General features: G+C 38.4%; 4 protein-coding genes and 2 pseudogenes across 11 annotated transcripts; 1 reads left to right on the top strand and 5 right to left on the bottom strand.

Annotated features, from left to right (window-relative positions):
• Positions 1-2,053: 2,053 nt before the first annotated feature.
• Positions 2,054-12,283, bottom strand: CUNH6orf62 (chromosome unknown C6orf62 homolog). Its single transcript, XM_027852387.1, has 4 exons — positions 10,599-12,283; positions 8,619-8,795; positions 4,530-4,652; positions 2,054-2,353 (listed from the first exon to the last, which is right to left on the bottom strand). The coding sequence occupies exons 1-4, from the start codon at positions 10,725-10,727 to the stop codon at positions 2,069-2,071; spliced, it is 714 nt and encodes a 237-aa protein (XP_027708188.1). The 5' UTR covers positions 10,728-12,283; the 3' UTR covers positions 2,054-2,068.
• A 21,990-nt stretch (positions 12,284-34,273) lies between these two features.
• Positions 34,274-35,197, bottom strand: LOC114035928 (annotated as a pseudogene).
• Positions 35,198-68,565: 33,368 nt separating this feature from the next.
• Positions 68,566-81,919, top strand: GMNN (geminin DNA replication inhibitor). Of its 5 annotated transcripts, XM_027852389.1 has the most exons (8): positions 68,819-68,842; positions 70,728-70,788; positions 71,742-71,824; positions 75,017-75,118; positions 76,986-77,139; positions 78,688-78,770; positions 80,398-80,508; positions 81,232-81,919. In XM_027852389.1, the coding sequence occupies exons 1-8, from the start codon at positions 68,834-68,836 to the stop codon at positions 81,388-81,390; spliced, it is 762 nt and encodes a 253-aa protein (XP_027708190.1). In that variant the 5' UTR covers positions 68,819-68,833; the 3' UTR covers positions 81,391-81,919. The 5 variants fall into 5 exon arrangements, with proteins under 5 accessions (XP_027708191.1, XP_027708190.1, XP_027708194.1 ...); XM_027852390.1 differs by lacking the exons at positions 68,819-68,842; positions 71,742-71,824 and adding an exon at positions 68,566-68,682 and having other exon boundaries at positions 81,232-81,916; XM_027852393.1 differs by lacking the exon at positions 71,742-71,824 and having other exon boundaries at positions 68,824-68,842; positions 81,232-81,916.
• A 12,424-nt stretch (positions 81,920-94,343) lies between these two features.
• ARMH2 (armadillo-like helical domain containing 2) lies at positions 94,344-110,414 on the bottom strand. Its single transcript, XM_027852316.1, has 2 exons — positions 110,171-110,414; positions 94,344-94,812 (listed from the first exon to the last, which is right to left on the bottom strand). The coding sequence occupies exons 1-2, from the start codon at positions 110,412-110,414 to the stop codon at positions 94,391-94,393; spliced, it is 666 nt and encodes a 221-aa protein (XP_027708117.1). The 3' UTR covers positions 94,344-94,390.
• Positions 110,415-115,623: 5,209 nt separating this feature from the next.
• On the bottom strand, positions 115,624-241,765 carry RIPOR2 (RHO family interacting cell polarization regulator 2). Of its 4 annotated transcripts, XM_027852406.1 has the most exons (23): positions 241,326-241,402; positions 239,657-239,741; positions 181,770-181,896; positions 179,671-179,826; positions 175,891-175,969; positions 172,745-172,768; positions 172,013-172,066; positions 169,152-169,301; positions 167,302-167,365; positions 157,888-157,931; positions 155,091-155,216; positions 154,326-154,474; positions 151,583-151,712; positions 147,499-148,158; positions 143,664-143,845; positions 140,330-140,498; positions 136,599-136,734; positions 134,156-134,317; positions 132,232-132,390; positions 129,799-130,001; positions 125,102-125,185; positions 121,418-121,508; positions 115,624-117,527 (listed from the first exon to the last, which is right to left on the bottom strand). In XM_027852406.1, exons 3-23 carry the CDS (start codon positions 181,868-181,870, stop codon positions 117,427-117,429), a joined length of 3,024 nt encoding a protein of 1,007 aa, XP_027708207.1. In that variant the 5' UTR covers positions 181,871-181,896; positions 239,657-239,741; positions 241,326-241,402; the 3' UTR covers positions 115,624-117,426. The 4 variants fall into 4 exon arrangements, with proteins under 4 accessions (XP_027708207.1, XP_027708206.1, XP_027708208.1 ...); XM_027852405.1 differs by lacking the exon at positions 239,657-239,741 and having other exon boundaries at positions 241,326-241,758; XM_027852407.1 differs by lacking the exons at positions 239,657-239,741; positions 241,326-241,402 and adding an exon at positions 183,710-183,729.
• Positions 241,766-268,367: 26,602 nt separating this feature from the next.
• On the bottom strand, positions 268,368-268,467 carry LOC114036083 (annotated as a pseudogene).
• Positions 268,468-285,135: the final 16,668 nt, after the last annotated feature.

Here is a 285,135-nt window from a genome sequence, read left to right as displayed (position 1 = left end):
GCACACAGTAAGCACTTAATAAAGACTGATTTACTGAATAATATCTATAAAAGAAAACAAATTATTCAGCAACAAAATCATGTTATTAGAAATCAAAGCTTACAGGACCTTAAATCATGAAATGGCTACTGGAGTTTAATGCTAGAATCTAGTACTAACAGTAGACAGGGAGACCTATTAGCCAATATGAAAAGGAGAAAAGGCTCTAGATGCCCATAAATTAATTTGGCAGAAAATGAGAAATGCAAACAGGTCATACAAATGGGAAAAGGACCCACATGTACAAAAATATTTATAGCAGCTCTTTTTGTGGTGGCAAAGAATTGGAAATTGAGAGGATGTTCATCAATTGGGGAATGGCTGAACAAGTTGTGGTATATGAATATAATGGAATACTATTGTGCTAGAAGAAATGATGAACAGGCTGACTTCAGAAAAACCTGGAAAGACTTGCATGGTCTGATGCTGAGTGAAGTGAGCAGAACCAGAAGAATGCTGTACACAGTAACAGCCACATTGTGCAATGATTAATATTGATAGACTTAACCCTTCTCAGCAAAGCAAAGGATCTGAGACATCTCCAAAGGCCTCATGATGGAAAATGCTGTCCACATCCAAAGAAAGAACTATGGAGTTTGAATGCAGATTGAAGCATACTATTTGCTGTTTTTTTTTTCTTCTGTTGTGTTTTGTTTCCTCTTTGTGGTGGTTCCTCCTATTGATTCTAATTCTTACCTACAACATCACTAATGTGAAAATATGTTTAACAGGAATATATATGTATAGCCTATATCAGATTGCAAGCCGTCTTGGGGAGGGAGGTAGAGAAAAATTTAAAACTCAAAAGCTTATGGAAGTGGTTGTTGATAATTCAAAATAAATTTAAAACATTTTTTAAATTAAATAAAAAAAAGGAAATGAGAAATGAAGTGGTTTGGGTCGACAAAAAATTAGTGCATCTTACCAAATATTAAGACTGAAGAGTTTCCACTCTAAATTGCCAAAAATTTAACTTGTTAACAAAATGTTACTTACAGGGCCAGCTTTCTGAACCAGGTATTATTTAAGCCAAGTGACCTGAGAGTCTAAATCATCCTTTTGCCTCAAATCAAACAAGCATTTATCAAGCACCTAATATGTGCCAAGCACTATGCCTCAAAATTGCTGGTGCCTTAAAGTCAAGAAAAAAAATCTCATGGTGAAATGTAAAACTTTGTCTTTATTAAAATGTAAATATCTTGAAAAAGGATAATGTATTAGCCATTTTTACCTTAATGTGAATGAATTTTAGATCCTTCCTGAAAGAGAAGACGTAACTAAGCACCAATAAGGGGAAGAATATATCAAATGGGGAAGTGGAAACACTGGGAAGGCAACAACTTAATGTAAGAATGTACTTACTAATGACTAAGAATCCATTCCAATTCAAAGGGCTACAAATTAGCCTATCTTGCACTATAGAATCTTATGCCATAAAAGCCAGGAAAATCAGATTATTTGAATAACCAGGAATAAGCCAAGCACTAGGCAAGAATTTTAACAGGACCGTCATTTTTTTATTCATTATTTTGCTTCTAAAACTTTTAATTATTTTATGTCCAATATATGTTTAAGATAGCTAAGGCTTTCTAGGGAGAGAACAAGCAATAATTAAGAGCCTATACTGTGTGCCAGGGCCTGTGCCAACAAATATCTCATTTGATCCTCACAATAATCATGTGAGGTAGGTGCTATGGGCCCCTTTTACAATTGAGGAAACTGAGGCAGAGGTTAAGTGACTTGCCCAAGGTCACACAGCTACAAAGTGAAGTTGTATTCGAACTCAGATCTTCCTGACTCCATGGCTGTTTTTGTCATCAGCAAGCTGGTAACTTTAAAGAGCTAAAGGCAAATAGAAGTGTTAAGGTGAAAAGTGTTAAATCTTATCTGGAAAACCTGCTTAAAAGATATAGAGGGTAAAGAAGTTTATGTTATGTCTTTATGGACTCTTTAAGTTTCAAGTAACTATGCAATTAATCCACATTACTTCTTATTTCAGCTTTTAGAAGGGGCAAATTATAGAAGATTATCATAGTACTATGAAGGATTCTACATTATTAGAAAACTTGGATTTTAAAAGCACATCTGTTAATTCCTTGTAAATCATTAATTCGAGGGCAAAGCTCACATCTCCATTAAGTTTGAGAACCTTCAAACAAAATCTTACAACGTTATTTACCTGCAAGTGCTGTCTGTCAATGAAGAGAAACACTGACTGGTTAGGATTGTTGACAACAATTCCAGTCTTGTCCTTTCGGCTCAGTACATGCAGAAACTGTTTTTCGTAGTCACCGTGATAAAATTCAAACTTGGCCTATATGAAAAAGATATTGCTGTACAACCATAATCATACATTACAGTCCATTTTCATGGGAAAAAGTTATAAAGAAGGCACCTAAAAAAACCAGAGGGGTTAAGAAAAACATTTGATAAATCAAACCAAAAGACTTATTAAAAGGTATTATTACAACACAGCAGAAACAACACTATTTTTGGGTCAGAGGTTCTGGGCTAAAATTCTGGCACTACTACTAAACAGAATTTTAGTCAGAAGAGAATACAGATGCCATTTGATCCAAGCAGTACTTATTCTTTAAAGTGAGGGCCAGATGGAATACAGGAAGGCAGAACCTACTACACCTCCCAAAGCATTCCATTCTAGAATAGCTCTAATCATTAGGAAATCTGCCGTTATATCAAACCTCTGTCTGGCTTTCCAAAGTTCTGTTGTCACCTGAAAATTAAATAAGCATGCCATCTGTATTTCATCTATGTCATTCATAATTGTTGTAAAGTGTATAAAAACCATGCATGGATATATCCTTCAGAGTGCTTCAGTAAATACATTCCCTCAAGCTGACACTGAGCTATTCAATTATTACCAATTCTACTTTGGATCTAGTCATTCAACCAATCCCAAATTCACCCAAATATATTACCTTCTAGCCCACATCTGTTCCTATCCACAGTTAATATGAAAAAATTTGTCAAATGTTTTGCTGAGAGCTAGGTAACAAAGGTTGAAAGTAGATACTTAAAGCTTAAAACATCTGCATACCAAGTTAAAGGAAATTAGAAATTTAGGGCATGGAGAACATATGCCCCAATGTGGGCATAAACACTGAGTTGACACTACCCATCTTTTGTTCCCTTCTTAAAGTTGGCTTTCAGGCTTGAACTTGAGAACTTGGGCTCCAATTCTGGCTATGCTACTGGGCAAATCATTTTCAAACTACGGACTTCACTTTCTTCAACCAAATGAGAGGGCTGGAACAAATCTCTACTACGCTTTTCAAGCTCTAACTCCAAATCCACTACCTGATGCCTTTACAATCTATGTTGCCAAACTGCTATAGCTACTGTATGCAGTATTTGTGTAAATGCACAAAGACAGAAAAAAGTAGTTTCTCAAGTTAAAAAAGACTACCTCACTCCATGTTTAATCTCAAATTCACTTCTCCTGTAAAATACTAGAGTCAAAAAATATATAATAAAGAAAACTTGCCTTGGTCTACTGAACTAATTCTGTAATTAAAGGCTGTAGCAATTAACATAACAGGACACTAAATGTGCCCAGCCTACTTTTTCAAGTGGTGCTGTGTTGCATCTCAATGAAAGTCTCAGATTTTAACAACTTAGCCAAAGATTTTGAAACTTTGAGTCTCTTTTCCTTTCTGTAATCTACAGATCAATAAAGCAATATTTAAGTTCCTTTCACCCACTGTATTCAAATATATACTTTAGAATCACCTTACTAAACTTAAGATTATTTAAATCTACCATCATAAATCATCTCATTTAGAACTCTCAAACTGATGATTTAGTTTTATCCATATTTATCTAAGTTGCTGAACCACGCTGATTCATCCCTTCAAGTGTTAAACTTCCTGAGCAGCCCATAAAATTCAATCTTAGTCAAGTGGTCCATTTATTGGATATCCTTGTTTTATCACTCATCCAGCATCTTAAACATCAGTGACAACTTCAATTAACTGTCTTTCTTGTACTGTTGAGCTTTTTCTGAGAATTACATTTCATTTATAATTGTTCTTTCCATTAATAAGCCCATATTTTCCCCTTTCCTGGTATAACACTCTCATATTTAGATAAGCTATTCCCCAGTCTAAGAAGAGCCTACAAATAGACTACTCCCCTCAAAAATGACAAATATTTTTACAATGACAACTATAGTAATAATATATATCAGAAATCAGTCACCTGGCTCTGCCTAAAGAAGATTTTTTTCTTCAAGGAAACAAGCTGTCTTCTATTCTTCATCTAGGAAAACCTACAAATAAATTAGGCACTACTTCCTAACTCATTTTTCTTTTAAAATTTTCTGGTATTGTACTCCCTTTCTAAATGTTATTACTGTAACCCACAAACTGTTCTTAACTGACACAGTATTACTCATCCCAAAAAAGACTTCATTGTTTAATCAAGGCACTTGTATTTTATTATGTTTCAAAGAATTTTAGAAATAAAAATACCTGAACAGGCCTGAAGGGCTCATCAGATCCTTTCCACCTAGAAAATAGGAGACAGACAATCTTCTCAATATCATTCCGAGGCCAAAGAATGAAATCCATCTCCTGAGTACAGCCAATTACATCCTATACAAAAGATGGAAAACATTAAGTTGTTAAAGGGTTCAGCTATAGAATCCTATGTGAAGAAAACATATAATTTTATAAATTTTAAAAGTTTAGGATTACATATATTGTTGTTTGTCCTTATACTTAACAGTTCACATGCTAATGGCAGACAATGTTTTACCACATAACCTATCAGCAAGTCAATGCCTCAACACAGTAGTAGTCCACCTCTATTCAAAGACCTTGAGTGTCAAGGCAAGCAACATTTTCCGTAAGTCACATCTACAGCAATCTTCTCCAAGTAGATTGTCAGTGTTATCACTCTTATGCATTTACTACTTAATATAACTTAAACATATATTATATGTTTAATAACATGTTGGGCTGTTTGGTGGCACAGAGTGATGGGCCTGCAATCAGGAGGACCTGAGTTCAAATCTGGCCTAAGACACTAGCTATGTGACCCTGGGCAAGTCACTCAACCTTGTTTGCCTCAGTTTCCTGATCTGGAAAATGAGCTGGACAAGGAAATAGTAAAGCACTCCAGGATCTTTGCCAAGAAATCCCAAATGGGGTCATGGAAGAGTCAGACAGGACTAATTGATTAGACAACAAAAACAAACATATTATGTATCACTTACATAGGGAGCGTTTTCTGAGGCACTGGGAAAGATATAAAGTAGAAAATTTATACACAAAACTATGAATTTAATCTAGTATTTTTAAATCATAACCCAGTTTAAGGCTCCTGATGAACAGTGATCTGTGGTTTCTAATATGGACCATCCCTGTAGAGTTAGTCTACTAGCATTAAGTACCTACTGTGTGCCAGGCACAATGCTATTGTGTCATAATAATGCTCTCATTATATACAATGTTTTAACCAGGTCACAAAGAGTCAGACAAAACTGAAAAGACAACTTAAATATGGATCTAAATTGAAAACCTTTTTTTTTTCCCTATGAAAAAAATAAGAAGCAATTAGTGTGTCATTATAATGCTCAATAATGCTCTCATCAATGCTCTCAAATAAGCTCTCATTTCGGAACTCTATGTGCATAACCTTATCCTTTTTCCACTCCTTATCAGAGTAGAGTATATTATTTCCAAAGCCTAGCCTCACAGTGTTAGTACAGTTTCAAAGCTACAAAGCATCACCAGACAAATACTGAGTGTTAAAGAAATTACTGTTTCTTTGTTTCCAGAAGTAGGGAGTCAGGAGAAAGCCACTATCTTAAATACAATGTTTTGACCAGGTCACAAAGAGTCAGACACAACTGAAAAGACAACTTAAATATCAATCTAAATTGAAAACCTTATTTTTTTTTCCCTTATGAAAAAAATAAGAAGCAATTAGTGCCGCAGAACCAGAAAGAAATGGGTCAGATCCTACCTTAGATACACATTAGGTGTATATCTTTGGACAAGTCACTCACTCAGTCTTAAAAGACTTGACCAGAGCTGAGTGATTAAGTTGCAGAGAAGATCCCGACCTGCACTGGTAGAGGAAGTTCTCCCTGCTCCCTACATTACTGATATCAGATATCCATCCTTTATCCTTCCTCTTCACTCCCCTATCCTACTTCAGCCCCATTTCCTCCTCTTCAATTCTTGGCCAAGTTAATTATCTATCTGAAGTTTGTTCAAAAGATTTATTAGCTATTTGGCCTGCTCATCCAATTGCACATCAGATTTTACTAAATGTTCTCTTAAGAATTAAAGTTGTAATTTATCTGAAGGACAATAGAAAGCCACATAGAAAGCTGCGGCATACTACCATACAATTACTGGGAAGAGGCAGAAAAATGTACAACCAGAGAAGGAGATGGGTAGGGCTTGCATTAAAAGCAAGGAATAAATGAACAAACTAGGTATCTGACTGATTGATGATACACATTCAATGTCAAGAGAAAGACCGCCCAAAAGTAAAAAAATTTTTTAAAGCAAAGAACTAGAATAAAAAAGCTGGTGCCTTAGATTGCTCTCTTAAACAACTGGAGAATGGCAAATAAATGTATATGGAATGTAAAAGAATATTATCTAAGAGTGATGATTTTGGAATATCCCAAGAACTCTAAGAGTGAACAGAACTAGGCAAACAATTTACACAAGGACAATAATATTGTAAAGAAAACAATTTTGAAAGGACTCTCATTGCAATTACTAACCATGTCTCCAGGACTCATGATAAAACATGTTACCCCCCCCCCAAAAAAAGAGGTGATGGACACAAGACACAGAAAGAGGCATACTTTTTTTTAAACTTGGCTACTGTGTGGATTCATTTTGCTTGACTACACTTGTTACAAGGGTGGTTCTTAATTTGGAAGTGGGAAGTGGGGAGAGTTGGCAACAGTAATACCAAAAAAAGGGAGGAACTATTGAAACTATTTTTTTTTTAAGAATGCAAAGAAAAAGGAACCACAAACAGAACAGCTTTGAAAGTAATCAAATTTATCATATTATTTTTAAAATATGCATTATGAAATGACAATTAACAGTTCCATATAGGATCTGTGTTCTGTTGTGTGTATGGAAATGCTATTTTTAATGTTTAAATTCAAAATAAAAATCCAATTATAAAAAAGAGTGATTTAAATATTTTTTTAAAGGTAGGCAGGAGAGAAAGGCTCCCAGTACACCAAGTGGCTCTTCTGCAGGCAATTTTATAGGCAGGTATGAACAAGAGTTACAAACAATAAGAAAGCATTTATCAGTTACAGTTAGTACTATTTTGAGGGAATATCAGACTTATTACATACTCAGCCACAATCTTAATGGGAATAGAGACCCTTTCCCTCAATCCGGTTATACCATCAATACTTAAATTTTAACATGTGCTGAAGAGTTAAAAAAATCTGAAAAACAGTGAGTTCCATAATTCTGTTGCCCTGCTAAGCAGATAAGCTCTTTACCAAAAGGTTAATTATGTGAAGCCATCCATCATAAAACTCTTCCGAGTATAAAGTTTTTATTTATTTGGAGGTTGGAGGTAGGAGGTAGTTTCCAGACTGGACTTTATCCACTGCTACTCCAAAGATGGAAACTTCACTGATGAAGATCAGCAACTTCCAGTTTCAGAGTTGCCCTGGGGCACTTAACAGGTTAAGTGGGTTAAGGATCTTAAAACTAATACTAACAGAGGCAGCACCTGAAACCAAGCGTCCTGACTCTTAAGACCTTGCACTCTATCCACTGACTACATAAGACATCCTTTCTTTTTATTATAGGGACATAATACCTTAAGTGAATTTTCAATTTAGATCCTAAAGTCTTGTACACATGGATATTTGACATTTCGATTAAAAACCAATAAGGACTTCAAAACCAATAAGTATACAATTAAGTTACAAAAGAAAGCTACATACATGAGATTTATAAACAGCTTAAAGGGCAAAAAAGGCATACTGAACTTTTATATACTATTGTAGTCTTTGCACTTACACAGTATTTTAGTCATCTCATAAATGCAATGTGATTTATTTCCCAAAAGAAGTATCTCCACAAATATCTAAATACAAAATGTATAGGGAAAATTAAAAGCAGTAGGGAACTGAAATTTAGTGTGGTTTTGGCTATCTACATTCATAGGATGGCAACTGAAGACATTGGAAGGGAACAAAAAAAACACCCCTCTCCAACAAGTTTAGAAAGCTGGCTAAGAACTAGCAGACAATAACATCCCAAGGGCAAATTAATAGAAATTACAAATTAAAACTCACTGTCTTTTAACTGACCACTAAGTTTACCACAATTTACAGACTTAAGTTAGCCCAATGAGAGTTGTAAAATAACCTGAATTTCAAGTTATACTAAATTGGAAAAGTTTATTCAAGTTCAATCTCTCAGTTTGTTCCAATGTTTACTGCAAAAAATTCATATCCAAAGTATTTATTTCCATTTTAAAATGTTTTTCATTTTAATCAAATTATCTCTAAAAATCTACCCACCATCACGACAAGCACAAAGAAAAATAAGGCTCACCCTTCGCATGGACTGGTAGCGGGGAGCATGGAGCTGTACTACATCCTTCTGCAAAAGTTCTATGGAACTTTCCAAGGAATAGCTGGAATCTCGCACACCTTTCAAAATATTTTCTTCATAATTGTTCGTCATGACTGGTATCACTTCAGACACTTCAAAAAGTGCTGATTTTTTCTTCTGAAAAATAAAAATTTTATTAGCTTAAGTTTTCAGCTATACACGATCTGGTAACTGCCAGTTAGAATTTTAGTGTGAAGCACAATCATTTTAAACCACCAACATTCTTGACTGTGTTTGCAAAACGAGAAACAAATTCAAGAAGACTTTTAAGAAAAATCATTTTTACCCAGTTAAATTTAGAACACAACATTTATCTTCGATAAAATAACTTCATATTACAAGCAAGGCAGCAATTTGCCTCCTTCAAGGTAAACAGAATAAATTCTGATCTTAAAAACCTGATCTTAAAATTCCAAATTTAAACCCCACCTATAAAAACAAAAATAAGACTAATCAAATAAGCAGCATATAATTTTTACTACTTAGCAAACAGCAGTTTTGGTCTTTCTTCTTAAACACGTGTCAACATTTTTAGACAGCAAGTACTAATGAAAACTCAACTTCTGAAGTGTAGCACATTTAAGAACTACAATATTATTCCAAGATCGAAGACCCAAAGTCCCCAAGCAAACTATTTGCCGTGGCAGTCATAGCAGTTGCGTAGACACTTCACAATGACAGTAAGCCTGTCTGAGTAAGACAGACATCTGGGTATGTCCAGATAAGGTTTCCGTAAAGCTAATCTACTACTGGAAAAGTTTGAGCCACTTTCTGGACAAAAAAAAAAAAAACAAATTCAAGGTCTAATAATTTAGTTTCTAGGTTGTACTCAGTCTTAATTTCATTCCTTATTGATCTCATACACAGCAGCTTTTGCTGAAATCATCCAAGAGAAAGGTTCAGATATCACCGGAGGTGGTGATAGTAGTAAATACATAGATTGGAATAATTTTGAGGCTAGCACATGCAAACAGAAGGGTCTCTAAAATTCACTGCTTTGGCACCTGATGTATAGTGTTTAATCTTCCTGGATCAAGAACTTTTTGGGGGGGGGAGTTTGGTGTGAGAAGTCAAATTTTATTTTACCAACAGGGTCATGGTCTACAGACAAATCCAAGCGATCTAAGTGCACTGTGACACATGACATTAAACAACTGTTAAAAGTGCCTACTATGTGCACAGCACTGTTATTAAGGATAAAGATTTACTGATAAATTTTTTAAAAATTCAACAGTGGCTGTTCACTTCAACTTTGTTCAATTTAAGCAAATTTACTTAAAACTAAATTCTGATGTATTTAAACTTTAGAATATTCATTATTCCAAGGTTTTGTATTGCCCAACCCTATTAGTTGGCCATAAAAACATGTTTGCCTTCCTCTTTAAAATTGTTTCCTGAGTAAAAATTTCCTTAATACTAACCAGTTGGGGTATTACTTGTTTCTATGGAGCAATGGCTATCTGGATATTTCCTTTCTTGTACTAGGTTGAAAGGGATTAGTCACTTGGAACCCTCTCATAAAGTAGGTGCTATTGGTGCCAGTTAGTCCCTTTAAATAATCCAATTATTTTAATTGAATTTACCTCTAATTCAAATGTTACTTTTAAACCTGGTATTCAATAATTTATATATGACTATAAACTTACAAACAATGGTCTCCAATAATGCTACAAGTCCTACAGCACAACAATTGATTACAAATGGATAAATCTCACCTTCCCCCAAATCAAGTACGTGTGTACTAGTACTTCACCTTCATAGGCTACACATACCTTGGACCTGAGAAAGTACAGCAGGGGCAATGTCAATTCTAAGTCATTTTCTTCAATTAGTATGCATACCTATTACAGTTAGCTTGTTACCCTTTTATAAAGTCACCCAAGTGCTCATGGAACAAAAGTTTTAAGAGTTTTAAGTTACCTTCTCCTTGAATACAAAGGCAATATACATCTTGAAGTCAAACTGGTCAGCTAGAGATTCTTTTTTCTTTCTAAGCTGAGCACGAAGTCTGTTCAGAGCTTGTTTCTTCCGGGAGTTTGGGTCCCCCATTTTGTAAAATACAGGTGGTACTAAAGCCTTTGGAAATTGTCGCTAAACTATGGGCACTTTTTCTTAAGACTCAAGTACAACAGAAACAAGTCGTTTTATCCTGCTAATATGACTGAATAGCTAAAACAGCTGTAACCCAAAAAATGCACCCCAGGCAATTATTAGAAGACTATCATATTAAAATGCTAACAAAAAAATTGCCATCCAATCGTGTCTTGGACAATAAGATTTTGGAATGGATAGGAATGGGGAAAGAGAAGGGTAGAAAGAGAGGAAAGAGTTTGAATCAAAAATTTTGAACACACATTTATGGGAGACAACTTAATTGCCAAAATAAGGGGGGGGAGAATAAATAAAATTAGAAGCCTTTCATCAAGATTTAGGTGTACAATAAAATGCAGCTAACACCAGCCCAATCCTTTAAATCCATCTGGTGGGGTTAGTTTGGTTTTTGGCCCGTTTAAAAAGGAAAAGGATCAGAAGGGTAAAGGGGAAACGGATCCCCGATTTTTTTTCTAGGGTAAGTGAATGAAACTGAAATATCCAATTGAGTTTTACCCAGCCAAACCCATGGCTGTGGTAGCTAATTATAGTTAGTATTTCAGATTTCACTAGTGCTATGTATCGCCAGTGCTTGTTATTGATTACACTTGGTGGAGAGCAAAGAGGAAAGTGCGAAATCGGTAGAAAAGGAAGAGAGGTACAGGATTTCCCTGCCATAAACTACAGTGTACACCGGGGGCGGGCAGCTGTTACCCAAAGGAGCCAACAGAAAAAACAGCGGAGTCATTACCAACTTCCCCATCACCCACATTTTCACCCTCAGGCGGCTGCAGCTGCTGCCAAGGAGGATCATGATGGCAGGAGGAGAGGGGATAAGAGAAATACCGTTTATTATTCCCGCTCTGTGGTGAGATCTGATTTAAGTCCTGGATCCAGATTTCCCCCAACCCACTGAAGAGTGCGCTACATTCCCCCAGGGTTCCTTACTGAACTTGACCCTCTCTTGCAGCCCTTGCTCACTCTGGGAGGTGAGGGGTGAGATTTAGCTGTGGGTGAGCATGGCAGGTCAGGTTGGGGTTGGCTTTCCCGTCCCAGTCAATGGCCAGGGCCACCACCTGCCCTCTACCCTGCCCCCACCCCCTTTTCCTCAGCGACTCACTCGCACCACGGGAAATTTAGGGTCACTCGGGGTTTCGTTCATCTCATCGTGGAAGCGATTCTAGCTCCCCAACCCCCGGTAGGGGTGGATGGAAAAAAAGAAAAGTTAACAAGTAAGAAAATAAAAGTTGTTAGAAAAAAGTTTAACAAAAAGGACCCTCCCCCACCCCCCCTTTAAAAAAAAATCCCGGTTTTCGCTTAGTTTTCCCTCATGTTGGGCAGATCATGTTCCCAAGTACTGGTTTAGGGTTCGAGGAGGGCTGGGAAAGGATTTTCTTTTACTGTTTTTGTTCTTTTAGGAAAACAAAAACAGATGAGGAGAGGGCAGGGGGCAGGCTTGGGCAGTTGGCTGGACTGGGATCCCCTTCCCTCTCTGTCCCCGAAGAGACCGGGACTCACTGACCGACTCTCTCTTTCCTCTCTCGGGTGGGGTGGGCTCGGGCTTTCTTAGCCGCAGCCTGCGGGCGGAGCGGTGGCGGCGGCGGCGGAAGAGGCGGCGGCGGCGGGGGCGCTGCTAGCAGCACGGGCAGGAGCCATGTCAAGAGAAAACCACCAGCCAACTGAGCCCCTCCATCCCTGCTGCAGTGCGCACTGTGACCGGGCCGCCCGCGCTGCTGCCGCCGCTCAGCCCCCTCCTGGGACCCATAGTCTAGCTCGGCACCCCGGGCGGCAGCTGAGGAGGCGGCGGTGGCTGCGACTCGGGAGGAGGTGGGGAGAGAAGAGGAGGAAGACAAGAGGGAAGAGGAGGAGGAGACAGGGGGGTGGGAATGGCGCTGGCGGTGGGGGAGGGGAGGGGAGGGGACCCTGCACTAGGAGGTCCGTCAGCCGAGTGAGCCCCAAGAATTAAGTTATTCCTGTCCGAGCATCGGCTCTCGCTTCTCTCTTCCCCCCCAACGAGCAGGCTCCGGGCTCTCAGGAAAAGAAGAACGAGGTTGATGAGGATGGGGAAGGAAAAAAAAGGCTGAAGCAGCAGCGGGTAGTAGGCGTCGACGGTGGTACAGCCTCGGTTTTTTTTTCCCACCCCCACCGGCGGTTGCAGAAGCGGCGGCGGCGACAAGCGCCTCCCGGGCCGGGGCAGTAACGCGTTTGAGGGAAGAAGCGAGAACAAACAACTTAAAATGGCAGCGACGGCCGCTGCGTCACCCGCCCCTCCGCGGTGCCGCCCCGAGGCCACCGCGGCTGCGCGTCCCGCCGGCCGGTACCACTTTCGCCAGAGCAAAGGGGGAGGAAGACAAAGATGAGGGGAGATGTTTAAAATAAAAAGATGATAAAGACAAAAATGAAAATAGCGAAATTATGTGTAATTTACTAAAATGAAGATATCGTGGTAAATTAAGCTTCTATCATGAGTTAAAGGCCTCGGAGATGAAGAAATTAATAAAAGAAATCATCCCCTTTCATTGTGGTTTCTCCGAAGGGCGTGAAGGGTCTCCCGGCCTCTCCCTCCGCTCCCCCTCGGAGGGGTCGCGTGTAGCTTCCAGCTTCCTCCCTCCCCAGTGACGTCAGAACACCCCCAGTTTCTCCCCACCCCCACCCCCCACGAAGCACCCGGATGGAACTGTAGAGGACGGCTGGGGGAGGGGAAAGAAAGTAATCAGTACTGGGCTTGGCGGCTGAGCTGGGAAGTTGGACTGGGATGATAAGGGGCCCGGGAGTGGGCGAGGGGAGAGTCCCTCCCTCCCTCCCTCCCCTCCGGATATTTCAGTTCCAAACCGCCAATTGTTCCCCCCCCCCCCCCGCCACCCCACTCTGGGCGTGGGGGAGGAGGGCGGAGGGAAGCTTATTGTAACCAGATTCAAGTTCAGTTCCATCACTCATCTTCCGGGGAAACTGCTCCAGCCCATACTGCCCATGGATCTTCATTAATTTGCCTCATGGGGCTAACCCCTGCGGAAGGAGCGCTGGGTTTGGAGCCGGGAGCGGGCTTCCAACTAGGGCTCTGCTACTTAGCGTGTCTGACTTTGGGCAAATCATCTCAGAGCCTCAATCCCTTAATCTGTAAAATGGGAGGGGTCGGACTAGCAGGCCCCGAGGTGGGGGAAGGGGGGTGAGATGAAGGCTGTCCAAGGTCCCTCCCCAGTCTGAAGCCCGTGGTCATCTTTCTTCACCGCCCTTCTGCCCCAGGCTAAAGTTCTATTTTGTGCTTGAAACTAGCTCAAAAATCGCAACTAGATGAATTGTGACAGGTTATTAAAAGGAGAAGCCTTCTACAATTTTTGTTTTGTTTGTTTTCCTGTTATCTGACCTCCGTGGAAATCTAATAGCCTTTCTCACTTTTTGCTAATTGTTTTGAGAAAGACCTGCACCTTGCACTCTTCGGTAACTTGGAGAAGGGAAATGTATTTTAGGGGGCTTTAGCCTACCGATGTTCAAAGAAACGGCTATTTCGGAGGCACCAGTGTTGCCCTGGCTTCTGCGTAAAAGTACAAAACTACCAAACACTAAAATGACTCTTCTGCAATTTCTGAAATAAATCAAAACGTTAAACTTTTACAGATATAGCTGTCTTGACTTTAATCCATCGTATCAGGCAGAGCCTAGGTAAGGATTTTGTGACCCCACCCCACCCACAGTGTACATACTTTGTTCTTTTTTTTATCGACTTTACTGTATTCTAATTTGTTTTATAGTTATTCGAGTACATATATGTTATCTCCTTTACTAGCTCTTAAACTCTTCCCGAGCCGGAACCTGTGTCATTATTTTTGTATCTTTCCCAACATCTAGCAATTTTATTAAACAGATAAAGTGGAAAATATGATGGATTTGGAATCAAAAGGACCTTAATTTGAATAGAATCTCAGCCACCCAGTCACCTGGGTGACCTTGAGCAAAGCCACTTTCCCCCATCTGCTTTTCCCTTTCTCATCTGTGAGGGGGCTGGACTGAATGATTTTTAAGGTCCCATGATCTTTTGATCCTATGACCTACCTACTAGTGAAAAGGTATTGTTCAAGCCAGTCAGTAAATCAAAGATGAAAAACAGCACAGTCCTTACTCTCAGGGATTTACAATTTGAGGAAGATAGAAGAATCAAAGCTGCCTCTGAAGTTTTTGGTGACTAGAAACAGGGTAACTGGGGAAAGGGGAAGGTTTGGGGTAAAAGGTGTGTTCAGTTTTAGATATATTGATTTTCAAATACAAGTGAGACTTTCAAGTGATATCTGGTGATATTGAAGATGCAGTATTGAAGTTCTCTGAGAGATTTAATAACAATAATAATAGCAAGCATGTACATAGCATTTTATTAATGTTATCTCATTTGATCTGGGAGTCCTGCATAGAAATAACTGAAGCCTTAGATGAAAATTGACAGGGAAGAAAATGTAGAGAGAAAAGGGCAAGGACAGAGTATCAGAGGTAGATCAGAGAAGACCAAGTATACAGAAGAAACAAAAAAAAGGGGACACCGAAGCCACAGTGGGGTGGGGGTGGGGAGAGATGTCAAGAAGGACAAGGTGAGGGGCAGCTAAGTATAGAAGTAGATGGAGCAACCAGCCCTGGAGTCAGGAGGACTTGCATTCAAATCTGCCCTCAGACATACCCACTAGCTGTATGACCCTGGGTAAGTCACTTAATTGCCTCCTTCCCTCCCCTCCCCCGCCCCAAAAAGGACAAGATGATCAGTAGTGTCAAATGCTGTAGCAACAAGTCAAGGAGAATTAAGTTTGAGAAAATTTTAAAGTTAGTAATTTGAGGTAATGTAGTGGCTAGAGAGCCAGCCTTGAGGAGATCGGGGTTTAAATTCTGTCTCTAACACATACACATGTTGGCTGAGGAGCCCACAAATCACTTAATCTCTCAGTATTCTAGACAGAGCCAGTTGTATGTTGTCCCTTCATTTGTACATATGATAGCTTTCTCATTAGGCGTTCCCAATACCAGTGAAATCAAAAGTTCAATCTTAAAAGTTATTGGTTACCTGGGATAAAGCAGTTTCATTAAAGAGGTGGGGACAGAAACCAGACTACAGGGAATTAAGAAATAAATGGAGAGTGAGAAAATAAGGGAAGCTGGTAGAGACAACTTTCTGAGAAATACAATACCATAATTTGAGGAGGTAACATCAAGGGGAAAAATTGTTTTTAGAATGGAGAGACTTGCAAGTGTCTGTAAGCAGAGGAGAAGGAACTACTAGAGAAGAATAGAGTGATGATGAGAGTGAAAATGAGAATAAAATTTTCCCAAGGAGACAGGTAAAATAGTATCAAAGGCAGAAGAGGAGGGGCTTAGCCTTACCGCAGAGAACCACCTCGTCCTCTAAAACCAGAAAAAGTCACACTGCATTATACTGCACATAATAAGTACTTTGTAAATGTTTGTTGAATATACTGTTGCCCTACAATCAGAAGAAATGAATTCTGAGTTTTTCAATATCCACTCCCAGTTTGAAGTAGAGTATGTTTTACTATCTTGTAAACACAAACTGATAGTGTTGACACAATGCTGTTCTAGGTAACAACAGAAGATCAGCAGGACTATTTCAGTGCATGGAGAAAATCCAAAAGACAATCTTAACACATGATTCATTTGAGTACTGATTCATGTCTCCCTGAGTTGTCCTTGATTTAAGTCTGTGATTTCACTGTTGAAGGAATTCTTCAATTATTACTATAGAGATGAGAAAGAGGCTGTAGTGATCTCTCAAAAAAAGAGGACAGTTCAAAAATTCAATCCAACAAACAGCAAACATGTACTATGTATAAATGATGTGGTTTGTGATTGCTGGGAACCCTGAAATGTCAGGGATTAGTCAATAAGTATTTATTAAATATCTACACAATGCCAAGGACTGCTAAGCACTAGGGATAAAAAAAAAAAAGGCAAAAGCCAGTTTCTGCCCTCCAGGATTTTTTTTGTTTGTTTGTTTCTTTGTTTTTCCTTTTCGAAAAAGACCAATAGAAAAAAATCAGGGGGCGGAGCCAAGATGGCAGAGGGAAAGCAGTGAATTGCTTGAGCTCTCACCCAAACCCCTCCAAATACCTATAAAAAATGGCTCTAAAGAAATTCTAAAGCAGCAGAACCCACAAAAAGACAGAGTGAAACAAAGTTCCAGCCAAAGACAGCCTGGATGGTTGATCAGAAAGGTATATCGTGCTGGGCAGGGAGAGGAGCACAACACAGGCCACAGCGATGCTGGAGCAGGCCTCAGAGGGCTGAATTGCTGGCAGCTGTGGCAGTTTCCAGACTTCTCAACCCCTGAACGCCAAAGACAACTTAGAAGGTCAGTGGGAAAAGTCTGTGACTGTGGTGAGAGAGGAGCTAGGTCTCAGCCGCAAGTCTCAAGCTTGGCCCGGGCCTCAGCTTTTTCCTGAGCTTCTGGCCCACAGACTGAGGGGGAATCAAGTGACTGATCAGAGGGGGATTGCAGGGATCTCTTTGCCAGTGCTGAGGCAGGAATCTCTTGCTTTACCAGTGCTTGGATCTGGGTCACAGTTCTGAGGGGCAGTCCTGGGGTGAGGAGGAACGCTGGTGTGGGGGAGCTTGTTGTGGCGGTGGAGAGAAACCATCTCGCCCTTATCGTAGCACCTTGGAAGAACTGAAAATTTTCAGATCCCTAGAAGTATCACTGAAAACAGCTGTACAAACCCCCAGAGCTTGGGACAGTACATTCTCCACATTGGAAGCAGACTTTTACCTTAACAAAGAGTTTAAAACTCAAGTAATTGGCCAGGATCATGAGTAAGCAGTGCAAAAAGAGTCAGACTGTATTATCTTACTTTGGTGACAAAGAAGATCAAAACATACAACCAGAAGAAGACAACGAAGCCAAAGCTCCTACATCCAAAGCCTCCAAGAAAAATATGAATCAGTCCCAGGCCTTAGAAGAGCTCAAAAGGGATTTTGAGAAGCAAGTAAGAGAGGTAGAGGAAAAACTGAGAGTGATGCAAGAAAATCATGAAAAACAAGTCAACAGCTTACTAAAGGAGACCCAAAAAAATACTGAAGAAAATAACACCTTAAAAAATAGCTTAACCCAAATGGCAAAAGAGGTCCAAAAAACCAATGAGGAGAAGAATGCCCTAAAAAGCAAAATTGGCCAAATGGAAAAGGAAGTCCAAAAGCTTTCTGAATAAAATACTTCCTTAAAAATTAGAATAGAGCAATTGGAAGCTAGTGACTTTATGAGAAATCAAGACACTATAAAACAAATCCAAAAGAATGAAAAATTAGAAAACAGTGTGAAATATCTCATTGGAAAAACAACTGACCTGGAAAATAGATCCAGGAGAGAGAATTTAAAAATTATTGGACTATCTGAAAGCCATGATAAAAAAAAGAGCCTAGACATCATCTTTCAAGAAATTATCCAGGAAAACTGCCCTGATATTTTAGAATCAGAGGGCAAAATAGAAACTAAAAGAATCCACCAATCTCCTCCTGAAAGAGATCCCCAAAGGAAAACTCCTAGGAATATTGTAGCCAAATTCCAGAGTTCCCAGGTCAAGGAGAAAATATTACAAGCAGCCAGAAAGAAACAATTCAAGTATTGTGGAAACACAATCAGAATAACACAAGATTTAGCTGCTTCTACATTAAGGGACCGCAGGGCATGGAATATAATATTCCAGAGGGCAAAGGAGATAGGATTACAACCTAGAATCACCTACCCAGCAAAACTGAGTATAATCCTTCAGGGGAAAAAATGGTCACTCAGTGAAATAGAGGACTTTCAAGCAGTCTTGATGAAAAGACCAGAGCTGAATAGAAAATCTGATTTTCAAATACAAGACTCAAGTGGAACATGAAGAGGTAAACAGGAAAGAGAAAATCATAAGAGGCTTATTAAGGTTGAACTGTTTACATTCCTGCATGGAAGATGATATTTGTAACTCATGAGACCTTTGTCAGTATTAGGGTAGTTGGAGGGGAAAAAATTATATGTACATATATATAGATATAGATAGAGGGCACAGGGTGAGTTGAAAATGAAGGGGTCATATCTGGAGAATAAAATTAAGGGGTGAGAGAATTATACTAGGAGGAGAAAGAAAGAGGTAGAATGGGGTAAATTTATCTCACAAAAAAAAAACAAAAGAAAACGCTCTTACAGTGGAGGGGAAAAGGGGGAAGATGAGAGGGAATGAGTGAATCTTATTCTCATAGGATTTGACTTAAGGAGGGAGTAATATACACACTCAAATGGGTATGGAAATCTGTCTTACCCTACAGGAAAATGGTGGGGGGGAACAAGAGAGTAGGGGGATGATAGAGAGGAGGGTAGATTGGGAAAGGGGGTAATCAGAAGCAAATACTTCTGAGGAGGGACAGGGTCAAAAGGAAGAATAGAACAAATGGGGGGTCAGGATAGGATTAAGGGAAATAGAGTTAGTTTTTCACAGCATGTCTGCTATGGAAGTGTTTTGCATAAATGGACATATAAAACCTATATTTAGTTGCTTGCCTTATCAATGAGGGTGGGAGAAAATTTGGAACCCAAAGTTTCAAAAACACATGTTTTAAAAAAATGTTTTCACATGCAACTGGGAAATAAGAAATACAGGAAATGGGGTACAGAAATCCATCCTGCCCTACAGGAAAATTGAAGGGGAAGGGATAAGAGTAGGGGGGGAGAGATAGAAGGGAAGGCAGATTAGGGGAAGGGGTATTCAGAATGCATACCATCTTGGGGTGGGGGGAGGAGTGAGATGGGGTGAAAATTTGGAACTCAAAATCTTGTGGAAGTAAAGGTTGAAAACTAAAAAATAAATTAAAAAAATTTAAAAAAAAGAAAAAGAAAAAGACCAATGATATCTCCAGTGAATTGGATTTAAGTGAGGCAGAGTTGCACAGAATCATCAGCCTCACTCTCTCTTCCAGAGTCATCCTAGTCCAGTGGCAAGACAAATGTCAGGATGACTGGCAAGGACCTAGGATGCAATGGATGACCTTGGTGTCTTTGATGTTTGCCCAAGCTCTAAGCTTGTGTAAGAGGACCAACCAGTAGGCTATTAACAATAGATCAAGCATCCAGAGAAGACCTTCACCAGGATGGTGTAGCAGTATCATAATAGCAAAGGAGGCTTATTGGAAAGATGTTGCAAAGGTAAAGTTTACAGGCCTTGGCAACAGATTGGATATGGGAAGGTAAGACTTAGAGGAGTTGAAGATGACACCTAAATTGAGAGCCTGGGTGCTATATTACCTTTGACAATAGGGAAGTTTGGAAGGGGGCAGGAAAATTGATGAGTTCCATTTTGGACATACTGTATTGAGCTTAAGATATCTACTAGACACCCAATTTTGAGATGTCTGAAAGACAGTTGGAGATATGAGATGGGATTAGAATTTAAATCGGGAGGGAGAAGAACAAGATAGGGCATAAGGGAAGTGGGCAAAGCCAAACTTCTCGACGTAATTTTTCCAGAAGACAGGCCTACTCAACCACATAATCACCTATTTTTCCAGCTTCATATATACGTCTTTCCATATTCTATGATCTAGCCAAACAAGGCTTTTCTTTGTTTATCACCTATGGCACAATTTCTCTGGTGTCTGAGACTTTGCCCAGGCCATTCCCCCCCCCCTTCCTGAGTACATTCCCTCCTTACTTCTGCCTCATAGAATCCCTCTGTTCCTTGAAGACTATTAAATAGCACAGCAGAGAGTCACGTGGCCTTGGCCTTTTATTGCCCTTAAGCTAAAAAAAAAAGGGCTAATTGTTTTTAACAGGGAGTGGCTGATTAGATCTCTGGAGAGAAATGGGGTAGGGAGAAGGCAGAGAAAAGACCTTCTCCCTGGGGATACTATAGGAAAGACCTGGGAAGGATTTAGCTCTGTTCCTATCTAAGGGGAGGAAGGAACAGAAAAGCATCTAATACCAGCTAGCCAACTTTACCCTTCACAAGGACACCCACACTGTTGACACATTTACATTGGTATTAAAAGTGGGTGCAAGGCTTTTTAATTTTTCTTGCTTTTTTTTTTTGCAACATAGCTAATACGGAAATATGCTTTGCATGATTTCACATGTATAATTGACATTGCTTGCCTTCTCAATGAGTGGGTAGGGGCTAGAGGAAGGGAGAGAATTTGGAACTCAAAATTTTTAAAAAATTAATGTTAAAAATAAATAACTATTTTTAAAAAAGGAGTGGATGCAAGGCAGCATTGTTCAGGAAATAGGGCACTAGGCTTAGAGTCAGGAAGACTTGAGTTCAAATCCTCACTCAGACATTTACTATACTGTGACTCTGGACAAGTCATTTAACCTCTCTGTGCGTCAGTTTCCTCATATGTGAAATGAGGGTATTAGATTCAGTGGCAGCTTAAGAGTTCTTCCAGTTTTAAATCCCTGATCCTATGATTCCCTCAACTACTAGTGCCCTTTCTACCTAACTACTTTGTATTTATTCTTTTTATATTTATTATCTAGGTTTTTTTTTTAAGGCAATTGGGGTTAAGTGACTTGCCCAGGATCACCAACTAGTAAATGTCAAGTGTTTGGTCTGAGGTCACATTTGAACTGTGTTCTTCCTGACTTCAGGGCCGGTGCTCTATTCATTGCGCTACCTAGCTGCACTTCTTTTTATATTTATTCTCTGTATAATTATATATGCATCTGTTATTTCCCCCAATAAAATGTAAGCTCCTTAAAAGTTTGTTCTTGTTCCGTTGTGTCTGATTCTTCATAGCCCCATGGACCATAGCACCCTTCTATCTTCCACAATCTTTTGAAGTCTGTCCAAGTTCATGTTCTTTGTTTCCTTGACACTATCCAGCTCATCCTCTGCTTTCTCCTTTTCTTTTTGCCTTCAATCTTTCCCAAGATCAGGGTCTTTTTCAATGAGTCTTGTCTTCTCATTGTGTGGCAAAGTATTTAAGCTCCAGTTTCAGTATTTGACCTTAATTATTTAAAGAGGACTAATTTGATTTGAGAGTCCACAGCACAATTTGAAAGCATCAATTCTGAGGTGCTCAGCTTTCCTTTATAGTCCAACTCTCACAGTCATATATTGCTACTGGAAAAAATATAACTTTGGCTATGTAGACCTTTGTAAGCAAAGTGACGTCTCTGCTTTTTAGTATGTTGTCCAGATTTGCCATAGCTTTCCTTCCAAGGAACAAACATCTTTTAATTTCATGGCTGCAGTTGCTGCCTGCAGTGATCTTTGAGCCCAAGAATAGAAAATCTGACACTGCTTCAATTTCTTCTCCCTCTATTTGCCAGGAAGTAATGGGACCAGTTGCCAGGATCTCAGGGTTTTGTTTCTTTTTTATGTTAAGTTTCAAGGCAGATTTTACACTGTCCTCTTTCACCCTCATGAAGAGGCTTCTTAATTCTTCGCTTTCTGCCATCAGAATGGTATTGTCTACATATCTGAGATTGTTGAATATTTCTCCCAACAACCTTAATTCTGGATTTTGATCCATCCAGCCTGGCATTTTGCATGATGTATTCTGCATATAAGTTAAATAAATAAGGTAACAATATGCAGCCTTGTTGTAGTCCTTTTCCAATCTTAAACCAATCAGTTGTTTCATGTTCGGTTCTAACTGTTGATTCTTGGCTTACATATATGTTCATGTTCCTCAGGTGACAAGTAAGATGATCTCATACTCCTATCTCTGAGGATTTGCCGCATTTTGTTGTGATCCACACAGTTAAAGGCTTTAGTATAGTCAATAAAGCACAAGTAGATGTTTTTCTGGAACTCCCTTGCTTTCTCCATAATTCAGCAAATGTTGGCAATTTGGTCTCTAGCTCTTCTGCCTCTTTGAAAACCAGCCTGCTCTTCGGGTAATTCTTGGTTCACATATTGCTGAAGTCTAGCTTGCAGAATCTTAAGTATAACCTTGCTGGCATGTGAAATGAGGGCAATTCTTCAGTAATGTGAACATTCTTTGGCATTGCCCTTCTTTAGGATTGGGATATAAACTGAGTTTTTCTAATCCAATGGCCACTGTTGAGTTTTCTGAATGTACTGGCATATTAATTGCAGCACTTTCATAGCTTCATATTTTAGGAAGGAGAAGGAAATGGCAAACCACTCCAGTATCTTTGCAATGAAATATATTTACTTGTCATATAGAACTCTTTCTCCCAATCTCTCTCTCTCTCTCTCTCTTCCCCTCCCCCCTTCCTTCCCTGATACAGCACCCCAGGCAATAAGAGGGAAGGAACAAAGGACCACCCAGAGTTTGCCAAGTCATTGATGAATTACCACATGGACAGAAGCAGTGAGGGAAATCATTATCTCTGTCATAGGCAAGTACTCAGCCAAAACACTGGGTGGGTGGGCAGATTGTCTAAGCATGCTCCATGGATGGCCCTCATTATATAAGACAGGGCTTTCTGGGTGTGGTGGGGGGTATATTTGGAAATGAATGTGATATAAAAGCAAAAAGCATCAATAAAATGTTGAAAATAGTATAAAAAGAAAAAAAATTTCTTGAGGCCAATACCTGATGTTTATTAAAACTAATCTGTAAAATTCCAAATAGTGAATGATTCTGATGTTATGTTGTTTAATGTCATTTAGCCATGCTTTGTTTTAAGTTCAGTCCTGGGCAAATAAGCTTGGGTTTATTTTCAGATAGCAATTTAATATTTATTGAAGGCTTATAATATGCTGGTGGCTCCATTGAATGTTTAAAAAACATGCCTTTTACCTGAGGCAGAGACATTTTCCTCCCTCTAGGGCAGAGCTAAATAACCTGTTGAACCTAATAGAGTTGCTAGTACTATTCTACCACTCCTAGCTCTAAGTATTCTCTTATCTTTTCTTCTTTGTTACTTTCTTATTTTCCTATATTTTTCTTCTTTTTTCCTCATTCGCCTGCTCTTTCTTCCTTTCCTCCTCATCTTCTTTCTTCTCCTTTTCTTATTCTCATCTGTCTCTTACTCTACCACCCCTCATGCCCCAACCTCTCTCTTTTCCTCTCCTTTTTTCCCCTCTTCTTTATGCTTTACCTATGGGTATTATTTAAATCTACCAATGACTCTCAGAATCACAGAATCTAAGGTTAACGACCTTATTGATTTCCATATAAAAGAATTTGGCCAATGTCATTTGATTTTATTCATTACCTCTAGTCTCCAAACTCAGAGAAATAATAAAATATCAGTAAATTGTACAATTTTTCTGACCTTGGTTTTCATTAATAATAATAGCCAACAGGGTTTTTTGGGGTTCACATGACCAACAAGATGGAGGATTAGATATTTTCTCTGATCCCCACAATCTCTCAAACCTCTGATTCAAAATTAGAAATTATGGAACAAAAATAAAGCAACTTCAACTATCTCCATGGTCTAGGGTACCTGGAATCCAAAAGAACATTAAAAAAAACAAAAAAAAAAACCCCACCCATGAACCGACATCTACTTTGAGCTCATTCAGCAACCCCTCCCCCATCTCCTTTGTAAGACTGCACTAGCCCACCCAAGTACCTAACACATGGTTTGCAACAAAACCCAGCCCCACACCTAGATCTGCTCTCCTTTCCAGTGCCTTGGAGATCCAGGCTCCGGGCTGTGGAAGTTTACTTGGACAATAACAGATAGTCAGTACCTTAGCGGGCAGAAGTCTGTGCTGCAAAAGATCTCCGTAGGAGAGCAGAAGAACCGGAAAAATCTCTGAATATGTATCTGGGTTTGAAGTAGAACTCAACACCACACCTCACCACAACGCTCCTCCTAGAGGCTCAGAGACCCAAACTAGAGAACTCAACCCCATACAGTGCAGCAACGTTCTGAACTACTGGTGCAAGGCCAGAGAACTGAGGAACAGCAGAACAGGGCACTGGGACAGGAGTGAGTGAGTGTGTGTGTGTGTGTGTGTGTGTGTGTGTGTGTGTGTGTGTGGTGTGTGTGTGTGTGTGTGTGAGAGAAAGAGAGAGAGAGAGAGAGAGAGAGAGAGTGTGGTACTTCACTAAGCTTAAGGGAAATAGCTTCCAGATGGGACCAGATCTGCCCAGTATGGGAGAAAGCTAAGATACCTTGAAATACAGCCCCTAAGGAAACTACTAACAGAGGAGGAGAGGTCAGAAAGTGAGCAATGGGGGGAAAAGAGGGAAAAAAAGACTGAAATTAGCAAAGATCTCAGGAAGAAAAAAAAAACCCACAAAGGCCTTGAACCTAAACAGATAAATCAACAGGGAAAACATTAACAGCAGAAAGAAATATGACCTCCAGATCTAGTAACCAAGTTCAGGCATCTATGAATAAATACTGCAAAAACAAAGGAAAATGGTCCAACACTTAATGAGGCAGAGGACTCTGGAATGTGAGGACAACATGGCACCATAACACACTGTAGAATTGTGAGAGCAGAATTTATGGTCTGCACAGCAGAAATAATGGGCAGAATAGAAAACCTGGAATCTGCAATGGCAAATCTTACCAAAGAAGCAAAAAGAAAAAACAAAATATTGAGACTGGAAATACACAGAAGTGAAGAACAATCTAGAAGAAGAGAAGCAAAAAACATTAACACTAAAAGAAAATATGCAAACAAAACATACTGATCTTGAAGAAAGGGTGTGTAAAGACAACCTAAAGATCATAGGTCTCCCAGAAGAATATGATGAGACAAAAACCTGAACGCCATAATGCAAGAAATAATAGAAGAGAATTGCCCAGAACTTCTGAACATAGAAAATGAAATACCATTTGAAAGAATTCATAGATTGCCTCCAGAAAACCCCCAAGGTTGTATAAACTCCTAGACATATAGTTGTTAAATTTAACAATTAAATTCAGAAACAATAAGTTCTTCAAGTGATCAGGAGAAAGGCCTTCAAATACAAATGGAAGGAAATTGGAATAACACGACTATTCAATACCCTCCAGAAAATTCCAGAGTGAATAGAATATTGTGTTCCACTTAGCAACGCAGCTCATTATGTAGCCAGTATGTACCTACCCTGCAACTTCAAGCGTAAGCATAAAAGAAAAAAGATGGACATTTAATAAGAAAGTGACATTTGAAAGAAATTCTTAGAAAGAAAACCAGAACTGGAGATATTGTTTCTTGAATACTCCAGACAACAGAAATGTAGGAGGGGTGAATAAATGCAGCAACATTTATTGTCCTGCAAGGACAGCAGTAGCAACAGAATGACAGCATTAAGAGAATTCTTTCTAAATTTATACAAGGTAACAGGAGTGAAGGCCAAAATCTGGGGAAGAAAACAGTAAAGAGGAGGGCCTAAGGTATTATGAACCAAACCTGATGACATTATGCCTATAGGTGAATTTATATATATATATAGATAGATATAGATATTTATAGATATATAGATATATATAGATATTTATATCTATATATATATAAAGAGAGAGAGAGAGAGAGACAGACAGAGAGAGAGAGAGGGACTAAGTTACAAAATGGGAGAGTATGTGAAGATGGGGGAAAGGGAACAGGGAGATAGAGGGGAATGTGTGATTGCCTTAGTCAGAATTGAGGCTAGCAATGAGGGGAAGGTGACCCTGTGGACTCAGGAAGAGAAGAACCTTTGGGGCAGCCAGTGTGGAAGAGGAAATAATTGAAAAAAGATGGAGGGAAAGGAAGGAGGCCCGGCTTTGATGGTGGGAGGGGTTCCACTGATGAATACATGTGATCTGGGGGATTTGATGCTCGAAAGAACACATGTCCTATGTCAAGAGAAGAGGAGTTGGAACTCTTGAGGGAAATTGCTACTTAGCAGTGGGAAGGCATAGACCCAAGAAGGATATTTTTTTTTAAGCAAAAATATTTATTACCATGAATTCATTCCACTGGAATTCTGTTTTGGTAGTACCTCATCTTTCTGCTACAAAGGAAAAAAGCAGTTCTATTTTCTAGTCTATGACACCTTCATTGATTTTTCAATTTCCTTTTTAAAAAAATTTTTTATTAATTTATTTTGATTTATCAACAATCACTTCCATAAGCTTTTGAGTTTTAAATTTTTCTCCCCCTCTCTTTCCCCCTCCCTCCCTAATCAGATATAGGCTGTACATATACACCAGGAAGGATATTTTGAAGGGGAAAAAGTAACCAGAAGGAGGGCACAGATAAGTGGTGGGTTGCAAAATAAGAGACACATGGTGGGGCATAGGGGAGGGCATTGATCTACCATGGAGCAGTGCCCTCTCTGACATCTGCAAGAGTTGACATTGCTCTGGGAGTGAGGCACAATGGAAAAGGGAAATTTGCAGGGAAAGCTCTACAAAATAATGGCAGAAACTTCCCAGAGGGGATAACCCAGAATAGTTACCTTGCAAGTTTTGATTACATGAGGAATAAAAAGAATAGAGAGGGACTATATAGTTATGAACCAGAGGATGAGGGTCTGCAGTAGAGAAAGAGGGAATGGATAATGAAGAGTGAGAAAAGTTTTCTCTGGAATGGAGCACAAAAAATGAAGTTAAAAAAAAACAAACTAATGAGTAGGAGTGGTTGAAGGGGGAATCAATCTGACTAAGAGGGAAAAAAAGGTAGGAATAGTTATAGAACTAGATAAAAATAAAAAAGAAAAAGTAACTAATGAGCAAAACACCAAAGGGAAAGGGGTAACAAAAGGGGGGAGAATCAGGGGTGAGGACAAGAGAGCCAAAGGGAATAGGGCCACTTTAAAAAGCATTAAGCCGGGGGTAGCTAGATGGCCCAGTGGATAGAGTTCTGGCCTTGGAGTCAGGAGGACCCGAGTTCAAATCTAGTCTCAGATACTTGATATTTACTAGCTGTGTGACCCTGGGCAAGTCACTTAACCCCGATTGCCACACACACAAAGATTAAGCCAAAGTTGTCCTTCATTTTTGAAGAGGACCAAAATGACATCACTATGCTAGAGCTAAGTTACAGTGCGTCCAGCTGTGGCTGATCAGACCAATACAAGCTCAGAAGGCTCTCCCACAGCTCGGACATAAATAGTCCATGTGAACATGTGGGGTGGATTCTCCAAATTTGCCCATCTCTCATTTCTTTTGGGTTACTTCAGTTCTGTTTTGCTCACAGAGCACAGCACCTTCTTTGATGTGGTCCTGCTGAGTCGTCCTGTGCCAGTGTCTCCCATGTTACATAATCTATTCCAAAGAAGGAACATAGTACTCTGTTTATAGCAGAAGGAAAAAAATAATCATAACTTTAAAGGAAAAAATATTAAAAACAAATAGAAGAAAATATAAACTTAACTCATAAATTTAAATGTGAATGGATTTAAATAATCCAATAAAATGAAAAAAAAGTGACAGATTGGATAAAACAAAACACTACATCTGTTGTTTATAAGAAATGCTTTTAAAAATCAAAGACATATACAAAGTAAAACGAAGAGGATATTTTTTGAAAAATTACTATTTATCAAGTGAATCCAAAAAAGCAAAAGTTGTAATCATGCTATCTGACAAAACAAAAACATTCAAAAAATAAAAGGAGATAAACAAAGAAACTATAATTTTGAAAGGAACCACAGGTAACAAACCAACATCAGTAAAAAACAAACAAAACAAAAAATCCTCATATATAATGTGAAAAATTATTTCTTTTGGTAATCTGTGTTTTGGAGACTCAGTTCCACCAGCTAGCCTTCTGTCCAAAGTTGTTCAGAAGGACATCTCTGATAATGAGATTGCATTAAATCTTCTAATCTTGGTCAAACTCCAACGCAGGCCTGAATTGATTTTATCCTACTCAGGTTTGGGTGGAGACAGATTTTCAAGACTGGGGATGTGGGGATAGTATTTCCTTTGATGGCAGGCAATGTTGGCTCCTGTGGACTGAGTGATCTAAGGAACCCACCCACCTCCTAATATGTTGACCAATCATGATTGATTGGCACCCCCTTGTGAACACCTACTCTTTGAAGGGCATATAACACTGTACCCCCAAACTGAACCAGTTGTGAACTGGCCCCCTTACTGGGGCCCACTTTTGTACTGAACTCCCATACAATGCATGTCAAGTCAGCTTAAGAGAAATTAAATCATGGATACGTGTACCCCAATTTCATTTGTCTCTTTTTTAGAGTAGGCTGTTTCAAATTGGGGTTTGTGGAGTTCATAAGGTTCGGGGTTCACAATACTAAGTGCTTTAGTATCCAAATTCAGAAAGGAAACATTACTTGGGCTACAAGAAAACATAAAGATTAACAAAACAGTGTCTAGAGACTTCAATATCCATCTCTCAGTTTTTGATAAATCTAACAGAAAGATAAGCAAAAAGGAAAATATGAAACTGAACAAATTACTTGCAGAAACTAGAGTTAAAAGATATAATCTTCTAAATGGGACTGCAAAAGGATATACATCTCAGTACCACATGGAATGTTTATAAAAATTGACCATGTACAAGGGCACAGAGATATTACAAGCAAATGTAAAAAGACAGAAATAGTTAATATGCCCTTTATAAATGATAATGCAGTAAACAGAGTGATTGGTTTAGGAGTGACAAACAAAAGACACATGGGACCCAAATAGAGACTTAACAAGGAAATCCTAAATGATGAGTGGGTCACAGAACAAATTATAGAAACAATAATTATATAAAAGAAAATGATAATGGTGAAATAACATATCAAAATTTCTAGGTTGCAGCTAAAGTAGTCTTCAGGAGAAAAATCATTTCCTTGCAAGCATACATTAACAAAATAGAAAAAGAGAGGTTTAATGAACTGAATATGTACTATTTAAAAAATTAGAAAGCCAACAAATAAATAAAGCTAAAATAAACACAAAAGAGGAGATAATAAAAATTAGAGGAGAAATAAAGTGAAAACAAAAAACTCCATAGAAACAATAAATGAAATTAAAAACTGGTTCTTTGAAAAGACTGATAAAATTTATAAATCTTTAGCTAATCTGATTTTTAAAAAGGGCAGAAAATCAAATTAATAACAAATGAGCACAATAATCAATATATTATGCATAGTTACATGTTAACAAAACTGAGAACACAAAAGAAATAGAGGAATACCTTCAAAAATATAAAATTCTTAAACTATTAGAAGACCAGATAGGGATCTTAACCCTATCCCAGAAAAGGAAACAGATTTAACTGTTAAAAAAAAAAAGGCAGGGGGCAGCTAGGTGGCACAGTGGATAGAGCACGGGCCCTGAAGTCAGGAGGACCTGAGTTCAAATCTGGCTTCAGACCAAACACTTGACACTTACTAGCTGTGTGACCCTGGGCAAGTCATTTAACCCAATTGCCCAAAAATTAAAAAAAAAAAAACTACCAAAGAAAAACTCATGGTCCTGATGGATTCTTAGGAGAATTTTAGAAAACTTTTAGGAACAATTAGTACCCACACTTAACAAATCTTTCTCAAAAATTAAGAGAAAATGTACCCTCCCAGAATCCTTTCATGAAAGATAAAACACAGAAGGAAAATCATAGGCCAATATAATTAATAAATATTGACTCAAAAAATTTAAACAAAATCCTATCAAATAGACTACAACAATTTATCAAAGAAATCATTCATTATGACCAAAAAGATTTATACCAGGGATACAAGGATGGTTCCACATTAGGAAAATAATCAACATAATCATATTAAAAACCAAATCATTCAAAATCACATGATCATCTTAATGGATACAGAAAAAGTGTTTGACAAAGTTTAGCACTCATTTATACTAAAAACCTTACAAAATATAGGCATAGAAGGATCTTCTTTTAATATCATAAAAAGTATCTATCTAAAACCAAAAGCAAACATAGCCAACGTAGATATGCCAGAACTTTTCCAATAAACATGGGCGCCACATGGTGAATGCCAGGCCTAGAGTCAGGAAGAATCACTCATCTTTGTGAGTTCAAATCTGGGCGCAGACACTTACTAGCTGTCTGACTCTTGGCAAGTCACTTACCCCTGTTTGCCTTAATTCCTTACCTAGGAAATGAGCTGGAGATGGAAATGGCAAACCACTTCAGTATCTTTGCCAAGAAAAGCACAAATGGGGTCACAAAGAGTTGGGCGTGACCAAAAAATAACTGAACAACAACAACAAATAGTAGTGAAACAAGGATACTTACTCTCCTGACTATTATTTGATGTGGTTCTGGAAATACAAAAGCAAAAGACAAGAAAAATAATTTAAAAGCATAAAGATAGGAAAAGAGAAGATAAAATTATCTCTCTTTGCTAATGATATGATGGTATATTTGGAAAATTCTAGGAATTCAGCAAAGATACTAATGAGACAATTAAAAGCTTCAACAAAGTTACAGGCTGCAAAATAAACTTTAAAAATCAACTGCATTTCTATAAAATAATAACAAAATTCAAGAAGCAATAATAGAAAGGGAAACCTCATTCCAAATAACTGCAAAATGCATAAAATATCTGGGGACTGACCTATCAAAGCACACAAAAGTTTTTTATAGATTCAGTTACAAAGTGCTTCTTAAAGAAATAAAGAAAAAATTATATTGCTAAAGGAATATTCAGTGTTCATAGCTAGGCCATGCCAATATAATAGGAACAACAATACTACCAAAGTATTTATACTTTTAATGCTACAGCAATAAAATTACTGAGGGGATACTTTATAGAACTTGACAAAATAATAATAAAATTGATTTGGAAAAATGAAAGAAGGACCTAGAATAGCAAAGGAAATGATGAAAAGAAGTAGTGATGAAGGGGGAATAGCACTTTGAAATTTCAAACTACATTATAAAGCAGCAGCCATCAAAACCATTTGGTACTGGTTGAAAAATAGATTAATGGAACAGATTAGAAAATGGAAAATCAGAAACAATGAAAATAACTCAGTTTTTTTTTCAGATTTTCTCAATGTATTGATCAGTTCTGATTTTTTTTCTTTTTCTTCTTTTTTCTTTTTTTAGGCAATTGGGGTTAAGTGACTTGCCCAGGGTCACACAGCTATAAGTGTCAAGTGTTTGGTCTGAGGTCACATTTGAACTCAGTTCCTCCTGACTTCAGGGCCAGTGCTCTATCCACTGCACCACCTAGCTGGCCCCCTTTTCTTTTTCCTTTTTAAAAAGGGATATGGGTTGTCTGTCTGGGAGGGATACTTAGGGTAAGTATGATGATGTAAGAAACAGATGATATCAATAAAAACTATGAAAAATAATAGTAGCATTTATATAACACTAAGTTTTGCAAAGTGCTTTACAACTATCATCTCATTTTCTTCTCTCAACTACTCTGGGAGGTAGGTGCCATTTTTATCCCTATTTTACAGATGAGGAAAGTGAGTCACAGAAAGGTTAAGTGACATGGCCAGAGTCACACAGCTAGTAAGTGTCCAAGGCTAGATTTGAACTCAGGTCTTCCCTATTCCAGGTCCCTAGCTCTATCTATTGTACCATCTAACCTCCTACTTTCCTCTGTAAATATTTCCTATTGTTCTTCAAAGATCTTTGTTATAGTTCTTACTACTCTCAACTTTCATTACAATTCCAAATGCTACTCCTGCTTTTTCAATTAAAAGCATACAAAAAGACTAAAGAACTACAGAACTTTCTGGCAATGATGATAAAATGGAAAAATATGACTCATATCAATAATAAAAGAATACTGTCATTTTTGGAAATCACATAATGAACTCATAGATATTCTGTTTCAATGATTATATTCTGCTCTTACATGCAAAGAATTTAAGGCAAATTAAAATAATAAGCTGCATACCAAGCTACATTCTACATAGGTCTACAAAGCTGTTGTGCTGACCTTATTGTTATATGCTTATAAAACCTGGACAGTCTACCAGCGTCATGCCAGGAAGTAAATCACTTCAATTTGAATGTCTTAGGAAGATTCTGAAGATCTCCTGGCAAGATAAGGTACTGAGGTCCTTTCTAGAGTTGAACTGCCAAGCACTCAAATTCTACTGCAAAGAGCCCAACTCTGATAGGCAGGCCGTGTTGTTCCAATGCCAAACTTATGTTTGCCTAAAAGATTATTTCATGGAGAACTCATGCAAGGAAAGTGCTCACATGGAGATAAGATGAAACTATAATAAAGATCTTCTCAAGGTCTCTCTGAAGAACTTTGGAATCAATTGTGAGTCATGGAAGACACTGGCACAGAACCAGCCACATAAATGAGCAAAGTAGAATTTCAGTAGCTCAAAAGAAATGTGAGATGCAAAAATTTAGAGATTCCATTCCAAATGTTCATAAGGGCTATTTGTGCCTGACTTGTGGTAGAGCCTTCTGAGAGCCTTGGTCTGATCAGCAACAGTTGTGATGAGGATGAGAGCTAGACCTCAAGAAGGAAAAACCCTGGACTTTCCCACATGACCAAATCTCTGGTGTTTGCTTGAAGGTATAATCTCATCAACTGGCCTTTCATTGTGCCCAATCTCCCAATTCTGTCACCCTTAACTTAGCCTAGCCCTCCATTTTCTTACCTCCCTATCCCCCACCCCCCATTTCCTACCCTTAGTCCTAGCTAGGCTCCATTCTCCCTTGGCCAACAGGTCCAGGTCCCAGGCATTCTGTTCACCCCAGCTTACGCGCCACCCCCATTTAGATCTTCCTTAGACCCCTCCTCCAGTCACCCCAAACTACTTGACCACTCCTAGATCCCTCCCACAGTCTTTCAGTATATAAGGTCCATCTTGTTTCCATTAAGGTGCTCAGATTTTTACAATATAGATAACAGCTCACAGGTGCTCAGATTCCTTAAGAGTCTGGCTAATATGGCAGATCTCTAATAAACCTTGTCTTTGGCTGAAAGAAGACTTGGGTCGAATTTTTTCTGGCGGGACCTTCGTGTTGTGATTTTGGGGTCCCAGCACCTCTAGACCTCATCAGTTGGACACACTATACATTGACTTGGACATACTGATGTCATTTTGATCCTCTTTGAGCCTGAAGGACAACAACCAACTGGGCTATTTCTCTGCCCAGCTAGAGCTGTATTCTGAGTTCAGCATTTCTTCTTTCTCTAAGAATGTTACCAAGCCTAGAGCTCATCAGCATATTTTCCCCACTTTTGTTAGTCAGGCCCACTGCCACCTGGCTTGCACAACAAATTGGCGCCTTTGGTCAAGATCTTTTTTTTTTCTTTTCTAATCTTGTCTTAAAAATAGGAAATCATTCAGGATCCCCTAATATTTAGGTAGGGGTAAGTACATTTCTTTCAACTCCCATCATGCCTCTGTCTATTTGTTGTAGCACTTGTCCAATTCTTCTGAAGCTGCTATAAGCCTAAAAGAGGCACTTAGTAAAGAGGGCTAAAGGGTGGGGTAGAACTGGTCATTTTTGCCCTGTAATCCTTACCCCTACACTCATGCTTCTGTCTCTCTCTTTTTTTTTATTTTGGGTTGGAGCTCCAGAATAGAAAAACATTTTATTTTAGAAACCATGGGTAAGTACAATATCCTTAAAAAAATTAACAGAACAAAACAAGCTGGTAGGAGTTAACTGCTAAGATACTGGGTTATGGTGGCAGTGATAGGAAGGTAGCAATAGAAGTCATCACAGGTCTGCAAAAGCTTCTTTCTGCTGGTCTAACCACTGTTCCAGAGTTCTGGCCTTGGGGTTGAGTTTCAAGGTCAGCTCCACGTCTTGGTCTGGATTCATAATGTAGAAGCAGAACATGTTGGCCAGGTCCTGTGTCCCAGGGAAGCCAAGGTTCTCATAATCCTCAGGGGAGGTCTAGGCATCATGCACGGTCTTCCCGGTGTATTTAGAAAGAAGGGAGGCATACTCTGTGGCTGTGTGCTTGCGCGTGCTAAGTCCAATGTTTCAACCCATGTATTCTTCTGGGGACTTCAGCAGGCTGAGCACCACAGGACCCAGGTCAGCCACTGACATTCCATCCATCTAGACATCACCCATGGGCAAACTCATCAAGTAACCATTTCCATCAGAGGGTTTCTGGGGTAGGAAGTAGGTGAGAAGGTTTTCAAAGTAGCAGGGCAGCCGGACACTGATCATTGGCACACCCAAAGCCCAGAAATATTCTTCAACCTCCCCTTTGCCATCAAAGTGCCTGACTATCAGCTGGCCACCCGTCGGCTTCTTCACATTCTCCAGTCCACTGTAGACCACATAACTCAAGCCCAGGCATTTGGACAGATCAGCCAGGAGTTTACCCTGCTTAATCTCCTGCTCCTGGTTGAGATTCTCCCAGTAGCTGGTCAAGATGAAAGCTGCATAGGCCTCTGCCAGGGCTGACTCCAGGCTCTTTTCATCATCTTGATCTCCTTGCACCACCTCTGCGCCAGATGTTCTGTGGCTTTCTGCCGGGGATTTCGAGTCACCACACAAACTCTGAATGTCCCATCTTCCAGGAGAGTCTTAGCAATTGTTGTTCCAAAAACCACTACCAGTTTCTTATCAGCCATGAAGAGTCACAGAGCAGGAATGAACAGGAGCTCAAGTTAGGAAAGTCTCTTCTTCCAGAGTCCCCGCGAAAAGGATAAAAGCAGCCAGACCTCAGGAAAAAGAGAGATGAATCTTCTGTCTCTTTTTAAAATACATGCAAAAGACATAGGCTGTTATTTATTTCTTCTTCCTTAAAAACAGTGAAACAAAAAAACAAGTATTTATTGAGTACATACTAGTGCTAGTCTCTTTTGGGGATATAAAAAAGTAAAATAAATGAGCATTGCAATCATGGATCAGTGTAAGTAGACTGACCTTATTAGAGTGGGAGATATGTATTAAATATTAGGAAATAAGTTTAGATCAAGTGAAGTTTTTCACTAAGATCCAGGAAAACAGCATGTGATTGAAAACTATAGGAAAGCAGTCCATGAAAAGGAAGAAGTTAAAGATTCTGAGAAAAGAAGGAATAAATATAGGAGGGTTGGGGTCTAGGCAGGAGAGGAAAGAAAGAGGGAAGAGCAAGGGTTGAGGGAACAAAGAAGGGCTGAGGAAAGAGGGAGGGGGAGGAGAGGAGAGAGAATTACTGCTTTATTTTTACAACTTCCTAGGGCAGAGAGAATTCAATCACAAGTCTCTCTGGACAAATAAATCTCAGTAATAGCTAGACAGCTCACTGGCTGGAGTGGCATTGAGGCAGCATCTGCCATTGCTATGGCCTTGTTTGAAAGGAAAAACAGATATTTTGCAAAGGCAAAGGAAGATTTGCTGAGTAGGAGCTTCTGGAAACCTTTTCTTATAAAGGCCTGAAGGTAAAAAGGAAAGAAAAAAGTTAGGTTGCTGAGTCACACTGCAATTCATTTCAGGGAAATTTATAAAGGAACTGGTATTTTGGGTTTGGTCCCATAGGTTAACTCTAAGGCTACATAATCAGTGTGAAAGAGTCATTAGAAAATGTATTTATCCAATGTACTTTCTTAGAGTGAGTCATTAGGTTGTCAGTATGTTCTCTGGTTATGTGCAGTCTTCCAGAGAATGAGACGGTGAGGAAAGACTGGAGTTCTCAGAAAGGTGAAATTTCATGAGCTATTTGAGTAGAATAAAGTTTAGCTGGGTATTTCAGACATAGTGTGGTCAGGCTTGCAGGTTCAGGTAAGTGATAAGGCAGATGATCAGAGCACAGGATAAATTTGCCTGAGTAATGAGGTCCACTTTTCTCTGCCTACACAAATACCATGTATTCATCAAGACTCAGCTCTACTATGAAGTTTTCAGATTTTTTTTTTTTAGCTCTCATTGGTCTTTCTCTACTCTGCTAAAGTAACAAAGTTTAAAGCAGAGAATGACAATCTTGTTCTATCAATCAATAAACTAATATTTATTGACTACCTATGAGACATTGTGTTAGGAATTGTAGTCATGATCCTTAGGAAATAAAAAAATATAACACAAAGTAGTATGATAATAGTGTAATGAACTTGGAATTAGAAGATTTGAGTTAGAATCCTTAGCAAAGACATTTGACATTAATCTCCCTTCTTCTCTAGCAGACTGCAACATCAGCTAATGAAACAAATATTTATTTAGCACCTACTAATATGTTCCAGGCACTGTACAAAGGATATTACAAATATCTCATTTGATCATTTTATCAATCCTAGGAGATAGGTGTTATTATTATCCCTATTTTACAGTTGAGGAAACTGAGACAAGTACGTGGCTTGCCCAGGGTTACACGGCTTAGAGTAGGTGTCTGAGGCTAGATTTGATCCCAGGACTTCCTGACTTCAGGCCTAATGCCCTATCTGTTGTTAAATGATTGCTATGTGCTAAGCACTCGTCTAGGGGCTGGGGATACAAGAGCTAACAATGACATAATCCCTATTCACAAGGAGCATGCATTCTAATATAAATTATCCCTCCTTTTCTCCCCTAATCTTCAACCACTCCTTTTCTAATGGTTCCTTCCCTGTCTTCAAACATGTCCAAGTCTCCCCATTCTTAACAAAAAAAAAAAACAACAAAAGAAAAACCTTCACTAGACTCCATCATCCCCTCAAGCTACCATCTTTTATTTTTCTTCCCTTTCTCAGCCAAATTCCTAGAAAAAGCTATCCATAAATCCTTGCCTCAACACTTATCATTCCTCAACTTTTAGCAATGTCTTCCAACCTTTTCACTCAGTTGAAACAACTCTCTTCAAAGTTACCAATGATCTCTTAATTGCCAAATCTAATAGTCATTTTCAACATTCATCCATTTCAGCCTATCTGCTGTATTGGACCCTGTTGACTATAGTCTCTTCCTGGTTACTGTCCTCCTTTGGCACACAACTCTGTCCTGGCTCTCCTGTCTAACTGATCTTTCTTAGTCTCTTTTGCTGATGCATCATCCATATCACGTCCCCTAATTGAAAATTTCTTCAAGACTCCTCTGCTCTTCTTTCTCTACACTCTCTATGGGTGACTTCATCAGCTCCCATAGATGTAATTATTATCTCCATGCTGATATTTCTGTTCCATATCACCAACTGCCCATTCGACATCTCAAACAGCCTGCTCCCAAACAAATTCATTCTCACCCAAATCTGCTCCTCTTCCAAACTTCCCAACTTATGCCAAAGGTATCACCATTCTTTCATTCTCCCCAGTTCCTAACCAAGGTTTTATCATTGATTCCTCGACCTCCCACATGCCACATATACAAATCAGTTGCCAAAGCTTGACATTCTTACTTCCACAACATCTCTCACATTTGACCCTTTCACTCTGGTCACACAGCTACTCGTTTAGTTCATCATTTTTTTGCCTAGGTTTTTGCAACAGCCTTCTCTAATTGCTCTTATTGCCCTCCTCACTTTAGTCCATCCTCCACATTGCTGCAAAGGGATTTTTGTCATAAGTATGGATCTGATCATGTCTCTACAGTACTCAACTAAAGTTCAGTGGCTCCCTATGGCCTCTAGGATAAAATATAGTCTTCTGTTAAGCTTTTAAAGCTACAGTGGGTTAAGCCTAATTTTGGCTTAGCCTAACAAATTCAAATGAAAAATATATATAATGGGTATTTATTAATAATAAAACACAATTTTAAATGATTGTGATAATGAAATATTAAAAGCACACTAGTTGAGACTATAAAGAATATGAAAAAAAAAACCAAAACAACCCAACTCCCAAACCCTTCCCTTCTGTAGTAACAGACCAGGAGCTTAAGAAAACACCTCCAGGCAAATAGAGTTTAGGAAAAGACCCCTGATCTCCTTTCTTTCCCAGTAGAAATATATTCCTAGTCAGCATTTGTTTGATGCCTTTTTGTTGAAGTATTTCTGGATGGGTTATCATGGATGGATGTCAACCCTGGAGGGCTTTTTGATTCCACTGTTGGAGCTTACTTATTTCACAGGTGCCATTCACAGAGAAATTACTTTAATTTACATTTGACAAATCAGAAGGGTAAACCTTTCATCAACCTTTACTTGGGCTCAGTGAAGTGAAAAGTATTTCTGGAAATTTTTGACCTATTGTCTTCGCTGAGAATATTTATAACTCCTCTTCTTCCTTTTTAGTAAAGAAGTGCTCATCTTTCTAGAGCTGCCTTAGGGTGATGGACACTGTTTCATTAATATTGTAAGGTTTTCCTCTAGAATATGCTCCAAGTCTGTTATTATTCATTTTCTAGTTCTGGAAGTTTCTATTAAAATTGGTATTGTATAGCTATTATTGTTTCATACATGTTCTTATTGACCTTTAATTTCAGGATGCCACTCAGTATATTAACATATTCAGCCACAGCTTTCTCTTTTAGAGCTTTATGCTCAATGTGTCTTGGCCCAGAAGAGAACAAGGTATTTTTTAAATATTACCTTCATCCATTGGTTCACTTTGACCTCCATACTCAAGCTCAAATACTTCCGGCTCAACTTTTCCTTGCCATACATTGAGAATTTTACAATATTGAACTGAATTGAATTGAAATTGCCTATTTGAATTGAATTGAAACCACATTTTGATATACATAGAGACAGACTCCATGAGCTTGAGATACTGTTTAATGTGTTTCTTGGTGGAGCCAAAGAACCTGATGACATCTGTGTACACTGAGTGATTAATAAAATGTTTTGGTCTGATTGGGTTTTTAATTTGGATGCCATACTTAGTTCTATTTATGAGAGACGTGATGGATTTAAGGCTAGGAAGAATTATAATGGACTTCAACTGTCTTACTGAAAAAAAAAAAGAAGCTGCAATTTATATGAATTATTCTTTTTTTAGCTTTAAAGAGTATTTTATTTTTTCCCCAATTACATATCAAGAAAGTTATTAGCATTCATTTTTACAAGATTTTGAGTTCCAAATTTTTTTCCTTCTCTCCCTTCCCTCTTCTGAAAAATGGTAGGCAGTTTGATATAGTTTATACATGTGCTATCAGGTAAAACATGTTTCCATATTCATCACAGTTGTGGAAGAAGAAACAGATCAAAAGGGGAAAAAAAAACACCATGAGAAAGAATAAAGTAAGTGAAAAAAAATACGCTTTCCTCTGCATTCAAGAGTCCATCAGCTCTTGATCTGGATATGGATAGCATTTTTCTTCCTGAGTCCTTTGTATTTGTCTTGGATCACTATGCTGCTGAGAAGAGGTGAGTCATTCACAGTTGATCATTATATAATGCTGCTGATACTGTGTACAATGTTTTCCTGTTTCTGCTCATTTTACTTTGTATCAGTTCATACAAGGCTTTCCAGATTTTTCTGAAATCTGCATTTTCATCAATTCTTTTTTTTATTATTATCATCATTATTATTTTTAGGCAATTGGGGTTAAGTGACTTGCCCAGGGTCACAGAGCTAGTAAGTGTCAAGTGTCTGGTCCGAGGCTGGATTTGAATTCAGGTCCTCCTGATTTGAGGGCTGGTGCTCTATCCACTGCACCACCTAGCTGCCCTTCATCATTTCTTATTGCACAATAGTATTCCATTACAGTCATAGACTACAGCTTGTTCAGACATTTCCCCAATTGATTAGCATCCCCTCAATTTCCAATATTTTACCACCACAAATAGGGCTACTGTAAATATTTTTGCACGTGTAGGTCCTTTTCTCTTTTTTATGATCTTTTTGAGATACCAACCTAAGAGTGGCATTGCTGGATCAAAGGGTATGTACAGCTTGGTTGCCCTTTGGGCATGGTTCCAAATTGTTCTCCAGAATGGTTAGATCAGTTCACTATAGGAATTACTCTTAACATTATTCTATTGGTGGTATTGTCTAAGTAGAGAATAGTTTTCCAGGTGGACCCAAAAAATCCAACATTCCCACTCTACTTGGGAAGATTTTACATATTTGCAGTACATGAGCTAGACTGAAAGAAAAACATGCAACAATAAAAAAAGGCAATATGATTGTCACAGTGCTTTTGGACAGTTTGTTCAATAATTATTGTATCCAGAATAGGTAATTTTTTATATTCCTTGGCCTTTTTTGGCCTATCCTTTTTCATCTTCAGCCATAATATTGTTTTCTTATATGTATATGTGTATGGTGTATGTGTGTGTGTGTATAAACACATACACATATTTACTCAGAGTTATTACTATATAGGTACATATATAGTAACATATTGATACATAAAACATGTAATAGTTATATAACTTTGTATAAATACATAAATATATAATCAGTTTCTATTTGGAAGGGTTATTGATGTTCATATCTCTTAGTAGATATGTTATACTTTTTGTTTTTTAAAAAAGTGGCTTTTAATACATTTTTACTACCATTCTCAAGTTACTTCTATGGTGATGTTTGATGCATGTCTTTAGAGATACCTTACCTTTCTTCCTATAATTCTTACTTCGACAATGACCTTTGCATACTGTTTGTTGTGTGCAGGTCACAAAATATTCTTGTACTTTCTTCCAAATATTTTTAGTTACTTGTTTTTAATATAATTGGTCTGCTAGTTAGATTCATGGATCAAACTCAAAAAAGGCTTTTGAAAATTCTGATCTAAGTATGCCCATTTCCTTTTCAAATAATTTGAGACATTATCATAATTAATATTAAGCTACTTAACTGGGATTTAGAGTCAGCTACTTTACACATAGCCTTGTTGGGATTAATCACCACTCTCTCCACCTTCTATTGGTTTATTTTCCTTATTTATTTTCATTCTGTGTTCCAGGGAAATCAAGGAGGTATATTTTGCTACTAATTACTGAAATTGCAACATCTATCTCAATAATCAATTAGCTCTGGGTCCGCACCCCAGGTTATTATATGTTATTTATTAACTATACGAGAGAAACCTCTTTTCCCATAAGCTCTTGCCCCTATCAAACCTAATTTCCCAGGTTTAATTAAAGAATGTTACTGGTTACAAACACTAAAACAAAGACAAATAATTATTTTCAATATATCAGCTGTGAGAAAGATCACAGCTAAAATTACTTTTAACCATTACTATAACTGCTGACTTTTTTTTTCAATTCTGGAAACAAGAGTCCTACTACTTAGCTCTCTCAGAATGCTAATTAAAATCTCTTAAGAGTTTTCTTCATGAGAAAACAAAGCCTAGGTAGCACAACTAGACTACGCTAAATAAATACAGAGGAGAAATGTGATGAAAAGTGATTTTTTAAAAGTATGGAAAGATCAGTCCTAAGGACACTGAATGCTTGAAAAAAACAACAGATATTGTTATATTTTTAAAAAGATGACTATGAGAACATCAATAAATATGGACTATGAATAGATTTTCAAAAAATAATTCTCTTCATATTTCTTTGCAAGATAAGGGTTGAATCTGAGGAGCTAAGTTATCCAACTCATTTCTCTCAGCTCATTCAGTGTTTCTTTAGTCATTAAATTTATCAGATTCTCCAGAATAAGAGTTCAATGCTCAATCTCCTTACAAATTCCTCATAAAATGACAACTAAACTAAAACTATCCAAGATTACATTGCCTTTTAAAAATACAATAACAGTATCTGTAGTCTATTAGGCTATTGAAGCTGATGTTGCAATTATTATCATTCTAATTCCAGGGGAGTACTTTATTCCAAACACCATACTAGCTTAGGGTAGCAAGATTACCAAAAGTCTGCCCACTTGGTTATAAGTTCTTTGGCTATGGAAATCCATGAAAGAAAGAAAAATACAAAATGACCCCCCAGTCCTACTAGGTCCCTTTCCACTTCTATAGTAATTATAGGAGAATATCAGAAATGGGGAAGAAGGTGCTAAGACTCAAAGGTTTTAGATTACCTATGAACATTAATTTAACTGATGGTACGGTGAATATGATATCCTTTGATAATAACTGAATTAATATACTACTGTAGAAAATGGATCATATCAATATTGATACTCCTGCTATAAAGGAAATCACAATATACAAAGAAATTGCAGCTAACTAGAATGACAGCAACCTATTAAGGCTCATGCAAGACATAAATGCAACTATAAAGCAATTTTTACAGAAAAATAAGAGAAAATGTAAACAGGGATATAATGACAGGGATATCAAAAAAATAACAGTGCTACCCAAATTTATTTTTATATTAATGCTATGCCAAAGGTATACTATACCAAAGAGTTATGTAAAATGATAGCAAAATTCATTTAGAGAAAATAATAGGTCAAGAATATCAAGGGATATAAGAAAAAAATAGAAAGGAGCAGGTCATAGTGCTAACAGATCTCAAACTATACTACAAAGCTTTAATTAGCTAGTGTTAGATTGAAAAAAGAGGAAAGTAGATCAGTGGAACATGCTAGATAAGCAAGTCCTAGAAACAAATGTATATAGCAGTCTAATATTCTACAAATCCCAGTATACAAAATACTGGAGTTTTGGGGAAGGGACTCCTTATTTGGCAAGAATTGCTAGGAAAACTGAAAAACAGGGGAAAAAAAAAAGAGGTTTAGACCAATACTTTATACCTAATATTACAATATATTCCAAATAGATAAATGATTTAAATATAAAGAATCATACTATAAAAATTAGAGAGTAGAGGATAGCTTTCATAATTCTAGATAGGAAAAAATGTATGATTAGACAAGTGATACAAGGGTAATAGTTGGTACAGTACATAGAGCATTGGACTTGAAGTCAAGAAGACCTGAGTTTAAATTTGACTTTCTAGCTTGTGACTCTGGCCAAGTCACTTAACCTCTACCTCAGTTTCTTGTTTGTAAGATGAGAATAATAATAACACCTATCTCCTGAGGTTGTTGTGAGGATAAAATGAGATAATACTTGTAAAGTGTTTTGTAAACCTTAAAGTACTATATAAATGTTATTATTAATATCATTATTATTATATCAAAAAAGCACCAAGCTATCTCAATTACGTGAAATTAGAAGACTTTTTGCCTAAATAAGAAGTGTAGCTAAAATCAGAAGGAAATGTACAGTTTGAGAAAAATCTTGACAGTAAACATCTGAAGTCTGACATGCAAAATACCATATATAGGAAATTAACAGCAATATAAAAGATTAAGAACCATTTTCCCCATATACAAATGATCCAAAGGAAGACATGTAGGCTTACCTGAAAAATACCTGAAAAATTCACAATCATTAATTATCAGAGAAATTAAAATTAAACAAAATAAACTTTTAAGGTATCACCTGAAACCTAGAAGCTAGCAAAGATACTATAAACAATGAGAAAACTCACTGTAGGATGAGCTGTAGCAAGGCAGGCATGCTAATTCATTGTTGATGTAGCTGTGAAATGGTTCAACCATTCTGGTTTTTTTTTTAGGCAATTGGGATTAAGTGACTTACCCAGGGTCACACAGCTAGTAAGTGACAAGTGTTTGGTCTGATGCCGGATTTGAACTCGGGTCCTCCTGACTTTAGGGCCGGTGCTCTATCCACTGCACCACCTAGCTGCCCCCTGGTTCAACCATTCTGGAAAAAAATTCTGGATTCATGTGGAGTGGGGAAGGGCCCTCCTATAGAGCATGTGCTGAATTTCCCTGGCAATTTCCAAGGACATATTTAAGAAAAGTTACTTAATTGTTTACCCAGAGATACCACTACTTGGGGCCATATTCCAAGGCATTGATTGACAGCAAATTAAAACCCATATGCACAAAAATCTATAATCAAATTATATTCCCAGTGAATGGGGAATGGCTAAAGAAGTTATGTGTAATGGAGAATTAGGATTGGCCAACAGGAACCTTTATAAGCATTAACAGCATACTCTGCATGATGTGATCCCCATGTGGACATGAGCATTCATGGGTATTACTTTAAGTCTGCTTACTATATGAAGAAGAGGAACCTTTTATTTGGCTGGTAAGCCAGAAATGAAAATGCATTCAAAAGGCACTAACAAGCCAAGGCATTTTCTCTTTCCTATCTGGCTCTGTTTAATAAGGAAACAGGATTGCTAAAAGCTCTTGGTATGTGTGTGGGGTGGGGTAGGGGCCTGTGCCCTCTCCCACCTGGAGCCAAAGTTAATCTGTGAACATGGGCCTGCTGTTGTTGAGGGGTAGGAGCAGTGGCCACATCAACCTGTTCCTACCTGCTTTTAAGTGTAGAAATTCTGGGCTTCGATTTTATGAGCTGTGGAAAGGTCAGGAGACCTTTGGCTATGCCAGATCTGGAAGCGAACTTGGCGGGAGAAAATCCTTTAAAAAAACTTCTTTAAGTTTGAGCCCACTCTCCCCAGGGACCAAAAGAGAGAGGATGTCCCATAGATGTTGCAGGGAAATCTTTGTAACTTCTATTCATGCTATAACTCCTTAGCAAATATCCTTTTGTAAAAACTAATTTATATTAACCTGTTAAATGGCACTAGGGCACTAGTCCTTGAAGGGTATCAATGATGGAAGGGAAATACTAACTCTAACTCACAGTTAATAATGGAGAAAACACAGGAATGGAGCTTCAAGCTGATAGCAAGAGAAGAATCATCCCTAATACCTCAGGATTACCACTAAAACCTACAGGGGGTGATGGAACTCTGGGACAGTTGAGTTTGGAGTCTCACTATATATGGTATATGAATGGAGTAGAATTTTACTCTTCTCTACAGAATGATAATACGAAGAATTTGGAGCAACATGAAAAGACATATGAAGTGATACAGAATGAAGAAAGAAAAACAACATGTGACAATGTAAATAAAGTTAACATAGAGGGGAAACAAAATTCTGGTCAAATATAATAGCAAATGTTTCTGCCAAAGTTTAAGGACTTATCCCTTCTTTACATTAATAATAGATCATCTAACTTTTTGTGATGAATTTAATTTGTAAAGGGGTTGGTTTGAGCATTTGTTGGGTGGGAAATATCTGCTGCGCAAAATTTTTTTTTCAATCAGGTCATGGCAAGAAGGAGCAGTAAGTAGATGCTATCACAAGAGGTCACACTTTGACCTGCTTCACCATTACATCAAAGTCTAGCCACTTCTAATTTGGTGGGCAAGAATCTTTTACACAACACTCCATGCATCAAGTCAGTTTATGGATAGAGAAGCAGATTAGGATTTTGCCAGTGTGGCTGTGCAGAATATCCAGCAACTATATTGAATTGGCTTCCTATCTCGGATGTACCACGCATGGAGATAATAAAGAAGCTGGAAGTTCCTAGCTAATAAGACAACACATATGAAAGGTTCTAAGGCAGGAAGGATCAGAGATAGTTTGTCAAAGAAAGTCCAGATCCAGAAAACCAGTGATGGTTTTTGAGTTGTGGCTATTAAATAATATAGAGAGAAGGATTGTAGATTTGGAAAGGGCCATTTACTAGCTGTGTGACCTTGGACACACATACCTCACAGATATGTTCAGAGGAAATCACATTGTAAATTATAAAACACAATATGAATGTGTTATTTTTATTTTGCATATGGAAATAGTTGATAGAACATACTGGTTTTTAGGGAACAGTGCATGAATAATCAGAGAGTTTACCACACATCTCCCCAGTGATCCTCGCACCTTTGCCCCTACATCAATCAAGGTTTATCAGCAAAACCCTGACCTCTTATCTGCCTGCAAATCAATATCTGTGGGCTCAGGTCTACCTAAACCTAGGAGACAGTATACAAAAGGGATAGCACAAATACCCTCTGCCCTAGGATCAAAGCTCAGAGCTGTTATCTGCTGCTTGTTAACTTTCTCTTACCTCCTGGATTGTGTAATCTGCCTGCCTAGCTCTTCACTTCCCACCCAGCTGCTCTCCTTTGGAGTTCTGCGACATGTATACAGGGACCTCATCATCAGGAATCTTATCATCCTGCAACATCCTGAAAGTTGCATCAGTTTTAGTACTCAAACCTCATCAGTATTCTTTGTCGCTCTGACTGGAAGAGCAAAGAGCTCCACCCCCAAACCTCCATTTAAGGAGGCAATCCAACCATCTCTTCATTTCCTCATTCAGCCGTATTCCTTTGACCTCTTTCCTCCCTTTTCAGTTATCTTTCCCAATTAGACTGTAAACTCACTGAGGGCAGACTTCTTTTTCTTTTTTTTTGTATTTGTTTCCCTAACACTTAGCACAGTGCCTGGAACATAACAGGCACTTAAAATATTTATTGAATGACTGATTGATGAGAGTGTCTGTCTATTTTTCTCTGCTTTAGCCAACTTATTTGATCCCACTTTTTCCCTGCCCAGATCAAAAGTTCCTATTCATCTCTGCCTTTCTTAAACTTTATTTCTTGAACATCTGGCCTCCAGAATACATCTGATTCAACTCTTTTTCTAGTATTTACTTCTTTGCCTGCCTTACACAATATAACCCATACCCTACCATAAAATACCATACCATATCTTATCATACAATTTCAAAGGGCGTGATCTGGAGGAGCCTGCTCCAGATAAGGCTTTTGTTGAAGATGTATCTTTAACTTCTCCACTGATACTACCTGTGGAAAGGTGAATTGATTGAACACCTGAACTAAACTCTTAGACTTGACATTTAAAAGGGAGAATAGGGACAGAACTAGAAAAAATGGAAAGAAACACAATTGAGAGAAAGAGAGTAGATAGCCTCTTGGAAAGAAAAGAAGCTTCTGGACTATACCAGGTTGTAGAGTAAGCATCAAACAGAGTGACCAAAACAGGAGCAAACAGGAGCCAGAGCCAAGGAGGGGCAAGACACAAGAGTCACAATATAGAGAAAAAAAACAAAACAAAACAGATCTTGCCTTCCGCTACTGTCCAAGGTGAGGACATTTACTCTTTAATTTTTTCACTTTTAGATGGCTTCAACCTTCAATATTGTCAGTTTCAAGGAGTATATAGGCTACAGGGAGAAGGTAGAATTCACCAGAGAGGGAAGATGTGTTGCTGTGACTATGTATGGGCTGGGGGGAAGCAGAGGTCTAAGAAACAGAGGTTAGGAGAGGGGCTATTGCAAACTTGGGGAAATTCTGTACAAATGTATAGAGAAAGGAGATTCAGCAAAGAAACTGCGGGCATGTTTAGCCTAGAGAAGAGAAAACCATAATGAAGACATAATAGCTGTCTTCAAGCACCTGAAGGTCTATTATATATAAGAAGAAATCAATTTGTTCTGCTTGGCCCTCAAGGGCCAAGGGTTGCTGCTGCTGTTTGTCCTTGGTTCTTTTTTTTTGTTGTTGGCTAGGCAATGGGGTTAAGTGACTTGCCCAAGGTCACACAGCTAGTAAGTGTTATGTGTCTGAGGCCGGATTTGAACTCAGGTCCTTCTGAATCCAGGGCCGGTGCTCTTTCCACTGTGCCACCTAGCTGCCCCCTGTCCTTGGTTCTTGAAGAGGACCATGGCATCAGGGAGGTGATACCACGACATGCAAGTGAATTGGACTTAAGTTTGGGAGGGCTGTGCAAAGTCACCAGCCTCACTCTCTCCTCTGGAGCCATCTGGGTCCAGTGGCCAGATAAAGATCAGGTCAACAGTTGCAAAGACGCAGGTTAAAGTTTGCTATAAGGAAGAACTTCCTAACAATCAGACTTGTATGAAATCAGGATGGGCTTCTTTAGGAAGGCAGTTTCTCTTCATTGGAGGTCTTCAGGAAAATTCTAGAGGACTACTTGTCAGGTGTGTGGTGGCGAGATCCCATTCATTTATGGGTTGGGCTTCATAGTTTCAGTGTTCCCTTTGAACTCTGAGATTCCGTGAGTACTACCCACCACCACTCCCAAACCCTCCCTATGCTATCATCATTCATAAACCTCTCCTCCTTTGAGCTTCACTGCATTCTATATTACGTGGTCCAGATCCTTCAATACATTCTCTATTTGGCCTCTACTTTCCTTCCTTTCTCAAGGAGTTCAGTATCTGGCTTACAATCTTCCTCTCCTCCCCAACTCCTACTCTCAAGTCTAGGGGATTTCAGTATACACATTGATGTGCTTTCAAATATTTTGGTTTCCAAATTCTACCTGCACAAATTCCATGACCCACAATTTACCTCAATCTCAGCCACCCACAACTGTGCCACCTCCATTGTCTTAAACTTGGAGATTCTCCTGTTTATAATCTTCATTCTATCCAGCTCTCCTGCCTCCTTTGTCCCGACCCTATTTTTTCATCCTCTTCACAACCTCCAGGTCCTCAACTTTTCCCTGTTCTTCCATTTTATCACCCCTGCTCTGTCCTCACTCTCCTCCCTTCACAGTCTTAACCTTAGAAATGAACCAATTCACCATTATTTATACTGTCATCTACCCTTAAATCTATGACTTTCTTGTCTTATCAGTAATAAGGCCTTGCCAAACCTCAATTGAAGATGACCCCACCCATCTACCTTTGCTACTCATACTGTGATGCTAAGTGTACTTCAAATCAACCAATTGCACCAACTGGATTCATTACACATTTATGTTGTCTAATCATAGACAGGCCCTTACTACTACAAAGTAAGCCCTTTGTTCTTTTTTAAAATTAAATTTTATTTTTTTTATTAACAAAAATATATCTTCTTTTGCTCCCACCTACTGACTACCCTTCCTTCCCGCCCCTAAAGAAAAAGAAAAGCAAAATACTTGCAATAAATTGCATAGTGAAGCAAAACAAATTCCTGCATTGGCCCCATCCCCCAGAATGTGTTTCATTCTTCACCCTGAGTCTATTACATCTCTGTCAGGGAGGTGGGAAACATGCTTCATTACCAGTCCTCTGCAATCACGTGCAACCAACCCCTTTATTCTTCCATGCTTGACCCTCAAGCACACTCTCCCCAGTGGCTCTTCCAAACCTTTCTCCTCAAGCCCTTTGTGCTACATTGCAGTTCAGCAGAAGAACGTGCCTCGTTCTAGAAAATAAGGCCCATACAAATGAGCTCCCATTTTCCCTCACCTTCCCAGTTTAAAACTCCTCTACATAATTCTCTAAAACCTCAATCCCTTCAAGCTAGCTCTCCTCCCTTTCATAGTCAAACTCCTAAAAATGGTAATCAGCACCACCTACTTCCTTACCTCCCACTCACTTTTTGATCTTAAGAAAAAAGGTTTCTGATTTCACCACTGTATTGAAATTGGTCTTTCTTCTATTCACTAAATCCCACAGCTTTTTCTCAGTTCTCATCCTTCTTGACCTTGGTGTAATTTTTAGACAGTAAAGACCACCCCACACACTTTACAATTTTCCTTTCGGTAGCAATCGTGCTTTCTCCAGATTATCTTCTTACTTACTGTACTACTGATCAACTTTTTTTTTTTTCTGGATCATCATTCATATCCTATCTACTAAATAGGAGTCTTCCTCAAGGCTCTGTCCTGGGCTTTGGAGTCAAAGGGCCTCGGCTCAAATCTTCTCTCTTTATATTACCTCTCCTGGTAACCTCACCTTTTCAGAAGGGTACAATTATCATCTCTATGCAGACGTCACAATCTCTATCTCTAGCCCTTATCTTCTAAACCCTACTTCAACAGTTATCTGCTGTACATCCCCACAGCCTGTGGAAGTCCCACAGGCATTTCAAATTCAACATAAACAAATCACAACTAATCATCTTCCCCCACGAAACATACCCTCCTTCTAAGTTCCCTATTTCTATTGAGGGCACCACCATCTTCCAAGTCAATCAGATTTGCATCCACCCTTCTACTTATTCCTTTACATCCAATCATTTACTAAGTCTTGTCAATTATACCTCCAAACTCAAAATTCTTACAGTTGTAGAATTATAGAGCTACAACAAACCTGAGAGATTATCTGTTTTGTAAGTATAGAAGCAAAAAGATAATTTTCTACAAAACAAATGCTTATCATGGTCAAGGAAAAAAATATATTCCCTACCTCCTAATAAAGTTTTCTCACTGCTACTAAAACAGCAAATATTTGTGGGAGAGAGAATCCACTCATAAACTGTTTTCCTTACTTTAGGTCTCTTTTCGAATATGATATACTTAGTCTCCTAATATTCATCTTAAACTCCATTATATTTTCTGTGTCTTTTATGGAATTTATTTAAAAGCTTAAGTTGTTCATCTTATTTTATTTATTTACATTTGCTAAAGTACCATGCTCATTTTTCTTGCTCCTTTTCTGATTTCAGTCAGTTAATAATTTATTGAGCGCTTACTATGTGCCAGGCACCATGCTAAACACTATCAACTATTCTTTCATATTCTTTTTCACTTCCTCTTTCGTTTCACAATTTTGAGATTTGTTTCATTTCATTACAAGTCTAATTCTTGGTATGGCTGTTATTCAACTAATAACCTCAGGCATTTAAGTAATCCGGTAAGCAGAACTTTATTTCTCTTTTGACTCTCAAATGTTAGCTCTTGTCTTTTCCATCAAGGTAGAGAGAGCCAGTCTTTGATGGGCTGGGACTAAAAATCAACAATACATACTGAAAGCATCTGTCCGCTAGAGCACTGGTTCTTGATTCAGAGGACCCAGATTCAAATCTCACCTCTGTTTCTTACTACTGATGTGACCTTGGACAAGTCACTTACCTGGGTCTTAGTTTCCTCATCTATAAAATGAGGGGGTTGGAATGAAGGTACTTTCCAGCTCTAGATCTATGATCTTGTAAGAGACATTTATAATACAGTCAAATACAACTACCTACCAAACGTTTGAACATGGTGATAGCAAAGATAAAAGAAATCCCCAGAAAATCATCTAATTTCATGTCATTCTATTTTCCCTTCTAAGTTTTGATCAAAGTTGCTACAATTGCAATATTGTCTAATATCCAACTCCATTTCCTTCCTCTGTCCACTCCCTACCAAAAATGCTAATTAAAATGACATTTCAAGGGGGTGGCGGTGTGGGCCATGAAATTGTACTATATTGACCATATATGGCTGTTCTGAAATGTAAACCTCACTTTAATTCTTTTAGGAAGCCTAAGGAAAGAAAGGGTCAGGAAGGAAGCAGTGGCTCTTTGGCTCAGCTACCTTAGTTGAAAATGTTTCTGGGAGCTACGGGGGTAGGACAGGTCTGTGTCAGCCCTGTTTTTCAGGACCCTGCCCCCGAGGCAAGTTTTTAATGGAGTATAATGCTAGGCGATTTCTGGGGTCGTCCCCTTCACTTTCCCTTAATTACTTAAGAAATCTCTCTGACCAGGGCAAAGCCTTTGTTTTCACGATTGTTTCAGAATAGAGAGGAAATGCCTGTCTGAGCTAAGGAGCGCTGCGACTCAGACTAATTCATGCTAAAAAGTCAACAAGTAGGAATGACCAAGATATGGCTTTTACAGTTGTTGGGTTGTGGAGGCGATGGAGGAGGGGAGAGGGAGGGTAAGGGTGATAGGGAGCTAAAGAGCCCTGGTACCTGAAACAGAAAAAGGGACAACACTGAGCGGAGAAAATGGTGCTAAATAACGGGCCAACTGTGTGTGGGGGAAATGTGAACAAAGAAAAAAAAAAGATGTCTACAATTGTGACCGAGCTTTAAAAGGTGTTGGCAGAGGTAGTTTTATCCTAGACAGTTAAATTTTTTTCTGCAGTTGAATTGGAACAGTCATGTGGCCACATGTGACTTAACAATACTGTACTGCATGATCTGTGAAGTCTTTTTTTCTTTTAAATACTGCCAAATTCATGATAAAAGCCCTTTATTCTTATTGGATTTGTTCATAAAATATCTCTTTACATGTCTGCAGAGGTAGCTAGTGAATGCAGCCCGAACGACAGCAGCAAGCTTAAAACATTTACTTGCTCTTGCCTTTCTTCCCCCTACGCTGGTCTGAGTTCTCTTCCTACTTCCAAGCCTATGTTTACATTTGGAGGTGTAGAGCCATAGCCTCGCAGCACAAGGGAGGTGAATGGACCACGTCTCTTTCTACACTCCAGGTACCCTTTTTAGGTTCTAGAGTTATAATCGTATGTAGACGGCATCTAAAAGGAACTAAAAAAACAAACAAATGCCACAGTGCCATCTGATGGAAGAATAAAGGAAATGCTGCCTCTAGAAAAATAATTTTCAAAACAACCTTTTACATTATTTAATCTTATGATTGAGTTATTTCTTTTCAGCTTTAAATAAATACTACAAAAATGCAATCAGAAGCTTATTACAGTAGGGTAAGGAAAAGGAATGACAGGGCAAGTATTAGCAATTCCATTTGTTTTTATGATGACTTAATCCAGTATTAAAGAAAAGGAATTAGACCATGACAAAGAGATGATTTGAAAAATTCAATCATAATGTAAGTAAGAATGGATAGTCAAAACTGAAGTTTGTAAGGAGGATACATAGCTATTTCTACAATATTCCCTTTTAGGTTCCTCTATTAGTTGTTAATGCTTTGTGAATAATAATAATAATACCAATAATAATAATAATTTGACATTTGCATCATGCTTTAAAGTTTTGAAGTATTTTATGTTTTCTCTAATTGATATTACAGAACTGAACACAAAGATTAATGAGGAAAAGATGTGACTTCTCTTTTATAGGAAATAAATCTCTGATTAGTTCATATTGACGTGGAAACTTAAGCAAACCAAAGCAAACTTAAAAAAAAACAAGTCATTACAGTTAAAAACAGAACCAAAAGCCAAAAGCCCAGATTCATCTTTATTGGGAATACATCAAATAGGCTTAGGAGCATAACTTTTTCATTGTGTAATTCCTGCTGCAACATCCCTGGCAGAATCCAGAATCTACTTGAATATTTCCAGTGATGGGATGATGATTAAGTGACTTCCATTGCTATACAACTATTAGGAAGTTCTTCCTTATACTGAGCTTAAATTCACCTTCCTATAATCCATCCAGTGATACTATTTCTACCTACCGAAGCAATACAGACCAAGTAATCTGGCTCTTCTACTGGTAACCCTTTAAATTTTTGGAGCTAGATATCCTACTTTCCTATAATTTTCCCTTCTTCAGGCTAAACACCTCCAGTTTCTTTAAATGACATGAATTCCAGACCCATCATCATGACCTTGACCACCCATGTTCTGATCTGTCAACGTTCCTCTTAAAATGTGGGGCTCAGCATTTTAGGCAGTGCTCTTGTATTGTGGTCTGACTAGTACAAGGTACACTGTGACTCTTACTTTCCACTATCATAGAATTTAGAACAGGAAATTAGAGGATCATAGGATCATGGATGTAGAGCCAGAAGGGACTTTTGTTGCTGTTGTTCAGTCGTGTCCAACTCTTAAGTGATCACATGGACCATAACATACCAATACTGTCCGTGAGGTTTTCTTGGCAAAGATACTGGTGTGGTTTGTCATTTCCTTCTCCAGTGGATTAAATCAAACAGAGGTGAAATGATTTTCCCAGGGTCACATAGCTAATAAGTGTCTGAGGCCAGATCAAACTCAGATTTTCCTGACTCTAGGCCCATTGCTCTATCAACTGAACCACCTAGTTATCTCTAAGGCAAACAGAGGTTAAGTGATTTGCCCAAGGTCACAGCTAAGAAGTTTTTGAGGCTGGATTTGAGCTCGGGTCTTCCTGACTCCTGGCTCAATGAATATAGGACTGGGCTTGGAATCAGGAAGACCTGTATTCAAATCCAGCCTCAGAAACTTCCTAGCTGTGAGGCCTTGGGGAAATTACTTAACCTCTGTTTGCCACTGGAGAAGGAAATGGCAAATCATTTCAGTATCTTTGCCAAGAAAATCCAAGGGACAGAGGTCTACAGTGTTGCCAAGAGTTGGACACAATTGAAATGACTGAACAACAACAACTTCCTGGCTCCAGGCCCAGCATTCTATCCACTGAAACATTTAGTTGTCTCCCCACCTAGGGACTGTACCGGTCATCTAATCCCAACCCTTTTATTTTACACACAAGAAAACTGATACCCAGAGAGGTTAATTGATTTGCCTAAGGTCACAGATGTAGTAACAAAACTAGGATTTGAATCTCCGTGTTTCCCCTCTCCAAGTCCAGTTTCCAATGTTGGTCATCCTTCATACTCAAAGAGGACCAATGACATCACAATGTTGGGGTTAAAGTACAGGGTGTTTGACTGTGGCTGATCAGTCCAATAAGAGCTCAGAAGGCTCTACCACCAGTCAGGCACAACTAGTCTGCTTGAACACAGGGAATGGAGATGTCTCTAGATTTGCGGATCACAAGTTTCCTTTATGCTACTCTGATTCTGCTTTGCTTATAGAACACAGACCTTCTGTGATGCAGGCATGCCATGCTGGGTGGTCCTGTGTCAGCATCTTCTGTGTCTCACAATTAATACTAAAGTTCTCCCGAGAGACCTTGAGAGTATCCTCGTACCGCTTCTTCTGATCTTTGAAGGAGTGTCTGTCTTGTTCAAATTTTCCATAAAATAGTCTTTTAGGTTAACATTTATTTGGTATTAGGGCTATGTGGCCAGTCCATCAGAGTTCTACTTTCTGTAGTAGAGTTTGAATTGACATTTCAGCTCAATGTCCAGTACCTTATCTTGCCAGTAATCTTCAGACTCTTTGTAAGACAATTCAAATGGAAGCAATTTCATTTTCTGGCATGCCACTAGTATACTGTTCAGGTTTCGCAGGCATACAACAATAAGGTCAGCACAATGGCTCTGCAGACCTTTAATTTGGTATGCAGCCTAATACTTCTCTCCCACACTTTCTTTTGGAGCCTCCCAAACACTGAACTAGCTCTGGCCAGATATGTGTTCCAATAAATCACACATGAAGGAGCCACTATCAAATTCCCAATGAATTAAGAAAGTGTTGATCAAACTCTTATTAAAAATAGTGTGCCTGTTTGGAGACTGCATAACTTGAGATCTACAGAGAATTTACATAAAACTGAATATATAATTGGAAGATAGAATCTACACAAACAGTAAATGAATTTGGAATATTTCACTGGAGAAAAAAATTAAAGTGACTACAGTTTAAAAAAAATTAAAGGGTATAGAAACTTATTGTTCCCCATCTCTATTGAACCTAGAACTGAGAAATATCTATAAATTGAAACTAAAGTAATTTAGGTTTGACACATAGGAAAAACTCCTTGGTTTTAAAGACTGCTAAATACTGAAATAGCTTTTTAAAAGTTGTGGAATCTCCTTCCCTAGGGGTTTTTGTTTGTTCTTATTTTTAATAGGATACACACACACACACACACACACACACACACACACACACCGAACACATTTCCATTCCAATAATTCTATTCAGTTTAATATATAGTCATTCTATGGGATATGTAGTCAATTTTTTTGTATTACTTACATTAGGAAAATCATTAATATACAAATATTAATGGAAATTGATCAATGAGTGAGAGTGGTTGTTAGGAAGATGGGTATGGAAAAGTTAGGATAGAGGCATGAGGCTACAAAACGGAACTTCACTGAAATCAAGCTATTGCTTTAAATTAGATTATGTAGCATTGCCACCTAGTGGGAAATTTTTTTAAAAAATTGTCATTCGAACAAATTAGCCTAAAAGTTCTAATAACTGAAATTATTATTGGTAGTCACTGTTGAGGTTACTAGCATATTGAAAACAAATTGAAATATATCATTTACCAAGCAAATATCAATGGTAATGCACAGGGAGAGCAGGTCACGCATACCTGACAGATTCTGGGTTGAGAAAAGGCCCAGGCCTGGCCATAGACTAGTGCCCTGTAGGAGCGGGGAACTACCTTCTACCCCTCTCAGATACTTTGCCCACCTGCATTAGCCTCCAAGATGAAGGAACAGATTTAGATCCGAACCAGCTCCCTCTGCAACACCCTTAGGAGATCGTGTACTTCTCTCCTCATCTGTCATCTTCTCTCCCCATCACACCCCTACTGCTTCTCCCGTTTCTCTTTCTGTCTCTGTAATTATGAATTAGTTGTCATTTAGGTGACAACTGTTCCTTTTGCCATCCTCACCTTCTCTTATCTGAATCTCTATGCCCTTTAACCTGAATCCTCCCCCTCCCCCCATGTTGCAATCCAATACTGATCACCTCTTCTGCTGTACTCTCTGAAATTCTAGTTCCATGATAAATTCCCTTTCATCCTAGACCTCTTTCTCTCATACTTTCAATCTATCATCCTTCACCTAAAGGTGGCTTCCCTCTGATAACACTATATCTCCAGCTATCTTCTTCAGTATTGCTTTACCTTCCCCCCCTCCCCCGCCCCCAGCCCCATTACATTGGTCCTGGAAGACCAACTGGAATACTCTTCCCTTCCCATCCTTACTACTAGACTCCTCCTCTGCCTCCTTCACTTAGTAATCTTTCCTCTTTTGAAGTCTGCACAATACAATGGTAGCTGTAGTATACTGACCCCCAGGCCATTTCCCCTTCTTTCTCAAGTTTAGCACCTAGTTCACAATCTTCTTATCTTCCCCAACTTCTGTCCTCATGCTAAGGTACTTTAATATCCTTGGTGCTCCCTCAAACTCCCTAAACTTCCATATCTCAGCCTCCTTAAATCCCATGACCTCTTCCTTCACTCTGTCCCAACCACACATATGGATGGTCACACACTAGACACTGTCATTACTTCCAGTTCTTTAATTAGAAAATCTGACATTTCCCTATCTAATCATAACTTCTTATCATTCTCTCTCTCCCTATACTTCACCGTTCTTATTCCTGGATTGTTTTGGGGGTTTTTTGGCCATCACCGAGACCTCCATTCCCTCCACTCCTCAGTCAGATTTTGCTCTCCTCTCTCTCCAACCTCAAAACAATAGTTAACTATTTCAACTCTACCCTGTTCCTTGTACTTGAATCCCTTGCCCCCTTGTGCCATCATCACTCTTCTCTTGACAAACCTCAGTCCTGGATTACTCCCCCTATTCATCTTCTTTGTTCCAACTCACAAGCACCTGAATGAAGCTGAAGTCCACGGCATGTTCTTCCACAAATACAGCATTCTGGGGGAGGGTGGACAAGAAATTCAAGGTAGTGATACACACATGTAGAAAATACGTGTGGCAAAAGGGTAACTAGAAACACCTAGTGACTGAAAGGCCTTTTGTTCCTTTGTGGAATTCTCCTGAAGCTCCTTCTAGGTGTAGCTCTCCACTGAGGTCTGACGGGCAGTGCCTATATAAAGTCCATAGCTGACACTTCTGCCATAAGGGTTCACACTCTTTGAAGCCACCTTTCCATGGGTGACTCCCCTCCCAGGCAGATGTACTGCCTGCTATTGGTCCAGTACCTATGATCTCAACAGGGTGCACAGTCTGCTGCTGTCTCTTCCTTCACATGGTCAGTTGGGGGAGTGAAAGGGAGAAGCAGGAGATGAGAGAGAGAGAGAGAAAGAAACTCTCTGAATATCACCTTTGACCAGCTGGACAGGAGAATCCTTGAAAAGAGTGACTAAAGAGAGACTGGAGTTTTAGTGAAATGATTTTCCAAGTGTGTGTTAAAAGTTAAATGACTATTGTCATGTTTGATGAAGTAAATGTTAACTGAACTTTATCCTGAGCACTGTCACAATGTTGGTTGTTGTTTTTTTTTTTTAATAAATCTTCATGTTTCAGAAAAAAAATAAAACCTTTCCAGTCACATACAAGACAGAGATTCACAAAAGGAGCAGGAAGTCCATGCTGTAGTTGTTTTATCTTACTGTGAAATTTTGTCTGTTGTCCAGGAAGGCTACAACTGTCATGCTGAAACAGCTTGTGTGAGAGAGATTTTCAGAACCAGGAAGTGATTCTGCCCATCATTACTCCTCTTTAAGCAGAAATGTTTAGATTAGAATAATTCAAATTAATAGAAGTTATTTCTGGCAGGCTTGTGCCTAAAACACAGAATTTTCTTCCACAGTAGTTATAGGAATTGCTTCCTTAAGTGGTAAAGTGATTACTGTACTTTGCTTGCCAGCATGAGACTCAAAGAGAAAGAATTTCAACCATTATCTACTCCAGGCGTTCTTAACCTGGAGCCAATGAACTTGTTTTAAAAAATATTCAGATAACTACATTTCAATAAGGTTGGTTTTCTTTGTAATTTTATATATTTTATTCCTTTGAAAACATTATTCTGAGATGGGATAAATAGGCTTCACCTGATTGCCAGAGAGGTCCATGACAGAAAAAAAAAAGTTAAGAATCCTTGGTCTACTCTATTAACAATGGTACTCAATCCATCTCCAAGACAGTATATATCTTTATTTAAAAATCCCTGGAAACTGAAAATCCATGACCTCTATTGGTGCCAGGGTCCTGCAGTAATTGACTGCTAGAGTTCATGATCTTTGAAACCTATATTCTTGAGAAAATAGGAAAAAGTTCAGAGATGTTAAGGACACAGCTATCACTGGCTTTATGATACAATTTAGTTGATACCCAGACCTTTGTGATTACCGTACTTAATATAAAAGCAGCTGGTATAACAGTTGTAAGGGAGGGAAAGGAATGAGCATCTATATAGCACCTACTATGTGCCGGGCACAGTGCTGTGGATTTTTTTAATATATATGTATGTATATATATTATATATATATATATATGTACACACACACATATATATCTCATTTGATCTTCACAACAACCTTGGAAGGTAGGTTCCATTATTATCCCCATTTTACAGTTAAGGAAACTGAGGCAAAGGTTAAATGACTTGCCAGGGTCACACAGCCAGTAAACGTCTGAGGCAGGATTTAACTCAGATCTTCCTGACTCAGATCCAGAGCTTTATCCACTGTGCCACAAAACCTTCTTGAGGGACACATTGTACAAAAGAATACAAAGAGACACATGGGGAAAATCATCCTTCAAGTTGAATTCTCTGTCAAGAAGGCCTTTCCAGCTCTCTTATTCTGCCTTCTTCTATTACAGCCTAGTCTACAGCCACAGAGTGGGAAAGAGCCATGATCATGGCTATTAATCATGGCTATTAGTAACAACTGCTGCCTTCCTGCACTCAAAACCCCCACCCCCCAGTTATATTAATGCATTTCTGTGTCTCATACATCTTTGGGTGTTTCTAAATGACCCATTTTGTCAAAGAATAAAATGTATGTGTGATTGTGGTGTATGTGGTTGTGGTTCATAGAATCTTTAAATGCCAAAACCAGCTCCCACTCAATCAACAAATATTGATTAAAGGCTCACTATAAGTCAGGCACTGAGCTACACCTGTAGCTATAAAAAGAAGACCTCAAAGAGCTCACATTCTAACAGGGAAGACAACATGCACATATGTATACTATAAAAAATATGCAGACTATACAAAATACATATAAGGTAATTTTGGAAGGGAGAGCACTAGCAGCTGATGGGAGGGTCAGGATTAGGAAGGGCTTTTTGTAGAAGGCATTGCTTGAACTGAACCTTAAAGGAAATTGGGGGGGGGAAGGGAGAAATGAGGAGAGATTGTATTCCAGGCATAGGGGACAGCTAACTCTAAGACAGAGAGATAGGAGATAAAATAGTGTGCATGAAGAACAGTGTGAAGTCTAGTATGGCTGGTTCACAGACTACACAGAGGGTAGTAATGCTTGTGATTGTGTGATGGGTAATGTTTCGACTTGTGAGTGAATTGGATTTAAGTGAAGCAGAGTTGCACAAAACAGTCAGCTTGTGCTAATCTTGGCTTTCCAGGATTCTTTCTGTTTGTTCTTCCTTCATTTTGGATGAGTACTAATGATATCATGTTGTGATGTCTTGACTTTTGAGTGAATTGGATTTAAGTGAGGTAGAATTGTACAGTCTTCAGTCTCAGTCTCTCTTCCAGAGTCATCAAAGTCCAGTGGCAAGATAAAAGTCAGGATTACTGATGATGGTCCAGGATGCAGTGGGTGATCCTGGTATTTTCCATGTCAGACCAAGCTATAAGGGCTTCACGGTGCCTGCTTCAGCCACCTTCATGGCCAGTGAAGCAAACTTTCATTTTCCCATTCCACTGGGGGAAGCCTTCACATGCTTGAGGTAGATGCCCCCCTAACTTACTGAATGATTTGTTAAGTAAGAACCTGCTGGTTCCCCCTCAATCTGGTTTAGCCCTATCTGCTGAGAGAGTTTTACTGGGGTGTGGCTGCTGGACATGCTACAGCTCTTGGAGCCATACATGTGACACAGGTGAACAGAAAAGGTGGATGAGCAAGCCCTCCCACCAGAGGTGTTCATCCTCTCTGAGCACCTTTAAATGCCAAACAGGAGTTTATATTTAATCCTCAAGTGGTGAGAGAGAGAGAGAGAGAGAGAGAGAGAGAGAGAGAGAGAGAGAGAGAAAATGTGTGTGTGTGTGTGTGTGTGTGTGTGTGTGTTACACTCAGACTTGGGCTTAGGGAAAATCACTTTGGGAGTTATATGGAGGATGGATTAGAGTAGGGAGATATTGGAGGCAGGGAGACCAAATAGGAGGCTACTGCAATAGTCCAGATAAGAATATGGCTTCAATATACCCACTTTGGAGACAATATCTCTCCATCTGTGATTCTGAGTCTTACATTCAGTGTTTTTTATTGCTTCATTTGCTCTCCCTCTTCTTGTACTATTCCTACAAAAGTTTACATATAACAAGAGGAGAAGCCAGAGGCATGGTAAGCTGCTCTGTCACATCCTAGTGCCTAACAAAGGTGCCACTGGATAGGTTCTCTGAGCCTCATCTGATCTCTGTGCCTTGACTTTGCACATACCCTATTTAACTGCATATAGGCCAGTTTAAATAAGCACAAGCCAGTTTCATTGCCTCTGTCTACTCTTCTAAACACCCTGATTACAAGCTTTGGCATAAGTGCTTATGCAATCAATTCACACTTCATCCCAGCTGTGTTTTCTTCTGCCTCTGCTTTCCACTGCATTTTCTTTTGATAATAAGGATACATCTTCCAACAGCCAGGATATGAGTCCAATATGGACACAAGTGACATTTATAGAGTCAATTACATCAACTAGCAAAAGATAACAACTTTAGTAAAAAACCAGTATGAGATGGTTCATTTACTTACATAGTGAAGTACTTTTTTTTTTTTAATGCTAGCTGGTATGTTTTATTTTTGCTTTCCTTGTGTTTTCCATTCCCTACTTATTTATTGGCTTTTGTTGTTTCGGTTTGTAGGCTCATAAATTTAGAGCTGGAAGGGACCTTCAAGGCCATCTAGTCTGACCTTTTATTTCACACTTGAGAAAACTGAGTTGACATATATAGATTGTCAGAGCTGAAAGGGGTTGCAGAGATCATCTATCCCAATCCCTACATGGGAATTATCTACTTCAACATCTTAAGAAGTGCCATTGTTATTATACAAATACACAAATTATATTACTGGCTTTCACATAATCTGCACTCCAGTAAAAATATGCTACTCTCTATCCTCTAAAGTTCAGAGAAAACATTCTCTGTACTTTCTGACCTTTATCTTTGCTCTTGCAGCAACTATGTCTTGGTTTTCTCCTATTGCCAAAGTTGTTGAATTCTAACCATCTTCTAAAGTCCAGTACAAATGTTTTCTTGATGAAAAATTCTCTAATATTAATAAAGACCTTTCTTTTCCAGACTTCATGTAGCACTTTGTTTTGCATTATATAACCCTTGATGTAGGTATCTTGTTATATTGGGTATTACAGTTCTATGTGTGTGTTTTAAGGAACTAAAAATGGAAGGCTGCCATGACAAGGCCAGTTGGCTACATCATAGAGTGAGTGAAGGGGAGTAAAGTACAATGGTACTAGAAGAATAGGTTAGGGTCAGGTTGTGAGGGGTTTTAAAAGCTAAACAGAAGAGTTTATATTTTATCCTAGAGGAAATAAGAGAGCCAATGGAGTTTATTAAGTAGAAGGAGAGTCAGATCTACACTTATAACACAATCTTCTTGGCAGATGTGTGGAGATGTACTTTGTAGGAGACTGTTGCAATAACATAGGTGAGAGGTCTTAATGAGGTGGTATGAGGAGAAAGTAGGGATCAGATGACAGAGAGCTTGTGAAGGTACAAATGCAAAATTTGGCAAATGACTGAATGTATGAACTGAAGGAGAGTGAGGAGCTGAGGATAAAGTTAGGACCACGGGAGACTGGAAGAAGGGTAGTACCTTCAACAGAAATAGGGAAGTTTGGAAGAGGGATTGGTTTGGGGGGAAAGATAGAATTATCTTTTGAATACACTGAGTTTAAGATGTATCCAGGATATCTAGTTTGAAATATCCAACAGACATTTGGTGATGAGGAACTGAAGCTCAAGGGAGACTGGATTGTACAGGCGGCACGATGAATAGTGTTACACTTGGAGTCACACCCTTCCATTGCCCTCTCTGTGATATTCATTTTTAATTCTTCAAAGACTGCTAAATTCCATGTCTCCCTGCCAAAAAGCAACAGTTAGAGAATATTGGTGATAAAAAATGGGCCTTATCTTTCATGAGAAACTTGGGGTCATTTAAAAGGGCTCTATAATTCATTGCAGGCAATCCAGCCCATTGTCCTTTACCTGATCAAATCCGTGCCCAACTCTTTTTCCTTCTGTACTGTCTATCTCAGATACAAATAATGAATAAAGAAGCTCTACAGTTTTTCCATACAAGTGTATACTGTAATCTGGGCAACAGACATTCTTCATTCACTTGGCCTCTCCTAGGTGGATAGTCAAGCTAAATTCCTTTGTGCAGTTAGAGATCTCTTTCAGAAGGCTCTGTAGTGTTGTGGGGTTTGATGCAATCAGCACCATGTCATCTTCAAGCAGGACCTCACCTTCCATAGGGAATCCCTCTTCAATTTGGATTCCCTTGGATATCTTCCATCATGGCAGTGAATACTTCTGGCAAGCACACTCCCTTACCCCCCTCCCATTTTATGCCTCCCTCACCTAATATTTATGATCAGAATGCTGAATTCCCTTTCTATTATTCTCTCCAAAAGTGGTCATCCACTTCAAGATTTTAGGAGAGGAGGAACTGGACCACCTCCCTTGGCAGCTCACTCCACCATTGAATATCTCTAATTGTTAGGAAGTTCCTTACTCAAATTAATAATTGAACAGGGTTATTTCTATTGCTATATCTTTTAAGCAATCTTGAATGATGTTTATGTATGGATAACAGAGATTTTATTGTAAAAAAGCCTATAAGGTGGTGCCCTTTTCTACGAAATCAAATGTTTTTTTCATAATCAACAAATAATAAGCACAGTGAGATCTTGTCATCTACATTTTCCAGTTAATTGTGAAATGAAAAAGATGTTGCCTACTGTTGAATATTAAAACCTACTCTTCCCCTACAAATATGCTTATTGAGGATACCCTTGATCTATACAGATAATTCTCAAAGATTTTTGTATATGTAGGAGAGTGGGCATATAGGCATTATTTTCTCAATACCCTTTTTTTTATTAATAAGGTCAGATTTTTTTTTTCACACTTTTGGTATCTTCCTCTTCTTCAGATATCTTTTATATCAGTCCCTCAACAACTTCATGTTCTTCCTTACCTTGAGCCTAAATCTGCCTCTCTATAACTTCCATCCATTAACCTCCTTTGAGACTAAGCAAAAAAAGAAAAGTCTAATTCCTCTTTCATATGACAATCCTTCAAATACCTGATGAAAACTGTTATGTTCTCTCCAAGTTTCTTTTCTCCAGACTAAACATTGTCAGTATCTTCCTTCAATGCTTGTGTGGTCCCCCCAATTCTAGTCCCCTCACCATTCTGGTGACCTTTCTCTGGACTCTCTCTAGCTTGTCAATGTCCTTCATACACCTAGAAGTGATTATAATATCTCAGAAATGATTGATGGTGGTAGCATACAATGGACCCATCACCTTCAACATATGTTATTTATATTTTTTGATTTTCAAAATTTTTATAGTATCATATTTCTTTAACCAATTGCTTTACTACCATTTTTTCTTAACCTAGCATAGAATAGTGGATTCAAGTTTTCACACATAACCACACATAATATGAAAAATAGAGAAAACCATTTGGAAAATATCATGAGTTAAGGCAGTTAGGTTAAATTGAATTCCATATAAACTATTATAATATATCCTTTTGAATCAGACCATAAGATATAGCTGTTTGTTCTCCAAAGCAGCTAGTAAGCCCATGGCAGTTTTCATAAGAACAGATATCATCAGTGTTTTTGAGATAAATTTTGTAGCTTCTGCCTCTCTTACCAAATAGCTACATTGACATTCACTGAAGATAGATAAAGCCAAAGTATATTTTGTTGTCTTATTATGATGACCCTTTTTTTCTTTACAAAAGAATATTTACTGCAAAAATCCAGCAAAAACAGAAGTTATAAACATATTCCTCCAACACCTGTAGGCACTCTCCACTATACCAGCATACTCCCCTACACTACCTCAGTCCCTAGGGAGAGTGGATTCTGGCTAATGCAGTGTCTACAAAGCATTTGCCCCACTTGTCTTTTTCTATTTCAACACATTACTATAATCTTCCTCATCCTACTCTGTTCACTAACAGATAAAGGCTGTCAGAAAAGACAGGCAGAAACAGCTTAATCATGTATCCACAGAACTAAAATTTGTGCTTTATCAAGTGCAGCTAACATTTTATATGAAGTACTATGACTATTAAAAAGCTGTAAAGAAGCAAGAAATTAAAAGGTTTTATAATGTCAAATTTGCTATATAAATCAAAATAGCTAAAACTATGTAATTTTATTCATCTTAAACATGACATAATCCATGGTTTCACCACAGATGTCAGGTCAATAATTCACCTTGATATCTGAGAAACAATCTTATTGAACGTCATGAAGGATGAATACATGTAATTTTTATGTAAGTTCCCATTACATTATTATTTTCACTATTTTTTAAAAAATAAGGATGAAATGTTTAAAATTTGATCTAATGTTTCATTAAACTTGGGGTTTAATTTGCATGTATTCCTTTAAGTAATATCTTTCCTCAAATATCTAGATGTATTTTACAAACTTTTGTGATCACATACCATAATCAGTAAAAACACTTTCAACATTCATCCCAAAAATACATATGTATAAATTATATACATGAACTATTATACTGATATGTATACTATGAAGCACATAAAAATAGAAATTAGATAATATAAAGAGGAAATAAATAATATTTTAAAATAATTTTTATTTTATGGAAGAAAAACCTTTTATGAATGAATTTGAAGGTGCTTCATAGTTTTTGAAAATCTTGATGTACCACCTTGTAATAAAACAAGATGAAAGTCTGGTTATAAGTTCAGTTTATTTCAATTGGTTTTAATTGCTGTCATTTATTGGTGAGGTCCATAATTTGTGGCAATAGAAAATTAGTTTTTGTCTTGTTCATCATGACAGCTTCATACTAACATCAGCTAATATCTCAAGGTATGATATATGTTTAATAAGGTGAGGTTCAACATCATAGTGAATGTAATTTCAAATATTAATAGATAATATTTCAAATATTTTCTTGATAATTAAAAGTTATTTTGGCTAACTTCTTATCAAATCTGATTAGTTTGTTATGGCTTGTTTTAGGAACAGATGTCTCAGCTCCGCGCCTTTCTTGTTGTTGGTTTGTGGATGAATTAGAAATAATATCTCCACTCCACGGTTTCTTCAAAGGATCATCTTTAAGACATATTTCCATTCTGTGAGAATTAGTTCAGTTGAAGTTAGATAATATAATCCACAAGTCTACTTAACCAGGCATTTACAAGTTGCATTATTTCCCAATAGCCTGAAAGTGAAGGAAGCTACTGTAAACCTTTACTTGTTTTGGAACATTCATTCTTCTCTCAGGATATCTTGGGCACCATATACATGACCACCTGACATATGGACAGAATGAGGGTGCTAGATAACAATCCATATAGTAAATATCAGTTAAGTTTAATTTCTTTCTTTTTTTTGTATTTTTAAATAAAACAAATAGAAATCCTAGTACTTTCTTACTAATCTCCAAAAATTCTTCTCCTAAACTTCCTGGGTACATTCACACCACGGTGTAAGTCACTCCACTTTTTTTTGGAGACAATAGGAGAGCAAGCATAGGCTGCAATAGAAAGAATATTAACCATACTGAAAATCAAGAGACCTGGCTTTTGTGATCATAAGTAGCAGAGTGGAGGATTCAATCCCAGGTCTTCTAATTCCAAATCCAGTACTTTTTCCACTGTTTCATGTTGCCTCTAGACCTGGTTTTGCCACTCATTTGTGGTGTGACCCAGAACAAGGCCCTTAATTTTTCTGAGTTTCAGCTTTCTCATAACAGAATGAAGGAATTAGTATCGTCTCTAAACTATCATCTAGTTATAACAGTCTATCATTCTAGTTCTTTCTGTACTAATCAGCTATTTTTCCAAAGAATTTGTGAATTTAAGTTTTCTATTTTAGCTTTATATACGTAATATATTTAATATATTTAGCCATCTATCACATGTATATTATATGTATGTACACATATATGGCTAAAACGGAAAAATATATATTTAGTCTAATACATATATATGTCTAAAACACAAATCATACACATATGAGAAACCCTCAGCTAATAACATTAGGTCACATGTAATCATTTCCATACAGCTTGAAAACAATGGGAAACCATCAACTTATCATTGTGAAAAGTCTTTATTAAGCCTCTTGCTTAATTTGGTGCTGTATAAAATGGATTAACAGCAGCTAGATGGCACTGCGGATAGAGTGCTGGACCTGGAGTCAGGAAGACTCATCTTCCTGAGTTCAAATCTGATCCCAGAAATTTACTAGCTTACTAGCTGTGTGACCCTGGACAAGTCACTTAACTCTGCCTTAGTTCCTCATCTGTAAAACGAGATGGAGAAGGAAATGGCAAAGCAGTCCATTATTTTTGCCAAGAAAACCCCAAATGGGGTCATGAAGAATTGGACACAACAACAACAACCCCCCCCCAAAAAAAACCCACGACTGAACAACAAGTGGATTAACAGACATATTCCCCTGCCCTCCCTGAACTCTAAAATCTCCAAAACAAAAGTTAACAAAAAAGATCCAATAGAGAAAGCAGTTCTGGGCAAATGTACTTGGCCAATATGTTTCATTTAAGATTTTGTATTTCTATCTTCCTATTCTCCTTTAATATTTCATGATTTTAAAACAAATACAAAACAAAATTATATCTGAAATATTACTTAGGCATTTTACAAACTGTTTCACTTATGAAATATAATCTTGCTGTGGTTGGTTCTATAAAACCCCATCAACATTTAGGTGAAGACTTCACCAGTGATCAATCAATAAGCATTTATTAAGTCTAAGGCATCTTCATGGGCACTACCTGACCTCAAGGAACTTATACAGGAAAACAACATGTGCACACACTCTTGTTGTTCAATTGTGTCTCACTCTTTATAACACCATTTGGCAGTTTCTTGGCAAAGATATTGAAGTGGTTTGCCATTTCCTTCTCCAGCTCATTTTACAGATGAGGAAACTGAGGCAAACAGGGTTAAGTCACTTGCCCAGGGTCACATAGCTAGTAAATTTGTGAGGCCATATTTGAACTTTGGAAGATGAGTTTTCCTGATTCCAGGACCAGCATTCTATCCACGGTGGCCACCTAGAGCTGCCCATGCATATATATGTAAATACAACATATGTGTGTGTATATGGATATGGGTGTGTATGTATATATATTATATATTATACATATACACATATACATATACATACATACATATATATATGTAAACCATAGCAACTGAAGGGAAGCAAAGTTTTAAAAGAATGCAGTTTAACTTTCTGTAAGTTAATGTGGCATAATGGAACCAGCACACACCTAGGGTCAGAATGGTCTGAGTTTGGAGTCTGGACTCACATCCCCTCTGTAGGTCTCAATTTCCTCATCTGCAAAATAGGTAGATGGGGTAAACTCATCGCGCAGGTCGCTTCGGAAGTTCAGATAAAGTGGGCGTGGACCTGCATCAGCTCGTCCAGCCCCCAAACCCTCCCTCTTTCCCAGGTTCCAGCTACGGCTCCCCAGACCACTGCGGAATACGCATGCGTGTCCGCGGCCAAGGGGCGGGGCCGAAAGGAGAGTCGAGTCGCAAAGGAATTGGCTGCGTTTCCTGGCGGGTCGTGACGCGCCCGGGTGGGGTCACGTGATCGTCCTGGGGCGGGGCCCGTGGCGTTCCAATCCGTATTTACTTTCTCGAGCTCGCGGTGCAGCTGCTTTGGTTCGGTGCTGGCCTCTCCTCAGACGCCGCTTGCGCGCGTGAGTGTGCGCCGTCAGCACCAGGCGGCGCTCTTCGGTGAGTGGGACTTGGGCGGGGGCCGGTGCGGAGAACTAGAGGGAGAGGTCGACGGCGTTTCTCGGTCGCGGAGTGGGCGAACCCTTCTCAGGAATCATCCCTTGTGTTTTTAGCCCGTAGCCGCCAGCGAGTGGTAGTTGGGTGACGCCCTATGTATCACGTAGTTTTCCTTGTTACTTTTTTTTTTTAAAGGAGGTTATGGGAGGGGAAGAGGAGGCAGTTGGTTTAAATGGTTGTAGGTGTCGGGGACCGAAGGGACGTGGAGCAGCCTTGTTGGTTGGTTGGTTCAGTTTTGGCGCGTTGGGCTGTCCACGCCCCTGATTGGCTGTCCGGGAGCGGCGCGTGCCGGGGGGTCTTCCCCGAGGGTGGGTGTGCGCATGCGCAGGCGTTTGCTGCGCCGGCCGCCGGGCGTCCTTGTCTACCGCGCCCGGGTCACGGATCCAGGCTTTGGAGGGGCGGTGGTGGAACTCGGAAGCCTGTGACTGAGCTGGCGCTTCCCGTTATCAGCGCAGGAACGTGTCGGTGTTTTGGGTGCAAGGGCTGGAAGTTAGCATGGGATCTTAACCTGGGATCTGTGAACCTGATTTTTGAAAATATTTTGATAATGTTTCAGTATCATTGATTTCCTTTGTGCATTTAAAAACATGCTTCTGAGAAGGGCTTCTTTGCCAGACTTCCGTAGGGGTCCATGAAACAAAGTAGGTTAAAAACTCCCAGTACAGAAATGTTAGGCCTGAAGGGTCGTGGATTTAGATCTGGAAAGGACCTTAAAGGAAACTAGAACCCAGAGAGAGAAAAAGTGACTAAAGTAGTGGCAGAACCGAGCTCTTTAAATTTTAAACGCAGTTTATTCCAGCTGCTTCCCAAGTGGTTCTTATAAAAGACATTTTTATCTTGATGATAATACTAATGGTGGCAATACTTTAATTCACTCAGTAAACTGAACGTTAAGGGGACCGGGTGTCTTGAAAGATCCTTTCTAGATTTTAGATAGAATATAAAACTGCTAAAGGAGAAGGGTTTAAGGTAAAGAAATTAGCAGCATAAAATGGGGACAGTGGGACATTAGGTCAAGTAAGACCTCCCAGAAGACTCACATATTTTGCAGAAACAGATATACTAGGATTGGAAAAGGGGGAAAGCTATTCCTGCCTAGCAAGGGAAATATCCTTAGTAAAGTAGAAAGTATTGTAGGGCAAGGGTGGGGAAGGATGATAGAGATAGAGGAAGTCCTTAGAAATAAGTCTAACTGACGTTCTCTAATTTTCTAGATCTCTTTCCCCAGAACTTTTCCTAGCCTTGTATCTCTCCTTTCAGTTCATATTAAACACTGGAGCACAGGCTTTTTCTTTTTCCCCCTAGATTTTAAAGAGCAATCAGATTTGAGCCTATTATTCTCTAATATGACCCAACTTTGGAACACCAGGATTGCTGGAAGTTCTCTTTGCATTGAATTATGACATGGGATCACTCACATCCAATTAATTACATGTATCCTAGATTCCGTGGTGATCATCTTCCTAGAATTTTGAGACTCACTCCTATATGGGTTAAAGATCGTTATTCCCAAATCTTTATGTTTTGTCTGTGGCATATAACTTTGTTTTATAAGTAAGTTTTTGTAGCAAAAGCTTAGTATGGACAGGGTAAAATATGTACATCAAGAAATCTGTGTCTTTTTTATTAACCATAATAAGGCTAGACCTGGCAGGTCTGAGAGAGAGAGAGAGAAGAAAAGAGGAAAATATTTAGCTGGTAAGAAAGAGGATAGTAGTTCACCAAAAATTTCCTTAGGTTGTTTATGGTATTTATGTCATGTATGCCTGTGAAATAATGTTATAATTCAGTCTTTTTAATCTAAGCATATTGAATGCCTACTGTATGTGAGACACTTTAGTAGTTTAAGCATTTGCTTTAAAATTGTAGGTTCACTTATTGACGTACTCTGCTCTTTAGAGTTTGCTTGTCTATGGAATGTACACTTTTTTGGTCTATTTTGTGTATTGCTATTCAGGTCTTATTGATCTGAAATCTGACTTTTTCAGCTTTCTGATGAATTCCAGAATGAAGCAGACAAAAGAAGAAGGGTCCAAAACAACTATAAAGGTATTTGACAACTTTTTATGTGTAACAAATTGTAGATAAGTTTAGAAGCATTTCATAACAATAATACCCCACATTTTTATGCTTATTTACATTGTCATTTGTTCCTCCCAGATAGGTAAGCAAGTATTATCTCCATTAGAATGACTTGGCCAAGGTCTCATAATGAAAGTCAGGTCTTTTTTTCCAGTCTGTGTTCTTGCACTTAGATCAGAGCTGCTTTCTACTAATAAGAGTAAGCAACTGAATTTTTAAATTAATTTTTTAAATTACCATTTATTTTCTCTTACTGTCATGTTCTTCCCCCATTGAAAAAGAAAAAGCCTCTGTAACGAATATGCACAGCCAAGCAAAACAAATTCCCATTTTGTCCATGTCCAAAAATTTACGTCTGATTATTCATTGTTAGCCCATTACCTCTTTGTCTGCATATGGGTAACATTAGGCAGAAGATTTAAAAAATGAGGGGACATGGGTATGGAGGAATGGTATTTTTTTTTTTAAACAGCTATAAGTTTTTAAATTTCATTTTACTTAGCTTGATTTTGTCCTAAGTCATTCCTCTTTGCTGTCAGGCTATGGAATGTCCTAAACCATCTATAATGGTGTGCTGTTTTATATTGTGTTTACGTTAATTTTTGTTATTTTTGATGTATCAGTAGTGATACTATACAATACAGTAAATATTTATTTAAAATATGTTCCTTGTCCTCATGAAGCTTATAGTCTTGTAGCGCAAGATTTCATGTTAAGTGCAATAAAGAAATTATAAGTTAAAATGGAAATCCAAGGTAGAATGTGGCTACCAACTAGGAGGATCAAAGAAGGCTTCTTAGAGAAGGTGGCATTTGAATTGGACTTCATAATTCAGTTCAACAAACATTTATTAAATGCTTATTTTATACTAGATATTGGGATACAAAGACAAAAGTGAAACCTTTTTCCTTTCCCTTCAGAAGCATGCATTCTAGAAGAGCCTGAATTCACATCTAGGTCTTCAGACTCCAAAGCCATTGCTTTCTCCCGACTTTATCATAAGGTAGAGTTCACATTACAAAGGACAAAGAAAGGGCCTGTAACATCACAGTTTTCCAGTGAGGGCTCAGAAAGATAATGAACATGAGAAGATGAGAAAGTAAAAATTATAAGTAAGAGGAAACTGGGTCATCATTTTATCTAGACTAGAGCCATGTTGCTGATTAAGTTTTCCAATCCATTTTCACTAAAACAATTGAAGTAAATCAGACAGAAGCAAGTTAGTTAAAGGCACTGGAAAAGGGTTATTTAAGTTTTGGTACTTTCTGACAGAAGCTGTTTACATGATCAGTGAGAGTAGGAACCTAGCAATTTTAAAACAAATGAATAGACACCAGTTTTATATTAGTTTAGAAAATGAAAAATATGCGTTCTTTGTGAGTGTATGTCAAGCTGATATAATTCTGGATGATGGATTTTATTTTAGAAAGAGTTTAGTATGGAGGAAAGACTACTAGACTATAGAGGTTCTACTTTTAGTTCTGGCGTGAACTAGAAGGATAGGAAGTTAGCGGGTAAAAAGCAGGAGGGAGGAGGGATTAATGGGTTTGAATATTCTACCCAGATAGAGGGAACAGTATGAGCAAAGGTAGGGTTACATAAGAATGTAGTGCATACTTGCACAGAAAATGATCATGCCCTATAGATGGCCTTTGAGGTATTTTCTAACTCTAGATTCACTGTTTCTGATTGTATAATAGTAATTAATGTGGGCCACCTGGGATATTTGGAAGATGTTAATTTAAGAAAAAAAGTATAAATTTTCATTTTGTGAAATGTGAAGTGGTTTGATTCTTTCCTTCCCTCCCCCACCCCTACCAAAAAATTATGGAACTGCTTTAGAGAGTATATTTCTGAGTATAAAGTATGTATAGGGCATGCTTTGTTCTAATAGCTTTACTTGGATTGTGGTGATTAGAGCTGGAAAAGGGATTGCAGGGATCACCTAGTCCAATCCTTTAATTTTATAGATAAGTTAACTAAGGCTCACAGAAGGGAAACTACTTGCCTAAGATCACACCAGATACTAAGTAGCAGAGTTGTCATCCAAGTTTAGTGTTCTCATTGTATTTGGACCTGGGGTTTGCTTGTTTTTTCTAAATTCAGGACTATTAGGGGGTCTTAATATCGAATAGACCTTAAATAACTTTTCAAACTTAGAACTCATTTGAAATGGGTCAGATTTCATTGTTTGCTATATAGTCATACAAATACACATGAAAGAATAGGAGAGAAATGAATTTACAAATGTGGACTAAGCACAATCAACAAACTCTTAGCAATGAATACCCTTGATGGGTTCACTGTTTTATGCATTGAATTGGAATGATTAGGACCCTAGTTAGGAGACCTGGATTCTAGTTTAGCAGTGTTACCTTAGGTTGTTTAATCTCTTTAAGATTTTTCCTTATTCATAAAATGAGGGGGAATAAACTTTTGATAGTCTTTAAGGTTCATTCCTATGGCATTTTGTGATGTTCTATGAATTGTGTGACATGTCGTAGTTAACACCAAGAATCTTGCACATTTCAGCATGATGGTCTAATAGTGCACCAGTTTCTTTTGGTTCATTTAGACCTTAGTAATGGAGAGTGGTTAATTTTTAATTAGCTAACTGCTTCTTGTATTTTAGCTTTCAAAGTTAAGCTTGCTTCTGTTTGTCAGGAGACTATTGACTAACTGTTGTAATCTATAGTGTTTCTGAAATGTTAGTAAAATGTTAGTTCCCACAGTAGCTGGCATTTTCAGTTGAATAGTAAGATAATAATCAACTTCAGAAACTTTACCGTGGGAAAGGTGAACTCTTTGTCATGTGAAGTATAGTACAAATCAGTAACTTTCTCACGCTGGTATAGTATCATGTTCTAAACTAACCTTGTTTGACTATCCAACATTGTTTGCTATCCCCTGATGGCAGTATAACTAATGATTTTTTTGAAAATAAAAAGCTTTCAGTCCAGGAAATGTACAGGATATTTGCATTTGACAAGGAAGGTGATGAACACACTGTTCCACAAAACAATGGCTTGGCTGGATGTCAGAGTGTTTCAACTGTGCCCCAAGCAAGGAAATTCTAGCAGTCTTTTGATTAATGGGTTTGAAGCATAATTGCTTGTATATTTAGGTAACCCTTGAAAAAGTTTCTAAATGAAGATTTTTAAAAATGACTTACCTGATTTTATTTAGTAGATGATTCCTTTAGTTGTATAATTAGATTTTAGGAAATCAAAATTTTTAAAATACATCATGAATATCTTGCTATTTAAAGATAACACATGGGGCAGGTAGGTGGTCCAGTGGATAGAGCTCCAACCTTGGAGTCAGGAGAACCTGAGTTCAAATGTGACCTCAGACACTTGACACTTAGTAGCTGTGTGACCCTAGGCAAGTCACTTAACCCCGATTGCCACAAAAAAAAAAAGATAACACAAATAAAGATAACACATAACAAGGCCCTTGTAAAAACACATAAACAGCCTCTTTATATTTATTCTTAATTGTTCACTGGGTTTTATTTAAAGTGGGATGTGTATGATTTGGGATAGGATTGAACCCTTTTTTAACCTTCTCACATTTCATAATATCTATGACTTTAGCAAGTTTCTCAGGAAGGGGAGAAATGTTAGCTTCTTCTATCTCCTTCTTTCACCCTTCCATCACTCCCCAATTTGAAGAGGATGCTGGCTTTAAAAAACCAGAACCTTGCTGATAACTATATTAGCATATGTTAAGCATACCTAATGACTAAGGTAGTATTCTTTTTTTTTTTTTTCATTGAGTAAGGTAGTATTCTTAATCTGTTTAATTAAGCTTGTATTTTTATTAGCAAAGTAAAGCACAATATGATCAGATATGCTTTTCTTGTAAGAAATTTAAGGATTGTTTTTCTTTGGGGAAAAAAGTGTTTTGACTCAAGACGGGGTCTTGCACATAGTAGCCACTTAATAAAAGTTTGTTGTATTAAATTTAAAATAGCTAAAATTCTTTTATTGAAAGAATTGCCCAGTTTATAAAGTGAAATTTCCCCCTAATTCCAAGAAAAACTGATGGAAACTTAGGTTTTTCTTCTCAAGAATAATATATCAGCATTAAATGTTAGCAATTGTATTTTTTTTTTTTTTTGCTGTTATGATAGTCATGACACTAATTATAAATATAGTTATTTAATAGCCAGACAATCTATCTTAATTTGCAGAATTACTTCTTGGACAACACAGATGGCAGCCTCATACCAAGACGAACACTCAAGATGATTCAGCCATCTGCAGCTGGTTCTCTAGTTGGCAGACTAAATGAGGTATGTAGTGTTGGGTTAGGATGATGTAAGTATTAACAGGAACATGGTTCTGGTATCTCCTAACTTAGAAGTACATATTATTGAAGTACAGGGATAGTTGAATGGTAAAACAGTCATTGTTCCTAGAATAAATACTGTTCACAACTCAATATGGGGAAGTTCAAAATCCTAGATTGAATTGAACTCTGTAGTGCAAGAGAAGATTTTAATAATCTGTGAACATATCTATTAATTTTTTGTCCATTTGAGAGTTGAAGAAAATGTCAAATGGTGGTGATCTTGAGGACACCACTGCGATTGAATTTTGCAGTTCTGCTAGCTGTTGAGTTTAAGTGGAAAGGTAGTTACTTGTAATTACAAGTTAAAAAATGTTAAACATGTGTCTACTACTTTAATGATCATAATAGGTCACATTTATGTAGCACTTTATACTTTACAACATGATTTCCTGATAGCAACTGTGAAGTAGAGTATTAAGCATTATTATTGTGTCCATTCTTCAGATGAGGAAATTGAGGCCCAGGAAATTTAAATAATTTGTCCGTGTTTGTGCCAGGTAATAAGTGGTAGAGCTGAGACTTAAACCTCGATAAAATCTGTGCATCCGGAGCCCTCTTCTGGTGCAGCTCAATACCCATACTTGACTTTTTTTATCCTTTGAGATTCTTGTCCATATCTTCCTGTAAATCTTAGAAGTGGAATGGTCTGACTCTGGAATTCTTCCTCCAGGTCTTTTGACACTTTTGTGAGTACTGGGAGAGCCATTGTTAGCTTTTGTTTATGATACATGACCATCTGCCTTTTTTATTTAAGTTCATGATAAGTGATGGCTTGCATGCAAGTCATCTTTGATAATATGTCATGACCTACATATGACCAATATATTGCTCCATTGCAGGGTCACCTGCAATATTTTTTTATTTTGTGTGTGTGTGTGTGTGTGTGTGTGTGTGTGTGAAACATTTTATTTTCAAACTTGTTTTTCTAATTACACGTAAAAACAACTTTTAACACTCATTTTTAAAAATTTGAGTTCAAGCTCTCCCACCCACCCTCCCCTACCCCCCAATGAGAAGACAAGTGGTTTGATATAGCTTTTATATATATATGTGTGTATGTGTGTGTGTGTGTACACACACACACACACACACACACACACACATATAGTCATTCAGAACATTTCCATATTAGTCATGTTGTGAAAGGAAACACTTAACCCAGAAAAAACAAGAAAAAAAAAGTTTAAAAAAGTATGTTTCCATATGCGTTTGGACTCTTATCAGTTTTTTTTCTCTTGAGGCGGATAGCATTTTTCATCATAAGTTCTTCAGAAAATGTTTTGGATCATTGTATTGCTGAGAATGGCTAAATCATACATAGTTCATCATTGTATAGTATTGCTTTTACTGGGTCACCTGCAATTTCAGTTCTTTATAGATCATTATGTTTCATGACTTGTGGCCATATAGCATCATTGGAAAAATATTGGTGTTGAAAAACACCTACATGTTTTTGTAGGAAACAGCTTTAAACAACTCCCCTTGTCTACGTATTTATTCACATGTAACTGAAAGGAAATTTGTAGCTAAGATTTAAACCGTTAATCTATCATAACTGTTGCAGATAATGTGGATCACATTTAAGTTTATAAACTTTAACTGTATTTGATAGAATTAAAAATGACTTAGTATTTATAGAATTGTAGACACACTAAAAATGTGTATGAATGAATACTTAAAGGTTAATAGCTTAACACTGAGAGGTTAAGTTCTTTGTTTTGAGTTAATACATGGCTAAAAGACTACCTACTATATGTAGTTTTCATGTCCATTCAATCAAAATTAGTAATTGTTACCTAAAATTTCAGTCAACTCCTATCAAGGCCTTATCCAAAAGGAAGCTTTGGAATGATCAACTAACATCCAAGTCTTCTAATGCTGAGGTTGCTATAGACTCGGAGCACAGTGAAAATGAAAACCTTGAAGGAGTCTCTCAAGAAGCTTTTGATCTCATGATTAAAGGTATGTAAATATTTGTTGTTGCTTATATGTTACTATGATGTCACCCCATCAAAGCTTTTCCCAAATACCTGTCGTAAGTCCTGTCATGGCTTCCAGTGTAGGTAAAAAGGATCTTCCTTCCTGAGTTCCTTTGTGTTGCTGTTACAATGTTTATTGAACTAAACTTCTCCCTACTTTTCAGTGGGTTACCAATGTGCTTCTGTTGCTTATTCTTCAATTATGAAGCCTGTACTGTGAATTGAATGTTTATTTTTAGGTGTTTTGCTTTTATATTTATGCTGATAATATTTTTCATCTGTATGTTAACACCAACCATATGCATTTTACTGTTTTGTGTATATAATATATATGGCACCAAATTATACTGATAGTCTGTAGTTTAATATTTTTTTCTCAAAAATATGTTTGGAGGTTGATTTGCAGTACTAATGAATTAAGAGTGGAAAGATAAATTTGAAGTGTAAGGGGGGCAGTGTGAGTGAGCAACAGAATGAGAAGTTGTTCATTGAATCAGTAGTAATCCTAGAAATTGAGAACCACAGTGCTGAATTTTATCTGAGTGGCAAGGGAGAGTTGATAAATTACAAAACAGATGTTTTAATTGTAGAAGTATCAAGAGAGCTCATAATAGATGAAATAAATTAAATGGGAAGTTTTGGTAGCGTTTGCTTTTTTTCTTTTTTTAATAGTAGACTTGTGATTTCTTTAATATAGGGAACTCCTTCTGCCAATCATGATTGCCACATACTCTGCAATTTATAGTCTTAAAGAATTTGATGTGTCATTTGAGAGTTTAAGTGCCTTGCCCAGGGTCACAGAGCCTAATGTGTCTAAGGTAGGGCAGCTGGTGGATAGAGTACTGGGTCTGGAATCAGAAAGGCCTGAGTTCAGATGTGACCACCAATATCTACTAGCTGTGTGACCTTGGGCAAGTTACTTAACTTTTGTCTGCCTCAGTTTCTTCACTTGTAAAATGATGATGTAATGAGATATTTGTAAAGTGCTTAGCGCACTGCCTACCTAGCACATAGTAGGTGCCAGCATAAAGCATGGATTGAACCCAATTTTCCCAACTCTGAGGCTAGCCTTCTATATACTATATAACTTATACTACACCACTCTTTTTCCCTGGAACTTATTAGTAGGAATAAAATAGGCAGACTGATTAGATTCTAATAGAAAAAGTTAAAAAAAAAAGATTAAATGATCAGAAATATACTTTTTCCATGTGTGAGACAGAGTTGGCAACCATTTCACATAGAGAAATTCCTAGACCTGGTTTGTCTAGGTTTGCTTGGTGTGCTTCAAGAATCAAAATAATTGGGGCAGCTAGATGGCGCAGTGGATAGAGCACCGACCCTGAAGTCAGGAGGACCTGAGTTCAAATCTGGCCTCAGACCAAACACTTGACAATTACTAGCTGTGTGACCTTGGGCAAGTCACTTAACCCCAATTGCCTAAAAGAAAAAAAAGAATCAAAATAATTTATATTAGCTTCTGTAATAATGAGTTAAGATTAATCTTAATATTTATATTTAATCACTGTAGAAAACCCCCCTTCACAGTACTGGAAAGAAGTGGCAGAAGAACGGAGGAAGGCTCTTTATGAAGTACTACAAGAAAATGAGAAAGTATGTATTCGATTCTAGTTGACTTAATGTTACTGTGTACCACCCTTCCTTCCCTCAGTGCTTCTCCCTCTAAACCCCCCTCCCCTTGAATATTTCTTGATTGCCTTGGTGCTGTGTGCTTAAAGAATAAAACACATTGATTAGCTTCAGCAAAGCATAATGAAAGAAGTAAATGTTAAAAGAATTATTACATACAATATAGCTGTTACGGTGAGAGATAACACGAAACTATGTAGAATGGGGAGGGAGGGACGATTTTTTATTTGATCCACACTATAACTACCCATTAGTAGAGTGAAGCTTTGTAACTAGGTGTTACAAAATGAATATATCCACTGTTGTGAATTTTCTATATGAGAATAATGGTTATGTAAATAGTTCTTAGATAATATTTAATCTACCTGGATGTTAAGCTGACATTTTAAACTTACCATGTTTCAAACTGGACTTATCATCTTTTACCTTCCCTATCTTTTCTATTTCTTTTAACATTACCACCATCCTTCTAGTTACACAGGATTTAAAACTGAGAACATCCCTGACTTCCAGCCTTGATCCTTCCCTTCCCCTCTCCATCTGGTCATTCTGTTTTTTTAGTATCTCTTGTATTCTTTCCTTTCATTCCCATTGTCACTATGTGGTTTGGGTCCTCATTTCTTCTCACCTACAATATTACAATATCCATTAGAATTCTTATCTTCTCTCTGTTCTATCCATTTCTGATTCATGCTTTTGTACCATTATTCACATAATCTTTTTTCTCAGGTTTTTTTTTTTGCCTTACACCACAACCTCAATAAACTTATCTTTCCTACTCCCATTGATCTCTCCCTTCTAACAAAGAAAAACAACATGACTGCTTCTGATAGCATTGCAACATTTTGTTGTCACAGTCCTTCCCACCTCTATCAAGAAAGAAATGTATTTCATTATGTTCTGAGACCAAGATTGTTCATTGCAGTTAATCTGAGTTTTTTCTGCCTTTCAGTGTTGTTTTCATTTACGATTTTATATTTGTTGTGTATATTGTCCTCTTGATCCTGCTTCTTACATAATCTTCTTAATACATCACCCCACAACTGTCTCGCTTGTCTGTCCAAAATATTTCAGTGGCTCTCCATCCCTTTCTCCAAAAGTACTACAAGAGACTCTTTGGCTTGCTAGTCAAAGCCCTCCGTAATCTGGCTGCTGGCAAGCTTTCCAACCTCTGTTTCAGCCAGGCAGTATGATTTTTCATCCTCATTATTATCCTTCCCTCTTTGATGTCCATATTTTTACTGACACCATCCACTATTCTGTACTGGACTACCCCCAGTCTTTCTCTTTGTGTCAAAGCCGTTCTCTTCAAGGCTCACCTCAGGTACTTTCCCTGAAGCCTTTTCTGGTATCCCCTTCCCTCCACCCTCCTTCAAGATTACAGTGTTCAAATTTCTTGAGATTTTTTTTCAAGCCTTTTATTATAATTATTTGCCTACCAATGTAGGCTGCCCCCTTTTCACCCCATTAGATTTCAGGCTTGTTGGGAACAGGTACTTTGTCACATAGTAAATGTTTAATACATATTGTCTTGAATTAAATTCCTTCCATGAAATATAGACAGCTTATAAAATTGTATTTGTATTTTTAGCTACATAAAGAAATTGAACAGAAAGACAATGAAATTGCCCACCTAAAAGAAGAAAATAAGGAACTGGCAGAACTAGCAGGACATGTGCAATACTTGGCAGATATGATAGAAGTAAGCATTTTTAGTATTTATAAGACCCTTATAGAATTGCTTTCAGAAATTTAATGTTGATTTTTGTTGTGTTAGAGACTTAATTTTGCCATACCTCGTTTTAGTTACATCCTTTAAACAGCAAGCCTTCCTAAGTTTTAAGAATCGATTTAACCTCAAAACTTGAACGTACTTTTTTTAAAAAAGTCATGAAATGTCTGTTGTTATAGGAATTTCTATTAACTAATTTGAAGAAGAACCAAAATGGTGTGATTTTTACTATTATAAAACTACTCTGGTTTTTTAACACAAAAAAAAATGTTGATGCTTTTAGTCCCATTTTTTGAGGCTGCTAATATTACACCTGTTTTGTTGGCACTTCCAAAACAACTGGTCTAGTGAAAACTCATTAGAATTAATGTTCATTAGAATTTTAGGCCCAAGATTCGTACAAACTAGTTAAAAAAAAAAGGTACTTTTCCTTCACTTTTTAATTTTCAAACTTTGAAATTGCTGCTTTAAATTCAGGAGTTTACAGTAAAATGTTTTCTGTTTTGGTAGGGCATGATATTGAACTGTTTCCAAGTGTTAGTTACTGGATCTGTTCAAAGGGCTTTATTATAACGTTTTTTTTTAACATGGCTTCTGAGTATGTGATTATATAGAGGACCTAATATATCTATATACTGATGATATGCAAAAGCCTTAAAGTTTTTGTGCTGAAATAATTTTCATTCTTTTTAGAGGCTAACTGGCCAGTCTGTAGAAAACTTTGAACCACAAAACAATTCAGCATTTGAAGATTCTGATTCTGGAGGTGAAGAAGTAGGCAGAAATTTTGAAGAAAATCCCCAGATTGACACATGTGATGAAAGAAATGCTTCTTTACCTACCAATGGATGACCACATATATATAAATATTTTATGTTTGACTGTTGGGAAATAACACTGCCAAAAGTAAACATACACTTTAGTTACATCTTTGGGCTACTTTTCTAAATTAGTGAAAACCTTGAACATTGGCTCTTTTTTTTTTAACTTGATGCCTAGTGACAGAATTAATTGTATTCTGCAAACTATTATAGTTTGCTTTTGGACACTTGTATTAAAGTACAAATACTGTGTATTTTTAATCTTGTGATACTTTATGTAAATAGCATCTTTTCAGTCGAGTCTGGCATGACTTACATATACTTGACAAATAAACTTCAATCTCCCATCAAAAAAAGCATTGTTTATATATCTTATATTTGTAATTGGGGAATATGAATGTTTGGGAAGAGTGAATATTATTGTTACCTCATTTTCAATTTATGTTGTATATTTGTTAGTCAATATTCAGTACTGTATTACATATTCTTTGAGGGAGTATAAAACATAAGAAGCTCTTGCCTTTAAGGAAATTATAATCTGGTTTGACATTTATAAAATAAACACATGGAAAGACTTTAACATAATATCTGAGTAACATGTATCATGCTTTTAAAAAAAAACTAAAAATTGAAATTTAGAAAATAGCCATGTGGACATGATTGTTTTTCTTTATAAGAATTTTTATAGGTTGTCCTCTGAGTAGCTGGCTCCTCTAGTATGCTTTTAAATTTGATGTAAGCCAAATCACTTCAGGAACATCTATCGTATAAAGCAAGATATTGGAATAGTACAAATCATTAACACTGAAGGGCTAAGATTTCTGAGGTGCTTTTTTATTTTTTTGCCAGGCTTATGATTTTTCATTGGTACAGTGAGTTCCTGTTGAGGAAACCCCCATTTCAAATGCAGATAGGCATTTGAATGCAGATAAGACTTTATTGTCTTAACTGTTGTCTGGAGGCCCAGGGTCACATAGGCAGTGTATTAAAGGGAACGCTTGAACCTAGCTCTTCTGACTGAGGCTTGCTGTATCCACCATGCAAATGTGGCTTTTGTGTTAATCATAGGCAATGAGTTCCCCTTTCACTAGTGGTCTGGACGACCACGTCCTCTTCTACGATATTTTCAGTTGTCCTAGATGACCTTTAAAGTCCTCTCCAAACTCTTAAATTCTGTGATTTCTGTAGTGAGTGACTTCAGAAAGGAAGAATGAAAGAAATGTTTAAAGGTACAGAAAATGAATTTTTTGTTGTTGATTAGTTGTGTCTGACGCTTTATGACCTTATTTGGGGTTTTCTTGGCAAAGATACTAGAGTGGTTTGCCATTTCCTTCTCCAGCTCATTTTATAGTTGAGAAAATTGAGGCAAACAGGGCTAAGTTAAGACTTGCCCAAGACCATATAGCTAGTAAGTGTCTGAGGCTGAATTTGAACTCTGGTCCTCCTGACTCCAGGGCTAGCACTCTGTCCATTGTGTCACCTAGCTGCCTCAACATACAAAAGACAGGGAAGTTTACAACATTGGAGAACCCCATAGCTCAATAATATGGTTAGTGAAATGGGGTAGGGAAATCCATTTGAAAGGGTTTGAATACAGGGTGGGGTGAATTGTTTAACAATCTCAACAGAGTTGTTATAAGTTCGTGAATAAAGCTGTGAAGTGAAAAAAGTGAAAAGTCAAGTTTTCTAGCGGTTTTTGTGTTTAGTCAGTCAATAAACATTTATTGAGCACATGTACTAAGCACTGGGATACAAAGAAAGGCCTAAGACATTTGCTACCCTCAAGAAGCTCCCAATCTAGGTAATGTGTGTGATGTAGTACTAGATCCTGGGGAGAGAAATGATCTAAGGAGGTGAGAGTTTCAGAATTGATTTCATCTTGTAAAATGATGAGTTTCTAGAGTTTATAATCTAGGAAAACTGCAAAGTGGGAAATGATGAGGTGGATTCCCTGAGATCCTGCCTAAAATAGTGGAGATAAAGGAGGAGGTCCCCAATTAGTTTACCCTCTACCCACTAACTGTAAAGAGAGGCCCTGGGGGGCAAATGGTGCGGAGGAGGCAGGAATTTCAGATTATATTTCATCTTGCAGAATGATCAATTTCTGGAGATCATGAAGTCCAGGAAAGCAGTAGGGTGGGAAAGGATAATTTAGGTGATATGTTAAAACCTTGTCAGATCCTCAGGCCAACGCTGGTGATCAAATGACAGGGAATAGGAAATATATACTATATGAGAGTTGCATAGTGAAATGTGGATTTTTAAAGTATATATAGGAATAAGCGTGACCCAGCAACCTCTTTTTGCATACAGTCACAGCAGGCCCAGATCCCAGGTAACTGAAAGCACATCCGGCCCACTTATAACCCGATACATACAACAAGGGAAAAAAACCCAGGACATGCTAATGCACATAATGAATGACTCAAGCTCACCCTTTCTAACCTAGATGGAGAAGTGCCCAGCTGAAGAAAGGGAAATCGGAAAAGAAAGAGACAGCTTTATCTTTCACTGAGGCCAGTTCCCACAGGGTGGAGGAGTGACCCTGTTTTATCACTATTTCAAGACGAAATCCTCTCCCCAACTGAGTTTGCACATTGAAATATCCAAAAAGGGAGAAAGGTAGGAGCTAGGAAAGCTGATTTCTGGGAAATAATTAATGGTAGAAAAAGCAAAATTTGACATGGGTAATGTGACTTTCTATAAATCACAAAGCCAGAAGAGGATCTGAGTTGTTCCAGCTAATTCATGGGCCAGTAATTCAACTGCTGTTCTCTACAGGTAGGATGGATGGAAATGGGGAGAATTAGAAGGAACAGAATCAGCTGAAAGGTTATAGTAACTGTAGTGCTGTAAAGAAGCTAGTCTTACGTAGAATAGCTGTATGTAGAAAACTCAAGCAATACCAAAGATGTAGCAAGAATTGATCATGCAAAATGAATGTGGGGGGTAGTGGAAAAGTGATAAAAGTTTTGGTCTTGGAATGAATGGATAGGAATGGAGAATTGGGAAGAGGTGACAGGATACTGAGCTTAATTTTTTTAGCTAAGTTTCAGAAGTCAGAACATTTATGTAAATCAAATTTATATATCTCTATTACAAATCATTTTTGCATACTTTTGTCTTCACAATAACCTTGTCAAGTAAGTAGTGTAAACATCTCAATTTTCCAAATGAGTTAAGATTACACTGCTAGTGTTAATGAGTGAACCAGGAAAATGTTTCCAGATTCCTGGCCTAGTGTATCCTGGAAATTAGATGAAGAAACTATCTGAATAAACATAATAGTTGAAATGCGATGAATAGATGACTTCACTAGGGAAAAGAGCAAAAAGCCAAGGACTGAGTGTTAGGGGAAGCTGATACACGAAATGATGACAGCTTAATATAGTGTCTAGGTAAATTGAGAAAAAAATAGAACTTTGGAAATAATTGATAGGACTTTAGCCAATGAATGGACCTTAAAGATCACCTAGTTCAACTTCTAATGTTACAGATTAGGAAATAAAGGTCCAGATAGAGGGATATAGAAGACAGGAGGAGTGGGGAAAGCCAAGGTAATTGAGGTTTTGACCTGGGGTTACTGTTAAAACAGAAGAATCAGGAATTTGGGAGGGGTTAAGTAGGGTAGGCAGGGAGAAATGGATCAGTTTGATTCGAGACATAATGTCCTGGTTGTAGTTGGAGAGAGAAAGCTAGACGTAATTTCTAAGAGATGGAAACAAAATGATGAGAGTTATCAGCATGAAAACACTTGGAAGAAGATGAGAAAAGGTTTACTTCCCCAAAGGTTCAGTACTTTTCCCTCTGTATCTCTCAGTAAGTATGAATGAGGTGGAGAAGAAAAGGAGTCTATAAAGGGGACAGCATATAAAAGGATTTTATGTAGTACTTTCCCCCTTTCTCTACTCTCCCCTCCCAACAGCATATAATTGTTACAGGAAAAAAGCCATGAAACTCCCATGCTTCAAAATGTCATAATCTCTATTTGAATTGCTCTTAGTGTGACCTGTATTTTAATACAATCACTCCATAACTTCTGAATGGGTTGTGCAAAATTGTACTTGGAACACAGCTGTTTGGAACTAGAGTTAATGTTATGAATGAACTTAAGTTCCCAGGCCAGCTTACAAAAGTCATGATGACACAATGGAGCTGAATTATGGGACTGGCCTAGAACATTCAGTGCAGCAATGGACAGCAGGGGGTACAGCTTCCTCCTCCTTTTGCGGGGGGGAGCTTGGGGTCAAGTATTTGGGGGGGGTAATGGGTGGAGCAGAGAAGAAAGGAACAAATTGACTGCCTGATAGTTGTCAAGGTTCTAGAAAAAGTATGAAATAGGTGGAAACTATAGTTTGGTGCAGTGGAAAGACCATTAGAGTAGAATCAGAGAAACTGTGCTTAAAGCCCAGCACTGCTGCTAAGTCACTTCACTTTTTTGGGGGGCTCATTTCACTTTTATTATCAGTAAAATGAGAGGATTGGACTAGATAATGCATTCAGTCAATGATCCCAAGTCTATCTCACAAATCAGGGATTGCCTGTAACATTCTTCCCCACCCCCAAGGATCCTTACATTTATGATTCTCAAGTAAAGATATTAATCCAGTTATTCTTGAATCTAATTGATCTTTTCCATGTAAGATTATAAAATAGGGGCTCTTATATGAATTGAATCAGGTAGACAGATAAACAGATAAAGCATCTGTTAAATGCTTACTATAGGTCAGGCATTGTGCTGAGCATCAATCCTACAACCACGTATTAAGCACCAACAGTACGCTAAGTAGTTGGAGTTACAAACTTTATTTTTTATTTATTTTAAATTTTTAGGCAATTGGAGTTGAGTGACTTGCCCAGGGTCACACATCTAGTAAGTGTCAAGTGTTTGGTCTGAAGCCAGATCTGAACTCAGGTCCTCCTGACTTCAGGGTCAGTGCTTTATCCACTTCACCATCTAGCTGCCCCTAGGACTTAGAAACTTTAGATAAAACATTAAGAACAAATTTGGAATCCCACCACTGTCTCCCCTTTTTTGAGGAAACCAATTAACCAGAGTCAATGTATGTTTCAGGAGGTTGGTCACCTCCCCCAGAAGACTAAATGCAAGTCTTGTAAAATTGCAAAGTGCATCGAGTGTCAAAACTAAAAAGAGCCTTAGAGGTCATATAGCTCAACCACCATTGATTTGCACTCAGATGATGTCCCTCTGTTGAGGCAGCTAGGTGGCACAGTGGTTCAGAGTCAGGAAGACCTGAGTTCAAAGTCAGCCTCACACACTTCCTAGCTGTGTGACCCTGGGCAAATCACTTAACCACTGTTTGCGTCAGTCTCCTCATCTGCAAAATGGAGATACTAACATTGACCTCAAAGGATTGTTATGAAGATCAAATGAGAGATATTTTTTGTGTGTGTGTGGTTTTTTTTGTTTGTTTTTGTTAGACATTGGGGTTAAGTGACTTGCCCAGGGCCACATAGTTAGTGTTATGTGTCTGAGGCCACATTTGAACTCAGATCCTCCTAACTCCAAAGCCAGAGCCCTATCCACTGCACCACCTAGCTTCCCCCAAGAGATATTTTTTAAAAAAATTTATTTATTTATTTTTAGGTTTCAGCATTCACTTCCATAATATTTCAAATTTTAAATTTTCTCCCCCTCCCCAAGACGGTGTGAAATCTGATATAGACTCTAATTATACATTCATATTAAGCATATTTTCACATTAGTTATGATGTAAAGAAGAATTAGAATCAATGGGAAGAACCACAAGAAAGAAGAAACAAAACAACAAAAGAAAAGGAGAGCAAATAGTATGCTTCAATCTGCATTCAGACTCCTAAGGTCTTTCTCTGGATGTGGATAGCTTTTTCCATCGTGAGTCTTTTGGAGTTGTCTTAGATTCTTGCATTGCTGAGAAGAGCTAAGTCTATCAAAAATGAGAGAATATATATAAAAAGCATTTAGCCCAGTACCTGACACATAGTGGATACAATAGAGATGCTTACAGAGTAGCAACCTGAGACCCAGAGAGGTCCAGTGATTTGCCCAAGGTCACACAAATATACTTTTCCTTTGATAACATACATACTTTGTGTTTTATTTGAATTTTTCATTCCAATATTATTTATTGTCTTGTTGAAACTCAAGACAGGCACTGTGAAGGAAGTATTGGACAATAAAGTATGAAGAACTAGATTTGTATCTCTCCCAGCTGCCAATGGGATTCTTAGACTTATCATCTATGTTACCAAGGAGAAGACTATGAGCCTCAATTTCCTCGTTTATAAAATGGGAATAATATTTGTTGTTCCTACTCACAGACTTTTATGGAATGCACAGCATAAGCTTTAAAGTGCTGTATAAATGTAAATTATTACTTGTTCAAATTTTGACCTTAAAGAAGAGATATGAAAAAGGACTTTCCCTCCTTTTTTGTAGAAGCAGGGGACTATGGTTGTGGAATGCTGCATAAAATATCAGACTTTTTTGATGTGTTGGTTTTGATGGACTGTTTGTTTCTGTTGTTATAAAGGTAGGCTTTCTAGAAAAGGGTGGGAGAGAGCTACATTGGGTATTGGGTATTGGGCAATTTAAAACAACATAGAAATAAAAATTTTAAATTTATTTAGTTTTCATATATGTTTTTGATGTTAAAAAGTAACTTCTTTCTCATGTGAAGCTGCTAAGTGGGCACCTGAACTGGTGACTGCATTTTAAATTTGGACAGATGACTTTTTAAAAAATTAAATTAAATTCTTGTTGATGCCCTTTGTTTTTATATCACATTCATTTCCAAATATATCTTCCCCACTCACACACTTATTGGACTGTCCCTTGTACAAAAAAAAAAAAAAAGAAAGAGAAATAAAGGAGTAGTACAGCAAAATCAACCAACACACCAACCATACCCGACAGTATATGGAATAGTCTGTTCCAATAGTTCTCTACATTTGAAATGAAGGGAGAGAAATACATTTTCTCTCCTTTTCTCAGGAGCCAAGTTTAGTTGCTATATTTAACACATTCAATTTCTTTTTACTGTTTTATTAATTTACAATGTTATTACTGTATATTCTTTTCCTTGTTCTGCTTGCTTGTTCTTTCCTTGATTTCTGCAACAGTTAATGTGAGTCTTTGGATGATTCTCTAAAATTTTAATATTTAATATTTGTTATGGTGCAATAATATTCCATCACATTATATACCACAATTTGTTTAGCCATCTACTTTGTTTCTAATTTTGCTACCACAAAAAAAAGTGCTATTTTGGGGCATATGGGCCCTTTCATTCTGATGACTGTAAATTAGTCTCCTGGTAGGGTAGAACTGTGGCAAAGAATACAAAAATACTTTCTCTTAATTTTGTCACAATTCCATAGGTCATATGTATGGGTTGCTGACATCAAAAACACCATATTTCTTCCTTAAAAGTCAATAGTGAATGGGGAACTTTGGAGTTTTTGAAGTTTTTTTTTTAAGGAAATCATTATTTATATTATGCTATAACTTGATTTTAAGCTGGTAGTGTGGGAACTGCAGAATTGTAGCTACCTCTGAGCAGACTTTCTTCCTTCTCACTGGGAGTCATTCTTGCTTTTTCCTTAGTGTGACTATGATCATTAAAATATGTGGATTAGAAAGAGGGGCACCCAGCCTTCTATTCTGAATACTAAGTGCTCCAGTGAATTTATTTCTTGGACTCCAATTCTCATGGTTTGTCCCTGGGCCCTGAAGACGAAACCAAAACTCGTTTTTGTCCCAGATGAAAAGGCTCTTAGTGAGGGCTCTGCATTGAAGTACAGTATGGTTATGAGAATCAAGAGAGACAATACATATAAAGTGCTAAACAAACCTGAAAGCGCCATGTAAGTGAGCTGTTATTATGATAAATAAAACTTTCATTGATAATTCCATACTAAAAGAAGTAGAAAGAGACCTCCTGAATATTGGAGGACTCCTCTGTGGAAGACTTAAGAAGAGACAAGGACAAAGGAATTGCACAGGATGAGGGGGCAGAGCTGGGGTATGATCTGTACCAGTGGTCAGAGAACAGCCACCTTAATGCAATCATGGGTCAAGTATTAAAGAAGTTCTGCTCCTAATCCCCACTCTGGTTCAGGCCCACCATTCTGACCTAGCCAACAACATTCATCAACAAATCTTCATGGAAACAAACACAAAGAATACTCCAACAACAGCAAAGAAAGAAAGACGCTGACCTTTTAAAATAACTCTTATGTCATCACCCAAGTTAGCTTAGTGGTGGTCTTAAAAGTTCTATATCAGCCAATAAATATTTATTAAGTGTCTACTATGTGCGAGGCACTGTGATTAATTCTGAGGACACAAAGGAAGGGGGAAGGGCAGGGAATATTTTTATAGCACCTACTATGTGCCAGATGCTATGGTAAACACTTATGAATATTATCTCATTTGATCCTTACAACAACTCTGTGAGGTACAATTATTATTCTCATTTTACAGGGGAGGAAAGAGTCAAATAGGGTTAAATGACTTGCCCAGGGTCACACAGCTAGTAAGTATCTGAGGTTGGATTTGGACTTGATCTTCCCAATCTAGACAAAGCACTCCATCCACTGCTCTCAAGGAGCTCATAGTCTAAAAGGGGAGACAACATGCAAACTATTTATAAATGAGATTAATGCAAGATAAATTGGAGATAACCAACAGAGGGAAGGTCCATTAAGGGAAAGTGTTCTCATTATTTCGGATTTGGTTTTATCAGATTATTAGCTAATAGATTTATTTGGATTAATATGGAATCAAATGGCTTTTGAATTATTACATGTAAAACTTCATTCAGGTGATAATCTGAGGATTTGATGTCAGAGGCACTCTACTTAGATGCTAGCATTAAGCATTGATTTTTTAGATGAAATTTTTATTGCTATCTTTTTTTTAAACATCACTTATATTTCCCAATATATTCCTTTCTCTCTATATGTCTCTGACTCTGTCTCTGTCTCTCTGTCTCTCTCTCTTCTCTGTGTCTCTCTCTTCATCTCTGTCTCTGTCTGTTTCTCTTTCCCACAAAACCATCTCTTATTTAAGAAAAAAAATGGTTCAAAGGGTGTAGCCAAAGCAGCCAACCTACAGAGAAAGTCTGCCTTTGTAGGCAGGGTCCCATGCCCAGAGTCCATCACCTATGCAAAGAAGGAGGGAAGCTGCTTTCTAATCTCTCTTCTTTGGGGTTGTTTGGTCATCAAATTTCACAGCATTCAATTTATATTGTTTTGTTGTTTTTTCCATTTACATTGTTGTAGTCATATATATTGTTTTCCTGGTTCAGCTTCTCTTTATTCTTCATGAGCACCAATTCCTTAATGCTCTGACAGATTGCAAAGGAGTCTCTTACAGCCCTTTGCTTTGCAGGGAAGCGGCTATGGCAATGTTCTTGGAGCCCAGGTGGTCTCTAGTAATTATATGAAGCTAAGAGAACTGATGGAGCTATTTCTCAATGGTTACTCTTGCTACTTTAAGGTCCTCCCAGCCACGGACCCTACAAAAACTTTTTTGGCACTTCTTGATCTAGGTGGTACAGTGAATAGAGTGCTGGACCTGGAGCCAGGAAGACTGGAATTCAAATCCAGCCTCAGACACTAAGTTCATGACTCTGGGCTAGTCACTTAACAGCTATCTACCTTAGTTTCCTCATAGATAAAATGAGGATAATAATAGCATCTATCTTCCAGGGTTGCTGTGGGCATAAAATGAAATAATCTTTATAAAGCACTTTGCAAACCTTAAAGCACTATATAAATGCTAGTTATTAGTTATCTTGGGGAGAAGGATTGTTGCTTCCTCTGTTTTAGACTCTTGAAACTTTTAGAAAGTCTTCTGAAGCATTTGAAATCATTCTATTTCTATTGATTCCATTATACACTTGCAGGACTTTACAACTCAGGTGTTCAATAAATAAATATTTGACTGAATTCAAGGCTGCAGTCCTGACAACTACAACCAGAAATTTAAAAGATAAAGATTTTGGTTCTATTAATTCAACAAAAGATTTTTTTAAAAAATTACCAGGTCTCTCTCTAGATGTTCAGTAGCAATTTCAGCAAGAATTGTAGCATGAAGCTTTTGTTGTATAGTTTCCTAAGAACTCCTTTTATCAGCAGCATATAAAAGAGATTTCAATAATCAGAATCTGCTCTATGGTCACACAGAGCAGAGAAGCTGGAGGTAAAAATGATTATTTTTCCATCAATAAGATTGAGAAATTGTTTCATTATAATGAATGAGAAGTTTGACCTTAGAGAAGAATTGAGAAAATGAATTCTTTCCCTTCTTTGCAGAGGTAGGAGACTATCGGTATGGAATATTGTATACATTTTCAGACTCAGTTGATGTGTTTGTTGATTATGCTAACCCATTTTTCTCTTTCTTTTAAAAACATTATTTGATAATATAAGAGGTGGCTTATTGGGTAGGGGTGGAGGAGATTTTTTTAAAAAATTAAATGATGTTAAGATATCAATGCCTATTTCCCCTCCTAAGATTGGTTAAGAGGCAGCCTTGCCTGGTGTATGGGTTATTAAGTTGGAATCCAAGCACTTTAAAAAGTTTAATAACTACATCTCAATATAATTGGTTTCCTTTATAATTCTCTGTATTTTATTTTATGTGTTTATTTGGAAAAGGGGTCCATAGATTTCACCATATCACCAAGGAATCCATGATGCAAAAAAGGTCCCAGGGGCCAATGATCTGCCCATCATGGTAGGCCTTGGAGTATGGAAAGTCTGAGCTCCACTTGCAGCTACTGCTGTGTAACATGGCTGGCTATGTAATGATGGGCAAATCGTTTAAAGCTTTTAGTGTCTTGTGCACCTTCCTTAAAATCTCAAGTTGTTGACCAGCTGTTGAGCTGCACCAGTGGAGGGAGTTTCACAAACTCTGATGAAATCACACACACACACACACACACCCCCGTGTCCTACACCCAAATCAATTCAATTCAATAAGGATTGGTTAAGTGCCCAGTATTTGCCAGGGTCCAGATTCCCTATTACCATATGGGACAATGACTACATTGTCAAGAAGATATTTCATTATCCTCTTAAATTCTGGGTAGCTGGGATCCCCCTTGTTTTCCATACATAGCTTTCTTCCTTTCGAATCCAGTGTCCTTCACAAACCCTAACATTTTAGAAGTCTAGAATGCTGGGTTTTCAAAGCTTAATATTGGAATTTATGTAAACATATATGTGCATATAAATACCCAACAAAGTTGTTATATCCTACCTTCATGTGCAATGACCCCATCCATAAAGTCAAGATCCCTAGTACTATGCACAGTAGGCTATTACAGGTACTAATAAATGCTTCCTTCTCCCCCCTACCCCCTTCATTTGTTGTGACAGAGCTAGGTGATACATAGATAGAGAGTCAGGAAGCCCTGAGTTCAAATCCAGATCTCTAACACTTACTAGTTGTGTGACCCTGGGGCAAGTCCTTTAACCTCTGTCTGTCTCAGTTTCTACATCTATAAAATTGTAATAGTGCCTAAATCTCAAGATTGTTGTAAGGATAAAATGACACTAAGTGCTGGAGAGGATTCAAGAATCAAAAGATAGGTAGATGGGTGGACAGAATGGTAATAAGACTTTCCTTGCCCAAGGTCTGCCTTTGGATCCAATTCCCCACTCCATGAACTAAGAGTCAACCATAGTAAGAAGCTGCTAGAGGTCCCTGTTTCTGCCTATGACACTAAATTGAAGCACATCAGCCTCAGGTGCTAGCACCACCCAGTTAATATTAGCCCAGAGATCCCAGATTGGAGCTGTTGAGCTTAGAGTACAGCTTAGCTAGCATTACAAAAGTTTGTTACCTCCAGCACTGTGAAGGTTTGCCAGTTCCTGCATCGGAAAGACTTTGTTGATTTCTGCATCAAATACACCTCCTATTGTGGTATCAGCTGAGGTTGAATCCGGACACCAGGATCTGTGGTCTAAAACTCTTGAGTTCAGAGCATGCCTATAAAATCTTCTATCTACTCTGTGTTTGTTGTGTACCTTCTGACTTCTGCTAAATACGCATTATCTCTCCCTGTAGAACACAAGCTCCTTCAGAGGAGGAACCATTCTTGCTTTTTCTTTATCTTTCTCATTTACCACAGTGGCTGGCACAGAGTAACCTCCTGATAAATGCCTGTATGGTAGAACTCATGAGTTAGGAAGATCTGAGTTTAAATTCAGCCTCAGACACTTACTAGCTATGTGATCCTAAGCAAGTTATTTAACCTCTGTCTGCCTCAGTTTTCCCATCTGTAAAATGGGGATAATAATAATACCTTGTTATGAGGATCAGATGAGAAAATATTTGTAAATTGTTTAGCACAGTGGCTGGCAAATAGTAGGTGATTAATAAATGCTCCCTTCCCCTCCCCCCTTCTGAGAGCTTGTCTCCCTAGAGCGTCCTCTGGATTGAGGTAGACCATATGGCAAATAGGGTGAATTTGGGACTTTGCAGAGCCTCGTCCTTTTGGTGAATAGAATCTGATTAGTAGCAATGCCACCTAGTGGTTACATGTGTACATCATCCATATCCATATGTATATTGTATATACATCTACATACATGCCAGTTATATATGTGTATATACACACATGTCAATAGTTCACCAACTGATTTCCCTAAGAATATAGAGGGATGTGTATGTTAGTAGTTGAATATGTGTTATCTCTCAGTGTCTTATATATAGTAAATGCTAAAAGTATTTGTTGAATTGAATACAATATACAGTTTGAAAAATGCGGGGAAAGCAGTTGTGTAATCTGACGTTTGTAGCAACAGTATTTTCCAGTTGTTTGGTCATTGTAGCAACAGCAAACCTTCTGCAATTCTAGGCAACTCTAGGAGTAAAGAAACCTTTGAAAAATAACATTATATCCATTTTTATTACTGCCCTCTGCCACCAGTGTAATATAAGATAAGCATAAGAGCACCAATGTCGAAGTGGGGAAGCTATTTTTCTGATTCCTGTTTCCTTTAAATAGCCTGTCTAATTAAGTCCTGTTGTACCCCATTAGGAAGAACAAGACTTCAGCAAAATTCTCAGGCCATCCCAGCCAATTCTCCCTTGCCAGCATTTGGAGTGAAAACTTCAAAGTCTTAAATTTCTCAAGATCCCGAACGATTGACATGTTGTTACAGATAATGATAGCAAGAACATAGCAGGACCAGAATTTAACGAGCCGGGTGGACTCCTTGAAATGGGGATTGGGGTTCTCCTCTTCCAGAAAAGACACAAGAATGGGAAGCATGTTTACGTTTCTGGCTTTCTTTTGGCCGACAGTGTTTAAGTAGCACCAACTGCACATGCTCTGTAGTAGCATGACCTTAACATGAGGAGAAAGGTTTTCCTTCTGCAAGATTGCTGCTACCTCAGTCATGTATTCGCCTACCCATTTTGCTGCTATCGGTCCTCCTGAAAAACAAAAAAACAAACAATTGTGTTTCTAATTTATCTTAATTAGCTAGTTAATTACCGAATAAGCTCTTTCAGCCACCTAAGGGCTGGATCCCCTTCCATCCCCAATGGCGCTGTGCTTCAAAATGAAGCCCTAGAAAGATTTTAGAGATTGGATAGCTCTTATGGAAGTAGGAGTATTGAATAGATGACTCTCAGTAAATTTAGCAGTACTTGAAGATTTCTTCAGTTTACCTCTCTTCAAATTGGGGAATGACTGAAAGAGGTAATAGAATCTAATAGAATGGCTTAGAACTGTACCATAAGGAATAATGCATATGAAGACTTGTATAAAGGGATATATAGGATGAGAAAACAGAGTCAAGACAACAAATCTAAAGCCAAACACAACAGCAAAGATCCCCATTATCAAAGTTAAAACCCACACCCTTCCTTTCTGTTAACAATTGATAAACTACAAAAGTGGGAAATGACAGGTACCATTAGTCAAATTTATGCTATTAGTGCAATTTTGCTTCATTATTTTCTTGTAATATACTTTGGTGGAAAGTGTTCTCAAAACAAAGCATATCAATATTTTTCTCTTAAAAAAGGAAAAATAATCTTAAAATTAACCAAACCCTAATTACCATATTAAGACAATTTAGAATAAAACTTAAATAGAACCCAAAGTACATTTAATTAGCTTTTGATTCATTTTAGCAAACATTTAAGCTAAATACTTCAGGGAGTATGGAACATTGTGCTACATGCTATTGGAGAAAATTTACATAGGAGATGATTCCTATCTTTATGGAGCTCATTTTTCTGACTAATTATAGTGGGCTTCCTGGCTCCCTGCCCCTCCATAGTCATAACCTTTGTAGCTGAATTAAGTCCTATCCCAGACTCTGGGGCCAATCCTGACCCTAGAAAGAACCGTAAGGAGCCTTAGATCAATAATTCATTGAAATAGCATCAGGTAAGTTTGAGGGACTTCTCCTCAGGACCATAGTATTATTTACCCAGCAAACAGAATATTTATCTTGTTCTCCTATGACTTAGTTGCTTCTCTACATCTCAATTTGCCATTTTCTTTTACAGTCTTGTGATTAAGTTCCTACCCTGTCCCAGTGTTTAGCCAACAGATTCTTTCCTAATTTCCTTATCCTCTGCCCCAGTCCTTCTAGTGACTTGATTCTCTACCTGGTGGGATGAGTGAGTTAGTAAACATTATCAGGATCCTCTGATAGGACCGTCTACATAGGAATCTCAGGGGCTACAGGAACCTCTGACACAGGCTTGCTAGAGAAAATAGGGAAGGGCTCAGAAGGTATGTCAAGGACACAACCATCATTGACCTCATGACAGTATCATCATTGCCTGTGGGGAACCTGTGGCCTTGAGGCCACATGTGGCCTTCTAGGTTCCTGGGTCCAACTTTCACAGAACAAATCCTTTTATTAAGGGGATTGGTTCTGTGAAGTTTGGATTCAGTCAAAGGACCGCATTTGAGGACCTAGAGGGCAACATGTGGTCTTGAGGCTGCAGGTTCCCCACCCTTGGTAGCTGTTAGGTACATTTTTTTTTTGCCTAATGCCTCTGGCAGTTTATAACACTATCTAATACATACTATTTCCTCAGAGACACATAACTCAGGGGAGCACAAAAATAGGCACCCAGAAAGTCACCAAGATCATCATACTTCTTTTCTTACATGAGGTCTCAGCTGGCCCTCATTTTCCTTCTAACATGAACAACCTTATAAATACAACGTAAGGATCAGACTTATAGCAACACTAGCCCAAGAGGCCTTGACTCTCACTGCTTTTTCTCATAGTTCATATGTTTTCCCAAGTTTCTCCAGATCAGACCTTTTCATCATTTTTTAATGGTATAATTGTGTTCAGTTACATTTATATATCATAATTCGTTTACACATTCCCCAGTTGGTGGGTACCCTCTTACTTTTTAGTTCTTTGTTACAACAAAGAGTGCTGCTATAAATATTTTTGAACATATCAGTCTTTTCCCTTTGTCTTTGATCTATTTGGAGAATAAGCTTAGTAGAAGTATCACTGGGTCAAAGGTTATGCACAGTTTAGGTATAGTTCCAAAGTGACTTCTGGAATATCTGGCTACTGAACAGGTCCACCAACAATGTATTAATGTGCTTATTTCCCTGAAGCCACTCCAGCAATTGTCATTTTCCTTTTTTTTGATCATCTTTTCTAATCTGATAGGTGTGACATGGGATTTCAGAGTTATTTTAATTTTCATTTCTCTTATTACAAGTGATTTTCAATTTTTTTTTCATGTTGCTATTGAAAGCTTAGATTTGTTCCTGTGAAAATGCCTTATCAATTTATCTATTGGGGAATTGCGCTTGCTCTATATATTTGTATCAATTCCCTATTTATATTGGCTGTCAGAAAAATGCAGAATTATGTAGTGAATGGAGAGCTGGCCTCAGAGCCAGGAAGACTTGCATTTATGTCCTGCCTCTGCCTGATACTGGCTATATGACCCTGGACTGGACAAGTCATTTAACTTCTTAGATCTTTGGGCTAAGACTACAAGTTGCAGAGAAAGTACTGACCTGCATTTTTTTTTTTTTTGCTTTTTCTTGGTGAGGCCATAGGTGTTAAGTGACTTGCCCAGGGTCACACAGCTAATAAGTGTTAAGTGTCTGAGGCTGAATTTGAACTCATGTCCTCCTGACTTCAAGGCCAGAGCTCTATTCACTGCGCCACCTAGCTGCTCCTTGACCTGCATTCTTAAAAGGAATTTCCTCACCTAATGATTCCCATTCTGGGGGATTCCTTTACAATAAAATCACATGTCCAATTTCTATTTCCATCAGACCTGTATCAGAAAAACTTGCTGTAAAGATTCTTCCCAGTTATCTGGGGAAAATTTCCCTTCTATTTTAAACTACATTAATTTTATGTATGTAAAAACTTTTTAATTTTGTATAATTGAAATTATCTATTTCATCTCCTATAATCTTCTTTGCATCTTTTTTTGGTCAAGAAGTCTTCCCCAATCCACAGCTGTTAATAATAATAACTAACATTTATAACACTTACTGTGTGCCAAGGACTGTGCTAAGTACTTTACAAATGTTATCTTATTTGATCCTCACAAAAACCCTGGGAGGTAAGTGCTATTATTATCCTCTTTGGGGATATTGATGAGGAAATTGAGGCAAACAGAGGTTAAGTGACTTCCCTAGGGTAACAGAGCTAGTAAGTGTCTGAAGCTGATTTTGAACTCAGGTCTTCCTGACCCCAGGTCCAGTGCCTTATCTACTGTGTCACCTCGCTGCTCCTTTCTTGTTCCTCTAATTTGTTTATGATATGATCTTTTATAACTAGGTTTTCTATCTATTGAAGATATATTATGGGATATAATGGGAGATGTTGCTCTAAACCTAATTTCTGCCACACAGTCTTCCATCTTTCTAGAAGTTCTTGTTTTGTCCTTAAACTAATATTTGGAGGTCTTGGTTTATCAAATACTATGATGTTTAATAGTTTCTGGGTCTAATAAACTTAATCTTTTCAAATGATCAACTTTTCTGTTTTTTTAACCAGTAACAAATGTGATGATTACTTCTGTATGGTATATTTTGAGATATGGTATTGCTTTGTCTTGTTCATTCCTACTTTTGTCTTGAGATTTCCCTTCAGATCCTTGGCCTTTTAATACTCCAGATGAATCCTTTTTTATTGTTTATTTTTCTAGTTTTATAAGTCAATTTGTTGGTTTACTGATCTGTATGTAATCACTTTTATTACATTGGCATGGCCCAACCACAAGCAGTTAATATCTCTCCAGTTATTTTTATTTATCTTTATTTCTGTAATGAATATTTTATAGATATGTTCATATAATTCCTTTGTTTATCTTGATATTTAAACTACCAACTATTTTATATATTGCATAGTTATTTTGAAATAATTTTTTTACTTCTTCTCCCTGCTGGGTCTTGTTGGTAATAGATAGAAAGGCAGATATTATGCATTTAATTTGTATCGTGTCACATTGTTGAAGTTATAAATTGCTTCGATACATTTAGTTGACTCTCTAATAAACCATGTTATTTGCAAAGACATTGATTTTGTGTCCTCTTTGCTTAGGTTTATTCCCTTGATTCCTTTTTTTTTGTCTTATTGCTATAGATAACATTTCTATAACTATAGCAAATAGTGGTGGTGACAAAAGACATGCTCATTTTACCCCTGATCTTTTTTTTTTCTTTTTTTGGTGAGGCAATCAGGGTTAAGTGACTTGCCCAGAGTCACACAGCTAGTAAGTGTCAAGTTTCTGAGACCGGATTTACCCCTGATTTTATTCGAAAGGCTTTGACCATTTGTCCATTGCAAATAATCCTGTCTATTAGTGTTAGTAAATACAATTTACCATATTAAGGAATAGCTCATTTATTCCCATGATTTTTAATGGTTTTAACATAAAGGGGTGTTGCATTTTGTCAAAAGCTTTTTTCTGTATCTTTTAATATAATCCTGTGGTTTTTATTATTTTTATTATGAATAAAATCTATTATGCTTATAGATGTCTTGATATTGAATTAAAATTACATTTTTCATATAAATTCAACCTGTTCATAGTGTGTAACCATTTAGTATGTTTTTACATTTTCTCTGGCTGTCCCCAATGCCTGGAATGCTTTCTTTCCTTAGCTTTGCCAACTGACTTCCCCGGCTTCCTTTATGTCCAAGTAAAATCCCATCCTTTACTGATGCCTTCCAACTCTTCTTAATTCCAATGCCTTCCCTCTATTAATTATTTCCCATTTATTCTGTATATAGCTTGCTTCATATATAGTATATATTTGTTTATATATTGTCTCTACCATTAGATGCCCATACCCTTCATGTTTATATATTCTTCTCATGCACTCAATTTATGCTAGATATTAGGTTCCGCACTCTTCTTTATTTCCTCATCAGTGTATTTTTTCTTCTTTATTCTTGTTTCCCTTCCTTGAGTTCTTGTAGCCAGGTCTTTTTATCCCCCTGAGACTCTGCTTATAGTTACTGTGGCATTAGTTTCTTCCTCTGTGTTTATCTCTTGGATGTCTCTTGATCCACAGTATTTATTATAGTCAAACTATAATTTTTCTTCTGTTTACTCACATTTTCAGCTTCAGTTCTTGATTTGGGGTTTTGTGACAGGGACAGTTTCTATTCCCCTCCTGGTGGTATCTTCAGGTCACTTTTGATCCTGTTCTTGATTTCAATCCTTTTGTTGGCTTCCACTTTCCACGATGAAACTTCATTCCTCTAGAGCACTGACAGATTTCAGTGTTCCTCATTAGAACTCTGTGGTCTTCTGGGGGGTCCTGGTTAGGGCATTGTAGTCTTCCAACAACTCTAGTACAGACCCAGGCAGAACGATAAAGTTTTGCCAGTCCTTCTGGGGTATTCCACACAGTTCTGGGTGTCTTTCTGTGTAGTCCTGGGCTTGTTCAAGAAGGTTACTATGTTTCTCTGTGCATTTCTTGATCATTATTTGATGCCCTTTTTAGATCTTGGCTTGAAGATATATGAGAGAGTTGAGTTCCTCCTCTCTGATCTTTTACATTACTATCTTAACTGGTAAGCTCATAGGTTAAACTTTTCCTAGAATGTCATGGATGGATAACCCTTGAGTGTTTTAAAATTGTCTTTTGGACTTTTATCTTCTTGCTTCTTGATGTCTTTTAACTTTTTTTTTTTTTTTTGGATAGGCAATGGGATTAAGTAACTTGCCCAGAGTCACACAGCTAGTGAGACAGCTGAAGCAGGTGCTATGGAGTGCTTAGAGCAGGCCTGCACAACATATGGCCCTCGGGCCACTTATGGCCCACCAAAGGATTTCAGGTGGCCCAGGAAAAATGTAGATGATGTGAAAGAAAGTAAAGATGTAAGGAGTGCTCTGTCTGTTCCCCGCTTAACCCACCTTCCACTAGTCACTGTTGTGTCCCTCTTGTAACTTGGCAAGTGGGTGGTCACTGAGCACTCTCTCCTGTTTGTCACATGACCTGTGGCAACCAACCATCGTCAGTCTGTCTCTAGTCTGAGAGGAGTGAGAGTCGTATCTTTTTGCTGTGTTTTTGGTCGTTACTGGTGTTGAACAGGACAAAGTGAGCGTAGCCACGTGCCAATGCAGCTGATGCCCGCTATGTGATAAGCGGCAACAACACGAGGGCTTCTTCCCCTCCCTTGCTGCACGGCCACCCTCCAAGTTACATGAGTCTCTCTCCAAGGTCAGACAGTCAGTTCAGTATTTCTTTGTATGTGAGCAGTTGCTGTTCAGATTTTTTGGTTCTAACAATAAAGTTTTTGAGGTGACTTTGTAAAGTGGGTGGTAAAAAGAAGTAGAAAATTGAATAAGAACACAGAATATTTAATCTGGAGTGAATAAATAGGTACTTGTTTACTTACACGAGAGACAAAATATTGTGCCTTGTTTGCTGAGAAGTAAGTTCTGAAAGAATATGATCTTTGTTGCCATTTCGAATCAAAACATCCTGACTTAAACAAATTGGACACCAATGAAAAACAAATTAAAGTATTCAAATTGCTGATAAATCTCAGTGGGGAACAATGATTTTCCAAGAAAGTAAACTCAGAAGAGTTTTAAGATTTCTGAAGAAAGTGCTGCTCCTGGGAAGTCTTTTAGTGAAAGTGAGTTCATAAAGAAGTCTTTGCTGATTGCAGTTTCTGGATTATATCCTGATCGATAAAAAGAGTATTTTTGAGAAATAGTTTAATCATTAGTTGTACCTTTACTTGGAAAGTGAGCCACTAAAAACCTATCTGTGGCCTGAAGAAGTTTAGCCTATTTTAATTTTGGCAACTACCTACTGCCAAGTTGTGCAGGTCTAGCTTAGAGCTTGGTTAGACACTGAGGATGCCAACGTCACCCACTCCATCTCGAGCCATCACCAGTCACCTTGACTCTGTCTTGCCACTAGCCTGTGATGACTCTGGAAGAGAGAGTGAGGCCAGTGACTTCGTGCAACTCTACCTCACTTGAATCAAATTTATGCACGAATAAAAAGACATCACCCATGCCATTTTTACCCATCTCAAAGTCCTGTGGCAATAGGCAAGTGATGAAGCAGCAAGTACAGATCCACTGGGAGCAATAGTCACAACCCTACACACAGGTGGCCCAGCCATAGGGTCATCTTCTCACTGGAAACAGCAATGGGATTCGGCAGTCCCCTGGGTGTCTAAGCAGCCTTTCACAGATCACACTGCTCACCTCCTGGTGTAAGGAAGGGGGCTAGAAAAGATTCCCTAAAAAATTTATTTTTACTCAACTCTGGCCGCTGGTAGGGACCTCACTCTGTGGCTGAAACACACACACACACACACACACACACACACACACACACACACAAAATGTACAAAAACTTATGCAAAGATGATTGCACACTCCATCAGTACATGGAATGTGTGCACATTTATAGACAATGCAAAATCAGTAGTCCTGAAAGATGAACAATTCTTGTGAGAGAACTTGGCAGGTATTACATCCAAATAGCAGTCCTGAGTGAAACAAGACTGGCAAATGAAGGCCAGCTTACTGAAGTCAGAGCTAGATGTACATTTTTCTGAAGTGGCTGCAGTGAAGGGGAGTACTGTGAAGCTGGTGTAGGTTTTGCAATCAAAACTAATCTAATCAACAAGCTTGTATGCCTACCACAAGGAGTGAATGACAGGCTCATGACAATGTAATTGCCACTTGAAGGAAAACACCATGCCACCATCATCAGTGCCTACACTCTCACCATGATGAACCCTGATCAGGTCAAAGAAAAATTTTATGAAGATCTGGATACTCTTATAATCAATGTGCCAAAAGAGGACAAGCTTATAATTTTGGGTGACTTTAATGCTAGAGTACGCTTAGACTACCAGACTTGGCAGGGAATCCTTGGGAGGAGTGGAGTTGGAAACAGCAAAAGCAATAGTCACTTACTACTGAGGACTTGTGCATCTCATGACCTTCTCATCACCAACACTGTCTTCCATTTACCCAATGAAATAAATCTTCTTGGATGCACCCTCACAGGAAATGTTGGCATTTAACAGACTATGTGATTTAAAGAGAAGAGACAGACAGGATGTGAGAGTGACATAGGCAATGTGTGGCACAGAGTGCTGGACCAATCATAGACTTATACTCTCCCCAAGCTAAATATTCACATTCAACAAAAGCAGCAGCCCCAAGGCAAAATGACTACCAGAAGAATTAATGTCAACAGATTAGAGTGCTTCTCTGATTAGGAACAGTTTGTTGCTAATTTAGAGGGAAAGTTGAGCCAGCACTCAACAATGTGCAACAATGGAGCAGAAAAGGAATGGGCAATTTTTAGAGATTTGGTGTATAGTAATGCATTTGCTCATCTGGGTCAGAACACTCATAAGCATCAAAAATGGTTTGACAAAAATGATGGGGAAATTCAGAAGCTGCTAAATAAAAGATGAGAACTCCATAGGGTTTACCCACAGGATAGTTCATCTATCTCTAAGAAGGCAGCATTTAATTTTATCAAAAGTTAAGTACAAGCAAAGTAGAGATGCAGAATTCTTGGCTCAGTAAGAAGGCAGATGAAATTCAGTTTTATGCTGATAGTAACAATCTTTTATGATGCCCTGAAGGCTATTTATGGGTCAAAGACCTATGGTGCATCTCAACTACTTAGTGCTGATGAAGCTACATTGATTAGTGATAAGGACATGATCCTAGAGAGCTGGGCTGAACACTTTCATAGTGTTCTCAACAGACCATCATTAATCAATACTGAAGCCACTGACCATTTATCTCAGGTTGAAGTTAATCCCTCCCTAGTTGAAGTTCCAACTGAAGAAAAGGTTTTGAGTATCATTAGGCTCCTTTCACGTGGCAAAGCACTTGGTGCTGATTCTATTCCAGCTGAGATTTACAAGGTGGAGGGTCCATTGCTCATACAAAAGCTGACTGAAATTTTCCGGGTTATAAGAGGTTATCCCCCAGGAATTCAAGGACACCTCCACTGCCATCTCTATAAAGGTAAAGGAAATAGATTGTCCTGTGATAATCACGGAGGAGGCGGGGAATTCCTCTCTCTTAGTCATTACTGGCAAGATTCTTGTCAGAGACCTCTTTAATAGGCTGATTCTTCACCTGGAAGATGGTCATTGACCTGAGAGCCGGTATGTTTTCAGAAAGGGCCAAGGAACAGTTGATATGGTGTTTGCTGCCCAACAACTCCAGGAGAAATGCTAGGAATAGAGATCTGTACACAATGTTTATCAATCTGACCAAGGCTTTTGATACTATCACTGTTACAGTTGTGAGGGCTTATGGAAAATTGTGTCAAAATTTGGTTTCCTGGAGAAGTTCATCAGTACCGTACGTCAATTTCACGACAGCATGCTTGCCCGAGTTCTGGATAATGGACAATGCCCTCGTGCTTTCCCAGTCACCAATGGAGTGAAACAAGGCTGTGTCCTTGCTCCCATGCTTTTTAGCATGATGTTTTCAGCCATATTGTCAAATGCCTTCAATGAGAACAAATGTGTCATCAAGGTCAGCTACTATACTGATGGTAAATTATTCAACTTGAAAAGGCTTCAAGCCAAGACTAAAGTGGAGAGAGTGTTGGTGCATGATTTTTTGTTTGCAGATGATTGTGAACTCAATGCAGCCTCTGAAGCTAAGATGCAGCAAAGTATGGATTGATTTTCTGTTGCTTTTGCTAATTTTGACCTAACGATTAACACCAAGAAAATACAGGTGCTCCATCAGCCAGCACCACACCATCCATATGTGGAAACATCAATCACAGCAAATGGAGAAGTTTTGAATGCTGTGGATATATTCACTTACTTTGGCAGTATACTTTCCAGGGATATACCCATTGATAACAAGGTTGACGCATGCATTGCCAGAGCTAGCTCAGAGTTTGGGAGACTCCCAAGGAAAGTGTGGGAGAGAAGAGGTATTAGACTGACTGCCAAACTGAAGGTCTACAGAGTTCTTGTGCTGACTTTGTTGTTATATGCCCATGAAACCTGGACAATATACCAGTGCCATGGCAGAAAACTGAATCATGAACATTTGAATTGTCTTAGGAAGATTCTGAAGATCATCTGGCAGGATAACATACCAGACACTCAGGTCCTTTCTTGAACTAAACTGTCAATCATTCAAACTCCACTGCAGAGAACCCAACTCTGATGGGCTGGCCACATTGTTTGAATACCAAATGTATGCTTGCCTAAAAGAGTATTTTATGGAGAACTCACACAAGGCAAACACTCACATGGTGGCCAGAAGAAGCAATACAAGGACACTCTCAAGGTCTCTCTTAAGAACTTTGGGATTGATTTGTGACATGGGAGACAATGGCACAGGACTGCCCAGCATGGCATGCCCTCATCAGAGAAGGTTCTGTGCTATATGAGCAAAGCAGAATTGAAGTAGTTCAAAAGAAACTTGAAAGGCACAAAGTTAGAGAATCCACCCCAAATGTTCACATGGACTATTTGTACCTGACTTGTAGTTGAGCATTCTGAGTTCATATTGGTCTGATCAGCCATAGTCAGACCTACTTTAATTTGACTCTAACAAAGTGATGTCACTTTGGTCCTCTTTGAGAATGAAGGATAATAATCAAGCAACCACCTATCTCCCAGGGTTGCTGTGGCCATCAAACAAGATGTATATAGAACCCCTCTGAAAAACAAACAAACAAACAAATAAATAAAACTTTCTAGGATTTTGCTGGATAATGAAGTAAAAAATACTGTTCTGTAGGATCCTTTTAACTTCATTTAGAAGACTCTACCTTATTCCCCTTTTAAAAATTTCGACATTTATCCTTATCCAGTCCCACAGCTTATTTATCATTCTCCATGATTTTTCAGAGATCAATAACAGTAAGTAAACAATCATATCCATACATTTTCATCATCCTTCCAGGCGTAATGATATGTACTCATTAAGGTATCCAGGTGCTTCTTTTCTATCTCTTTATGTATACTCATTTTTAACCATATTCATCTTCCCATTCTGAAGATCATTTTTGCTTGTAGAAAAATTGAAAGCAAATACAATTTAAGTAGTTCCACCTAATCTCCATGGTCATTTACCAAGATTCTAGCCACTCCAATCACTGATTCTATCCACTTCTTTGATTTTCCTCTTGCTTACAACTGAGCTTTAAAAGCCCTTTTATATTTTCTCAGCATTCATCACAAGTTTAATCTCATTCTGTCTCTCAGCCTTTTTTAAAAAATGATATTTTCATAGGATTGACCTCCTTTGTTTTAGTATTAATCCTCAGATGAATATATCCTTATTCATGGTTTCATCTTCTGTCCATGTCTTTTAATCATTTTAAGTTTATCAATGATTTCCTTGTGCAGCCATATCAATCAATCAATAAGCATATTTCTTCCTTATCAGAATTCAACTGTCTAGCAACAATATCATTCTTGGGAGCCTTCCATCCTGCTGTTGTAGAATCTCAAGTCACTGGATCCTACTTGTCCTTTTTCTGAAATCTTTGAAATTTGTTCTCTTAAATTCTAGAGGATATTGATCAGATCATGTCATTCCTGTCTCATCCCATCTCATCTTATCTCATCTCATCTCATCTCATCTCACTTATAAGAGTTTTGTTGTAATGGCAGGAATACTAGCAGAGGCTACTTACTTGTGCTCTTCCTTTCCGGGATTTCTAGTGCCTTTTTAAGGCATGTTAAAAATTCAAGATAAAATGCATAGCTACTAGAGCAAGGGGCTAGAGGATAATTGGAATTGAAAGGGTAAATGAGTAGCAATACATATAATTATCCCCAACCTCAGAAAGACTTGGTAGGAGGCATGGATCACAATGAACTAGGACAAGGAAAATGTGAAAGAAATTCACTTGGGGGAAATCATCAAGATTTGACCATAGTCTGATTAGTCCTTTGTGTGGCAAGAGTCAATAAGCATTTATCAAGCATCTACTATGTGCTAAACAGTGTGCTGGGGGTTTCAATTTAAAAAAAAAAAAGACAATTCTTACTCTCAAGGGTACAATCTAATGTGTCAGCTAGGTGGGGTTGCAAGTATGATTGATAACATTTATTACCTGTGCAACCTTGGGCAAATTACTTAACCTCTATTTGCTTTAGTTTCCCTAACTGTAAAATGGGGATACTAATAGCATCTACCTCCCACAGGCATGAGAATAAAATGAGATAATATTTGTAAAGCACTTAGCACAGTGCTTGGCACATAGTAGGTACTATTAAAATGGTAGTTATTATTATTATTGATAATAATAACAATGATGTTGATGATGATGTTGATAGAAGAGCTTAAGAGTGCTGAATTTAGAGTAAGAGGATTAGGCTTCTTACCTATTCTGTCACTTAAACCTGGGTGACCTTAGCCAACCCACTTAAACTCGCTGGGCCTTAGTTTTATCACCTAAAAATAAGGGTGCTGGGCCTGATGACCTCTAAGGCCATATCTAATTCTGAACATATGATACTAAATGTGTTGACTAACCCCCAGGCACGTTGACCTGATTCATATAAAAAAAAATGACACCTTCCTATTGAAGCAATAATAGCAGTAGTGAGCAACTATTTCAACATTGACAGCTGTAGAGATGGAGGGTGGAACTGGAGTGGATGGCCGCTAAGGAGAATACTGGAATCAGTAGCAGCAGAATTTTAGTGGATGGCAGCTATAGAGGCTGAATGCTGTAGCTGAGTGGCAGAATCTCCAAATTTCATCAGAATATGGAGCAGCAAGAAAGGGTCTGGTCTACCTTGAAGAACTGCAGGAAGTGGAGCTAAGAAGCAGCAAAACATGTTTGTTGTCTTTCGTTCTTGAAGAGGACCAAATGACATCACTTTGTTAGAGTCAAATTAAAGTAGGTCTGACTATGGCTGATCAGACCAATATGAACTCAGAATGCTCTACCACAGGTCAGGTACAAATAGTCCATGTGAACATTTGGGGTGGATTCTCTAACTTTGTGCCTTTCAAGTTTCTTTTGAACTACTTCAATTCTGCTTTGCTCATATAGCACAGAACCTTCTCTGATGAGGGCATGCCATGCTGGGCAGTCCTGTGCCTTTGTTTCCCATGTCACAAATCAATCCCAAAGTTCTTAAGAGAGACCTTGAGAGTGTCCTTGTATTGCTTCTTCTGGCCACCATGTGAGTGTTTGCTTTGTGTGAGTTCTCCATAAAATACTCTTTTAGGCAAGCATACACTTGGTATTCAAACAATGTGGCCAGCCCATCAGAGTTGGGTTCTCTGCAGTAGAGTTTGAATGACTGACAGTTTAGTTCAAGAAAGGACCTGAGTGTCTGGCATGTTATCCTGCCAGATGATCTTCAGAATCTTCCTAAGACAATTCAAATGTTCATGATTCAGTTTTCTGCCATGGCACTGGTATATTGTCCAGGTTTCATGGGCATATAACAGCAAAGTCAGCACAACAACTCTGTAGACCTTCAGTTTGGCAGTCAGTCTAATACCTCTTCTCTCCCACACTTTCCTTGGGAATCTCCCAAACTCTGAGCTAGCTCTGGCAATGCATGTGTCAACCTCATTATCAATAGGTACAGCCTTGGAGAGTATACTGCCAAGGTAAGAGAACTTATCCACAGCATTCAAAACTTCTCTATTCTCTATAAAGCAACAAAACTTAGTCAGCTTATGGAAGATGGGGTACAGCAGAAATCTTGAGTGAAGCTTGAAACCTTTCTCACCTTAGAATAAGAGTTTTCTTGGGCATTTCTTTAGCAATGAGTTCCTAAACCTTTCTCTATCATCAAGTAAACCTGTTAGAATTTGTATTCATTTGTATATGGGAAGCTGAGAATGATTTTAGTCCTTGACTTTTCCCTATTGTTTAATTTCTCGTTATATCTTAATTAAATGCTATTTGTTTTATATCTTGTGTGGTCTGTTAGTAGAATAGGCACTAGTTGGGGTTGCTTAGTTGTATATTACCACTACAGTGAACCCAAGTAATATGTAATTCCCAAGTTGAATGCAAAAAGCATTACATTAAGATACCCTTCCCAAAATTTTCATCATTTCTACTTTGTCAATTGGTTCTTTGTTAATGGTCAGAATGAGGTCCAGAATAAATCATCCCCTCACCCTTTATCATTTCTTCTACCTTCTGAAAGATAAAATTGTTAGCAAGAGAAGTTTAAAAAAGTATCGGTTTTTTTTGGTTTGGGTGGAAAGAGCCCTCCTACCAATGTCTTACATTTCAATTATATCTTTCCTGCAAGTTAGCTTTATGGTATGTGTCAAGAAATCATTCATTTTCTCTCCTTCTGGCCAGAAGGCCTATAATATACTCATGATATTGCCCCTATTTCCCCCTCCTTTGACTAGCACACAAATATTCTCCCCCATTCTTCTCCTCAGAGTTGCTAGGTTTCCAAACAGTCATTCATCATCTTCGCTGTCCTATTACCTGCTGCCTTGGAACTAGCTAAGTCAAGAATTGACAATTTATAAAATACCTACTTACAGTGAAATTATACTTTTGCAGAATAATATATTGAATTTCATGGGTTGGAATTTAAGATGACACCATGGTCTTACTGAAAGATTATTTTCAATATATTGTACCATTAAGGTTTTTTTTTAAGGTAAAAAAGTTACATTGTTTCATAGAACTTTAAACATAGGGCTATGATGCATGAATGTCCAGTACCAAATAACATTGTCCCAACTAATATCCTTTAGTAATAGAGTCATTAATCATTATAGATCCATTCCACATCATGGAAGTTAGGGGGTGGTGCCCCTGCGATCTGGAAAATCCATGTAAAATTTTTTTTGGCCCTTCCTTCATACCAGAGAAGAAGAAATTGTATATTTATGGTATTAAAAGATAACATTGATATTATACAATACTATACATATGTTTTGTGCTTGTCTGAGTTTCTAACCTTTTTCTGTGTTGTCTGCTGGTCTTCCAGTTTCGTCTGTGGCTTCTGCAAAACTCCTCCAAAATTCCCATTTAATTTATTATGCTGACCCATGATAATATCAGAACCTCAATGGGGAAAGTCATGATGTGGAAGGGATAACTGTATAATCAGAATCATTATTACAATATAACCAAACCCCACTTTAAAGTCATGACACCTTTGTAACATCATGTGGTCAATTAACAATTTATATCACACGCCATGGATCTTAAAACTAACTTTAAGACAGCCTCATGTTATACTGTATTTGACAAAAGATTTTCAGATCCATTTGACCATGTCTGCTAGGATATGTTGGTAAAGAAAAATGAGAGCACGTCTGTCAGAATAAGATTTTTAGTCAGTACCTGTGAAAGCCAACAGACCCAATTTATAGGCAGCTTGCGCTCTCCTCTCAAGGGACAAAGTCTTATTCTTCACCTGATAGCCGAATACTATGATTTTTTCTTTGTGAAAAATGTTTTCAAGTCCATTAATTTTCTTTTCTTTCGTCTCTCTGAAGCAAAGGTTTTTAAAGACAGAAAATATCCTCGTGAATATGTGAATTACCACTGTCATACATCGTTTGTAAATATTTTGTTGCTTAGCCATTGGGCAGTAGCTGATTAGTTTCACATATACCACATGTAGCAGTAAAGCCAGTTAATAGTCAAGAATTCTATGTCGATCACTTAGCAACACTGTAGAATGGAATAAAACAACAAGGGGGAAAAGAAGGGAATAAGTATTTATATAACACCTACTATGTGCTAGGCACTGTGCTAAGCTCTTTAAAGATATTATCTCATTTGATCCAGAAGACAACCCTGTGAGTTAGGTGCTATTATTATTCCCATTTTACAGTTGAGGAAACTGAGGCAAACAGAGGTTAAGGGACTTGCCCAGGGTCACATAGCTAGCAAGTATCTGAGTCTGGATTTGAACTCAGGTCTTCCTGTCCCCCAGACAGGAAGCTTTATTCACTCCTAGCTGCCTCTGAAAGAAAATAAAATAAAGGGAAAATAATGGTACATAACACCTTAACCAACATTTAAGGCCCTCTTTGATATAGCTCAGAACCATCACTCAAATTTCTTACTCAACACTTGTACACAAAAAAACTCCACTCCAGCCAAATTAGCCCAATCGCTGGAGATTTAGGTTCAAATCTTGTCTCTGACATTTATTAGTAGTAGGATCATGGGATAAGCCTCCTTGATCCTCATCCACCTCATATATCAAAAGGTGATTTTAGGACCCAGGTTTATTATGGAACAAAAATGACTATATTATGTAGGTGGTATAGTAGATACTCAGGAAGACCTACCTGAGTTTCAATCTGACTTCAGACACTTACTAGCTGTGTGACCCTTGGCAAGCCATTTAATTTCTGCCTGCCTTAGTTTCCTCATCTGTAAAATGGAGATAACAACCCCTGCCTTGAAGGGTTGTTGTGAAGATCAAATAAGATAACATACATAAAGTGCTTTAAAAATCATAAAGCCCAATATCAGTGCTAGTTATTGTTGTCATTGTTTCTAAGAAACAATATGAAGTCAGATATTATTTTTAAAGTACTTTGCTTTACAAAACATTATATAAATGCTAAAAGGCCTAGCAGTGGTATCTTTGGACAACTGGATATTTCCAACAGGATGGATGTCTAAGAGGAATCTTAAAATCAACATATCTAAAACTGAACTCATTACCTTTGTCCCCAAACCTTCTCTTATAAGCTTTCCTGTTTCTCTCTCTCTCTCTGGTTTTTGCTTTTGTTTTTTTAATTTTTAGGCAATTGGGGTTAAGTGACTTGCCCAGGGTCACACAGCTAGTAAGTGTCAAGTGTTTGGTCTGAGGCTGGATTTGAACTCAGCTCCTCCCTCCCTTCTACTCCTCCTTTACCCACTGAGAAGGCAAGCAAATAATATCAATTATACATGTGAAATCATGCAAAACATATTTCCATATTAGCCATTTTTCAAAAAAAGCAAAAAAAATAAAGTTAGAAAATTATACTTCAATTTGTTCTCAGGGTTCATTAGTTTTCTTTCTGGGTAGATAGTATTTTTTTCAACTCAAGTCCTTTGGAATTGTCTTGGATCATTGTATTGAATAGAGTAGCCAAGTCTTTCACAGTCAATCATCATTACCACATTGCTGTTACTGTGCACAATGATCTCCTGGTTCTTCTCACTTCACTTTATATCATTTCATATAGATCTTGCCTTGTTTTTTTTTTTTCTGAAACCACCCTTCTCGTCATTTCATTTTTTTGCTTTTTGGTGAGGCAATTGGGGTTAAGTGACTTGCCCTGGGGCACACAGCTAGTCAGTGTCAAGTGTGTGAGGCTGGATTTGAACTCAGGTCCTCCTGACTCCATGGCTGGAGCCCTATCCACTCTGCCACCTACCTGCCCCCCTGTCATCATTTCTTATAGCACAGTAGTATTCTATCACAATCATATGCCACAACTTGTTCAGTCACTCCCCAATTGATGGGCATCCCCTCAATTTTCAATTCTTTGCCACTATAAAAAGAGCTGTGATAAATATTTTTATATGTATATGTCCTTTTCCTTTTCCTTTGATCTCTTTGGAGTAAGACCTAGTAGTGGTATTGTTAGATTGAAGAGAATGCACAACTTTACAGCCCTTTGGGCCTAGTTCCAAATTGTTCTCCAGAATGTTTAGACCAGTTCACAACTCTACCAACAGTGTATTGGTGTACCTATTCTCCCCAATTCCCTCTCCAGCATTTGTCATTTCTGATGGGTATGATCAGAATTGTTTTAATTTGCCTTTCTCTAATCAATAGTGATTTAGGCATTTTTTTTTTCATATAACTATAGATAGCTTTGACTTCTTCTCAAAACTGCTTTTCAAATCCTTTGACCATTTATCAATTTGGGGAATGACTTTTATTTTTATAAATTTGACTCATTTTCCTGTATATTTGAAAATGAGACCAGAAAAAAACTCGATGTAAAAATTTTTAATATGTGGTACATTTTTTTAAAAAAATTAATTTATTTTTAGTTTTCAACAATCATTTCCATAAGCTTTTGAGTTTCTCCCCTTCTATCCTCACCTCCCTTCCCAAGACGGCATGCAATTTGATATAGGCTCTACACATACATTCTTATTAAACATTTTCACATTAGTCATCTTCACAAAGAAGACTTAGAACCAATAAAAGGAACTAAATAAAAGAAGAAACAAAACAAAACAGAAGAGAAAACAAAAAGAGCAAATAGTATACTTTGATCTGCATTCCAACTCCATAGTTCTTTCTCTGGATATGGATAGCATTTTCCATCGTGAGACTTTTGGAGATGTCTTAGATCCTTGCATTGCTAAGAAGAGCCGAGTCTATCAAAGTTAGTTATTGTACAACGTGGCTATTACTGTGTAAATGTTCTCCTGGTTCTGCTCACTTCACTCAGCATCAGTCCATACAAGTCTTTCCAGGTTTTTCTGAAGTCCATCTGCTCATCATTTCTTATAGCACAATAGCATTCCATCACATTCATATACCACAACTTGTTCAGCCATTCCCCAATTGATGGGCATCCCCTTCATTTCCAATTCTTTGCTACCACAGAAAGAGCTGCTATATTTTGGTACATGCGAGTCCTTTTCCCATTTTTATAATCTCTTTGGGATACAGCCCTATAAGTGCTATTGCTGGGTCAAAGGTATGCAAATTTTTATAGCCCTTTGGGCATAGTTCCAAATTGCTCTCCAAAATGGTTGGATCATTTCACAACTCCCCCAACAATGCATTAATGTTCCAATTTTTCCACATCTTCTCCAACATTTATCACTTTCCTGTTTGTCATGTTTGCCAATCTGATAGGTGTGATGTGTCTATGGTACCTTTTAGCAAAATGTATTTTCTCTCATTAGCTCTTTTAATTAGGTCTCTTTTTGCTTTTGCTTTGTCTGAGATCATGATTACTACCTCTGCCTTTTTTACTTCAGTTAAAGCGTAATGGATTCTGCTCCAACCCTTTTTTTTAAACTCTGTGTGTGTATTTCTGTTCCGACTGTGTCTCAGTCCAACTGTTTTTTCATCCATTCTGCTATCTGCCCCTGTGTTTAATACTAGAGAGACATTCCAATGGACCTCTGATCATATTGGCATGACTGTTTATTTCTTTTAACAATGCAGAACATAATCCTTCCATCGCTGCTGATCCTATATCATCCTATATGTGGCTTTCCTTAATCACACATATCTGACTATATCACTGCCCTACACATAAACTCTTGTGGCTCCCTATTGCCTCTACATATCCCTTTTTTTGGGGGGGGGTGAGGCAATTGGGGTTAAGTGACTTGTCCAAAGTCACACAGCTAGTAAGTGTTATGTGTCTGAGGTCACATTTGAACTCAGGTCCTCCTGACTCCAGGGCAGGTGCTCTATCCATTGCACCACCTAGCTGCCCCCTCTACATACCTCTTTATGTGCATGTTGTCTCTCCAGTTAGACTGTAAGTTCCTTGAGGAGAAAGACTACTTCATTTTCAGTTTTTCTTTGTATCCCCAGCAATTAGCACAGTGCCTAGAGTCTAAGAAGCACCCAGGACCCTACTAGGTCCTTGGGTAAGGACTTTTGACTGAGACCAAGTTTTACATAACAAATTCTTTTATTAAAGGGATTTGTTCTGTGAAACTTAGATTCAGTCAAAAGGTTGCACTTGCGGACCTAGAGGGCCACAAGTGGCCCTCAGGCTGCAGGGTCCCCATCCCTGGCCTAGACTGTGCATAAACAGACAGTATTAATGCATGTTAATTGATTGACCAACTATAAACTCTTTTGTTTAACTTTCAGAGCCTGTTATAACCTGGTCTAAAGCTACCTTTTCAACCTCATTATGTATTACTTCTATTTCCACAATCTATGGTCTATCCAAATTGGCCTTCTTGTCATTCATCCCACATGGACTTCATTTCCTGCCTTTGCACTAGAATGTTCTCCCTCTTCAAAGAATCCATTTCTTTCATGACTCAGTTTATATACTACCTTCTACAATGAAGCCTTTCCTCATCTCCAAAATGTTAGTGCCTGCCTTCCCTCAAATAAATTGTCTTTATTTTGTACATACTTACATGTGCAAATTCTCTTCCCCTATAAAGCATAAGTTCCTTGAGGGAAGGGACTCTGCTTTAGAACATAAGTTTCTTTCCAGTATGGATTGTTTCCTTAGTGTTTCTTTTTATTTGTATGCCTAGCTCAGTGCCTGGCATATATTAGGGCATATCATGCAGATTAAACTTCAAAGTGTCCTAGGCACTTTTTGTTTTTTGAAGAGCTGGTTGTTAAACATTTACCAACACACCCTCATTTATATTTTACTAGGGAGATATAGCCTGTACATATTCATAATATGGCAGGTACAAAATACAGATCTATACAAAGTGATCCAGGAAGACACAAGGAAGAAGTGGTCTGGCATAATGGAGAGAGCCCACTTTGGAGTTAAGAAGACCTGGGTTCAAGTGCCACCTTTGAAATGGGCTATGAGACCCTAGGCAAATCCCAGCTTCTCAGTGCTTCAGGCACTCCCTGTCTGTAGGTCTGCAGAACAGAAGCAGATCTTTCTTGGTAGAGGGAGTTTCCTCATTGGGACATGCCCTTACCATTGTAATCATAGGCATGGACTAAAAAGAAACTTTGTGGAGGGAGAGAACCCTGTGAGTCAGGGTGGAGCATAATTTGATTTAGCTGAAGGAATGATAAGACTAAATGTGTTGTTTTTGAGTCATGGTGTCCTAAAAATGCTTGTGTCAAAGAGAATAAAATTGACTTGGGGCATCTATTAGTAATTAAAAAATAATCTTTATTATAATTTATGTGCTCATGAGAGTGATGAGTACAAATGCCACAAAACTAGAAGCCCTTCCACAAAAAAAAAGCAAAAGTACAAAAAGGTCTGGAATCATAAGCTCATGCAGTAGACATAATATAAAAAAAACAACCCCAAAACAGCTTTTAACATTATGCTTTTACTTTCCATAAAAAGAACTATTTCATCCATTAAACAAGTAAACATTTTAGACTGTACAAATGTACTTTTTCATTAAAGGATATATATATTTATGTGGTATTTATAAATTTACAAATATATACATCACTATAACATTCACAGTTGAAACAGTGATTTATCAGGAAACCTGGCAAACAATTTCCATTTTTAATGAAGTGCTTTGTTTGTTTGTTTTCAACTATATTAAAAATTTGATGGGTTGAACTGACATCTAAACAGAGTACTGTACCAAGTACCCACAGTAAAGTTTGGATCCTGGAACTTTTTAATTACAGTCATGAATCTTTCTTTTAATACTTTAAGGACTGATGAAATACCTTGGCATATCCTACTTTTTGTACTTTTAGGGAGACAAGACAGTCATTACTTAATATCATCTGCTTTAACCATCTCACACTAACTTAGCACCCTGAGTTTGCTGTAATCATAGCAAGCTGCTGTCTCACACCTACAGGGAAGCAGCCTCTGGAGTACAGGCACAGATGAGGTATCTCTGGATGGTGGGTATCTTGCCTTGACCTTGCTTCATAAATCCTGTGAGGGTCAAAGACACCCTACCATCCTTCCTCTACTTCTTTCCAGGAGCCAAGGATCTCTGCCAGCCCCCCAAGCATATCCCACATCACAAACACCCTTCTAACCTTCTGACTTTAGTTCTGGCGTATGCTGGTGACAAAATATCCCAGAATATACTTGAAAGAGTGGAACACCTGCTTCTTCTTAATCCAATAGCAAACTAATCTTGAAATTTTTTTAAGTTAATTGAATATATATGTACACACATATATATGAGTGGGTATAACTTGAATTTGTGGGTCTTAGATAACAACCTGACTTTTCAATAGAACAGACATTAAACTTGCAAATTATTGAGGGGTAGTGGGGATGACTGAAAAAGAGAAGTAAAAGGTTATATGGACATTCAAAAATTAAGTTGACAAGCTAACATCCCACTCAGTTTTACAGGCTAATCTATTTGTGGAAGTCCTTTTTGTGCTCTTCCAAAGGACATTAGATAGCCAAGGGGGTAATTCAACCCTGAGTCCATTACAAAGAGAAAACCACAAGGTAGTTGTGGTTTTTTTTTTTTTACTTATTACATCTTGTAGTAAAAAACAAACAAACAAAAAACCAGAAAAAAACAAAACCCCCTTTTCTTCAGTTAGTCCCTACTTACTGAGCCCACTTTTCCTTTGTTGAGCTAAAGCGTCACATGAATATTTCAAGCTTACAGGAAAACTTCCAGTAAAAAAATACAATGCATGTAAAAAGTGGAGATGTCCATCTTTAAAATATCATCTATGCCAGATGAGACTGAATTGTACTGGGTGTTGCTGGGAGCCATCAACAATATAGTCTACTGACTCAGAGGTCTGCTCTACCATATGGCAAAGGAAGAAGGTGATGGAAATTGAGTAGCCCGACTTGAATTTGTTCTATAAATAATCAAGTCTCTGTACTCCTTCAATAGGATTCCTCCATTGCTTTGTCTCCCCAGCTGAATGACAGCACCATCCTAGGCAGGAAGGCCAATTGCCATGGCCCTTAAGCATCAGGCAGAGTGTAAGTAAGTAGTTAGAAAGCGGTGGCAACTTCATTTCCATAACGACCTCCAATCTTCACACAGTCTCGAGGAAACTGATCCAGCTGCTCATATGCCAGCCGCCCATCTTCTCCTGGATACAAAACACTGAGTGTGAATTACTACACATAAGGCCTTCGATTTTCTCTAACAAAAGAATTTCATGCCAAGATTGCTTAGAGATAGATTTGCTATAGATTGGTATGCTAGTTCCTCATTGAGAGGAAAAATTTTTTAAAAAACCAGCCTTTTTATTATGGTCCTTGGAGGGAAGCTAGGTGGCACAGTGGATAGAGGGCTGGGCCTGTAATCAAGAAGACCTGAATTTAAATCTAGCCTCAGACACGTATTAGCTGTGTGACTCTGGGCAAGTCACATAACCCTGTTTGCTTTCGTATCTTCATCTATAAAACGAGCTGGAGAAGGAAATGGCAAACCACTCCAGGATCTTTGCCAAGAAAACCCCAAATGAGGGCATGAAGAGTCAGACACAACTGAAAAATGACTGAATGATAACAAAGATGTCATACAAGCCTTTTCCAGTTAGTATTTGTAACTAAGCATTATTTAGGGGGCAAATCCATAACTCTGATCAGGTTCTGCAAATATTCAAATCCAAAAAGATGCCAGCATTCCCTCACTACCACCATTACCACCATCTAATATACAAACATTTATTATTATTTGGGTATTTATTAAAATAACATTAAAATAAACAGTGTATTTTATGAGGAGGCCTACTGAGGAATCTCTGGACAGGAATTACTCAGTTATGATCCATTTTGTGTAAGATGGAGCAGGGAAATAATAGCATAAATTAATTTTTTTAGAAAGAAGTTCAACATTTAAAATGTACTAGGGATCATTTAAAGCAGGGGTTTGTAACCTTTTTTGGGTCATAAATCCCCATTGGCAGTCTGGTGAAGCCTGTGGACCCCTCTCAGAGTCATGTTTTCAAATGCTCTAGACACTTAATGTTGTGTGACTCTGAGTAAGTCAATTAACCTTTCTCAGCCTCAGTTTCCTCATTTCTAAAATGGGGATAATAATAGAAGAGTTGCTGTGAGGATGAAATGAGATAACATTTGTAAATTTGTAATTTGTAAAGCACTATGCAAACTTTAAAGTGCTATATAAATGCTAGCTCTCATTAGTAATAATTACTATTGCACATAGAATTATAAAGGAAACCAATTATATTGAATCATATTAACTATAACTATATTAAAATATAATTATCAAAAATATTTTTTAAAATACCAAGTTCATGGGCCCCAGATCAAGAAACTCTGATTTAAGGGAACCCTGCAATGAATATTTTTGTATAATGACAAAGTTACGTGTAGAAAATGTCGCTGTTGTTCACTCATTTCAGTCGTGTGTCTGACTCCTTGTGATCCCATTTAGGCAATCTGACTTGGCAAAGATATTGAAGTGGTTTGCCATTTCCTTCTCCAGCTCATTTAACACATGAGGGAACTGAGGCAAACAAGGTTAAGTGACTTGCCCAGGGTCACACAGATAGTAGGTGTCTGAGGCCAGATTTGAACTCAGGAAGATGAGTCTTCCTATCATCCCCTAATTTACCCATTCAATTAAGGGGGATTTTTGTGCACTGGTTTTTCTTAAAGCAGAACACACATGTATCACAGAAGCCCTGGACTCCCTGTTTTGATAGTTGTCTCTGATATGTTGTCTCTTTCGCAGTTAATAATATTTTTATTTCTATGTTCTTACATATGGCAATTTGAGTGTCTGAGAGAAAAATTGACAAGCCCTTTTGTGAATGACAGGAAAATACGATAAGTCAATGGGGAGAAGTTGGATTTGAATGGATGGCAATTGTTAGGAGTTAAGGTGAAGCACCGTGGTCTGCTACTCTTGGAATGGCTACTTTCCTAGCAAATTTTATTTATCTTTAAAAAAAGTAAGTTTCTATATTTTTATTTCTTCAGTGTGGGGAATTTCTAGCAAGGAAATTCCTTCCACTGATGCAGGCCAATAACTTGTCTAGTTTTTAGTTTAGAAAGTTGTCTAGGGCCCTGAGAGCCCAAGTGATTGGCACAGGGGTGAAGGAGGCAAGACTTACTCCAGGTCTTCCTAACTTGGAGGCTAGCCCTCTCTACCCACTATTCTATCCTGACTCTTTAGCTAATACTCACCATATATAAAATAAAAGCAATCCAGCAATTTATTGAATGTTAGTTTTACCTTCATTATTATTCTAAAATGCTTCTCAAGGTCAAACTAATGCCACAGGGAATTATGCCACATTTCCAGGGAATTAAAGGCACAAGAAATCTTCACCTCATCCTTCAAACAAAGAAATGCTGGCTCACTTTTCAGTTATTATTTAAGAATATGCTCAGTAGCAGAAGGCACCACTAAGCCAGGGTGAGAAAGAACACATGTACAAGAATGAATAGGAGATTGACTTGACTATTATGCACTCCACAAGGTCCCCCCATAGATTGCTAAGCTACTGGAGTTAAAGTAGGATGGCTTCTTTCCAAGTCATACCATTGACCAAGATTATATCTGTGAGCTTCTGCTCAGTACAATGTTCTTAGGTTTTGCCATTGTACCTTAGTAGTGAATTTATTTTTTGCTAACAAATATAACTTCTTACAATGTTAAAGAAGTGCTCTTTCCTCATATGGAAAGAAAAAAAAATGTGCAATCATCTTTTTTATTATACCATGTTATGGAAATGCTTGTTTTATTCCATAAATTAAAAATAAAATGAACTTGTAAAAAAAAAAGGAAAGAAATCAGTCAGAAATCTGCTAAACTCAAACTTTAAAAAGAAAGGTAATTAGCTAATTATATGTATAATTTAGTTTTTTTCCCCTCAAATTAAAAACCACTTTTATTTGATGTAAGTAGGCCTTAGGGAGGTAGAAGCTAGCTGGGTAGGCAAGAGTTAATCAAAGATTCTGAATCAAGTAGACGCAGCTGTATTTTTAGGCGCTTTCTCCATGTTGGTGATCTACATAGCTTCCTTCATGGGTGTCATGAGTATCATAGTCTAATCTTTCTCTCTTCTTCTTGGATTCTGAGCTCTGGATTTCTGACTTGTAACATGACCTCCATTCCTTCTTTCTGTCTCTGTTTAGCAGTTGGATGCTAGTGTGAGACAGCTAGGTGGTGTACTGGATGAAATCCTTGACCAGGAATCAGGAAGACCAGAGTTCAAATCTGTCTCAGATACTTACTAGCTGTGCAATTCTGGACGTGTCACTCAACCACTTCCTGCCTCAGTTTCCTCAACTGTAAAACAGGGATAATGATTGTATCTCTTTCCCAGGGTTGTTGAGAGGACCAAATGAGATGTCAGGCATTGTGCTTTTTACAAATATTATCTTATTGGATCCTCATAGGTCTTATTCACATTTTATAGTTGAGGAAATTGAGGTAAACAGAGGTTAACTGACTTGACCAGGTTACCCAGTGTCTGAGGCTGGACTTAAGCAGGTAGCACACTGTATAGAGCACCGGCCCTGGAGTCAGGAGGACCTGAGTTCAAATCCTACATCAGACACTAGCTGAGTGACACTGGGCAAGTCACTTCACCCTAATTGCCTCAGTTCCTCATCTGTAAAATGAACTGGAGAAGTAAATGGCAGACCACTGCAGTATCTTTGCCAAGAAAACTCCAAATGGGGTCATGAAGAGTCAAATGCGACTGAAAGGACTCAATAACAACAAACTTCCTGACTCCAGACCCAGCACTCTATCCAGTGTGTCACATGTGTGCCTCTAGGTGGGAGACGGAGAACAAAATAATTTTTTCTTCCTGATGAGTCTTCCTGATTCCAATTCTATCCACCGTGCCACCTAGGTGCCTGAACAAAAGAATGCTCAGTAATTTAGATCATTTCCTTAATTTTCCACATCACCATGCATGAACAGAAACAACCCACATTAAAAAAAAATAGATATATCATTACAACAAATAACACGAATATATTCTTAGAAACTCACCAAGAGAGAGCAGTGTTTCAGATGCCACACTTCTGATCTCTTCATTATCAGACTGGCACAAACTTACCAGCATCTTAATGCTTTCAGTAGCCTACAAAATGGTAAAAAGAGAGTTTTGGGGAAATTCCTGGCTTAAGAATGCTGACATCTAGAGTAGAGGAAGATACTGCCATCATACTAGAGAATCTAATTCAATTCAACAAACATTTAAGTACCTACTATGTGCCAGCCCCTGTGGTAAGGGATCTTACCCTTATAAGGGTATCCCTCATAAGGGATACCATACATATGGAAGTAAATACAACATATGTGCAAAATAATAGAAAATAATTTCAAGAAGGAGAGACTGTTAATAACCAGGGGGATCAGGAAAAAAGCCTCAGGTAAGGGGTGGCACTGGAGCTGTGTATGTGCCCACATATCATTTATATATAACATATACTTTTTCTTTAAGACTCTTTTCATAAGGAGCCGTTAATGATGAAAAGGACAGAGGCAGCAGCTAGGTGGCGCAGTGGATAGAGCACTGGCCCTGAAGTCAGGAGGATCTGAGTTCAAATGCGACCTCAGATGAAACACTTGACACTTACTAGCTGTGTGACCCTGGGCAAGTCACTTAACCCCAATTGCCTAAAACAAAACAAAAACCAAAAATGATGAAAATGACAGAAAAATACTTTTGTTCAGAAGAAGAGATTAATATTATACAAGGGCATGAGATATTGCTCATATTTTAGATGATCATTTTGATTTCTCATATTTGTAGAAAAAGAACTTCATTTTAACACAAATTGCTAAAATACATATACAAAGAAACTCAATTTTTAGATGGGATTTGGACAGTTTTGGAGAGAAAATGATCTAGGGAATAGAGCTGAAGGCTCAGATTTCTTTGGTAACAAGGTTGTATGATGCTGGGCTTGTGTGGGAGCAATTTAATTTTGTAAAAGGGCAGACAAAGATCTTTCATTTCCTAAAAACCTAAGAAGTATGAGTATACAGAGAAACACAGTTTCCAGGACATCACAGAGATGGAGGACCTTTTGGGGAGATTTCAACACTAAAAGTATGATTTTAATTCTCCTAAAACCTCTGCTAATTTGTGCATACATGATTTGTGACTTAAGGGAATAAAACTAAGAAAATGAGAATCACATAAACATTTGGAAACGGATAATATTTTTTAAAAAAGGACTACCAGTTTAATAGGGGAAATTTTGAGAGTTGTAACTTTTTATGTACAAGGTGGGTCACTGAAAGGGGGGATATTTTCGTTTAAGCCTTGGAAGAAGTCAGCATATAAGCATCATACAAGACAAAAGTAGAAGAGGAAGAGAAATTTACAAATTCCCTGATGTAAGAAGTTTGATTCCAGGCAGCTGGGTGGTGAATACGTGCAGAGAATGTCAGACTTGGAGGCCAGGAAGTCAGAAAATTCTGAGTTTGAATCCTGACTATGTGATCCTGGCCAACTCACTTTCTGCTTTGGTTTCCTCATCTATAAAATGGGGATATGACTACCTAACTCCCAGGGTTGTTGAAAGGATAAAAATGAGATAATATATGTAAAGCATTTTGTAAACCTTAAAGCACTATAATAAATGTTAGGCATTGCTACTACTACCAGATAAAAATACACTATAATACTATCTAAAAATCAATTAGGTTTTGTTTTTTTTTTAAATCAGTGATTGGGTTTTATCACTAACAGCTAAAAGCTTGAACTTATATGGTACTTAAGACTTGTAAAGTGCTTTATAAACATCTCATTTAATTCTCACAACAACTTCATAAGGTAGATGCTATTACTTCTACTTTTCAGTAAGATTTTGTATAAGATAAAAAAATCACATGGAGATGGTATATGAAGTCCTTAGGAAACTCTCCCAACAGTTAAAAAGTGTTAAATAATGGAAATGTTGACCAGAGGAGGATGTAGATTCCCTGAATAGAGATTCTCTTCTTTTTGAGATGACTGTAGTTGTACTTAAAGACAATTAGATGAATTATAACAGTGATTCAATGAAATTCTTCCAGATAGTTGTTGTCTCTTGTAGTTTCAAAAATTAAATTATCTGTACTTTGATTTCTAGAATTAGCAACTTATTTATACTATCAACTATATCTTTCAAAAACAGCCACATTTCTGATATATGTGTTGTGACTGTTTTGTAGTGGAAAGCAGGAATGGGTTGATTATAAAGGAGATCTGTAGAATCTATGGCCCTTTTGAGGAAGCTGACTCTGTGGAACAGACATTTGAGAGCTACTAAACTAGATAATGGGCGCAATGGATAGAGCACTGGGCTTGGAGTCAGGAAGTCTCATCTTCCTGAGTTCAGATCTGGCCTCAGACATTTACTAGCTGTGTGACCTTGGGCAAGTCACTTAACCCTGTTTGCCTCAGTTTCCTCATCTATAAAATGAGCTGAAGAAGGAAATGGCAAACCACTCCAGGATCTCTGCCAAGAAAACCCCAAATAGGATCATGGAGAGTCAGACACAATTGAAAAATAACTTAACAACAACAACAAAACTAGATGATCTTTCTAAGTCTCCCTCAGTCATGATTCTGTGATGAAAAGAAAACTGTGGGTTGGATTGTTTACTGTCCACAGTTGGGTAGACTTGGTTGAGTAGAGATTGGTGCTGATGAGGCCATGGTCATGGGGTAATCATTTTGAATCCCATGTATTTCAATAGTACTTATTGTTCTAATCCAAGACCTCAGAGGGCAACTTTCTGGCCCAAAGCCTTGTGAATAGCTGTCACTGGTTACATGGGAGAGCTAAGTGAGAGAATGTAGATAGAGCAGTACAAATTTATTAGTATTCCTGGAAAAATCTCAATGATAAGGGACCAGTGTCATCATTTTCATGTAAAAAGATCGCCTATTTCATTCACTTGCTACTCTGATATCCTAAAGCTAAGAGGTTTAGGTTTTTTTTTTGGGGGGGGCATAGGCAATGGGAGGAGCACTGAAAATTTTTAAATGGGTGGAGGGACTGAAGGGTGATATCTGAGAGTTGCATTTAGAAGATTAAACAGGGCAATGTAGAGAACTTTATAGAGAATGGTTTGAGTGAGGGAGAAACCAGAGACAGAGTGAAGAGTTAGAAAGCTAATTTACTAGCTTGGGCAAGTCACTTAACTTTTGTCTGCCTCAGTTTCCTCAGCTATAAAATGGAAATAATAATAGCACCTATTGCAAAGGATTGTTATAAGAAACAATGAAATAATATTTGTAAAGCACTTATCACAGTGCCTGGTACACAATAGGTGATTAATAAGTGCTTGTTCCATTCTGTTCCCTCCTTCTATCCTGGCTCAAAGACTTGGCCCAAAACTTATCTTCTGTAAGAGGACCCTCCTAGTCTACCAGCTCCTTCCCTATTGCCCCTTATTCTGCACCGCCCCCAACTCCTCTACTGCTAATGCCTTCCTCTCAGATTGCTTTCAATCTACTCTGTGTATATCTTGTATATACATAATTGTTTGCATTTCATATTGCTCATTAGATTGTGAGGTCCTTGAAAGCACGCTCATTGTTTTTTATTTTCATTGTACGTCCAAAGGTTAGCATAGTACCCTGCCCTTATAAATAAATGCTTGCTGACTGAATCAGCCAGTTTTGTATCATTAAATATTCGGAACTGTCAAAGGAATGCTGGTCCTGGGACTCACCTCAAGGCTTTTCAGTGCCATGCATGCTGCCTTCTGAAGGTGGAGGTTTGTCTCTGTCAGTGCCTCACAGTAATACAGCAAAGCCTGGGGTAAAAAAGATACATGGAAAAAATGTCAATCAAGTATATTTTTGTGTGTAGTAAAAGAAGCATATGTTATCTCGACTCCTTGGGGTGGGCTGCGCTGTGCTGCAATCTCGTTGATCTGGATGCTCCCTCCAGGGTTGCAGATTTCAGTCTGTTATGTTTGCCATCCTATTGCAAGTCTTGTCTGCAGCTGCTTGTACATTCACCAGAGAGAGCCCACTGAATGCACCAAAGGCCTTTCTCGTTTTTTTCCTAAGACTGAGCCTGAGCCTGAGCCAGTGGCACACTCTGGTCTTCCACTGGTCACCCCTTGCCCATTTTAGACCAAATTTCACCCTGGTCTTGGTTTGTTTTGAGGTGAGTGACAAGTGAGTTTTAAAGTCAATTAGGTCATTACAGAATATCTCTGTGATAAGTGTTTACATTGAATTTTTTAGCAGATGGGACCCTTAGACTTCATCTAATTCACCCTCCCCTCCTTAATTTTTCAGATGAGGAACATGAGATCTGAAGGAGTCAAGTGACTTGTCAAATCTCACAGAAGTAATCGGTAGTACAATAAGCATTAAAACAAAGGTGTATGGGCTTCTAGGATAGCCTCTTTCCCCATTATCCCATTTTTCCTCATTTTGCTTTGACTCCTCTCTTAGTAGTAAGAATCTGTGAGTTAAGAAGTTGTTCATTTTAGACCTAATTACTCTGGTCTTGGGTTGTTTTGAGGTTAGTGACAAGTGAATTTAGAAGTCAATTATGTCACTGTTATATGTCTCTGTGTTGACTTATGGACCTTTTGGCAGTCTGGTGAAGCCTATAGACCCCTTCTCAGTATAATGTGTCTGACTACATAGACTTACAAAGGAAACCAATTATGTTGAAAAGAATTTACCAAAATATTAAAACAAAAAGTTCATGGACTCAAGATTATTGCCTTAGATGGTAAGCTTCTAGGCAAGGACAAGGGCTTTGCCTAGCCCACAGCATGTCAGCATGCAAAATTAGGTACTAAATAGATACTGCTTGACAATATCAAGCCCTAGGTATTCAGGACCCCTTCTGGACTTAGCACTGGCACTAAGCTCTTCCTGAGCTTGGGCAGGAGGCATCCACTTGGCACTTCCTTATATCCTGCAGAGATATACAGCCCTAGACAGCAACCACAAAAGAACTATCACTTTACTCACTTTAGTTTGAGCTGTTGCCTAAGAAATCCTGACTGCTGTGAAACCCAGATTGGTAATACTGCTAGAAGGGAACAAAAGAACACACTGGGTAGGAAGAACAGTTCACTTCAGTCGGTACCCAGGCTTACAGTATTTCCTTTGACAATGCCCGAGGCTGATTAAAAATAAAATCAACAACCCCGTGGGAGATCGTCATTACAGAAGAAGGGGGATTTTCTCCATGTACAGATGTGGGAAGAAAGAGCAGCAAATACTGCATTTGTCCTTTAAAGCTTTGCCATGGTTCAAGAACAATGAATCAGTAAGAACAAGTAGAGACTTATAACAATTCCATGCCCCACTAAGGCAATCATGGCCTTCCCCAGTACATGTTTTAGTGAGCCCTTGGCACTCTGTATATAGTTAAGCCTATATTTACAGGCACTTCCTCTTCGCATTGTAACAACAGATGGTATTTATATAATGCTTTATAGATATTTTATAGATCTGACAGCAGATCATTTTATAGTATAGATGTTATCTCATTTGATCCTCACGATATCCCTGTGTACTAAGAATTACCAATAGTATTGTCCCCATTTTATAGACAAGGAAATAGAGGTCCAGAAGTTAAGTGACTTGACCATAGTTACACAGCTATTAGATATAGGATTGGAACCTATGCTTCTCCAGATACCCCAAGCCCAGTACTCCTTCCAGTTTACAAGTTGCCTTTGTTGATCCTGCCTCTCATTTCTATGATATATGCCCCCCCACACTTTTTTTTCCCTTTCTCTGTATCCTTAGAGCTTAGCACAGTGCCTGGCACATAATAGGAATTTAATAAATGCGTGTTGATTGATGGCACCTAGTAAACTCATAGGTAGAAAGGAATCAATCAATGCAGACGGAGAGATGAAAGATGTAAGAGGAAGACAGGATAATGGATAAAGTACCAAAGGATATGGGAAGTGGGGAGGATAGGTGAAGATATATGCAAATGGTAAGGTGGAGAAGGAAGAAGTACATAAATGAGAGTGTGTTAAATCTGAAAAGGACCTTGGGGATCCTCCTCCTGACGCTCCTCATTTTCTAGTCACTGTGGTCACTGATGCCTATTGGAGATTGGGCGGCTTGACCAAGATCATTGGCTTGGTTTGTCTGCTGAGAGTAAGGAGGAAAAAAGTAAAGACTAGGGACTCAAGAAGAATAGAAAACATTTGTTGTGAAGAATGCAAAAGGGAGTCAACAGGAAATGATGGATTGGTGAATAGCATGAAAAGCCCAGTTGAGTTAGACAGCATGAAAGGGAACTACAGACTTTCTACAATAACGTAAGGCAACAAGAATGGAGGTAAAGGACAGCAGTTTACTTAATAAGTCAACAAGTACTTAACAAGTTCTTGCTGTGTTCAAGGTACTACGCTAAGCATTGGTGATACAAAGAGAGGCAAAATCAGTTCCTACCCTTAAGGAGGTCACGTTCTAATGGGGGAGATAACAACTATATACACACAGGGTAATCGACTGGAGGAAATCTCAGAAGAAGGGCACTGAAGGACTAGGAAAGGCCTCTTGCAGAAGGTAGAATTTGAGCTGAAACTTGAAAGAAATCAGGATGCGGAGTTGAGGAGAGGATTCCAGGAAGAGGCAACTGTCACTGAAAATATACCTAGTCAGGAGATGGAGTGTGTCATATGCAAGGAATAAGATCGAGGTTACCAGATCATAGAGTCCATGGGGGGGAATAAAGGGTGAGAAGAATGGAAAAGTAGAAAGGAACAATGTGTGAAGGGCTTTAAAAACCAAAGGATTTTACATTTGAACAGAAGAAACAGGAACTCCTGAAGTTTTTTGAGTGAGGGGTAGGGGTAACATGATCAGACCTAACTGGCAATGTGCATATGGGAGATGGTCAACAGGGCAAGGGATTCTGGGATACTATTGACAGCATCTTTGAAATGGCTGACTGTGGTGGAGGTTGAGTAGGGAAGCCTGAAGAGTCCCAATGGATTAGGAGAGGAGGGAAGGTCCAAGAGATTAGGGGTAGCAATGAGGGCAAGGAACACTTTTTCTGGGGACGAGGCAATTGGGGTTAAGTGATTTGCCCAGAGTCATACAGCTAGTAAGTGTTATGTGTCTGAGTCCACATTTGAACTCAGGTCCTCCTGACTTCAGGACTGGTGCTCCATACACTGTGCCACCTAAGTGCCCGAAGGAACATTTTTTTGATCCAAATCTTTTTGACAGGAAGATGCATTATGACTAACATTTTGCATTCTGGGCAAAATTCCATTACAACTATGTGTTACCTGTTGGATACAGAAACTTTGCGTGACATAGGCTTCTGGCTGGCAGTGAGAAGGGAAATTGACGTGAATTCTGTTTGTTCCTAGCAAACATGGCTTGTTCAGGGAAGGATAATGATTCCGTTCTGTTGAGTGGGTTCAAATGTGGTTGTAAGAACTTTAAGGATTCCTTGGAAAACCTAGTCCTGTCATAGTTACCAGAACCTTCAGAACTCTATCTTCTGTTTTCCTCTGGGGCACAGAACACGTATCTACTAGCCTTTATCTGATCACACCAGAAAAGTATGCATACCTAGACCAGGACAGAGGCAGTGCCATGATGGGATCAAGTTACACTTTGGTTGTGTTTAGATGTGGATTATCCCACAGCCCCTCTTTTTCTAAATCTTCTGGTCTGAACTCCATTCTCTGCCCATCTTCCTGTGCCTGACTTGAATTCTGAATTCCAGTCTGTGCTTGTAAACTAGCATTCTGTCCAACTGCCCATCTTGGATACTTGGACATCAACTCTTGGCTCTGACCTTGATTTTTCCTGTGGCTCCTGCCTGGTTTGGATCTCTGGAGGCAGACTCTGGCTCACCTATCTGGACTCCAAACCTTGCCTGTGTCTTCCAGTTTGGATTAATACCCTAAACTCAACTTTGACTCCAGGGCCCACTGTAACATTGTGCCCCATTTCCTACCTCCTAGTTGTGATCCCCAGGTTGCGTGCTAGTGTATCTATTCTTCTCCAGTGGCCTACCTTGGTTTCTGGTCCCAGCCCATTCTGTCTCATGACCACCCACAACCCAGAGCTGACAATAATGCTGGTCAGATCCTCTTTCCTGTTTTACAAATAATCAAGCCATGAAAATCAGAGACTTCTCTGTGTAGACACTTTATATTTCTTTAACACCCTGTCTGTGGTAGCACATTCTTTAGTAATCTGACAGATGTACCTCTTGTCTCTTCAGCTAGATAACAAAAAAACGGCCTGTGCGTTCTTGGTCTACTCTCTCCCTGATGGCCATTTGGACACAACATACCATTCAAAATGCTTGTTGAATGACAGAATGAGCCATATGGAATAAACTGATAGTGGTGCCTTACAGTTAAATGACAGAGGAGGATTAAATGATTTCCCCATTATCTAACCACTTTACCTTTTCCCTGAAATGCTTATTTTTGGATGCTGCTGCCAAATACTGTGTCGCAGCCAGACTAATCTCATCGTTGTTTTCAGTCAGAAGAAAAGCCAGGGTTCGGAGTACTTCCTGCTGAACTGGGAGGTTGTTGGCTGTGAGATCAGTCATGTTCTGTAGCATCTTTTCATCTCTTAATGCCTGGAGAGTCTGAACCATTTCGGCTAGGTTAAGCAGAGAAGTGGGTTAACATTCTTGTCCATTTGTTTAATATGACAATTTTACAACAAGATTTCCCTTTTAAAAAAAATTACTTAAATTTTTAAAAATCAAATTATTTTTCATTCTGAACTTAACATCAAATAAAATTAATATTTACATATACCAAGTGGAATAGATGAGGACTGTACATGAAACCATGAATCTCCATTATGTATAACTTGCTTTTCCTTTTAAGTAAGGCAATTCAATGTTACTTTCAAATCTGTCCTGCTGGTCTATAATTCCTATTGGCTCTTCTTCTGTTTTCTTCTGTGCATGTTAAACAGGGTGTCCCAAAAGTCTGAGTGCATTCAGAAACTATTAAAGACTAACACTGCACTCAGACTTTTGGGATAACCCATACTTTAATAACCTCTTTTCTTTTTCTTTTTTTGGGGGGATAATTCTATATTGCTTGGATCCTTTTCCCCATCAGCCCTGCCATTGAAAAAGAAGAAAAACAAAACACTCGTAACAATATACATAATCAAGCAAAACAAATCTCCATATTGGCCAAGTCCAAAAGTAGATGTTTCATTCTGTATCCATTTTTTTTTTTGTTTGTTTTAGGCAATTAGGGTTAAGTGACTTGCCTGTCACACAGCTAGTAAGTGGTCAAGTGTCTGAGGCCGGATTTGAACTCAGGTCCTCCTGACTCCAGGGCTGGCAATCTCTCCACTGCGCCACCTAGCTACCCCTAGATGTTTCATTCTGGACTTTAAGACCACCACCCCTCATGACATAAAGATTCCAGCAGCTTAAAAGATGCCTCAACTATGCTTATTTCAATTGGCAACCGGTTTTTAGTTATTTGGCTTATCTGGCTAATTCAATTGGTTAGGGCATGAAGCTAATATGACTACAGTTAGAGGTTTGATTCTCATTTGTGCAAGCAAGCTGTTTCCTGGTCGTAGACTGTACCCTTACCCCTTTTTGGTCCTGACTTTTGAGTTCACTGGTGAAGGGAATTCTTAAAGAAAAAAACTCTCTCTATCAATATAGGCTGGCAACTCACCTAGTCTTAGAGGGTTGCCTGGGACATTGAGAGGTAAAGGGGCTTGCCCAGGATCACAAACCCAGTATATTCCAGAGGTAAGACTTAGATTCAAATCTTCCTGACACTGAGGTTCGCTCTCTATCCACTCCACCATTCTGCCTCTCTATTTCTAGCAGAACGCCTTGCAAATGCATGCTATTGGTCATAAGGACATGAGGGTGAGAGAGACTGCAGAGTATAAATCTATCACCACTACTGGAGACACTACTTAAAAAAAAAATCAATCAACAATGCACAGACCTAAAAGGGATAATCCAGCTATTTCCCCAGTCCATTACCTAAGAAGGTTTCTTAACAAAACACATTATAAACTTTGGTTTTGATTCTATTACTTACATCTGAAAGGGCTGCACTCAAATACTGATGACTCATATTTACCAAGCACTTTAAAGTTTAAAAAGTGCTTGCTTAATAACAAAACAGTGGAGACAGTACACTAGTATTCTCATATTAAAGATGAAGAAAAAACAGAGTCTCAGAGAGTTGAAGTGACTTGATTAGGTTTTTCCCCTCACTATGAAATGCCTCCATACAGAGCCCTAACTATATTTCTCTTTCCTTGACCTGGATATTTTTGCTTCATTTCCATTTCATTTTTCTTCCCTCCTCTGCTCCACTCTTCTGAACTCTTGTGAGCAAACATCACTCCCGTTTTCTATTATGAGAGCTCTATCTACAGAGCCAGAGAAAATAGCAATGGGAAGTTTGCAACCTTGAAGTGGCAAGTTTAGTGTAAAAAAAAAAAAAGAGTCACCAATAGAATCACTTCCAGGCTTCCCATTAATGGAATGCTATCAATTAAATGATTGGAGTATTGGCAGAAATTCCTTTGCTTATTCACCAGAAGACAGTTTACATTAACAATACAAAATTCATTTCAGTCACTAATCAAGCATATCATTAAATATATGATCAAGTATATTATTATGTATTATTAAGCAATTTCTATATGCCAGGCATTGCCCTAGGCACTGGGGATACAAATGATGAAAAGGTCCCTACTAGGAGTGAGCATTTAAATGACAAAACTGAAGAAGAAAATGGGGCTACCATTACTCAAGGCTATCATTGGAATGGACCTGAGCAATTGCAAGGCAAAAAACTATCACAGTGAGACAAAATCCAATGAATCCTACCTTGCTTAGCCAACTGAATTAAGTAACCCTCAAGGTCACTCACACCATTGCTGGCAAAGTAATGATAATACTGAAAAACAGTGATGACTTCAGAGGAGACGCCGGAGGAAAGCAGAGGTTCTGGGCGATCCAGAATTCGAGACGCCAGCATTCGAAATGCTACAGGAAAACAAGAAAAGGGTCAGTCCTATAGAATATAGAAGCTTAGACCATCAGCTGAGGAGGCAGAGCCCAGACAAGTTAAGTAACTTGCATAAGGTCATATAGCCAGTAAGCACCAGAATCAGCATTCAAACCCAGGTCCTTCAATAGTCTTTCTACTATTCCAGGTTGCCTCCTTGTTAAGAGGTGTCAGTGATCTAAACTGCTGCCCTCAGTGGAAGTCTTCTCAGAAAACCTAAACTTAAGGCCAGGCAGAAGTTTCTCCTAAGAAATAATGGAATGGGGGCAGCTAGGTAGATCAGCGGATAGAGCACCAGCCCTGGGGTCAGGAGGACCTGAGTTGAAATCCGACCTCAGACACTAACTAGCTGTGTGACCCTGGACAAGTCACTTAATCCTGTTTGTCTCCAAAAAAAAAAAAATGATAGAATGAAAGGATACAGACCTTCATTCATAAGATCATAAATTTAGAACTATAATGGGCCATGGAGGCCATCTTGCCAAACTATTTTATAGATGAGGAAATCAATGCCCAGGAATGTTGGGTAACTTGTCTAAGGTCCTACAGATGACAAGTGACAGAGGCAGAACTCAAACCCAAGGCCTCTGACTCCAGAACCAATGTTCTTTCTCCACTGTACCTTGATGCCTCCTAAAATTGCTCCTGTGGAATCCCTATCTTATTTCCTTGGGCAACAATAGACCTACGGAAGGTGATATATCATCCTGACTAATGCAAATATTTAAGAATAGCAACAGCAAAAATGAGGTTTTCCAAACTGCTTGTAGGCATTGATTCTCACAATAAGTAATTAAGTGCTTAACTTTCAATTCCTGAAGCCTTTCCTCTATGGCTTCCTGCTGTGTTCTGATCTCACCCCTGGTAACTGGGCCCATCACTAGGAAATATTAGGTGATTCTGAGTAGGCTTGTGTTGAGGAAAGGACTGGCCAAAACCCTTCAGAGGATGGGAGTGAAGAAGTAGGAAGACCATTTAGAAAGCTATTGAACTACTTTAGGTTGAGAGCGCTGCCCACTGTTTAAGTTTTGATGGCTTGGAATGTGGGGTATAAATAGCAATTATTTTCTGTTTTGGCCAGAAACTCTGAGGATGGAGCCTGAAATAGGGTGGGTGTGAAGAGAGAGAAGGGGATGTGTACAAGAAACGTTGAGAAGGTTTAAATAAGATTTGGCAATGGATTGGATATATGGATGGAACGACAGCAAGGAGATGAGCGTGACACAAATGTTGTAAGCCTAACTCAGGGAACCTGGTGCTTTGGGTCCACATGTGGCCCTCTAGGTCCTCAAGTGTGGCCCTTGGATCTAAACTTGGATTCAGTCAAAGGGCCACACTTGAGGACCTAGAGGGCCCCATGTGGCTTCAGGGCAGCAGGTTCCCCATCCCTGGCCTAATTTATGATTCTGTTATGTGGAAGGAAAAATAAAGGTGGATGAAAGAATACATACTGCTAGATTTTGACCTGCAGTTAGATGGGTAGCCCATTGAGTTAGTCTAGTAGTCTGTACATCTTTGTAAGGCATGACAGCTGGGCAATGGGCCGATCATTTTTGAACACCCTTGTCTGAATTTTAGACTTAAACTCTTATACTCCTAATTTCACAATTCTAATCAAATAACATTTTTACTTCTGAATGGACCCTCCTCTAAGCAGGCATTTCGTGGGCCCCCTGCTGCTGCACAAAATCACCATTGTACACACTGAAAGTATAAAATAAAGCCTTTAGGTCTGCAACCCACCTGTTTCTGCGAGGCCGGGGTGTTCTTTGTTGACAGTTCTGGCAAAGCTGACCTCGAGCTGCTTCAACACCCTATCAACTGAGGTGTGGTAGACCCCCAGAGGGCTGCAGCACTTTGTCCAAAAAGAGAGGAGTGACAACTTTTTATGGAATTCTGGGATAGCTGGTGGGGAAAAAAAGTTACATTACATAGCATTCTATGGTGTACAACTTTGGCTTTCACGGAACCACCAAGCCCAAGCCTCTGCTGCACACTGTTTAAGTTTTGATGAGTTGGAATGTGTGTTTTGGTCAGAAACTCTGAGGGTCTTCCCCTCTCAGACTGATACTTTTGTGATGGCAAAGTAGGCCAGCCACCTTTTGCCTAAATTCTTACCCAGCCCTTAGTCATTGAATGGGCATTGCATCGGACAAACTGAGACCTGGAAAGACCTTAGTTTAGAAAGGCTAAGGTCACCCAGGGCATTCTGGGCCATCCCCAATTGTCTGGACTTCTGTCTTGCCACTGGACTCCACTGACTCTGGTGGATAAAGTGAGGCTGAGGACTTTGCAGCTCTGCCTCACTTAAATCCAATTCACAGGTGAGTCAAGGCATCACCTTTGTGATATCATTGGTCCTCTTGGAGAATGAACAACGTGGTGTACAAAGGGCTTTCCCCCACACCTCCCCAAGAGGCATGTAGTGTAGTTGTTACTGTTCATATTTAACAGATTAAACTAAGGCTAGGAAAGGTTATGACTTGTCCAAAGTCACAGCTATCAATTGTTAGCTCCATTTCTACACTTAAATAAAGCAGATAAAAGGAAGTTAATCAGTGACATTATGATGGGGGTGGAGGGAGTGGGAAGATGAGTATGGAGCAATTTTTGCTCCATGAGTGGCAAGCAATTTTTTCTTAGAGTTTTCAACATGTAACACAGTAGGCTGACCATGAACTTCCTCTGGGACACCTCCATGTTGGTTTAAAATGAAAAAATGTTGTAGTGAGTTTCCCAAATTACCAGTGGGGAGGCTTCACAGAAACAACTGTTTCCTCTAAGTAATAAATATCACACTGTTTGAGAAGTGTAAGATTCAGGTTCCTTCTCCCTCAGTTTCCTAGTCCAACCCCACCTTTTGTTCTCTCAGCTGCCAGATTCTTTTATCTCAAAAAGAAAAAGACCAGGGCATCAAAGCAGGAAAGGATCCAAAGGACACTTGTTGTTTTATACATAAGAATGTCTGGCCAGTTTTGAAGAAATAAGAGAATTCTCCCTAATGTCCTTGATATTTCTGGACCAGCACAACCCCAGCCTGGATGAGGGAGGTGGGGAAAACTGGGGTGATAAATCAAGTTGATTGCTAAATGGGAAGTGGGATGGCGGAATATGGCCACACTCACAGGATGAATAAGAATAAAAGGTAGAGTTTTGATTTTAACTTTTTGGAAATGTTTTCACATCCTTTCCACAGCAAACCTTTGGGTGGATGGGGCAACAGAGGCTCAGTGATATTAAGTGACTTGCCTAAAGTCTCATCACTAATAAATGGAAGGGCTGAGATTGGAACAAATCTTCCCACTGTGTTCTTCACACTCATTCCAGGCCAAGGAATGCCTGCATAAGGCGGATCTGTGCTGGTTGAATAACCAGTCACATAACTTATCAGGGAGTTTCAGCCTTAAGTAATGAAACTAAATTAGAGAATCAGTCAAAGACCTTGTATGACATTCATTGAACAGCTGATGGGAAACTCTTCCCTGATGACTGTGATTCATTGGAAAGTGAAATTCATGACTTTGCTAGAGCACCCAATTTTCAAACCTCACAAATCCAGAGTATTTTTGGAAGGCAACATTCTCCATCTGCCCCTCCTCACCCCCCTTCCCAAGCTTATGGACTATTTTGAATAACAGTTTGATGTGGGTTTGTGAATTAACTTGCTAGTCTTATACTTTTCTAATAAGGGTTGGTAGTAGAAAACAATTGCCTAGTAGCCTGACATCATGGGAATATATGTAGGTTGTGGTTTTTTTTGGGGGGGGTGAAAAAGGAGGAGAAGAGGATATTTAGGGAAGTAAGAACAATCCTGATTTTCTCAAAATAGAAACCTTACCTTGTTTATATCTATTCTATGGCCAGAGATTGCCCCTTATGCTATCCTGCCAGCTTGCCACCGGCCAAAAAAGACCACAAGATCACCATTCCAGATCTGGAAGAGACCTCAGAGGCCATCTGGTGCAACTTGTTCATTTGACAGATGAGAAAACTGAGGCCAAGGTAGTAAGAGACTTTCTTATGGTCACAGAAATAATAAGCATCACAGGCAGGATTTGAACCTAGGTCCTCTGAGACTAGTCAGTGCTCTTTCTATCTTACCATCCCTCCCTGCCTCCCTTTGAGAAATTTGGGCAAGAAGCATCATCCTAAACTGGGATTTAGAGTCTATCTCACAGATACTCACCCTCTATGACAGAGCTGATGTTCCCCATATTTTCATCGCTGATAGCTGCAAGTTTCTCCATCACTTGGATCTGTCCAGAGAGCTTCTTTAAGAGATTTCTTGCTATAAATGGAGTTTTGCTCGAGAACACAATTTGCTAATAAAATAAACAAAGCCACTACTTCAATAGTTTTCATCAATCCAATTCAACAAGCATTTATTAAAAGGCCTACTATGCTCCAGGGGACCCTGGGGAGCTATAAAGACAAAATCAGTCCATTGTGCAGGCAGTCTATCTTAAATCATTCCTCCCCAACCTTATCCCTTTGGCATATGGTGTAAAGTTCGATCACTTTGCCCAATTATTCCTGATCGATTTGGGCAAAGTTCCTCATTCTATACTAGTCACACACAGACTGACGTAATTAGATGTGTTGATGTTATTTTAACTTCTTTTCCCCCTGACTTTATTTAAAATTGTGCTTTTTTCTTTAGTGAAAAATGGTGAGGCTTTCAGTCATTTCTCTTTCTTCTTATTTCATGTAAATTTTTACTTGCTCTTTGAAATCTACCATTTGTGAGGCAATTGGATATGCATAGATGTGGATGTAATGGCAGAAAAGTTAATCTGCAAGGGTAGTTAGATCTGGGTTTCATTGAGCAGAAGGAATGATCAGGATATTATTAATATGATGCAATTACTTATAAAAACATTTTAATATACTTTTTTGGGCCAAGTTTAAAAGGAAGGCATGTCAAGTATACTAGTTGTTTGGGGTCTGAAAAATTAAACTTTCTGATGAAAAGAAAAAGATACCAAGAATATATAGTAGCATTTGTTACACAAACAAATGTAATAGCAATAAACTATGTCTTAATCGTGTCAGACTAAGATGTTAATGGTTTGCCATCTCTGTTTTCACCTCTGTGTGATTGTACGCAGACTGGATTTAGAGACTAGCAGTATTTCACTTGAAAATAGAGGGACTCAATGATTGATGATAATAATAAATTTCTAATCCTCAGTCATTCACTTAATTTCTCAATGCCCTTCTCTGATTTCCCAATCTCAAAATCTCACTCCATGAATGCTATAATTATGATTTCATTATCGTACTGGTAGTCATTCAACCACCTGACTATGCGGTGAGCCAATGAGTCTCTAGAAGGAAATTGTCCTCTTTTTGGGAGGAAGAAATATCCTAGTCTCCAAAAAGAATGAATTTTTTACTAAAAGGTAGATAATTCCCAGACCAATTTTTTCAATATAGTATCAGGTTCAATGAGTATAGTTTAAGAAAAGTGTGAAAACAGAATCTTAAAGAAATGGTCAGTGATAATAATATGGTCAGGAATAACTTGTTCATGTTGACCAGAAAAAGTATGTTACACACCTTTTGTTCAACTGCTTTCTGGTATTCATGGCTTACCAATTCAATACAATGTTTATGGGACAACTTAAAATTTTCAGAGATACATTGGGATCCTGGCCAAATGGATTCATGTATATCTAGTGAACTTAATTGGCAACCAAATGATCATAACTCTTAAAAGCCATCTGAGGCCATTTTAAATAGTCTCAATTGTGGGAGAGAGGGATGAGAGAATATGGCTACTCTGGGTCCACACCTGCTCCTCTGCCTAGGCACAACTCGCCCGTGGTTCTTCCCAGCTTCCTCTTCTACTCTGAGATCCTAACAAGGCTCTTATTCTAGCTAAGAGGGGTAGGGAAGGAGCCAGCCAATGGGAGACCACTTCCAGGTCTGGGTGCCCATTTCTTGCCTATCCCTCTGAGGCCAACTATGTTTGTCTCTAGATCTCTTCTTGTAATCCCACACCTTGGACAACTGTAAAGGGCACAGGAAAAGTAGACTGAGTAGATACAGACAAACACCTAAGGACTGTGCTGTTTTAGTAAGTTCTAAAGTTTAGTAAGTTTAGTAAGTTCATAAAAAGCACATAATGAATACTTGTCTATTCGATTCTAAAAATAATTTCTACTTTCCCAAGGTAGTTTGGGGGGAAATAATGGATCAGTTCTCTGGCTCTGCTCTGACTCAGGAGCTAAAGTTCTTTGCTTGTGTCTCTATTGAATGTAGATGGTTGATTCATACTGACATACTTTTACTAGGTTCTGTTTCAGTGTTGGGTTTATTTCTTCAGGATGTTTGACTCTGGGCTGCTCAATGTGAAAAGCTGGTAGTTGTGACCCAAGGTAGTGGGTCATATCAGTGATTGATTATGCCCTGTGTTATAAGAGTGTCATAGGGCAGCTAGGTGGTGCAGTGGCCCTGGAGTCAGAAGGACCCGAGTTCAAATCTGGCCTCAGACATTTGACACTTACTAGCTGTGTGACCCTGGGCAAGTCACTTAACCTTGATTGCCTCGCCCCCTCCCACAAAAAAGGATAGTGTTTGGATATTTTCCTGACCCTAGTAATTGGTGGAGTAGGTGTAATGGTAAGCCAACTCCTAGATGTTGGTGACACAGCTGTCTGGAGGATGGAGAGGTAATGTTTGGATTAAGGAACTATGAAAACTGGGAGTCAGAGTTGGTGAATGTGTCACTAGGGTGGTTAGTCAGTGCATGTGTCAATAGGAGGTTGTTTGGGTGCACATCCCCAGAGGGTTCTCATTGGCTCCTAGAACCAATCTGCATTTAGGAAGTGAAGGCAACCTAGAAACAATGCAGTGCTTACATAAAATGCATCTGTAAAAAGAGAGAAAAAAGGAATTGTATGGAGGTAGGCAGCTCTTCCTTGTATCCAAGCTAGCATGACTGATGGAGCACAGGGTCATATTGTCAATACCCCTGGGGCATTTTGAGGTCTGAGAGGGAGAACCGATGGCAAATGCAGAGAACTGTTTGGCACAGTTCTGAATGCTCAGAGCAGCAAGCAGGTGCAGAGACAGAAAAAGTGTGTGTGTGTGTGTGTGTGTGTGTGTGTGTGTGTGTGTGTGTGTATGTGTGTGTGCGTATGTGTGTAGGAGCTGGGGATGTCGATGGCATAGGATCTTTTCCTTGCAAACATATTGTTTAAAGAGAAGGTTCTTGGATTTCAGTGTCAGTTTCTTTATAGATGGTAGTTCTCAAAATGTTATTTTCTTTTACTCATCACCACATTGTCATGATTTGCCATCAATTGATCTGAGTAATACCGCCCCATTATCTTTAAGAGACCTCTAGCTTCTAAGAATGGTGTGCAACCGTGTGAGATTAGATCTGATGATCTTCAATATTTTGGGTGGATGCTCTCTCTTTGCCTGGTACTGTACCATGAGGAATGTTTCAAAAAGGAGCATGTAAAGAGGGAACGGGATCTTTTTTTTTTTTTTTTTGGAGGCCAAAGGGGTTAAGTGACTTGCCCAGGGTCACACAAATAGTAAGTTAAGTGTCTGAGACTGGGTCTGAACTCAGGTCCTCCTGACTCCAGCACCAGTGCTCTATTTACTCCACCACCTAGCTGCCCCACGAAGGTATGGGATCTTACCCATGCCTGCCAGAAGAGTGGATAGTTTGGCCCAGAGCAAGGCTCCTTTCTTTTTCATGAGTATTCATTATACCAGCTAAATAAAAAAAAGGGGGGATTTTGATTTAATAAGCATGAACTGCCTATGTGTGCTGGTGCAGGAAACAGAAAAATGAAAGTCCCTTCCCTTAAGGAGCTTACATGCCAATGAATCCATCTGATTCCCTTGTATATCAGCAATCTGTGGTATGAATAGATAGGGGATAACACACAACAATCCTACCTGTATAAGCTGGGTGCAGTACTGCAAGTGCCTAACTATGGTGATGTCAAGGCTTTCATTTCCTGTGGTCAGGGGAAGAGGGCTTCCCGCTACACTGGTACCGACTCCCGTGTCTTCGGTCAGCGCTTCACTAGGATGGCCCCTGGCCTCGGGGTGTATTGATCTGTAACTGTTGAGGCAGGAGGGGGTGAAACATTCATAACTTGTTTTTAAAGGCAAACAGCAGGTCATCTTCACAAGGCTACCATTGGGCCCCTCCAGAAACAGTGACCTGTCTGTTGACAGCCATGAAAAATGGAGAAACCATTTGACAAATTCCCCATATCTCAGCCTGGAAGGCAAGTATTCTGAAGTCAAATGACTGAGCAGAACCCCATGTTTGTTCCTCAAGAACAATAAGCCTTTTGTAAAGGATTTTCACTAAGAAGCCTTTGAAACAGGCTCTCATTTTGCATTTCTTGTGTTTTTCTGGTCTGTTGACAGGGTGATTTGCCAAATTTTCTGGGATTAAACTGGCCTCTAGACTTGTGGTTTCCCAAGAGCAATGCTATTAAGAAATAACCTGTCAAGGCTTGTTTTTGTTTTTGTTTTCCTGGCCACAGATCAATGGCTACTTGAAGAATGAGAAGAGGAAAAGCTACTGAAATGAGAGACATGAATGTTCTCCTACTCTGGATCAAAATGAAAGTAGTGTTTAACATCTCGTAGCATCCTAAATTTCACCCTCCCCCTCAGCACACACACACACAGACACAGGTCTCACACTACCACCCCCAGTTTCTTTGCCCAGTGCTCTTTTCATTGTTAAACACTTATTTCAAGCTTGTTAAAACTCATATAATATCTTGACTTTGTGGAACATTTAAAATTCTTTGAAAAAAAAAACCCAACACTTTTATACCTAGTAGAAGTCTTCTTAACCTGAGGTTCATGAACTTATTAAGAGAATATTTTGATAACTTTATTTTGATATAATTGGTTTTCTTTGTAATCCTATGTATTTTATTTTATTCATTTAAAAACATTTTGAGAAGGAGTCCATAGATTTCACCAGACCGCCAATGGAGAACAGGATACAAAAAAGTTAAGAACCTTTGTTCTACAATCTAATACTCCTAAGAAATCTCTGAAATAGGTAGTACTATGCCCATTATACAGATGGAGAAATGGAAGCACAGAGTCAAACCCTTTTCCCAGGTCACACCAAAAGTCACAGAGTTCACACTAGAACCTGTCTCCCATTCCCAACCCAGCACTATCTTTCCATTATATCACTCAGTAGCCTTGCACTAAAATGTAAAAATTAAGACTAAATCTCAAATATTTGCACACTAGGTTGGGCACAGGTAACTATAACTTTTCATATCATTTTGGTATTTAGCAAGTGATTTCACGAGACAAGCATGCAGTGGCACATATCAAAGTTTCATGGGCCAGACTTAGCCCTGATCCTTTTTGCCAGTCTTCTTCCTGAATTTGTTTATCTCCTTGCATGGTCTTAATTCCTCTACCATTTTTATTTTAACCATGCATTTTGGATCATTTTTTGCTATGATATTTTCTGGTTTGTATATGAGTGTAATAAAAATAATTGTGCCCTTAATTTATTTTTTAAAAATATGTGATTTAAAAAGAGAGGCACTGTTGAGATTAAGCATGCTATGGAATAGGAAAATCTGGGTTCTTGCCCTATCTCTGACACATAGTGGTTGAGTGACCCATGGTCACTTAATTGTCAGTGCCCCAGATAACTAACACTCCAAGACTTGAAACAGCAGAGGAGCAGTATGTAGCTACAGAAAAGTGGGTGACTTAGTGGGGAGAGTGCTGGACCTGGAGTCAGAAAGTCTGAGTTCAAATTCTCCCTTTAACAGTTAATAGCTTTGAGACCCTGGGCAAGTCACTTAACCCCTCAGTCTTAGTTTCCTCAGTTTTAAAATGAGGACAATTATAATATCTACCTCATAGGACTATTGTAAGGATCAAATGAAATAACGTATGAAAAGTGCTTTGCAAACCAAAAAACCCTCTGTAAGAGCTATGATGATGACAATCTATGATGGCAGAGGGAATTTCCTCATGGGATGTTGTCTAGATGAATGAAATCGCAAATTTGGTCCATTAAGTCTTTTTGTAAACCACTCCAAACCCTTCTATTTCCCCCTAATATTCTTTGTTGAAATGTATTAAACCTCCCCATTATTAGAAACATCAGAATTTAGAATTAGATCAAATCTAATGAGGAGTTAGCTAGGATAACCTGATGAACTAACTGAAAACACTTCATTATTTTTTTAGGTTGAATTTGAGTAACCCTGAAGTTTATCCAATAGCAATCTCCATGTGGCATTTTTTTCCTCAGGTTCTATTTTAGACATGAGAAAAAAAATTTCAAGGAGAAGAAAATAATTTTCAAAAACCCTCCTACAATTTAGATTTCTTGAAGACAGAATAGCTCTAGTTTGTGGTAACCTGAAAACTGGTTTAGATTAAAATGTGCCCAATGTAGATTGTAGCTAAGAAATACATCTTTTCCTCTGGGAGAGTGTCTGGTGATCTCTTGGCTGTAATCGATAGAATTGGGCATGTTCCAATATGCTTGTTTTATTCCAGCTGAAATTTCAAAATACCCACTATGCACTAATGCTAAAATGTAGTTCGAGCTGTATCAAGAAACACAATGAAGATCATCTTGGGACATCAGCATCTTCTCTATCCCACCACAAAGACACAGTGGACAAGAGAAGGCCATGTGATGACACACTAAGATAGGGAGTGGGGTCTGTAGCCATTCTAAAAGAAACTTCTGTAATAGTGCATAAATCTGGCCACATGTTACTATGATTGACAAATATAATCCATTCAAAGCCTTAAATGGGACAAAGGAGAAAAAAAGCTCAAAACAAAATAAAGAATTCGTAATCAGATCCATGTTAAGGAGAACCAGGTCCAAAGCTGTGTCAAGGAAGAGTTCTCCAGATAAAATACTTAAGTCTTGTTAGTTAACTGCCAATTATTTACTTTGGGGACAATTTGCAGACACACCAAACAAAAAGAAATCCCTCTAATCTTGTTTTCCCTGGCCCTGAAGAAGAAACTTACAATGGTCTCCAGGACCAACATCAGATGTTCATTACCTAGATGGGTTTAACCATACTGGAAATTTATTCTCCGCTCTAACTAAAGGATCTCAAGAGACAATCCGTCATTTGTGTGGTGAATACCATCTTCCTTAAGTAACGTGTGCACCAGGATCCGCAATTAGTGAAAAAGAGTTACTGAATGTAGATGCTGTAAGGAGAGAAGGGTCAGCTGGGACTAGCTTCTGACTTACCTATTTTTCTCAGTCTCAGTGTCTGAGAATACTGAGTCAGCACCTCCTCCAACATTACAAACCTCCTCACCATCCTCCTCCTCATCAAAGTCAGAGGTGTTCAGGAAATCAAAGCTTTCTAAAGCACTCTCAACTGTAAGACTTAAACTGGAAGACCGGCTGCGGCTTCCTGCTGGCTTGCACTGAAAAGGCAGAAGGCACCAATGAAAACATAAAAATATATCTATATGTTCTGAAGGGAAAAACAAAACACACTGCACCCAATTCAAGATATGACATTTTCAATTCCAAACTTTTATTTTGGTTGGCATTTTATATGCTTTTGAAAAACCTTCAGATTATCCGATTCAAAATAAAACAGTTTGGGTTCTTCCCCCCACCTCTCAAGACTTTATTTTTGTTGGCATTTCATATGCATTTTAAATCTTCACATTCACTAAGAAATACAATTGGGATGCCTTGGGAAACAAAGCTACTTTCTTCACTATTCTTCCCTCTCCTAAAATACAAACAAGGAACAAGGCTTAATAGGCGACTGCTGTGTCAAAGAGGTTATAGGCTGTATGTGAAGAATACAAACCAATAACCTAATCTCAGGTGACCAGGACATCTCTGGCCAAAGAAAGAACCTGGGCATTTGAGTGACATTTTCTTATCTCCCTTTAAACTGTGCTCTTATTGGGCTTTTTCTGCATTTAAGACTTAAAGAGAAGACTTAATTCTGAATTTCACCTGTACTTTATGCTAACTAGATTTTTTATGTGTCCCCACCTCAGTGGAGGAAATGAAGAGTGTACACTCTAAGAAAAGAAAGGCCCTGCCCACTCTGGAGATGTCCTTCTGAAGGGCCAAGTCCTGTCAATCTCCTGAGTGAGCCCTGGTATCATAAGAGCAAAATCTAATACAAAAGGCAGACAGCATTCATAAGTACAATCTGTTACCATACAGCTGGCAATAAATAGAAGAAAGGAAAATTGGGTAATGTCAATAAGTAGGAATTAAAGGAGGGGGATTAAAACTTTTTTTTAAAAAATAAAAATAACTACAAATAACTTCCAAATATTCAAGGGAATTGAGGTAGGGGAGTGAAGAAGGGGCAGGCATGTCCTGTGAGTAAAAAAAGACCTAAAAGTCCTCAGTCCAATTAGGTAGCAATGTTCGTAGATTATCTCAGCACAAGGCAGGAAAGTCCTTGCTGAGATCTGTCTGTGACACCCAAGGTAGCACAAAGCACATGGGGAAATGTCTTTCAGTCTCTTAGATCAGAGCCGTTCTCATTCACCCTCAGTGATCTCCATCCAAGAGGCAGCATCATTTATTTTCTGCTCCACGAGCTGTTTAGCATCCTAGGATGTGAGGGGGGAAAAAAGAGAAAGCTTTGTCCAGCTTAATCTGGTCTTACTTAGGCTGGATTCAAAGCCACTTGCCCCAGACCTACACTATTAATTCTCAGGAGAGGAGAAAATACAGCACAGACACAACATGATATGATTCTAGGCTTGCTTTTTACAGAAGCAGTTGTCAACAGAATTAAGCAGCCTAAAGAATCCAGGTAGTCCAATATATCAGAGTTTTGGCAGATTTGTTTTTTTTTTTTAAATAAAGCAACAGTTTTACTTGATAGCAACAGTTAGACAAAAGCAAAAAAAAAAAAAAACCAAAACTAACAGGCTCAGTAAAGAAATTTGTGAAGAAGTATATCTGATCTTCTTAGGCCATAAATAGCTACGGATGAGGATTGGGTATACTCTGGCTTATTGAGAGAACTACTAATAAGTTTAATATTATTCATTCTGGATCTCAGCTCATCATTTAAAAACAAATAACACTTCTACTAGCAACACAGGACTTAGGTGATCTGCCTTCCAGTCCTGAGCTCTGCCACTTAATATCTGTGATTGTGGGCATGTCACTTAACCTTTCTAGCCTTCAATTTTCTCATCATCAAGCAGAGTGGGGCTGGATTAAATGACTTGATGTCTCTTCCAGGGCTAAATTTATAATTCCGTATTGTTGAATTAGTAATAAGGCCTGGACTTAATGTTGTAGGGAATGCTCAGGTGAGGAAACTTTATCAATGCAGGTTGGCACCCTCTCTGCAGCTTAAAGGTTAAGTGACTTGCTCAGGGTCACATGGCAAGTATGTGTCAGAAGTAGGATTTGAAGCTAAGTGTTCCTGGCTTCAAGGTTGGCTCTTTATTTGTCTAATAACACCAGTTATTTTAAAAGACTATGAAGCTATTCATTTGGAGCTTCCTAAGGGGTTATGTTGCTTTTCATCAATCCAAATGAAAATGGTAGCAATGAAATCATTCCTGATTTCTCTCTCAGGTGAAATCTCCTTTTCTCCCCTACTTACATCTTAGTTCTTAGAGAATCAGACCAATTACCCAATTCAACATATACAAATGTAAGATACAAGCAAGGTAATAATTTGAGTACTGAATGATGGCTTTCATTCCAGTGTCCAGCTATGTCAGATCTCCAGTCAAGGTAATCTTTGCATGCATGTCCTCAGATAATGCCTTGAGATATACTTCCCAGGAAGCCAACCCAAAGAGAAAGCTGCCTTCCCTGTTTTTCTGCTGCCACTCTAGACAGCTGATTTCAGCAGAGCAGCTGAAGGCTCAAAGATGAATGATATGGTCAGCTATCTCGGGTGTAAATTCACCCTGAAACCAGGTCAGTGAGATAGAGAAGATAGTTAAGCTTGTCAGAAAAATCCCTGACTGTGTAATTATATATTACATAGCTGAAGAATGCCAGTGGGATGCATAAACATTGAAATGGTGATGCACAGGGAGATGTGGCCCTCCCTGCCCTATGCCTTCATTTTCATGTTGCGATTATCCTCCTAAACCTTTGTGTGCAGAATTAAGAAGCCTGTGAAGTAAGTCTGTCCCAAGAATTACTCTTTCCCTGACAAAAAGACGATAAGGTCTCTTCCATGGAGTAAAATGAACCTGGACGGCAAAGCCAAGATGTCAAGAGAGATTCAGGAGAATGCAAAATGCATTTGATATGGACAAACTCCGGCCTATTACTTCCCATATAAAGACTTTCACTCAATCCGTGTATTGGGAGGGGAGCAGATACTTTACAAGTGGCTCCATCGCCCCATAGTGGACATCATAGCACCAACTATAGGAATGGTGAAGATATCCCCCTCTCCTGGGCCTCACCCTTGGGACTTCCCTACTGCTTTATGGTCACTAGTTGTGACCCTCTGATCTTGGGGACCTGACACGCAGCTTCACGTCAGTCTGGAGAGTGCCATTTGGAGTTTAGAGCTCTTAATAAGTACATGTTGGCTAAGTGAACATTGCACTAATCTCTGAGTAGTAGAATGATGCTCTAAGAAATTGTTCTGTAGGAAAAAGGATCCCATTGCCCACAGAGTGAGGGTAGGTTCAATGGGTCTATGAGATTCCCCTTTTCCCTGATATATCCCAGAGATGATTCACTGTCACTATGACCATCAAGGTGCCATAACTTCATCCTAGGGATACTAATAACTATGGAACCTGCAGAATCAGAGCTTTATTTCAGGTTTTAAGTTGAGTTTTTTTTTTTTTGTAGTTACTATATTGGCTTCGGTTAAAATAAAAGTATTTTTAATTACCAAATGCTCTTGGCACTTCACCAAATGGAATATAAATCATTTAAGATCTAAAACACTGATCATGACGCACACACACAAAATGCCTTGAAAATGTTACTTTAAACAGGCTGTTGGGCACCTAGAGCCCCAGAGTCTGAAAAAAAAAATGAAACCTCTTGACCTCCCTACTCCACCCCTCCCAACTCATTAACACTTTTCTGAAAATGTACTTACTTTGAGAACATCATCCAGGTGCATCACCTCTTGATTCAAATCCTGGAACTCTTTATATTGCTCTTTATGGGATTCTAGTGCTAGGTAAAGCCCCTGAAAAGCTTCCTCTAAGCTCCCATCTAAGAAGGATCTACAGCCTTCTGATTCTCCACTGACTGAGCCCTCAAATTGGATCACTGGCACCTCTGTCAAGTTAAGCCTCTTGACAAGCTGTTTGGTGATATTTCCTTCAAAGGTGTCCAGCTCCACAGGTTTTAGCTCAGACACCTCATCTGAATCTTGCAGAAGTGACGTAGCAACATCATTTTCCAGGAACAGGCTGTCACCAACCGGGTCTGGTGTTTGTTGGCACACTTCAGAAGCAGCTGTCGGGGCTTTCTGGTCCTCCTCTCTGTGCTCCAGGAGCAGCTTTGGATTCTGGTCCTCCACTGTGGAATTTCTGGAAGAGCCTGGACCGGTGTCATCCCGAGGGGAATGATGGTTATGCTCTGCTGGGGTAACAGTAATTTCTGGATTTGACTGACCAATGTTAGTAGAGGAGCCACTTGATTTGGAAGATGAGGCACAGTCCCCATTGGGCAAGTCACAAAAACTGAGGGACAGTGGCCTTTTTTCCTCAACTGCCATTCCATTTTCAAAGATGTCATCAGGGAGATTAGACTGTGGAAATAAGGCATTCAAAGTTAGTACTTTCAAAAATAAAAAAAAAATTGGGGGCATAATTTATTGTTCAGCAGGAAAATGTATGTGTGGGGGGAAATTAAGACAGAGAAATTAGAATATTTTTGCTCTGCAAAAGAACTCATCTTCTAGATCAAAGTAACTCTGTCTCTTGGCAACTCAGTTTTGAAAAACACTTTAGATTCTGGGGTGAAAACCTATTCAACCTCTTCCCACATACATGCAGTTTCCTCCTATGTATGTGCTTCAAAAGCTAACACTTAAAGTTCCTTTATTTTCTTTTTTTAATCCTTAATAGTACAGGAAATTATAAGCATCCTGTTTTTTAAAAAATTGTTAATTTTGGTGACCATGCCAGAAACACACATATGCATGTATGTATATGCACACATACATAGATACACACATGTACAAATGCATGTATATGTATGTCCATGAGTACGTTGCATAGGTCTTACCAAAATAGAAGGCACTCCAACAAAGATTCCATGGTAGGTCAAATCTCCCAGTTAGGACTCCACCTATTCCTAGCTTTGCTAAATAGAATCAGACCTAATTGCTTATTTGTAATCATCCATTCAGGGAACATGGGAGACAGTAGCACTTAGAATCCATTATAGAATATTTATTGCACACCCACCAGCTGCATGCATGTATGTCATATGTACTAGGCTCACATGAGTGGGTACCCACTTCAAGTAAATAGGAGACAAGCCTCAGGATTTCATTGCTCTTGAGGCTATCAATGTGTAGGGAACAGGCAACTTGTTAATATAGGTAACTCACCTTATCCAAAAACTTTGCCAGGATAAATCCATGGCAATAATGCTCTACCCTCACCTGTAACATGTTTGTACACATGCAAACTCATACATACAATTTGGTCCATCTGTCACTAATTGTTTTTATGTTGAAATGCTGCTTTTATGTGCTCTGTATGGATTTTTTCATGTATGCCCCATGAACCATCTCCTCCCTCATTAAGATGCAGAATCTTTAAGGACAGGAACCCCTTTTGTATCTTGTTACAGGATTTAATTAGTACAGAGCTCCACACATACCAAGTGTTCAATAAATGCTAATGATCTGCTAATAGGACACACGAGTCTCAAAAAATCTTATAATCTTCAGACAAAGACAGGCTTTGCATGGCAATAACTGGATGGAATAGGAGATACATACACAGGGAAACTAGAGATCCTCAGAGAAAGAAATGCACACACAATATATATAAACACACCTATTCCTGAGAATACATCTAAGGATTTCTTTTAGAAAACTAACAACATAATAGACTAACATTCTAGACTCTTTAAGTAAATATACAAAGTCAAGCTTCAGGAAAAAATGGCTTAGGTCTTTGTTAATTCTTTCAATCACACAAAGTCCTCTGTCTACTGAAAGTTACAAGCTATCAGGCTTAAACTAACTTTGTTGATTTTGCTGGGGAAAAATGCCAGATAATAAAGGTTTGACTTTTGGAATTAAAAAAAAAATCACATTTGCTTTCACTTTGTAAGTGTCCATAATGAACGTGAATTCTCATTTTTTGTTAATTCTTATTTGCCTATCCTATTGGAATGTGATACCCCTCATTAATATATCTATGGAGGCAATAATTTTTGCAATATGAGATTGACATTTTTGTTGATGTTTCTGAAACAAAAGTATTTTGAAGATATGTTTTAAAATCATCTTGTTTACTGACTCCTACTTATATTTCCTCAAGTGGTCTCTCAAAGATTAGAATCAAACAGCAGGGTCCTTTCTTTTGATTTTTGTCATACTGCACACATCTTTGCTATAATAAGGAAAAAAAGTGCTGGAAATCACAGAGCACTAATAACAAGTCAAGAATCATCCATTGGAAAAGGAAAGAAAGACAGACAGCTGTATGACAGTGTCATCAGTACTCTGAGAGTAAGTTTTGTACCAACTGGAAAGTCCCAATAGCCCAGACCCAACCATTTTTCTCCAGCATTTTGTCAACAAAACCAAGCCCAAGCTCTAAGGACCTGTTAGCACACAAGCCAACTGAAGGAAGCACTTCAAACCTCACTCCAGCCAAACTCACATAAAGATCTAGCACTGCCTTGGGGTTCAGTCTGAGGGAGGGCAGGTCACTGAATGAGCGGCTGCGCTGAAGCTTGGCAAAGAACGTATCTTGCAAGGTACTCAGGACTGCTAACCTTCGAGGCTTGAGCTGTGAAGGATGCAGCCACTTCTTCAGATATTAAAGCAGAAAGGGGAGTTAGTTAGCCCAATGGACCAGGATTAGCACACTCCTGTTTGTTACAAGGCTTGCTTGGTCAAACTAAACAACTAGACTATAGAGCACGTGGTTTTTAACTTTTTTTGAGCCATGGACCCCTTTGGCAGTCTGGGAAGGCCTCTCTACCCTATCTCAAAATAATGTTTTTAAGTGCATAAGATAAAACATATAGGATACTGAAGAAACCAATTTATATAGAAATATAATTATTAACTATTAGAAAAAAGCAAATTTAGACTTTTTGAAATTCATAGGCCCCTTTGGGCCTTTGGGAGCCTTTCAGAGCCCAGGTTAAGAACCTCTACCTTATTTATTTATTTATTTATTTATAGAACCCCTACTTTATTTTTTTTTTCATATTGAAAGAGTAATTATTTATTATGATAAAAATAAACTGTTGACTGAAAACACAGGGATAGTATACGATATTGCACTGTGATTGTAAAGAAGCTAAAACCTGTTGGAAAAAAAGATGGGACATTCCAGAGCAAACAGCATCCCTTTAGTTGGGTAAATAGTCATGCAAACAATCCACTAAAACACAATAGCAGAAAGGAAAACCATTCTCTTTCATCAGACAGAACTCTGCCACACCTCCCCAACCTAAGCTTCTCCCATAAGGGAATGAAGTTGAATTTTTCATCCACATTTTGCTATTTTATAAATATGGAGATAAATGCTCCTTAAACCAGAATATGCTTTGAATTTGCTATTCCAGTAGTGGTAATAGGTTTGCGTTGAATCATTCACATGAAGAATCCCTACTTGAGAGGAACACTAGTGACCAAGTTAAGAACCCCTACTTTAGAGGAATACCAGAGAAGGAAACACAAAATTTATGAGCCATCACAATAGGAATGTGGGATGTAGATTGAGTGGAAGTGGACGAGCACAAGTATATTTCAAACATATTTTGTCTGATCCTGGTGAGCAGGAATATGATGTAGCCTTTGCTGGGTAGAGAGGGAAGGGAGAAATAAAAGGGAGGCTCAGTGCAGGAAGGAAAGGGCTGGCACAGGGAGGCAGTGCTGAAAAGAGGCCACTTGCACTGTTTGTCAAGCATTCCAAATATGTGCCACGGGCACTGCCTTGCTTTCATTATGTCAATCCAGGAGACCACCTTGAACTTACAAAAAAAGAGTGATCCTTGAAGGTCGGGGTTTCCGGAGTGCCTTGGCTGTACATGGACATCCTCCTCTGGAGAGCTGAGGCCCTGTTCCCATTGCCTGTGGACGAGGTCAGGTCCTCCACATCAAAGGGACTGCAAAACAATTGCTCTTTTATTATGCTGCACAGTGTACAGGATTTTCAGATCCATCTCTGCCCATTCAATAAAAGGCCAAGAAACACATTCTCATCTAAGTGCCTAACTTGTACAGAAGCCAAAGGGAATCCGAAGGAGTTGGGCAGTACTCGGCCAGGGGAATTTCAGCACACATATAAAAAGTAGGCAGGAAACACCAATGGTGAGAAAACTGGGTCTGGGGACAGGAAACTACAGGTTCTATTCCCAGCTCCACTCTTATTTACATACAATTTAATCTCTACTTTTCTTTGTGCCTGTTCCTCCATTTGTAAAAGCAGAATTATAATACTTATCCCTCCTAAGCTATTATAGGATTTTAGAACTGAAAGGATTCTTAGAGACCAGCTATTTCAGCACTCACTTTTTCTAGATGAAGAAACGGAGAGATAATATGAAGATTACAAGTCTCAGAGTGCTCTGACATCTCTGGATATTTCACTTACCACTACACCAATTCGAGGGATAAGCATATTGTGATTCAATATAAATAAAACACTTGAAAGTAAAATCCTGTTTATTTTTAGCTGTTGCCAAAGCCACTTATGATTGTGATGGATGACACGCTATTCAAAATGATTCCGGTCATCATAATATTATCCAGCTAATCCCACAGAAAGAATAACCTCCTGTTGGAGATAACAATCATCACAAATCATTATGGACAGAAGTTCTAAGTTAATAATAAAGTGGCTTCAGTACCTGATAAGGCAGTGGCCGAGTTTGTGTCTTGCTCTCCTTGTATAACAAATCATGCTTCCATCAATACTCTGTGTTACTCCATGAAGACAGGGACATATTTTCATAACCATATGTTATGAGCGCTTCAATTTTTAACAACATAGCAGAGTTCTCCTTTAAGAGGCAGCTTTAAGGTAACTATTTCGGTTGGAATCTTGATTAAGAAAATAAATCTCTTGCTTTTAGGAGAAGGTTCATCCACCTCAGAAAAACAGGCTATTGAGTATATTTATCTATGACTTATGCCCTGCCTGTTTCCAAAAACGATTGGAAATTACTTAAAAACTAAATGTGGTATAAAAAAGGACAATTGAAAACATTTAAAAATAAGCAAGTAAAAATAGTTAGAAGAATAAGAGATTGAGAATGTAACATATCTTCCTGAAGTTTGAGAAAGTCTAATGGACTTTTCTCTCTCCTCATCCTCCTGATCTCTCTGTAGTATTTAACACTGTTGACCACTTTTCCCTCCCAAATACTCTCTCATCTTCAGGTTTTTGTCGCTTGACTCTTTTTCCATTTTCTTTGCTGGGTATTTCTCCAGGTCATGTCTGTTAACTTCATATATCCTCTTCAAAGTCTTTGTCTTAGGCCCTATTCTGATTTCTCTCTATCCTTTGTTTTTTTGGTGGTCTCTTCAGTTTCAATTGGGACAATTGTCATCTCTATGCAGATGATTCAAAAATCTAGCTATCTGGCCCATTTCCCTCTCCTGAGTTCAGTCCCATATCACCACTGACTACTAGAAATTTCATAATGCATGGCCCATAGGCATCTCAAGTTCAACATGTCCAAAACAGAACTCATTATATTTTCCCCCAACCCACCCCTTGTCTGAACTTCCCTGTTACTGTTGAGGCACCACCATCCACAAGGTCACCCAGATTCACAAGTTTGATGTCATCTCCAACTCCTTAATTTTTCTTATTCCACATATCCAATCTCATAATTTCTTTCCCCACAACATTTCTCTAATACGTTCCCTTGTCTACTCATCCAGTCCTTATACCTTACAGCCTCTCAATTTTAATAGGCTTCTAATTTAATTCCCTACCTTGTCTTTCCCCATTATAGTTTATCCTCCATATAGAGGCCAGAATGATTTTTCCTATTTCAGAAAACTCCAATAGTTCCTTATTACATCTAGGATCAAGTATAAAGTCTTCTGTTTGACATTTAAATGCTTTATTCCTATCATTCCAGTCTTCTTACACATTACTTCCTTCCACATACTCTATGGTCCAGTTATATTGACCTACTTTCTCTTCATTACACATAATGCTTTATTGCCCAGCTACCTATCTCCAAGCATTTTTAGTGGCTATCCCTTTGTCTGGAATGTCATTCTCCTTTATCACCTCTACCTCTTAGAATCCTTGACTTTAAGAATCATCTCAAATACCACCTTGTAACAAGGGGCCTTTCCTAGACCCTTCACCTGCTATTGGCTTTCCCTCTATGGTTACCTTCCTTCTACCACTAATTTATATAGATGTTACAAGAATGTAATCTTTTTGAGGGCAAGGTCCACTTTCTCTTTTTCTTTGTATCCCCAGTGCTTAACACAGCCTCTGGTGCATAATTGTGTGATAATGTTTATTAACTGATATGAGATGCACAAGTGGATAAACCTTAAAATAATTGCATAAATATTAGAATCATTCTGGAAAGTAAACCATATCATTTCAGAACAGTCTAGTTTATTTGGGTATTTATCTAAAAAAAAAAATCGTGTGTTTGTGTATGTGTGTGTGTGTGTGTGTTTTAAGATAAAAGTAGGAGTGGTATGTTGCCCACTTTTGGAAAGTGAATTTGAAGAGGATAACTTACTACCAAGTAATTTCCAAATTTAATTTGATGGTGCCAAGATCATTGATGTCAACAGCTACCACCTGAGGCCGGGCTGCAAAAAGATCCTTTGTCTCACAGGTGACACTTCCCACTAGAATATGAGTTGCAAGCCCTTTGAGTTCAGTGACCTATTAGAGAGAAAAAGAAAGAACCACCCCTGTAATATAAGGATAGAGGGAAAATGACCATTTTAAAAATATAGCATATCTTAATAAGGCAGAAAGAAACCAGCAATCTGCAAGAAAGAAATCAGTAATTCAGTAACAAAAGGATCTGGATGGAGTACAGGATGGTATGCACAAATCAAAAGAGTCTGTACATTGACTTCATTCATCATTCTACACATCTCTTCTCACAAATAGGCTTCTACCCCTCAGTGCCAAGGACATTCCCTTTGTGATGAATTTTGAGCAGAGAGTGGAAAAGGCAAGACTGGAATTGAAGTTTCAAAGCTATCTGCCATCAATAACTGCTATCCATATATCACTGCACTAGAATTATCAGTTAAACACCACCATTCTCTAATGTTGCATTAGAGTGATCTGCTGGCTGGTTTAACCAAACAACTTTTTTGTTTTGTTTTGTTTTTCTTATTCTTTTCCATAAGGGATGGCTTTTGGATTGGTGAGGTGGAAGGAAATTTGGAAATGAAAGTAATGTAAAAACAAATGATATGAAAATAATTTAAAAAAAAATCAAATAGAACCAAGACAAGCAGTAGAAAGGGGTATGTATGCACAGTACCTTAATGGAAATCAATCCAGCTATCAAGGGCAGGAAAACCATTTCTTCTCCATCCCAACTCTGTTTGCCATTCATTTCTATTTTGCCTTTTAGTTTCCACCGCTGCCGGCCATACTTCATGAAAATCTGGGACAAAAAAATCCCAAATAAACCACCTTTATTTTCCTTTGTACAATATACTTGTACTTATGCTCTTTTAGCAAGCAAAGTTTTAAAGCACAAATAAATGCAGCAACTATCCTTTCCTTTATTTACCATCATACCACAACTACTCTAGCTCCTGGGTGCTTTCTGAACAATTTATGGGAGGGAAAGATAGGCTTTTGAAAAGGGAATAATGAATGATTATCTAAGGGAAAGATACAATGAGTGGTGGTGAATAATCAATGCTGAGAGAGAGGAGCATTATAAGACAGTAAAAAGCCCAGTGGACTAGGGAGTGGTACATTTTAAGTTCGTGTCTGGCCACCATTTACTGTGGGACTGGGAAAATTGCTCAAACTCTGAATTTGTTTTTTTATCGATAAAAATGAGGATAATCATATTTGTAATCAACAGTGTTATAAGGCAAATGTTTTGTCAGCCTTCAACCTCTTCATCAGTGAGTTATCGTTATTATTATTCGTTTCAAGTTGCTCTTATCACAATAGAATGAGAGCTAGATTTGGCATTAGAAGACCAGGGTTTGAGTCTTAACTGCCACTTACTAGGTATGTGACTGCAGACATGTCCTTTGACCTCTCTGAACCTCAGTTGTCTCACCTACATAAATGAGGACAACACTGGGGATAAATGCATCACAGGTTTGCTATGGGAATCAAATGAGATAATGTGCCCAGGCGTTCTGTAAACAGTAGAGCACTCTATCAATGTCTGCTCTTGTTTTTGTTTCTTACTGATTTATTAAACAATTAATGTTAAGTACTTTGTAGGGCAGGGGGACACTCCTGACCTGCTGATTTTATCATGCTTACTGAGCTAAGGGTAGTGACTTTCCCACGGTCATGATGCTAGTCTGGGTCAGATGGAGGCAGGGCTTGAACTCAGTGAGGTCTCCATTACCTCAAAGCCCTTTCTCTTCTCTCCGTCAACCACAATTCTTCTTAGATAACAATGCAACCAGTTAAACTTCCTTTACAGCTATTTACATTTAAATAAATGAATCTCAAGACATAAAAATCTCAACTGTTCAGTTGCTATCTACACCCCTAACAGGATGCTTTGTCTATGCATTCACACTCAAGTTCCTTTTATATTATTGTAGTTTGTATATATTCTGTTCTTCTGGTTTGGCTCTTTTTTCTACTTTGTAGTACTTCATATAGGTGTTTTCATAATTTTGGGTATTCCTCCATATTTATCATATGGATCAGATGAGATATTTGTAAAGTGTTTACTTAGCACATGAAGTAGGTGTTATATAAATGCTTATTTCTCCTCCCCCTGCCCTATAATAGAGGAGTCAAATACTCAGTCAGTGGCCCCATGGGGCCCACAACACTCTCCAGTGCCTCCAAACCAGATTAAAAAGTAATTGGGAAATATTTAACAAAATATCTAAAAATATAATAATACCTAAATAATATTATGTTTAAAAACTAAGTCAATATTCAGCCCATAGTGATCCTTTTGTATGGTTTGCTGACCCCTGTTTCAATTTGAGTTTTACATAATTGCACTATAGTATCCTATTACAGGCATTCCATGAGAGGCAGTGTTGGGTAGTGATTAGAGAGTCAGGAAGATTCCAAGTTGAGTCCCACTTCCGAGCCTGGGCAAATCACTTAACCTCTCTGTCCCCAGACAACCATCTAGGTTTCAGAGAAAGAGCTGATCTGTATTGATAAGGATTTTCTTACTGGGAATTCCCTCTATCAGTATCAGAGTATAGTCCCTATTCTATTCCATTAAATTGATATGTCACAATTCTTTAACCATTCTCTTGTTGAGTATTTATGTTGCTCCTGTGTTTTGCAACTGCAAATAATGTTGCTATAAAAATCTTTACACTCTGTATGTGTGTGTATCTAGTCTTCAGATAACACTTTCAGAGCAATTTTATTATTATTTCTCTTGTTATTCTTAAAATAGTAAAATAATCAATGGCAATCACAGTCCAATGATTTAATTCCCTTTATTAGGGAAGGAAGGGAGGGGAGAATTGGGAAGGAGAAAACAGAATTTCTACTTATCAGCCACAAATAAGGTAGAGCATGCTCTCTCTAGTGGAGAAGAGAAGTAGAGCAGGCCTTCACCAACCCTTAGCGGTATGAATCTGGGTGGGATGCAGGGGGAAGATTCTGGCTTGATGGGATGACAGGTGCTAGAATGTAGTGCAAAAGCATGCCCTCGTTTATCTTTCTACAGACATTTTAAAATCATAGTGGGAGGTGACTCTTTGTCTGCAGTGGTTTAGAGGAGTTTAATTTGGAATAGAGGTCTAGGTTAAATGACCAGTGGAGTTCGTTTTAAAGGTCAAAATTTCTTTTCTTTCTCCCAATGTCACCCCCACCCACCCCATTTCACCATTTAGCAAAGTGTAACTTATTAGAGAAACCATCTGTAAAGATGCATGCCATATAACAAGGGCCTTAATTAAATATTTTAATAGAAGTACTAAGAGGAAGGTTTCTCTTGCTGTTTGACATTGATCATGAGTTCTTCCTTAAGCTCCATAACTTAGTTATTAGGCATTAATATTAACCATCAAAATACTTTCATGTCAGATAAAGTGTAAAATGATGACAACTCCTCCAGTACAATTCTTAACACGGCCAGAGACAGAGAAAACACTCACTTCATATTGATCTCCGGGACAGAGCCGAGCAAAGCCAGCCAGACCTGAAAGAAAACATGCAGCACATCAGCTCCACAGTACATTTCTCCTTTCAGACAGGTTTCATCCTCTTCACAAATCAACATTTTTTGCCTTAAGACTCTCCTGGTTTTCCTCTTTACTCTGACTGCCCCTTCTCTGTCTCCCTTGCTCCTCCAGATCATGCCCTCTGACTGAAGGTGTCCCTCAGGGTTCAGTCCGAGGTCGTCTTCTCTTCTCCCTCTATACTACTTTACTTGGTAATCTTTTTACTTCCTATAGATTTAATTACCATCTCTATGCGGAATCTCCATCATCTTCCCAGTCCATCAGGTTTGCAATCTAGGCGTCATCTTCAACTGCTCACTATTTCTCACCATCCTATCAATCTGTTGTGAGGCCTCTGTTGCACTTTTGCAACATTTCTTAAGTACATCCCCTTCTCTTCTCTGCCACCTCCCACAACGCCAGCACTCAGTGCAGGTCCTTGCCATCTCATGCCTGGACTACTGCAATAGCCTGCAGATGGGCCCACCTGCCTCAAGTCTCTCCTCACTCCAATTCACCCTCCATTGAGCACCAGTGTGATTTTCCTAAAGTCCAGGTTCTATCATGTTGCTCCCCTACTCAATAAACTTCAGTGTCCCCTTGTGACCTTCAGGATCAATTCCACAATCCTCTGTTGGTGTTCAAAGCCCTTCAAACTCCACCCCCACCTTCCCAATCTTATTATACTTTACTCCCTGACATGTTTTTGGTCCAATGACACTGGCCTTTGTGCTGTTCTTCAAATACGACATTACATCTCTTAGCTGTGGGTATTTTCTCTGTCCCTTATGCCTGGAATGCTTTCAGTCTTCATTTCTTCCTTTTGGCTTCCTTTAAGTCCCAACTACAATCCCATCTTCTACAGGAAGCCTTTCACAATCCCTCTTAATTCTAGTGCCTTCCCTCACTTAATTATTTTCTATTTATCCTGTAAATGGCTTGTTTGCATATATTTGCTTATTGTCTCTACCATTAGATTGTGAGCTCTTTGAGGGCAGGGACTGTCTTTTGACTCTTTTGTGTCTCAAGAACTTAGCAAGTGCTTGGCACATAGTAGGCACTTGATAAATGTTTATTGACTGGTTGACTCAAGTAAAATCCAGGATAATCAGAATGCTCAGGGCACCCTATCAATGGGCTTCATCTGCTCTTGGTAGCTGGTGTCAGGGAATTCTGCTCCCTTAATAAGGCCATAGACTCCTGTGGAAGAAACAATTGGGCCATGTTTTCCAAGAATGACAGTAGTATCCAAACCCAGCCATGGAGTTCTGTTTGGCTTGGACTCATTATTTTGTGATCCTCCCCAATTCCTATGTCAGAGCTTCTGAATACCATTATGCCAGGGAGAGATTAAATGAGCCACATTCATAATTAAAGTGTAGAATCCATCTGTTAAAACACCATTTCCAAACAAAGGAAAAGCCTTGTTTTCTCTTTTTCCACAAAGGTCTCTGATTATTGCTAGATAGCTACAATTTTCTCATGTGGATAAGCTCCCACTCATTCAATGTCCTATGATCCTTCACCCTAGAGAATATCCTTTCTCTGAGCCACCTGAGGCCCATTTTCAAGCATGCACTACTCAAAAATAAGATCCAATAAGATCTCTGTTTAAGTACAAAGCAAATCAGACTATTCAGCTATCAACTTCTGAACCTTAGGAATGTTACATTATTTTTTTTTTGGCGAGGCAATGGGGTAAAGTGACTTGCCCAGGGTCACCAGTAAGTGTCAAATGTCTTGAGGACACATTTGAACTCAAGTCTTCCTAAAGATGTCAAAGATGGAATAAAAAAGTTACTGTCCGCAAAGAGCCTACAATATAGCAGGAAAGAAACACACATCTACAAATAAGTACCATATGAGGCAGGTATATGAACAACTAGGGTTTGAGTCCTGCGTGGAAGGATGAATAAGAGAGAATGACTTACACAAAGTCATAATTGATGGAGGAAAACAAAACAGGGGACGGGGTGTAGCAAGGAGATCAGGTTAGCTGGAGCAATTAGTAGTAAGTAGGAGGTAAAGTTGGAAAGGGAGATTGGGATCAGATTAGGGGAGATATTCAATACCACGCTGAAGAGTTCAGAACTGGTGAAGTCATGGGAAGTCACCAAAGGGGTTTTGAGAAAGATAGTATTACCTTAGGAAACTTCATACAGTGTGGATTAAAGCAGAGGCACTGCAGTAAAGAATAGTTAGGAGGTTAATACACTAGTCCAAGGATAAGATCATAAGGACCTCAACATGTACAGTAGCTACGGGAATGGAAAATAGCATAGACATTTTAAAGATGTTGAAAATTTGACAGGATTCAGCAATTTTAGAGCTGGGAAAGGGAAGGGAGAATGAAGGAGTAATCATGGATGAGTGAAGTTGTAAGCTTAAAGATATAGGAATATAGTAGTCCCATTAAATGAAATAGCATTCAAATATCAGCTCTGGTACTTACTGTGTAAGGTTGGGAAAGTCACCTAATATATCTCTATGCCTCATTTTTAAATCTTCAAAATTTAATTAATACCTTTCCAACTATCTTATGTGATTGTTGTGAGGATTGCATGAGATAATGTCTATAAAGCTTTCTGTAAACCTGTCAGTTTAATACTATTATTGTTGTTGTTAGAAAGGTTGGAAGAAGTTTATCTGAAAGCTGGAAGTAGGAAAGGAAAAGAAAGATGGGCATTTTCATTGTCAGTTCATTCCCCTTACCCTCAATACAATAATATAAGCCTTACATTGTGGTTTCATGACTGTGGCAATTACTGCCACTTATGAGCCCATCAGTGTGGGTATACCTCCAATGACAGACTGAAACTCAACAATCCATCCACAGCTGCCCCTCTGGGTGACTCTTCTCTACAAACCCTCCATAGGAGTCTATTCAATGTGCTGGGGGTCTTCCTCTAGATTTCTATTTAATACAAGGATATTAGAGAAGTACATAGGCTGTCCACCCTTATTCTTTACTCTCACTATATTACTAACCCATATTTTTTCCCCTTTGCTTTTAAATCTCTCTCATCCTTTATACCAGCACTTCTTAAATTTTTTCACTCATGACCCCTTTTCGGGTTTCGGCAGCATTCGTTGGCATTGCGTGGTGTGATGGCATGCACAGTGCAAAGTGCGTATGCTTTGTGTTCAGAACCAAGGCTGCAGCGAAGTTGCACGATGCAATATGGGCAAGCGCTGCCAGAAACGCTTTGGATTCACTATGCAATTGATTTTGAATTAACTTTTGATCATTGTGCATTCAGAAACCTCTTACTGTTGTCAAATTTTTCATGACCCCACGTGGGGTCAGACCCACAGTTTAAGAAATGCTGCTTTATACCACTTCTCTTGACCAATTTGTTTGCACCATATTGCTTCACGGAATCATATAACCTTTGGTAAGAAAAGGCCTTGGAATTCACCTAACCCAGCCTCTCCCCAAACCTGTCAGAATAGAGGATAACAACTTCTCTTGTCTGTGATCCCACCCAAATCAGTGACACACTATTATAACCCTGATGCCAGTTGTGAAAACACTATGAAAGGAAGTATAAAAGGGCCAGGAAAAGTTTGTCTGGCTAAACCAAATTGCTGGTGAATAGATTACTGTACCAAAGTCATACTTGTAACTCCCTGGTTACGACTTTGGCCAACTAGTGCAAAAAATCAATCAAAGACAAGCATTTATTTAGAACCTTTTATATGAGACCCTATGCTAAGTATAGGGGACACAAAAGTTAAAAAAAAAAGGAAAGAAAAAGAAACAATTTCTAACTTGAAGGAGTTAACATCCTTTCAGGGGAAAATGAAAAGACCTGAGGCTCTTCTACATATCAGGTCATTACCAATGAAAATGAGACTCTACCTCACCATTTCTTAGTTTCTATGTGTTGCCTTCCTCAGGCCACCCTTTGACTTTCCCCTCAAAGCAATTCTTGATGTTCATTTTAACCAATTTCACCTGTATACATAGATAGCAGAGGAGAGGGAGAAAGGATATGCAAACAGTATGATTTACCCAGTGACAGGGGATTGGTTTCCTTGGTTTTGAGAAAATTTGCTGTTGCTGCTGTCTCGTGAAGCTCTTAAGAGTGCTTACTCAGATAGCCTTGGGTGGATTGGGTTCTATGAGTGTGGAACACTGCATATGGCACCAGACTTTTTCGATAAGTTGGTTAGTTTTGCTAAATTTACTTTCTTTTTCCACTTTTTAATTCATTATAAGGGGTGAATCTCTGGGAAGGGAGAAGGAGGAGGGATATTTTTGGAAGTATAGATGATGTGAAAACAAAAGATATCAGTAAAAATTAATTTAAAAAAATTTTTAATGAGTGCTTGCTAATGCCATCTCCTGCCTGTAGGTGGCAGCAGTCTACTAGAACAATGTTTTGGCAGAAAATTTTTCTAAGTGATAGTTAAAGTAAAGGAACCCATTGCTTACCAAGACCTGGTGAAAATACAGCAAAATCAGATTCCGACTTTTATACATGGGTTTCTGAAAGCTTTAGAGGCTGTGTATTTTATAAGACACTTCTGAAACAAACCACTCCTTTAAAAATTCTTTGAAAATCCGCAGTTGGATAGCCACTTATCTTAATAAAATACTAAGTGCTTTATAAAGCAAGATGCTACTAAAAACCTCATAAGTCAATACATGATTAGCCCTTCTGTACAAGGTGTCCAGCCTTTGAAGGAACACTAACTTACATAATATAAAGAATTTGGGCAAAGGTTTTGTTGATGGAAAGTATCTGCTTGATTTGCAGGTCACTTAAGCAATGTCCTTCACGTGTGGTGCTTCAGCGACACCTCCATACTTACGCACTGGCTATTTTACACTCCTCAAAAACATTTCTTCACCTTTAATGCTCAAAATCTCTGGTTGCCTTCAAAATTCAGCTTAAGAGTCACCTTCTTCATGAAGTCTTTCCTGATTTCCCAACTGCTAGTACCTTTCCCTCCAAATTAGTGTCTATTTTACACATACATACATTCATACATACAGACACACATACATATACATATGTTATCTTCTGCAGCTAGACAACAAGCTCCTATAGGACACCCCTCCTTCCTGCTCCCTAGCGGGGAGACATAGTATCAAAGGATCTTGGCTCTAGAAGGGATCTTTGTGGTCATCTAGCAAAGTTCAACTTCTGCATTTTAAAGAGGAAACTGAGGCTCAGAGGTGAAGACATCTGCCCAAAGTCACATAGCTGGTAAGTGGCAGAGAATAAAATTTTTAAAAAGAATTTGAATATTTTATTTTCCTCCAATTACAAATAAAAACACTTTTTAACATTTATTTTTTAAAAAATTTGAGTTCCAAATTCCCTCCCTCCCTTCCTTTCCTCCCCACTCCCTGATATGGTAAGCAATTTAATATAGTTTATACATGAAGAGCAAGGATTTAAATTCAGGGTCTCTGACCTCAAATGCAACACACTTTCTACTGGACCAAGCTATGACCTCTGGCAGATAAAAATGGGATAAAATTAAAAATATATATATATGTATATAAAATACTTCCCAAGTCTCCAGTCTTCTCAGAATCATTCAAAGACAACAATGAACTGAGACAAGCTCTAAAAAGTTACATGATTTAGACATAAAGGGTGGCATCAGAAGCAAGTTAGAGGAGCAAGGAAGAAATTGCTTGTCATATTTATGGATGAGGGAAGAAATCACGAACAAAGATATGGTGAGGATCACAGAAGGCAAAATTGATAATTTTGATTACATCAATTTGAATTACATAAAATTGAAAAGTTCTTGCACAAACAAAGCAGTTAAATGAGCAGTTAAAATGAGAAGAAAAGCAGGATAATGGGAAAAGTCTTTGCAGCAAGTCTCTCTGATAAATGTCTCATTTCTAAGATATATAGAACTGACATAAATTTATAAGAATAAGATTCATTCCCCAATTGATAAAGGGTCAAAGGATATGAATAGGTAGTTTTCAGAAGAATAATTCCAAGCTATCAATAGCCATATGAAAAAATGCTCTAAACCACTAATATTTAGAGAAATGCAAAATAAAATAACTCTGAGGTTCCACCTTATTCCTTTCAGAGTAGCAAAGTTGACAAAAAAGAAAAATGACAAATGCTGGAGGAGATGTGGAATAACAGTTACATTGATGCACTGTTGGTAGAACTATAAACTTGTCCACCAATTCTGGAGAGCAATTTGGAATTATGCCCCCAAAGCTATTAAACTGTGCATACCCTTTGATCCAGTAATACCACTACTAGGCTTCTGACTCCTAAAAAGTCAAAAGGACCCACATGTACAATAATATCTATAATGGCTCTGTTCATAATGGCAAAGAATTGGAAATAGAGAATGTACCCACAGGGAATGATTCGACAAATTCTGGTACATAAATGCGATGGAATACTATTGTGCTGTAAGAAATGATATAAAGGATGGTTTCAGAGAAACCAGGGAAGATTTCTATGAACTGATACAGAATGAAGTAAGCAGAATATTCAGAACAATCTATACAAGATTGTAAAAACATACAACTTTGAAAGATTTAGAAACTCTGACCAACACAATGGTCAACCATGATTCCAGAGTACTCATGAGAAAACATTCTACCCATCTCCTGTTAAGAGGTGATGACTCAAAAGTACAGATTGAGACTTGTTTTTCTGTTTGTTTGTTATTTTTGTGGGGAGACACGGCAAGTGAGGGAATTTGTTTTGCTTGACTACACGTTTGTAACAAAGGTTTAATTTTTCTTGCTTTCTCATTTGGGGGAAATGAGAGATAATTTGGGCCTGAATTTAAAATCAAATTTTAAAAGGGAATAAGAGACTTAGCAATGGGACAAATATGCTTGACATATGATATTTTAGAGCTTATCAGCTTTTGGGCTTAATCAACTTTTCCTAGGCTTACTAGGATAATAATACCGTATTATATCTAGCAAGACCATTTAAAAATAGCAATTGCTCAAAGAGAAAAAGCTGTGGTCTTACTGAAGGCTATATGTTTTAAGTTTATTTGCTTGCTTCTCTCCTCCCACCCAACTCTGTCTGATTACAACCCATATTTCTTTTAGGCCTGGGCAGTTTTCTTTCTGGACTGGCTATGTGTCTCAGATTATTTCCAAGGCTGAATCCTGCACTTTTGTCACATTGTTTCAGATATACTTACACTATCTAAAAAATCTTTTCTTCATTGCACATATGCTGCAATAGACATGGCCACCTATACTTGCCTTACTTTCCCAAAGTGAACCCATTCTCCCAGGAGAAGATTCATTCTCTCATTCTCTATTTCTCTCTCTCTCTCTCTCTGTTTCCCTCTCCCTCCCTCCTTCCCCCCATCCCCTTTAGGGCTTCCCATTCCAGTCTTTAATTCCACACAAGCCTCACTTCCCGCTCCAAGTAAAACAACTGCAAAGGTTACTGTCAAGTTCTCCAGTTAACAATGAGATCTTTCCAATTTGGCAATGGGGCATAAATGATTTAGATTTTCTAGCATTCAGTACTGTTTCCTTCCTCAGAAACATGTACGCATCTGGCTTGATCTCATTTTCTCCGTTGTCCTGCTCACTTCTTAGCATTCAACTTTTCACCCCAGCTTATATACAAATTTTAGCCCGCATGCACAAAGTGCTCACCCATTCTTTTAACATGGTCCCTGAGTTTGCCCCAAAGCTACGTTTCGTTTCATTGCCATGCTTACATACTGTATTAAAGCTGCTTTGGGAGAGAGCCATTAGAGAGCAACCTCCCCTAGATGACGTGCCCTCAGGAGTTCCTGACAAGGTTTTTTTTGGTGGGGTGTGGATTTCTTTTCAAATGGATTGACATGACTCTTCCCCTCTCCCCCACACCCTTCTTTCTTCTACCCACCCCTCCTGTTTTTTCAAATGGTGCCTCATTTTATTGGACTCTATTCTTGGTCTCCTAGCATCACAGCTACATAAGAACAAACGAAAATCAACCCCTGAGTTGGAGTTGAGCAGGATTTTATTGAAAGGCAAAACAACAACAACCATCTAGGCAGCCAGCTTCTTCACACCTGTGCCCCAGCCCCAACCACCATGCCATTTCTCAGCATAGAAGGAAAGAAATTGGGAAAGAAGGTTACTAATTACCAAATTATTCAGTTGTAATTTAATTCCATTAGTAAAAGATTCAAAAGTTTTAGAAATGAAATATTATATAGACTGGACTTAAAAAATATCTGAAACCCTCCCCCAACCTGAACTGCTATAGTAAAGTGGGCATCAAAGAATGGGCATAACTTGACAAGTACATGGATCAAGGATTTAGATTTGACCTTAGAGGCCATCTAGTCTGACTTCCTCTTTTTACAGATGAGGAAACTGAGGCCCTGAGAGATTAAAAGATGTGTCCTAGGTTACCTAAGGCTGCAGAGAAAGGATTTGAACAAAAGTCCTCTAAATAAATCCATAGCCAATGTTCTTTCCACATGGAAGTTACAGATTTTTTTTAAATGGCATGACTTTATTAACTTGGGACATGGGTGATTCTTTTGTAAGAAACCCTTGAATGACATATAAAGTGATTCACCACAGCTGCCAAAGGCAAATGGATCCATTCGTTGAGCCACAGGCCACTGTGGAAATAAGAACATTCATCCCAACAGGCTTTTTATGTGTCAAAACACAGGGCATGAAACTGAAGAAAATTTCAAGTATGAGGCGGATGACTCACAAAGTGAACCTCTCCTGTTGGGATTTGGTTGGCTTAAATTCCATTTTCTTTGACTGCATTACTCATGGAAGTAGTTAGTCTCTCTTAGAAGTGAAGGGATCAAACTGCTAGGAAAGATTTGGAATGACACACCTAATATACTAGCTCTACTTTAAATTTTAGTTAAAGATATAAAAACTCAGAAGAAAACTCAACATGCAATACTGACTGCTTTTTTAGACAGCTCTTTCTAACTTCTGAGCTGTAATCCAGATATAACCCATTAAGTAATATCTCTCTCTTTTCCCAAGATCCAGATTGGTTTTTGTATTTTAAAGCAGCTAGAGTATAACTCTATGGTATGGGTTCACATATTTGCTTTTGCTTGATTAACCATCTGAAAGTCAACAGAGTGCTATGTGCTATGTGCACATTCTCTGGAGAGATTACCACCAAGAAGAGAAGGGAGGCAGGCACTGCACAGTGTAAGTATCTGCTGGAGTTCCAGGGGCTCAATATCTCATGGGCTTGGGGGAGTAGAGATGAAAAGGATCAGAAAGGGAAGAGTGGCCAGAGGCATTAGGTCTTTGTATTTAACATAGAAACACTGTGCTTTGTAACCTGGTTCATTGCAGAGTACTGCCACCAATCCGAGAGCAAGAGTTTTTAAAATTACCTTTCATTTTGATAGAAAACTCTCCCAGAAGATGCTCCAGCTCTGCTTCAATTGTACACATATTCTAAGAAGGAAAATATAATATCTGCATCAGAGCAAAGTTCCTTAAAAGAAAAACCCCCCTGCACATCTTATGGGCCCATGTCTAAGGAATCCCAAAGTCCTTTCCAGAAATTGTCTATTTGGGGATCTCAGCAGTCTCCTGAAGCAGAGAAGGGAATGAAGTTGTACGTTGTGCCGTCCTAAGGAATTCTCTTCGTCTCAGAAAATTTCCTATCCAAGTAAACCATCCAGGTAAAAATGTCTTTGTTCAGGCATGTCCGACTCTTCCTGACCCCATTTGAGGTTTTCTTGGCCAAGATATTGGAATGGTTTGTCATTTCTTTCTCCAGCTCATTTTACAGAGGAGGAATTAAGGCATGTAAGTGACTTGCCCAGGGTCACACAGCTGGTATGTGTCTGAGGCCAAATTTGAACTAATGAAAGTGACTCTTCCTGACTCCAAGCTCAGTGCTCTATCCACTGTGCCACTTAACTGCTCCAGGTAAAAATTATCCAAACAAAAATCGGAGAGATTTCATTCTTTCATTAAAAGAGAACTGATTGCTGTGAGAGTGACAGAGCTAGATGCTTATAGAAATGCATCATACGAACCAACAAATCACATTTATGTTGAGGTTATAAAAGGCTTTCTGTGTACAACTCTCTGAGGCATACAATGCAAATATTATTGTCCCCATTTTATAGATGAGGACATTGAGACTCAGAGACACACCTAGTAAGTGTTGGAGCCGGGATTTAACCTGAGGTCTTTGGACTCCAAATCTAGTATTCCTTCCATTCCCCACACTGCCTTAACAGAGTAACAGTATGCTTCATGTATAGTTGTGCAGCTACAGAAGTCAGTGACTGAGTAGTTTGAACACAAAAAAAATGTAGAAGACCAAAACTGTTTGGTTCAGCATGGCAGTGGCATCAATGGAATCCTGTGTTACGACCTCAGAGATATGGTAGGTGGACCTGCAGACATCTTTATCTACTCTCTGACCTTGATCTTACTTACTACTGTCAGCCCTATTCACTTTATCCTTCAATATCCCTCTGAAAGAATATCAGTCTTACGAGTTAAAATCAATTACTTTTCATCCTGGACAAAAGATGAAAAGGAATGAAAAATATTTCCAAGTTGGACAGCATGGGAGTATAAGCCCATCTGCTCCATTCATTCATTCACTCATTCATTTATTCATTCAATAAACATTTAATGAGTACCTACTTTTTACAAGGTACTGCTGCTGAGAGGGATACAAAGATGTAAGTGAGACCCTACCCTCAAAGAGTTTATCTTGTAAGGGAGAAAAGATACATGCAATGCACTGAAAGATAGAGTGTGACCATATTTTAAGAATGGTACAAAGTATAATGATTTAACAGAGAGTGAGATCATTCATGACTGCCTCTGAATATACTAATTATAGATACTGTCTAATAGCCAAACAAGCCCAATACTCGCCTTCAAAACAAATTCCCACAGATAGCCAAAACACTGCAATAGAAAAGAACTTCAGGGCAGCTAGGTGGCACAGTGGATAGAGCACTGGCCCTAGATTCAGGAGGACCTGAGTTCAAATCTGGCCTCAGACACATAACACTTACTAGCTGTGTGACCCTGGGCAAGTCACTTAACCCCATTGCCTAGCCAAAAACAAACCAAAAAAAAAAAAAAAAAGAAGAGCTTCAATCTGGAGGGAGGGGCACTGCAGGGGAGGAGGGGAACAAGGCAGTTATTTGCTTGGTGTTTGTTTTTTGGAATGACTGTTTATCTAGAAGCTGAACAGATTAGCATATACCTCAGTATATTCCTTGTAGCTCCTGTTGATTTCAGATAAACTCTCTTTGGCAGCTTTGCTGGCTGGGGAGGTGGCAAATGCTTGCTTCATTTTGCTAGCACCATCTTGGAGACGTCTTTGGATACAATAGGCTTCATAGAGTTCATCCACCTGGTCATGATAAAAACGAGACATACATAACTTGCTTGAGGGAAGAAATTATGATGCTTCATGTTTTGATATTAGCAAAGAAGGAATTATTGGTGAAACATTATTAAGGAAAATGAGCTAAGCATTTGAACTGTGTGTCCATTTTGATTAGTTTATTATTTCTATTCAAAACAGGTTCAATATAACTCTGACAACTCTTTTTTTCTTAAAAAGACTGAAAATAAACACAAATTGGTGAAAGATGTTAGTTAAAATGCAATAATCGCTTACATTTATTTATATAAAGACTTAAAGGTCACAATGAGTTTTCCTTATAACAATCCCATGAGATGGGTAGGTGGTGTAAGTATTCTTATCCCTATTTTACCAATGAGGAACTAAAGCTCAGGAAGGATAAGTGACTTTCAGGGCCAAATATAAATACTAAGTATCTCAGAGCTGGGATTTGAAAGTTGTTTTTTTTTTTTTTTTTTTTTTTTTTGCCATTTTTTACATGCAGGAGAAAGGAAGAGGAAAGTCAGATAGTTATTTTGACAATAGGTAGCATTCATGTGCTTAAAATGAGCAAGTTTTTTTGAAGCACAGAAAACTAACTTTTTCCTTTCTCTTACATTTGTATATTCAAACTTTTGCATAATGATGCCTATTCAACTTCTATTCACACTCTACATCACTGATACTGACACATCATGTCAGAATCATAAATACTATTGTGCTATATAATTACACTAAAATACTTCATACTTAAAAAGATTAGTGATCTCAATTATATCAGAACATCTCAGGAGACAGCCCAAAAATTCATCCCTTGGTGGTCAGCCAGACTCTGATGAGAAGTCTTTCTACCATTTTGTTAGGCTGGACCTTGGATGACTTTTGCTGGACCAGAGCTTGAAGCCTAACTTGATGGGACTTACCTGAGCTTCTGCTTTCTTGGCTTAGCTTTCCAGAACCCAGACTCTATTCCATGAAATGAGAATATGAAGTTGGGTTTTTGTGATACTGTTTTGAAAAACTGAAGAAGGTATATTTCTCTACAATCTTTCACCTTGACCTTCAGCTTGTAATAAATAAATAACTACCCGAGGTTGATTGAAGGATCTTTTAGAGGCAGGTTAGAGAATAGCACTTCCACAGGCAAAAATATAACTTTTTCACCTCTACAAGATACCATTATTAAGTAAATCTAATTAGTTTTAAATTACTTGTATTCTTATTTCTGTGCTAGCCTTTTGGCTTGCAAAGGAACTTAGAAATTGATGCTCCTGGCATAACTATGAGTTGGATAGTTTATCTCTTAAGTTTTATAAAGATTTTTTTCCTTTAAAAGCAAATTTCTAGTTTTCCAATGGAAGGAACTACCACTTGTTACAGTATTTCCTGTGTTTCATTTTTTCTTCTCCTTCTGTACAGTGACAATTCTACTTAACTTAGGGCAAGGCAATTTTTAGGATGAAACTAAAGGTCTCTTTGTTAAAGAATCCCCTATCCACTTGATCAATCAGGCCTTAAAAGGGGCCTTCTGGAACTCAGAGGGAAGGGATGCTTGGACCAGCTCTTCCATCAAGGAGTTGAGTGGTGACTTAGAGTCTTTCTGTTGATGAAAAATGTTTATTGGCTAATGCCATAGGGGACATAGAAGGAAAAGTACTAACCAAGATAGAAAATAATTCTCTGGTTCTTTTTCTAGAAGGAGAGAAGGAGGAAGAAGCATAGCTTTGTGTGCCCTGAAGTGGATTGGACCTAGGATAAAGTGATGCTGGAAACTTTTAGATATAAAATCTCTAACTTTTAATTTATTTCAATAAACAAAAACCAATTTTCTGTATTATAGATTTTTAAGATCATTTTGTTGGGTAATTAAAATTATGTTTATAATGAATGTTTACTTACTGTTACCACAACTATATTTCTGTGCATTGATTTATACAAGCATGCATAGATACTTAAATGTACAAGGTAGAATTGAGAAATAATGAGGCCAAAACACCCCACCCACCCTCCCAAAGACCAGTCTCATCATTTCTTAGTTATAACCTGCATATATAATTTACCAATTTAAATACTTGGTACTGTAATTAAATTTTTTTATACATACTTGTTCATTTCTGGGAACTCAGAAGAATAACCCATTTGATGGTAGTGATTTTTAATCTGACAGTAATCTAATTTTCAAACCCTTCCTCCCCAATGCAGATGTAGAATTGATTATACTTCTACTATCAACAGATACCTAGAAAGTTTTAAGGACTAGATTCAACACATTTCGTTTTTTTCTTGCTGTATCAGCTCATGATGAAGATAAAAGAGGAGCAGAGGCCAAAATGGAGAAAATCTTGTGAGGTTTTTGGGCTTGCCACTTTTTTGGGAGGGAAGAAACAATGGGAAAACAATTATTTAGGGAGTAGGCATGATGATAACTGATAGATAATGCCCTGTTGTATGGTCATTAAAACATGGGGCAAAGGAAAGAAAGGAGAGAGATAGCAGAGAGATTCTATGAGATGAAAAAATTAATAAAAAGAACACCAGGCACTCATAGTCTCATCTTCCTTCTTCCATCCCCATTGTTTGCTATGGGCCTTAATTTCCTGCCTGCTTGAGAGTCACTTCTGCAAGGAGTTCCCCATAGACCCAATTCAGGAAAACTTAAATTGATCAGTAACTTAAAAACTGAGAGTCAGAAGAAAAATGATAGGAACTTTAATTACCTTACTAATGTGAAACTCCAGTCGTCTCATATATCTTTCGATTGCTTTGATTTGCTAAAATTTTTAAAAATGGAAAAAAAATAAAAAATAATCATTTGAAGCTTAATTTAAATGAATATGGATACATTCCTTCACTGAAATGGCTATCAATCATTAAAACACTGAACACTTCTTTGTCTCTCCCGACCCTACTCCTATACATAGGAGCAATTTGTATAAAAATTTGAAAGAAGTTGATTTAAATAAGAATATATATTTTTATGAAGCATGAAGTTACTTAAATTTCTTCTATCCCCCTCTCTGAACATGTAGGACAAATAATTAAATTCTGTTCATGAGAATCCTGAGATGAAATATTTTTTCCTAGGGTGTATGCAAGCTGCTTTTCTGTGTACTTTTTTTTTTTTCTAAGATAGCACCTGTTTCAGCTAAGGGACTCAAAGTTCTTGGGAAATGAAATGGTTTATCAATAAATGAAAGACTATTGGGGCATTTTAGGAATAAGAACAAAGTTCACAACCACATTCTAAGGCTGACAGTCTGGAGACAGGTGGTATAATTGACAAAATCAGATTCAATTCTTGGTTGGTTCTATAAATGAAAGATCATATCAAGGAAATCAAGAATAATCAGGTTTTCAGATGTCATCACACATGTCCTGAGGGTAAATCCTCTGACCCTTGTCCAAATCAATAACAACCAAGTAAATGAGGGAAGGAATTTGTTACTTACCTTATCCAGGTCATATAGAACACCCTAAAATGAAGAAAGGAATAGAAGAATTAAAACATATCTTCTCCCAAGTTGCTATTGACATTACTGAAGAAAGCTAGCTTGTATTTATAATCCTGTCCCTTAGGTAGCAGCAATCAGCCCCATTTGATACTCTCTTTGCTGTAAAAAGTGGGTGAGTGTCTTCCAAGGATCATTTGGACTTACTGTAAATACCAGTACCAGTTTTTGAAAGGGAACATACTCCTTTACTTCAGATTTCTATAGTTAGTTTAAAAGATATATGAATTCAAGTACAGGTAGTCAGCTGAAGAGGGTAAAAGGGATACAGTTGAATGGATTGCACTGGTATGTATATTCTCCTGCACTTTTATAGGGCTTAGGGTAGTCACTACATCCAAATAAAATGTTTAATAAGAGCTTTGGTGACAAGGCTTTCAAAATGTCTAAAAACCAATTTTGCTACTCCATTTGCATTTACTCTGAGGAAGGTGAGTGGCTGGTGCTATTATTCATATCTTATGAAGAAACCGAGGCATAGAGAAATTAAATTCTATCCCAAGGCACCCATCTGGTATATTTTAAGGAGCAGTGGAGTCTAGTCCTTGCATATCACAATGCTATTCTTTCAATTAGACTCTATCCTCTACCTAGTTGTGACTAATCTTATCAATAATATTTATCATATTCCATATACTGTGAATTATCTAACCATAAATTGTGTAACTATGAATCAATATCCAAGTAAATATTAATTTACTACTTCGAATAGTCATTTTGAAAAGCTAGAGATGCTCACTTTCTAAAATGCAGCATGGGTTCAAAAAACATATTCAAAACTTCTCCTTCAAAATTGTTTTAGATCTAAAGACATAAGCATTCAATACTGATTGAGAGACATAATTTTGTGGAAACAGCCAATACAAGAGTTTGTCTTGCTTGACTCTACATGTTTATAACAGGGGTTTTGTTTTCCTTGCTTTCTTGAAATGGGGAGAGTAGGAAGTGGGAGGGAGAGAAGATAGATCTTTGAAAATAAAATAAAATTTGATTAAAAAAAAATTAGGTCAGAGTCGGTTCATCAGCCACCTAAGTTTACATTTCAGTAGATTCTAAGGTCCGTGAGAGTAGTGAATGTTTTTCCTTGCCTCGTACATGTATCAAGTGCTTTGTAAATACTTGCTGAAGAAGATTGGTCTCACTACAGTCATGTCCCTCTTCTCAGACCTAAATTAACATTACACCTTAATCATACCTCTTACTTCACTACACTTGGTCCTGAATTGATTTTGACTCTTTCACCAAAGTGAATCTACTCTCAAAGAATTCATCCTTTGAGGAGGTATAATGAAGCATCATTGAAATTTTTGCTATTAAGGTTATCCAAAAGAATATTCTACAAGTTTTTGGCTACTGGAACCAACAACAATGGACATTAAATTTGTTGGACTACTCAGAGGGTAAGGTAGAGGGAAAAGAACATTGGCTCTGGAGTCAGAGGACCTGAGTTTAAATACCACTAATGATATTACCTGTGTGACCTTGGGCAAATCAATTAACCTCCCTGGGACTCATATTGTCATCTCTAAAGTCAGGGAGTTGTAGTAGATGACCTCAATTTCTCTATCTAAGATCCTATGGTCATCCTTGGAAGGGTAAGACAGGGTGGGGAGACAGAGACAGAGAGAGACAAATGAGGGAGCATTGCCAGGAGTGAAAATCCAAGCACCATAAAACCTGGGAGTCAAACTTGGAGTCCAAAGCATAGAGAAATCAGAAAAAGGTTATTGGTGTGAAGCCCTTTAAAGTCATCTCATCAAGGGGTTCTTAACCTTCTTTGTGTCATGGACACCTTTGGTAGTCTGGTGAAGCCTATGCACCCCTTCTCAGAATTCCAAAAGGAAATCAATTGTATTGAAACACATATACCAAAACACAAAAAAAACAAAACAAAACAAAAACTAAAAACAAAAACAAAAAACAGTTTACAAACTCCAGGCTAAGAAGCCCTGATGTAACCCTAACACATCATTTTATAGATGAACAAGTTGAAACCTAGAGGAATAAAGTGATTTGCCCAAGAACACAAAGCTCAAACTCAGATCTAATATCTCCACATTCAATGTACTTTCGGGTTACAGAACTAACAAAGGCAGTGAAAAGTTATTTATTTTGCTTTTACACTTACGTTGCTCACACTGACCTAATAATGCCAACTGAGACTGCAGACTAGGTCCAAAGGCAATTACAAGAAAATGTATTGAGCATCATTACTTAGGCCAAACAGGGACATTTTTGCTTTTATGTGCTTAGAAGCATGCAAGGTAAGGCTGAACAATGGCTATTCCAAAAACCTTATCAGAAATAACACAACTGCTTCCTTCTCTCTTCCCTCCACACTAAATAATGGCAGTATTCATGTGATCATAGATTGGGATGTGACTTTCGAAGCCGTCAAATCCAATACTTTCATTTTACAGAAAAGGAAATTGAGGTACAGGGAGGTTAAGTTATTTGCCCAGGATCACATATTCTGTCAGTGTCTGAGGCAAGACTAAAATGTAAGTCCTCCTGATACATGTCCAGTGCCCTTTCATTTACATCATGCTTCCTTTCAAAGTAAAAAAGAAACTGGTGATTTTTTTTTTAGGGAGGGATAGGTATTTTGTGTATAATTGACATGTCCAAGGAATTTGTAAACTTTTCAACACTATGCATTTATGCCCCTCTCTGATGGGCCCCAATCTATAGCTCTTCTTTCTTCTACTGCTTCTTTGACACCTACTTCCACCAAGGAAAGAAAGACAGTGTTTTGAATTCCACTAGCCAATACAGTCAACATGCTAGAGGAACATAAGAATGTATACACAAAACATCCTCCCTCCTCATTGTTTCTTCTATCTTTTGAGCTTGGGATTTTCTTTCAACCTAAACTCTTCCCGAAACAATTACAACAGCCAGTAGATAGTATATTGATGACTTTAAAACACTTAAAAATAAATTTACAACTTAGATCTGCTTTTCTTAAAAGTTGCCTCCCCACTCCCACCTTCCACTGAAACCTTAGGTACCAGGGAAGATTAGTTCCTGTCTCTGTGATTGAAACCAACAGATTGTTAATGTATTAGTGACAGGATAGTACCTACCAGGCGAGAGTTTCTTCTCATGTGTTTTAACTGAGCAGTCAACTTGTCCAACTCTGTCTGATGAACCTCCAGATACTCACTATAAAGATAAGGTCAAAAAGGCAATTGTGAACTCTGCATTATGTCAAACGAAATCTGGTGATAACTATCGGCCTCTTCCAACTCCCCTTGAAGGGAAATTACACAGAGGAGTCTTGTTTTGTGGAACGGATGAGGCACCTACATCTCCTTTTTATTGTGTTATTACAAATGCTGGGGCAATAGTGCTTGGTGCATTTAATATCATATGGATAGGGAGGTGGATCCAATATAGCAGAATAGCAAGAAGAAGTATAATGAGCTCCCCCATCCTCAACTCCTTTAAACAGATATAGAAAATATACCAAAACAAATCCTATCAGGAAAGCCAAGGGAAAAAAATAGCAAGTCACTTTTCTAGCTCAGGTTGGCATAGAGAGACAGTGAGAGAGGTCTACAGACCCTGGGGAGAGGCCTTGCAGAGCATCCCAATACAATGAGAGGATGTGTACCAGGGCAAGAAAAGATCCCAGGTCTAGCAGAGAGAGGCTTAAACATGAACAAGGTGCAGAAATAGGTACAAACTGCTGACTCTGTTGCTTATTACCCAGTTCTGGGTCACAAATCCAGGGCTAACTGAGCAAGGGACATGTAACGAGGCACAGCATTCCAGAGTAACAAGTGGTTTCAGGCTTTCGGCTGGGAACCAAGTAAGGGACAAATTCCAAAACCAGCAGCAGCTGCGTAGCTCAGACCTAAGGGGCAGGGTAGAATTTCAGCTCCAGCTTCTAGTCCAGTCTGAAGCATGTAGTAGAATAACCAAGGCAGGAATCTCAGGCCAAAGGGGAACCTGCAGTTCTGTCCAGCTGGTTAACAGTGGTTGAACTCTGGAGAACACCAAATAGGGTAAACACAAAGACCTGTTGCTCAGATTTAAACCCAAGTCAGAAACTTGCAGAACCCAGACCAAAAGGGCAGCAGTCAGGCTTTGCCCCAGATCACAACAATTTGGGAGCATTTAAAGCTTGCAAGAACCTATCCTGAGTTGACCCTGGGATCCTGGGTCAGCCCAATTCATTCCAAAAGTGTGTGGAGCCCAGCCCTAACATCAAATCCAAAGTCAGGAAGTAGACTGGAAGAATGAGCAAACCAAAAAGAATCCCTCCATAAAAAGCTATTATGATTACAAGGATGTTCAAGATACAAACCCAGAAGAAGAGAATGACTACAAAGCATATACAAGCAAAGCCTCAAAGAAAAACACAACTTGGGTACATGTCTAACTGGAATTCCTAGAAGAGATGAATACTTAGAAGAGTTAAAATGTTTTTATAAATAAAATGAGAATATTACAGGAAAAATTGTAAAAGAAATGAAATCTGTAGAAGAAGAAGTTGGAAAGAGAAATAACAGTTTGGCATAAAAGGTAAAAAAAAAACCTGCTTTAAGCAACAAACTCACTGAAAATTAAATTGGACCAGATAGAAGCTAATAATTCCATGAGACAACAAGAAATATCAAATAAAAAATTTAAAAAATAGAAGTATAAGGTATCTCATAGGAAAAACAACTGACATGGAAAAATGTATCAAGGAGAGATGGAAAGACTGACATGAACTGATACAAACTGAAGTGAATAGAACTAGAACAGCATTGTACACAGTAACAGTAATATTGTGCTATGATCAACTATTCTTAGCAATACAATGATATAAGACAATCCAAAGGATTCATGATGAAAAATGTTATCCATCTCCAGAGAAAGAACTGATGGAGTCTGAATACAGACAGAAACATACTATTTTTCCTCTTTCTTTTCTTTTCCTTTCTCTCTTCCACAAAATGACTAATACGGAAATAGGTTTTATGTGATTGCATAAGTATAACCTTTATCAGATTGCTTACTGTCTCAGGGAGGGGGGAAGAGGGGGAACGAATTTGGAGCTCAAAACTTTTTCAAAAAATTAATGTAAAATTGTTTTTACAAGTAATTGGGGGAAAAATAAAATATTATTAAAAAAAGAGAGAAGGCACCAGATTATAAAGGGCTCTAAAAGACAAACATAGGATTTTATGGTTGATCATGGAAGAAGTAGGAAGCCACTGGCATTTATTGAACAGAGGAGATGACATGCTCAGACCTGTACTTTGGGAAGGTTACTTTTGTCATGGAGTAGAGTGGAGGATAAACCAGAGTGAGAAGAGGCTTAAGGTTTAAAGCAATGTATTGCAATAATATCGTATGATTCAATAGCCTGGGCTAATGAGATTCTGCACTGGGGATAGTGGGTGTGAATGGAGGGAAGGGGATGTATAAGTGATGTTGTGAAGGTGAAACCCACAGAATCTTCAATCTGGATTATGCTACTTTATGAAAAATAAATGGAGTATACTAAAATTTTGACTATAAATATCTTGTTATACACCAGGGAAAGCTTGTATTCTATTAATGATATCTATAAAGAGGATTTATTCCTCCAATCATCAACTAACAATTACATTTTTGTGTCACTGTTTGCACAAAACAGTCAGGGTTAGGAAAGTGGCAAAGAATTATTGATGGAAATAAAATCTAACAGCAGACTTTACGCCATCCTCTCCAGTTCCTCAATAGGTATAGTCTCGGTAAAATTTCAGTCTGGAAATGACCCAAAAGATCATCTAATGCAACTGTCTCATTTTGCAGATGAAGCAAGTGAAGTCATGCCCTTTATCAGCTACAAAGCACCACACAAATGTAAAGTTATTAGAAGTGTTAACTCACTTGCCCTGTGTCACTTCTTTGCTTTCATAATCTGTTTAAGGTGACTTAAATGAATGTTTTGGATGTTGGGGGTGATGATTAAGCAAAAACCTACTAAGTTGAAAGTCATCAAACTTAATTACAGAAAACCAATGAGGTGATCTTGGTACAGAGCTAGACTTTGGTTTATAGGTTGCTTTTTAGCCTTCATGTAACTATTCTTTTATGGAGCAATATTTTTTCAGCTTATGATCCTTTTGTAGATAGAGCTGTGTTCAGTACTCACTGTTCTTGGACTGACAAGTAGAGATAGGATTTTTTTTTAAGTATTGCTATATTCAGAAGAGTACAGTGTTGTATACTACCAGAATAAAAATGTTGTAGGATTTCTTTTCTTTTCACCTTCTCTTATGACATGAGTAGATAACTGATGTGCAGTACCACAAAGAGTCAATGATCTCTTTGGATCTGGTTCTGATCATAGGGTCATGGGATTCAGAGCTGGAAAGAACCTTGGAGGTCATATGATCCAACCTTTCTATTTTACAGATGAGGAAGCTGAGGTCTAAGTTCATAAAAGTAGTAAGTAACAAATCTGGGATTCAAAGCCAAGTTTTCTGACTCAAAATCTAGCATGCTTTCCACTAATACCTTGCTATTTCAGTCTCATGAATTCATGACATGCCATGAAAGCCCCACCTATTTCAAATCTTTAGGAATGCTTTGGAGCATTTCTCTGACTTCTTTTGGTCCTCTGCAGTATAAAGGACTCACTGGACATTGTGAGAACACCTTATAAAATTAGCTAATTAGTTGTTTTCAAAGGCATAGCTAGAGTCTAAATTCTGAATAATGAAAGAAAGGAAAGGAAAAAAGAAGTGAAGAAGGAAGAGAAGGAAATGAAGAAGGAAGGAATAAAGGGAAAAAAAGGAAGCAGGGAAAGAAACAGTGAGATGAGAAAGAAAGATACTGTTTAAGCAATAAGCAAGCAGGCCACTCAGTTCACAGCATTAACTTACTCAAGTCCATTCTTTAGGGATCTGTAGACGTCTTCCACCCTTTTAGGCTGAGGCTCTTTGGGAGGGCTGTTACTTTTGTATCCTAAATTGTGCATCTTCTTTAATTTGGCCTGAGGCTTCTTGAGTGCTGAAGTATTTTCAATGAAGGAATTGCATCTACAAAATGAAAAAAAGTCAAAACTCTTCAATCTGATGCATTTATGAGAGAGGAAAAACTCTGCCAAAAAGGTACCTTTGGATTTTATCACCTTTTGCTTAGACCACTGTGTCCAGGAGAGGACAAATGTTTCCTTATACACGAACAGGTTTGAGCCATCCTGACCTAGCGTCTTAGTATTTGGTTTGTGATTCACTGAGATCTTTTCTAGTAGCTACTAGCTAGCTAAGACTCAGAGGCTGGCCCCACTTAGGTGATACACTACAAATAAAGGTCATGTCTGTCCATTGTGAACCTTTAAAGGGCAAAGAACAAAGACCTTGAGGTAAGTGGAAAGAATAGATAGGCCCTCGGTCAAACCTATAAAACAGATATGTTTCAGAATAACAGGGACATGCTCCATTGCTCATGGAATCACTGCCCCCATGCCAGAGTTCTGAGTTTCCCAGTTACGTCATGTTACAATGAAGTAAAGACGCTCAGCCCCAATGACAGCTTTCTCTTGTTGCAGTTTCATGGAGTGGGAGGGAGTATAAAATTCTCCTGGGCTCGCTGGGACACAAAATGCTTCAAAGTAACATTAGGAGTAGCTGTTTCTTCACAGTGGCTGCCAAGGCAAATGGACCCCAGCCATCAGTTTAGGGAAGACTTACACAAAAACCAACTAACCTGATTGTATAGCTAAGTGACAAAGTTACTGGGCTTCCTGTCATTAGGAACAGGTGGCAGAGGGGTCCAAGTAATCTAGCAGATATTTTCATATCCCACTGGCAAGTCATAACCTACCTCTACCAGCATGAGTGTAAACAGCTAGGTGGCACATTGGGTAGAGCACTGGGCTTGGGATCAGAAAGACTCGTTTTCCTGAGTTCAAATCTGACCTCAGACACTTATTAGCTGTGTGACCCTGGGCAAGTCACTCACTTAACCCTGTTTGCCTCAGTTTTCTCATCTGTAAAATGAGCTGGAGAAGGAAATGGCAAACTACTTCAGTATCTTTGTCTAGAAAACCCCAAATTGAGTCGTGCAGAGTTGGGCAGGACTGAAATAACTCAAAAACAACAATGCCATCTGTGATCCTGTGATTTTGTGATTACAGCCTGGGCCAAGTAAGAGGAAAAGCTTTGCAAAGTGTACAGCCATGAGGCAAATGTGGGCAATACTCTATTAGAGTGCTGAGATGGGACTCCTGCAGGGCAATGGGATTGAAAGGAAAGAAAGATCCTGGATTTGGATACCAGAGTCCTGCTTCAACTCCCAGCCCTGGTTTGAATCCCAGCCCTGACACTTGCTACCTGTGGGACTCTGAGCAAGTCAACCTCTTTGGTCCTCAGTTTCCTCATCTGTGTAAAATAAGGGGGTTGTACAAGATGGCCCCTTCCAGTTCTAAATCTATGATCTTATGATCCTACATTTTGGGAAAAGCTCAAGACAAGTTTTAAGGTATTTTTCTTATTTACTGCCCAATATTTTCACGGTGAATCAAAAAAGTCCTGTCTCAGAGCAGAATATGAATCTCTGCAAGATCAGTTTTAGATCAGGTTAAATCTCTAAAGGAACTAGAAACTCACCCTCTTCCCTCCAGTTTTCCCAATGGTCCTGAAGATGACATCTGTTCTCCCAAAACTAGTCTGCCAGGGGCACAGCCTTAATTCCTAGTTCAATGTCATAATATGTCACTCATAGCCTATGAATTCTGTATGCCCACTGGGAAAATGTGTTGCTTCAGCAGACGGTTTTCAAAATGAAGATCAACTATACACATCACTAGTTTCCTCTTTGCTAGGAGAACCCAAATTACTTAAAAAGAAACAATGGTGTTTGGTTTATGTCCTTGGCCAAAGAAGCAGAGCCCTCTACTCGAAAGGAAAAAAGCAAAATCCCATGATTCACTTTCATTCTCAAGTTGCAAGCATCCCCAAGAGGACTGTATGGCACTTGCCTGGATCGCCTTTCTTGAAGACCACTGAAACCAGCAAAGGACTGGCTTCTAATAATCCCATTGGGCCCTCCTGGGGAGAATGATTGAGATCCTACCAACATGATTTCTGGGAGTCTGGTTGATATTCCTGTAAAGATAGAGAGAAAGTTAGTGGCAAACACAGACAAAATATACAAAGCTTGTCAATAATGATAAAATGGGTAACAATGCCACAAGACATGAGTCATGAGACCATTAGATGTTAAAGATTCCTTTTCTCCTGTGACAAAGCCCTATTAAAACCAAGTATTCAGCTTTCAGATAAGTGAAAAACTATTAAGGATTTCCAAAAACATAAATCTAAATACATCAAAACAAATAATTTCAAGTTTCCTTCAGTGGCTATTTTTCATCAGGCCAAACTCTACATTCTACAGAATCGAAATTTTGAAATATACACACCTAGTCCCATTTAGAATGAACAAAAACAAAGCCAGATTTACAGATAAGCTCAGATAGAAAAGGTGAAACTAATATAAAATTTTAAATTGAACTCTGTGCTATAAAATTAGGCTAAAAACATTAGTTTTTTCTTTGCTTTAAAAGGAATAAAACTAACTCCAAACTCCATGTTCTAAAAATTTCAAGTAAGTTTTACAAACAATCCAGATAGGCTGGCCAGAAAGACAGTAAAGTGGGTAGGTAGATGGAGAAGGAAGGGAGTGTTCTCCAAAAAAAGGTAATAATCTCAGTTGTGGTAAGAACTATGAAAGAAAGGGTTGGGGGGAAGGGAGCAGCCATTTCAGTTCATTGCTTTTCTTCAGTGAACAATCACACTGCTAGGTCTAAGATTCAAGGTCAGATTGGCCACTGAACAATCTTTTCTATAGCAGATCAATAGCCTGACAATATAATAGAAGATAATTCTTTTCCTTACTTCCTGGCCCCAGATTTATCCATGAAAACACAAATGGGTCCATAACATTATCATTGTTGTCACTTCATCCAGAAATGGTGACTGATGAGTGATAGCAAAGTTAGGTCAGTTGTTATCTAGGTGAAAGCTTGAAAATGGGTAGCCCAGTTTGTGGGGTAGGTAGGTGGTACAGTGGATAGAACACTGGGCCTGGAGTAAGGAAGACTCATCTTCCTGAGTTTAAATCTGTTCTCACTTACTAACTGTGTGACTCTGGGCAAGACACTTAACCTTGTTTGCCTCAGTTTTCCTTATCTGTAAAATGAACCGGAGAAGGATATACCAAACCACTCCTGCATCTTTGCCAAGAAAACCCCAAATGGGTTTCATGGGGTCATGAAGAGTCAGACACAACTGAAAAATGGCTATTGTTGTGAGAATCAAATGAGATATTATTTATAATGTACTTTGCAAACCTTAAAGCACCATATGAATACTAATTATTGTTATTTTTGTTGTTAAGTTTGGTTAGAGAAAATGATACATTCCTAGCTTCTTGATATGATTCATCCAGCACAAAAAGAATGTAGTTGACACCCTGTATCTCCCATCTCCATCTCTAGAAATAGGTGATAAGAATTTCTTATGAATTGTGTAGGTTTTCAATTGTGTGAAGAATAGAAGAAAGGCACCTAAGTGCTGGGCCTTGAGTCTGTAAGACTCATCTTCCTGGTTCAACTCTAGCTTCAGATACTTAGAAGCTATGTGACCTAGGGCAAGTTACTTAACCCAGTTTGCCTCAATTTCTTTTTCTGTAAAATTAGGTGGAGAAGGAAATAGCAGACCACCCCAATATCTTTGCCAAGAAAATCCCAAATGGATTCATTAAGAGTCAGACATAACTGAACATAAATACACAAAGAATATGAGAAGTAGATATCCAAAGGCATGGCTGTTTTGGAACACTGAAGGCATATTATGATTTTTTACTTCATTGACCCAGGTAGAAATAATCAAGGTAGAAGTTTCAAAGAAGTTGACTTACAAAAACAATTCCAACAATTAGAACTATACCAACATGGAACTGGTTTTCGAGAGAGAATACTTTCCTCCCCATCTTGGGACATCTTCAAATAGAGGCCAGAAGACCATGTTGGAGATACTACAAAAGAGATTTCTGTTTCAGATAAGGATTCAACTTAGATAACCTCTGAGATTTCTTCGAGTTTTGATGTTCTATGACTCTATGAGTAATAGAATCGGGTACTATTTGCATATATGGACATTTACAGTACATGCATGAGAAATGTACCTCCTCCCTCATATATGGTATATTCTTCCTTGCCATCTATGTGACTTCATATTACATTTTTTCTCATAGAGAGGCAAACATAAAGCAACTAACCATAGCTTATATTTTTGCAATAACTATATTAAAAATCAGTTTCAGTAATTCTCCATTCAGTAACCTCTTGGGTACTAAAGTCAATTAATTTTTTATTTTACTAATTCTCACCTAAAAGACCTATCACATCATGAACACAATTTGCTAATAGATGACTTACAATTTTTTAAATAGTTAAGACTACGTAATTTTGACCTGAAGTTTCAAATACCTACTTTGTAACAGTACACTGCATTGGAAATTTTTTAATAAGACAAAAGATTTGTTAATTAGTTACTCAGATAATAGAAGATGAAGGCTCTATCTGCTTGGAGATCATGTCCTATAAGGATTAGTTGAAGGAATTGGAAAAGGATCTATTCTGGGATCCTTAGAAGGATCTGTTGAAGGAACTTGGAATGTTTGGCCTAGAGAAAATTTACAGGAGATATGATAGTTATCTTTGAGCTTTTAAAAGGCTGTTAAATGGAACAGAGATTCCATTTGTTCTGGTTGGCTCCAGAATGTAAAACTGAGAGAAAATGGAAGTTGTAAAGAGCCATATTTTGGCTAGATAGGAGGAAAATTTTTTTAACAGAGCTGTCAAAAAATGTAATTGGAGGAAGGTAGTAATTCACCCTCCACTAGAAATCTTTCAAACAAAGGCTAGATGACCAATCGTTAGGAATGTGGGTATGTTGTACAGAGAATTTTTGGTCAGAAGGACTAGATAGCATCTAAAATCCCTTCCAGCTCTGAAATTCTGGAATTCTTTGATGTAAAGCTCACAGAGAAGGGAAACATTCATTCCAAAACTGTTTGAAACTCAACTTTAAAAAAAAATTAATTCAATAGTATCTATAAAACTGAATTAAATGTTTGTACTTAACATAAATTAAACATTTGAAAGTAAAATGGATGGTTATTAAATTACAATGTAACTATATTTTCATTCTCACTCTGGAATAGATTAAATAAACAGCATCACTAAGAAGGGTCGAGTGATTCCTCCTCACCTCAGGCTTCCCAACCATCGTTAAGAAAACAAACCTTAATTCTCATCTTATTCACAGAAACAAAACTGTACCACAAAAAACTATCAACTAGATTGCAGAAGGGAAAGAGTAAGGTAGGTTGGGTTGAATGGCGGTGGTAGTGGGGAGGGGAGATAAGGTAGGGAGGAATTGGGGAGAGAACGGTGGAAGAGAATTTTTTCATTCCTTAATCAGTTCAGAGTTTATAATTTTTTGTTTTTTTACTCACATCAAGCAGCATCCCAAAATTCCATAGTAAGGAAAGGATAGTGTTCGGTGTCCTTGGGCTGCCTCTGGGCTTACAAACCCCCACATACAGAGAGTCAATTAGTCCAGCACAGCACAGCTCCAACTCCAAGAGAGGGAGGGGCCTTTCCTAGCCTCCTCTTCCCAAGCCAAAAGTGATTGGATAAAGTAAGGTATTAAGAAAGTGACTTAATGGGTTAATCAATCAGTAAGAATTTACAGGTTTACCAGGTCCTAGGTAATATGCTAAGCACTGGGCATATCAAGAAACAGACAAGACTGTCCCTGCTCTCAAGGAGTTTACAATTCTAATGTAGGAGATAGTATGTACATATATGAGTATCTGTTGCAAAGCAAGATAAGCAGAGAGGAAGACAATAGCCACTGGAGTGGGCAGGGGTGGAGAGACCAGGGAAAGTCTCCCACAGAAGATGGTGCTTAAGCTGCATCTTGCATTTCTAACAAAGAATTTCTAGGGGGAGGAAGTGTTAGCCTATAGAAATGAATGTCCTATTGTAGAATTGGCGGGGGGAGAGAGGGGAATGGCAAAGAGGTAAAAGCTGTAAAAGCTGTAAGGAAAATATTTTGTTTGGAAACAGGGTAAAGACTTCCTTTCTGGTACCCCCTGCAGGAGCACTGACAGGGAGATGAAGAAAATGAGGCTCAGGAGTTAATTGACTAGCTCTAAGGGTATACAGAGGCAGCAAGGTAGCTCAGAGGATAGAGGGCTGGGCCTGGAGTCAGGAAGATCTGAGTTCAAATGTGATCTCAGATCCTTATTAGCTGCCTGACCCTGGGAAAGACAATTAACCTCTGCTTCAAACTACTGAGAAGGAAATGGTGAACCACTCTAGTACCTTTACCAAGAAAACCCCAAATGGGGTCATGAAGAGTCAAACGTGACTGAAACAACTGAACACCACCACCAATGTGATGGCATTGAGGCAGCCAGATGACTCAGTGAATAGAGTTCTAGGCCTGGAGTCAGGAAGACCTGAAATCAAATCCAGGCTCACATACTTACTAGCTATGTGACCCTGGGCAAGTCACTTAACCTCTGTTTGCCTTAATCCACTGGAGAAGGACATGGAAAACTACTCCAGTATCTTTGCCAAGAAAACCCCACAGGCAGTATAGTCTACAGGTTTACAAAGAGTTGGACAGGACTGAAAATGACCAAAAAACAACAACAAAAGTACACAGGTCATAGAAACTGCTCATCTAAAATGAAGCCCGTTGGTCTTTTAAGAGTAGGAATATCACTTCTAGCAATGTATTCATTTAAACAAAATTCCATTTTAACAATTATGGGGAAAAAACCTTTTTAAGTGTCTAGGATATCCAATCTAGTCCAGCATGCGCGCGCGCGCGCACACACACACACACACACACACACACACAGAGTAAGCTCTATGTGGAAATCAATGTAATAGATGCTGGTGATACAAAGACAAAACAAAACAAAACAAACATTTTTGCCTTCAGGTAACTTACATTCAACAGAGAAATATATCACATATATGGAGAAAATGTCCCCAAAATTTCAGCTATTAATAGTTTAAAATAGCTATTAATAGCTTAAAACTACATTAAGACTTTTGGGACACTCTATATATCTACGTAATTTAGGATGGAGAGGGCACTTATATACTTCTCTATCTTAATCTCTAAAGCCTTAGAGGCAGAACTGCAATTTTTTAAAAACACTTAGTATGTAAGGCCCCACCTCACCAAACATTATACAACAACCAGGAACCACAATACCAAAATAGCAGATTGTTCATAAGGCCCTGTTACTATTTGATTTTCACCTTATCGGAGCTCCAGAAAATGTTTCCAGTCCTCCTAACATCATACCTCTATAACAGTAATTGCTCGCTTCATGTTTTCTGAGGATTGTTCTGAAAAAACTAATGTGGATCTTGGGAGTTTCCAAAAACCTAGAAATGTTTGAAATACTAGAATCTACTTGGTTCTGTGGATAGGGTTTGGATTAGGAGAATGATCAATGAATTACTAAATCCAATGGCTTTTTTCTCAGTCCTTATTCTTCTTGACCTCTCTGTAGCCTTTGACACTAAAGATCAGCCTCTCCTCCTTGATACTGTATTTTCTCTAAGTTACTTGGACACTACTCTTTCCTTATTCTTCTCCTATCAAACCACTCCTCCTCAGTCTCCTTTGCTGAATCCTCATCTAGATCAGGCTCTCTAACAGTAGGGTCCACTGCTCATTTCTCTCTCTACTACTTCTCTTGGTGATCTTACTGGGTCCCACAGATTTCATTACCATCTCTATGCTGATGATGCTCAAATCTCCCTATCCTTTCCTCACCTCTCAACTGACCTCCAAACTTGCAACTCCAACTACTTTTCAATAGGAACTTTAAAAATGCCAGTTGATTAATTGATTATTGATAGGCCTCTTCAGACCAGAGCCATAAACAAGCATTAGCTATTAAGACCTACTTCTAAGAATGTTCCATTTGAATACAAGATAGCTGAAATGTATATGGCTTTTAGACTTCTAAAGTACTTAGACCTTTATCTCACTTAATCTCACAACAACCTAGAGAGGTAGACTATTGTTGTTCAGTTGTGTCTGACTCTTTGTGACCCCATTTGGGGTTTTCTTAGCAAAGATACTGTAGTGGTTTGTCATTTCCTTATTCAGCTCTTTTTACAGATGAGGAAACTGAGGCAAATGGGGTTAAGTGAGTGACTTGCCACACAGCTAGTAAGTGTCTGAGACTTCCTGACTCCAGGCCTGATGCTCTATCCACTGCGCCACCACCTGGCTGCCCAAGGTAGGTCAACAGTGTACTGTAAGTATTATTATTATTTTTTTATTTAGAAGGAAAAAGGATCTCGAAGAGAAATGACTTGATTAACGTTGCTCAAGTGGCAAGAGGCAAGACTAAAACCCAGGCCATTGGACTCAAAAGCCTTTGGGCCATTGCATCAGAGCGCCTCCCTTCTATCCCCCATTTACATCTGCTTTATGGCTTTTTTGTGCATTTTATCAGCATGGGAAATTCCCTTCACTGATGCAAATCGATAACTAAATAGGGTAGCAACTGTTAGCATGTTGAGTGATTCAGGTGTGGCCTGGAGATGCAATTAGTCCAGCAAATCTTAAGTTTGGCTTATATGAAAACTCCCTCTATGGATGAAGACTAACAACTTGTCAGTAATTTAGAGACTTGGAAAGCTGGGGTACTTAGAAGTAAGGGATTTGCCCAGGGTCTGTAAGTCAGAGGCTCTTTTGGGCTTCAAGGCCCTTTATCCATTCTGGAACTCAGACTCTTATTGAGATCTCTAGCACAGGTAAACAGGAAAGTATATATGAAGCGATTAGAGGGGGAGGGCACAGAAAAATAGAGGGATCAGGGGGCAGCTAGGTGGCGCAGTGGATAGAGCACAGGCCCTAGATTCAGGAGGACCTGAGATCAAATCTGGCCTCAGACCACATAACACTCACTAGCTGTGTGACCCTGAGAGTAAGTCACTTAACCCCATTGCCTAGCCAAAAAAAAAAAAATAGAGTGATCAGGAGAGTCTTGCAGTAGTTTCTTCAAGTGGGCCCCATCCCCAACATGCTTTTAGGGAGTCCGTACTATTTTCATAACGATACCAAGATATTTTAATTTTTAATACCATAAATATTGATAGATACAACCCACATCTTTGTGGGGGCAGTCCTTAATAATTCTTTTTTTACTCCTGCTCCACTTATTAACAAAATCTACTACCAAAAGGAATTATGTCCTAGTTGAAGTATAATTACAACTAAATATTTAAAATGAAAGAGAGGTAAAATCCTTAGGAATGAATTCTAGAAAGCGTTAATTCTTTTGACAATCTTTTAAAAAAATTTCTACATTAGTCATGTTGTGAAAGAAGAATTAGAACAACAGAGAAAAACCGTGAGAAAGAAAAAACAAAAAAACAACAAAAAAAGAGCAAATAGTATGCTTTGATCGGTATTGACTCCATAGTTCTTTCTCTGGACGTGGATAGCATTTTCCATCATGAGTCTTTTCCTCAATAAGCTTTAAGAATGCACAGGGGTAGGAGCAGCTAGGTGGCACAGCACCTGGCCCTGGAGTCAGGAGGACCAGAGTTCAAATCTGACCTCAGGCACTTAGTAGCTATGTGACCCTGGGAGAGTAAGTCACTTAACCCCAAGTGCCTAAAATTAAAAAAAAATTATATATATATGCACAGGAGTCCTGAGACCAAAAGGTTTGATATCTGCTTGATAGGAGGTAGAGGAAGTAAGTACATTCCAGGGATGGTTGTTTGTGATAAGATTTTGCCTTTATACATATTTCTCTATCTTAAACTTCCCATGTTTTCCTTTTTTCAACTGTGCCAAGAACAGAAGGTTCACAGGCTCACCACAGTCTGGCTCCAGCTGAACGTTACAACCTTATTTCATACTGCTTCGCTTTATCAACTCTATATTCCAACCAAACTGGCTTATTAGCTTTTTCAGATTGGATGTTCCATATCCCGCTTACTCATCCTGCACGTGCTGCCATCATCTTCCCCTCCCCTCAGTGATTCCAGCCCCACGGGAACCTCAGGCTCCGGGCTGCAGATACTGTGCTCTCATGCCTTATGCTCTCTGGAGCACTCCCCAGCCATCTGTATACCCTGCCACAGAATTCCCCACCTTTACCATTCCTCAAGAGAGTTGTTGGTCAGTTGTTCAGCTGTGTCTGACTCACAGTGCCTTGGACGAGTCCATAGGGTTTTCTTGGCAAAGATCCTACAGTGATTTACCATTTCCTTCTTCAGTGAGTCCCCATTTTATAGATGATCAACTGAGTCAAATAGAGGTTAAGTGACTTGACCAGGGTCACACAGCTAGGAAGTGTCCTGACTGCTCTGGTGTTCTATCCACTGCCCTGGTGCCTGGTGCTCTAGCCACTGTACCACCTAGCTGCCCCACTCCTCCAGGGCAGCCCTCATTAATTAGAATGTAAGCTTCCTGGTGGCAGGGATTGGGTTGCTTGCTTTCATTTAATAGCCTCAGTGCTTAACACAGTACTTATGATACAGTAAGTGTTTAATAAATGCTCAATCTTCACTTCTCAAAATCCTTATTTTCTTTCAAACTTAAACTCATCTATCATTTTCTTCATCAAACTTTTTCTGATCTTCTCAGTTGGTAATGAATGCTTTTCCCTCTTCATACTATGTTCTATTTACTTACCCTGTGTACATATCCCCTCAGTAGACTATAAACCCCTTGAGGGCAAGAACTGTTCCCTTTTTTTTGTTGTTGTTGTTTTTATGCCTATAGTAGATGCCTAACTGATGTCCTTTTTTTGGTGGTGCATCAGATAGAGCATGGAGTTTGGAGTCAGGAAGATTTGAGTTCAAATCCGGAATCAAACACTTAGTAGCTGTGTGACCCTGGGCAAGTCACTTCACCTCTGTTTGGCTTAGTTTCCTCATCTGTAAAATGGGGATAATACTAGCACCTATCTCCTAGGGATGTTGTGAGAATCAAATGAGATAATAATTATAAAGTGCTTAGTACAGTACCTGGTACATGGTTAAGTGCTAAAAAAAAGTTAGCTATTATTATTATTATTCTTTTTTAAAAATTGAACTGCTGAAGTAACAAATTGGCTTGCAGAAGGGTTTTTATAAATTGGATTTTTCTCTCTAGTCCTTTCAAGAGGTTAATTGTGAACTATTTGTCCTTATAGATTAAGAGCAGGAAATTAATAAATCTTACATTTATTTTTAAAGTCCTGATAGCTTTACAAAGAGACAGTTTGAAAAAATGCAAAATAAACCATCAGCAGAGCAGAAGCTAGGCAGCTCTTTGAGAAATGTGAGTGGTGCTGACATTCTGCAGATGCAGGAGCTTCTCAGGAAGGCCACAACAGACAACATCAAACAGATTTTTCTACAATAAACTAAACACTGGAAGATCTAACTCCTCTTTAAGGAACTAAGGAATCCTGAACCTACCATCTAATTAAGAAAAAGGAGCACAAACAGTTAAGGTAGGCAAATCATTCCCCAACGTTAACTGACACACATAAGAGGATGGTAATAGTCCTAGACCCTACAGTAAGTCAATTAGAACATTTCAGTTTGATCTTGTGCTCTCTTGGGGATGAGGGTGGAAAGGGGAGAGAGGAGGCATCTTAGCAACTAGAAGTTCGTATTTTTACAAAGATGTGCTATTGCTAGGTGGCATAATGGATAGAGCCCCGGGCCTGGAGTCAGGAAGACCTGAGTTCAAATCTGGACTTAGACTCACTAGCTGTGTGACCCTGGGCAAGTCACTTAACCCCTTTTGCCCAGCCAAAAAAAAAAAAAAAAAGTAAAAGTTAAGTTTCTTCATGTCTAAAGAGTTCCCTCTGCTTTGTTCAGCTTTTCTGAAAACTGTAGTTCTCTTTTCTGTTCCCCACATCATGGACAATAAAGTATAATTCACTAAAATAGCTATCCTATCAGGGCTTAGATGTAAAGAGCCTGCTACTGTCTGGATGGTAGTGTTTATTTAACACGAGGCCTAAAATAGATGCTTATTACACAAGTGGGAGGGTACCTATTACAGAATAGTTAGCTAATCTTTTCTACATACGTATATGTATTTTAAGTTAACTTCTTTTTTTCTGACATACATATTTCTCATACATATAAATATACATTTTCCATATATGTATACATATATACACACATATATACACATATATGATTTTATCCTATATGTATCTTATTTGTACATAGCTGTTTGCATGTTATTTTCCATATAAGAATATAAGCTCCTTGAGGGCAGGAGCTGCTTATGCCTTTCTTCATATACCTAGCACTTAACTTGGTAACCTGGCACATAGAAATCACTTAAAAAATGCTTGTTGGTTTGTTGTTTACTTGATGTCATCCCTTCCTTATCAAGGTAGAATATTTGGTATCGGCATTTTCCTAATTTTTTACTTATGCATTATTAGTTATCAATATTATTTACTAACCAAATTTTATATTATGATGTAGCATCTTGGTTAAGGCAATTGAACAGTACTAAAGAAAAGTTTTCAGAGATTCACTTAAAATGACAAGGTTACGGCCCTATAGGACATGGAGCTCTTCCATGTATATAGTAATGCCCTCTTGCAATCACACATTATATCATCTAAGTGTCCAACAATCCTATGAGGTATCTTGTTTTTTTACTTTATTTTTTGGAGGCAATCGGGGTTAAGTGGCTTGCCCAAGGTCACACACCTAGTAAGTGTCTGAGGTCTGATTTAAACTCAGGTTCTCCTGACTCCCAGGCCGGTGCTCTATCCACTGCGCCACCTAGCTTCCTAGGATGGAACACTGCATGTGAGATCCATTTTTTTTCATGTACTCAATAGTTTTCCTGATTTTTTTTCCTTTTCTTTTTTATTCTTTATTATAAAGGGTGGCTTTTTTTTTGGTGGGGTAATATAAACCAAAGGTAATATATACCAATATATATTATGTTTGGTAATATAAATCAAAGATATCAATGAAAATGGATTTTCAAAAGTAGTAATCTGATTAAGTCATATCAATGGCTCCTTGAATAGGCAATTCTAATAATAAAGATGATAACAATAATAATGGTTTACATTTACATATCACTTCATTAAGTATGACTTGAACTTTACAGTATTCTTTCCTTACAGCCACCCTGTAAGGTAGATAGAAACAGCATTATTACCTCCCTTTAAGGATGAGGACTCTAGAGCTCAAAGGGGTTGAAATGACCTTTCTAAGGCCACATAGCTAATAAATGTCAGAGCCAGGATTCAAAACCAGGTCTCTCTCTCTCTTTTGCTTCCAAATCCAGAGCTCTTTGCACTATGTCATGCTGCCTAATCATGCCCATTTCCTGAAGTGAGGAAAATGAGGAATGCAGTGGTCAACCTTTGGCTTGAATTTCAGAGCCAAATAGAGGAGCAATACTGAGAGTATTATATACCAAGTTAATGAAGTTCAAGCCCGCTGTTTTAACATATTGAAAAACTATATTAATTTCCCAATAGACATGTAAAACTGTTACCAGTAATCTGGGTAATTACCCTGAGTGCCTCTGCTTTGGGATATGGTCCACAGAATAGGTCAGGGAGGCTGAATAGCCCTAGAACTAAACAGTTATGATATGCATATACATAATCATCCCAAGATTTCCCTCTCCTACAAGGAGATGAAGGAATGAGATGTAAGTTACACTGCTTTGGTGCCCTTTCTAAACCCAGCATTGAATGTCTCTGTAGTTTGACTCCAACCTACCTGTCTCATCTTTCATCACCCTTTTACACAAAACTTACTCTTAAGCCAAATTTAACCACTCCCTCTCTGAACATGTATTGCTTTGTCTTCCTTCTACCTATATGTTCACATTATTGTTCACTTTGTCTGAAATCCTATTCCCCCAGCTCTGATTATTAAAAATCCTCATCATAGTTCAAGGCCTGGCTCAAATGTCACCCTGTTTATGAGGCCTCATGGAGCAGTGGAAAATGCAACAGAATGGGAATCGGAAGGTTTAGCTTGGAGTCTTGGCTCTTCGGCTACTCTCTATGTGGCTTTGCAGAAGTCTACCTCTGTACGTCTGTAAAATGAAGAGGTTAGACATGGCTTCAAATAGGGTAATCATTTGCTCTAAAATCTTTTGTTCCTTTTCTCATCAACCCAGTAGGGAGAGCTTTCTCCCTTTTTTGGAGGTTTATACCACTGCTAAATTGACCCAGCAAGTTGAATGAATTAGTTATTAAATAGTATTTTAACCTTCCCTAGTAAACGGTAAGCTGTTCCATCTCGGTTGGATTTCTATATATCTTCCCATCCCCTATTATGATTTGCAGGTAGAAAGTATTCTATTGCCTACGGAATTGTCACGTTTACCATTAGTGGGTGGATGCTTCTGGGTGCTACAGGCAAGGGAGGCAAAGGAAGGAGGGAAAAAAAGATAAGGGAATTGTAAAAGGAGGAAGAAATAAAGGAAAGGCTTGGAAAATGGATATTGTCATTAAACAACCCCTCAGGTGACTCTCAGTGGCACCAGTACCATTGGTATCTTGTCCTGGTTCACATTCTGCAATAACCTGTTCCAGTCTTCTGCCCTTACTATAAAGATGACAACCGACAAGCTATGTAACCTTCCTGAGCCTCAGTTTCCTTATCTTTAAAATGGGGATAAGGACACTTGGGGTTCATATCTTAAATGGTGGTTATAAGACTCAAATGAGATAGTATATCTAAAGTACTTGATATATGGGGGCAGCCAGGTGCCCCAGTGGATAGAGCACTGGACTTGGAATCAGGAAGACTCATCTTCCTGAGTTCAAATCTGGCCTCAGACACTTACTAGCTGTGTGACCCTGGGTGAGTCACTTAACCCTCAGTTTGCCTTAGTTCCTCATCTTTAAAATGAGCTAGAGAAGGAAATGGTAAACCACTATAGTATCATTGTCGAGAAAACCCCAAATGGGATCATGAAGAGACAGACATGACTGAAACAACTGAAACAACACCACCAATGTGATAGCATCAAGGCAGCTAAGTGTCTCAGTGAATGGAGTGTTGAACCTGGAGTCAGGAAGACCCGAGTTCAAATCCAGTCTCAGACACTTACTAGCTGTGTGTCTCTGGGCAAGTCACTTAACCTCTATTTGCCTTAATCCACTGGAGAAAGAAATGACAAACCACTCTGGTATCTTTGCCAAGAAAACTCCATGGACAATAGGGCCTGTGGGGTTATGAAGAGTCAGACACAACTGAATGTCTGAACAGTAATGACCAATGTAATGATTACAGTTTGCTTTGAATCAGTCAATTCAATGGGTCACCCTGTGACCAAGTCACTTGCCTCCTCTTGGCTTCAGTCTTCACATCTATAAAATGAGTAGCTTGGACTAGATGACCTCTTCAGTCCCTTCTAACTCTAAATTTATGAAGCTATAAACCGTTTATTGTTGTTTCCCCTACAGAGACAATCCATTCTTTTGTGCTTGAGGAGGAAATAAATATACTTTGCCCTTCCAACCAATATGAAGAAACCACATGAAACAATTGTTAATTGTAATATCATCTCCATTCTATAGGTGAAGAAACACATGGAGGGCTAAGTGACTTGTAAAAGGTCCCATAGCTAGTTAATGACAGAGGGGAAATAGGAGCCCAAAGTGCTGGCCCTTGGGCCTTCCTATGCCACCTCTCTTTTTTTGAGTATGTTAGCAGAAAGTGTAAAACACCCCCAGTCCTTCCTTCAGGGGTGACATTGGCCCTTGTGTGGCTAGCTACAAACTGCACATTAATGCAAAACCAACAAGAGATACAAACTGTCAAAGAGAAAGTTCAATTCTGCACCTGAGGGAAAGTCAAAGATGTCTGAAACAGCAGGGTGGCAAATGTAGAAAACCTCCAAGCAGGAGGAGAGAGCTTTTAAGAAGAAAGGCAATCTGAGCATTGGTTTATTTAAGGGCTCACTGGTCTGATTGATGCCACTAGTCCTATATTTTAAAAAAATCATCTGTTGAAAAGATTTAAGAAAATTGTAAGCTTCTTGAGGGCAGGGGCTATTTTTATGCTTTGACTTTGTATTTCCCAGGGTTTTGCATGGTATCTCGAACATAGAAAGTATTTTATAATAAATGTTTGTTGGACTGGACTTTGTATGAAAACTATTGCTGCGCTTGGCAAAGCATACTTCTTTGGGTTGCTCGTGTATTCAGACTGACTCTTTCTCTGGGCCAGGTCAGATTCCTTTCTGGCTATTATTCCTCATGAAAAAAGCATTAAGCGAATATTGCCATCTTCTATTTTGTTGCTGTTTTGTACTCTGCTGAAATGACCACATTTATATATCTCCTTTCTAGAACTGTTTTTATTAGAATGAGCTGCTTCCTACTTTGTAAGTAGTGAGTAAATAGCCATTAGGTTCTAGAATAATGTATAGAGAGATCTAATTATATATAGTGGGTTCTAATCCCCTTTCCATAATTCCATCTCTCCAGGGCTTATTAATCAGTTAAATGAAGGTAGAAAGGAAAAGTGGGCTCTATAAAGAATACGAACTCATTTCAAATTAAAGTAATGGTACCTCTCAAGTGAAAACTGTATATCTATAGCCTAGTTCGTGGCATGGTCAATTGCCTTTTATTTGGGCTTCCTAAAAACCGTACTAGATTAAGGTAGATTTGGTTGGGCAGATAGATGTGTAAGTGATAGTGAAGCTAAGTAAAAATGGCAAATCAACTGGGTTCTGGCAAACATGGCAGTGTTATGCACTCAAATTTCTTGTGTGAGCTAAGAGGCCACCCTTGGACCCTTACATCAATATGGAGTCAAGCTGTAGTCAAGCCTTAAGTAGGCCTTTGAAATTGTAGTTGCATTTTATCTTTTTATTCCTGTTGTTATGACAACTCTTTTTAAAGTAACACTTGAAATGATTCTCATCCAAGCATCTTATTATAGGCCTGAAAATAATACATACTGATATGAAGTGCTGCTCATTAGGGTTTAAAGTGAGATCGAGCAATTGTCATGGGATTAGGAATGAGAGCACCTGGGCTCCATTCCGGGTTTGCTCCCTGACTCATGGTGTGACCTTACTTAACTTTTCTCTACCCTGGTTTCCTCTGGGAAAATGATAACATTCACTAATCAAAGGGCTGGGAAGCTGGAAGAATTTATGAGAAGAATTATTTATTGTTATTTGGAGCCTCTGTTCTGGCAGCTGAATTTTGAATTGAATTTTTTAATGAATTAGGCTAGTCTGTGCTTCCTAAAATACAGTAAATATGAATCAGAGTACAAATCCTGGCCACTCCATTGGATTGTTAGCTCCTCAAGGGCAGGGACTGACTTTTGATTTTTGTATCCCCAGCACTTAGCACAGGGCCTGGCACATAACAGGCATTTTATAAATGCTTATTGACTGACTGACCACTGCTTTATATAAACATAGTGAATTTCTTTCTTTCTTTTTGGTGAGGTAATTGGGGTTAAGTGACTTGCCCAGGGTCACATAGCTAGGAAGTGTCAAGTGTCTGGTCTGAGGCTGGATTTGAACTCAGCTCCTCCTGACTCCAGGGCCAGTACTCTATCCACTAAGCCACCTAGCTGCCCCTAAACATAGTGAATTTCACTTTAGATCATAAGCAATAGAGGCTGTGCCGTACAAGTTTCATCATCATTATTTAGCAGTTTCAAAGTTGATTCCCAGAAGTCTAGACTCATGATCTCTACCCATTGATTTTAGAAAACTAAACTGTAGGAATAATAATTTGCAGATGAAAAAAAAATAGAATCATAAGGCTGGAAAGGGACCTGAGAGAGCATCTCCAGTCTCCTCTTTTTCCTATTAGTTGCTTTGCTGGTGCATAGCATAAGGCTGGCCACGTGAATAACATTGGCTAAACTATTTTTGTCTTCTCCCCCCAATAATTTATGCTGCTTCAATCACAGTACAAAAAAAGAGTCAGTTACAGCTACATGCTAATGACCTGTGCACTGTGGCGGTGGCAGGTTATTCCTTTATAAGCAGCAGCAGTGTTATAAGAGACAGACAGCTCATTTAATTCTCAGGTAAAAGTGTGATCTGATGCAAGGAGGTGGGGGACTGGTGGAAAAATCAATGTTTATGTGGTAGCTATGGTTTCAGTTACATATTGTAAAACATTAATTTTCTGGAAATAACAACAATAATAATAACAATAATTGCCTGGAGACCAAAGGATACATAGAGGCTTATTCTTGCACATGCAAAATGTTGCTACTTGATTTTTTAATCCAGAAAAAAACAGTGACAGGGAGTCAGAATGGGGTAGAAATCTAGCCTTAAAGTTAAGAAGGCCTGGGTTCATGGCCAACCTCTGATCCATACTAAATAACTGACCTAGGGCAAGTTACTTAACCACTCAGTGACCCAGGCAACTCTAAGATTATAAACTGAAGAAGAATGGTGGATCTATATTGGTAGAGACAGTTTCCTCACTGGGAAGTTCCTTATACCAATTAAAAAAAAAATGGAAGAAGAAAGAAAAAAGAAGAGGGGAAAGTCCCAGAGCTTCCAAACACCCTATCCTCCATTTCCCATCTAGACCACACTTACCTGTGATAAGGTTAAATGATAAGATTTGCTACTTCAAAACCTTCAGATAATCACAGTTTATACAGAAGATTGTCATTATGCCCATTTTTACAGAGGAAAATGAGGGGTCAGATGACTTTGCCCAAGTCTCTAAGTACGACATTTGTCTGAACCATGATTAATTTGAGATTCAGTCTCTCATTTCAAGCCAGAAGTTACAAAGCTCAATAACTTTGCCCCTATTACTTCCAGAAACACACACTATCTCTTGCTTATTTCTCTCCATCCTCTTTGTCAAGTTGATCACAATTCATCTAGGGAGAATATTTTTGATGTTCCCATCCACCAGCATGAATGGATTGAACTCCCTTGACTTAATCTCAGCTGAAAATGTGGCCCTTTGATCATCTTCAAGTTTTTGCCCATTTACTGATTGGACAATGGTTTCCACTGATCCTCTTCCTACCCTGCTCTCCTCTCATCCTGCCCCTCTCCAGAGGCATTAGAAAGGGGACATGCCAGAGAGAGCATAAAGCTTTGCTGAACTGAATAACTTACCTTCTCTACAAACAACTACAGAACTTATTCACGTTCTAAGAACATAAATCTAAATTTTTTATACACTAAATTTAAACGAGGGTTTTAGCATACTTTGAAGTGAAGCCTTTGGAGGCACCAAGAGAGATTGAGGATCTGAACTATTTCATCCAGACAAGTACAATAAATGATAACCCTTTACCTTTCAGATCACAATATAGATAAGGATGAGGTCAGAGTCATGGGATATTGCTCTGTCTTCTCTAGTTAAGGGTAGGGATTTAGCTGGTCTCTATCTGGATTTAAGTTTGATCTCTTAGTTTGTGAAACGAGCCCACTGTGTCCTGCTTCAAAGACAGGAATAAGCAAAACAATTCACACCCATGGTCAAATTAACTGGTTCTAATAAGTCCCAGCTCCCTCTGATTGTCAGGCCCACTCAGGTCAACATCTGTGTAAACACAAAGGCTCCTGCCTGGAGACTATCTAACTTGGACATTAGAACAGACCAACAGGGAAAGTGAATTCTGTAGCCAAGGATACTCACAGCTGCCTTGCTTCCTGATCCCAATAGTAGAGGGGGGAGGATAGGAAGAAGGAGAAGCTACAAGGGAAAAGTTCTTAGGATATAATGAGAGAAGTCCATTGTACCAGAAGTCAAAGATCAAAATGATATAAAGCTGGAAACTACTAACTTGCAGTACAGAGATACAAGATGTGATGATGACTGTCAGGTAGGTGATGTTTTTGAGTCAATCAGTCTCCTTCATGACATCAAACATCCAGAAGAATGTTGTATGAGATTGATTGATCAGCAAGGTGAAAGAGGAATAGACAACTATGAAAAGGTTAGAATCAGAGAAAAGGTATGTGCCATTTGAAAGTATTTCTATTTCCTGCCTTTACCTGATAATGTGTCTGAAGAGCCTAGCTCACTGGTAAAGGGTTTGACCATAAGAACAATACCTTACATCTCGACAGTGCTGTATATATTATCTTATCAAAATGTTCACACTGGTATCCTTCATTCCTCCTGCCAACAACTCTGTGAATTTGGTAGTACAGTTATCACTACCTCCATGTGATATGGAACTAAGCAAACTGAAGCATTACTTACCTAGGAATTATTTACATAGGGTTACTGAGTTAATGGCTATCAGAGCTTTGATCAGGGTCCAGGACTCCTAGATCACAGGCCAATGCTCTTTTCTGCTAGTTCAAACTTCTAGTTTCTACTAGTCCTTCAACTGAGAAGACAGAATTCTCTTTTCTTGACATAATTCTCCATCAGATAATGAGGAATTCCAGAAGGAGGTGTTATCAGACCACTGAGAGCTTTAGGGTCCTCCTTCTACCATTGATTAATGGTGTAAGACACTATAATTGGTGCTTCATTTTCCTTTCCTTTCTTGTTTTCCATTATCAACTAAATTTTTTTTTGGGGGGGGGGAGGCCATCAGACCTGTGATTTCATTAGGATTAGGAGCTTCCCGTGAAGAACTCTCTCTAAAAATGCAGGTTCATACCTTCTCTGCACTTACAGTCTTATAACTTTTTGGATGCACTGAAAGGACAAATGACTTGTCTATAGTCACCCAGCCAGTACGTGTCAAAGACAGGACTTCAACCCAAGTCCTCCTGATTCCAAGGGCTGCTCTCCATCTACCATACCATGCTGCCTTTTCAGAAGATGCTTTGTACAACGCTGTTTGTAAAGTATAACGCAAGTTGCAAAATTTTTCACATGTTCCCATTTCTAAATGTAAAGAACAGAGTACCTTGAAATGATCCTTTAAAATTCAACCAGTCAATAAACATTTATTAAGAGTTCACTATAGGGGCAGCTAGGTGGCACAGTGGATAGAGCACTGGCCCTGGAGTCAGGCGGACCTGAGTTCAAATTTGACCTCAGTCACTTGACACTTTCTAGCTATGTGACCCTGGGCAAGTCACTTAACCCCAACTGCCTCACCAAAAAAAAAAAAATAGAATTTATTATATAGGAATCAAAGGTAACCTGATACTATATAGAAGAAAACCATTCATACAGAGTAGTCTTTTTCTTCCCTACTCTAAAAGTCCTAGAATAGGAGATAAACTATCTTTTACTCTCTGCTTTTGCAGTCAAAGTCACAGAATCATTAATGCCCACACACCCTTAGAATTTGATGAATAGCATTTAACTGAATACAAGCTAGATTGATTTGATGAACTGAAGCAAATATTTGATTTGCATTATGTTTTCTGACTCTTTCTACTAATATTGCTGAGGTTCTTTTTCTCAAAAGTTCCTAAAGAAAGGTACAGGGATGATAATGTATATTAAATCTCTTTTCATCTGAGCACCAGAAAAACACCAGTATAATCCAAGGTCTGATTCTATTCCATTCATACAGAGATCATTCTATTGACTTCCATACCATTCATTTGTTGGACATAAATATGATTATTCACTGCCTTCAAAATGGTACCACACTTCAAAATGTATACAGTGATGGACAGGAAATGATCTCAAGAATCTTAAAATTTTTCAAAGCCCCTTAAACAACCCACTTCTTTTACTGAGAAAACTTCAAAAGTAAGAATAGATTTAGCATCTTTGCTGGATAGATTCTATAGGTAAATGAAGAAGCCCCTTGCCTGTGCTCTGTTTGAATGTTCTATTAAGAAAAAAAAAGAATGTCTCTCAACTTAGTGATGTTGGGAGTGAAGAATGTCTAGTTGTGGGAATGTGTCAGTTTCAGCTCCATTTCTCGGGTGGTAATTATGGTTTTGGAAGGTTTAGTTGAATGCTTCTTGTGCATCTTGGGGATTGTGGGCTCAAAGAATAAATGTTTTTGAGAAACTTGGTTCGTGAACCGTCATGACCAGTTTAGTTTAGTTTATTTTATTTATAGTAGTTTTTGTTTATAGAGAAATTGACCATTTCTGTAGAAGTTACAGAAAATGCCATTGGTTCCATATATGTGTTTATGTGTGTATATGACTGCAACTGGTATCAAACATGGAACAAGCGTCTAGCATATTTTGTCTCTAAAAAAGTCATTAGGAAAAAATTTCCAAGGTATAATTAGGCAGTATTTAAGCCAATATTCTCTAGACCATTAGCTCTAAGCATTTTTTCTTTTGATGGCTGCCATTCATATTGTATGCTTCTCTAAACATATCACTAGATTCAATCACTGGGATTGAAAAATGAAGAAGACTGAATGTAGGCGTACAGTGTAACCAAGAGGAATGAGCAGAATTCAGAATGCACACCAGGCAATGTCTTTAAAAAAAATGACATGCTCTCTCATTGGAATGCGTTTTGATCCATGGGAGGGACAGAATTCTCTGCACTAGGGATATGTCATTTGGCAAGACAAGTATATTATTTCAGAGGTAGCAGTGTGGGTGTTCATAGACGTAAGAACAGATGCCTTCCAACTGTTTAGACTTGGGTATTTAGGGTAAAGAAAGGGCAACAGTTCTAACAGGTGGCAAGACAGAGGCACTGAGTACCATACTCTTCTGCCAAGAACTGGTTTCTGAATTATAATGCTTATGGCATAACTAATAACCACAGCAGGGAAGAATAAGCAGTAAATTTACTAATTAGTCTTCTGTTTATATTGCTGTACTCAAGTCCAATGCTTTTTAAAATATATTAATTAACTTATTTTGAACATTTGTTTCAAAAAAATTTGAGTTCCAAATTATCTCCCTCCCTCTAGCTCCTTCCCCATCCATTGAGAAATCAGGTAATGAGATATCAATTTTACATGTGAAGTTATGTAAAATATATTTCCATATTAGGCAGGCTCCCCCCCCCCAAAGCAAGACACAATAAAGTGAAAAGTATGCTTTAATCTGCACTCAGAGTTCATCAGTTCTCTCTCTAGAGGTGGAGAGCATTTTTATACCATGGGTCCTTTGGAATTGTTCAAACCTAATTCTTTTTTTTTTTTTTTTTTTTTTGGTTGGTGAGGCAATTGGGGTTAAGTGACTTGATCAGAGTCACACAGCTAGTGAGTGTTATGTGTTTGAGGCCACATTTGAACTCAGGTCCTCCTGAGTCAAGGGTCAGTGCTCTATCCACTGCGCCACTTAGCTGCCCCCCAAACCTATTTCTTTAAGTAACAGCTTTTGCCTTAGTAAATGAAATTTTTATTTTTATTTTCACAAGTCAGACACAGCACACCTACCAAATACTACTTTTCACTTCTCCTTTTCTAAAACTTCCAGTAGGGGCTTTCTTTTTGTGGCTTCAGTTTACATGCTGGTGCTCTATTCTGGGAATAGCTCTTTTGGAGTTTGGGAGAACTCCATAGAAGGTAGAGAGAAAATTAGTCAAATATAACAGGCAAGTTTTACCTTCACCATTCCAATGCTTTGGAATGATTAACTTAATTTATTAAAGTCTTACTCTTCAATCAACTGCAGTACACTGAGCCTCCCAGTTGCCTGGTATTGAGAGAACACATGGAGAAGTCGTCATCAATACTCATTGCCTGCCTCCCAATCCAGGCTAACTGTTTTGCTTTAGGCTAACAGTGCCTCACCAGCTATTATAAGCAGAGTGGATAGAGTATTGGGCTTAGAGTTAAAAAGACCCTGCCTCATATACTTACTAGTTGTGTGGTCCTGGGCAAGTCATTATAAGTTCATAGCAGCTCTCTTTGTGGTGACAAAGAAATGGAAATGGCAGGGATGCCTATCAATTGGGGAATGGCTGAACAGCTGTAGTATATGATTTTGATGCAATGCTACTGTGCTATAAGAAATGATGAGCTCAATGATTTTAGAAAAAAAACGGATAGACTTACATGAAATAATGAAGAGCAAAATGAGCAGAACCAAGAGAATGCTGTACACAGTAATAGCAATTTTGTTTTAAGAACAACTTTGAGTGAATAAGTTATTTTGACTTTTATGAATACCCAGATTAATTATAAAGGGCATATGAAGGAAGATGATAGCTGCATCCAGAGAAAGAAGAATAATTTTATGTGTGTGTGTGTGTGTGTGTGTGTGTGTGTGTGTGTGTGTGTGTGTATGCGTGCATGCAAAGGTAGCCATCTATAGGGTTGGGGGGGAGGGAAGAAAAGAAATTATATAATAATTTTGTTGTATATTTGAAAGGAATAGCAAGTTGTACATAGTAGAATTGCAGTTTCTTGTGCAATCATCTTTTTTATTGTATTATGTTGTGAAATGCCAGTTTTATTCCATAAATAAAATATAAAATTTAATAATGAAAAAAAAAGTCTTTCAGCCTCAGTTTCCTCACATGTAAAATGAAGGAGTCAGATTCGATGAACTCTAAGCTCCTTTCTAAACACCATCTCTGCTGAACCTATTATAGCTTTCCCTTTCACTTATTGCTACCCTATGATACATGTTTTGGTATCATAGGAACCAAAATAATCCATACAGATAATTTCTCCTGCACTGATAACAAAAAAAAGTGTGCTTTTGAACATCAAATATGAGCTGATAACAGAGTTATAAAGTTTTTTTTCTCAGAAAATGATATCCAAATCTGTTCAATTCCAATTCGAGAACTCTAAAGTGGATCAGAGAGGTTTGGAGAAGAATCTCCCTGCTTTTTAACAAAACAATGGCACATTTTATACATGCTAACAGATTAGTTACCACTCGAAATCTTTTTGATACAGAGACAGAAGGATAAGCCAAGCATGGATTAACCAGATTTGACACTATTCATTATTCTTCAACTACAAGGTAATTATTCTGTATAACTTGTCTATGCATAAGTTAAAACTGCATGCATTTGCAACAATCCTGTTTTCCCACATTCGGTAATTAAAACGAAATTGATTAAGGGTTACTTTGCACGTGGGTATGGATCAGACAAGAGTCATTATGTAAAGGAGGGCAAGGCTCACTTTTCTCTCCTATTCTGATTGCTGGTCTCTCTGCCCTTCCTTTGTTGTTATTTAGCCCAGCCCTTCCCCCAGTCCCCAAATCAAGCATTATAAAAAGCTGTCCTTTGCAATCAGAAAGGGGGAGCCATTTGACATAGAACATTGACATAGTGTTATTTAATCTGGTGCATTGTTTACTCAGAGAAAAAGTGATACACTGGTTTCCAATGATAGTATTCTGGGGAGACATTGCCTATTTGGGTACAATAATCAATCATTCAACTGGCTAATCTAAATATGTGAAGGCACTGGTCAGTGAGTACTATACAGTCAATCCCAGAGGGCTCATTAGTGCCATGTGATGACTGGGAGTCTGACCCTTAAAAACTGTGTGGAAAGTCAGAGTTCTAATCCTCAATCCAAATGATTTGGCCAATAGCAAATGGCTTGGCTAAATTATGCAAATGAATAACTGAGGTTTATTTAATATGCCATCAAATTTATGTACTCTGAGTCTCTAGGTGGACAGCTGGCAGTTGCTGTAGGTACCATAATGAGAAATCTTTGGCCTTTGTGTATTTTCATCCACAGCAATCGCATGGCCTTACTGTAATAACTGCACATGGAATTATACCTTCAAAGGAAAAAAAAAAGTTATTTTCTTCCAGACAGAGCTGTCTTATTTTACAATGTAATGTGAGATGGATGAATATACATCTACAGATCAGAATTTGCATTTATAAGTAAATGCAAATTGGTATTCCTCATGCACAGAAAGGTATACTTGCTATCTGATTGGGGGAGGAGGGGGCATAACTGAGGAGAGGGCAGCTGCCTTTGATTTCTGAGCTATTACTCATCTCAAATAAAGCTGCCCACTAGGCCTAGGGTGACTCGGGGTTTGGGTAGGGTGGAGTAGGGTGAGTAGGATGAGTAGGATGAGTAGGATGAGTAGGATGAATAGGATGAGTAGGATGAGTAGGATAAGTAGGATAAGTAGGATAGGGTAGGGTAGGATAGGGTAGGGTAACATGGTGGTGGGGTGAATTAGCTGGATTCATTTTATATAGAACTAGTAATAAGATCAATATCTGTGAATTCATTATTATGAAAAGATTTCTATTTTTAATAATATGTAGTATGAATGATATAAATACATCAAATCCCACCTTTTAATAGATAACTTCAGAATATGCAATTCATCACTCAATGACCAGCCTTTAGGTGATGAGCCTCACCAAAACTTAATTAAATGGTTCTTAGATAAGTTTCCATATGGAAAGGTTTGGTAGTATCCATCCACCAGATGTAATAATTGGCCTTTGAGATTCCAGGGTCACCTTTTCTCTGAGTAATACTTTTAGTGAAAAAGAATGTCACTTATTAATAAAGGCCCTTTGCTTCAAGTATTATGGAAAATCAATTTAAACAATCCTTGCAGTACAGTTGTGAGGGAAAAGGCAGGTGTGGCAACTGAAGGCAAATGACTTGAGACAAAAAGTGGTTTTTTGAGAATAAGCAAATCTCTAGGCACAGAAGAGGGGGAAGGGGACCAGTCAAGGTCTTTTATTGTTTCTGTGAGCAAGTCATTTCACTTTTCTGGGTCTCACTTTTTAAGATGAGGGGGTCAGATTACATGATGTCTAAGATTTCTTCCTGGTCTAAGTTCTATGACTCTTTCTCTGAATTCCATCCTTGCTTATTGAATTTTTCTTTAATTCACTATATCTTCATTTCTCAATCAATTCCTTTTAGATTCCACCATTTTATTTCATCAGTAAGGAAGGAAACCATTTTATAGAAATCTGAATACAAAAAAAAGCCCAACCCCAAACAAACAAAAACATCTGCAAAGTATCTTAATGTGAGGAGACATACTTTGAGGAACTTAAAAAAACAAATGACCTCTGGGGAGAAAAAAACCCCCAACCATATGTAATTTTTATCCTGTTTTGGACCAATGAACATCTTGACAAAATTCAACCCAAAGGACAAACTTTTTTTTTGGACTGTCACAAGAGCCTAGAAATGGAACAGATAAAGAAAACAATTTCCTGACCTTGGCTGGGAAGGTTGAGGCAGGATTCCTCTAATAAAACAAAAAAAAAAGTGGAGAATTAATCACTCCAGACTCTCAATCTCTATTGACTGTAGTTATCCATAATTTAGGAGAGAAAAAAAAGTTAAAAAAAATCAGAACCACTCATTAGTGCTTCATTTATCTTTTATATCATCAATGGAGGGTGCCTTCTTATGGTTCAAAAAGGGACTCTAACACATTAATGGAAATTTTCATGATGGGGGGAGGGGGTGGGGAGGTGTGTCTTTGGTGGAATCTGGCAGAGAAAAATCATCCCTCCACTCATCAATCCTATAAAGCTTTGAATTCAAGTGAAACCAAGTTACAACAGCAATCAAGGGCATCTCCAATCAATAGACCCAGGAGATAAATAGAAGGAAGGTAAAAGTATTGGTAGGAGGAGTTGTCATAGAAAACTAACATGCAGCTTGAGAAAATTTGGGAGAAAAAGCAAAAATTGGTACTCTTTTCAAGTGGATGTTAATTGTATTCTTTTAGTCTAGCTACTAGTAGCTTTCTCTTCCATAACTGCCTTCAGGCTGGGTACCCCAATTTTCATAACCTGCAGGCAGTTTTGCTTCTATTAAAAAGAATGGACATAATAGTTTTGGAAAAGGAAACAGACATTTTGATAAGCTCTAAGTATCCAATTCCAAATTTTCATATCCTTTTTAAATAGACCAGAAGACTACCTCATTCTGCCAAATTATACCTTATCTCAGATTATAAACATAATTTGATATTTTAGTGCTGGCTCACCAAGAACCTTTCTTTTCTAAGGTAATTCCCAATGCTACGACAATTTCTGGGTTTATCCTCTTATTTCCATCAAACACGGAGTAAAGGCTTCCTGGGGGATACCATTAAATTGAATGAACCTGAACTACTTTGACTATACCATGGTTAAAAGCAAATAAAGAGGTCCCATACAAGTGATCCTGGAAATGAATGTAGAATATTGTCATTAAAAGGGTTATTAGCAAACAGAGTTGACCTGGAACCTTTAGCAAATATATTTAATTGGAATGTTTGAGTGGCAGGAATAGAAACTGTGAGAGAGCAGTATGTACCCTCTAGAGCAGTAATTAGATTGTAGGCTCTGTTAGTCAAGGTCAGCTCACTATAGGCACAGGGGAGTCCAGTATTTCTGATGAAGTCTCTCTCTCTCTCTCTCACACACACACACACACACACACACACACACCAGTGAGATCAAATGTATTATTGGGAAAAGCTTCATGGGAGTTGCACTTATTGCAGGAAACTGTCACTTTCAATCCTCCCTCCTGTTAAAAGAAGGAAAGGTACTTACACTCTGTATTTATCTATCATTCCTTTTGTATTTTGAAAATGTCCCCCAACTTTCTCCTTTTCCACCTCTTCCGAGAACCTTTTCCAGGACAAAGACAAAAAGAGTCAAGTTGGAAGAGAGGTAATCAAAGAGAATTTTTTTTTCATTTCTTCCCCAAACAATTTTCTTGAGGAAAAGACATGACTTTTGTCACCATTGATGAAGAAACAGAAAAATAAAGAGGATTGGTGACAGATAGTTGGCAGGTGGTCTGCTTTTTATGTTATTACCTTTGCCATTGTCAACACATTATTAACCTTATCAACAACTGGGTATCTCTTTGTTCTCCAATACAATCACTGCTCCAATAATTTAATTTATTTATTTTCCCCAAAACCATCTTCCTTCATGTGTCTCCTCTTTTTCCAGTCTTTTCTGCTTTGCCTCTTCAAATCCAATCCATACTTCAAGTTCAAGTCCCGCTGCCCATCTTTAGCCCTTACTATCCTCTAAACTCATAACTTCAGGGATCTGTCCCATGAAATAGAGCATTCTAGGACCAAGATGTCTTGACTCATTTATTAGTCTCAAATTGATTCTGTTTTAGGCTTTTCTCTCCAACTCCTTAAGGAACCACATCATCTATGTCTGTATCAGCACCTAGGACAGAGCTAAGAATACAGTAGGCATTCAATAAAACTCCATAATGAAGCAAAGAGAACATTTCATTGAATTTCTTGGATCTTGCCAGTAGTGAAGCTTTCTTCCACTGAAACTGACATACTTGTTGCTCACTACTGAATGCATTCTCAAATGTGAGACTGAAAATGCTTCTCTTCCCTCTTGCTACTCTCTTACTTGGCCTGTCAATGGGAATAATTCAGCTGCTTTGATTGCTGCAGGGCAATGTTGCCCCTCCATTTATTTTTTAAAATCTATTTTGCTGAGGCAGCTAGGTGGCTCAGTGGATAGAGCTCTGGCCTTGGAGTCAGGAGGACCTGAGTTCAAATCCAGCCTCAGACACTTGACATGTACTAGCTGTGTGACCCTGGGCAAGTCACTTATCCCTGACTGCCTCACCAAAAAGCAAAAAAAAAAAAAAATTGCTTTATAATTAGTATAATGAAACCAGAATCTCTGAAAACATTTATTCATTTGACCCAGCACTCATCAGTGTCATGTAAACAAGTCAGGATAGAAAGAATTAAGATCAGAGAAGCTTTCTTTCTTGATGGTATTTTGTATCTCCAGGGCTGGCTCCCCTGCATGAAGTTAGATGTTAAATTATCTCTTCTAGATAACCTGCCACTCTTGAGGCAAACATCTGTCATTTTCAGAGAATATTTCCAACCTAGGTAGGATGTGGCTGCCAGTTCAAACTAATGTACCTGAAACACACACAAAAAACAACAACCCCAATACCTCAGACTAAAGGTTTAGAAAAGAACTTTGTGTCCTAATGGCCTTAGAGAATGGAATGCAGGGAGTTTATTTATTCAGTAAATATTTACTACACCTATTCTGTAAGAAGTCACTATATACATATTGATTTGGCTTAATTTCCAAGATAAATAGAAGAGCAGGGAATTTCTTTAGCAAGAATCCCAATGAAGATATCATTTCAAAAGGAGAGGGGAAAAATGAAGCTGATTAAAAGGTTATTTCTTCTAGATGAAAAAGGTCAGTCATGTAATTCTTTTCCTTTTATTAACAGATTTTTCTAATAGTCATGTTGTGAGATGTTTACCTGACAATAGTTTTATGACACCACTCTACATCTATGTTTTGCTTTCGGGTACCAATTATGCACTGCTGGCCTATATGGTTTGCCATATTCAGAGAAGCCCATTGTCTCCTTCAGCTGGTATTCTCATCTCATTGAATGGTCATAAACACAAGCTGTCTATTTCTTATAGCTCAGAAGGCTTGTCTGGGAAGAGCAAATAACACTGGTAAATGAGATGTTCACGAGCTCTTGGGCACTGCTTCTCCCTACATTGCATGGAAAGCCCAGTTTCAAAGTCAGGGCTGCCATCAACCTGCCCAATACATGTTATAAATTACATATAAATAAAATGGGTCTTCCCTCTTTACTGAGTCCACTGTATTTCTTACTACGTATTTAGATTTTCTTTCCTACTGAATAAAAAGGAAAGAAAATGAATGCAAGAAAAATGCAGGGGAACTTTTCCCACCACTCATTTGAATATACTGAACAGAAAGACAGAGGTCTGATTTGCAAACTTTTCAAGACTAGGACTTGCTGTTTTGTACTACAACTGTTTAATGTAAACTGCAAAAAGTCCTGGCTTCCTTCACAACTGGTTTTGTATGTGAGTCTCTTAATGCAAAGGAATGAGCCAAGAATCTAATGAACCAAATCAAAATGTCATAAAAAGTGTTTTGGGTACAATAAGAAATATGTGGGTGTATAGGCATAGGGGAGGGAGAGATCACAGTTATATGTAGATTTTTCAACTTTACAGTTTCAGATTTGGGGTGGGAGTGCTCCTAAGGTGGTTAATCATCATGAGCAGAGTTGTAATTCTTTTTATATTACTGGTAGCATTTATCCCTACAGCATAGACCATAGAGTCATAGGGTTAGAGCTACAAGGTACCTCAGAGGCCCCTCATTTTATGTATGAGGAAACAGATCCAGAGAGGTGAAATGACTTGCTCAGGGTTACATAGTTAGAAAGCAACAGAGGCAAGATTCAAATCTATATCCTCTGACTCCAGACACAGTGCTGTTTTCACTGGATCATGCTGCCTCATGGACTTTTGCATTTGGAATCTGCATTGGTGCAGATTGGTGCAATCTTTGCCATGATGGGGTAACTATGAAAAGAGGAGGTTCATTCTTCTAGCTCTTCTAGAGATGTTATCAAAAGCTAATCAAAAGAAAAGGAGGGATTGTGGTGGGACCCCCAGAATTTAAATGTCACTGACCTCATGGTATGATTTTGTTCACACTTTATCCTGCTACTTCTTCCAAGTCAAGATTTATGATATTTCTAAGGGAAAAGAGATGTTGGAGAAACTTTTATGATAGCATAGCAAATATATAGGGGGAATTAATACCAAATGGGGGTCTCCTCATAGGGGAAAAGTGACATACCCTGTGTCTTGCACAAAATCAGGGATAAGAACAGGCCCTGTTATTTCATCATTATAGGAAATTCCTGGGTAAAGAAACCCTTTCTACCCATACAAGAAGTAACCTTTTCCACATTTTAAAAGTCTTAGAGAGTTGCTAGAAATACTGAGAAGGTAACTGACTTGCTCAGAACCACACAGCTAGTATCTATCAAAGGTAGGACTTGAACCCACGAACTCCTGGCTCCAAGGTGGACTCTGTACTATACCTTCTGCCTTGAACATAGTAAACAAATATTTGTTGGATTGAATTGTCCAATGATTAATGAACAGACTAAATTTAATGAACTAACAATCAAGTCATGAGATGCTGACATGACAATAGCTTCCTAGGGAGAAGGTATCCATTGCTTTCCTGGACAGGAGCCATGTGTTGTCACTATTGCAGGGGTGGGGGAATGGAGGGGAAATAGCTTCCCTAGCAGTAGAGTGAGGAGGGAGTAACTTTTTCTTGTACATGCCATCCTGAGTAGACACACCCCTGCATTTGGTTCATTCAGAAGGAAGCTAGCTGCTCTCTGCATCCTAATTAAGCATTGGAGAATAGCCATCATAATGCTAGTTCTTGGAGAGTTCACAACTTTGGAACCCTGCTGTGGGGTGACAGCTAAAAACTGAAGTACAATAAGGGTCAACACAATTAGTGGTCAAAACAGAAGTCCCTGATCAAAAAGGAAAAAGAGAAATACAAACAGGAGGCAAGCCCAGGAGGCTAAGAAGGCCAAATGAAAATAGGTGAAAGGATGAAATAACAGAATACATCTCAGAAAACTAAGAAGAACTTTTGATATGTGGCTCTCATGCAAGAAAACATTATAGTCACCTAAGGAAATGATACTTTTACAAACTCTCAAGAAAAAAAAGGAAAGAAATGGGAAGGCTGAAAGTAATACATAGCTGTCAGTACTTTATTGCTTGGGTACAATCCAAGAAGGCTATAAAGTATAAGATAAGGGTCTGACCCTCCCTTAGCCCCATGTCACTTTTTTTGGGGGGGGTGTTAGGCAATAGGGTTAAGTGACTTGCCCAGGGTCACACAGCTAGTAGGTGTTATGTGTCTGAGGCTGGATTTGCCAGCTCTCTATCCACTGCGCCACCTAGCTGCCCCCCCCATTCCACTTTTTTTTTGCTGCCAAAAAGAAATTAAGAAATTGAACATTTCCTTCTAAAGTATCCAAACACATAAAGCATCCTTTACCTTAGATGATAAAATAAGCTTCAGAGGAAACCGTCAAGTTCACCCCTCACAAAAAAATTGTTTTCTACTCTGCTTTGCTTATGAAACCATCATCTTTTCAATCTCCAGAGTCAGTGACCTTGCCTGGAAACTCTATGCTGGTGGCCACCTAACAGCCTGAAAAGCCAGCTACAAATCTACTTTTAAAGAGTGACTACCTTTCTTTTTGAAAAGGGTAAGTCTAAGAAAAATCATAAAACCACAGGTTTTCTTTTGCCCACTGTCCCTGAAAAGAGGTTGGTTCTGATTTATAGGCCAACAGCACCTGGAAATCTCCTTGTAAAGGCAGGGTTTATAGATGCTGCCCTCCCCAGAACCTTTTTCCATGTCAGGAGATTTGTCTCTCCAGACACTGGGAGTTCTAAGGAAGAGCTGTAGAAGATATTTGTTTTTCTCTGTCACCCAACCTTCAAAGGTTCTTATATGTTAAAGTCCATTTAGTCCAAATCCCTCATTTTACAAATGAAGAAACTGAGGCTCAAGGAGGTTAAGTGATTTGTTCAAAGTCACGAAGTAAATGCTAGAGATGGGATTTGAATCCTAGTCCAGTATTCTTTTCCTCTGAACCACCAAATGCTTCTTCATTTCCCAACCCCTATCTATCTCTCATCCTGGATCCTGGGCACTGCAAAACACCAGGTGGAGTAACTAATTGTTAGATGTAGGGATAGAGGGAATCAACAAAATGGGGTTAAATAAGCCTCAAAGAGGTTGAGAGAACTGCATAAGCTCAGACAGTGAGCTAGATGCAAGAACTCAAAATGGAACTGATGAATTCTGACTGAGAGAGACCTGAGCTGCAATGCTGGGTTCCAAGAAGCTGCTCTTTTGGACAAGCAATCACAGACCCTCACTCCAGGGACAGTCTCATCTCTCTTTAGAGCCCAAAAGGTCACTCTGCCTGAGGAACTGTCTCAACTCTGTGCTATCACTTTCACTGCTGGCTGAAAGCAATGCCACCCCTCAATTCTCACAGAGGAAGCTAGGTGGTGCACTGGAAAAAAACCAAAACAACCCTGAACTTGGACTTAGGAAGATCAGGGTTTCAATCCTACCTCAGACACTTGTTAGCTGTGTGTGACCCTGGGCAAGTCACTTAAGTCTTCCCAGCTTCAGTTTCCTTATCTGTAAAATGGGAATGATAATACCACCTGCCTCACAAGGTTGTTGTGAGACTCAAAGGAGATAATCTATGTAAAGAATTTTGCAAACTTTAAAGCATTATATAAATGCTAGTTATTATCTATTATTTTATTGTTATTATTACTAACTACTGCTGCTGTGGCAGCGGGCGGGCAGCGGCTGCTATTAATACTACAATACAAAGATCTTCCTTCTCTTCGGAGTCCATGGCTAAGACATCCCGGACATGAGTGCAAGCTCTGCCTCCAGAACGTGAGAGGCAGGTCCTCAGCAAACTCCGCAGAGCGGATCACACTTTAGAACCTAGTGCTTTCAACAGCGCTGATGTTCACGACCCTTAGAGGGAAAATTCAGCCTAAAAAAATCCTGCTTCTTTGCGCGCGCGCACACACACACACACACACACACACACACACACACACACACACACACACTCTCTCTCTCTCTCTCTCTCTCTCTCTCTCTCTCTCTCTCGCAAGCACATATAGCTCAAGCACCTTACTGCTAGGGTCCCAGGATACTCAGAAGTAAAAAACAAAAGCAAAACGTTACTACCCACCTAGAGGTGAAGGCTCCCTCTCATTACACGGGGCACAAAAGTTCACTCAGCACCAGCCCTCAGAGCTCCCCTTGCAAAATAAAAGCCTCTTAAGAGTCCCTGGGGTCTGCCCAGCCTTGCAGACAGCTTTGGATTTCTCAGTGCTCTGGTTGCTTTTTTTTTTTTTTTTTTAAAGAAAGAAACGTAGAAATGCAAAAAAGAAACATAGAAAAGGGTCCGGCTAGGCAGGATAGCCCTCAGCCCCGGCGGCTGAGGTCATGAGCTCCTCTGTTAGCAGCGGCAGCCACAGCTACTCAATTCCCCTGGTAAAGTTACGGGGTCTAGAAGGAGAGCAAGTGTGTCTCTAAGGAGCTCCGAGGGAGAGAGGGAGGGAGGGAAAAAAGGAGGGAGCAAGAGAGATTGGGAGGCAGGGAGAAAAGGAGAGAGGGAGGAGGTGGGGGAAGGGGAGCAGCTCTTGCAGCAGCAGCAGCAGCAGCAGCACGGGAGGCAGATCCTGGCGGATTCTCCTCTAGTCTCCAGTGAGTGGGGAGCACAAGGCTTGTGGATACAGCTGCTTGGCAGTTAACTTTCACCGAACTCCAGAAGGCTGAGCCTTCGTTCCATTCTTCAGCTGAGTTCTCTGGCGTGCAAGTTACTTTTACAAATCTCTAGGTGCCGCCTCTCCCCTGCTCCCTGAGGAGTCTGTGTGCAGGAAATGTACATTGGCTGGGACGGGAGAAAGAACGTTAACAGAGGCTGGAGAGGCATTGCCCTTCTGAATAAAGGATGCACAGTGAGAAATCTGTAGGGTGGCTCATCTCGAAAGAGTGATGTATAAAAGTCCCCTACTTCACTGCTTGGGGCTGCCTTTAAAGGAGCAGGGGAACAGAACTGTTTTTGTTTATTTTAAAGAGAAAGAGTATTGTTTTCTTTGTTCCCATTCAACAAACCCTAATTAAGGGCTTACTGTATACAAAGGCACTGGTGCTAGGTTCTGGGGATACAAAGGCAAAAAAAAAAAACGCAAACCAAAAAATTTCCCAGTGTCTAGGGCATCGACATAAATAAGATTATTAGAAGATAAGAAGTATTGGGGACAAGGACAGACTTAGAGGAAGTGCTTTAAGAAAATTTGAGTAGGAGATCGGGGAAAGAATGCTTCAGCCTGGAAGTAGGGTAAGATCTGAACTCTTCTTAAATCAATTCACTAAGCACTTCTGGAAGAGCATTGCTAGGAACTGTATTACAGAAGCCAAAAAAGAGACAGTTTCTGTCCTCAAAGAGTTTACATTCCGGGGGAGGGGAGAAGAGTTGAGAAAATCTACACAGAAGTTTAGTGTCTTTACCATCCCACCTAGAAACCTCTGGCTCATTTGAATTGTACATGATGCTATCCTTGAGGTCCTCTCTTGAGGACCGGCCTTACAAATGTGACTTGATAATTTTGGGAGGAGGAAGAACCATAGGCTGGGAGTCAGGAGAGTAGAGTTCTATCATCACCTAGACTTCAAATAAATCACCTCTGTGCCTCAGTTTTCCCATATGCAAAATGAGGTTAAGGCTATCGGTTCTATCTATCTTAAAGGGTCGTTGTTAGGATCAAATTAGCAAATTGGAAATGAAAGCATATAAAAAAAACTTTGAAGTATCATACACATGTAGATGTTACTTCAATGCTGTGGTTATATTTGGATAGGATCCATTATTGACCCAACTTACATGGTATCCTGGTTTATGTGTTATAATGAAGTTCCAATGTATTCATTTCAAAGAAGAATTCCAGGAATTAGAAACAACTATTTAGGAAGCAAAGTAATTTTTTTTTAGTTTGTTTCATTATAATGACATTTGGTTATAAAAAAAAATTGTCAATACTGAGTATATACTCAATCTTCACTTTTAATACTTCAGAAATAAAGATATATAAATGTGTATGGAAATATATCAGATAGTTAAAAAATGAGGTATTGAATTATCATAAAATGATCATCTCAAGACCATTTTAAGTGGGCACAGAAGAAATTGTACTAAACAGAGACCTGGGTTCAAATTTCAGCCTGAAACCAACTAGACTCACATTTAGAGGAGAAAAGTGAATCCTAGAGAGGTTGCAGTTTGGCCAAGATCACACTAATTAGTTGTGTTGGAAAGAGGATTGGTCAAGCTATATTAAATTTTTCCTTCTACCTACTTATAATCCTGGTCAATACACAATCTTTCAGAAAAATCTAAAAGAACTTCCAAAATCCATCTAACTCATTCCACATGCCCTAAGGGTATAAGGCCCACTTAGGGGTGACATGGTGGGTGTTTCCAAATATTTGAAGAGTTGCCATGTGGAAATGGGAGTAGGCTTATTCTACTTTGGCCCCTTAGGGAAGAACTAGGATCAGTGGGTGGAAGTTAAATCAAGATGATTTTTTTCTTCCTTACAAGGAAAAATTTCCTAATAAATTAGAGCAGTACAAAAATGGAATACACTCCTTCATGAAGCATTGAGTTCTACATCCCTAGCAATGATGTGGCCATATGTCCAGCTGTCAGTGATGTAGAGGGAATTTGTGCCACACACTAGGAGACTGGACTAGATGACCTTTAAGGACCCTTCCAACTCAGAGTTTCTATGGTTATTTCTTTGTCTTGTCTTGCTTCATTTCTCTTATCCTTCCTATAGTGGGGGCCACCTTGTAAAGATCAATCTGAACTCAAGGAAAGGGAAACAAACTGATTCTTAGAAAAAGGAATACAGAAGTTCTAAAAAAAAATTTAACAGTCCTTTACTGATGACAATGACGAATCCTGGCCCCTACTGTTGGTGAGGTGACCACCCTTGAACTAGGTGGTGAAAAGTAAAATTAGACCTGATATAGTGCCAGTAGCCATCATCAAGCCCACCCAAGATGTTTAAATAACCCTTCTTGTCCCTCCTCAACCCTGCCCCCCCATACTCAGGCCCAGTATACCATTTCAAGAAAGTTCAATGTTCATATTGACCAGCTAATACCCTGACCTCAATGACTTCCTCACTTGGTGTGACCTTCATAACAAATCAGCCACACTTTGGACTTCATTCACTCAGAATTACTTTTCTTTTAAGACTTTCAAACTCAGGGTTCCCTATATACAACCTCTTTTTTTCTTCACCTGCCCTACTCCCTCATACTTATTGAATCTGCTTTTCACTCTCATCATGATCTTTGGTCATTCAATACCTATTTATTCTGGATGCTACTCCAATGATGCCCTCATTAAATACCCAGACTCCTCTTAATCTTCTGCTATAGGCATCTCATAAGGGATGGTTAAACTGAATTGCCACCTATGCCAGCCCTCAACTCCAGTTCATCCCTATTGTCTGCTTTCGTCATTTCTGTTGAATCCATTAGACTGAAAGTTCCTTGGAGGCAGTGACTGTCTTTCTCTTTTGTATTTGTATTTTTACTTAGTACAATGCCTGGCATATAGTAGGTGCTATATGTTAAAAAGTTTATTGACTATTACTAAAGAAAACCCTTATTATTTATATCATCAGCACTTACTACAGTGCCTAGCATATAGTGTAGATTTCATAGATGTTTATTGCCTGACTGAATGTTGCTAAAGAAAAAACCTGTTGGAAAATTTGGAACCCAAAGTTTTAAAAATGCATGTTTTAAAAAAATGTTTTTACATGCAACTGGGAAATAAGAAATACAGGAAATGGGGTACAGAAATCTATCCTACCCTATAGGAAAATAGAAGGGGAAGGGGATAAGAGAAGGCGGGGAGAGATATAAGGGAGGGCAGACTAGGGGAAGGGATATTCAGAATGCATGCCATCTTGGGGTGGGAGGAGGGGCAAGATGGGGTGAAAATTTGGAACTCAAAATCTTGTGGAAGTAAATGTTGAAAACGAAAAATAAATAAATTTTAAAAAAAAGAAAAAGAAAAAACCTGTTACCTGCAACCACAGTAGATTCATGCTGTCTAGCTTCACCTGGACATTCCTGCTCAGACATTCACTATCCTTACAATTCCATTCACCATACAATAATTTATCAAAAAAGGCCCTAGTAGCATGTTCTACATTGTTGCTATTAGAAAATTTTTGTGCAATCCTTGAATTTCCAGCATAATCACTAACCTCCTTCACAGTCAGCACATGCCCTCTTACATTTTATAGAAGATTGAAATAATCCTGAGATGTTCTCTAATCTTCCTCTTCCTTTGCTGGCAGATTAATCTTTTCTTGGCCATACTACATTTCTGTCATTTCTTTGTTCCAAGACTTTCAGTGGTTTGCTATTTGTTACTAAATAAAGGCCAAACTCTTGAACCCGATTTAAATACCTTCCATAGTCTGGCCTCAACCTCCTTTTATTCCCACTACTGAAAACAAGAGATCCTATGCTTTATCCAAGTCTGTTGCCCCCAGGTGTAGCATGTTATCCACTATGCCAGATACATCTGTCTCAAGTTGCATATATATATGGATATATGTGTACATATACTTATACAGGGGGCTCAAGGTTTTAAATTGATTTCTCTTTCATGTTACCTAATGGACCTCCTCAACATTTCCTTAGCAAGAAACAAAAAAGACTAATTGGCTTTTTCCAAGGCATTCAAAATTTCAATTATTTGTTTTATAGAGAATGACGTTCATCACTCATTCTTCCTGTTTTTTTGGGTTTTTTTTTGGGTCTCAAACTTTAGGTGTCAGTACTTATAATCTTTCCCCAACTTACATTTCCTTATTTTTAAAAGGAAATTTAGTGGAGTCAAGAGTTCTGTTATAGCTTTTAATGAATGATTCCTTCCTGATAGATACCAATACCTTTCCTAAGCCGAGGTACCATTTAAGTCTTAAAACATGGGAATATTTGAGTTGAGAAAAGGAGAAGCAGCAGATGTAGCTGGGATGATTATTTGGCCCTTTGTCACAAAATGTTAATCTTCACAGCCCCATGTTTGTTATTATTGGGACCAACTCTCACGTACATCTGAAGCCAGGAGATTCAATGAGCTGTGCACTACCACACAGGCAGAGGCATAGCAGCTCAATATTCAAATAGCTTAAAACTCAAGGGAAAGCATTCTTAAGCTAGAGTTGAATTCCTGGTTCCTGTGCTTACTTTTCATCTCATCTAGCTATTTCCTGACCTAGGATTCTATTTTAAATTTTATTTTATATTTTTCAGTTAACAAAAGTCTATTCTCAATCCCTCCTCCCTAGAAGGTAAAAAGAAAAGGGAAAAAAAAAAACAACCAAACAAACAAACCCTGTAACAAATACACATAGTTAAGCAAAACAAATTGCTGCATTGGCTATGTCCAAAAATATATATTTATTCACCATCTTGAGTCCATCATCCCTCTGTCATAATCCCTTTCCCAAAGCACACTTCCATTTGCTAACACAAAAGTGTGTAAAAGAGGAAGATTACAAGATCCATTTTTATAGGCCTTGCATTTTCATTTTGCAGAAGTTTAAGTGGAAATATGACTCCTGCAGAATAGCTTGCTAAAATAGAAGAAAAGGGAGGAGGAAAAGGAGAAGCAGCAATACTCACCCGTATTCCAATTTGTGGGCCCTGGTCTTTTGTTTCTTCCCCTGCACACATACGATTCATAACCCTGACATATCAGCTTTGAAAAAGAGCACTCATTCTACAGCATTGTCACCTCCATAATTAGACAGACAGGCATGGTGGTTACAATATCACTACAGTGACAGTGCTCACCATCTAATGAATTATTCACCCATTGAGAAGTGTGATGTTATAAGGTTCAAAATAGGTTGTCCTAGTGTTGTAGGTAAAAATCTCAGAGAGATCCTGGCAAACCCAAAGGATTGTTTTAGCATTCAAAGAAAGGGACCTTTCCAAGGAAACTTGCATTAAATTTCACTTTTTATGAAAAGTAATATTTTCATTGCCAATTGCTGGACAGGGGCTGGGTCAGCTATCTGCTAGCAAATAGAGGAATATGTAAGTGGCTGTGAAAATGCTTTATTTCTGTGTACCCTCTTTCCCTGCTTCACCCATAACACGTCTGAAAGGCCTGAAGGGTACTTGAAGAGGACAAATGGGATAGGAACACCTGCCCTCATCCATTATATGGATCCAAGATGGTGGCAAAAGGCAAAATAAAGAAAAGCCTTTGGACATTGGTAGTTTCTTGAATTTAAGAAAGTGTACAAATTCACCTGAGGGGGCCTTTTTCAGCTCCAAGAGCTGTATTTGAAAAGGAATTCAAGTTTAACAGCTACTAGCTTGCAATGTCCATTGTGTTCCATGTACTAATTCAGAGGGTCTCTCTTCTCTCTTCAGCACAGAGAATACACTTTCCCCCTTATATCCACATGTATAGACATTTCATTCAATTCAAGTGCCTGGTACAATACAAATATTAGTCAACTGACTATTGGCTATTTAATGTCTGTACAGTTAACAGTGTGCCAATGTGTCCTTTTATTGGCTTCCTTCTAAGTATAAGAAAGGCTGTCAGAAAGGAGGGGGACCCATTTATATTAAGATTTGAAAGGGAAATAGGCTTAAATTGGTGCATGGGATTGAATTAAAGATAAGGGAGAATTTCCCTGTTGTGTAAGTTGTTGAATGTTGGAATGGATGACTGAGGGAGTCTGCTAATTCTCCTTCTCTGGGGAACTTTATTTTTTTCCCCTCATTTAATAGTATTTTATTTTTTCCAGTTACACGTGATGATAGTTTTCAACATTGACTTTTATAAGATTTTGAGTTCCAAATTATTTTCTCCTTCCCCTCCTCTTCTCCCTTCCCAAAATGGCAAGCAATCTGATAAAGGCTATACATGTACAATCATATTAAACATATTTCCACATTAGCCATGTTGTGAAAGAAGAATCAGAACAAAAGGGAAAAACCATGAAAAAGAGAAAATAGTATGCTTTGATCTGTATTCAGACTCCATAGTTCTTTCTCTGGCTACGGATAGTATTTTTCATGAGTCTTTTGGAATTGTCTTAGATCATTGTATTGCTGGGAAGAGCTAAGTTTATTAAAGCTGATCATTGCACAATGTTGCTGTTACTGTGTATAATGTTCTGGGTCTGCTCACTTCACTCAGCATCAGTTCATGTAAATCTTTCCAGATTTTTCTGAAATCTGCCTGCTCCTCATTTCTTATAGCACATTACATTCATATACCACAACTTGGGAAACTTTATCACTAGGAAAAAACCATGTTAGGAAGTGCCTAGGCCATCCAGGCTATTTCTTTCCTGGCCCTGCTTCTGACTTTTCCACTTGTACCCATAGAGGCACCCTCCCTCCACCACATCTTCAGCTCATTTTTATGTGTTGTTTACAATGTAAACTCCTTACAATGTAAGCTCCTTTCAGGTAGGATTGACTTTTTTCCTCTTATATTTGTATTCTAAGAATTTAGGACAGTGCCTCATGGATAGTAAGCATTTAATAATTGTTCATTCCATCTATCTTTCTATTGTTAACAAGATAGGTTTTTGCTTCAGGGAAAAGCTTGGGGTCATTAGAAACATTACTCAGTTTCCCAGAGGCAATACAACCTGCTCACCTCCTGTTACCTAATTCTGGACCAGGCTTATTGTCTATGCACCCAAGACAGCTTTCTGATGAACCAACTCTATATCGTCCATCCCGATACATATCACAATCTGGACAAAAGACATTTTTCATCTTCTTGTTTTTCCGTGTATGAATAGTAGGTTGAATTCTTTTGAATGATTATGGATTTCATTTAGAAGGCTCTGAAATGTTCCAAGGCTTAATATCATTAAAACAATATTATCCAATAATGGCTGCACAGCTAACAATGTTTGCATGTGTCCTTTTATTGGCTTTCTTCAATGTATTAGAAAGGCTGTAAGAAAGGAGGAAGAGCCATTTCAACTAAGATTAGAAGACAAATAGGATTTAGTATGTAGAGGACCTAACTATCTATGGAGAATCCATCTGCAAATATCTGTTTAAAGTTTCTCTCTGCCTCTGTCTCTCTGTCTCTATCTGTCTCTGTGTCTCCCATGCCTTACTTGGTATTAATAATCAGCAAAAAACATAATAAGCAAAATTATCTCTGTTGTATTTTTCAAAGAATTTTGTATAATGTAACCCAGGTTCAAGCCTGGACAGTTGCATAAGACTCTCCTCATTGGTTGAGAAAATAATGCTGAATGTTGCTTGCTTGCATGAGGGGTAGAATTAGCTGCAGAACATCAGACAAAAGAGACTTCTTTCCTTCTTCAAGAAAGGAAAGATGTGATTCCAGACTCTTTTTAGGAACAGACTGCAGAGAACAGAAAAAAAAAAAAAGACTTTGGAAGGCAAACATGTAAGGGAAAGCTAGATCTTCAACATGTCCCTAATTTCTAGCTTGTCAATTGCAACTTGACTATTGAGAATTTCCATTAGGGTGAGATCAAGGCCTCTTTGTACAAAAATATTGATAGCAGCTTTTTTTGTGGTGGCAAAGAATTAGAAATTGAGGGGATGCCCATCAATTAGGGAATGGCTGAACAAGTTGTGGTATATGACTGTAATGGAATACTATGGTACTAGAAGAAATGATGAGCAGGATGACTTCATCCTAACAAGCAGAAAAACCTGGGGAGACTTATACGAATTCATGCAAAGTGAAGTGAGCAAATCCAGGAGAACATTAGCTATTCTGATCAAGACAATGATCCAAGATAATTCCAAAGGACCCATGATGCAAAATGCTATCTACTGCCAGAGAGAGAAGGGATGAACTTTATATGCAGATTCAAGCATGCTTTTAAAAACTTTATTTTTCTTGTTTTATTTTTGTGTGTTTTCTTTTGCAACATGACTAAGGAAATATGTTTTGCATGACTTCACAAATAGAATCAATATTAAATTATTTGCCTTCTAAAAGAATGAGGGAGGGGCAAGAGAAGAGAAAGAATTTGAAACTCAAAATTTAGAAAGAAGTTTATTAATTTTCTTACATGTAATTGGGAAATAGTTAATGAAATAAATAAAAATGTATTAAAAACTAATATGGGAAATCATATGTTTCACACTGAGAAACTAAAAAAGAAGAGACCTCTGATAAGAGAAATTACTTATGTCCTGTATGTAGATTTAGTTTGCTGGAGTGATGTTTAAAACTTAAAAGAAGGCTGCTTCCCATTAAAATAGTTCTTTGCTCCCCAGATTTTCAAGAATATGCATAGTGTTCTAGTTTTAGAACTTTCATCCCTAACCCTTCCTATGAGCAGATTTTTTTTTCTCCCCTCCAGCAAGTTACAGCTTCTCAAAGAAGGCTTTAATGGAACCATACATTCCAGCTTCTCCTAATGCTTAGCAACTAGGCCGTGCCAAGAAGCCCCTATAAATAAGTGTGTTTGGGTGTGTGTGTGTGTGTGTGTGTGTGTGTGTGTGTGTGTGTATGTGTGTGTGTGTGTGTGTGCTTTTATGTTCTCTCTCTGTGGTTGTTATTTTGGCAAGCTTTCCTCATTCTCATTAATATGCAAGCAAACTACTACAAACTTGTTCTGCAGTACTTGATGGCTGAAGTAGACAAGAACCAAGTCTACCAGGGAGTGATCAAAGCTGAGTTAATCTCCTCTATTTTCATAACCAGAAGATGATCCATTTCCAGTATGGGGAACATCCCAGAGATACAGCACTACTCATTGAAACTGAGACTTCATGTAATGTGTGTGTGTGGGGGGGGGTTGTATGAGTATAAGTAGCATAATAATAAAAAATAACTTATGTAATACTTTAAGGCTTACAAAGCAATTGACATGTATTATATTATCCTTATAACTTTATAAGATAGGTATAATTATTATCCCCATTTTACAGATGAGGAAACTGAGATTAAGTGATTTGCTCAGGGTCACACGGCTAATGTCTGAGGAAGGATTTGAATTCAGGTCTTCTGGGCTCCAACTCCAGAACTTGATCTACTATATCAATCACCTAGTTGTCTAGCCTAATAAGCAACCAAGCCTTAATAAATAATTTCAAATAGGTCCAAGTGGTTAACATTTTCAAAGGTATCATAGATTTAGTCAATGGATGCTACTAGAATCAAATAGACCATTTTCTCTTGGCTTATAAACTAGACATAAAGAGAAAGATATCTGAAATGGATATTTCTGATCAATGAGATCTCCAGTATTTTCTCTATTCTTCCCCTCAAATTATGCAGAATGGGCTGTTCTTGGAGGACTAGCCTACCCAAGTTCCAATAGGCTCATCATCAGAGGGCTGGACACTATGTAACACATTTTGGAGGCTCAAGTAACTCATGAAGGCACTGATAGAAAGTAAGGTCCTTGAGGACAGGGACTATATCTTTATATCGTCATATCCCCAGGGCTTAATACATGTTTGTTGGATGAATGGAGACTTTCTACTAAGGAATATTCCTTTCTATGTCTAAGGTGTGGAAATACTGTGATCTACATCCACGGAGAGATTGTCAGAAGGGAGGAAAGTACAGATCTCTTAACTAAAACAAAATCACAGATCTCTGAAGTGTCAAAGTCATTTACAATATCATCTTGGTCCCTCTTAATTTGCTGATCCACCTGTTAGGTTTCTGATTACTACCCTGATTCATTGTCCTGTCTTCACTAGGCTTTCCAAACCATCTCATCATCTTTCATGATCTAAGAATAAAACAGTATGGGAGACAGAAGGGGGACTCTTAGGTCTTCTTCTAAAAATAGCAGTCTACTTTTAAACTGAGATGTGACCGAAACAGAAGGATTGGAGAACTGGGGGGAGGGGGAAGAGAGGAATAAGGGAACTTCAATTATAAAAGGCAAAATGATTTAGAGGCTGGTGCCCAGAATTGAGTGTATGGATAGTCATCGACTCAATTAATGGACATATTGCTTAATTTAGATTTGTGGAAGAATCTCAGAGTTGGAAGGACCTTAGAGGTCATTTAGTCATAGGCTCATGGGTTTAGACATAGATGAAAACTTAGTGATCAGTAGGTCTAAGTCCCCCAGTTTACACATGAGGAAAATTGAGGCCTAGAGAATGGAGTAATTTGTCCAAGGTTACACAGGTAATGAATAACAGAGTAAAGATTCAAACTTTCATCTTCTGGCTCTAGTTCTTCAACTATACCCTCACTAAATTTCTAAATAGGAACTTCCTCTATAAAGTCCCTGATAGATGAGTATCCAGTCCCTACTTGAGCACTTCCATCACTGGAAGTGCTTTCTATCTCCCAAGACAGTTTTCAAAACTAGCCTGTACATGATATAGGGATAGAGCGCTGCTTTGATACCTTATTATGATGCAGAAGTGAGCCTGAGTTCTCAAAGGCTATGAATTTGGACTCAGTGATGAGCTGTATACATTGGCTGCCTAAGGACCAGATTAGTTAACTTTGGAAATGCTAATGAATTTGTTGGTTACTACCACGCTTGAAGACTATCTACTAAGACATAGAAGGCTTGGACATTGGTGATGTTCTTTGATGTTCTGAAGTATTATGGACATAAAAATTTTCCCGATTTGTGTCAAGGAAGCTTCACCAGATTTGTTTTATAGTAAGATACCTGAAAGATGTTAGAGATACACTATCCTTTCGGGTAGAAGGATGTTGCTACTAACCCTCCCTTAGTACAGTATTTTAACACAGAAATTTGTCATTTTTGTCATATATAAAATATATATAACATATATACACACACATACACATATATTCCACACACACAATATATGTATCTCTGTATATACATTTATATAGATAAGACAAATATTTGTTATTGGATCTGTGATTTCATTGGTATAGGGAGCTCCTGGTGAGAAACTTCAACCAATGCAGCTCAGCAACTCTTCACACAATTTGTAGCCTTATAGAGTTGTATGGGAACACTGAAAGGTTAAGTAACTTGCCCAAGGTCATACGACTAGTCAAAAGTTGAACTTGAAGTCAGGATTTTCTGATACCAAGGACGACTCTTTATCCATTACTCCATGTTGCCCAATATACATAGAGTATATATACAAACAAACATTTGTTAAACATCTACTATGTGCTAGGCACTGTTCTAGGTGCCAGGGATACAAAGGACAAAAAAAAACCCAAACCAATCCCTGCCCTCAAGGGGTTGACATTCTACCAGAGAAGACAACATATATGCACATGTAAATGTATACAAAATACATATAAAATAAAGATAATAAAATAAATGATAAGTAACATGGTATAGTGGATAGAGGGACAGCTTTGGAGTCAGGAAGACATGGATTTAAATCCTGTCTCTAAAACCAGTGTCCCAGACAACTATATGCTATAGACGAAAATTGCTGATCTGCACAGGTGGAGGATATTTCCAAACCAGGAATTCCTTACACAGATGAAATCACAAATTAGAATCAACCCCTACCACCAGCAGCAGTAAAATTTAATATATATCTATATGTATGTTATTTATTTACATATATATGCATATGCATATGAACTCACATGCACACTAATGGAATTTTATTATCACATGAAAAGGGGTAGGATTTTTATCATTTAAAATTTTCATGAGTGGATAATGGAAAATACCAGATAGGGCATAGTAGCTTTGTACTTAATATCTCAAAAAGATGCCATGCTCAGGTACATTTTTGTGTACTTGATCATTTACATTTTCAGGTAGTGTTATCTTTAAATCACACAGCTTAGCTTTTCTCAGATTTTCTTTTTCACAGAATTCTGTGGTGATGGGCAGACAGGTAACTGTGATGTGTCAGTCAAAAGTAAACAGAGGAAATGGTGAGAGAGGGAAAGGAAGAGAGGGAAAGAGGGAGAAAGGGAGAGAAGGAGAGAGGGAGAGAGATAGAGACAGATACCGAGAGACAGACAGACAGACACAGAGTATCCCAAAAGTCTTAGTGCAGTAAAGTTTATTAACTTCAGAAGTATAAATGCTACAAATGTACCCTTCTCTATCAATCAGTGGTCTGAGAAAGTGTCATCCAGAAACTGGCCCACCCTCAATGCAAGACAGGGTGCCTTGTCTTGTTAAAAATAAAATTTTTAAAAATTATTCAAAAATTTACAAAACTAAATAAGTACCAAAGAAATTTAAACAATTAGACTTTCAAATGATATTCATAGCATTTATATTTCTGACATTTTTGATGCTTAAAATTGCACCAAGACTTTTGGCAGGGGTGTGCTGGAGCCAGGTCATGCCGGCTCCTGAGAGCCAACTGTTAAAATTTCAGTGTAAGCATTTATACCTTGGAAATTGGCAAATGCTACAAATCAAGTATGTTATTTTGTTGATTATTTAGACTTAAGAAAGTGATGGAAAAATGCTAGTAATGTAGATTAAACTTTAAAGTGATTGGGGCAATTAAGTGGCACAGAGCACGGGCTCTAGAGTCAGGGAGATTTGAGTTCAAATCCAGCCTCAGACACTAGCTATGTGAGCCTGGGCAAGTCACTTAACCCCAACTGCCTCAAAAAAAAAGTGTGTGGAATACATCCCTCGCTCCCACCCCCAGCTAATTGTTTTTTTTTTAAAATTTTAAAATTTTAAAATTTTATTTTTAATTTAATTTACTTTAATTTATTTTTTAATTTTTTCTAATTGTTAATTAATTGTTAATTTACCAGCATACTCCTGCTTTTGGGAAACCTCATATACAAGAAAACATTCACAATATTTTTTCATCTCCAATATTCTTGGTTAAGAACAAAATAATGATATCATACAAAAAGAAAACCATCAGAATGCATCTTGCTATTAGAAACCTGGTTGGAGGAAAGAGTTAAAAACAAGTAGAAATGAGCTAGGAAATGATGTTTTCCCTGCATCAAGCAATGGGGTTATTTTCAGTCCTGGCCTATCCTACCAACATGGCTGACGTTAGACAGCAGCTGGGCCAGCTAATGCATGACCCAGAGGGGCTAGCTATTCCCAGTACAGCATTTGAAGTGATTAGTCTCAGCAGTCCCATTCTAGTCAGCTTGTGTCTTTGATTAAGCCAACTTTTCCAGGTTGTGACAAGTGTCAGGAATTGGAAGAGCAGGGAATTAATTCCACTGGGGGGAGGGGCAGGGCAGCTGGGTAAAGCATGGAGCATTTAGTAGTCAGGATGGCAAAACCAAAACCTCATAGACTAGAAATTGGAAAAGAACAGTTCTTTTTCTCAGGTTTCCTCCTCCTGTCCCCCAAATAATAGTCTGAAAATAGTTTGGGGCACTTTCAGTTAGGAGAATTCCTTTTTGTCCCTTGTTATGTTTTTGATTTGATCATAGTTCTGTCAATAATTAGATCTGGTATGAAAGAGAAACAACCAGAGAAAAAATTTTCTGAGGGAATTTCATATATGTTCTCTTCCAAAGATCTTTTGATATAGTCAACTTAGCGTTAACAAGGTGATTTTCAACTGCCAAATTTGTAGATTAAACCTGGAATTTATGTGTCAAGTATTGCTCTTACTGGTTGTTTTCTTGCTATTCCTGAGATTGGACCCTGGACCACTAAATCATAGCATCATAGCTTTAATCCTGGAGAGTTCTTTAGAAGTCATGTAATACAACACCTCCCAGAGAGGTTGAGTAAATTGCCCAGAGTCATATAGGAAGGAAGTGGTTGGGGCAGAATTTGAATTCAGGACCTCTTAACTAAAAGCCAGTACTCGTTTTTATTGATGGTACATTGTAGAGGCATGAAGTAAGTGTTACTATTAATAATGACTAGCATTTAAATAGCTCATTAAAGTTTGCAAAGCACTTTACAAATATCTCTTTTTATCCTCATCACAATCTTGGAAAGCAGGTGCTATTACAATCATCTCCATTTTATAGATGAGGAAACTAAGGCTGAGAGAGGTTAAATTACTTGGCCAGAGTCATAAACCTCATAAGTATCTGAGACCAGATTTGAACTCAAGTTTTCCTAACTCCAAGTCAAGCTCTCTTATCCACTGTGGCACCTGGCTCCCACAGTTACTATACTCGTGTGTGTGTGTGTGTGTGTGTGTGTGTGTGTGTGTATCTGTGTGTCTGTGTGTCTGTGCACACGTGCAAGTGTTTTGGGGTGTGTATGTGTCAGGGTTTGTTGTTATTTAATATTTTTTAGTTGTGTCCAATTCTTCATGACATTTGTGGTTTTCTTGGCAAAGATACTGGAATGGTTTGCCATTTCATTCTCTAGCTCATTTACAGATGAAACTGAAGCAAACAGGGCTAAGTGACTTGTCCAGGGTCACACAACTAATAAATATCAGAGGCCTGATTTGAAGATGAGTCTTCCTGACTCTAGGCCCAGCCCTCCATCCACTGCACCACCCAGCTGCCCTAAGGGTTAGGGATCCCTTATGGTTATTTCACCTCCATGGCATAACTGTCTTTTAAAAACTTTGGACTTGAAGACACAAAGACAGAAGAAACATGTAGTAAGATGACATTTTAGCCTCACTTCTTGACAACTCTTTTGTATATATCTACCTATAGAATAGTATATCCCTGTAGTATCTTATATATACCCATATTCGTACATGTTACTATCTCCATTAGAAGGTAAGCTGCTTGAGAGTAGGGAGTGTTTTTCCTATTTCTTTGTGTAATGGGGGGCAGAGGGGGACTGACCACCGAGGAGTGTACAATATTTTCTGCCTGCTGCTAATCCACTTGCAAGCTTAGTAAGATGGCTTCTGAAGATGCATGATGGATGCTCCTCAGTTCAGAACATTTGTGGTACCTTCTGACTATTTCCCATGTGGTGACAAAAAACCTTTTAACTGGGTGCTGAGCCAGAACTGGATGTTAGTATGAAAGATAAGAATGGAAGAACTCTGGGGTGACTTTTGAATGAGGAGGAAAAAATGCCAAGGCTCTCAGGACTGAGGGGAGAAGTAAGAGGAACAGCAGCCTCTGAGATTATCTCATCTTTGTAGCTGGTTGCCCTGTGGCCACGAATGCATGGCACCTCAGTTTCTTTTGACTCTGTTTATTCTTGATCTTGGGTGAATGAGTATCCAGGACAGAATGGACTAGGTAATAATGACAGTGAGTTTTAAAAGGTCAGAAGACTCAAAGTTCACCTCAGGTACCAGAGCCAGTAGCAGCAAATATGGTGCAGGGCAAGCCTTCAGGTATAATCTGCTTGACCTGGCATAGCAGTAAATCACCCTGCCAGCCAAGACACCATGTCCTATGGGCAAAAGGATGAATTGGCAATCAGCTATGCTATTCCCACAGGTCAAGTTGGTGGGGACTTCTCATAGCAACCACATCAAATTTGAGTCCACTCTCTGCAGGTACTGAGTGGGTATGACAGTGGGTGTCTGTGGCCCCTGTTCAGTTGAGCGGTGTATGCTGTTATACTTTGATCCTTGTTATTCTTTGTCAGTAAAAATCCTTTTGTAAAATCTAATTGATGTTAACTGGTTGATTGATATAGGTGCTTGTGGGTAGGGTAGGGGTGGAAATCACACCAGATAGAAGCTCATGTATTAAGTCACCCCATTCCCTCAGTTATCCTAGAACCTCAAGGATATCATGAGCCATCTACTTTCCAGGATGTCAACCTGCCAGTTTAAGTAGAAAACCGAAAGACTTAAGCATAGAGTGCTACATCTGGGGGCTTTGTCTGGGATAAATATCAAACCCTTTGTTTTTGAAGAGGACTGCAAATTTTGCAGAGCAAATTGTCTATCTGGGACTCTTATCACATTGGATACTTTACTTTTGGGGACCCATTAAAGAAAAATGGCATTTTTTTCTCTTTTTGTTTTAGGCTGTAATTGTATAGTTTTCTGGCATGTTTCTTTACAAGTCAGATCTTTTTTTGATAACTTTTTCTTTTTAAAATGGAAACAAAATAGCCATGCTTTGATTAGGGACTGGTTGAAAAAAAATGTGGCATATGAATGTAATGGTATATCATTTTCCTGTGAGAAAGGAAAAGGGAAAAGTTTAGCAAAAAACTGATGCAGAATGAAGTAAGCAGAAACAGGAAAAGGAAAGGAAGGGAAATGGAACAAGCATTTACATAGTATCTACTTTGTCCCAGGCACCATGCTCAGAGGTTTTTACGAATATGATCTTATTTGATCCTCAAAATAACCCTGCCATGTTGATGTTACTATTATTCCCATTTTATAGTTGAAGAAACTGAGGCAAACAGAGGTTAAATGACTTGCCCAGGGCCACACAGCTAGGAAGTGTTTGAGGCTAGATTTCAACTCAGGTTTTCTTGACTCCAAGCCCAGTACTCTGTGTACTATGGCACCACCTAGCTGGGCCACCTAGTTGCCTATATATACTCAGAGTGCTACAATGTAAAAAAGCTCACTAAAATAAAACCAAAGGCTATGTAATTGTAATGACCAGTCTTGGCCCTGAGAAGAGATGAGGATATATACTTCTGTCCTTTCCTTGGAGAGGTTAGGGAGACTATGGTGAAGCATCTTACATAACTGTCAGATAGGACCTGCTGGCTTTACTTGGTTGTTTTTCTTTACCACAAAAGAAGGCTTGCTGGGTAGGGTGGGGCTAGGCTTAGTTTTATCTGAAAATGAAGGTGGATGTAAAAATAAAAGCATCAATACTGATTTTTATTTTAAATGAGGGGACTGGCTGACTAGATGATCTCTAAGGTTCTTTATAGTTCTAAATCTATCGTCACATACGAATATAATTTGTTTTTATGATTCTTGCTATTGTTGTTGTTATTGTTGCTACTGTTGCTATTGCTACGTTAAATTCCCTTTTCTTAACCACAGGAAGATGTTCTTCCTCTAAATACGAGAAATTTGTACTGATGAAACTGGTGATGGTGCATGGTGTGTTTGTGACATGACATCCATCAGTAGGAGGTGTGCTTGTCTCATCCCCCTGCCCTCTTCCACCCCACCACATGACTATTTAGCCATCATACAGTGGGGTTCATTTGCCTCCCATGGTAGTAATACAAAACCTTGCCACTCTACTCCATAGTACAAAGTGAAACAGGAATTTAAGTCCTCATGGATCAAATCACAGAATTAATATCAATTCAATTCATTAGGCATTTGTAAAAGGCTACCTACACATACTGAGCAAATTCAAGATTGAAACAGTCCCTACCTTCAAGGGATTTATATTCTATTGGAGAGGGCATCCTGAAATCTTGGAATCTTAGCTTCAGAATGGCACTCAGAGGACATCTAGTCCAACTTGTACTTAAATAAGGATCTTGGCTACACCATCCCAATAAGTGGTCATTAAGTTTTTACTTAGAAATCTCTAGTTGGAGTAATCTACTATTTCCCAGGTAACCAGACTACTACCAATTCTTGATTTCATTGTTTATTGTCCAGATACAGCATCATCCTTCCTAAGCTATCCAAAGAGGCTTTCTCCTTGACGCCATATTCCAGCTTCTCAGTCTTATGGTCAATATACCCCTAGAATAGCATAAATTCCTGGTATCCTTTTCTCTTCCCTCCCATCTCCAGTAGAATCCTGTTAGTCTGTTCTTTTCCATATTGCATTCAGGGACTGTTACAGCCAGTTTAATGAACATCTTTCTTCTCTTTCATATCTCACTCAGAAACCCTCTGTGGCAAAAACAAAAATAAAAAAACCCAACACCACTTGCCCTAGTTTTGGCTAATTATAACTGCTTTGGCAAATTCTATTGTTCCAAAATAGCCAAGATGCTCAACAAGTCGATACTTGCTAGGCATGTTAATGCCATGAAATGTTATGCATATTTCATAGGGCAAATCAGAGGTCTTTTTTAAAAAAAGGTTTGTTTAATAAGTTAAACATTTCCCCCAATTGTATCAGTGTGTGCACGCGCGTGAGTGAAGTTGGTAACTTACCAAAATAGATTATTTTCACATTTTCTTCTAGTGAATAAAATAGTATAAGTTTTCATAATTTAACTCAAATCCTGCAAAGGTCTTAGATAAAATATGCTTTGCATTAATTATTATTTGTTTAACGTTCAGCCTCTGCTGGCTATAAAAGGATGAGAATTCCAAAGTCTTTTTAATGTGCAAGAAATACTCAACTTCCTGTTAGCTTTGCTCCTTTCTCAATAGGTAACTCTGGGGCTACTAAAGGCCTAAGTGACATAGAGCTCACTCTAAATCCATGAAGGGGACAGACTCACTGGGCAGCATTGATGTCATCTACTATTTTAGTTCATGCCCCTTAAATGACACAGTGTCTTTGGCACTAGATGAAGCTTCCTAAAGATCTCTGGGTAGCTAGGAAGAGAAAGCCTTCCAATAACCTAAGGCAGTGATCAAAAGGGCATGAATAACTCTGTCAAATTTTATATGTGTTCCAACCCTGTGCAATGGACTGATTAGCAAAAGGACATCTATCCATGGTTCATGTTTAGAGGTCAAGTTATCATTTGCAGGATTTTAATATAATTGATAGCTTACATTTATTCTTTTGAAAGATGACAGTTTACATCCTTTCACTGCTTCTTAATGTTTTTCATGTTTGCTACATGCAAACAATTCTATGAAATGGTGTAATGGTCTTTTTCATCTTGGTAAATGAGAAAGAAGGAATTGCCTTTTCTGAAACCTTCAAATGCTTTTCCTACTTCAAGCCCATCATTTGAGAAATTCTAGCTGCCACTGAACAAAAAGCTAAGGATCTTTTTCTCATTCTTTTCCACAATGTTTTCAACATAAAAGGTATTGCTTAAGTAGACCGAAGTCCTGAATTTCAGTTGTTAACACTTATTAAACACTATATGTAATGTACTATAACTGGTGTTTGTTTTATTTATTTTTTTGTATGACCTCTTTACCCTTTTATTTTTTTTTTCATTTTTTAAAAATTGGGGAGTGTTGAGGGAAAGGAGAGGTATTTTAATTTGGCAAAACCACAGTTGATTACACCATTTTATAGAACTGTTTGCATGTAGCAAACATGAAAAACATTAAGAAATGGTCAAAGGATATGGACATCTTTCAAAAGAATAAATGTAAGTCATTCATCATGTAGAAATGTTGAAAATAATAATAATTATAGCTAGCACCTATATAGTGCTTTATGCTTTGCAAAGTATTTTATATATGTTAATGCATTTGATCAAATCATTAATATAAAACAGTCCAAGTAGCAAAGATGGCAAAAGACAACAATGGTAAATGTTGGCAGGGCTGTGGGAAGATAGGCACACCAACTTTGTTGGTAGGACTTTGAACTGTTCTAGAAATCAATTGGGAATTATGTTAAAAAGTCAAATGGGAGAGACAACATGTAAACAATTATGTACATAGAAGCTCTATACAGGATAAATTAAAAATAATTAATAAAGAGAAGGCACTAGAATTAAGGGGGAAAGGTATAAGTTATAGTTTTATATATATGGTATAAAGGCTTCCTATAGAAGGTGGGATTTCCCAAGGAGTCCAAAGATAGAAAGTCCAATATGCACCAAAATATTTATAGCAGCACTTTTTGTTGTAGGAAAGAGCTAAAAACAAAGTAGTTGCCCATTTATTGTGGAATGGTTAAACAAATTCTGGTATGTAGGTGTGATGGAATATCACTAAATTGTAAGAAATGATGATCATGAAAACACAGTGAAGTGTTGGAAGACTTCTATGAACTGACACAGAGTGAAATAAGCAGAACCAGGAAAACAATATATACAATGATGACAACAATTTAAAGGTAATAAGAGCCAAGAAAAATTAAAACTGAAGGAATAGGGTGTGTAGAACTATGGAGGTAGAATTGTTTGAATTAATCGATGTGTTGGTTAATTTTACTCAACTGATTTTTTTTTTCTTTTTTTATTATCAAGGATGACTCTACAGAAGAGATATTGGGAAATGAAGGGTATGTAAAAATGAAAGATAATCAATAAAGTTAATTTTAAGAAGTATCCTTTGTAACCCAAAATTAGATACCAAGTTATTACTAAATTATATGGATTTGGAAAGCAGGAAATCTGTTTTCTTCTTCTTTGTATACTCCAGGGCCTAAAATAATGCTGGTGGGCCCTGCTGTTTGTGGAACTGAATCAAAGCAATTGCTATGCCAAGCTCTTTTTCAGTAGCCACTCAGTGTAGCACAGTAGACTAAATGAGCTGGCTAGGCAGAAAAGGGGCAAAAGTTCTAATGCCTGTTCTCACTTCCTAGATAAGCATTGTGTAAGTAACTTACCTTTTGGAACTCTACTTCCCGTTTCTGTGGAATGGGGGAAATGATAATACTGCAATGACTTGAGAAACAGATAAGGACTTTTTTTTTTAAGTGAGTGAAGTGTCTTGCTACCATTCATTAATTTGCTTCTCGTTTAAGAGCAGTAAGTCCTAAAGGTAGGATATGAAAGTGTATCTCCCCCCACCTGCTTTGCAGAGATGGGGGACTATGGGTGTGGAACACTGTATATAATATCAGACTTCTGATGTGTTAGTTAGTTTTGTTGAACTAGTTTTATCCCTCTCTCTCTTTTTTTTTTAAATCTTTGTCATAAAGGACGCCTGTCTGGGATGGGGAGCAGAGAGGGAGACATTAGTGAATGTATTTGATGTAAAAATAAATGACATCAATAAAAAGATTTTAAGAATAGCAAGTAGATGCTGTCTATTAAAAGGGCCTTCTCTTTTCTACTTTGGAATCTTATTTTTATGACCAGTCCTATCCCTCTTTCCTTTTCTGCTCTGAGATGAAACAATTTTTCCTGAGAAGAAGTAGTCAAGGAGAGGAACTCTTTCACACCCCAGTACTGGGTACCAGCCTCTAGTCCATTCCAGGGCTAGAATTAGGGCTTTTGCTGTACCTTGGTGACTTTCTAAAAGTTATATTGTAAAGGCTCATGGCAAGCATGAGCTTGTTGGCTATTCTGGGTGTCCAGAGAATAAAAGAGACTGAGAAATACTTTGCATCCTTAACTACCTAATGATAGTGTTGCATGATTCTATTTTTGTGCAGTACCAAAGCTAGGAGAGAATGAATATTTGACAGTGTCTAAGGAAAGAAGGCAAGTACTATTTTATAGATGCCAACAGGGTAATAAGTACTGACTGACCCCCACCTGGCAAATGGCTTCCTTAACCCATGTGAATCTTGCTCTAATGAGCCCCACTTTATTCTTGATGGTTGGCCAAGGGCCACTCCTGTATGGAGCTATCATTCTTTTTCCAATCATTATAACCATCATGGTGAATTATTATTATTACCCATACAGATAATTAGCATGCATCAGACTGGCTGGCAAGACCACACAGTGACAGAGAAGATGAAAGATCTTTATTTTGATAAGTTGGAAGCAACAATGGAAAAGGAGTCTCTGATTCTAATTACTGTGTTTTTCAAGATGCTGATAATCAAATCAATCGTTGAACCAAAAAAATAAAGCTTAACCACCTGAGAGAAAATGTTTACTAGGTGACACGTAGACAGCTGGTGTTGTTTGGGAATTAAAGCCAGGCTCTGTTTGTGTCTATGTAAATCCAGTCATTTGAGGTGGCTTTTTTTTTTTTTTTTTGCTCTTTTTATTTTTGACAGCTCTGTCAACCTTACTTTGGAAGTGTGAACAGATTTACAGACCAATGTTTCATGGTTCTATGAAGCCTAAAACTGGCTCAAACCACAGAAAAACATCAAATGTGAAAAACAAAATCTATAAAAGACAGTTAAAGAAATGATCTAAGGACATTTCCTTCCCCTCACCCTCATTCTATTTTTCATTCTCAGCTCTTGTGATACCTATTCAGGTCTATAATTGCTTTAAGTCAAATGAGTTTAAATTTATGTTCCTGTGATAGGAAAAGGTCCTTTAAAAATGTATATAACAAGAAAACACTGTTGTCCTGGTAACAAGATCTTGGGCATTCCTTTTCTTTGTGGAAGAAGTATCTCATGCTATCATAAGCTTTTTATTTCTTTAGGCACGTTTGATAAGATGAAGCAAGAATGGAACTGGAGGAAAGCATTAATTCTAGTGTGTAGGGATGCCTATTGTCAGTGTGTAGGTATGCCTATTATACAAATTATAAGATCATGAATCCAGAGATGGAAAGGATATTGCCTAAGAAGGAAGGAATGAGGGGGAAAAAGCATTTATTAAGTACCTATTATATGCTAGGCTCTTTATAAATATTATTTCATTTGATCTTCATAACAACTTTGGGAGGTAGGTGCCATAATTATCCCCACTTTACATTTTACTGAAACATAAAAGAGGTTAAGTTATTTGCCCAGGATCACACAAGTGGTGTGTGAGTCCAAATTTGAACTCAGGTCTTCCTGACTCCAGTATATAAAAGTGAGGATAAATGAGTTCTTCATAAATTTATTGTACATTTTATGTTTGATATTTTAGGAAGGTATTTCTTAAACTATATTCCTAAAATATATTTCCTAAAATACATTCCATATAGTCTGTAAGTTTCAGCTTTTTCACCAGAAATTTTTTCCTGCAAACCACCAGATTTTCCTATTTTTTCAAGTGAACAGAGTTAGTTTTATACTGCCTTGCCCATATGTGAAACATTTAGATAATGCCTTCTAATATCTTCCATTTCAAGTTTGGTGTTCTCAGGAAGAGTTCTGTCTGCTGTTATTCTCCTGAATATTTATAAAAGAAAATCAACACAAGCCCAGAATTTAAAAAAAAAAAAGATTTTATAGTTTATTAGTCCAATCCCTTCATTTTATCGAAAAGCAAACTGAAGCTTCAAGGTCACCTAAGGTAATTTGTGACCCTAAGGTCACAAAGCTTTCCACTACACTGTGAATGTACATAGTATCATATAGCTATTTGCATTATTTTAAAAATAATTTCAATTTTAATATATATAGGAAGTTGACTATGTATTTGAGAAATCCTAGAACAAATCCTTTTAAAAAGTAAACGGCCATCCCCAAATGTATCTGATTTGAAAATTTAGGTTTGTAAATATTGACTTTATACAGCTAGGCATACCTAGCTAAATTATCTGTTTCCACATAAACTGACAAACCCAAACCAGGATTCTGGGTGCCAAAGAGCAACCCAGTAAAAATTTACTCGAAATTTGGTTTGTAATATCTGACTCAAAACTTGCAAAGGCAAGTCATGCAAGTAAGATAAGGCACAGGAAAGTCCTTTGAAGTGTATAAAGCACTGGTGAATGTAGCAGAGGTTGTAGAACCCCAAGGCAGGCGTTTTTTTAATTCACTTGGCCTGCCCAGCCTCACCCTAATCTTCCTCTGGGGTGGAGCCACTTCTAACTAAACTGGGAAGCCTAAACTGAAACTGTCCACAGGTAGTGAACCCTTGCTTAGTAGCCGAATATAAACAAGGACTTGCCACTTTGGGGAAAGAAAAGGTGGGCTGGCTATTTGGGAATGCCTAGAAGAATTCTTAGAAAAAGTTGTCAAAGAGATATGTTTTAATCAAACTATCCTACCTAGGTTTAATTCCAAGTTATGAATATTTAAAAAAAATACCCCCCAAACAAAAAACAAAACCAACAACCAACCCTGAAGGTACTATTAGGATAAACAACTTTAGTAATAGGAGTGAAAAAATCAGTCTTATAAAGCTAACCTTATTGGACAGTTTCAGTAAAACCTGGGAAGACTAGTATGGACTGATGTAGAATGAAGTTACCAGAGTAAGAAGGATCTGTACAAGGACAACACCATAAAAAGCAATTTGGAAAGCCTTAAGAACTCTAATCAACACAATGATCAACCGTGCTTCCAGAGGACAGAGGACAAAGTATGTTATCTACCTTCTGACAGAGAAGTGTGAGATTTGGGGAGCAGATTAAGACACTTTTTGGACACGGCTAATAATGGGAATTTGTTTTCCTTGACTAAGTACATTGTTACATGGCTGGGTCTCTCTACACCCCCCACCCCCGCCCCCGGCCAATGATGGTGGCATGAAAGGGAGAAAAAATCTTGTTAATGTAATCACAGACCAAAAAAAAATACCTATATCAATATAGAACAACAGAATAAGATGTTAGGGTGCAATGAATTAGCCCTATTCGATAGTCTACAGACTGAATGATTTTTAAAAGTACCATACATGTAGTTGCATTGAATTTCTTACATAAAAAGAGATATTCAGATAGAATTCAAATTCAGTTTACCATTTTACTGGGGCAGCTCCAAAACCTATGAATTCTTCTTGTCTTATCCATAGCAGGCACTTAATGTTAAATTGAATTTAAATGTACATTTCTGCCCACTTCCATGGTTACCAATTCAACAAACAACCAGATTAGTTGAGAAAGCATCTTTCATTTAGTAGTAGCCTCACTCAGTCCACTTTATATTCTATAGGAGATAGTCATCTTCTGAAGAATCAAGAAATCAAAACTTTTCACACATAGGAGCCCTACAAATGCATATATTCAAAAATGCAATTAAATGAGCATCTATGACTCATAAAGGAAAGAGAATTAAATGTAAATTACCACTGCAGATGTCATAGGCATGTTGTTATTTATAAAATTTTCACAGTTCTGTAACAGTTCTTGGGTTTGAAGGGTATAACAGCAACTGCAAAGTGTAAATGAATTTCTATCAAAAATTAGGGTTAAGATCCCAAAGGAAAGGAACACTCTATGGTTAGGTACCTCAGAACCTTATTAATTAAGGTTCAGAGTCACATTGCCAATGCTGACTTGTGGACACAGTTAGGGGAAGTGACCATGAACTGGCACTTAACCTTCAATCGTCACCCCCAACCTCTTACTTTCCCCAACACTTTGCTACTTGTAATTATAACACAACCAAGGCTTTATTTCTGTTTTTTTTTTTTTTTTTTGTTGTTGTTGTTGTTGTTTTTTTGAGTTTGACAGAGATGTAGTTGATGAGCTTCGGGGCTGAATTTCATTCTTTTTTCAAAACTTCTGTTGGTTATTCAAATAACCTTGTGACAATTAGACAAGAAAACATTTCTATCTGTTCTGGCAATGCTTTTGGGTTTGTTTGGGTTTTTTTGAGCACGTAGGTGGGCAGGTGGTTGTGGGGTGGGAAATTCCTGTGATTTCACTGGTATAGGAAATTATTAGAAAACACCCTTTACTGTTACAGATAAGCACCTGCTGCCAAGCACCTTCCAGAGTTAGAGACAGCTAAGGGGCATAGTGACTAGACTGCTGGACCTGGAATCAGAAAAATCCAAGTTTGAATCCTGATTTAGACATTTACTATGTATTTCCTCATCTATAAAATAGGGATAATAATATCACTTATGTCATAGGACTGTTGCAAAAAGCACATAAAAAACCATGTAAAGTACATTGTGAACCTTAAAGCACTACGTAAATGCTAGGTATTATTATTATCCTTAGAGAGAACATGTACATAAGGAACATCGAGGTTAAGTGACTTGCCCAATATATGTCAGAATCCACCTTTAACCCAGGTTTTCCTGATTTTGAGGACCGATCACTATTCACTATACCATATAACCTCTATTTGTTAGCCATTACTGCTCATAACACTATGACAAAACTTACGTCTATTTAAATTGGAAAAGGAAAATAAGAGAATAAAATTTAAATTATGATTGCAGATGTCCTAGGCATGTTGTTATTTAGGCACTGCTGCAGATGCTATAGTCATGTTGTTTATCTAAAAGCTAAAGGATGCTCTCAAAGGAACAATATGTCTACTCAGTCTCTCTGGTGCATTCATTCAGTAAATATTGAGCACCTATTATATACAGGCTGCTGAGTCTGGCTATCCCTGGCTAGAAGATAAATGAAGAAGAGAGTAAAATAAAGGGGGAAGGACAGAGAATCAATGCTGTTACTATACAGAGATGTTCTCTGGCAAATTATTTTAAAAGGAGAAAGAATTGGTATTGCTTTCTAAGTCTCTGGCCCCTTGCTTTATTATGTATCAACTCTGGAATAGAGTTCCCTATCTATATCATTCATTAGGAATGCCCATTTTCCATCATTTCAAATAAATTTATCAAGGCCTTCTCATTATTGGTACACTGCTAGTGCTGGTAGATTGCTTAGCTTGGCAACAGCTTTCCACTTCATGTCAAAGTATAGCAAAGAGCAATTCAAGACATATTTCTTAAGTGTGCACATAGATATGAGGAAAAACTTCTGAGACCCTCTTTACCTTCACCGAAGATGTCATCATCTTCATCCTCCATACTGTGATCATCTTCTCGATATTGCATCTTGGAGAAGAGTAAGTGACCAGGAGGTCACAGTCCCAAGGATGAATGCTGCCACACAAATTGCAGGCCCTGAAGAGACTTATTTCCTTTCTCTGAGTTTCCTAAATGCTTTGGTAAGGGCCCCTTCCGCTTCCGGATCTCTTCTTATGAAATCAGTTTCATGGGCATGAAAAGGCTTACCAAAGCATTCAAGGTGGGGCACTTCTCTGGAGAAGGAAGAGTTCGTTGGAGATAGAGTTGCAGACCAGGAAGAATCAGCATGCTAACTGCATTCCGGGATTGAAAGCTGTGAATTTTGCTTCAGAGTAACAAAGCACATGCTTTTTGAGAGAGGAAGAGGTTTTTGCATGTGAATGGGTGGTAGTGAAAGAGGGAAGAAGTCCACATTATTTCCATCTTATTCAAATTTCACTCTAGTGACAGGCTGGCTAGGAGTAAAGCCACAACTCTCCATCAATGTCATGCCCCTAGGCTGGGATGTTATTTCTTTTCCTTTTTTTTTTTTTTTTTGTTTTGTCTCTTCAGATTTGTGATCTTTACACAGTCTAAACCACAATTAGCACACGAATAGACTCCTGCACAGATCACAGCCAACCAAAGAAAGGAGTTTACATTTATCATTCATATGTTTAAGTTGCATTGTTTTCCTGCACTGAATCAACCACTGCTGTCATTTCACATTATCTGGATGCCCAGTCAGCTTCAGTTCTGTATATCTGCACCAGAGATCCCTGTCTGTAATGGATTTTCTGGGAGCTTTCTATTATATCTCATGTAACTTCTAGCACAGCAGGATGCCCAGAATGCTAAAACTCCAAAGGTGTGGAGGAACATGGTACTTTCTTTCCAGGGAGATCTTTCATTTACTTGTAATTGGCAAAGAGTTTCTTCATGGTCCCTAGGAGTGCAGAACAATTTCCTCTCTACAGGTCCTTAACTCCATAAGCAGGTTCCTAGAGCCAATAATTTGTCCTGAATGAGAGCTTCTCCCACCACAGAGGAAAACAATCAAAGAATCACAGACTGTTCAGAGTTGAAAGGGCCAGCAGTGATATTCCAGGTCATTTTGCACTTGAGGAAGCTGAGACAGTCACTGAGTAAACAAGCATTTATTAAATGCTTACTATATGCCAAACATCATACTAAGTGCTGGTGATACAGAGAAAAGCAAAAACAGTCCCAACTCTCAAGGAGCTCACATTCTAATGGTGGAGACAACATAGAAACAACTATTTCTAGACCAAACACATACACAGTATAAAGGGGAGGTAATCTCATAGGGAAGGCACTATCAGTGGGGTGGATCAGGAAAGGCTTTTTGCAGAAGGTGGGATTTGAATTGAATCTTGAAAGAAGTCAGCAGCAAGAGACAGGAGAGGGAACATTCCAGGGATGGGGGACAACCAGTGAAAAGCACTGAGGTGATTCCGAGGCCCAGAGAAATCAATGACCTAACCAAGACTACACAGAAATCCACTTTTTTTTTGTCTCTTCAGATTTGTGATCTTTACACTGAAATTATCCAACAGTATGTATGTGGGGTGAGTGGTGGTAGAGGAGAGGGGATTCAGAAATCATCATCCTAAAATCACGTTTATAATCAATCAACCAGTCAATAAACATTTAAAGCAGACCTGCACAATTTGGCAATAGGTAGGGGCCAAAATTAAAATAGGCTTAACTTCTTCTGGCCCTAGGTAGATAAGACTAGAGACAAACTGACAATGGTTGGTTGCCACAGGTCATGTGACAAATAGGAGAGTGTGCAGTGGCAACCCTACATTTTTCACGGGCCACATGAAATCCTTTGGCGGGCTGCAAGCAGGCCATATGTTGTGCAAGCCTGATTTAAAGGATAAGCATGGTGTACTCAAACACATTTAAGATGGCTTCTGCTTTCAAGAGCATGCAAGTTGTTTGAGTTGGAGAGAATGGCTCATCAGCCAGGAGGAGAAGGGACCATAGGGGGGACAGTAAAGTGTCTCATATGTTATAGTAGACTGTTGGCTCGGTATAAGCTAACAGTATGATATAACAGTCAAGTAAACACTGCATGAAGTATAATCGCCTTTTAAGAGGGAGGCAAGTGATAGTTTGGCCCTCCTCTGCTCTGATCAGACCATATCTGGAGGATTATAGTCAGTTTTGTGCATCACACTCAATGAAGGACATTGGTGGCCATCTTGAAGAGCACAACCAGAAGAAAATGTTCCTCAACCAGACTTGTAAAGGGCATAGTGTTAATGCTATGCATGGTTTGGTTGGGGGACTTGGGGGTGGTTAGCCTGAAAAAAGGACATGACAGGCTGTCTTAAATCTTCTAAGAGCTGTTATATGGAAGACTGACTTGACTTGTTCTGCTGGGCAATAGGTAGAAGTCCCAAGAAGCAAATTTAGGCTCTTTGGGTCCTGTTTATAAACATATTCTACCAGTCCCTGAGAGGCAGAAGGATGTAGTGGAAAGAACAATGTTTGTGGGTGTCAAGAAACCCAAGTTTGAATCTCAGTTCTACTGTTGATTATCTATGACCTTGGACAACTTCCATAAGCCTTATTTTTCTTCCCAAAATGTAAATAAGGAAAATATATCACCCACTTTACAGAGGTATTATGAAGAAAACACTTGGTAAACTTTAATGTACCAAATAAATGTGGGCTAGTCCTAGAGAAGACATAGAGTGGTTAGGTGGGTGGCCACTCTGTGAAGAAACTATGAAAGAGCATGGGTAAGAATTACACAAGATGAGAAGGCATGGTTGGGTTGTAATCTGTACCAATGGAAGAAATATGCAGCTTAATGAGTTCTCAGATCCACTGAAATATCAGTAAGTATATATGCCCCCATTGGTTTATTTTGATCACTACTTCCATTTTTAAGTGCTCACAAACCATTCCTTTAAAACATTTCCATAATCTTGTCAGGAATCAAAGTCAAGCTCTCTGGAGTAGAGTTTAGGGAATCTTCTCAGTTCACCTTTTTTAGAAATTGGGACAATTTGCACATCAGTCTTATAATACCTTTCCTGTTCTCTCCCACCTAAAATTTTTCCCCTCAAAGATCTCTAACAGGGCTTTTTTTTTTGTCCATTTTACATAAACACATACACACACTTCACTAAGACTTTTGGGATACTGTGTGTGTATAAGATTATTGGCATAACCTTCGAGCATGAAGGTTACTTTCATGCATGATGAGATACTACAGTAATCCAGAACAGTGCTACTCAGACATGGTCAATCAATCAATAAATCAACATTATTAAGCATCCACTATGTACCAGGCACTGTGACAAGCATTGAGGATACAAAAAGAGACCAAATATAGTCCCTGCCTTCAAGGAGCTTAAATCCTAATAGTTTCACTGATCTCAAACTAGCTACTTCCAGGAAAACCCATCTCTTTGACCTCAATATCCTTCTAGTGATGCTCTATGATTGTGAATCATAGCATTCTTTAGTCTCAGAAGACTTAAAATTACAAGCATTCAAAAGGCAGTGGGAAGGGGGAAAGAGAAAAGGGAACAATTTTTTTTTATTTATTACCCACTGTGTTTTAGGAACTATGCTAAATGATTTACCAATATTATCTCATTTGATCCTTACAACAATCCTGAGCTTTATGTGGTGTTATTTTGCAGATGAAGAAACTGAGGCAAAGGTTAAGTTACTAGCCCAGGGTCACATAGATCGTAAAGGTCTGATCCCAGATTTGAAATCAGGTTATCCTGACTCCAGGTGCAATGCTCCATCCACTGTGCCATTTAGCTAAGAAAGAAGCCTGATAGATGTAAGCAAGCTGTGGCATCTCATCCATGATAAATAATGTGTAAAAAGTAGCATACAGTGTATTAGTGAGGATATATGTCAGGAAATGGAAGTGGGTCAGTGAAGTAGGAGGAATGAGAGACAACACATGGACAGTCCTAATTGTATTAATACCTTTGAGATCTTGAGAATAAGAAGGGGAACTCTAGAATGATGGATGTATTTCCCATAGAGGCAAGACCTGGCTAAAAAATGAGGAATTAGATGATAGGAAGAAAAGATGGAAGGCCATGTGATATGAGTAGGGGTTAACACATGGACTGGCAGAAAGCTTAACTGGCCTTCTGGAGATATCAGCAGAAAGCAAGAAAGGCATTCAGCCGACTGAGTGGACTCGGCATGGGAACCTCTGGGGGAACACAGGCAAGAGTTGAGTAGAGCGGGCAGCATGGATAGGTTGCAATCTGGATCATTGGAAGGAATTTTGGAATGAAACAAAATTATAGATCCATTTCAGTAAGGCCTAAGTTATAGAAATGTTATGGGTATGGATATATGCAATTGCAGCACAACATATTAGATATAATCCAATTTAATACAATACAATAAATATGTATTAAGCACTGTGCTAAGGGCTGGGGATACAAAAAGAGGCAAAAGACAGTTCCTGTCTTCAAGGGAGCTTACAATCCAATGAAATAATAATAGCTAACATTTATAGAGCACTTACTATGAGCCAGGCACTGTTCTAAGCACTTTACAACTATTATTTCATTTGATCCTCACAACAATCCAGGGAGGTAGGTCCTTTTATTATTCTCATTTTACAGATGAGGCAAACAGAGGTAAGTGCCTTCCCCAGGGTCGCCCAGCTAGTAAGTTCAGTAAGTGTCTGAGGGCAGATTAGAACTCAGATATTCCTGACTCAAGGCTCAGTCATTTATCCACTTCAACACCTAGCTGGCCTCAGTCAGGAAGACCTGGGTTCAGATTCAGCCTCTGACATGGACTGACTACATGAACCTGGGTAAATTGCTTAATCTCAGTTTCTAGGGTGATACAGTATGACTATAGTATACTACAGTATGACTATAAATTAACAAAGAAGTAAGGATTTGCTTTGGTAAAGAGATTTTCTTCATATAGAGTTCCCCATGAAACAGGGAGAGGGGGAAAGGAGAGGGAGGGAGGAGAGAGAGGGTAGAAGAAGAGGAGGGAGAAAGAAGAGAAAGAGGTTGAGGCAGAAGAAAGAAAGGGAGGGAAGAAGGAGGGGAGAAGATCATTTTGCAACTGAAGACCTCCAAGCCATGCCTTGGGAGAAGCTGTAACTCTTCTTGCCATTGCTTTAAGTTGCTCAGACATCACAAGCCCAAGGTTAATGGGGAGTTATTTGTTCAATAAACTCCAAAGTGTTTTTACCTTCTGTTGGGAGGGTAAGAGAGTCTGATGGGCTGTTTGAGTGCTTTTTGTTTCTTTATTTACTCAAGGGCACTTGGGGGAGTCCTTCATATCTTATATGTTTTCTGTGGCAGGTGACATAAACTTCATCCTATGTCCAATATCCATATCCATATTATATGTTGAGTAGCCATGTGCGAATAGGGAACTTTTTTACTCATGTATGAGGATATGAACTACCCCTAAGCTTTATTGTGTAGATTGTATTAGATTAACCCCAGATGGAGGCAAAGAGAGAAACTAATCCCTTTTGGTTACATAGTGTGCCAGGTCTGCAGTCAGAAAGACTCATTTTCCTTAGTTCCAATCCTGCCTCAGGTATTTCCTAGCTGTGTGACCCTGGACAAGTCACTTAACCCTGTCTGCCTGTTTCCCCATCTGAATTGGAGAAGGAAATGGCAAACCACTCCAGGATCTTTGCCAAGAAAACCCCAAATGGGGTCATGAAAAGTAGGACACGAATGAAAACAACTGAACAACGACGACCAGGGCTGAACCTGGTTCATGTGAATCCAGAGTCTTCAAGGCACAGGTTACATGTGTTTTTTGGTTTTGGTTTTTCAAATCACCACCTGTGATATGTCTATGGGAGAGAGGAGAAGGCACATCCTCAACCAGACCTGATTTCCCTTAGAACTGGTCCAAACTTTCATAGTAACAGAAGAAACAAATCTACCATTCCTGGGACCTCTTGCAGGAACATTTCCTATACTTTCCACATCATGTTTCTAATAATAATATTGATTATAAAAATGAATGGCCTTATTTGAATGCTACAGATAAAATATGGAAGTAAAAAAAGAAATGAGGAAAATATGGAAGAATCCAAAAACAGAAAGGAGAACAAGAGTGAGGATTTGAAACTGAGAAGAGTGGTTAGTATCAAGGGCAAATAAAATGGTGAAAACCCACAAAACCAAAAATAGTCTGGCCCCTTGGAAACTTAGTGGGGGTATTCTGTCAAGATGAGTATGAGATGCTTCACACTTGAAAAGGTCATGCCCTCAACAGCTTGACCCAAATACAGAATCCTTAGTAAACCACTCCCTCTCCACACTGCAAAGCAGAAATTGTTTTGTAATTAAAAAACAAACAAAATATGGGGTGGGACACTTTTTTGGCAATAAAAGTGGTTCTTCTCAGTTTCCTTGACACTTTTCCCTAACTCCATCAAGGGTTTTGTGAAGGGAGTATAGTGAAGAGGGAGAATGAATGGAATTTTGGTTCTCTAGGAGAAAAGCTTTTTTCATGCCCCAATCACTGCCATAAATGAAAGCTGAGAAAACCTTCAGAGGAAATGGAAAGAGTTTCTGTCAGAGTTACATTCAATGTAGACCCATAAATCCATAGAAGTTTAAGAGCTAGAAGGAATCTTCAAGAAACACTCTTTTCATACCCTACGTCCTAACCTTGTTCCAGTTTTACAAACAGGGAAACTGAAGAGCATGATAAAATGAGAGAAGGCAGAGTTTGGATTCCCAAAGAATACCACCTAGCCATGAAAGGTATGGGGAAAACCTATCTCTCCCAGACTCTACCACCTACCAGCCAGCCATGGTCACAGCATCCGCCTATCACATGCTGATTATTGCAAATGTGATCCATTATTCTGCCTCCCTTTGAACAAGGCATTCACCACAGGGAGGGATCTTGTACATTTCCTCCTTTCATGTGACTCTGAAGCATCAGAAAGACTTCACTAATTTGTGGAAGAGAGTAATTAAACTATCACTTCCTGGGCTCTATCTTTTCTGTCTTTCCTCTTATACTTCTCTTTATCTTTTTTTTCCCATCTGTCCTCTTCCTCTTCCTTTTATTTAACGTTTTTCTTCCCCATCATCTCTCTAGTATAATTCCTCTTTACTTCCTTTGATTATCTTATCAAAAATGTGGAAGGAATGGGAAGACAGAGGGACCCCTTTGGTAAATGGTAAGGAAAGACAGGAACCAAGAGAAGAAAACACTTTCTCCTATTCCTTTGGAAATAAATGGGGAAGAATACAAGGTCAATCACAGTCTTCCAGTGCCTAGCCCACCTGGGCTCAAAAGCCCATTTCTTTTTCACGGTATTGAGGGAAGGGGAAGTGCAGGGGGAACATTTGGATTGGTCATTGGCCAGGGGTAGAGTAAGTCAATTCTAGGGCAACTCCAGAGCCATCACAGGACCACCCTAATTTAGGAAGAAAACACACATTTATCAAGTGCCTGTCATGTGCCTGGCACTGTGCTAAGCACTTTGCAATATTATCTCAATTTACCCTGTATATTTCTTGTTCGTGGATATTTATTAGCATGTGGTCTCCCCCTTTAGACCATGAGCCCCTTGAGAACAGAGACTGGGTTTTTTTTTTGTTTTGTTTTGTTTTGTTTTGCCTCCAATGCTTAGCATAGTGCTTGGCACATGTTAAGTGGTTAATAAATAACTACTTGACTTACTTTGTTACGTGGGGCAGCTACAGAACTGACCAAGCTACCTAGTGGCTTGGCTATTCCCCATTTTATAAGGATGTGGGTCAGGGCATAGGGGGAACCTTACAATACATTTCTTCTTCATGCTCCTTCTTAGGGCAACACTGGTTAATTGAATTGCTAACAGGCTACTCCCTGGAACTCCTGCATTCCTTCCACCTCCTCACACTGATTGAAACCTTTCCCCATTCCTAGAATGCATTGTGGCCACATCATCTCTTGCTTTCACATTCTTTATTTTCTTTTAAGGCTCAGATCAGGTCTCCACTGAGGAGCCTTGCCAGACTTTCCCAGTTCATAAGATTATGAATCTAGAGCCAGAAAAGACCCCAGAGGCCATCTGGACCAATCTCATCATTTTACAGAAGAGAATATTGAAGACAAGGAGGGCTAAAGGAGTTCCCTGTGGTCACACACATAGTAAACATCTGAAGTAAGATATGATCCCAAGTCCTTTCCCACTGCACTAAGCTGCCTCCTTATTGGGGCTCTCTTTCCTCAAATTACATTGCATTTACTTATCTCCATCTATGCTGTATTTCTATCCTACACCCCACCCCAAAGGGAATATGAGTTCCCTGAGGTCAACATCTATGACTTTTTCAGTATCTCTGCATCCCAAATACATTGCAAACTGTCTCAGTTAAAGTAAATGCTTAAAAAAAAAAGTTTGTTGAATTAAAGCTGGGAGTTACTGCTTTACCATTTTGATCAGGCTATTTGGGGGGAAAATTCTGTGCGTTATGTCTTCTTTTAATTACAGTTGTCCTGGGACTATATCAAGGGTGAACAAATAAAAAAAACAAAAACAAAAACAACAAGAAACCCTGAAGAATAAGACCATTAAAAAACCAAGCAAAAAGCCAAAAGGAAAACAGAAGGGAAGAGTGGGCTATTTCTCTTTTGAAATGAAAATACTTCCAGATTGCATCTGTTTTTCAAAGGTTCTGTGGGAGGATAGCTAGAGCCACTCCTGGATTTGAAATTTCAGACCTTCTGGAAATTCAGTTCCTTTTGCTAGCTTTTTATGTAAATGATGCTCTGGGATTGTGGGAAACACATAGCCAAAGGCCAACAAATTCAGGCTTTTAACCCCAGGTTGCTGGGCTTTAGTCAAACTAGTTCTAGAAGTGTTTTGACTAAATCTAGACAAAAATATGGGATCTTATCTTCTGAAGTCACTTTCCTTCCATTGTACCTTGGCAAGCTAGGCTTGGATCCCTTTTAATTGTTTCTTTAGAAATGAAAAAATAAAGTCTAGTTCAGGGGCCGGGAACATGTGGCCCTCTAGGTCCTCAAGTGCAGCCCTTTGACTGAATCCAAACTTCTTCCTGTGGCCTTGAGGCCGCAGGTTCCCCACCCATGGCCCAAACCCCAGTCCCTTCCCTCATCAAATTTATAATCAGTTAGGAAGATAAGAAACATTCTACCACTATTCTGCTTTCCAATATTCGAATCCTATTATCACCTAGACAGTGATTCTCAGTTTCCTCTTTTAAGGAATTAGGCTATCAAAAGCTGTTTACCCACCACCCACACAAGTTGGAACAAATACAGAAACCAGCTGGGAGATGATAATGACTCAGCTTCCCTTCCACCCGAGGAAGAAGGGAAGCGAATAAACACTTATTAATCACCTACGGTGTGCCAGAAACTGTACTAAGTGCTTTATAAATATTCTTTCATCTAGTCCTCACAACAGCTTTGGGAGGTAGGTGTTGTTATTAACTCCATTTTACAAGGGAGGAAACTGAGGCAAACAGAGGTTAAGTGATTTGCCCAGGATCACATAGCTAGTGTCCTGAGGTTCTACTGTAGGTGCATGTGCAGATGTCCCAGGCTTTCCATACTGACTTTCTTTAAGTGACAGTATCACCTAGGAGTCATTGTTATACAGTGGAAAGAGGAGTAGTTCTAAAATTAGAGGATCTGGGTTTAAATCCTGTCTCTGATACCTACTTCCTGTGTCACCTTGGACACCTTCTACAGGAAGATACTCTTCCTACCTTCCCCAAACCCTCTTAATTCCAGTGCTTTCCCTCATTTAATTATTTTCTGTTCATCCTGTATATAGTTTGCTTTGTATATACAATTATCCTTTCCACATCATGGTTTTGATATATTGCTGGTCTGCATAAAAAATGAAATGGAAATTTTGGGGGAATTTTGTGGAAGCTGAAGAGGATACAGAAAAAGTTTGGAAACTCAGAAATGAATAAAATATAGTATTGTATAATATCAACATATCAACATTTATCTTTTAATACCATAATAATTCAGACTTCTTTTCTGGTATGAAGGAAGGGCCAAAAAATTTAATGTGAATTTTCCAGATCTGGGGGGGGGGCACTGTGCCCTGCAATGTGGAAGGGTTAACTATATTTGTTTGCATGTTGTCTCTCTCATTAGGTTGTAAGCTTCTTGAAGGCAGGGGCTGGCTTTTGCCTCTTTTTATATCACCAGTGCTTAGCACCGTTCCTGACACATAGTAGGTGCTTAACAAATGCTTATTGATTGATTGAAGTCACTTGATCTCCCTGGGCCTCATTTTCCTCATTTGGAAAATGAAAGCTTTTGAACTAGATGGCCTCTAAGGTCTCTTTCAGTTGTAAACTTATGATTCTATGGCTATAAACAGCACTGGCTAATGAGTGCACCAATCTCTTTTCCCTGTCTCATACTGTGATGTCAATCCATATTTATATTTGCTCATTCATCAGCACCTACCAAAAAAAACTAATGGGGAGAGGAACCTGGAGAAGGAGGTGCCTTTACTCAGCAGTGCTTAAATGAGGAGATAATAACCTTAGCAAATGTTAGATACATTTCTTCCTTGGGTGTCTTTTCTTTTCATTCCCCACTCAGATATTTAAGTTTGGAATTTTAGTCATTTTTTTTTTAATTCACTTATATGTTGCAAGGTATCTTCCTCTACCCCTACTCCCTAATTTAGCTCAAGTCTGCAAGGGAAATAATTCTCTCCAAATAGTATTGGCTCTTCATCCTGGAGCAGCCAGGACTGCCAGCTCTTGGCTTCTTTCCTTTGCCCTCCCACACACCAATATCTTCTGCTTTCTCTTTCTTCCACTGGGGTGAAAAACAATCTAGAGCTTACTTGTTCCAATATATGTTAGCCCCTCCTATTCACTTCTTCAAAACAAGCCCAGTTTTTTTGTCTGTGTAACCACATCTAGTATGATAACAGATTGAAAGGTGCCGCCCATCCTCTCTGAGACCACAGAGGGAGAATAGAGGGCCCCGGTGCAGAAATTCATAAACAAGGGTGTAGAGAAGAAGGTTGGTTTGTTTTATTTATTTATTTTTTTGATGGGGGAGAAGGGATAAGACAAAGAAAAAATAAAAGACATACTGGCCTAACACACACATAGCATTATAATCTGAGATTGCATCTGAGTTTGAGGTTGAGTGCTTAAAGTATTAAGCTTTTGTTTCAGCTACAGATATTAGGATCATATTAATCTCATCCACTTGCCACTAACTGGCTGCAAGGGTTAGTGTCCCATGGAGAGGGGGTGGTGGTGGTGGGGGTGGTGGGTGAAACTGAGAGATCTCTGTCTCATTCTCTGCTTTGGATGGTTCACAGGAATGAGTGAGTTTTCTAACAAGTTTTCTTCTTTCAGATGTGCACTTGATAGATAAATCCTATAGCCAACTATTAAACTATTTTTGTGCCACAAACAGAGCTGGAGGAAAAAAAACACACACACACAAAACTATGCTGACTGAGTCCACTACAAATTTATGTTACAAAATCTTAAGTGGGCCCTCCCAGCAGCAAGGCAATCCTCTTACATCTCTCTAATTGAGTCATTATCCCATTTCCCACCAAACTTTTTCCATCCTTACTCTAATACCCCTTTCCTCCCTTACCTTGTCACCCAAGAAAATTGCCTCATATTTTGCTGGAAAACAAACAAAAAACCTGAGGTCATTTTCCTTCTTCTCCCCTCTTCCTTATCTCTTATCTTTGAAATGCCTTCCTTCACTATTCCTCCCTTCACCCATGACTCACATGAAGAGTTGGCCCTTTTCCTTGCCAAGGCAAAGCCCTTCATATGTAGAAGTGATCCCAATTCCATCTTCATCAGATTATCTTCTCTCTCATCCCTACTCTTTCACAATCCTCTGTCTCTCTTTGTCTACTGGCTGATTTCCTACTATTTACAAACAAACTTATGTCTTCCCCCATCCTTAAAAAATCCTCACTTGATTTATCCTTGCTAGCTATCATTCTATGTCTCTTTCCTTTTGTGGTTAGATTCCTTAAGAGAACCTTCTACAAGCAGTGCCTCTACTTCCTTTCCCTCTCTCTTCTTGGCTCTGCATTTGGCTTCATTCCACTGAAATTACTCTCTTCAAGTTACCAATGATACCTTAATTGCCGAATCTAATGGAACTTTTTTCTGTTGTTGTTTTTTTTAATCAAGGTTAAGTGACTTGCCTAGGGTCACACAGCTAGTAAGTGTCAAGTGTCTGAGGTCACATTTGAATTCAGGTCCTCCTGACTCCAAGGCCAGAGCTCTATCCACTGCGCCACCTAGGTGCCCCTTAATGAACCTTTTTTTCACTCCTCATTCTTATCCTCTGAGCAGCCTTTCACACTGTTGATCACCCTCTTACTCTTGATACTCTCTTTTCTCTAGGTTTTTGTGATACTGCTCTCCCTGCTTCTCTTATCTATCTGACCATTCTTTCTTCATCTCCTTTGCTGAATCTTCACTCAGATCACAACTGCTAACTGTGGGTGTCCCACAGGGCTTTTGTCCTGGGCCCTCTTCTATTCTCCCCCATACCATTTCACTTGGTGATCTCATCAGGTCATATGGATTCAGATGGTGATTTCTCAACTCTACTTATCCTCTCTGCAGACCTCCAGTGTCACATCTCCAACTACCTATTAGACATCTCAAACTGGATGTCTCATAGACATCTTAAACTCAACATATCCAAAATGGTACCCACTGTCTTTCCTCTCAAATCCTCTCCTCTTCCTTACTTCCCTATTACTACTGAGGGTACCACCATCTTCTCAGTTACTCAGGCTCACAATCTAGGTGTCATCCTCGACTCCTCACTTTCTCTCACCCCCTCACCCCCATTTCATATCTAATCTGTTGTGGGTTTTACCTTTTAACATCTTTCATATATGCCCCTTACTCCTCTAACAAGGCCACCATCCTAGTACAGATCTCCAGCAGCTCATTTTTAGACTACTGCAATGCTTTGCCTCTATCGTACAAGTCTTTCTTCACTCTAGTCCATCTTCCACTTAGCTGTCAAAGTGATTGTTCTAAAGTGAAGATCTGGACCCATCACTGATACCCTCCCCCACTCAATAAAACAAGTAGCTCCCTGTTACTACCAGGATTAAATACAACATTCTTTTCCACATTGAATGTCCTTCATAACCTCTTCCCTTCCTACCTTTTCAATCTTCTCATACTTTGCTCCCCTTGGAGGACACAATGATTCAGATCCATTGACAATGACTTCCTTGTTATTCCTTACACAAGACTCTGTACATCCTCTGACTTCATGTATTTTTACTGGCTGTTTCCCATTCCTAGAATGCTCTGCCTCCCAAACTGCCTCCTGGTTTTCCTGTCTTCCTTCAGATCTCAGCTAAGCTTCCTCTTTCTGCAAAAACCTTTATTGTTTCCCTAATGCCTTCCGTCTAATGATTATTGCCCGTTTATCCTGCATATCTCTTGTTTGTGCCTAGTTGTTCATATGTTGTCTACCCCTTTAAACTGTGAGCTCTTTGAGGGCAGAGAACAGTTTTTTGCCTTTCTTTGTATCCCCTGCACTTAGTAAATGCTTATTTACTTGACTAGACTTAGAGCTTCTGGAGGCATGAATGCCTTAGAAACTGGGAGTGAGGGATATTCATTATTAACAGCAGCATGAATTAGGGGCACCTAATAGGATAGTGTAATCTACACTTCCAGGGTTATTATTCATTATTCTCCTTAGGGAATAATGACTTTAGGTCCAGTGAAACTAAATTGTAGTTTGTTTGTTTTTTTTAGTTACACACACACATACACACACACACACACACTATTCTGTCACAAGTCACCATGCCTTTGGACAGAGTCTTCTTCCCATCTATTTCTCCCCTCACACCAGGAATGAACTCCCTTCTCATCTCTGGCAGTTAGAATTCCCCATTTCCTTTAAAATTCATTTCAAAAGTCATCTGCAGTGTTTCCACCAGAGCACCAAGGGAGGCTTGAAACGCATTCCCTAAGAAAGGACATCAATTATTGGGGTGGGAGCTAAGCAGAATGCAGAGATACTCTGTGTTTGAAGAGACAGCTTCATTCTAGAAATAACCTAATTTTTAAAAATGTAAATGTAACAACAGCTGCCTATTGTGTCCCTCTGATGTTTTTTCTTGTTGTTATATATAGATCCCTCTAAATGTCCCCAGTGCTTCAAGTGAAGTGGAAGGTGCTGAGCAGAGTAAGAAATAGTCTTAGTTTCACTCTAGGCACAGAGACTTCACTGGAGGGAGCTTGATAAAAGCTATAAATATGCAAAGGTATTATTATGAATATATGTATATAATTGGATGAAAATTATTTTCCTGGATTCCTGTCTAAAGCTCAATATATAAGAGATGAGTAGCTGTGGCTGTTTTTTTTTGAGAGTCAGGTCCTTTTTCCACTCCATCATAAGATTATACATCTAGATGTAGAAAAGGGATCTAAGAGGTTATTAAATCCAGTCCTCTCATTTTTCAGATGAGGAAACTGAGGTACAGGGAGATAAAGTGAAAAGTTATGACAAAGCTGGATTCAAGTCCATTTTTCAACTCCAAATCTAGCAGCCATTCCATTGGGCCACCCTGCCATGAAATATGGTTATGATGGGGTTATGGACCTGGATCCCTAAAAGTCAAAGACTATGTCTTTGAATACAACCCAGCTCCTGAACTTTCCTATAGATTTTAGCAGCTCAGGTCACTGGTATTTCATCTGAGGCATCTGGCCCATCCCAGTTTACCTACATATTCAATAATCCTTCTAACTGCCCTTTCACTATGGTTCTACCACTTAATTCCTCTCATTGTCTGCACCTGGCCCACCCCAGGCTACCTGCCAGTCCTTAATCCCACCCAGATCTTCTCACAATCTTTTTTGTATATAAGTACCAGTCACATCCTCATCGAATACTGCAGATTTACTAGGAATCTTGCCACCCATACTGTTGTTATAATAAAACTTTGCTACTTTGACTGAAAGAAGGCTTGAGTGGTTGAATTATTTCAGGGCAGACTTGTCCTGTACCCTTACATTTTGAAGTTCCCAGCACCCCAAACAGCAACAGTTAGGCAGAGTATTAGCTCTTACAGACCACTAGAATATCATTCATTACCTCTATGGTATTACTTACCTTGAATAGAATGTAAAAGAACTAGAAGCAGCTAGGTCACACAATGGGTAGAATTAGGACTTGAGAGTCATCAAGACCAGAGCTCAAATCTAGCCTCAAATACTTACTAGCTGTATGACCCTGGGCAAGTCACTTAACTGTTGTCTGTCTCAGTTTCCTCATCTGTAAAATGGGAATAATAATAGCATTTACCTCAGAGAGTTGTTATGAGGATAAAATGAGATAATATTAGTAGTGTGCTTTATAATCCTTAAAGTGATATACATGCATACATATATTCATATACACATAAACATATATATATATATATATACATACATACATATATACACACTAGCTGTTATTATCATTACTAGAGGAAAATGTCCAGGAGGGTGGGTAGATTATCTATGGAGAGCTTATGAGAGAATAGGAACAAGAATCTAGTTTTTGTTCCATTGTGTGCAACTCTTTGTGACCCCATTTGGAGTTTTCTTGGCAATGATACTGAAATGGTTTGCCATTTCCTTCTCCAGTTCATTTTTTACAGATAAGAAAACTGAAGCAATCAGGGTTAAGTGACTTGCCCAGGGTCACACAGCTGGTAAATAGTATCTGAAGTCAGTCTTCCTGACTCCAGGCTTGGCATTCTATCTATTGTACCTGTAAATTTGGAAGGGCTTAAATCTGTGCCATCAGAAGGATTGCCTACATTGTAGTGAGGTCAGAGATATATTGAAGATATTTATTCTTCTTTTGGTGGGGTAAGGCAATTGAGGTTAAGTGACTTGCCTAGGGTCACACAGCTAGTGTCAAGTTTCTGAGGCCAGATTTGAAATCAGGTCCTCCTGACTCCAGGGCCAGTACTCTATCCACTGAGCCACCTAGCTGCCCTGAAGATATTTATTCTAAAAAAAAAATCTTAGGGTACTCCTGTATTTTGTCTTTCACCAATCCATTCTCCTTATGAAACAGAGATGGAGGAAGAGTTAGTCTCAATAGAGTGATGCAGAAATTAGATGAGCAAGTGACGCTGGAGAAGTCCTGGGGTGTAGTTATGGGATGGGCCAGAATGCTTCCGAATAACTAGAGGAATTTTTTTCAAGGAGATAGAAACAAGAATCTGGTACCCAAGGGCTTATTACAGGAATCACTGAACTGTTCTCTATTTTTCTTGTAGGTTCCTAGTAATTTAATTGTTGCCTCTTGTTAAAAATGAAAGCTCCTTAAGGGCTGGGGCTGGTTTTGCCTTTTTTTCATATCTGCAGTGCTTGGAATATAGTAAGTACTTGGTAAAAATGTTTGTTGACTGAACTCTCACTTTGAGGTCAACCAATCCCAGGTCAGTGAAAGACAAACAGGCAACTTGAGATGTAAATTGAGCAAAACTAGCAATGTATCTAGCTTATTTTAGCATCTGACTTGGTTTCCTTTCTTGTAATAACTACTATTACTAGTTATAAATTGGAGTATACATGTTTTATTGACCATGAAAATTCTTCCCATTGACAAAATGGCTGAATAAAAACCCTAATGCCAGAGGATTTTGCCTACCTGAAATTAGAGATGTTGCTTAGCCAATCAATTAACAAGCAGTTAAGTGTTTACTGGGGCAGCTAGGTGGTAGAATGGGTAGAGCACTGGGCTTGGAATCAGGAATCTTCCTGAATTCAAATCTGGCTTCTGACAGGTACTAGCTGTGTGACCCTGGGCAAATTGCTTAACCCTGTTTGCCTCAGTTTCCTCATTTGTAAAATGGGCTGGAAAAGGAAATGACAAATCAGTTCAGTATCTTTGCCAAGAAAACCCCATATGAGGTCATGAGGAGTTAGACACACCTGAAATGACTGAACAAATCTTTACTATGCTTACTAAGCTCTGAAGAGAACAAAGAAAGGCAAAAACCATTCTAATGATGAAAAAAACTATACAAATGTACTACACACGAATGGGAGAAAAATTCAGAGGGAAAGCATTATCAGTGTGAGAGGGGGTTGAGGGGTGGAGAGTGAATGAGAAGATCTTATTGAAAGTGGGATTTGAGCTGAGTCTTGAAGGAATCCAAGAAACCTAGAGGGAAAGAATGTCAAGTATGGTGTATAGTTGGTGAAAATGCACAGCAGAGTTGGGAGACAGAGTTTTATGTGTGAGGAACAACAAGAAGACCAGTGACACTGGATTATAAAATACTTGGAATAAAGTGTAAGAAATCTGACTGAAAAAACAGAAAGGAGTTAGGTTGTGAAGTACTTTATTTTTTTCAGAATTTTTTTGGGTCTCCTTTAGCAAGCTGTTGACTTGTTTTTCATGATTTTCTTGCATCACTCTCATTTCTCTTCCCAGTTTTTCCTTTACTTCTCTTACTTGCTTCTCAAAATCCCTTTTGAGCTCTTCCAATGCCTGGAACTGATTCATATTTTTCTTGGAGACTTTGGATGTAGAAGCTTTGACTTTGTTGTCTTCTTCTGGTTGTATGTTTTGATCTTCTTTGTCACCAAAGTAAGATAATATAGTCTGACTCTTTTTGTGCTGCTTACTCATGATCTCAGTCAATTACTTGAGTTTTAAACTCTTTGTTAAGGTAAGAGTCTGCTTCCAATGTGGAGATTGTACTGTCCCAAGCTTCAGGGGTTTGCACAGCTGTTTTCAGAGGGACTTCTAGGGATCTGTAAATTTTCAGTTCTTCCAAGGTGGTATGATAAGGGGCAAGGTGTTTCCTCTCCACTGCCACAACAAGCTCCACCAGGCCAGCGCTCCTCCTGGCCCCAGGACCACCCCTCAGAACTGTGACCCAGATCCAAGCACGGGCACAGCAAGAGAATTCTGCCTCAGCACTGGCAGAGAGATCCCTGCAATCCCCCTCTGATCAGCCACTCGATTCCCCCTCAGTCTGTGGGCCAGGAGCTCAGGAGGCAGCTGCTGCCCCAGAGGCCGAGCTCTGGACTTGTGGCTGAGACCTAGCTCCTTCTCTCATGCAGTCACAGACTTTTCCCACTGACCTCCTAAGTTGTCTTTGGTGTTCGTGGGTTGAGAAGTCTGGAAACCACCACAGCTGCCCATGATTCAGTCCTCTGAGGCCTGCTCCAGGGTCGCTGCGGCCTGCACACCCATGCTGAACTGCGCCCCTCTCCCCGCCTGGCGCGATATACCTTTCTGATCAACCATCCAGGCTGTCCTGGGTTGGAAATTTGTTTCACTCTGCCTCTTTGTGGGTTCTGCTGCTTTAGAATTTGTTTAGAGCCATTTTTTACAGGTATTTGGAGGGGTTTGGGGGAGAGCTGAAGCAAGTCACTGTTTTCACTCCACCATCTTGGCTTCGCCTGTGAAGCACTTTAAAAGTCAAACAAAGGCTTTTATACCTGATCCTGGAGATAATAGTCAGCTATTGTAGTTTATTGAGGAGGGGTATAATATGGTCAAACAAGAGCTTTAGGAAGATCACTTTAACAGCAGAGTTAACTGGAAGATTGGCTGGAGTGGGAAGAGACTTGAGGCAGGAAGAACTAGCAGGCTATTGCAATAATCCAGTGATGAGGACAGGCATCAGGGTAGTGGCTGTGTGATTAGAGAGAAGAGGATTGTATGAGAGATAATATGGAGGCAGAAATGACAAGACTTGGTAACATGGGTATGTAGGATGAAGGAGAGTAAGGAGTCAAAGGATTACATCTAGGTTGGAAGATTGGGTGGCTAGGAGGATGGTGGTGTATAATAGGGAATTTAGGAAGAGGGGTGGGTTTTGGGGAAAAGATGACAAGTTTGATTTTGGACATGTTGAATTTGAGATGCCTAAGGAATATCAAATTCAAGATATCCTAGGCAGTTGAAGATGTGAGACTAGAGGTAAGAAGAGAGATTAAGGCTGGATAAATGTCTCTTTCCTTTTCTTCTTCTTTTTCTCCCTTCACCCATATTTTTCCCCTCCCCTTTCTCTCTTCCCAAATCTATTTTGGGTCATTTTATAAAAGATTTCTAAAGAAAAATATCTTAAAAAAACCCCCAGAAGATCAGAGCAAAGAACTAGAAACAAAGTTTATGTCCATGGATTGGTGAAAAACTGAACAAATTAACCTATAGAATGTAATAAAATATTATTTCTCTGTTTTTTTAAAAAAAAAAGTATGAATATGAGAATTCAGAGAAACGTGGGAAGATCCGGTTTTCCTTGGCTCTTTCTGGCTTGCTCAAGACACAGAAAATTCTCTCCAGCTTTGATAGCAACTTTTAGTTCCTTTTTTCTTTGCCCCCACTGGTCCCTGGGATGAGGGCACATGGGAAATTTGTGGTAAAGGAAACCTCACCACAATAGTACCCCACCCTTATTCTCCTTCCTCTTCGTGGATGGTAATTTCAAGTGTAAAGGGACCAGCCAATGCAGAGGGATTTATTATATTTTACACATTGCCACACCACTCTCTTTAAGTTGAATGAGTGGGAATGTAGGTTTTTCTGAAATACTAAACTAAGTTTTGAAATTAGATGAAGCAATGCGGAACTCAGAAATCGGATGACCACATTTTCTCAACTATGTGGCAAACTGCTTAGCACTCAGGTTTTCTTTTGCATAATTGGTAAACACACACAAAGAGAAACCCACAAAAGGAACAAATAGAACAAACAACCGAGGCTTTCAGCTAGATATCTTTAAGGTCCAGTTTGAAAAAACCTCCAGTTTCACCTTATCTCTGGATATTTCTCAACTTGAGCCTCTTTGCACCAGGCAGTCCCTGGAAAATCTAAATCCGTCTCCTAGTATTTTCTCTCCCACTTCTTAGTCTGTCTTTGAATTTTACTCATTCCTCAGGGCTCAGTTCTTACTTCTGCTACCAGATGTTGCCTTCTTTGAATTCCTACAACAGCTGTTACAGGGATCATAGGATCATAAAGTTAGAAGTAAAGGGACCTTAGCGGCCATCACATCCAACTCTTTTATTTTGAAGATGGGGAAACAGCAATTAAATGACTTGCCTGGGTCACACAGTGAGTGAATTAACTGAACCCAGATCTTACTAACTCTAGATCCACTATATAACTCTCTTCCTCTCTTGAGGAGTCCAAGCTTTTTGACTTTGACAGTTACTTAACATCTAGGTGCCTGTTTCCTTATGGTAAAAATTAAGAGGTTGGTTTAGATTCTTTAATTTAATCCAACCAAGTCTTTACAACTCAGGTAACTTGCATAGTTACACAACTCATATACATCTTAACTCCCCAACTCAGTTGTAAACTATTTTTTGTATCTCCCTCAATTCCAGGCAAAGTGTTGTGCTCATAGTAGACACTCTCAAAATACTTACTGTCATCAATAAACGTCACTTTCACTAGCCCAGACATCCCAGGAAAGGTTGATAAGAATTGCAGAGATGGAGAACTAAAGGGCTATTGGGTGGGCAGCCTAAAATAAGTCATTCCTAAGTTTTGGTAGCCTCTTTGCAAGCATACAGCTTGAATTAAAAAAAAAAAAGACTTGTACTAATTGATATCAGGTGTCCTTCTCTCTTTTTGAACTCAGGAAGATGAGTCTTCCTAACTTAAGAAGTGGCACTGTATCCACTGCATCACCTAGCTAGCTGGCTCATAGTAGGTGCTTAAGAAATACATGTTGATTGAAGTTGTATATGCTTTTACATATAGGTGTGTATGTTTGTGTGTGTATATGTATATATATGTATGTATGTATTTTTGCTGATGTAATTTTGGCCCACAATCCTGGGTGATCTTCAGTTCACTTGAGTTCTCTGGGTCTCAGTTTCCTCATCTTTCAAGTAAAGATGTGGACAGGCTATAAAACCTAGCAGACCTAATGATAGGGACTTGAGTGTCCTTGCCATTCAAGTGTGGAATTTATAAAACTAGGTCCCTTAAGTTCCACCTGGATGGAGCTTTGAGTTTATAATGCCAAAGGACTTACAGATGAAAGCCCTTTTACAGACCCAACTCTTCCTTTTATTAGAAATGGAAAAATTAAGACCAAAGTAGTCAAGTAATTTGCCAAGGTTATAATGTAAGTCAGGAAATGTTTTTTTAAAAAAACAAAAACAAAAAACATGATCTTCAAAGAAAGAGGAAAAGGACCCATATGTACAAAAATATTCATAGCAGCTATTTTCATGATGGTAAATAACTGGAAACTGAGGGTGTGTTCATCAATTGGGGAGTGGCTAAACAAGTTATATGACATGAATATGATAGAATATTATTGTGTAAGAAATTATGAAAGGGATGATTTCAGAGAAAGCTGAGAAGACTTGCATGAACTCATGCAAATTGAAGTGAGTAGAACCAGGAGAACAATTTATAAATATAATATTTAGTAATATTACAATGACGAACAATTTTAAAAGACTTGGAAACTATGATTGACACAATTGTTGTTCAATCATTTTTCATACTTTTTGACTCTTTGTGACCCTATTTGGGGTTTCCTTGGCAAAGATACTGGAGTGTTTTGCCATTTCCTTCTCCAGCTCATTTTATAGATGAGGGACTGAGGTAAACAATGTTAAGTGATTTGCTCAGGGTCACAGAGCAAGAGTCTGAGGCCAGATTTGAATTCAGGAAGATGAGTCTTCCTGATTCCAAGCCCAGTGCTCTATCCACTGTACCACCTAGCTGCCCCATTATTAACACAATGGCTGGCCAGAATTCCAGAGGACTCATGATCTAACATACATACTACTTACCTCCTGATAGAGAGGTTCTGGACTCAGAGGGCAGATGGAACCATTTTTTTTTTTGTACATGGCTAATATGGGAATTTATTTTGTTTGACCATATAAAATTGTAATGGGTTTTGTTCTTGCCTTCTCAAATTGGAGAGGAAAGATGAGGTGAGAGGGAGAGAATTTGGAACTGAAAAGAAATAAACATTGAATGAAAAATATGATCTTGTTTAACCCAATTTGACAGCGCATGTCATCATTACCTCTACTGTTTGCAATGATCCCAACAAGGGAACTTAAATTGTCTTGGGAGTGTATGGAGAATTCCTAGGTGTAGCCAAAATGTTCCCTATATTCTGAGCCTGGAGTAGGAGGATAGTTCTGTGGGAATCACAGTTCTTCGACTTCCAAAGTCCTCAACTGCTTAATAGTTGCTTAGATCCCGTCCAAACATTTTGGATGCCCAGGTAGCTCAGTAGACTATGGAAACATAATTTCTTCGGGCAATGTTAACTTAACCATTGCATTTAGTGGGACAATATTTTGACTTCCTGTTCCTCATAGAATATAAAGATAGAAGGAATTTAAAAACTGACTATTCCAGCCTCTTCATTTTATAGAAACCAATGGTTGGAAAGGTTAAAGTGACCTACTCAAAGTCACACAGTTGGTTCAAAGACAGGATTATACATTAAGATCCATTCCTCCTTTTCCATTCTCTTATGGTTTTATGTCTCAATTAAAATCCCACCTTTTACAGTAATCCTTTCCTACCCCCTTTTAATTCTACTGCCTTCTCTGTTATTTCCTGTTTATCCTGTATATAGCTTGTTTTGTGTGTGTGTGTGTGTGTGTGTGTGTGTGTGTGTGTGTGTATATATATGTATATGTTTGCATGTTGTCTCCCCCTTTAGATTGTTAGCAGCTTGAGGGCAGGGACTGTCTTTTGTCTCTATTTATATCCCTGGAACTTAGCAGGGTGCATGGCACATAGAAGGCACTTAATAAATGTTTACTGATCGATTCTTCCATTTCCCAATCCTGTGCATTTTCCTACACATGACATATAACATTTCTCCCTTAGGCCAAACACTTCCGTCATTGGTCTGTGCTCCTTTAAGTTCAGATCTCTCTTTCTTCTATCTTTTTCTTTTTAAAGCAAATTAATCTCATTGGTGCCATGGAAATTGGCAACATTCCTGTAAGATCATCTTATTAGAGTTGCCTGTGATGCTGAGAGGTGTCTCGCTCAGGATCTACATAGGCAATATATGTCAGAAGCAGGACTTGAACCCTAGTTTTCTTGATTCAATGAGATGTTTATTTTTCATATACTATACTGCTTGTCTTCTTAAGTCTTTAGTCACTTATTTACTTGTTAAAGCACATCTCTTATATTTCTGACATATCCACTTTTCAGGGAATTTAAGGGCATGTTCCACCTGCTTCCATTGATTGGTTCCCTCCTTTTGTCATGGATCCATTTATACACACTTTATGGCAATCATTATATTGACAGTGATGATTTCATTCATACCACAAGTTCTCTACCTGTTTGCCCATCCTCCCCCTCCCCCTTCATTCTACTTTGGAGAGAGTGGAGAATGGCACATTAGTGAGTAGAGGCCTCACTAATGTACTATGTAGATGTACAGCATGATATTGAGATCTGTCATTGCTGTCTTGGCCATTTCCCCTCATGCCATAGAGAAATCACTTGATGGGAGGACAGTAGGATTCAGTGCTCTCATGTAGTTTCTAAGCTAAAGAGTCACAGTATGCACACTAGCACCCACTCTTTCCTCAGATCCTCAAACCATCACTCATTCAAACTGTACCACCCACCTTCACTGTGACTCATAGTCACAACCTATTCTCATTTTTTCCCCTTCATTCACTCTATTGATTTCTGTACTGACTGCAGTTCAATCACTTCACTACAGTTCTCTCTTGCCCCCTAGGACACACTCTGACTCACCCCGCCCTCCCCCCAATCACTGTTGTAAGTTCTCTAAATAGCCTGGGGGGAAAACTAGTAGTTACTAGCAGCTAGAAGACCTCCCTACTTTCCCCATACAGCTGTTTCCCCAGTGCTGGCATTCTCTGTCACCTTTCTGGTTATTCCCACTCCTCTCTGATTCCCTCCACTTGTATTTTTATAGGGATGACAGTATTTCAGAGCTAGAAGGGATTTTGGAGAACATTTAATCTAAGCTCGTCATTCTACAGATGGGAAACTGAGACCCAGAGTGATTAAGTAATGTACCCAAATATCCCCTAATGAAGCTGAAAAATACAATTGGGAGGAATTCATCATTCTATTTGTTCTCAGGCCACAGTTGCAACATTCAGCTGGATGGTACCTCCTATCTTATATTGATCAAATGAGGTAATAAATGAAAAGTATTTAACAAACCTTAAAGTGCTATATAAATGTTAGTTATTATTATATGTCTTGGAAATTTGATCAGTTTCTGTTACAAAGTTAGGAGAATTGCCCTGAATTTTCCCACAGTGAAGGGGAGTCCCTTGTCATCATCAGAGTCTCATGACACTGAGCAATCAGGGTACTATGATCTCAGACCAAGAATTAGGGAAGGGCTCAGGTGCTATAAAGAATGTAGCAGTCGATTTACCTTGTGACAGAGTCATGGCTGCCTAGCCATTCATGCATCCTATGCCTGAGTCAAGATAGCCTACAGCATGGCTGAATGCACAAGCCTCTCCCCAGAGAGACATAGGGGTATACAAATATAGACATAAGGAAATTCACCTTGGTAACCAGTCTCTTCAGAGAAATATTGCTTTGTTTCCTTATCAACATAGCTTTGTAATGACAATTATTAGGTCATTTTAAGGAATATTAGTCCAGAACCTGGGCTCTCTGTGCTTTTATAAGCTACCATATTTCGCCACATAATTATCGCAGATTTTATGCCAATTTATATATATATATATGTATATATATACACATTATCTGGTTTTTTAATACATTGATTATGAATTTTAAAATTGTGTTGCCTTTTATTATTATTACTTATAATAATAACACATTTATCAATAATCATAGTGTTTTAACATTTTCAAAGTTTATGCCAACTTTTTTGCAAAAAAGTGGAGTGAGACCATTATGTGAAGCTGTTTTTTAAAAAAAGTGTGGTATTACTTAAAAATCTTTTATTACTAAACTATCTTTGGTGCAAGATTAGGATGCATGGAATATTCATGAATATATGTTGAAATTGAATCTGACAATGTAGGTAAGCTAAGAATTCTAGGCTTGCAGCTTGCAATAAGCAAGAGATAAATGCATATACGTATGCCACTGGTGAATACATTGCTGCTCTGTTTACCTTTTAAGCAGTGTGACAAACAGAATTATACCATTCGACGATTATGAGATGAAACACAGAAACCAACTTTTGGACTTGGAAAAATACCCACCCCAGGATGCAATGATTATATAGAGAAATATGGTAGCTACCTCAGTGAGAGAGGAGCTGCTGCCTTCATTAGGGACACTGGCAGCAGCTGCTGCCTTCTTGCACTTAGAGCCATAATTAGCAATTTTTGTGACCTTGCCAAGCAATACCAAAATTTTAAAGATGAGTTATTAGCGGACCTCAGAACACTGAGAAGCCAGGGGGCACAGAGGAATAAGATGAGATCAGATGATCTTACTCTGGGGTGTATCTATTAAATGAAGAGGATGGCTTGGATAATCTCTGGGGTCCCTTCCAACTCTAAATCCTATGATCCTTTAAAAGGAACAGTATTGGGCAAAAAGAGATAAAGGTATGAGGAGGGGAGGAATACTCTAGTAATTCTAGCATCCCTTCAAATACTACTCAATAATTTGCCTCTGGCAAGAAGAGTCTTGAATAATTCTACTCTTCCATTCACTAATTCTAATTGGGGCCAAATTACTTAGCTTTTTTGTGTCTCAGATCCCAGATCTATGATGGAGGAATCATCGATTTTTTTAAGAAGGTACCTCAATCCCAGCCTTACCAAATTCCACATTCAGGTATATAAGCCCCAGAGATGGGTTGGCAAGATTCTAATACTACTGTCTGCCTTGTCCCCTTACTTTTCCCCCTAGATTACATGATTTCCTATATTCCCTTGTCTCTTATTTCTACCTGGTTTTTCTAGTAAAAAACGAACGTAGGAAAACCAGGGGCTGACTTGCTAGGAATTATTTTCATGGTTGGCCTATACCAATTTATGGATCTTTATATAGAATCGCTACAGGTATAATCAACTGGGTTATTCTAAGTACAGTTGTCCAACAGGAAGTAGCTATATGATAAGCAGAGTTTGGGGCAATAATAATAATGATGACAATAGCTAGCATTTATGCAGTGTTTACTGCATACCTGTCACTGTGCTGAATACTTTATGATATTATTTGATTTTATCCTCACAACAATTCCTAAGAGGTTGCTGCTATTATTTTCTCCATTTTACAGTTGAGGAAACTGAGGCAAAGAGAGGTTAAGTAACTTGCCAGGGGTTGCACAACTGGTAAGTGTCTGAGGCCTAACTCAAGTCTTCCTGCCTTCGGACCCAGTGCTCTATCCACTATACCATTTAGCTATAAAGAGGTAAGAGTGTTATATGCAATTGAAACTAAAAGGGAGTAAATGGTGGGTCTGTGTATGTTTCATGGCACCATAAAAATCTAATTTTACACATAAAGCTGAAAATTTTGGGCCCTCAAGAAAAAAAATCAGACTAAATCTTCCCTGCACTGTTCAGAAAAGATCTCCATCTATCTCCTGTTCATTTCAGGGACTTATAGAGTAGTCCTATGAATAAAGAAAAAGAATTTGGCACGATTACCAGGCAGAGTCACACGAGTAATGTGTTTCAATATTTCAGTGAAGCTGTGATCTCATCAATGTGGATATTTCACCGAAGGTTGCAAATCCCCACCTAACAATTTCTCTTCAACTTCTATCAATCCATGTCCTCCCCTAAAGTCATAACAGGGGGTCTGTCCAAGGTGCTGAAAAATTTCCTCTAGATCTTTGAATATTATGAGACGCTGGCTCATCTAACCAGAATTAGGATTCTTGAGGTTTCAAGTAGAGTTAGGTTTCTTGCCATATCATAGATCTAAACCTGGAAGGAATCTTAGAGACCATCTAGTCTAATCTTCAATTTTTATTTTATTTTACTTTTTTATGAGAGCTCATTTACTTTATCACAGTTACAGATCTAATTAAAAATATGGAATGCTTCACAAATTTGCATGTCATCCTTGTACAGGGTCCATGCTAATCTACTCTGTATCATTCCAATTTTAGTATATGCCAAAGCTGGCATCCAATCCTCAAATTCTTACCAAAGATAGAAACTGAGGCCCCCAAAAGGATAAATTATGCCCAGTGTTTTTCAGATAGTAAATGGTAGAGGAAGGATTCATACTCAGGTCTTAGGACTCTTTAGTGACATGTTCTTTACCTGGTACCATGTTTTATCCCATTAGGCTTTTCTTCTTGCTTTTAAGAAAATTAGTCCAGGGTTCACCTATTTGGATTCTTCCATATCCCTTACCCTTTATAGCCTTGTGACAGCCCAAAAGTTTGATAAACAGGAGGTGGAGAGGTGAGCTGAAACTAACAAAATAATCTTATAGTTTTTCCCAAGGACACCATGAACTTGAGCAGGAAGAAAAATAAATATGATTCATGTGTATGTGTGTGTGTTAGAAGGTTAAGGTTGGGAGAGGGACAGAATATATTTAATTTTAATCCTTAACTTGAGTACAATATAATAATGATCTAGCTTTTGTGGTCAAGGTTGGCCTACTTCATGATGTTTGTATGTTCCTAAGTTTGCCAGACCTGACACTTTCATAAAACAATTTCTAAATGTAAAAACAGGCATTTTAAATTTCTTCTTCAAACTATTATTTTAGACTTCTGAACTCTGATTTTTCTTATTTCTGAGCTTTTATTTTCCTTCAGAGGAGAGCGAACTCCTTAGAAGCAGAGGCTTATATTTCTTCTGAACTCAGCTATAAATTATTTACACACTTCCCCCTCCCAAAACAATTAAGTACTTACAAGCTTTTCTAAGGTTTTATTCTATGACCTCAACTATTAGTGTTCTATTTTTTTTAATGGGACCTATTATTTCATTGGCATAGGAAACTTCCTTTACCAAAGCAAGTTAACATCTACTCTACAACGTATAGTCTTAGCTGTCCAGGACTTGATGAAGTTAAGTGAATCTCTTCCTTCTTTAACTTTCTTTTCCATTTGGCCAATTCTACTTTTTAAGCAGTTGTTTTCTTTTTCCCAGCTGTCAACTATTTTTTTTCATAATTGTCTTGCATCGCTCTCATTTCTTTTCCCAGTTTTTCTCCTACCTCTCTGATTTTTTAAGCTCCTTTTTGAGCTCTTCCATGAGTTCTTTCTGGGCTTGAGACCACTCCCATTTTTCTTTGGAGTTTTGCTCATAGGTATTTTGACATTGTTGTCCTCTTCTGAGTTTGTGTCTTTTGATCTTACCTGTCACCATAATAACTTTCGGTGGTCAGATTCCTTTTTTATTGCTTTTATTGCTCATCTTTTTTGGCCTTTTCCCTTTCTTTTAAATTTGAGCTCTGCTCCCATGTTGGAAAGGGCACTGTCTCAGGCTTCATGTGCCAGGGGCTGCAGGCCCTGGTTCTTTACCTGCTGCTACACTGATGTTGCCCTGAGGCCTACAGGGGACCCTGGTGCTACATTGAGGTGGTAGGGTGGGTGGGGGTGGCTGGTGCTGCTGGAGACCATAGGAATCTGGCAGCTTACCTGGTGCTGAGCCATGGTCCTAATGCTGGTGTCTGGCTTAGGCTGAGGTCAGTGAGGTGTTTCTGTTTCCCTAAGGCTATACTGAAGCATGTGGCAGTCTGGCCACTGGCTGCCTGTTTGCCCAGGGCTATGTTGAAGCACAGAGCCAGGCTGTGAATGTGGAGGTCTGGCTGCTGGAGTTTGCCTGTTTGCCCAGAGCTATGATGAAAGCTTGGGAGTTCTTGGAGCTGGAGTCTGCTGGTTTCCCTGGCTATGCTGAGGCACATGGGAGAGGGAGGGTTGTTGGCATTTGTTGGCACCACCTCACTGGGGCTCAGGATCTCCCACTGGTTTTCTGAGGTGAGGCTTGCTGCTGGCTTGCTGGGATGCTTCCTGTCCTGGACTGCTTTCCTCTTTTACCTGAGTGAGACAGACCTTTCTTGCTGATTTTCCAAGTTTCTTCAGTTAAAAGATTGTTTCACCCTATCTTTTATCTGGATCTGCTGTTCCAGGATTTGTTTTGGGTACTTTTTAATAGTTGTTTGGAGGTGAATATGGGAAAATTATAGTGATTTACTGCTTACTCCTCATTTTGTGGGACCAGTGTTTTGTAGAAATTGTGTTAAGTATGAGTCCATTTTTCTCCAAGGACAAAGATAGTATAGAATAGTGTGCCTCCGAGGAGGTGTGCGTGTGTGTGTGTGTATATGTGTGTGTGTGTGTGTGTGTGTGTGTGTGTGTGTGAGAGAGAGAGAGAGAGAGAGAGAGAGAAAGAGAATGTTTATAATTCTGTTCTTCCTATAGCTTCAAAATAAATTCTGTTCTTACTATATCTTCAAAGTAAACATCTCTTTATAAAAACTAATTGATGTTCATTGGTTAAATGAAAATGTTAATTAAAAGTTAATTACTGAGAGGTGACTTTGGGGAGAATACATCAGAATGGGGGCTTGAACTGATAGCATTAGAGAAGAATAAACTCAACCCCTCAGATATATTCCTAGAACCTGCAGGGGGAAATGCAGGGCTTGCTTCCATCCCCCTTCCAGAGAGTAAGGCCAGAGAGAATCACTATATTTTAGTCAGAAATTAGCACCAACTAAAAAATACACCAAATGATATATTGTATATACTATATATACTGTAGAATGATGGTACATAAAACTGTAAATCTCTATCATGCAGTGCTTGGTTTTTTTTTCAGGTATGTAATGATTCATTATGTAACTTTCAAAGCTGTCTTGCTTCTCTGTGGTTCTTTCTGGTTTTCCTTCCATTCTCTTATTTTTTGGGGGGCAGGGGAAGGAAACCCTATTTCTATTCCATCTTTCCCTTCCATCTCTCATTGGGAAAAAAAATAGAAAAAACAGACAAACTCCTGTAACAAATACATAAAATCAAGCAAAGCAAACTCCCGCATTGGTCATGTCCAAAAGTTTATATCTTATTCTACATTTCAAGTACATCATCCCTCTGTCAGGAGGTGGGTAGTATACATTATAATATCACTGGTACTGATGATGGTCAGTCATTACATTGGTGAAGAGTTCTTAAGTCACCCATTTTTTTAAAAAAACATAATTCTTTTTATTATATAAATTGTTCTCTTGGTTCTCTTCACTTTATTCAACGTCAGTTCATGAAAGTCTCCCCAAATATGTCATTTCATTCTATTCAATGACTCAAAGAACCCTACTTCTTCCTTACTGAACTAGTTTGCTCATCTCAATTTATACCTTTGAGTGACTGGTTGATTCAGTAGAGATGTTTAGGATTTGTTCACACTGAGCTGATATCTCAGATTTATTGATTGATGAATGGGAGAAATTCAGGCCCTCTGTGTTCCATTAGAATTGGGTAGACCCTCTACCCTTCCAGAAGATAACTGCCTCAACTTCCTCCTTTCAAATATTCAGCTAATAACTAATAACTGGGTATTTTAGAAGTACAATATTTTCTTAGTTTGTCAAATTATAGAAATATGTTTTCAGCTTTAAAAACTATTACTAAATGGCCTCCAGTTTCAATATAATAATTTTCAAAACTCAGGTATGTCATAAAAAGCTTTGGATTTAGAAGGTAATAGGGTTTGAGGTCTCCCCCTTAAAAATAGCTTGTATCCTAAGACTATCAGATTAACTCTGAACTTGTTAATGATCTTTGGGATAGGCATTTCCTCGAATTTGCAAAAGAGCTTGCGCTAAAAAAGGCTGAATTTTAAGTAATAAATATCTTTTTTTCTAAAAATAAAATAATGAATAAAATAAATATAATAATATAAAATAGCTTACATTCTAAGCAATATTCCACTTGCTTGGAAAATGTAATTTCTTAAAATAAATGCCTTCAAATATAATCAATTTTTGTTTCCTATTTTTTTCTAGAATGTTTTCTTAGTACTCAGAAATCAGTTTTTACATACTGAAAGAATCCATTCAGAGATTTATGGTATAGTTTTGCAAAATTCTGTCTTTCAAATTGGAATGCTATTTTTAGCTAACTTTCTCTCTTATTTTGAGGTATTAACATAATTAAGTTTGTACCCTCATTCTAGGCTGTATTGATGCCAATTCTTCTTTGTAATTTCCCATGTTCCAGGAGTATCTTAAAGGTAAAGCATAGTTTAGAGGTGAGCTAAAGCTTACCCACATAGGAAAGGACTCTTCTGCCCTAGATACAAAGTTTTATGATGAAGATTTCTGCCTCACACATCTGAGTAGGCATCTTTCTCAATACAAATATTTCAAAAGGTATGCCTGAAATATTTCTTTAGAAAACAGTAACAAAATAACTCAAATTTCATCTAATGCACATCAATTTGACAAATATTGATAAAAAGATGGAAAAAAGTTGGTGTTGGAAGAGTTGTGGGAAGACAGGCACACTAATACCCTCTTGGTGGAAATGTTAATTGTTTCAACCCTTCTGGGGAAAAAATGGAATTTATGAAAAGAGTCACAAAATTGTTCATAACTTTTAACCCAGTGATTTTGCCACCGGACCTAAACCCCAAAGGTCAGTTATAGAAAAATTCCTAATATATAGTACCAAAATTTTCTTAAATGCGTTCTTTGTGGTAGCAAAAAACTGGAAACTATGTGTACTCATTAGCTGGGGGAATGGATGAACAAATTATGGTATATATCTATATCTATAGATCTATAGATATAGATATATACCATAATTTGTAATATATATGTCATATATACACACATATATGTATGTATATAAGGGAATATTATTTCACTCTTAAAATGATGATTAAATTCAGATAAACATGGGAAACTTAAGAATTAATTCAGAGTAAAGAAAGCAGAACCAAGAGAATAATCTTCATAATGTCTGCAATAATGTAAATGAAAGGATCGGTAAAAGGCAGCTAAGCTCAGATTAATTGTAATGAATAACCTTGGCTTGGGGAAAAGAGAAGATGAAAAAACTTCCTTTCTCTTTGCAGAGAGCTGCAGAACTACAGGCACATTATGTTATCAGTATTTTTTTTTTTTTTGGAGAGGCACTTGGGGTTAAATGACTTGCCCAGGGTCACACAGCTAGGAAGTGTCAAGGCTAGATTTGAACTCAGGTCCTCCTGACGCCAGGGCGGATGGTCTATCCACTGTGCCTCTTAGCTGCCCCTAAGACTAATAATAAAAATGATAATGACTGGCACTTACAAAGTGCTTTAAAGTTTTGCAAAGTGTTTTATACTTTACTGTCACACAGCTGCTTTGTTAGTCAGTTTTGGTTACCTGTTTTTCTTTATAATGAAGGAAGATTTGATGGTGATGGTGATTCATATAGGGAAATAATTCTGATATAAAAATAAAGCAAAAGGCATTGATTAAAATTTGATGCAGGATCTTATTTTGACAGAAACTCCTCCTCCTCATCCCCCATTATGACTGTGGCTAGGTGTGATGATGTCAGCAAGAAAGCCTATTGGCTCAAGTCCAAGGCTTGGTTCGGATGATTATTGAGCTATGTGACCCTATATACAAAGTTTTGAAACTTAGTCCAGCAAGTTGGAATTCTGCCTCCACCATTTAAGAGCCATATAACCCTGGGCAATCTGTCTCAGTTTCCTCATCTCTAAAATTGGGATTATAATAGTACCTACCTTCCAGGGTAATTGTGAGGATAAGATGAGATCATATTTGTAAAGAATTTTTTAAACCTTAAAGTGCTATATAAATGCTAGCTATTATTATTTCTTAGGGGACTATCTTCTCTTCTCTCTCCCTATAGACTCTCCTCAGACCATGGCTGGTAATGCATTTCATGGGCTGCAATCAAATAATAATAGATTTTTAGGGAACGAAGGTAGGAATGCTGTAACTCAATGGTCTTGTAGCCCCTTTACACTCTTAAAAATTATTGGTAACTCCAAAGGACTTTTGTTTATGTAGGTTACATCCAGGGGTGCTATGAGGTTCAAATGAGAAGATGAGTGTAAAACACTTCGCAAAACTTTAAAGCACTTTGTAAGTGCCAGTCATTATTATTTTTATTATTAGTCTGAGCCAGCAGGCCTTCAGGCTGGCGATGACTTCTTCCCTGATCCCTCTACTACACTGCTGCTGCACTGAAGCAATGTTGATAGAGCAATATAGGGATGCTGGCAAATGTTTAACACCCTAGGGGGTGGAGGGTAATGTATACACACTCTTATAAGTGGAATCTACATTATTAATACTTTCTTAAGTCTACATAATCAACAAAACAATAAATGAAGACCTGATTTGTAGAGAGACTTCTAAGGTGTAAATGTTCACACTGGAAATTTAACAATGGTCTCTCAAAAGCCAGTTAGGTCTGGCTCTAGCACACCATTACATATCAATCAATACTTATAATATTAGAAATTAAAACTATTTGTGAATTTATTAAAATAATAAACTTATTAAATATTGACACAAATAGCATATTATGAAAAATATTTGTATTTTCCAAAACAAAAAAATTTAGTGAGGAGTGATATTATTTTACATATTTAAAAATCTCTTCAATATCTAGCTCAATGGAAGACAGCTAGATCATCATAACTACTTCTGCATTCAGTCTGTTGACATGTTATTTGGGTTGAAATATATGAAGAAAAGTCATCTTTACACAGCTAGGGAGTTGGAAATACATCTAAGTATTATTATGAAAATGGTTTTGACCTAAAAAACTCTTTTAAAAGGTTTCAGGGATCCCTAACAGTTCACAGGCCACACTTGGAGAGCTGGGCCTCTAACTAAATCCTGTGTTCATTACTTCTGAAAGGTGAAGCTGTCAGTGTTGGAGGTAAATGATGGTATTAATGAGAGGTACACTGTTTGGCTGTTTAAGATGGTAGTCATAGACTGTTTGTACCTTGAGAGCATCATTGCTATTCTAGGGCTTATACCTTAGTTTTGTGGGGTCAGAAAGTTCATCATGTCTGTACCCTAAGAAGGCAATGTGGTCTAATGGAGGGCATATTGGTTCAAGTCCAAGACTTGGTTCTGATGATTATTAAGCTATATGACCCTATACAAGGTCACTCCAACTTTTTGAAATATAGTATTTTCATCTATAGGGTGAGAATATTAACAATAACTTTCTAGAGAAGCAGTACCATGATCTAAAATACATTGTAGCATTGAGCTTGGAAGGCTGACTTTAGTGATGTGGGGCTTGAGTTCAAGTGCCTGCTATGCCACCACCTACTCATCTAACAACCTTGGACAAGTAACTTCAGCTGCTTCAATTAGAGTTTTCTCATCAATAAAATGAGGGGGTTGGACTTGATGGCCTAGAGATCCATGGTTTTATAAATAGCTCTTTAAATTTTGCCAAGAACCTTACATACATTACCTCATTTGATTTGACCCCCACAACAATCCTATAAGGTAAGTGTTATTATTAACCAGATTATATTTCAAAGGTCACTATTCTCTATATTATTATACAGGTGAGGAAACAGGTTGAAAGAGGTTAAGTGACTTCCCTAGAATCACACAGATAATAAGGGCTGAGGTAGGATTTGAATTCAGGTCTTCCTAATTCTAAAACTGGGACTTTTGTTCACTGTACCATTTAGCTATCTCTAACACTACCTACTTCACAGGATTGTTGTGAGGAAAACTCTTTATAAACTTTAAAAAGCCTTTTAAACATGAGCTGTTGTTAGTAATTTCAGTCTTAAAAATGGTCAGGTGCTAAGCATTTGGTTTATGCTAACATACTCTAAAGAGCCTTATTTATAAACCAGAGATGCAATTGATTTCAATGAAACTTTTAACAAGCAAAGTAACAGGATTTCTTGTGCGTCATTTTGTTAAATCTCTTTGCTAACCAGGAGAAAAGTCTACTGGGAAACCAAATAAATGATAGAAAGTTACTTGGGGAACGTAGGTCTAGAACAAAAGCAACTGGCTGACTTTAAGGGATATTATCTTCAAATTCTAATAGCTTAAGATACAATCTCTCTCCCCTGTAGGAATATACCAGAGGACTCATTAGCTGTCAGACTTTTCCCTGTTAAGTGCTGGTGAGCTCCTGACACTCATTCTTTGGTTCCTCTTGTTCTGGAGTCCATGTAGCCTATATCCTTCCCTTATGACCACCCCACCACATAATGGACATATTACAAATTAATTAGATAAAAGCTTATTTTGCACATTACATTTTATTTTAAAGTGTAAATTCCTATTGTTGTTCAGTCATTCAGTCATGTCTGACTCTTCTTGACCTCATGGACACATGGCACACCAGGCCAGTATATCTTCGAAGTCTATGCAAGTTAATGTTCATTGTTTCCATGACACTATCTATCCCTTTGCTGTCCTCTCTTTCTTTTACCTTCAATCTTTCCCAATATCATGATCTTTTCTGATGAGTCCTGGTCTTCTCATTATGTGGGCAAAGTATGTAAGCTTTAGATTCAGCATTTGACTTTCCAGTGAATCACCTGAATTAATTTCTTTAAGCTCTGATTATTCCACCAACAATGAATTAGTGTCCCAATTTTTCCACATCCCCTCCAACATTTGTTACTTTCCCCTTCAATCATTTTAGCCAATCTGGTAGGTATAAAATGATATCTCAAGGTTGTTTTAATTTGCATTTCTCTAATCAATAATGATTTAGGGCATTTTTATATGACTATAAATTGTTTTGATTTCTTCATTGCAAAACTGCCTGTTCATATGCTTTGACCATTTATCAATTGGGGAATGACTTGTATTCTTATAGATTGGATAAAGTTCTTTAAATATTTGAGATGTGAGACCTTTGTCTGAGAAACTGTCTATACAAATTTTGTGAATTGTGAACTGATCCAAACCATTTTGGAAAGCAATCTGAAATTATGCCCAAATATTTATTAAACTGTCTATACCCTTTGACCCAGCAATACCACTAATAAGTCTATTTCCAAAGATGATTAGGGAAAAAGGAAAAGAAATTATACATTCTAAATATTTATAGCAGCTCTTTTTGTGGTGTTAACTAGAAATTTCAGGGATGCCTATCAATTGGGGAATGGCTGAACAAGTTGAATTATATGATTGTGATGGAATACTACTATGCTATAAGAAATGATGAGCTTAATGATCTTAGGAAAACACTGAAAGACTTGCATGAAATAATAAAGAGTGAAATGAGCAGAACCAAGAGAACATTGTATATAGTAACAACAATTTTGTTTTAAGAATGACTTTGAGCAACTAAGTAATTTTGACTATTATAAATACCCAAATTAACTATAAAGGACATATGAAGAAAGATACTATCTGCATCCAGAGAAAGAACTGATAAATAGTAGTATGTATAGAATAATTTTACACATAGATACCTATTTGTATCTAGTGGTGGCCATCTCTAGGGTGGGGAAGAGAGGAGGGAAGAAAAAAAGAGAAGGACAAAAGAAATTTACATGATATATTTGTTGTACATTTAAAAGGAATAGCATGTTGTACATGGTAGATTTGCAGTTTCATGTGCAATCATCTTTTTTTAAACTTTTTAAATTTTATTTTTACTGTTATGGAAATTCTTGTTTTATTCTATAGATCAAAAATAAAATGCATTTTTTATTTTTTTTAATTTAAAAAAATTTTTACTTTAGGCAATTGGGGTTAAGTGACTTGCCCAGGATCACACAGCTAGTGCCAAGTGTTTGGTCTGAGGCTAGATTTGAACTCAGGTCCTCCTGACTTCAGGGCCGGTGCTTTATCCACTGCGCCACCTAGCTGCCCCCAAAATGTATTTTTTTTTAAAAAAAGTATTGACTGATTTGATCTCCTTGCTCTCCAAGGGACTCTCAAAAGTCTTTTTCAGCACCACAATTTGAAAGTATCAATTCTATGGCATTTAGCTTTCCTTATAGTTCATTTTGCAGCCATACATTGCTACTAGAAAAACCATAGCTTAGACTATATGGACCTTTACTGGCAAGGTGATGTCTTTGCTATCCAGATTTGCCATAGCTTTCCTTTCAAGGAGTGATCTTTGAGCCCAAGAATAGAAAATCTGATACTGCTTCCTTTTCTTCTTTCTCTGTTTGCTAGGAGGTGATGGGACTGATTGCTAAGATCTTTGCTGTTTTACGTTCTGTTTCAAGTTAGCTTTTACACTCTCTTCTTTTTTAATTAATTTATTTTGATTCATCAACAATCACTTTCAATAAGCTTTTGAGTTTTAATTTTTCTCCCCCTCCTCCCTGCTTCTCTCCCCAAGACAGCACGCAATCTGATTTGGGCTATACATACACATTCCTATTAAACATATTTTCACATTAGTGATGTTGTAAGGAAGAATTAGAACCAATAGGAGGAACCACAAGAAAGAGAAAACAAAACAAAACAGAAGAAAAAAATAGCAAATAGTATGCTTCGATCTGCATTCAAACGCCATAGTTCTTTCTTTGGATGTGGATAGCATTTTCCATCATGAGACCTTTGGAGATGTCTTAGACCCTTGCGTTGCTGAGAAGGGCTAAGTCTATCAAAGTTAGTCATTGTACAATGTGGCTGTTACTGTGTACAAAGTTCTCCTGGTTCTGCTCACTTCACCCAGCATCAGTCCATGCAAGTCTTTCTGAAGTCTACACTCTCTTCTTTCAGCCTCATCAAAAGGCTTCTTAATTCCTCTTCATTTTCTGCCATCAGAGGGGTATCATCTGCCTATTTGAGATTGCTGATATTTCTCCCAACAACCTTTATTCTGGCTTTTGATCCATCCAGCCTGGCATGATTACTCGGCATATAAGTTAAATAAATAAGATGACAATATACAGTCTTGTGGTAGTCCTTTTACAATCTTAAACCAATCAATTGTTCCATGTTTTGTTCTAACTGGTGCTTCTTGGCCTGAATACAGGTTCCTCAGGAGACTAGTAAGATAGCCTGGTACTCCCATCTCTTTGAGGACTTGTCACATTTTGTTGTGAACCACAAGTCAAAGGCTTTAGTGTATTCAATGAAATAGAAGTAGATGTTTTTCTGGAAGTCCCTTGCTTTCTCCATAATCCAGCAAATGTTGGCAATTTGGTCTCTAGTTCCTCTGCCTCTTTGAAAACCAGCCTGCTCTGGAGGTAATTCTCAGTTCACATATTATTGAAGCCTAGCTTGCAAAATCTTAAGCACAACCTTACTGGTGGGTGAAATGAGCTTAATTGTTCAGTAATTTGAACATTCCTTGGCATTGCCCTTCTTTGGGCTTGGGACATAAGCTGATTTTTTTCCAATCCAGTGGCCACCGTTGAGTATCCAAATTTGCTGGCATATTGAGTCAGCACATTAACAGCATCATCGTTTAGGGTTTTAAATAGCTCAGCTGGAATTCCATTACCTCCACTGGCCTTATTGTTAGCAATGTTTCCTAAGGCCCACTTGACCTCATTCTCTAGGATGTCTGACTCTATATCAATAACCACACCATCATAGTTATCAGTGATGTTAAGATCTTTCTTGTATAGTTTTGTGTCTTCTTGCCACCTCTTCTTAATCTCTTCTGCTTAACTTCTGTTAACTCAGAAAGATGAATCTTTCTGAACTTCAGGCTCCGCACCCTATCTACTGTGCCATCTAGTTGCCCTTTTAAAAATGTCTTCTTATTGTTGTTAGGTGCTGTCTGACTCTTAGTGACTCCAGTTGGAATTTTCTTGCCAAAGATACTGGAATGGTTTGTCATTTCCTTCTCCGGTTCATTTTATAGACCAGGAAATGAGGCCAATAGCTTAAGTGACTTGCCCAGGGTCACATAGTGAGTATCTGAGGCAGGATTTGAACCCAGGTCTTTCTGATTCCAGGCCCAGCACTCTATCCACCACACCACTTAGCCCCCGAGGTAAATTCCTATACTTATTTTGTTGTTGTTGTTGTTTAATATGTTATGGATTATACTATTTTACTATGTTAAGTTATCCATAAACTTTTTAAAAAGTGCTGGATCATTCCAGCACTCTTGTGGTTTCTAGCTCAGGACCTCTCCAAGAACTGAGCTACACCCATATTCCCTAGCTAAGATAGTCTAGATCAACATAACCATCAATCAGAAACAAGATACTGCTCCTCTTCTGAATGGGCCTAATCTAAATGGTGCCATCAAGCTAACCTCACAACCTGCTTACTGTCAGTCTCTGGATATTTGACATTAACAGCATATGTGAGTAAAGTTATGGAAGATAATAAAATTCCTACTATACAGATAAGGCAACTGAAATTTAGGCAGAGTAACAAACTTGACCATGGTCCTGGAACTATGACCATGTCACATACACTGATGCAAACGCTAAATCCCTCTTGACTCTCTCAAAAGTGCCCTTTATTTCTCAATTTCTCATGGAGAAATTGTAAGAAAATTATAAGAAAAAGGGCATTTCCCCAGGAGAAAACCTATCTTTGATGTCCTGCTAGGAGGCTTTTCATTCAGGAACATAGCTACAGCTGGAATCTAGACTCTGAGCAGAGACTTCTCAAATGAGCCAGTACTGGCCTCCCATTATAATTTTCCTCCCAGGCTTCTCCTCCCCTTTCCCATTCACATAAAGAAGGTATGAATTGTCAACCTCCTCAGGAGTGGTACAGTGGAAAAATTCCTTTGTTCCCCCTCACCAATCACTACCCCTCAGTTGTTAGTTATCCTCTCTGCTCTCTGCCTAACACCTCATTTAATTAACTTTTAACTTTGAAACCTTTTTGAGTGTATCAATCCTCATAAACAATAAGGAGTTTACATCCTGGATGAATTAATCAGACCAATCTCCTATGTACCTACTAAGAACTTAGACAGAGGAAGGCTCCAATCTTTTTGCCAGATGATCATGTCTATAACTGAAGGGCTGACAAAAAGCTGACCCAGTGCTCTGAGTAAGCCAACCAAGGCCTAAGATGCACTTTTTCTGACCTTTGGACCAAACAAGTATTATCTATTAGGGTGGAGTCAAAGCATCCCCAGGAGCCTTAGGCCCTGGAACAGGGAAGTCATATGGGCCATGCAGGGCAGCCATGGCATCAAGAACCAACTAACTGCTGGAGGAACCATCAGATGGAAAAAACAAAAAAAAAACAATAAAAATTTACTTTAGAAAAGAAAAAAAGAGTATATCCTGGTTGAATCTTTATCCCAGAATGGCTAGGGAAAGCTTCTTGGGGGATATGGGACTTGAGCTAGACCTTGATGAACTGTTGTTTGTCTTTTGTTTTCAAAGGGGACCATGACATCAGAGAGGTGATTCCATGGCATGCAAGTGAATTGGATTTAAGTGAGGGAGGGCTGTGCAAAGTTACCACCTCACTTTCTCCTCTAGAGCCATCTGGGTCCAGTGGAAAGATATAGAACAGGACGACTGGATATGGCCCAGGATGCAATGGGAGACCTTGACCTTTTTAAGCTAAGGTCTTTAACAGGTCTCAGTTTCACCTGGATGGATAGGCAGAGAGGAGAGACAGAATGCTATCAACTAAAGGATGGATGTGTGAAAAGGCACCAAGATAAGCAGATAATGAGAGTAAAAAGGAATATTCTGGGGACAGTGAGTGGGCCAGTCTGAAGTAGCTGTGGACTTATTATACAGGGATATTACATATGAGACATTTAGAAAAGTGGGTCACGGTCATTTTTTTGAAGGGGGCCCTAACCCCCAGGCCAAGTTTGAATTGCTTCTTGTAGACAAAGAAGAATCACTTTAAAGTTTTTGAATGGGAGAGTGAGATGATGAAAGTAATATTTTTAGGAAAATCAGTCTTTCTATCATATACAGAATGGATTGGAAGCAGGAAGACAAGTTAAGAGACCTTTACAATAGTTCCAGTCTGATGTAATAAGGGCCTGAAACAGGGTTATAATAGACCGGATAGAAAGGGGAAAGCCCAGGAAGACATTACAAAGAAGAACATATAGCTTAGATAAGTGGTGCCAGGCAAGCACTGGTATATAACAGCACAGGCTCAACAACCATTTATTGACTAAACTCACTTCACATTCCTGAGAGGTCACATCATGACAAAATGTAGGTGGCAGCACTAAGAGATTTACCATCCCAGCTCCCTCCTTTTCTGGTTCCATTTTTTTGCTTGGTTTCCATGGAGATCTCTGTCGGCTAGAAAGGGTGGAGAAGAAAAACTATGTACATGTTTACTTTAGGGTACATTTTATGTTCTTATCCTAGATAAGGTGAGTAGTTAAAGGGGGTAGTATGGATAAGAAGGAAAAGAAAGAAAAGCGAGTGTGAAGCAATAGACTGCTACATATGTATTAGGGGTTAAGGCCAGTCATCATTGGACTAATAACTTGAAAGTTTACTTGCAGAGATATAAAATCACTAGAAATAGGGGGCTGTTCTCTATGTCTAACAGTCAAGTAATAAAAAAGAAAGGCTGACCCCAGGCTATTCCTTTCCCTCCCTCAGGTCATTTACATATTTATGTTAAATTTTTTATTACTATCTCTAATTTTTGTACTTCTTATTTGTACTTTATTTATATTTAGATAAATATATCTATATTTATTTATACTTTATACTTTCATTCTTCATTGGCAGGCTGTTTTAACTGAGACCAAGTGTTGGTAGGCATAGTAAAGACAATTTGGGGAGAAAGAAAATAGTTACTTCTAAATTCTTCACTCATATTACCCAAGCTCCAACTCATATTATTTTCTATACTTTTTTTTTTTACTCCAGCCTAATGGTGATGACAAATGAGATAATATTCATAAAGCACTCAACAGTGCCTGGCACATAGTAGGTAATTAATAAATGCTTATTCCCTTCCCTCTTCCCTGTATCCCCATCTGTTGCATTCTTGTCTGTTTGTCAAGCTCTGACTCAAATGTCATATCTTTCACGAAGACTTCTTTGATCCCTTCAGTTGGAGAATATCCTTTCCCAGATATTGTGACATTATGCCCTTCCTGTAAATTTATCATCTACTTTGTATTATAGCTATTTATACAAGTATTGTTTCACCCTTTGCTAGATTGTCAGCTCTACGAGGGAAGGAACCATACTTAATTGCTCCCAGTGCTGGGCCCAGTGTTCTGTGCTGTTTCTGGAATTGAACTGAAACTTGGTAAGTGTTCCAGTTTTTATTTTGGTTTGGCTGTGGAAAATTGGCTAGATTATGCTTATGTTCCATGTGGCATTTCATCAGCTGCCAGCATAACAACCAGCACCAATTATATGGCCAATGCTCAGAAACTGATGGGTTGAATGGGACTGGAAGAAAAGATATCATCTAGTCACTCTTGCTTTAAATTTTGATGCTTTTGACTCCTCGCTCTCTGAGAGACAGCTTGGTGAAGCAAGCGGTAAGAGCCCTCTACTTGAAACCAAGAGAGAGCTGCATTCAAGTCCTGTCTCTGACTCTTAACAGCTGTATAACCGTGGACATGGCATTTAACCTCTCTTAACATCAGTTTTTTACTTGCAAACTGGGGATAATAATATTTTAGTATCTATGTGGAGCAGTGGATAGAGCATTGGGCCTGGAGTAAGGAAGACCTGAGTTCAAATTCGGCCTTGGACACTTACTAATTGTGTGACCCTGGGCAAGTCACATAACCTCTGCCTCAGTTTCCTCATCTATAAAATGAGGATAATAATAGGATTATTATTATTAAAGAATTATTATGAGGATCAAATGAGATAATAATTGTAAAGTGCTTAACACAGTGCCTGGCACATAGTAAATGCTATGTAAATATTATCGACGACGACGATGATGATGATGCCGTAGGGTTGTTGTGAGGCCTAAATGAGATATTTGTAGAGAGCTATATAAGTGCTATTATCATCTCTCCTCCAGAGAAGTCCTATTCCAATGCCTCAATGCCTGGGATCTCTAAGGCTATGCCAACATGGGACATACTCTAGTTCTACCAAGCTGGCAAGTTTTTGAGGATGGGCCCAACAATGGACTATACGTCTGCTTGCTGAGGAAAAGCTCAGCTAAGGTTGAGAGGCTCACTATCAGGTTGTCTTCAGGGTGAGGAATTCTCTGGCTATAGCAACTGTCTAATGCTATCTACTAAGTTATAGAAGGGTCACCATCTATTTTAGTTTAGGGAGTCCATACATCAAGGCAATTACAGATACTTGAAGTATTGCTACCTCAAGGAAGATCTTAAATGACAACATAATTAGAAAAGAAAGACCTCCATGAATTAGTCACATACATAATCATGCAATTTAAAGTTTATGCCTAAGTGGTAGCATCCATGTATCAGGGAGCACCAATGTGTTAGTATTAATGTATGGTCACAAATGCTTTAATTAACAAGGTCCTCCATTTCAATGCTCCAAAAGATCTATGATTTCATCTGTGTGGGTACTTTTTCTACATGTACTGATTGCAAACCTTCTTCACCTTAATGCATGATTTCACAAGTTGTTGCAGCCAAAATATCCATCACTTGGTGGTTTATCTTTTAGGGATGAGCCGCTTTGATCTTAGCTAGGCTGACTTTTAGAGAATGTTAGGCCACAAGTGTGGTAGGATTTCCTGGAGCTTGGACTCATCCAAAATAGCCTTTGAAAACTCAGGGTCAACTCCATGTCATGATGAGACAATAGAGAAGATTTTAATGGAGGCTCAAGGGCTCTATAAATTTTCAGTGGAAAAATAAAATCTGAGGATAAATGTGCCTCACAGAATAGATATATCCACTCATAAATAAATTATTTTCTTTCTTTCTTTCTTTCTTTCTTTCTTTCTTTCTTTCTTTCTTTCTTTCTTTCTTTCTTTCTT

This window comes from Vombatus ursinus, unplaced genomic scaffold (genome assembly GCF_900497805.2).
Source record: "Vombatus ursinus unplaced genomic scaffold, bare-nosed wombat genome assembly UNPS02009573.1, whole genome shotgun sequence".
In the NCBI taxonomy this organism is placed as follows: domain Eukaryota; kingdom Metazoa; phylum Chordata; class Mammalia; order Diprotodontia; family Vombatidae; genus Vombatus; species Vombatus ursinus.
Note: the sequence above shows the minus strand (reverse complement) of the source record. Positions and strands in the feature narration are given on the sequence as shown.

Coding starts and splice junctions, on each gene's coding strand:
- CUNH6orf62 (XM_027852387.1), bottom strand. CDS start 10,727: ATGGGGGACCCAAACTCCCGGAAGAAACAAGCTCTGAACAGACTTCGT. Junction 8,796..10,598: donor CCTTTGTATTCAAGGAGAAG/GTAACTTAAAAC, acceptor TTTATTTTTCAG/AAGAAAAAATCAGCACTTTT. Junction 4,653..8,618: donor GCTACCAGTCCATGCGAAGG/GTGAGCCTTATT, acceptor TCTTTTGTATAG/GATGTAATTGGCTGTACTCA.
- ARMH2 (XM_027852316.1), bottom strand. CDS start 110,414: ATGGCTAAGCAACAAAATATTTACAAACGATGTATGACAGTGGTAATT. Junction 94,813..110,170: donor GGGTCTGTTGGCTTTCACAG/GTACTGACTAAA, acceptor TTTGTTTTTCAG/GAGGACCGATAGCAGCAAAA.
- GMNN (XM_027852389.1), top strand. Junction 70,789..71,741: donor GGTCCAAAACAACTATAAAG/GTATTTGACAAC, acceptor CTTTCCCTTCAG/AAGCATGCATTCTAGAAGAG. Junction 75,119..76,985: donor TAGTTGGCAGACTAAATGAG/GTATGTAGTGTT, acceptor CTAAAATTTCAG/TCAACTCCTATCAAGGCCTT.
- RIPOR2 (XM_027852405.1), bottom strand. CDS start 241,386: ATGCAATATCGAGAAGATGATCACAGTATGGAGGATGAAGATGATGAC. Junction 172,769..175,890: donor TGAGAAGAAACTCTCGCCTG/GTAGGTACTATC, acceptor TCTTCATTTTAG/GGTGTTCTATATGACCTGGA. Junction 169,302..172,012: donor TGGAGTTTCACATTAGTAAG/GTAATTAAAGTT, acceptor TATCATGACCAG/GTGGATGAACTCTATGAAGC.